We start from the raw sequence: 245312 nt of genomic DNA on the forward strand, positions 1-245312 counted from the left end.
TACAGAGGATCAAAGCCTAATTGGGCTACCCCGAAAATGAACTAAGATACAATATGAAAAAGAACTTCCAACATCTGCACCCTCTGGAAGACTCATGCCAGAAGATGATCATCAAAAAACCCCAACAAAGATCCACGCACTGCTACAGCTGTAGATGCACTCATCCCACCAGTTCCTGGACCTGCCATGGGAATGAGAAAGGAGATATCTAAGCTGGCCTGTGCATACAGTAAAACAACAAAATTGGACTGTATCTATACTGTTGGAACTCAACCAAGAATTTGGAGAAGTGCAAATTGTAGCGCTCCAAAGTCTTACAACTACAAACTATTTATTGTTAAAAGAACATATGGCATATGAACAGTCCCCAGGAATGGGTTGTTTTAATTTGTCTGATTTCCCTCAGACTGTTCAAGTTCAGTTGGACAATATCCACCATATCATAGATAAGTTTTCACAAATGCCTAAGGTGCCTAACTGGTTTTCTTGGTTTCACTGCAGATGGCTGGTAATTACAGATATGCTTTGGTTATGTAACTATACTCCTATTATGTTAATGTGTGTGTGCAATTTAAGTAGTAGCTTAAAACCTATACATGCTGAAGTTACTCTACAAGAAGATATATCAAAGAAATAATCAATCTTCCCATGTTTTCTTCCGCCTGCTACTTCTATAGCTTTTCTTCTTCCTTCCTAATTACAACCCTTAAATAGAATTCGTGCCTCATATCAAATTTACCGAGTATCATAATTCTTCCAAGTGGTAAAGATACCTCAAGACAAATGCTGGGCATAGAAGCCACAGGGCATAAATATGCAAAGAAGTAAAAAGCTAACTTTTTCAAACAATAAGGCTTCTCTCTCACTTACCAACTTCACATTTCCCTGTATGGCCCCGGAAGATGACTGGTTAGCCAGAGACGGGTAAGATTCCTCAAGGGAGGAACAACCTAAGACAGGCACAGTCGCAGGGGGGCCATCAGATGAGAAATTGGGGATCAACAGAGGTGAGGCTTAGAACCTCACCCCCCCGTTCTGAGAGAAATCTTCTGCATACGTGGATGTTTTATTGCCCTTGTCTAGCTTGGATTAACACATAGTCTACAGGCACACACCTGATCATCTACATGTGCTCTCTTACAACACTAAACTATGTTTTCTACCTTTATCTTGTATCTACCTACCACTTCAGCATTTTATTAAAAATAATAATAATAAAGAGAGAAATGTGGTATCCACATATAAATCAAGTATAAGAACCAAATCAGAATTCATATTTGAACTGACTGTTTATAGTTCATAATGCATGAGCAAAACCGAAAGTTTCTGTGATGACTGCCCTTGTACTGTTCACTATGTAACTTATTCATTATGTAAGAATTTGTTCTCCATGTAAGAACTTGTTTGTTATGCCTCAGAAGATTGGAGACTGACAAAAATTAGGCTTGGGGTGGAATAATGATTGTGCATTGAGCATTGACTCCCCTATACAGAATTTTATTGTCGTGAACAACCATTTGATCAATAAATATGAGAGATGCCCTCACAAAAAAAAAAAAAAAAAAAAAGGACAGACTTCCAATGGTAAAATAAATTAGTAACCGGAATGTAATGTATAGCATAAGGAATATAGTCAAGATATTGTAACAGCCTGGTAGGGTGATAGCTGGAACCTAGAATTATGTATATAAATGTTCTACCACTGTGTTGTACACTTGAAACTCATGTAATGTAATACTGTGTGTCAACTACCCTTCAATAAAAAATAATTATTAAAAAAAAAAAAAAAAAAAAAAAAGTGTAGGCAAAGGGTCTGTTTGTGTTTATACAGAGGATCAAAGCCTGATTGGGCTACCCTGAAAAAGAACTAAGATACGGTGTGAAAAAGAACTTCCAACATCAGCACTCTCTGGAAGACTCATGCCAGAAGATGATCATCAAAAAACCCCAACAAAGATCCACGCACTGCTACAGCTGTAGATGCACTCATCCCACCAGTTCCTGGACTTGCCATGGGAATGAGGAAGGAGATATCTAAGCTGGCCTGTGCATACAGTAAAACAACAAATTTGACTGGATCTATACTGTTGGAACTCAACCAAGAATTAGGAGAAGTGCAAATTGTAGCGCTCCAAAATCTTACAACTACAGACTATTTACTGTTAAAAGAACATAAGGGATGTGAACATTCCCCAGGAATGGGTTGTTTTAATTTGTCTGATTTCTCTCAGACTGTTCAAGTTCAGTTGGACAATATCCACCATATCATAGATAAGTTTTCACAAATGCCTAAGGTGCCTAACTGGTTTTCTTGGTTTCACTGCAGATGGCTGGTAATTACAGATATGCTTTGGTTATGTAACTATACTCCTATTATGTTAATGTGTGTGCGCAATTTAAGTAGTAGCTTAAAACCTATACATGCTGAAGTTACTCTACAAGAAGATATGTCAAAGAAATAATCAATCTTCCCATGTTTTCTTCCACCTGCTACTTCTATAGCTTTTCTTCTTCCTTCCTAATTACAACCCTTAAATAGAATTCATGCCTCATATCAAATTTACCGAGTATCATAATTCTTCCAAGTGGTAAAGATACCTCAAGACAAATGCTGGGCATAGAAGCTACAGGGCATAAATATGCAAAGAAATAAAAAGCTAACCATTTCAAACAATAAGGCTTCTCTCTCACTTACCAACTTAACATTTCCCTGTATGGCCCTGGAAGATGACTGGTTAGCCAGAGACGGGTGAGATTCCTCAAGGGAGGAACAACCTAAGACAGGCACAGTCGCAGGGGGGTCATCAGGTGAGAAATTGGGGATCAACAGAGGTGAGGCTTAGAACCTCACCCCCCCTGTTCTGAGAGAAATCTTCTGCATACATGGATGTTTTATTGCCCTTGTCTAGCTTGGATTAACACATAGTCTACAGGCACACACCTGATCATCTACATTTGCTCTCTTACAACACTAAACTAAGTTTTCTACCTTTATCTTACATCTACCTACCACTTCAGCATTTTATTAAAAATAATAATAATAAAGAGAGAAATGTGGTATCCACATATAAATCAAGTATAAAAATCAAATGAGTATTCATATTTGAACTGACTGTTTATAGTTCATAATGCATGAGCAAAACCGAAGTTTTCTGTGATGGCTGCCCTTGTACTGTTCACCATGTAAGAACTTATTCACTATGTAAGAATTTGTTCTCCATGTAAGAACTTGTTTGTTATGCCTCAGAAGATTGGAGACTGACGAAAATTAGGCTTGGGGTGGAATAATGATTGTGCATTGAGCATTGACTCCCCTATACAGAATTTTATTGTTGTTAACAACCATTTGATCAATAAATATGAGAGATGCCCTCACAAAAAAAATAATAATAAAATTAAAAAGTACAGACTTCCAATGGTGAAATAAATAAGTAACTGGGATGTATTGTAGAGCATAAGGAATATAGTCAAGATATTGTAACAGCTTGGTAGGGTGATAGCTGGAACCTAGAATTATGTATATAAATGTTTTATCACTGTGTTGTACACCTGAAACTAATGTAATGTAATACTGTGCGTCAACTACCCTTCAATAAAAAATAATTATCTACAAAAAAAATAAAAAAATAAAAAAATAAAATAAAATGGCCAATGCAATGCCTGGCTCTTTATACTAAAAAAAAAAAAGAAAGAAGGGGAAAGTAGCTCTGGGTGAGCATGGAGTAATCTCTGCTAGCAGATCCTCCATTAACCTGGCAGTAATTGGGCTAGTTAACTCTTACCTCTAGAATAATCTGGAAGGTGGGTCTTTGACTTCCTTCATCTTTGTTCCAGAAACTGATATATTGCTTTTATGGCTGGGTTGTTACTCTGTGGGCAGCCAGGCAATGCTGTTCTTATCTCCTTAAGGGAAAGCTGGTATTAATAGTCTTCCATTTGATCTTTGCCAAGTGGAAACAGAATGAATTTATTTATACCTCCAGCTATCTTGGATTTGTACAGTTGCAACATTTATGGATGATAAACAGTCGCGTGTAGTCAACCCTTGGTCGTGAGACCAGAGACTGTGGTCTTGACTCTGGAGGCAGTATGATGTGGTGGAAAGAGTATGAGATCCTCGGCCGGCTTTACTGGATTCCAGAACCTTGGGCAAGCTTCTAGACCTCTCTCTGCTTGGTTTTCCACATTTATAGAGTGAAGGAGTGTTTTGAAAGGTGTATTTTCTGAGCCTCTAGGTTCTGCAAAGGAATGGCCCAGCAAGGGGAGGTCTGGTGGGTGGTTCAGATCCTGCTTCACCCAGAACAGCCCTGCTTTTAACATCTTGTTTAACATGACATCTAATAAGGTAGCATCTGGGGAAGGAAATTTGAAAGTTCTTATACATAGTTTTTAAGGTCTTTATTTTAAAGATCAGCTGAACTGATTCCATCATGCCTGGTTAACCTTCTTACAGATAAATGCTGGGCCAGGGAAAGGGGTTTGAATTCAAACATACCCTTTTGAATTCAAAGAAAATTGAAGACATATTTTGATCTGTCGCTCTCCTTCTCTATATTTGAATGATGGATGAACTCTGTAAATTGCAGATTGTTGCATAAATGTATAATGTGATGGTTCTTTTGTTGGGGTTCTTCCAGGGAAAGTGAACCCATATTTTTGTGCCATGCGCTATGCTGCACGTGTTTGCATGCACCATCTCATTTAATCTTCCCAACAACCGGCTCAGGTAAATGGTACTGTGCCTACTTTACAGATGGGAGTAGCCTCTCTCTGCAGGCCCTGAAATAGGTACTGGGTACCTAGGGATACAAAACGTAAGCCAAGCTCTAGGAATACAAAAAGATTGACTCTGTTCCTAGGACTGCAGAATGCATTCACAGAGCTCAAAGCCCCAAGGAGGGAGTGACAGACTATTACACCCATTTAAAACTATGGTGTACCAAGTACTATGCTGCAGACATAGCTAAGAGAGAGACCTGGCGGTGTGCTGGGTGGGGAATAAGGCCTCTGTTGACTTCTCCAGGATGAAGCAGAGGCACAGAGCAGAAAGACTGGGTGTTCCGCAAACAATAAGCAGAGAGAGGTTAGTGATCAGGGAGTTATTGGTGACAGGTAAATGTAGAGGTGGACCAGAGTCTGGTGCTAAACGGCCTTTTCCACTGTGCCAAGGAAATTTGCGCTTTCTACCGAACTTGATGGAGAGTAACGAGGAATTATTAACCAGGGAATGGCGTGCTCCCTCTTGCTTTTTCAAATATTCAGCCCAGCAACCTACTATATAAAGGTTGGATGAGAGCGGGCAATATGGGGGATGGTGAAGGATTTGGGGGACCACATCAAAGTGAATTGAGAGGGGATTTGATTGGTGATATTAACGGAGTGAAATAAGCAGGGTCTGCCAAGAGGTTAGCATTGTTGAGGATGGTTTCCAAATTTCTGCTCAGGAAATGTGATGCTTTTCAGAGAGGTGGAGGGAGGATCCATTTTGTCCAGTGTGAGGTGCTGATTGGCTATTCATGTGGAAAAACACTGAGGAAGGAAACCTGGGGGCTGTTCCAGACCTTCAGGAAGGTCCTACTGCCTAAGAGCTTGATTCTTTACAGACCACGCCCTTCTTCACACATGCAGCTTGGCAACAGCAAGCGGGAATATCTCTTTTTGTTGAAGTCACGGCTAAGTGGGGGAGGCAAAACCACTGAACAGGGCCACAAAATGCATCCAAGAACAAGAACTGAGACTCTGTGTTTAACCTTTGTGACTGCTGTTTAACCAGAGATATCAGGAATATAACCAATGGTGTGGGGATAAATGTTTAACAACAGACTGAATAAAAGGGGGGAGGAAAGCCCTGATTTACAGCATTCACTGATTTCATGGTGTGAAGACTCCCACTGAAGGCTGGTCATAACCTACGAATGTGGTATCTGTAAACTCTGAGTTGGGAAGATAACTCTGGAAAAACACTGACGGAGTGAGAATGTGTGCCTTCAGTGACCAAGGCCTTCAGCTTCCAGAGGCCACAGGACACTTTATAATTCTTGGCATTCACTAAATTCACCTGTGGCACTTGACTTTTCATTTCCATGCAAAGTTTCTCACATCACCAAATTTGATTACATGCCCCTTATGTGTAGCAGTTTGCATGAGATTGAATTTGCATAAATGGTGCATATTATCGCCCAGGAGCTTCTGTAGTTAAATATCTTCATGATTCAAAATTTCCCCCATAATCTTAATTTTTAATCTGTCCTTTCTCCTCTCCAAAAAGAATACATTTTTGCCCAATTAGATTATACCGTCTTGGTTACATTTTGCTATTTTTCTTTCATAAGTTTTATTACTTTCAATAATGAAATTACTTATGTATTGTTTAATTGTTTCTCCTTTGATGTCATCATGACATGAATGAAAGAAAGTTTATACCTGGCTAATTGTTCACAGAAAATAATTTTCAGTAGTACAGCAGACTATTTACAAGCTAAATTAATTTTTTATCAACTAAATTTTTATCAACTGAATTCGTTGTTACTAGCTATTTTCTATACCAGCTTTATTGGGATATAATTCACATACCATAAAATTGACCCTTTTTAAGGGTCCAATTCACTGGTTTTAAATATGTTGAAAGAATTGTGTAACCATCACTATCTTATTTCAGAACATTTCATCATCCTAAAAGAAACCTTAGCAGTCACTCCCATGTCTTCCCAACCCTGCAGCCATAGGCAACCACTAATTTACCTTTTGTGTCTATGGATTTACCTGTTCTGATAAGTGGAATCATACAATGTTGTAGAATCATACAATGTTCGCCTTTCATGAGCTTCTTTTACTTAGCATAGTATTTTCAAGGGTCATCTTTTATTCCTTTTCATGGCTGAATAGTATTCCATTGAATGGATATACTAATTTTGTTTATCCATTCATTGGCTGATGGACAGTTGGGTTCCCACTTTTTGACTATTACAAATAATGCTGGTGTGAACATTTGTATACAAGTTTTTGGACATATGTTGTCAATTCTTTTGGATTTGCTAGCTAAGTTAACTGTCTACATGCTATGTTTAGTTGAAACCACCATTCTTTCACATTAGGGAGCTGATTATTATCTATTCATGATAGCTAGTTGAGTGGTCTAAATGCTGTTGCTAGTTTGGTAACTTACTTTGTTGTTCAATTCTGACAGCTGCTTTCTAAATAAACTAATACTTACTCTATTTCTTTCAATACCTTCAGCTCTACTATCTATCACCATGTAAGTAACAGAATAAGAATGATTATTATTTAGAATTAATTTTACTCTTCTCCAGTTATAACATAATACTTGTTCACTAGAGAGGATTTGGAAAATACAAAAAATTTAGTAACTAACAGAAAAAAATCCATAATGTCACTACTCAGAAATATCCACTGTTGTTATTTTAGGCTTTTTGTTTGTTTTCTGTCCTTTTTTTGGAACATATATCTTTATAGAGTTGAAATTGTACTGTATTTAGAAGTTGGTCACCATTATGATGTAAGGATTTTCCCTATATTTTTATAAACTCTATAAATGCTTATATATATATAATAATGAAATTACATATATATATATAAAAGGGTTATATATATATGGGTATTTATTATTAGAGCAGCATTATTGTGATGGTGACAAGTTATAAACCTTAATGTACATCAGACAGGGAATGGTTAAATTATGTTCATCCTGTGGGATTTCAGAGAGCAGTTAAAAATGAGATAGATCTATGTGTACTGACATAAAGAGATTGCCTAGAAATATTTAAGTGAATTACACAGTAATACAGATGGTGTGAGCCCATTTTTGTAGAAGAAAACAAGAGTATGTATATGCACATATACATGTAAATAAATGCCTAGAAAAACGTCTAGAGAGATACACATCAAGCTTCAAATAGTGGATCCTCCTGGGAAAGGAATTAGATTTGGGATAGTAAAGAAAACTGGTTAAGGGCAGGGATGGGAAAGGAGAGTCTTTGCCTTTTATACCGCTTTCTGTGTTCGATTTTTAAAAAATAAGCAGCAGACATGGATTTTAGTCCTGGCTTCCTGGCTTTTTCATTAACTAGCTCTGGTACCCTCTGGTTCATCTTTCATCTGTAAAATAAAATGCCAGTAAAGTGGCTAGACAAGATGATCTGAAGCCAGTTGCAGAGGAAGAACCATTGGCTTAAGGAACTAAAGGCAGGAGAGAAGGTAGTAATAAAGTAATACAGTTTCAGGAAGAGGATTTTGACCTTGGGTTTAGAAGAGCAGGATGCCCAAAAGAGCCAGTGGTCATTTACCCTATCCATAGTCCCTGACATTAAAATTGATGGAAATGTAGTTTCCAACAGCAATCAACATAAATTTCAGATTTTTTAATACAATTTTAAAAATAAGATTATTGATATACACTCTTATGAAGGTTTCATATGAAAAAGTGTGGTTACTACATTCACCCATATTATCAAGTCCTCCCATACCCCACTGCAGTCACTGTCCATCAATGTAGTAAGATGCCAGAGTCACTACTTCTCTGTGCTACACTGTCTTCTCCATGACCCCCCCACACACCATGAAATTTCAGAAGATTTTTAAAGCTGGCATTTAAGAGGTCTGGTTAACCCCTTGATTTTATGAGTGATGAAACTGAGGCCTAGAGCAATAGTAATATAGGAAAAGTCACAGTGGCTTCCTGGATCCACTTTTTTCTATTCTCTGTACCAGACACATGCTCACCTTTGACAGCTACACTGAAATGTACATTGACAGAATCTTCCCACAATATTGTGTATTTCAACAATCTATTCTTTTTTTTTTTTTTAAGTTAAGGTATCATTGATATTTATGAAGGTTTCACCTGAGCAACACTGGTTTCAACATTCATCCATATTATCAAGTCCCCCCCACCTACTGCAGTCACTGTCCATCAGGGTAGTAAGATGCTATAGTCCTTGTCTTCTCCATGCTGTACTGCCTTCCTCGTGACCTACCTATATTGTGATTGCTCATTATAATGCCCCTTAATCCCCTTCTCCCACCGGTCCCCAACCCCTTCCCTTTGGTAATCACTAGGCCCTTCTTGGACTCTGTCTGCTGCTGTTTTGTTCCTTCAGTTTTGCTTTGTTGTTATACTCCACAAATGAGTGAAATCATTTGGTACTTGTCTTCCTCTGCCTGGCTTATTTCACTGAGCATAATACCCTCTAGCTCCATCCATGTTGTTGCAAATAGTAGGATTTTCAACAATCTATTCTTTGTAATACAACCAACCATGCCCAACCTCTGTAACTGCTTCTGCTATTCATTTATGATTGTTTTGCTCACATTTAGGAATATGAAAGAAATACTTTGTTAGAAATAGTACTAAGTGTTTGCTACATCTCTACATTCTGTATTTAATACTTTAAAATTTTAGATGTCTCTTGTAAACAATTTGCTTAATTTTGTACAATTTTCTTAACCACAACATCCAAGCAAATCGTGTGACAGTTACAATCTAAATTACTTCAAGGTATAAATGCCTATTAGATCTACCTCATTAGGGAGCTTGGTTGTAATTTCTGGGCAGTACCAAGACTCCCTTACAGAAACAAAGTGCTGTTCCTTTTTTGCTGTCTTGAACTAATTCAGAATTAACATTTAATTTCCCTTTATGCTTGGTATGTAATGTAACTTCAATTGGGATTAAGAATTAAGGCCAAAGTAGCAATGGATGCCTCCAATTCTCTCAAATTAATCTCTTAGGTTATGCTGGTCTTAAGAGTCCTACCACCAGGGCCATATGCTCTGTGAAACTTGCGAAGATTTTGTTGGTATTATAAACAATATTTATTAAAAAACAAGGACTTTTTATATCCCAATATATTTCCCTTTGCATGTATTTTTTACACAAGTGTTTCCCTTCTGCCTTAATGTGTCATTATTTCTTAGTTTGTCAGTACTATTAGAGGGACAGAGGAGGCATACATTCATTGACCATTTTGTTTCTCTGGAAGCCTGAGCAATAAGGAGATCCTTTTATTTGTAAAAGTGAAACATTACTCACATTACAAGGGCTTTCTACTTTAATACATATTCAATCATTGCTTGCCATTTTTATAAAAACCAAAGTTGAAAAAAATTCTGACAGGATGTTGATAGCTATGCATGCACAATTTCAGGCAAGCCTGAAGACATGTCTGCTTCTGAGCCTCTTTTTTCAGTGCAGCCACTCATACATACTCTCTGGCAACCTACCACTCCATTTTCCCAATGTAAGGTAGCCCTGTTACTTTCCTAAGCAGCTCCTCTCACAGACCACGTGCCAGAGTTTGGCCTAAGACAGTGGTGGTAAAGGCTCTGCCCCTTACTAGCTAAACCAGTCTTAAATGTGCGAGGATCCTAGAAAGGCACTGATTTCTGGTATTTGTCACTATGTTGGTCTGAAATTCTCATTCCACAATTACCCTTTAGTTGAAGCCCTGAAGTATATGCCTTGTCTCCATTATTTCTGCCTTGAATTAAGGACTCTGCAATGTTGAAAGGCACTTTTTATTATGATCCATTAGATACTCCCTTCTCATTTTAGAAAAACATTGGTTGCCTACAATGCATCATTTTTAGGGGTTGCTAAGATTGTCTATTTTTCTAATGCTTCACATAAGTTTTGCTGAGCCGTTCTTAAAGTTCTGTTAAATCCTGTTAAGTCAGTGTTGAAAAAAATGTGCAATGCATATTAGAGAAGGGATGCATTCTCCCTTATGCAGGGACATGGCCAGCCTATAACCCACCATTCATTCCAGGACTGGAAGGATTGCTACACATACATTGGTTATCCCAGTATCATGATCCTCTGTGTTGGCTTGGCAGCCAGCATCACTTTAGGCAGTAGTGAGTTGTTACCCCTGCCACAGTGGACAGTATTTGTCAGTGTAAGTTGAAGAAAAAAAATTCTGGGTTGATTAAGAAAGCCAAGAGTTTTTCTTTAATGTTTAATAACAACTGACAGAATTGTTGAGAGACCTTTCAAAATATTATAGTCAAATGCAACCAGATCTATTTTTCTTAACTCATTCATCTTCAATAAAGGAAAAACAAACTAAAACGTGAAACATGAAACTTGAACTTATTTTCTTCATTCATTACTATTTTGTTGGAGGGAACTGTGTATTAACAGATGATTCTTTGGGTTGGATCAGACTGCCCTCTGCTGACTCAGTTATTAACTAAGGACAACCTTAGTTCAAGGATCAGGATCTATGGTATGGGAACTTGTCACAGGGACTGCAGTTGCCTTTAAAGAATTCTATCTTGAAGAGGGGATACTCCATTAACACATTTATAGGATCAATACAGCAGATGAAATGAGATAGGGTAGAGTGGATATTCAGAAGAAATAGGAATAAACTGGTCAAAACTTAGGGTATTTAGGCCTAGGCCAGAGGTTCTCAAACTTGTCTGCACATTGAAATCACCTGAAGAACATAAAAATGTCTCTTACTGCCTCCAGAGATTGTGACTTAACTAGTTTTGGGTGAGGCCTGGGCTTTAGGATTTCTAAAGATTCTAATGTGAGAAGCTAGGAACCACTCATAGCAATAGCATAAGGTCTGGGATTTCTCAGAAATCAAAGACAAATTGTCTACTTCTGTTTTGCTAGGAACCACTTGAGAGTGGTCACACTGAAACTCACAGAAAATTGGGAACTGAAAGGGAACTAAGATCATCTAGTCCAGAGACTGCTAATAGGCAAAACTTAGGTCATTTATGGCTCCCAGATGTATTCAGAATAATGTTTAAAAAATTTTGAAATTGGTTGCCAATCCTTGAGAGCTTTCACATAAAAATCTAGCTATTTGGCTTCTTTCAAAAAACCAGGCAGATTTGACAACCGTGGATCTGCACAGCAGCAGCAGGCCAGAACTCAGCAGTGGTTTCAGCCCCTTAGCTGAGGCACCTGCTGCTCTCCAGTTTGCCACTGTCTCTACCAACCTGACCTGAGTGGGCATTTGATTTGGTCCAACTTACTCTTGCCTTCTAAAGTTACAGAAACTAAAAACTAGTTTCTGTAACTTTCACCCACTGCTCCCAGCTCTGCAGCATAAAGGAAGCTCATTCCTTCTTATGCATGAGAGGGCTTCAACTTCTCAAGGGCAGGAATCTTGCCCACATTCTCCTCCAACTAAGTACCCCTAGAGTCTTCAAGTGTTCCCTGTGTGATATGGTTCTGGACTCTTCACCATCCTGGGCTCTTCCTCTGGATACATACGAGTGGTCAACATCCTTAAATTTGATACCCAGAGTGAAATGCAGGACTTCACTGAGGTATTATTCTATGGCTGTGACACTTCTATTGATAACATCTGAAATATTACTAATTTTTATTAGTGTTATCACACTGTTTGTTCATGCTGAACCTGTGGGCAACTGAAATCCCTAAGTCATTTTCATATGAAATGATAAGAAACCAGTTTTATCCATCCCAAACTTATATAACCCACTTAATTTAAATGAGGATGTTACATTTATAATCTAAATTTCACCTTGATGGTGTCACTCTGGAATTGTACTTGTGACTGTCATCTAATATATTAGCAATGCTGGGTTGCTTCATCCCTCAATTCTTATTTTTCTGATGCCTTTACACAAATCACTGATTAAAAAATAAAGTTGAATAAAACAGCCCTGTAAAATACCAACAGAGACCAAAATCATAATTCATTAATCAACAATTTGCTTAAATATCTGAATACTACACCATCAAGGCCATATTTTTTTTTTCCATGAGGCTGTTAGGAAACCCTTTCAGGAGCTGATTTATACTATCCCATTTATCTGACCTGGACATCAGAAGAGGAACTAGGTTAGTGCTTGGTGACTCCAGTGGCTTACTAGTAGCAATTACCTTTTTCTAAGTACTTATAAACCATTTTGCTGCATATAGACATAAAGCTTTTCAAGACCTCCTACCCTTTCCCCATTTCTGAAAATGAGGATACTAGAAGACACTAGCTGTTTCTTGCTACAGGCTATCTGGCCACTTTAAGGTATGCCATCCTTCCCCTTGAATCTTCATCTGATGGAATGAAGTTGAGAACATAAAGTTGTTCTACTTAGGCAGAATTCAGGACTCAGAAGGACAGAGATCATGCATGTAGAACCAAGAGCTTGCCAACATTAAGAAGGCTGAAATAGCCTATTAAGAAGCAGGAAACTGAAGACATTTCTCTCTCTACGTTAAACCTGATATTCAGTGTGAAATCTAAAAGGGAATCGTTAAGCGTAACCATACTTAATGACATTCTTGATCAAGTGACTGCTTCAAAAGCAGACAAAGAATTTTTTAAAAACTGGCCAATTTGGAAACCACCTGGTATGCCAAGGTCATCCTTTAGAAAGTCCAAGTTCTTGTGCTGTCTTATGAGCTCTCAAAAGTACAGTTTCAGTCCTAGGAAGCTGATCCTCCGAGAATTATCTTGGGACTCTTCGGAGTTCATTCATGAGCCAAAGGGCAACGCTGAGCAGAGCCAGGGAGCCTGACTGGTGAGTGGCAGCCAAGGGAGTCGGGACATACATCAGCAGAGTGCTAATGCCCAAGCCTGCCTGTGGCAAAGGGAAGACAACAGGAAGCAAAGAATGAGCCACAAATTCAGAGCCGACATATGGTGAGTAACCAAATATGTAAACTCCCACATTCTCCCATCAGAACATTAAAGAATGTACTTCTAAAATTCTGAAGTAAATATACTTACAATGAAGGAAACTCAAACAAAATAGATAAACCTAAAATTCCCCTGAATTATCCTTCCCTCTAGCCCAGTTCTCCTCCCCAAAGGTAGCCACTGTTACCAGTTTCTACACACGTGTGTTTGTGGAGAAACACAGTTTTGTGCTTTTAAAAATTACATTATTCCATTACTTGCTTTTTTTCACTTATCAATATATGTCTTGAGAGCATATTACTTTAAACTACTGTATAGTATTCTACAGGATTAACCATAGTTGGTTGTTGAATATTTAGGTTGTTTACAATTTTTTACTACCAGCAATTCTACAGTAAATTTTTTCACATATAGCTCTTTGTGCCTTAGCATATTTCTAGGGCAGGCACTAATAAATCAATTTGCTGGACCAAAGGATCACACATTGAGCATTTTAAAAGATACTGCCAGACTGCTCTCTGAAAAAAGCTATACCGACTCATGCTCTCATCAAGAATATATGAAAGTATTCATTTTTCTATACCCAAGCCAATACCTAATTACCTTCCCCCCCATTTTTTTCTAATCTGACAGATACAATTGCATTATTGGCATGCATAATCACAAAACAATGGCATTCAGTATTTTAATTTGTTCACCTCTGATCATGAGTGAGGCTAAACAGCTTTTCATTATTGGCCATTCATCATTTCTCTTGTGAGAATTGTGTACCGATATCCTTTCCTTATTGTATTCTGCTTATTAATCTTTTGGTCTATTATAAATATTGAAAATATATCCTCCTACCCTGTCACATTTCTTTTAGAACTTTGCTTTGGGGACACACTCAGACCAGAAAGAAGGGGTTAGTACCTGGGTATATGCCAAAGCTAGCAGAGTCCCCACTGCCACCCTGGTCCTTCGAGGAAGGGGGACTCTCCGGGAGAGGAAGTAGAGCACTGTAATGGCAGTAACCGAAGTGATTCCCTGCAGGGAGGAAAGAGTCTCATCAAGTGCCAGAAGAAATGTCCCACCCTTCTGGTTTCTGCCCACTTTATGTGTACCTCCTCTGGAACCACGGAGTAACCACTAAGCACTGTCCTGTCCCAGGCCCAGAGGACCACCTCTGCAGCCCCATCTGAAGGGGCTCAGTCTCTTCTGTGCTCCTCTTATGCTGGCCACTTAAATCAGTGTTCTTCAAGGCTCCACTGAAGGTTCCTCCCCAGTCACTTGAGCATACTTCCTCTCAGTGATCCTCGCCACCTTCCAATGAGGGTGTCCCTCAGGGTGGTCCCCAGTTTTTAAATCCTTCTTTGTATCCTTATTCCTCATTTCAACTCTACTCTAATCCTGTATCTGTAAAGCAGGGTTGAACCCAGCACATAAGGGTTATTGTTTTCCTGGACTGTGAGTAAAAGGTGGTGGTGCTACCAAACTAATGCTACTAAAAAAGATCTGAAGTCTCATTCTCATTTCTATTTTTACCCCTTCAGAATGAGTGTCTGGGACTGGCAATAGGGTCTCTTCCTTTCCAAGATGTTAAGAAGAATGTTTTATCTCATGCTCTACATCTATTTCACTTCTCCTCTTCAGAGCTATCCGTGATGACAATTTCAACCAGACTATATTTATTCCATAATGCTGAGTGGCAAGTGTGGACTGAGCCACACAAGGTAACTGGCCAAGCTCCAGAATGCCCTTTGGATAGTTGAGTACTCTGGACCTCTCTCTTTGGGTGTTCTATGATCACACACTCAACATACTTCAACGTGATGACATCCTCCGTCTCTAAGCTCAACACTCATCCCAATGGTCCCATTTGTTGGTTGTGTTTTTAGCATGCCACAGAAAAAGCTCTAGGGTCTCCTTTCATCTTTCTTTACCTTTTTTTCCCCCCATCTTTCTTAACCTTTATTCCCACAGCCAATCATCTATTCCTTATAACTTCTCTCTGATTCACCATTCTTCTCAAACCTCACTCCCAGGGAGCCTCGAGCCCCATCACTCTCACCAACATTGCTGCAATAGCACTCCTGCTTCTCGCCAGTCTCCTTGCTTCCCTGCCCCAATTTATCATGCCCAGGCCACCCAGCCAATCTCAGCCTGACCCACAGCAGGCCCCTAGTAAGTATCAGCCTTAATAAAATGAGAAGTACTTGTGATGCTCTTGGCTCCTCGGGGTTTTGGTTCAGCTCTGACAGCTACGTGTTCAGCAACACAGAGTGTTCTTGCACTCTCTGCTCTACTCAGCTTCATTTCTGCTAGAATAACTCTCCTACGTGGGTGCAGGATTGATGGAAGTTATTATTTGCCATATGATAAAAACATATTTGAACTTTAAGAAGCTGGCAGTATCCTGAAAGCCAGAATCTGGCTGGAGGAGGTATGAGTAATTAGGACAAAAACATCACATTGGAGAACTGGTACTAAATTTCTTCTAAAAAGAAAAAGCAATCTAGTTCCCACTCTCCTCTCTCACTGTTGGTATGTGTTTCAGACACTCCAAATCCTCTGAAAGGTTCCCTGTGCTTAGTAGCAGGTAACCTCCAAGCCAAACTTACCAGAATCCGGTGATCAAACTGCACCATGGTGGGATTCTCAAAAACATTCCTCAGGATGGGGGAAAAGGTAAAAAGATCATCTGGGATCCAAGATTCTCCCATCTTAGGGAAGGAGTTGTAAACAAGCCCAGCATCCAGCCCTGCTACAAAAGCCCCTGTATTCCAAAATAAATGGTATTTATTAAAATAAGAGAAAGAAGAGATCACACATTAATTCTGACATAGAAAACGTTTATCATCCTAGAGTTAGACAAAAGGAATTAAAAAAAAAAAAAGGAGGAATAGCCAGAGAAGAATAGAAAAATACCCAGTAGGGGTTCTCAAGTAGGGAATGGACGTCACAATCACCACAGGAAGCTAGAAACCAACCACGGCACCCTCACCTGCTCCTGCCACAAGATTCTGGCATGCCTCCCCTAGAAGAGTGGACTAGAAGCTCTAGAGAGAGGCACATGAGTTTGGGAGTTCCCTTGGTGATTCTGACGCCCTCCTTACCCTGCAGTGAGTACTGATTTCTTCTGGAAATGCTCCTCCCCCAGATATCTGCATAATTCACTCCTTCACTTCCTCTGGCCTCCACTCAAATGCCATCTTATCAAAGAGATCTCCCCAGTGATTCTATATAAGCTGGCATTCTCTGCCCCACCTCTATCCCCTTATCCAGTTTTATTTTTTTCTTTACAGTAATGAACACCATCTGACATATTTTTTTATTGTTTATTGCACCTTTCCCAAGTGCTCAAAAATGTTTGTTGAATGAACATGGAAAAAAAAAGACTCAAAAACTAAATCCTAGATAAACACATAAAGAAGGTATTTTGAATTAATGATGACTGATTCATAATTTAGGATCAAAGAAGATTTAGGGATGTTTAGATCACATTCCTTATTTTTATAAATGGCATTTATGTTCTTCCACCAAAAAGGAAAGTGTCTGGGAGGAGGAGGTGTGAGTGGATTACTGGTTTGATGGTTTTATTTAGAGCAGTGCTGTCAACAGAACTTTCTGCCACGATGGAAATGTTCTTTATCTTCGAGAAAATACAACAGCTGCTAGCCATGTGTAGGTATTGAGCACTTGAGACATGGCTAGTGTGACTGGGGAACTAAATTCAAAATTTAATTCAATTTTAGTTAATATAAGTTTAAATAGTCACATGAGGCTAGTGATTAATGTATGTACTGGACAGTATAGTTCTAGAGTGAGGAAAGTAGAGGCAGATATAGGGTGTGATTTAAAGAATGAAAAAGTCCTGTGTTCGTCTCGGCCCCAGTGAACTGTCCACGTAAGACTATCTTTGAAGGCAGGCCTTTTGTCTGACTCATCTTTGTATAAGGTAATAATAATCACAATAATGTTTACATAATAATAACAGCTAACAGTTATATAGCTTTTGCTACCTGCTAGGTACTGTTCTAAGTATTTCACCTGTATTGCACATACTATTACCATCATCCCCATTTTATAGATAAGATCACTGAGGCCCAGAGGGGTTATAAAGCTTGCGCAAGGTTCATAGGTCATATAGTTCACAGCCAGGATTTGAACTTAGGCAGTCTGGATCCAGAACTGGGAGGCAGGATTTTTGTAAGGGAGGAAGAATAGAAAAGTGAGGATGAAGATGATGGGTGTAAGAGAGGCAGGGGTGAAAATGAAACAGGAAGGTGCAGGAGGAAAGGACAAAGCATTAAGCAAGAGATCCTACCTGAAGAGTGGAACAAAAACAGGCCATTACTAATGAGAAATCCTACCTGAGAGAGCCGTAAGGAACACTAGGCCTGCTGTTCCATGAGCAAATTGTCTCAACTGCAGGAGTTGACGGGTTTCAGGCAACTAAATTAAGAGAAGAAAATCACTTGGATAAACTGTACTGCAAGAACTATGAAACGCAGCAAATATCTCCAAGGCCAAACCCAAGCGGCAATTTGAGGTCAGACCTTCTCTGAGCCCTAGCCTAGGTTAAATATTCTCAGCAGATATTCTAACATATATTATATTTTATTAAATTCACACATTTACTATCTGTCTTCCCTGCTACCCTGTAAGTTTTGTGAAGGCAGGGACTGCCATCTGTCTTGCTTATTACAGTGATCCTAGCCCAGTGCTTGGCAAGTAGGTATGTTCAGTAATACATACAATATGTATGTTCATAAATGATTTGCATTGTTCAGGGGAAAAATGCTTCACCATGGTTGAAATGAGGTGGCTTAATAGAATTTTCATGTGGTGTATAGTTAGCGCTTAGCAAATACATATTGTCAGAATCACAACTGCATAACATCCAAAGGTGTAGATTCTTGCATTTAATGTTTTGGTAAAATCAAAATTTATTTTTATTTTTTACTACAGCCAACATCTGATACTAATCAGTGAATCAACAAATATTTATTAAGTACTTATAAAGGGGTAACCATAAAGATACAAAGGAGTTAACTCAGAGTGCTGCCCTTAAAATGTTTATAACCTAGTATGTGAAGAGTTAGGTATCGTTACTTAGCCATCACAGGACGGTCCAGCAGAACTTTCTGTGACGACGGAAATGCTCTATTATCTGTGCTACCCAGTATGTGGCTAAAGGAGGACTTAAAATGAGGCCAGAGCAACTGACAAATAAGAAGTTAATTTTATTTAACATTTAAGTAAGTAAGTTATTTAAATAAAGTTAACTTATTTAATTTTAATTAATTAAAGTTTAATAGCCACATGTGTGTTGGATAACATGGCACTAATGTATTGGACAACACAGCACTATATGTCTGACTAACATCTCAAATCCTTTCTGTAATTAGTGGAGCATAAATAAACAGAGAAAAGCATTTAATTGATGATTAAAAAGTCACTGGTAACCCTTACAAGTACCACTGCAGTTGGGTGTTGAGGAGTGTGTGGGTACACGTGTGTAAGTGTGTGGGTGAATGTGCGGACATGCTCATATGGTGTGGATGGGAAAACAGATGGCAGGAACTGAACAGAAAGAATGGGGTATCAGGAACTACAGATGTAGGCAATTCATTCTAGAAGTCTGGCTTTGAAAGAGAACAGGAATTATTCAGATGTGGACTGTTTACTATACCAATATTTTAACCCCATCTGGCTTCCCTGTGGGAATGACTGCTATGTCAACAATACCTGTCCTTACTGGGACCCAGGCTACTTGTTTCAACTACCTATTGGATGATCCTACTTAAAAGTCAAACTTCAGTTCGTGAAGGTCATCCAGGTCAACCATGACTATAATACCTAAAATAATACTCATTTTTAAAAACACTAGAAAAAACTACTGCAAGAACTATGAAATGCAGCAAGTATCTTCAAGGCCAAACCCAAGTGACAATTTGAGGTCAGACCTTTTTCTTTAATCAGCATACAGAGAAAATAGTTTCAGGCAATATCACTAAGGTTTACTATATATATAGTTAGACTTGATGAATGGTAGGTCCTGTTTAAAGAACAAACAGCTCAATATGACTCTTGTATACCACCAGAGGTCCAGAAATAGTGCTCATTCTGGCCTTCCTCACTTCACCATATACCATTCTTCTGGGAGTCAGAAGTAAAGCAACTGGGATATATCATTTGTATTCTTTCCCACTTTTTCTAAAATCATGTTTTCACCTTTCCCAATAGGCAATACTGACAAAATATTTGGCTCCTATACTAATTCTCCTTTAAATGAGTTGCTCCAAGCTCAGAAGAATAATTGCACATTTTTGCTTTGTAGTTTCAAAGCTATCCAGATTCCCAAAGTTCAGTGCTTCTCTAATCTTTGGTTATATTTAATTTCTGATAATTAGTAAATATTACTAAGCAGATTCATGCATTCTGACTTGTAATTTCCCATTAGAACCAGAATTTCCATTTCTCTGAGACTGTCGGCATCTGTGCAGATGTGGTAACAATATAGGCTGACTTTTACCTTGTGCTGAGGGAGCAGCAGAGAGAGTGAAGTCCACAAGCTGCCACAGTAAAGAACAAGGGCTGACCCCAGGTGCGCAGCAAGGCGGTACTGACTGACCCGAGGGATGTCATGGGAGTCTGGTTTTTCTTCTAATCCGCTTTTCACCATATACCATCCCAACAGACCCTCAAATCAAAAAGAGAAGAGGCAAATAAAATAATATTGAAATTGTCTGTTCAACTTTATTATCTGAGAAAGTGAGTCATCAATTATCAGGAGGACTTGCTACATGACCTCTCCTTTCCATACCCTCCTGTAGCCCCAGTATCCCAGGAATCATGACCTGTCCACATTGCTGCAGACAGTAACATATATACTTAACCACTGAATAGACTAATATTTTACTGAAGTATAAGCAAAGTATAGAAAAGTACACAAAAACATGTCTGCAGGCAAAACCTTACAAATACTCAATATAATTTAACATTATGTAAACCAGTGAAATATGAGAATGAAAAGTTTTTATAAAAACTAGATTGAATGCTTTGGGAAAGCTTTGACAAAGACAACTACTTAAAAACAATTATTGTCAAGCTAGTGGGAATAGACAATTATAAAAGGTTTTCTGGGGAGGTGGGGAGGAGTCACAACAATCTATAAGGCTTTGTAGGCAGATTGCTTTGCAAGAGTCAAAGTCCCCACTCCTCTTTAAGGAAAATAAATGATAATTTACAGGGGTGCAAGAGATCTGAAAATGAACTCCAATTTGAGGACTCAAAGGATAGGACTTAGCTCTTCATTAAAAAAAAAAGGTAACAAAAGTACATGGTTTAAGATATGTATTATTATTCTATGAATCCCTGCTTTAACTGACCTTTCCAATAAACCAAACAACTGTCAGTTCCAATTTTATCAGATAAGATCATGGCCCTTTTACTCAACCCTCTCAAGCCAGTAGAATCGTATCAAAGAAGTGGGATTCTCCCACCTCTTCTAAGTACTCCTCAGGAAATCATTCTGGGCATTTCTTTCTCCCTTCAACAATTACCCTGGATATGTTCTAATTATCTTGATTTCATCAGTATAGGACAATGGAAAATGAAGGATTATAAGGTGTGATTTGCCAGCCCTCAGCTTCCTCTTCCTTTCCTCCCTACCTGCTGTCTTCAAGTTTCTGCCTCCCTGGGAGTCTACAGTGTTTTTTTTCCCATTCTTAAATAACCTTTTACTTTATTTTACTGACCTTCCTTAGTTACTATTAGACTCTCATTAATGTCCAACTCTTTATTATCTGTTTCTATTGGCTCTATTTCATCTCTTCCATCTCCTTCTTTAATTTCTTCTAATTGATTCATATTCTTACCACTTTGAGTTAAATTAACCAATTAGCTTTCTCCTGATCAAATTTTGATATTTCTTTGATGCTGAGACTCTCCCTTAGGGCTCTATACTCTGACCCATACATTCATAGGTACCTTCTGTCATATTCCTTTCCTTGGCTCTCAGTCTCACTTAACCCTTTAACTGTGGGAGTCTTTCAAAGTTCTTTTCTTCATGAGTTCAACCTATTTAATTACCATTTATATCTGAATATTTCTCAGTTACATCTGTACTCTAAGATACTTCATCCCACAAAATGTTTCTCTTTTGGAATTTTCCTATTTGCTTCTGTAGCCACTCTAGCACAAGGATCCTACTTTCCCATATGGCAGGCAAGTTAGAAAAAGGGAGGTGAGAACCCAGGAAGAGAGCCATGATGGGAAAGAAACTCTAATTCTTGTTACACAAATATATTTACTGAGTGTTTCCCAATTCCGGGCACTAAACTAAGTACTTTAGATGCATGATCTCATTTAACATTCATACAACCTAAATGGCAGGCACTATTATTACCCCCATTTACAGGTAAGGAAAACATAGCCTACAGAGGTAAGACAACTTGCTTTCCTAAGTGGCAGAGCTGGGTCAATGCCAGAACTGTGACACTAAAATCCATGCTCTTACCCATTCTGTTATAGTGCTTCAAAGACTACCTCCTTAAAAACAATGCCAACTAGGAAGCTCCTGGGAGCATCTCTGCTTTCCCAAACTTGAGTAAACCTCACCTGGAAGCACACTAAACCACAGAGGGCAAGAACACGTCCTTTCATGCTGCGGCTGAGCCAGCCCTTCCTCCAAAAGTAGGCAGCAGGCAGGATGTATGCAAGGCCTACAAGGCGACCCCACATTCGGTGTGAGTACTCCATGTACCAGATGAACTTGAATTCTGCCAATGTCATATTATGATTCAAGCTGGGTGAAAAGAGAAGTCAGAAAAGAAGAAAGTTTGTTTCCCAGTAGAATGTAGGAACATTCTCAGTCTTGAAGCTCAATAGGTCTGCTCTCTTCTCATCAGTGACCTCAGAATCACTCTGGAATTGGAGGTTTAGAGTAGGCACCTCATTTAACATAACTGAGCGAAACATCAAGAGATAACGGAATCTAACCATTCTGAAATGTTTAAATATGCAAAAGACTGAGTGGGCCTAGTGGGATGTTGATCTGATTTTGTATCATACTTACATTTTAAATTCTGGAAATTGCTGGTATTTTTGGAATTCTGCTTCCCATTCCTCTTGGCTTGAAGGTGGCTTCATCTCTTTTATTAAATGCCAATCTACCATTGAGAGGCCAGACTCTGTCAACCTTAAATAGGAAAGAAATTAGGATATTTATGTATGCTGGATTACTTATAAATGGTTTACAACAATATGAGGATCTGAAACGAACCCCTCTAAGGGTAAACACATAACTTCATTGTATCCTCTTTTGACATCTTGCTATGTTCTTCCTGCTTAGATAAATGATTTACAACATGTGGATCTGAAATTAACCCCTCTAAAGGTAAACACATAACTTCAGTGTATCCTCTTTTGACATCTTGCTATCTTCTTACTGCTTAGAATTTTGTCAGAAACAGCTGCCATCATGTACAAATTTCTTTACTCTTTGTTTTCTCAATACTTTCATTAAACTCTCCCTACTTTTTTCACTAGCATCTCTTGACAGATAAAATCAACCCTTAGGCCAAAGGAATGTATCCTAAATGAATAATGCTTTTTATTTACACAGGGAAGAGATCTGTTACAGATATACAACAGTTTAGGTTCTTGAGTGAATTTAATGGTAGTAAAACTCAAATTTGTTGCCATTTCCCCTAACAGCCTATGTAAGACATAATATATTTTGAAATAAGGGCATAGGTAATGTGGACACAATTTAGGGAACACATACTTTTTAACACCAATAAGTATTTTCACCTATAGTAAAAGGCTGGTTTTAGGTCTGAGGCAGGAAATGTATAAGATGAGCCTGGAACATCTTTCCCAGAAAACAAGGAATCAAAAGTTCCTAGAATGCAGTCAAAAAGACCCTGGAACCAATATGAAGAGGTTCCCACTGACTAAAGATGAGACAATCTAATCAACTCATCATCAGTTCAGTGAACTGAAACATTTCAAATATGTTTAAACCTATGATCTTATAATAATACTTCAAAGCTCAAGCATTTTATTGGTCACCTCTGGAGGATGCTTGGGAACCAATTTATTATTTTGAAAATTAATAAGTAAAGGGAAAGAATCAAGTATTTATCCTGCCTTTCCTATACAAGTTGTACCTTAGGATAACCAAATTACCGATGAGGGAAAGCTTCTCTTTAGAGTAGCGCTAATAAAATGTTACAAGTTTGCAACTCTAATGAAATAATGGATCTAGGCAATGATCATCAATGGCTGTTGACTTCTCTAATAGACAGAGTATATTTATGAACATTTTAATAATCTATGAAGTATTTTGCTCCCTGCCTACCAACCTGAATCTGATCAAGCAACAACTGGTATACAAGAAATACAGGGGACAACTGGACACATTAAATAATACAAGTGCCAATCAACAAAAACTCAGACTGTGGGCAACTCCATAGGACAAATTACTTGGGTTTCTTCAAAACAAAAATACTGTAAATGGGGAGTTGGGAGTAGGACCCAAATCTATCAAACCTCTTCATGGATTTAAAGAAACCTAAAAGGCATATGAACCAGTTGTGATGTATGGAACTTACTTGGGTTTAATTCAAACAAATTACACAAAAATATTTGAGACAGATTTCAACTCTGATTATAGTAGGAAAACATACACAGACAATGCACAGCTAACAGTTAAGACCTAAACCAAGCTCCTACTAATGAAACTCAACTGTTCTATGGCAGGCAAGCCTTCAGACATGTTCTCTCATTCTCTCTTTAAGCCTCAGTCTGCATATGTAAAATGAGGGAGCTAGACTAGACGATTCCTAAGATCCCTTTCCTCTCGGTCCCAAATAGCTGACTCGCTATGAGCAAATTACTCACCTAGTCACTCCACCAAGAATAACTGCTCCAGCCACTGTTCCACTGCAGACCAGGAGCCATCGGCCCACCACCCGCTCAGCAGCCTTTGAGGGAAGGGACACTGTACCCCTTCCAGATTGCAAAGCTACTTCAGAGATGGTGCTGTATTGCCCTGGCCTCAAGGAGCATCTGATCCCACAGCTGCAACCACACTAAGGGTTAAGACAGACAAATTACTACTCGAGAAAGAGAGAGAGGAAGGCCTTACTCCACTGCTACTCACATTCAGTCCCACTCTGGAGTGGAATACCCTGTATGGCCACATCTCCACTGCTAGTGCTGGGGTAAACCATCATCTCTTCTCTGGATTACTGCATCCACCTCCCAATTGGTTTTACTGCCTCCTGTCTTGCCTCACTCCAATCTATTCTCACATCACATAAACCTTCTGGTCCTTTATCCTTCTCTCAGACTTAACTCTACACCTAGATATGGATTTTTTCTCTGTTGGTTTTTAAACATGACTTCTCTCTGACTGGGACACACCTTGTCCCGATTGGTAACACCTACTGCAGATCTGTTTGGATGTCACCTCTGGGAAGTGTTTCAGAGTTGCCTACATCTGCAATAGGTCCCTCCCACAGCACACTGTACCTCCCCTAATACAGCTTAAAACACTGTAATGTACTTGAGGTTCATTTGTCTCTATTTTCCACTAAGCTATAAGCTGTGTCTGGTCAGTGTGGCTCTTTCCCTCCTGATACCTTTGTTTCTAACAGTTCCCTTACATACATAACAAGACTTTATAATAAAGATCTGACAAATGACTAACTAATGGATGAATTCTGACTTCCTCCAGGGCAGGAGCCTTTTGGTATTTATTTCACTTCCCAGTTCCTAACACATAATAATCAATCAAGTTATTTATTAAGGGAATGCACACTCTCTTCTGACTCCATCCCTGAGTCCGAAGACTCATGTTAGGTTTCCTGCTTTTAATTAACTACGTAACTTCAGATAAATTATGCCCCAATTTCCCTCTCCATAGAATGGGCTTAGAGTCCCTAACTGGGGGCTTTTGGCAAAAATCATATAGGTAAAAATTAACTGAGTTTTATTATGTGCTAAGCGCTTGATGTATATTAAATCGTTTAATCCTCACAACTTTATTAAGTACATATTGTTATCCCCAATTTACAGATGAGAAAATTAAGATACAGAAAGGTTACCTGGACTAACTGACTAATATACAGCTAGTGAGTGGTAGGTCCGGTCCGAACCCAGGGGCTCTGGACACTAGAAAATGTGCTGTGAACTCTAAGGAGCTACGTAAACATCATGTGCAGTTGTCTTACTATCTTCCCCCTGGTCCTTTCACCCCATGCCCGCTTCCGCACTCGACTCCGCTGCGGCCGGTACCTGTGCTCTAGGCGCCACCCTAGGAACCAGGGGCCGGAGACCCGGGCTCCCCATCAAGGCCTTCAAAGGCGGAAAAAGTAATCGCTGCATACTGAGGACGGTGCACGACCGCCACCTCACCACTCCAGCTCTCTGCAGCCCCCTCTCTCCGCCTACCGAAAGGAGAGTACATCCGGGTCACGCAGAGCGCGCCCCTTCTCCTAGGCCGGGAAGCAGTGACTGCGCCTGCGCGGAGCGATTCGGCTTTCGCGGGGACTGCTGGGGCGTGGACGTCGGGTACGTGCAGGGGCGCGCGCAGTCCTGTGGACGCGCTTCGTTGGTTGCGCGCGCCAGTACCCTAACTCTGAGGAGAAACTGAAGACGCTCGGGGGAGGAACGTGCCCAGCATGAAGAGGCAGGGGGCCCCCTTGGAGCGGAAACGTGCGCGGATACCGTCCGGGAAGACCGGTGCGGAAAAGGGGCAGGGAGCGGGCTGTCGGCAGATTTAGCTCTCGGGGCGGGCCTGTGGGCGTGCAGGCCGGCGGATTAACCGCGATTTCCCTTGGAGTGCTTTCCCCAGCTCCTCACATTGCCCCGCGCTGCACGCTCTGTCATTCCGGCTTTAAACGTGTGGAAACCGAGGGCCTGAGCGGGGGCTTGTAGCGGGAGTGGCTCGGCTCTGCAGCCAGATGTGTGGGTACGAATCCCGCTGCCGCCACGTCCCATCGCCCCCCTCGTAGTCAAGTTGGTTAACTTCTCTCAGCTTCAGGTTCCCAGTCTCTCCACGAGCATACAAGTACCCCTACATTTCCTCGCTGTGGTAGTTAGATGTGGAGCGCTGAGCTCAGTGCCTAACCTGTGGTAACCGCTTAATAACCTGTAGTTGCTACGGCGAGGGTGAGGATTGTCCCCAAAGCTACACAAGTGGCAGAGCTTGTGGTTGCCGAAAGTCCCAAGTTCTGCAGCACCAGGGTAGGATGACATAGCAGGTGCTTAGGGTATTTGGCAAACCCTCCTTCGTGAACTCTTAGTTCCTCCAAACTGTTATGGAAAACCATGTGACTGAAACTTCTTGTCACAGAAGTCAAATCACAAAACAATGAGGACGTTCTTAAGAAAAGAGAGGAATAATTTATTAATTTGCAGCAAATGAGGGAGTGGTGGGCTTAAAGAACCACAGTTCCAGGAAGCACAAGCAGTTAGGGCTTTTAAAGGGAGATTGGGGTGGGGCAGTAGGCTGTGGTGTCCATGACCACAGACGCACAAAGTAGACACTTGCAAGGATCTGAGCAAACATTCTCTCGCCCATTCAATTGCTTTTTTTTTCTTACCAGTTCCTCGGTACCCTGGGACAGGATGTCTTGGGTTTCTGCATTATCTCTGACCCTAAAACTTAGAAAATAGGTAGAACAAAAAGAAACTGCCACCTTTTAATAGTTATAAGGTTTTGGGGGCTACTTAACTTCATTTTCTAGTTAATGTGAGTGTTGAATTTTAAACCCAGTAATTTAATAGTTTTCCTCTGTTATAAACCATCCCTTCTCAAACTTGTTGATCTCAGGACCTTTTACTCTCCTAAAAATTCTTGAAAATCTCCAAGACCTTCTATTTATATAGGTTCAATCTATCAATATTGACTATTGGAAATGAAAACAAATTTTAAAAGCATGTATTAACTAGAAAATAACCATAATAAACCCATTACGTGTTAACACAACATGTTTTATGAAAAATAACTATATTCCTTAACAAACAAAACAGAAGTGTGCCAAAGTTTTCTATTTTTGCAAATCTCTTTACTGTTGGGATTAGTGGAATACCTGGATTTTCTTCCCTGCTTCTGCATTCAACCTGACGTGTCTGGTAGCTCTAGAAACACTTCTCTAGAAAGCCCTCATGTGAAAGAATGACAGTGAAAAAGGCAAATAAGTCTTAGTATTATTATGAAAGTAAGTTTGACTGTACTGACTCTAAATAGTTCTTAGAGGCCTATTTGTTTAAAAATTCTATGCTTACAGAAAAAGCTAAAAGCTTTGTTTTCATCAGACTTTTTAGTGTAAATACAAGGGTTTTATGAATGTGTAATTATTCAGTCATTAGTAAACTTTTGTGTGACTGTTGTATACCAGGGTAGAAACTGTGCTTGCTTTGGGTGATAATAAAGATTTCTCACATACAGACTTTACTTAGGAAGATTAGGTTAAGTAAGAGTGATGAGACACCTGTGTACATATATAGTAATGAGATAGAAAGTAATCAGTGTTTTAAAGAGATACAATAAGCATTTTAAAGAGGAATGTATAATTTATATGAGTTCAAAAGAGGGAAATACAATTTCCTACTTTGGGAGCAAAGAAATATGGAAATGGGATTTGACATGAGCCTTGGAAGATTTTAGTGTTCATAAATGGAGCTGGAAGGACTTTGTGGACTGAGGAGATGGCATAAGTAAGTGCAGAGATGGGGTTGGGAGGAACTAGAGGCATATAGAGGAAATAATATGTAGTTCATTAATTATAACTAACACTTTTTGTACACTTAGTGGGTACTATCCACTTTACATGGATTATTTAATACTCTCTACTTGGAAGTAGGTATTAAAACCTACCCTGGTTTATAGAAAACTTAGGTTAAGTAACTTATCTAGGATCACACAAATAAGTACTGGGGCCAGGATTTGAAGTCCCTCCCAGTTCTTAAACATATATCCCTTATAAAGAAATTTAAACATATCTTCAGGTATTGAGAAGCACTGAAAGACTCTGACCTGAAATATGATGAGGTCTGTGTTTGAGGAAGATTAATTTGGCATTCAGTGTATATTTTCCTCAGTATAATTTCTTTTATATATGTCTGTGTATTTATTTCACAGAGACATTAATTTTATAATTAATAGTGTATTCCATTCATAGGCCCTAGTGTACTTATATACCTGCCTATTACTGGACATTGGATTTTGGCAGCAAAATGTAAAATAGTTGTGGTAGATTGATCTGGATGGATAGTACCATCATTAAATTACGTTGTTCTCCATGTATTTTAGGAGCAGCAAATGGATTTCTCATGGAAGTGTGTGTTGATTCAGTAGAGTCAGCTGTAAATGCAGAAAGAGGAGGTAAGAGAAATTAGAGAATGAATGACAGTTGGCAGTCTTTTTAAGAGTCTGAAAATGATTCCTGTGAACTGATGTTGTGAGCCCTGGTGATGTAAGGACCTAGTAATATTCTTGAAAACAACCAACCAACTAGAAAACATACTGGAAAATTATCAACTTTTATTTTTACTCCTCCAGTAGGTCACATTTTGAGTCAAATGTCCACAATAGTGTTTATTCCCCAACTTAATTTTTAATTAACTTTAGTCTAGATTTAATTTTTTTTAAACCATTGATTTTAAAGATGATATTAGAGATTTGTTGCCATTTTCATCATCAGGACTTTTATCATTACCTTTTGTGTATGAACATTATCTATTTTTACTTCACAATATATCTTTTGCACTTAACCTGCTTTGATAGGAAGCATAGAAATTTCCATCAACACAGGATCAGAAAATTTTTAAACTTATTATAGAAAATTCCAAACATATACAAAAGAGTAGATACCATAATGAATCCCCATGTACCCATCACTCAGCTTGAACCATTTTCAGCGCACGATCAGTCTTTCATCTATATGGGGGTCAGGTTGTGGTGGTGGGGGTGACAAGTGACGAGCGGTGGTTAGTCAGGAAACTTTTGCAAAGAGCAGCATGGTAATATATTTTTGGCTTTGCTGATTATATTTGGTCTTTGTCAAATATTCTCCTTTGTTTTTTAAAATTATCTTTTGAAAATGTAAAAACCATTCTTAATTGGCAATAAAAATAAAGTTCTTATTGATACATGTGACAAGTTAGATGAATCTTTTGAAACATTATTCTAAGTGGAACAAAACTAATTATAAAATACCACATATTGTGTGATTCCACTGATGTCACATGTCCAGATAAGGCAAATTTTGGAGACTGAAAAGTAGATTAGTGGTTGCCTAGGGCTAAAGGGAATGGCAGAAGGGGAGGTGGCTGCTAAAGGGTGTGAGGTTTCTTTCTGGGGTGATGAAAATGTTCTAAAATTGATTGTGGTTATGGTAGCAAAACTCTGTGAGTATGCTGAAAAGTGCTGAATTGTATACTTTAAACGGGTGAATTGTATGGTATGTGAGTTATATATTAGTAAGGATGTCATTTTTTTAAAAACACGCAAAAATATTTTTAACTGGCAGTCCTTAACAAAAAGAAAGCTGTGGGCCTTTGGCCTGCAGCCATAGTTCTTTATTATTACACCCCTGATCTAATAATCTTACCTTTCTTCCCTCAACCCCAGATTTTAAAACAAATCCCATACATGATGTCATTTCATCCTTAAATATTTCTGTGTATATCTGTAAAAGAGAAGGACTCTTTAAAAAAAGCTAACAAAAACAGTATCACTTATATCTTAAAAAAATAATTTCTGTCATCAAAAATATTCAAGTAGTTTTCAGGTTTCTACAATTGGCTTATACAGTTTTGTTTTATAGTTCTTTGAATCAAGACCCAAACATTTCATTGGTTTGATATATCTTTTAAGTCTGTTTCAGTCTGTAAGTTTTCCCTTTTTTCTTTCTGTAATTCTTTCCTTTAGTTTGTTAAAGAAACTGTGATTTTCATCTTTTAGAGTATTCCACATTCTCAATTTTACTGATTGTATATTTACTTTATATACATATGTCACTTTATATGTTCCCTTGACCCTTATGTTTCCTGTAAAGTTGTACTTAACCCAAAGGCTTAATCATATTCAAATTTGAGTTTTTGGCATATCTACTTTATAGATAACATAATCCCTGTTGCATTAAATCAGGAGTCTGTAACATCTTAGGTTTTCTATTTTTGTGACATTAAGATTGATCAGTGGAGTCACATATTGTCAGCCTTATCCTAGGCTTTCCACCTAATAATTTTAGCAGTGTGTATTTTAAAACTTATTACAGAAAATTCCAAACATATACAAAAGAGTAGATGCCATAATGAATCCCCATGTATCCATCACTCAGCTTGAGCCATTTTCAGTGCACGGTCAGTCTTTCATATATATGGGGGGCAGGTTGTGGTGGGGGTGCAGCAAGTGACGAGAGGTGGCTTTACAAAATGGTACTATATTTTTAATTAGCATTTATTTTTCTAACATTTATTTTTTATTAGCAGACTACTTCCATAAGGAAGAAATTTCCCTCATCAACTGGTTTTACTTAAGTCCAGTTAGTACAAGAAAGGCAGAATAAATGCTTGCTTCTTTTCCCTTTACGGATCTTTGGTATAATGACCTTGTTCTCTATCCTCCAGTGAGTTGTTTTATCATCAATCTAGGTTTAGACATATTTGATGTGTTTTAATCCATTTTAGTTATTCTTCTTATTGATGCTGAAAATATCCCAACTGTGGCTGGTAAGAGCTTTCTCAAGCTGGCTCCTGACAAGACCCCATAGTCTGATAGTTCTTTGCTTTCAGCATTCTCTCATTCTTGAAATTATCTTGATTTAAGCTACTTAAAAGTAACTTGTGCTTTTTTAAAGCTTAAAATAATAAAGACTCTCAGGAAAAAAATTGATTACTTTCTTATCAACAAATTCAGTGTTCCACTATTATGGTCAATCCAGAAACTTCTTTATTCTAAGTCACTTCTTTATACATGAAAAGGCAATATTGTATTACAAAATTTTAAGAGATCTAGCTTAATTTGAGTTTTCTCTTAAATTTGACTATCAGTAAAACATTGTGGGTTGCAAAATAAAATTGGGATTTAAATAGTTTTTTTATAATTTACTTTCTCTCAGTTTCAAGAGTTTTTGCTTTATATTTGGAGAAAATGTGAAGTTTACTGTTAATATGAGTTTATTTTAGACAATAATTTTTGAGCAATTTTTAAATATTTTTCTTAATTTTTAATTTAAAAAAATTTGTTATGCTGAGCAATGCTTTTTTATTAAAGGTGCTGGTCGGATTGAATTATGTTCTGGTTTACTGGAAGGAGGAACCACACCTAGCATGGGTAAGTGTCCATTTTTCAGATTTTCTCACAGGAGTTTATTGAGCCTAGAGACAATTGATAATCTGTTTTACTGGGATCCTTTACTAATGTTACTAACATGTTAACTAGCTATGGATAGCATATCCATTTGAAATGCCTATGACTGTAAACAAACCTGTGTCAGTAAATCAAAGATGTGATCAAATAAATTTTTTTTCCTCCTACATCAGGAAGTTGCAAGAGAAGTAGTTGCTGTTAATATTGGTTCAGTTGCTCTACAGTAATATAAAGGACTAGGATTTTTTTTATCTTTCCCTTCTGACATCCTCAGCATATTGACTTTTGCATTTATTTCTTCCATCCTGGTTTTTGAACTGTTGTCATACAGTTTACTACTACATAAGTTAAAAACTCCACACTACATTATTACTATTTTTTGTTTTAAAGAGTCAATTATCTTTTATTAAGAGTTTGAAATAATAAGAAAACAATCATATTTACCTAGGTGTAATTCCATTTCTAGTGCTCTTCATTCCTGTGTGCAGATCAGTACTTCCATCTGGCTTCATTTGTCTTCTGCCTGAATTCTTTCAGCTTTTTTTTTTTTGTAGTGCAATGTGCTAGTGATGAATTCTTTCAGGTTTGTATGTTTGAAAACATCTTTCCCCATTTTTAAAAGATATTTTTGCTGGATGTAGAATTCTAGTTTGACATTTTTTTCTTTCAATACTTTAGAGATTTTTATCCACTGTCTTTTTGCTTGTATTGTTTCTGTCAAGAAATCTATTATCCATAACTTTGTTCTTTTCTATGTAATGTCTCTTTTCTCTGGTTGCTTTTAATAATTTCTTCTTTATTCCTTCTTGGTTTGCAGCAATTTGATTATGATGTACCTGAGGGTAGTTTTCTTCATGTTTCTTGGAACTGTGCATTTATACTTTTCATCACATTTGGAAAATTTTCAGCATTGAATGTCTTCCACTTTCTTCTTTAGAGACTTCAGTTACATTTATATTCAGCTGCTTAAAGTTCCACAACTCACTGATAAACTGCTATTTTTTAAAAATCTTTTTGTCTTGTCTTTTGTCTCACATAGATCCTATTGCAATATTTTCAAGTTTACTATCTTTTTCCTGTAATGTCTAATCTGCTGTTAATCCTGCCTGGTGTATCTTTCATCCCATACATTTTTTCACATCTAGAAATTTGAGTCTGTTGTTATATCTCATATGTTGCTTCTGAACTCTTTTGAACATGTGGAATAAAGTTATAGTAGCTGTTTTAATGACTTGGCTGCTAATTAAAACATCTGTAAGTTCTAGGTTGGTTTTGCTTGATTGATTTATTACCTCATGATGTGTCTTATTTTCCTGCCTACTAATTTTTCATTGAATACAAGACTTTGTTGGGTACTGGATATTTTTGTATTCCTGTAAATATTCTTGAGCAGTTAGGTTACTTGGAAACAGTTTGTTCCTTTGTGGCTTGCTTTTAAAATTTGTTAGGCAGTTCTGGAACAGTAGTCAGTCTAGAGCTAATTATTCCCCTCTACTGAGGCAAGACCCTTTGTGTACTCTGCCTCACACCCCATGAATCTTGAAGTTTTCCTGTCTGCCTGTTGGGGACAGGCATTATTCCTGACCAGTATTAATGATATGTACTATTTCTTCTAATCTTTTTCAGTGGATCCTTCCCTGCCTTTGTATAGTTTCCTTGCATGTATGCACTGATTAGTGCTCAACTGAATATTAGAGGGGGATTCTCTGCAAATCTTCAGAGTTTTCTTTCTCTTCTCCCTGGTACTGTCTCCTGTGAACTGTTAGCCACTTGTCTTCTCTGGACTCTCAGCTTTGTCTCCTCAACTCAGAGAATGCTCTGGGCTCCCTCTGGGTGCCCCCTCCTTAAACTGTGTGGTCTAGAAAACTCTCAAGATAGTAATCTGGGTCAATTATAGTGCTCACCTTGTTTGTTTTTCATCTTTCAGGCATCATTGTCCTTTGTTGTTTGACATCCAGTCTTGCAAACCATTGTCTCATACATACTATCTATCTTTTGGTTATTATAGGTGGGAGGGTAATCCAGTCTTTGTTCAAAAGCAGAAGTCCCTATATGAATTTCTGACTCCTATATGTTATTCTGAGGTTGATGATAGCATTTTTCAGTATAAAAGGTTTATATATTCAAAAGCCCTTTGGAATCTTCTCATTAAAAGAGGGCATCCCCTGGCCATTCCATGAAATTCCTAGAATATATATGTAAATTTGAGTGCCATCTGTTTTTTGTAATAGCAATCGTGCCTCATTGCTTGGTGTTAGGCATATTACTATTTCATAGGAAATTGGGTTATTTTAGCAAGGAAAAAGAAGTAAATTCATACTGGTTAAATAAACACTAGTGGTGCCTACCAAAAATCTTATACAGATGGTCCCCAACTTAATGATGGTTCAACTTATGATTTTTCAATGGTGCAAAAGCGAAACACATTCAGTAGAAACCATACTTCAGATTTTGAATTTGATCTTTTCCTGAGCTAGCAATATAAGGTACAATACTTTCTTGTGGTGCTGGGCAGTGGCAATGAGCTGCAGCTCCCCGTAAGCCACGTATTCACTAGGTTAAATAACCGATATATGTATAAGCATTCTGTACCCATATAACAATTCTGTTTTTCACTTTCAGTATAGTACTCAATAATTACATGAGATATTCAGACCATTTGTCCAACTATAGCCTAAATGTTAGTGTTCAGAGCACATTTACAGTAGGTGAGGTTAAAGCTATGATGTTCAGGTTAGGTGTATTAAATGAATTTTTGACTTAGGATGTTTTCAACTCACAATGGGTTTAATGGGATGTAACCCCATTGTAAGTCAAGGAAGATCTGTACTATTGAGGGTTTCTGAACTAGCCACGGATTTCATCAAATATTTGGGTACTTTAATTCATCAATCTCTGCATAAAATCACAATTAAGTAGAATTTTGCTCCCTTTTGTATATCTCTTTCAGAAAAAGGCTTTGCCAAATTTTTTTGTCTATTAAAGGGTCATAAACTTTACAACTACATAACCATCTCTATAGTAGGTTATAAATAGAGCTGTAATCAGTTAGAAAGGAGAAACTGGGTCTTACAGAATACACTGGCAGAACTTTGAGCCTGGTAGTTATTACACTTTCAAATGTCACATACCAGTAAAAGGATTCTTGTCAAGTCAACTGACAAGTGCTTTTAAAATACAGTAACTTCCTTCTTGTCCTAAGTTGCTCTTTTTTACCCTTGATTTTCTTATTACTTACCTTCTGCTATATACACAATTTTCTTACCACTGTTCTCCTTCCCTTTAGATCCACTTTTCTCTAGTTTTCTCAGTCAACTCTTCCTGTAGAAGTGATACACAAGAGCATATGTAGAGGACCTGTAGTATTTAATTGATTTCCTTGAGCTTTTAGCTCACATTTGAATTTAATTAGTCTGCACTCTGTTCTTTCAGGTGTCCTTCAAGTAGTGAAACAATATGTCCAGATCCCAGTTTTTGTGATGATTCGGCCACGTGGAGGTGATTTTTTATATTCAGATCGTGAAGTTGAGGTGATGAAGGCTGACATTCGTCTTGCCAAGCTTTATGGTGCTGATGGTTTGGTATTTGGGGCATTGACTGAAGATGGACACATTGACAAAGAGCTATGCATGTCTCTTGTGGGTAAGAATTTGTATCTGAGACCAAAAAGCCTCTAAGGATGATTGCATTTAATAATTCTGATACAGAAAAATGTGACCACAAAACTGATTTTTCAGTCATATCTGCAGGAACTTACAGTAACCTGTTTTAAACAGTAGTTATTTAGGTGTTTTGGCAGAGGGTACATGCGGCATAGCCCTCCTGACTTTCCTCACTTGCTATGGATCAGGTTCTGGTACTGTTCCTGTAGGACTTAAGGGAAGTTTACCTTGATTTCTTTAATGACTGCACCAAAACTTCAAAAGCTATTGCATTTGGTGAGGATGGGGAGAAGTGGAGAGGACAGAAGCAAACTACCTACATTACTAGGCAAAGTATTTCTTGAAGATTATCAGATGTAAATAGACGTAATGTTGCCCTTGCATTGCCAGATCATATAATTTGTACTTGTTTTCCTTAGGAGTGGATGACCATTAAAAAAAAATATGTAAAGTGGAAACATAGGACTCTGAACTTGGAAAGTTGCCATTTTATTATTTTAATTCACTGTTCTCACTTCTTAGGAAGGGAAAACATTAAAAAAATAACGTGGAGAATTCTTTGTATAATAATCACTGATGATCTCCTCACTCATATTATTATTTGACTTTTTTTTAAATAGCTATTTGCCGTCCTCTGCCAGTCACTTTCCACCGAGGTGAGTCCTTTCCATTTTAGAAGTTCTATTAAATGGTGTCAGGTCTCTAATTTCACCAATGCCTTTTTATGGAACACAATACTATAGTGTTAAAGTCTTACCAGTTGGTTTCTTATACTGATACTGGGACTAACAGTTGTAAATTTTGAGATTCACAGTTTCTAGAAAATTTGAAGCTTAGTTATGAATAGTTGTTAAAAGTAGGTGGTGGTGAAAAAAAAAAAGTAGATGGTGGTGGTAGTGGTAATGGTGGGAAATAATCGAGGGAGAAAGTAAGCATTGCCTACAAGTGCATGTCCTTTTTACAGCATTCCAAGCAGGAATCCTGAGATTGATTTTTATTGGATTGCCTTAGGTCATGTGCAGCCCCCAAAGGAATATATCATTGTGGCCAGTGAAATTGAAATGTACTGCCCAGCTTAAGCCAGACAAGATTGTTCCTGGAACTAGGGGTTAGATCAGCAGATGAATGTAAGATTCATGGACAGTCTTAGGTATCTGAAGAAGAATTGGATAATATTTGGAAGGAGGAAAAAAGAAATAGATGCTGCCTAGGCAATGGATAGATGTTCACTATAGTTATTGATAGCTTGTCTACATTAGAATGATTTTTTAAAAGTGATAATTTCATATAAAAAACTATCTATAAATCCAGTTATATAATTTCCGTACACTTTTGCCAACCTTTGGTAAAATGGAGGGACAAGTGTCAGTTTCTCTTGCAGATGGCACTCAATTGCCCATGAAAAGTCTTCAATTTTTTATTATTTGATATATTTGAGAAATTGTTGAATGTTTTTCTGTTCTTTTGATTAAGCATTTAAAGATTAGGATGAGAGTGGACAGCACCATTTACATCTATTTATAGAAATTAGATATTAAGTATTTGTTATTCTTGTTTCTTTTTAAAATGGATAATACCAACAGAAAACTGTTTTCTTGTTAGCTACTTTGCAATGCTTCTCATAAACTAGCAATAATGAAAAGATGTTAAAGTGCTTAAAAGTCAGCACCTTAAGGCTAACTATAAAAAAGATTTTAAATATGAAAAGCAATTTAAATTGTCAACATTTATCTGTAAAATATATAGTTTAAAATTTGACATGCTAAATAAAAAGGTAAATCCATCAATAGATTTTTCTGTTCATAAACTAAGAAAATCATTTAAATTTTGTTCTTTTCCCTCAATAAGTTAAACAAAAAATACTTTCATGTTTTAAAATTTTTACATTCTCCTGGTTTCGACATTTTTTTCACTCATGTTTAATGAGATAGTATGATAGTGTAATTATTGGTGAGAAGGTACTGCCACCAAAAAAAGAAAGTCCTCTGTGGTAGATTTTAAATGTCTACATGTACTAAAGGGTAAAAGGAAGGGGTTTAGCAGCTAATCCACTGTAGATTAGAATTTCCACGAAACACACCCATGTATGACAGTGAACTTAATCAATAAATGTTGGCTTTATTGTGGCTGCTCTACCAAACAGCCATTCGCCCATCTTTCTCCCTCTCCTCAGACTTCCCTCTTAGCCGAGACATAACAATATTGAAATTAGACCAGTTAGTAATCCTGCAGTGGCCTCTGAGTGTCCAAATGGAAGGAAGAGTCCCATTTCTCTTACTTTAAATCAAAAGCTAGAAATGATTCAGCTTAATGAAGAAGGCATGTCCAAAGCCAAGATAGGTCAAAAGCTAGGCTTCTTTCACTGAACAGTTAGCCAGATTGTGCATGCACAGGAAAAATTCTTGAAGGGAATTACAAGTGCTACTCCAGTGAACACATAAATGATAAAACAAAACAGCCTTATTGCTGATATGAAGAAAGTTTTAGTGGTCTGGATAGAAGATCAAACCAGCCACAACATTCCCTTAAACCAAAGCCTATCCAAAACAAGGCTCTAACTCTCTTCAATTCTGTGAAGACTGAGAGTGGTGAGGAAGCTGCAGAGGAAAAGTGTGAAGCTAACAGGTTGGTTCATGAGGTTTCAGGAAAGAAGCTGTCTCCTTAACATAGAAATGCAAGGTGAAGCAGCAAGTGCTGATGTAGGAGCTGCAGCAAGTTATCCAGAAGATCTAGCTTAGATAATAAAAGTGGCTACGCTAAACAGCAGGTTTTCCATGTAGATGAAATGGCCTTCTATTGGAAGAAGATGCCGTCTAGAACTTTGATAGCTAGAGAAGAGAAGTCAATGCCTGGCCTCAAACTTCAAAGGACAGGCTAACTCTCTTGTTAGGGGATAATGCAGCTGATGACTTTTAAGTTGAAGCCAATGCTCATTTATCATTCAAAAAATCTTAGGGCCCTTAAGAATTATGCTAAGCCTACTCCTCCTGTGCTCTATAAATTAAACAACAAAGCCTGGATGAGAGCATATCTATTTATGATATAGTTTACTGAATATTTTAAGCCTGCTGTTGAAACCTACTGAAAGATTACTTTCAAAATATTACTGCTAATTAACAATGCACTAGGTCACCCAAGAGCTGTGATAGGGATGTACAATGAGATTATGTTTTCATGCCTGCTAACACAACATTCATTCTCTAGCCCATGGATCAAGGAGTCATTTCAACTTTCAAGTCTTATTATTTAGGATATACATTCTGTAAGGGTATTCCAGGCATGAATAGTGATTCATCTGATGGATCTGGGTAAGTTCATTGAAAACCCTTCTGGAAAGGATTCAATATGCAAGATATCATTAAGAGCATTCATGATTCATGGGAAGACACCAAAATATCAACATTAATAGGATTTTGGAAAAAGTTGATTCTAACCCTCATGTATGACTTTGAGGTGTTTGAGACTGCAGTGAAGGAAGTAATTGTGTATGTGATGGAAACAGCAAGAGAACTAGAATTAGAAGTGGAGCCTGAAGATGTGACTGAATTGCTGCAACCACATGATAAAACTTTAATGGATGAAGAGCTGCTTCTTATGGATATTTCTTGCGAAGGAATCTACTGTGCATGAAGATGCTGTGAAGATTGTTGAAGTGACAAAAGATTCAGAATACTACATAAACTGAGTTGATAAAGCAGTGATAAGGTTTGAGAGGACTGGTTCCAATATTGAAGGGAGTTCTACTGTGGGTAATAGGCTATCAGACAGCATCACATGCTACGAGAAATTGTGAAAGGAAGTCAATAGATGCAACAAACTTCACTGTCTTCTTTTAAGAAATTGCCAGTCACCCCATCCTTCATCAGTCACCATCCTGATCAGTCAGCAGCCATGAACATCAGAGTAAGACCCTTTATCAGCAAAAAGATCACAGCTCACTGAAAGCTCAGATAATGGTTAGCATTTTTTTAGCAATAAAGTATTTTTTAATTAAGTTACATACATTATTTTTAAGACAATGTTATTGCCCACTTAACAGACTACAGTATGAAGTATGCTCTTTTATATGCACTGGGAAATAAAAACATTCATTTGACTTGTCCTATTGCAATATTCCTGGAACTGAACTCGCAGTTTCTTGAGGTATGCCTGAAGCTTTTCTCTTTGAGGTTCCTGGTGCTACTTTCCTCTCTGAAGAGGAGAGAAGTCTCTTAGAAAGGGATGGCATTAAAACTTGTAGTCTGTTGTAAACAATTGTCCTTGTGCTGTGAGCCTTCAGTATGTGGGATAAGTGGATTAGTACAAAATACTAATAATGAGAATGCCTTTTTCGGAACTGGTGAGTGTAATGTTTCATTCTACTTGTCTGGTTTGTCTAAAGCCTTAGAGCAGAGTTTCCCGAATCCTAGTCACTTATTTATCATATTTACAATTTTGCCATATCTGTGTATAATCTGCAAATTTATTTAATAATTTTCTTTAAATAAAATATAAAGTGAATTTACTTTAAATATAAATTTTTGTAACTAATGAAAAATAGAAATGTTTCACTTCTTACCTCCATTTAAGTAAATACATTTATTCAGATGTGTATCATCAAAATGATCACCCTTACTACCAGTGGTGTATGGACTGTGGTGTGCTAGTAAACTGGCTCTTGGGGAAAAAAGAGCACAGATTTGTGGTATTTATTGATTTCTGTTGTTTAAATACTCCCACCTTGACTGATTTCAAGCTGCCAGTGGACAACAACCATGCTTGCAAAATTCGTAAATATTTAACAATGGCTTGAACAAGCCAGTACAAGCTAGGTGCAGCCAACCACTGTATATAGTCTACATTTTGGAACACACTGTATTAGAGGATATCTGGTAAACATTTTAATCACTTTTATTTATTTCAGCCTTTGACATGGTTCATGATCCAGTGGCAGCTCTGGAGACCCTTTCCACCTTGGGATTTGAGCGAGTGTTGACCAGTGGATGTGACTGTTCGGCACTAGAAGGGCTACCCCTGATAAAGCGACTCATAGATCAGGTACACAGAATTTCTTTCCTTTCTTCCTAAGACTGTTGTGGTTACTCCTGATATTCTGTTGTTCAGCTAAGTTACAAAACTCAGTATTACTTTGTGGTTACCCTGTAGGAAAAAGCAAGCAGGAATTCTTACTGCTTTTGCATGAGTAGTTTCAGTAATCAAGGCTCTTAAGATCAAATTATAGACAGTGTCTAAGGATCTGATCTAACTTAGATAAACACAGTAAATTTTACCTTTTCTCTGCCATCAGGGTTACATAGTTTTAAGCCACATCTTCTCACACTCAGCCTTTGTATATTCAGGGAATTCCATATAAAATTCGAGATAATTATCATTTGGAGGTAAACTCTAAATCTGTATGTAATTGTATTCTTTCATTTCTCCCTGTCTGTCAAGATAGGAGGTAATATATTTTTCTCTTGTATGAATTCCCCTGGTGAGTTAGCATCATTTGTAGAGCAGTCAAAAGGTGGCATTATAATTGTAGTATGTCTGTGTTTTTCTGACCAGTCCAGAGGCATTCTAAATTATTGAATATGGACTTTGAGTTGAGAGAGTTCTGGATTTGAGACTCAGGAGTGATACTTACTGGCTATGTAATGTTAAGTAGATTACTAACCTTTAAGCCTCTGTTTCTGTGTGTGAAATTGAGATAAGTTCAATACCTCCTTTACAGGGTTGCTTTGATAATTGGTAGAGATATGTATGAGCTTTAGCATAGTTCTTGACATGTAATAGATCTTTAGCTTCCCTACTACTATTATTATTATTTAGTGTTCCTGTTGAGACCTCTGATTATGTTCACTTTTCTACAGCTATGAAAATAATTGTCAGAAATTTCACCTAATGATCTGTTGTGATTGCTAGTCTGGAACTTACTGATTTTACAAATATTTATTAAGTATATATTAGGTGAAGGGCATTTTTACTATGGTGGTGACCAAGGTGTGTGTGTGTGTGTGTGTGTGTGTGTGTGTGTGTGTGTGTACGTACATGTAGTCACTGCCCTTAAAATCTAGCGCACAACAGGCACTTTTAATAAAGCAGGCAATTTTAATAGACTGCTGTTTAAAAAAAGGTACAGTGGGGGCATTTTGAAGAGGAATTAACTCCAGATTGGGGGGATAGGGGTTGGCAGTATTTAGCTTCCCAGAAGAGACACCCACACTACAGTGTCTTACTCATTTGAAGGATGATTAGGAGTTATCATCCTTCAAAAGGGGGAGGGGAAGTAGGGAGGGTAGGTGAATATTTCATGCAGAATGCATCATATATGCAAAAGCTTGGAAATAAAAGTGAGCATAACTTACTACGAGCTTGAAGAATGTCCAGAATATGGATGTGAAAGGAAGAATGCATCCAGAGTCTTGAAAACTATTTAAGAGTACATACTTTATTCTGGGTGCAGTGGGGAAGCCTGAAGTGTTTTTAAAGAGAAGAGAAGGTGAATTAGGTTTCCATCTTAAAATTGTTACTTACTGTGGAGTAAAGAATAAGGTGGATATAGTTGCCACAGTCATGTATTGCATTTCAAAATCTGTGCATGTGTTTGTACGAGTGAGGGTGTGATTTGTAGGTTTAATCAGGTTGGCAGAAAGAGCTGGGTTAAATATTCTCATACACTAAGTTTATTTTTTTTTTATAAAATGAAAATTGCATATGTGTATTTTGATATTCATATACATAGTCAAGCTAATTAACATACCCATCTCCTCATATAGTACCTTTTGTGTGCACGCGTGTGTGTGTGTGTGTGTGTGTGTGTATGATGAAAATACCTGAAATCTACTCTCAGCAAATATCCAATATTCAGTACGTTATTAACTATAGTCATGTTCTACACTAGATCTCCTGATTCATTCATCCTACATAATGGTAATTTTGTACTCTTTACCCAGTATCTCCCCATTTTCTCCTCTTCAGGCCTAGTAACAATGTTCTACTCTTGCTTCCATGTATTCAGCTTTTTTTAGATTCCAAATGTAAATGAGATCATGCTACTTTTACTTATTGAAGCAGTTACCAGCAGTATGATATAGTGGTAAGAGCATCGGCTTTGGGATTAGAAAAGCCTGTGTTTAACTCCTGGCTTTCATTTATTAACAGTGACCCTGGGCAAATTACTTACCATCCTAAATTTCAGTTCCCTCATCGACAAAGTGAGTGTCATAATATAACACCCACTGCCTTAAATAGTTGTGGATTACTTCAGGTAATAGCACCAAATCTGATACTTGTAAATGTTTTATATTGTTAAATGACTTTGACAGCCTTAGGTAAGCATATAGTTCTAAATAATCTTCCAAGGAGGGCTCCCCCCCCCGCTAAAAAAAAAAAGTGATAACATTTATCTCTTTAAAAATATGTTTTGGAAAGCTTTTACTTGAAAGAAACAGTTAAATATAACTTTTTCATTTCAGCTTTCTAGGTAGTAAATATTTTGTTTTATGGATGCTGTAGTTTAAGACATTTGAGAATGTTAATGGCCTTGTTCCACTTATTTCTCTAACAGTTATTCTATGAAATTAATATTCTATGAAAGGAAAGAACCCCCTTCTTCATTCTACTCTCTTATTACCTTGTTTTATTTGTTTTTTTCATCATACTGCTACTGAATTTTTTCCATATAAATATACCTATCTGTTGTCTGTCTTCCTTGGACATGTAAGCCCCATGAGAGTGGGAACTTTCTCTTATTCATCATGTCAGAAAGGAAAAATTTTTCTCGGCCCTCTTAAGTTTTAGTGTTTGAGGGCATAAAAATTAAACTGACATAAGACAGATGAGTGAGTGAAAAAAACATTTTAATTACATATGTGTGTATTGGAGTTCACAAAGAAATGTCTCAAAGAGGTGCTTAGAATTTGGGGATAATATGCTGTCAATAGGTGAAGAGGAGGTGGGGGAGGCATTTAGGAATTTAGAAGAGGAAGGAGAAAGGGCATTTAGTGGGGGGAAATGACTTTTTGGAAAGGTAAGTGGACCCTCAGGAAAACAGATGGGAAATACAGTGGTTTTACGATTTGTCTGTTTGGGGGTCATGCTAATGAGTTGCTCCCAGGGAAGGGATTTATGACAATTGAGTCTTTTTTAATTCTTTTGGGAGACTCTGCTTTTAGGCAGATGAGGAATTCCAGGAATTCAGATGACTTCAGCTCAAAATAGTTTTTATGCCACCGTGGCATATTATGGACCCCTTCAACCACAGTATTCCCCGTACCTAGAACCGTGCCTGCTAACATGGTAGGCACTTAAATATTTGTTTATTCTTTTTTGGTAGCTTTGGAGCAACCTTTGACAATTTTGTTGTCAGGTAATCCAATCTGGGGTGATATCCCTGCATTCTAGGTGAAACCTCAACCCTGGAAAGGGTTCTTAACTCTGATTGGGAAAGAATTCACGAGCAGGTCAAGCAGGTACAAGCAAAGAGTAGTTTAGTAAAGCAAAGTACACACTCAAGGAGGGAGTGTGAGCATGGTCCAGAGGTAAGCAGCACAGTGGGATTTGAGCTGGGTGGTCTTATGGCTAAAGTTTAAGTAGGGGGTGGACTCTTCACTAGGATAAGTGGGGTTTCCTTAGAATAGGGAGGAGATGCCTGGGAAACAGGATGATGCCTTTTTGTCCTTAGATGGTCTGCCTCAGAACTGTCACATGCCAAGGAGTGTGATTTTTAGTATGCTAATGAGCATATAATGTATTTGGAGGTGAAGTCTCAGTGTTGGAACCAGTCAGATTTGGCAGGTCTGTTATCTGTTACCTCCTCACATCCCTGGAGAACAGTTTATTTAGAATGTAAAAAAGCATCTCACCAAATGTAAACACTGGCCAAAGTCCCCAATCCCCTCCCTGCTCATGTCTTGCTGTCCACCTACTATATAACAAAATGACAAAATTCAGCTATCATGAAAAATTATGTGCCTTTTCAGTGACAAATATGACAGAAGTTGGAGTTTGAGATCACTTTTTGATTACTGAGACCCTGTTACTTAAATAGTTGGAGATTCTGATATTGCTCAGTTTAGAGCGTAATTTGTTGTTGACTCATGTTCTGTAAGAGAAATTATTTTTTTATACCTTGATATTGTAATATGTAACTAAACCAATATTGTACAATCTATCACTTTTTCTGTGACCACTGTTTCCAAGTGATATATCAGTCTGTTTCTCTCTTTGCACCAGCATATCATTTCTTACCCTTATTTTCTTTTAACTAAAAAATTTGGAACACTTTCCAAAAGATGGCTTCTACGATATATCCAGGTCTTTGGAGCTTCTTTAGAGTTTGTTGCTATTACAGAAAGATCCTCAACAGACAATCACGTTGAATGCTTACTTTACTTTACACTGCTAGTTACTAAGAGCTCATTTAAGTGTCCATAACTTGTCTTAGAAGTGAGGAGGATTGTTTCCCTGCCTACTTAGGGGCATCATCTCTTTTCTCTTCCCCATGTTACTACCTTCTCTTTTCACTGCCTTTATGCTATCATAGCTTTTAGACTTTCTGCTTTTCTTCCTTTCTTTGCATTTGTTATTTCAGTGTTAGCATACTTTTACTTTGTCCCCATCTTTGGGTTTCTCTTCTATCCTCTTCTATCTTCTTTTTTCTTTACCTTTTTGCCCTTCTTCTCACTTTGGATACCTCTCTTTCTCTTCTCCCATTTTCTCCTCCCCACACTAAATCAATCTTTCTATTTTCTAACTTGTCCTAACTGGACGTGTTGTAGAACTTAGTATTTTCAACATTCTATTTAGTGAATGCATTAATTGATTGTTTCTTTTTTTTTTTTCCTATGGTGAAAGAAGCTAAGTTGTATGTGGTTCTCGACTGAATTTTTTCTGTGATTCAGTACTACTCAATAGAAAAAAATAGTGTACCCAATCCTGAGTGCATTCATAGACTGGACAGTTGAGGCAAATGACAAGAAATTGTGTTGGGTAGCCACACTGGCTGGTCCAGTTTTAAAGATTCACCTTAAGGAACCCATGAGAAAAAAGTCAATTTATGTACAGTTTAAGTGATTTTATTCTGCAACTTAGTGAGCTTGATGTAAATGTAGATTTTATTCTGTCATTGTTACCTACCTGCTGTTAGTAGTTCCACTTAGTTTGCACTTATAATGGGATGATTTCCTTTTGACTTTCAGTGATACTGAGTATATCACCAAAACTTATTTAAGAAATGTGATGACAGGTTGAATAACAGCAAGGCAATTTCAATACCTATCTTTCAAAATTATCAAGAATCAATTCATATAGTCTAGTTTTATTACTCAAAACCCAGCTAAATGGGCCTATAGTTTTGTTTAATTGGTATAATAAACTAGGGGATTTAGCTGAGGATTCAGGATTGAAATAGATTGTTTTGTTTGTTTTTTAGTAATTTACAATTATTCTATGCTCTTTGTTTTCTGCTAAAATCTTATTTAATTCAACTACTTCCCTTCCATTGCATACCAAGAACTCAGAATTAGTGTTAATTTTCGGTAATGGCTTTTCTTAAGGTGATGTGATTATTCAGTATTTATATTGTGTTCTCCTATTCTTTGTGTTCATCACAGTCCAACTCTTCAAAGCAATGCAATGAAATAACCTTTCTGGATAGAAAGAGTTACTCTGCCGAACATCTTATTTATCCAAGATCCTAAAGAAATAGAGAAGATCTATTAAAAATTTAAAATGAAATTATTTTTTTAAAATTTTAATTGAATTATTAAAAATCTGTTAGACACTAGTAGTCATTTTTTAAATTTAATATACTCTGGCTCATGTTTCTGTTCTCACTGCCTTATTTCATTTAAGAGAAAGACATTTAAAATTTACTTGTTTTTTTTCTTTTTTCAGGCAAAAGGCAGGATTGTGGTAATGCCAGGTATTTAATTATCTATCCATTTGTTAGTCTAACACTGAACTGTAGTGAAGGAAGAACAAAGGAGGCAGGACAATATAGGATAAATTATTGATATATGGTATTTGGACAGAAGAATATATAATTTGATTAAAATGTTTAGGATTTGGAGATATGTGCTGAATTTAAAACTTAAAAGAGGAGAACATTCTAGCAGGAATTTGCTCAGAGAGTGGCAGATAAGGAAGTAAATTGGGATTGGGGTTTCTACATGTTTGCTCTCCCATAGTATAGAATTTTGTGAATATGGATGTCCATCTCTGGTGAGGCACACCAAGTTTGATGTCCCTATACTGTGTTAGGTTCAAAATACCTTAATTGTTAAGAAGGTATAAACAAACATTTAGGTAACATCCCTGGATTAATATTAATAATATTCTCTCAGTTACTGAAAATCTCTGATTTCAGAATTCTTCCTTTGAGCCAGAACAATTGGATCATATGCTCCTGATAATAACCATAAGATCAACTAGGTATATAATGGCTCATTAGAGATGAAAAGTTTTTAAAGGATTAGATAAGGTGATCTAGAATCAGAGTGAGATAAATATAAAGACAATCTTAACTTTTTCTTACTGTTAAATTTCTCAAACATATAAAAAAGTAGAAAAGTGCATAATGGATACTCATATATTGATTCCCCAGTTTTAATATTTTGCCACATATGTCTCATCTATTTTTATCCTGAGGTATTATAGTTAAAGGCATCATTACATTTTATCTTTATGCATATCTAAAAGAAGTCTGTGTTCTTTCTACTTCCTAGGGCTTAGTGATATTACTCTACCAGTAAGAAAAAATATAAAGTTAATGTCTGAAAGTATGTAAAGTTAGTTCAGCAACTTGAATAGCTTGAGATACAAAGTACATATTTTATCAGTCATTGAAACATTTTATTTACTACATTTTTTATATTAGGAGAAAAGGACATAGAGATGAATAAACTAATTTTATATTTTAATCTGGTATCACTTTAGAATATAATTCTTTATAAATAGATATTTGAGTGTTCATCAGAACAATTGAGTCATTATAAAGTACTTGGTTGTGTAGTTTTAATAAAAAATAATCAGATTCTTCTGTGAAATGAAACAAAAAGTTGATATTATAATGCATAAACTGTATAATACCTTGCATTATTGCCATTTCCACCAGTTAAGTTAGTGTGGTCTTCAAATCTTGGGCCAGAGAGAGAACTTGTCTCTGATAGACACATCTCTGAGGCCATGCTTTTGTAGCTTCATCCTCAAGCCTGTCCTTACCTTTCTTTTTAATTTGATTTTGCTTTAATTTAGAGGGAGTAGGGATAGAACACTCACATGATTTTTCTTGCCCTAGAGTAATCATTTTAGATCTAAAGTCAGTAAGCGGTAGCATTGTTATAAACCAACGATATATAAGATTCCATAATATAGGTTCTATGGCATTATCAGTTGTTCTCCAGAGTCCATATTCTATGTCTTTTGTCATTCTTTTCTGATCTCATTCTAGTTTAGTAAAGAGAGAGTAATTCTTGAGTCAATGAGAAATTTCAGTATGGGAATTCCAAGTAGGGTGGGCAGTCATTATTGTTCATTAAGTTTTATGCAAAATTCTTGTATTATTTTTTTCTTGTATTATGTATTACCTTGTGTTACATAAAATTCTATGTGTTGTTTTCCCAACAGGGGGTGGTATAACAGATAGAAATCTACAAAGGATTCTTGAGGGTTCAGGTGCTACAGAATTCCACTGTTCTGCTCGGTCTGCTAGAGATTCAGGAATGAAATTCCGGTAAAAATGTGTTCCTTGACCCATAAAAGAAAGGATGAGATTAATTTTTGCTTCCCCAAATGGGAAAACCTTATTTGGTTAATGAATGGAATGTTGTAATTAGAACATAAATATTGCATAAATCTTTCAACTGCAAAGTGGTTCTTATCATGCTTTAAATAAACAGGCTTTTCTGAACATAGGTGAATCTTTATCCTTAAGTCACTGCTGAACTTAGACCATTTAATAATGAACTTTAATTCAGCAGCTAAGCTTCAAATGAGTCAGATATGTGTATGTGTCCATTTACCTGTAATTTCCTTTAACAAAGTAAGTAACTATGGTGTAAAGATAAGAGTCATAGTCATTTTTATCCCTCCTACTTTTAATACGTAGTCGGTCTTCCCTTACCTTTGCTCCCTATTTTCAGTTATTTTGAAATCATGCCACCATTAAGGGATTCAAACCATTCAGTATTTATTTTTTATTTTTTATACTTGAGAGGACTTCTGTAATTTAACAGTTAGTAGTTGATTATTTATAAATTGGAGGAAATGACAAGTAAAAGAAGCAAGAGCCTTAGAACTTAAATTTATAGACATAAATCAAATACATTATTTGGTAGATTTGGTTACTAGATGTTTCAAGTAATTAATAAATACAAATTATAAAATATAGTAGACCAAGATCCTTGACTTACCCTTGTTCTTGAGCCATGAAATAACTTATAAAATGAAGTGCCAGTAGGAGGGCTCCTTAAACAACCTGTATAATTATCTGTTCCTTTATTATTTCTATTGCAGAAATTCCTCCGTTGCCATGGGAGCATCTCTTTCTAGCTCAGAGTATTCTCTAAAGGTAACAGATGTGACCCAAGTAAGGACTTTGAGTGCTATTGCAAAGAATATTCTGGTTTAGCCAGTCCTCTCTGAGAGACATGAGTATCACAGGATATCCATGGTAGAAGAATAGTCTACAATTCTCTGTGACACAGCTCTAATCTTCTGCTCTGGCCAGGATAGTCACAGCCTTTAAGTCTCACGTGGCCATGGAGAATGTTTCCACGAAGAAAAAGAACTTGAACAGAGCTACAGTCATTTCCTTTGCTTAATTTTGTCAACTGTCTCCATCATCATGGTCCAATCTGATCTATGCTTCTTCCACAGACAAGAGGTTTAGTCTGTTTTCAGTGGAATTAATTGATGAACTGGGAGAATTCGACTGTAAGCTATGAGTTGAGAATGTGACTTCAGGGTCAATTCAGCAGTATTTTGCTTTTTCATCTATAAAATAAAAATTTCCATTTCAGTATGGCAGAGTCTCTTATTCTGAATACAATCTGTAGCCACATGTAAAGGGGAAGATTTTATTTTGTTTTTTTCCTTCACTTTCTTTTTTTTAGTTTATTATGTTGCCCTGGGCTAGATGCTAAAGATACAGAGTAAAAATTAGCTAGATGCAGCATAAAAATTCCCAGACTTGGAAAGCAGGATGTAAAAGTCCCCAGACTTTTAGAGGCAAAAGTGATGTCTGGTGTTCACCAGGTTACTTCTACCTTTGTTCCCAGATAAAGAAGTGGCTTAACCGGAAGGGTCATCTTAATTTACAAAGACCTGTAGTAAGAATTGGGGAGATTAGGGAAGTTTATCAAAATAGCTATTTCTTTCAACCAAGGCCACAGATAGAGTGGATTTTAGTGATGAAAGTGTTTTCCGATGAGCAGATCACTAGCTTTATATTTCATATAGCTATTTCACATTTATTTTCATATTTATATTCTCATTTTCAAATTTATAATCTCATTTTATACTAACAACATACTGGTAATAGAACTGTTGTTTCTTTTTTAGGAGAGTAACTGAAGCATAATATAAAGAGCTTGCCTTTGGTCATAAAGCTATTTGTAGCCTCTGTGAATCGTATGCACAGATCTGGGTACTAGTGAATGTATATAGCAAGAGCTTTGCCTTTATTTAAATATGTCCTTTCCCTCACCTTTAAATCTTAATTTCTTTCCTCACTTTTTCAGGTACAATTTCAAAGTAGAATATTTGCTAGGGAGTTTATGAAAAAGGAGAGACAGACTAAAAAACAATAACCTCAGTGGTTTCTTTTCTTACTTGTTCAGACTATTACTAAGAGAATAAATACTTCAAAAAATAGTTTTCATCTTGGCTTTGGGACATAGATACAGATATGTAAGTATCACATACACATGCACACATAATCCTGTTTAGTAATTTGACCTAACCCTCCCCACGCTTGGACTTCACTGTAGATCTTCCAGAGACAAGAGCAGTCCATGTTATCATTATGTTATTTAAACAGATTAGCTAGGGGTCTGAGAAGTGGTATGAATTGCTCAAAGTTTAGTAACAAGGTTGTTCATGAGATTTGAATTCTAGGCTACTAACCTTCAAGTCTTCTGCTTTAAGGTGCTTCTGGTATGTAGTTATGGTACAGATAGCAATATTCCTGGGCAAACCAGACATACCTGGGGTATCCTGGCTCCCAATATAAGCATAAGAAATTTTTATTTTATTTTTTTTGTTAAGGTATCACTGATACACTCTTATGAAGGTTTCACATGAAAACATTGTGGTTACTACGTCCACTCATATTATCAAGTCCCCTCCATACCCCATTGAAGTCACTGTCCATCAGCGTAGTAAGAAAGCATGAGGAATTTAATTCCTTGAACTTCAATTGTCTCATTTCAAATCAGGAATAATAACTAAACCATGGTTTCTAGTTAAATGATAGATTAAAGCACCAAGTACATAATAACTACCCATTAAATGTTAATTCTTTTGTTCTAGTTTAGCTTTCCAGTATTAGTCTTTGATAATTTAAAAGCTCTTCCCAGGAGGCCAGGCATTGAGTATTGAAGCCAATACTTTTCTCTCTACTGCATGAATATAAAAGAAGCAAAAGTAATCCCTACCTTTATTTTATTTTTCTAGACTTTAGTCATGTTTTGAAATATTTACTGATGATTTCATATGTATTAAGTTTCTTCTCAATAATATTACAAGTATTTTGAGTCTACAGGACTATATCTTCATATTTTTATATATTTCTCATTGTACCCATCAAATTGTGTACTCACAGTAGCAGGTACTTTACCAGTGGAAACAGAATACTGGATTGGGAGTTAGGACCTATTGGTCCTGACTATATCACTGTCTTTGGTATCTATACTGGATATCTTGTTTGGCCCTCCTTATTCACTCTTTACTTTGTTCTGTAAGCAAACCAGCAGCACAAAAGAGATAATACACTATTGGCTAAGTACGATTTATACCAGGAATGCAAGGCTGGTTCAACATCCAAAAATCAATCAATGTAATACACTATATTGATAGAATAAAGTACAAAAATCACATTATCATCTCAACACAGAAGAAGTATTTAACAAAATCCCATACCCTGTCATAATAAAAACACTCAACAAACTTGGAATAGAAGGGAACTTCCTCAACCTAATAAAGAGCATCTATAAAATACACACAACTAACCTTATACTTAATGTTTTCTACTTAAAATCAGGAACAAAATGAAATGTCTGCTCTCACCAATTGTACTCAGTGTTGTATTGGCGGTTCTAGCCAGGGCAGTTAGGCAAGAAAAAGCATCCAACTTGGAAAAGAAGTAAAATGTTTCTATTTACAGTTATGTGATATTTTATATAGAAAATTCTAAGGAATACACACAGAAAAAAATTAAATAAGTTCAATAGGATTGCAGGGTATAAAATCAGTATACAAAATCAATTATATTATTATATAATAGCAATTAATAATCCTAAAATGTGATTAGATAATTTCATTTTAGCAGCATCAAAAAGGATAAATGCTTAGGAATAAATTTAATCAAAGAAGTGTAAATGTGTAAACTACATTATTGAAAGAAATTTTAATAGATGTAACAAATAAATGGAAAGACAACCCATGTTTATAGATTGAAAGACAATATTAAGATAACAATACTCTCCAGTTGATATACAGATTCAGTGTATATCCCTATCAAAATCCTAATGCCTTTTTTGCAGAAATTGACAAGCTGATCCTAAAATTAATCTGGAAATACAAGGGACCCAGAATAGCCAATTAATCTTGAAGAAGAACAAAGTTGGGAGGACTCACATTTCTTAATTTCAAAACTTACTACGAAACTACAGTTAGTAGAGACAAGGCGGTACAGTGCAAAGATGAATACATAGCTCAAAGCAATAGAATTGAGAGTCCAGAAATAAATGCTTATAGTAAATTGATTTTTGACAAGGGTGCCAAGACAACTCACTGGGAAAAATATGATCTGTTTAACAAATAGTGCTGGGACAACTGGATATTAGCATGCAAGGGAATGAAGATGGACCTTACATCATGTACAAAAATTAACTCAGATGAATCATAGACCTAAATAAAAGAGCTAAAACATAAAACTCTTAGAAGAAAACAGGAGTAAATCTTGTGACCTTGGGCTAGGCAAAGCCTTAGACATATCAAAAGCACAAATGACAAAAGAAAAGGGCAAATTGGACTTTATCAAAATTGAAAACCTATGCTTCAAAGATAACATCAGGAAAGTGAAAAGGCAACCACAGAAAGGGGGAAAATATTTGCAAATCATGTATCTGGTGGGTGCTTATAATATCAGACAGAATATAAAAAGAATACTTAGAACTCAACAATAAAAAGACAATCCAATTTTAAAATGGGCAAAGGATTTGAATACACATTTCTCCAAAGAAGGTAACCAGTTGGCCAGCAAGCAGATGACAAGATGTCCATTAGTCATTAGGGAAATGGAAATCAAAACTCTAATGAGATAATATTTCACACCCACTAGGATGGCTATAACCCAAAAGGCTAACCATGCCAAGTGTTAGAAGTATGTGGAGCAACTGGAACCTTCATATACTGTTGGTGTGAATGTAAAATGGTGGAGCTGCTTTGTAAACTAGCTGGGGAGGGGGTTCTCAAAATGTTAAACATAAAGTTGCCGTATGACCCAGCAATCTTCTTCTAGATACATACTTGAGAAAATTGAAAACATATCCACACAAAAACTTGTACATGAATGTTCATAACAACACTATTCATCTTTTAGAGTTAGAGAATAACCATTTTGCAGCCCCTAATGAAGTAGATCAAAGACCACCAATGCTAAAACTGTTAGGTAAAAGGTTGTTAAGGGGCCGAATAGACACATGGTTCCAAAATATCACCCTTTGGATTATTTGTTAGTCATAAACTTAATATTTTAATGTAGTTATCTGGTTGTTACCACCTTAGCCCAGTGATCAAATTTGTAATCAGTGGCAGATTATATACTGAAGGGCAGGATTTCAGGGGGAAAGAGATCATCCAGAGTGTGAACCTGTGTTAGGAAACTGCAGTTTGGAGGTCTCCAGCGTGCCTCAAGTAAGAGCTAAGTGTTGGACCACTGGAAAGCAGCTGTAACAAAGTGTGATGGGTAGCCATTAAGCATGTAAGAGTGCACTACAAAGAGTACCAGCTCTTAGGGAACCAACCATCTCAGTTTGCTTGGGACTTTTCTAATTTTAGCACTGACAGTCCCATAGCCTAGAAAACTCCTCAGTGCCAGGCAAACGGAAAATTTGGTCACCCTACCAGCTCAGTAAAATTACCTGTATCTCTTTTCTCCAGTTCTCACCTCCCTGTTCCAGTCCTGGAAATCAGGAGGTGAGGAATTGAATAACAAGGAAAAATGGTGAAAGGAATGACACTTCTCTCCCCAGCAGTAACTAGTCTTTGAGCCAAGAAGGGGAGGGGCTTTAAATTGGACATGAGTTTGTTTTGTTGGTGATAAGAATGTTCCAAAATTGATTGTAGTGATGATTAAACAACTGTGTCAATATGCCAAGAATCATTGAATTGTATACTTTAAGTGAGTGAATTGTCTGTAACTTATATCTCAATAAAGCTGTTAAAATGAATGTGAGAGAGTTTTGAATTAAATTAGATTAGCTTGGGCCTTATAATAGCTGAAAGAAACCAAAAAGCTAAAGGATCTGTCTGAGATGTGGTCAAGGGCAGGGAAGGTTTGGCATATAGCATGATGGAAGACAATGGTGGAAGCAAAGTATTGTTTCTTACTTGTTTTTAGTTTACATTTTTCAATAAACTGGCAACACTGGTTTGAATGGATTTCTGTGCCCTGCAACCAAGAGTTTTGACTAAGGTACCTGAGGAATATTTATTTCATCCATTTCTGTATAGATGCTGAATTTTATCCTTGCATAAAATCACAAATAATTGTGTATTTGGATTGGATTGCTCTGGTCCCGCATAGAATTTTTTAAAGTCAATTATGCTACTGGTAATATTGAAAATATAATAGAAAACAGTTGTATAAAATCTCTAGTGGAGACTTTTTTTTTAATGTTAAGTCTGAGGAGTAGCTGAGCTTCTAAACAATTGGTTTGTTTACATTTGATGTATACGGAATTACATTTTTTGTTTGCCTAACTTTTCTAAAGCTGCTCCTGAAAGATGATGCTTTCCTGGTGGGATTGCAATCGGATAGCTTCACTTCCCCTGCCTTTGGGAGAGGGCACATGACCCAGGCTAGCCAGTTAGAATACCTCATTCCTTCGTCCACATTGATTGGTCCAGAGAGGGGACCACAACACAAACAGCGCTATTCAGAATCCTACCAAGAGATTTTTTTCTGGAGCTCTCAGAAAAGAGAAGCTCTCTTTTTGCTGGGATAACTGGCCATAAGAACCTTTTACGTCTAGAGTGTTTGTGGCCATCTTTGCCAGCAAATGAAAAAACCCTGCTTGAGAATGAAACCAGCACTGATGTGAGTGTCCTGAGGACCACCTGGACCGCCTGTGCCTAAAGCTAGTTCCATCCACGGTCTTTTAAGTGAGTCAATAAATTTCCTTTTTTTGTTGTTGTTTATGCCAATTTGATGTGGATTTCTGCCGCTTACACCAAAAGAGGTCTGGCTGACACAGTTCACAGTTACTGATTAAGTTTTCCTCCTTTCTTTGACAGGAAGCTAGATTCATATTTGCATCTCATATATAGAAAGAGTTCAAAATCATATTCCATGAATTTCGTGCAGTGGGCTTGTCCCTTGTTTCTTCTTTCTCTATCTTTTTTTCTCTTCACTCATATTTTATCTTGTTATATTTTATGTATCTTTGTAAACCACTTTGAGTACTTTTTACAATGAGGCAGTAAGTAGTAGACACTGTTTCCCATAGTATCCTGAATCTGTATTGGAACAAAATTAAGAATTATTCCTAGTGGACATCATTGGTTTCCTACCCAAAATTCATCTCTACTTTCTTCTCCCAATTCTGATTTTATTGTAGAAATAACTCCCCATATAGCCCATGTACTTAGGGCAGGCTGACCTCACCCCACAGCTTCAGGTGTAGACCTGATTAAGGGTAGCCTGTTCTTGTCAAGAATTGATTCAGGAATTTGGGCCATTGAGAAGCCAGAAGAAATTTGCTGGTGGCTTCTAGTTCTAGGAGACTTTCTGAAAATGACCCTTTCTTTCTTTTGCTACATGTTACAAAAATGTGTGGATATGAGTCCTGAAACTGTTGCAACCATCTCACCACTCATAAGAGAATAAGGCTGATTCCAAAAGAGAGCAGAGCCAAAAGGAGAGAGAAATGAACAGCCAATCAATCCTGAGAACTGCACAATCTCTGGGTTTTTGGTTATCTGAACCAATAACTATTTTCATTCAAGCCACTTTAAGTTGGGCATAACTTTTATAAGGGTCCTGATATAACTGAAGAATGAGTCAGTTTTTCTTCCAGCAGTTGCTATGAAGGTTTCATAGCAATCTTCCTTAGTAGGGTTAAGAACCTTCCAAATCTCTGTACAATATGACAATTGAAAGGGAAACCCTACTTTTATAAAAACAATCTTACTTTAATTCCCTTGGCTTGACTGAACTCAAAGGCCTCTAAACCTCCTTACAGCTTACTTAAGCCAGTCAGACAGAGTTCATCCAACTTCAGACATCTATCTTACTTAGAAAATGCACTTTATACCTTGAAATTGCTCAGAAGTCAACCACAGTTTCTGTGAAGATAAGGCACCTATTAAGTCATCCTGTTGGGAGATACTTCAACCTATTCAAGAAGACCCACTCACAAGACACCAAAGAGGTGGCCCCTCCCTTCTTTATAGGTCAAAGAGGAACAGTTGCCTCCAATGTCAGAAAGTCATGATTATGAGACTGGTGCATTTTCTTTCTTTAGCCAATATCCATGTGCCCATCACTGTAGTTCCTGCTCTGTGGATGCAATCTCCACATTAAAGGAGTTTAAAATTGAAGTTATATGATTGAAACTATAGATTTTTCCTTTAAGTAAAATATGAGAATAAAGCTGATTTAGCAAACTCCTATAGCAAATTCCACTTAGTAATCTCTCTCAAATATGAAGTAAAAAAGCTAAGTGCTAATAAGAGCACTCTCCCAAAAGTTCTACATATGTGTGGATAAAACAGAAATGTCTTTACAGTCTTGGCAGTGGGCTTAATAGTATTTGTCCAGCAATTTTCTTGGGCCCACTAATTTGGCCATTTTCATGTTGAGAACATGAAATTGATAATTCATAAAACCATCTTTAATAATAGTCCAACTGTAAATTACAAGAATGCATTTGGTAGTATGAATTTAAACAGCTTCATAGGAAATAGACTGACATATATCAAGGTAGTACTTTCTCTTACCACAATAAGAATAAATTCAGCTTTGTCTTATTAACAGGTTGTTTAGGTGCTGCTTTGGGGGGACCAGTACTCTACAGAATTCAGCATCTCAATATGTGTTTTATATTAACTTGTTTTCTTCAGTCCTCCAGTTCTCAAAACAACCACTATTAACAATTTTTTGTGTATCCTACCAGAAAATTTTATAATTTGCTTGTATTTAATTGCTAGTAAAGCTATGTTCTTCCATGTGATAACTACTATTTATATTGCCCCATGCTATTTTTGTAAGATGTATTTCCTGTTTGGTTGCTTTCATGTTAATATTTGTTTTATAAAATTATCTTTAAAATTAACAAAATTATTTAAATATTTATTTTCTAATATCACCCTTCTTTTTTTTTCAGGACTCAAAGATAATTTTTCTTTACAGTGCATATTTTTTATGCTAGCCTGTTTTTTTTTCTGCTGTTTTATGACCTATCAAATATCTTTGTATGACAGATGGCAACTACACTTAATGTGGTGAGCATCTAGTAATATATATAATTATTGAATCACTATGTTATACACATGCAACCAGTATAATGTTGTATATCAACTACATTTCAATTTAAAAAAATTTAAGAATATATTTTATGGGATGATGTGAAGGTAAGACCTAAATTAATTACAGTTGAACCGTGAATAACGCAGGGGTTTAGGAACACCTAACCCCCACACCCACTCCCACAGTCAAAAATCTGCATATAACTTTTAACTCCCCCAAAACTTAACCACTCTGATATAGCCTATTGTTGAACAGAAGCCTTACCTATAAGTCAATTAACACATATTTTGTATGTTATATGTATTATATACTATATTCTTATAATAAGTAAGCTAGAGGAAATGTTTTTTCAACTATTGTAAATCTCCAAAATATTTTCCAATATATTTGTTGAAAAAAACCCACATATTTCAGTGGACCCCACACTTCACACCTGTGTTGTTAAAGGGCAGCCTACTTCTTTTCCATAATGATATGCTGCTGTCCAAAAAACAAACAGTTCATCCCATTCTCTCTCGTTTGTCAAAAGTTAAAAGCTTATCCTTTGACTTTACTAGGAATGCTATTCTGTGCTATCCATAACTTTTACTATTTTTTAAAGTATATACTCTTTAAAAAAACTACATAAAATCTTTTAGTAGTTGACTTTTGGTAGGCTTTAAGGCTAATATGAGTTTACTCATTATTGAAATCTATTCTTTGCAATGCATTTGTTTATTCTTCCAGAAGAATTTCACTATAGTTCAGGTTTTTAATAATTAAAGGGAGGATAGGTTTACAATAAATGAAAATATCTTTTAAAATTGTGTCAATTTAGTTATCTGTACATCGTGTTTGCTCTCTGGCTATTCTAAAAAGGTTTTTTGTTTTAGCAGTACAAAAACGTACAGATTATATTTGGTTGGAGAATTTGGGAAAAATTATTCATATTTATAGATTTTAGTTTTTGCTAGGAACAGGAATTACTTGAACCAATTAAAAAATATGAAGGGAAAAACAGTCTTTTTACTGTTGTCTCTGAAATATGAATATCTATTTTAAGATACTTCACAAAGAAGAAAACCTTTTTTTTTTTCTTTTTTTTTTTTTTTTTATTGAAGGGTAGTTGACAACAGTATTGCATTACATTAGTTTCAGGTGTACAACACAGTGATTCAACATTTATATACATGATAATTCTAGGTACCAGGTATCACCATACCAAGTTGTTACAATATTTTGACTATATTCCTTATGCTATACATTACATCCCAGTTACTTATTTATTTTACAATTGGAAGTGTGTTTATATATATATATTTTGTGAGGGCATCTCTCATATTTATTGATCAAATAGTTGTTAACCACAATAAATTTCTGTATAGGGGGGTCAATACTCAATGCACAATCATTAATCCACCCCAAGCCTAATTTTCGTCAGTCTCCAATCTTCTGATGCATAACGAACAAATTCTTACTTGGAGTACAAATTCTTACATAGTGAATAAGTTACATGGTGAACAGTGCAAGGGCAGTCATCACAGAAGCTTTCGGTTTTGTTCATGCATTATGAACTATACACAGTCAGTTCAAATATGAATATTCATTTGATTTTTAAACTTGATTTATATGTGGATACCACATTTCTCTATTATTATTATTTTTAATAAAATGCTGAAGTGGTAGGTAGATACGAGATAAAGGTAGAAAACAGAGTTTAGTGTTGTAAGAGAGCAAATGTAGATGATCAGGTGTGTGCCTGTAGACTATGTGTTAATCCGAGCTAGACGAGGGCAATAAACATCCATGTATGCAGAAGATTTCTCTCAGAACATGAGGGGGGAGGTTCTAAGCCTCACCTCTGCTGCTCCCCATTTTCTCACCAGATGGCCCCCTGCGACTGTGCCTGTCTTAGGTTGTTCCTCCCTTGAGGAATCTTACCCGTCTCTGGCTAACCAGTCATCTTCCGGGGCCATACAGGGAAATGTTAAGTTGGTAAGTGAGAGAGAAGCCTTATTGTTTGAAAAGGTTAGCTTTTTACTTCTTTGGATATTTATGCCCTGTGGCTTCTATGCCCAGCATTTGTCTTGAGGTGTCTTTACCACTTGGAAGAATTATGATACTCGGTAAATTCGACATGTGGCACGAGTTCTATTTAAAGGTTGTGATTAGGTAGGAAGAAGAAAAGCTATAGAAGTAGCAGGCAGAAGAAAACCTGGGAAGATTGATTATTTCTTTGACATATCTTCTTGTAGAGTAACTTCAGCATGGATAGGTTTTAAACTACTAATTAAATTGTGCACACACATTAACATAATAGGAGTACAATTATGTAACCAAAGCATACCTGTAATTACCAGCCATCTCCAGTGAAACCAAGAAAACCAGTTAGGCACCTTAGGCATTTGTGAAAACTTATCTATGATATGGTGGATATTGTCCGACTGAACTTAAACAGTCTGAGAGAATTCAGATAAACTAGAACAACCCATTCCTGGGGACTGTTCATATCCCATATGTTCTTTTAATGATAAATAGTCTGTGGTTGTAAGATTGTGGAGTGCTACAATTTGCACTTCTCCTAATTCTTGGTTGAGTTCCAACAGTATAGATCCAGTCCAATTTTTGTTTTACTGTATGCACAGGCCAGCTTAGATATTTCCCTCATCATTCCCATGGCAAGTCCAGGAACTGGTGGGATGAGTGCATCTACACCTGTGACAGTGCGTGGATCTTTGTTGGAGTTTTTTTTTTGCTGATCATCTTCTGTCATGAGTCTTCCCGAGAGTGCTGATGTTGGAAGTTCTTTTTCATATCGTATCTTAGTTCATTTTCGGGGTAGCCAAATTAGGCTTTGATCCTCTGTATAAACACAAACAGACCCTTTGCCTACACTTTTATATGCCCTTTATATCAGAAAACCTTTCTTAAGTTCATCTGTAATCATTAACTAAAAGTATGCAACTCTTTTGTCCTCTTGAACATTGAACTTTTATAGATTTTTCTAAGTTACTTAAGTGCAACCACTTATTAATCTACATTTGCTTCCTGTGTTGAAATGATACAGCATATTTTTTCCCTTGAGTCATTTTTATCAAACATTCCTTTAAACTGAATTAGCTCTATGCAATAAGTTATGTTATTGCACACACATGTATTGAATCCTTAAGAAGGGAATTTTGAAGATTATGAAGAAGAGATTTGGGAGAAACTTTTTTATGTAAGGCCAACAGAGCTAAGGCCAGAATTCAGGTTTTCTACTCCTTTAAATCTTGCAGCATTTCTTAGTAGTCTTTAAATTTCAGTGATAACACTGAAAAGGAGAGCATTCACAGAAAACCTCATCTGATAGAATAGGAGCATTTCTGAAAACTTGCATGTATGTGACATGTTCAGACTACATCTTCAAACCCGAGAAGTGCTGTGACTTAGAGAATCCTATGGCGAGTCCTTAGGTAAAGGGATAATCACACTATTTTTGTCTTCTATGTAAGTTTTACATATATTAAGTTATAAAAGCCTGGAGATCTTCTAGTTGGACCTTCTCCCCAGAGCTTATCTGCTTTCCCTAGTGTCCCCTGACTCATAAAATGGTGGGAGGACATTTGTTGATGTTTTTTCCGTACAGACATAGAACATTATTCTTTGTAAGTTGTGTAATGTGGGATAATTTTCTTAACCTTTCTGAACCTCAATTTCCTTACTGGTAAAACCGGAATTAAAAATACCTACTTCATAGGATTATTGTGAAGATTAAAGGAGACAACATTGTTAGAACCTAACATAGAAATAAATGTATCCACTGTTTAAGAAACCTATGTGAGGTTGACATGTAACAGATGCATTAAATGTGAGTTCTCTTAATGCCTGTGTATCGCTTATAAAAATGTTGAAGGTGCTGGAGGTATGGCAGACCCTTTTGGAATGCCAGTGAAGAGCTACCTCAGTTCAATCACTCTGTTCATTTCTTGTGAATATATAATTGTTCAGCTAACTAAAGGTCCATAGAAATATGCTCTCATCCAGTGAAGTTTCTTGGTATTATCCACACAGAAATCATGATATATCTTGTCAGATGCCTTGCTGAGTTCAAAATATACTATGTCTGCTGCCAATGTAATAATCACATCAAAAAAGGAAATTCAATTAGTTCCCTGGTTTGTTCCTAAAGTACTCATTCTGATGCTTAATGATCATCTTCTTTTTAAGACTCTAAAAACGTTCTTTATTTAGCAAGCCTTTCTAGATTTTTCTAGTGGTTAATGTCAGATTTTATCTATTATTTTTATCACCTTCCTATTAAAAAATCAAGCATTTGCCCCATCCAGTCTTTTGATACATTTCCTAATCTCAGTGAATCAAAAAGATCACAAATATGATTATGCAACTATTTCTGTAAGTTCCTTCAGATCCTGTTTTGGGCTGCATAAACTCTGATATTCATCCTCCCTTTCCAATCTATAGTGTAAAATTTGAAGTTTTTGAAGTGACTGTTCTCCCGCTCTCCCATGTGCAAGGAATGAACAGATTAACGGGTCATTTGAATGAACATTTATGTTGTTTATATATATATGAATATATACTGATAAATTATAATTTTTGTATCAAAATGGAGTTACTCATACTGTTCTGCCACTTACCTTTTAAAAAACAGACTTTATTTATTAGAATAGTTTTCAGTTCCCGGGAACATAAAGATACCCCCTACCTCTGCACATGCATAGCCTATCTCATTATCAATTTACCAACACCTGAACAGAGTGGTACATTTGAACCTACAGTGTAGGTTACAACTGAACCTGCATTATACCCCAAATCCACGGTTTGCAGTAGGGCTCACTCTTGGTGTTGTATATTCTATGGGTGTGCACAAATTCATAATGACATGCAGCCACCTTTATAGTATTATACAATTTTGTTTCACTGCCTGAAAAATCCTTTGCGCTCCACCCATTCATTCCTCCCTTCCTCCTAACACCTGGTGACCACTGATCTTTTTGCAGTCTATAGTTTTGCCTTTTCCAGAATGTCGTATAGTTGGAATCATACAGTATATAGTCTTTTCAGATTGACTTCTTTCCCTTGGTAATATGTATTTTAAGTTTTCCTCCATATTTTTTCATAGCTTGATAGCTCATTTATTTTTAGCACTGAATAATATTTCATTGTCTGGATGTATTACAGTTTATTTATCTGTCTACCTACTGAAGGACATCTTAGTTGCTTCCAGTTTTAGCAATTCTGAATAAAGCTGCTACAAACATGCATGTGTAGGTTTTTGGATGTAAGTTTTCTCCATTGGGTAAACACTCATGTATACACTTACTAGAGTGTATGGTTAGAGCATGTTTAATTTTGTAAGAAACCACTAAGCTTTATTCAAAAGTGGCTGCACCATTTTGCTTTCCCACCAGCAGTGGATGAGAGTTCCTGTTGCTCCATATCCTCACCAGCATTTTGCATTGTCAGTGTTGTAGATTTTGGCCATTCTAAAAGTTGTACAGTGGTAGCTCATTGCTGTTTTAATTTGCATTTCCTTGATACATATGATGTGGAACATCTTTTCATATGCTTATTTGCCATCTGTATAATTTCTTTAGTAAAGTGTCTGTTAAGGTCTCTGGCCATTTTTTAATTAAGTAGTTTGTTTTCTTATTGTTGAGTTTTAAGTCCTTTGTGTATTTTGGATAACAGCTTTTGTCAGATGTCAGATATGTCTTTCAAAGATATTTTCATGAGCGCTCTTTCTTTCCATTCTCCTAGCAGTATCTTTTGCAGAGTAGAAATTTTTAATTTTAATGAACTCCAGCTTTTCTTCTTTTTCTTTCATGGATTATGTCTTCGGTGTTGTATCTAAAAAGTAAAGATCACTAGATTTTCTTTTTTGTTATTTTTTAGTTTTATAGTTTTTTGCTTTGCATTTAGGTCTATGATCCATTTTGAGTTAATTTTTGTGAAGGGTTTAAGGTCTGTGTCTAGATTCATTTTTTTGCATGTGGGTTTCCAGTTGTTCCAATACCATTTATTGAAAAGACTATCTTATCTTCACTGTATTGCCCTCACTCCTTTGTCAAAGATAACTGTATTTAGAGGTCTATTTCTAGTCTCTTTGTTCTGTTCCACTGATCTCTCTTTCTGTTGTTTCATCAATATCACACTGTCTTGATTACTGCAGTTTTATAGCAAGGCTTGAAATTGGGTAGTTAGTCCTCCAGCTTGGTTCTAGTTCAGTATTGTGTGGGCTATTCTGGATCTTTTGCTACTCCACATAAACTTTAGGTTCAGTTTGTCAATATCTGCAAAATAACTTGCTGGGATTTTTATTGGGATTGCATTAAATCTATAGATCAAGATCACTGGCATCTTTATAATATTGAATCTTCCTATCCACAAACATGGAATATCTCTCCATTTATTTAGTTCTTCTTTGGGTTCTTTCACCAGAGTTTTGTAGTTCTTTCTCCTCATATAGATCCTGTATGTATTTTGTTGTAGTTATACCAAAGTACTTAACTTTGGGGGTGTTAATGTATGTGGCATTCAAATTCTCCTTGTTCGTTGCTCATATATAGAAAGTGACGACTTTTGTATGTTAACTCTGTATCCTGCTACCTTGCTATAATCACTTAGGAGTTCCAGGAGGCTTTTTTTTTTTGTCAATTCTTTTGGATCTTCTACATCGACAATCATATCATCTGAGAGTAAATAGTTTTTTTTATCTTCCTTCCCAAACAGTATACCTTTTATTTCCTTTTCTTGTCAGCTTTCTTGAAGGTAAAACTCACAGAAGTGTAAGGGGCTCCCTCTAACTGAATTCCCCTTGATGTTTTTTTATCTCTTAGACTTCACTGACACTTAGTCATCCAGCAGAGATTTGTGAACAGGGCCCAGAGCAAATGAAGACCTTTTTGGAGGGATTCACAGAATTGCTGCCTATTGATTTGATTAAAATGTTTGATGAAAATGAGCTGGAATTGCTGATGTGCAACCTTGGTGATGTGGACATGAATGACTGGAGACAACATTTTATTTGCAAGAATGGCTGTTGCCCAATCCACCAATGTCTCAGTGGGTCCGGAAGACTGTTCTGCTGCTGGACACTGAGAAGGATATCAGGTTAGAAACAGTTTGTCCTGGGGGACATCCTGAGTACCTATGAATGGACTGGCCCAACTTTATGGCTCCAGTGGTCCTCAGTTGTATACAAGAGAGAAATAGGGAGTACTGAGAAAGTGCCCAGAGCTCAGATATGCCTTAATTATGATTTTCTTCCATATGAAACCTTTGAAGATTTGCAAGAGAAATTTCTCATGACTGTGAAAAATGATCAGGGATTTGAAAGGATGAATTAAGCACCCCCTGCCTCGGGAATGGCTGTATGTCAGCAGGTCCTGCTTGCATTTTTTCATCTGCCTAATAGACTTTGCAGAGTAGCAGCTGTGCAACATGGCTCCTGGAGCAGAGCTTTTGCCTGTGCACTTGCCCAGGTTCTGATGTGGGAACCCACTCCCAGGTTGCATGCCTGCACTTTCTACCACAAATTATCAACTGGATAATGTGCACACTAGTTACATTCCAGGAGGACTTACTCTTCTTTATGTGGTGCCTCTGTAGACAAAGCCCTTAAATATTTCACATACCTAAACTCTCAGTGACACCTACACGGAGCCTCTATCAATTGATAAATTACAGTTCAGGTTTCCCTACCCTGGCACCAGCTCCTGCAGAGGTTTTACTTCATGGGTTTTTGTTCTTGTAAATTGTGATTCTTTGTATTCTCCTGTCTCTCCAATTTAAGGGACAGCAGTTTGTCCTGGGGTGTCACTTCTTTTATTGATCTAAAAAGAGTTGATTTTTTTCAGTTTGTTTGGCTTTTTACATGTTAGGATGGGATGGTAACTTCCAAGCTCCTTACATGCCAGGCCCACCCACTTCTTTTTTCATTTAATAATATATGTATATTCTATCCATGTCAGTACATATTCTATAATCTAAGCATTTGTTTTGATGAATATTGAGATCCTCCATCCTTTCCTTTTTCTTTAGTAAAACTAATATTTATTAATACACTATAATGTTATAGTGAAACATTAGAAACATTGAAAATTAGAGTTTGTTTCTTTTTCTTTTTCTTTTTGAAAAATATGAAGAACAGTGCTTGCCTTCTTCTCATCATATTATTTACAATACAGTATGTGCATCTGTGGGATGCACATTCCCACAGTAATAAGTCCGATTCCTACTGATTTGACTTCCCATCCAGCCTCATCAGTCTTTGTTTCTTCACTGCACTTTTGTCTTTGCCAGCCAATTGCTTCTTTTGATTATCCATTTTTGAAAATGTCATGTAAGCTGATCAACGAGGTTAGTGGCAGGTAGGGGGTCTGATTTGGGCCCTCCAGCTATAGAGTTCCTGCTTGCTCTTTACTCAGTGCCTCCCACCAAGTCCACACAACCATGATCTTGTATGTGTAGAACATACTAGAAACTGTAGGTAGTGAATTCCTCAAAGAGCAGTCTTTTCAGAAATTGTCAGCGTAACACCATCAGCATTCTGTTGTGTGATGTTTTGGGGTTTCCACCGACGATCATATGAAATCGGTAACAACCAGCCACCCCATGGCAGGTGCTGAGTCCCGATCACTGATGGGCTTTTCAGGTACTGGATGCTCAGCAGTCACTTGTGGAATAAATTCAATATTGAACAGCTAGCACTTTGTACAAACTTGTCAGCCATTCTTCCTTCCATTTTTTTCTTAACACACCTTCTAAAATCTGCCATTAGCCAGCTGTATGATCTTTGGCTCGTCATTATAACCTTTTGGTTCTGCTTCTTTTCCTTCCAAGTTTGCCCTGCGGGTTGCTAGAGTCTGGAGAGGCGAGGGGAGGCTGGAAGGCACAGGTGCAGTGCACTACCTGTGATCTTCCACCCTCTCTTTTTATTACTCAAAATATCTTAAGCACAAGTAAATACAAATTCTGCTTGCTTAAAAACATGATTATAATTTCTACCAGAAACTTTTTGTGTCTCTTATTTGCAATAGACATCATCAGGGGGTTATATTTTATTTTTAGAAAATGACACACTCATACCATACCACTCATCAGGGCCTCTCTTCAGTCCCAATGAACATTTCCAAGCATAGTCAGTTTGCTCTCACAACTATTTGCTAGATAAATGCAGTCAATAGATGAGAGATAGACAACTGACATCATTGTCAAAGAATAACTCAGACATTTAGTTGGAAGTTGGTATGCAAGTTCTTTCATACATGAGGGAGACTGTACTTACACTGCTGTCAATGAACAAAGACAAAAACCAGAATTTATAAAATAGATAGGTAGGGAGGGAGGAAAACACACAGTCTGGGAATAATGAGGGTTTTCCTGGATTAAGCTGTTCAGTTGGAGGGCATCAGAGAGGCCAGCATGGGAAGTCTGGTGTTGAGCAGGCCAGCTGGTTCATCAGGGAAAACAATTTCAGATATTTGTGAATTTTCTGAAAACCCTTGGAGTTTGGCTATGGAGCGTGCAGGACAAGCTGTCTAGTACCTGCCAGTACAGCAGTAGCCTCACCACTTCAGATGAGCCAGGATTGTCCTATTTATTTCTCTCATCAGATTTTCTCATTTCTCCTCTTTAGTCAAACTTAGCTCCTAAAGGAATGGATTTTGAAGATATTGACAATTACTCGAGAGAGGAAGAAGGCTCTGATCCTTAGAACTATAGGGTGTATACCCTTATTAAGTGTATATACAAATCAAGTGTACACAGTGTATTCTCTATTTGATCAGAAGCACATAATAAGTTCTCAAACTTAGTTAAAAATCTTCATGATAAACAGGCACAACAAACAACAAGGCTAACAAATCCAGATTTCCTGTTGTCTGCCATCTGTCACAGAATGGCTTCCTGTTGAATGCCACCTGACAGAAATCACCATAAATGGTTGACAACCAAAATCCCGCATGACTGACACCAGAAGGGAAGAATAATTGGATAAATTCTATTTGAAAAATGGCTTGGCCTGCAAGAGCCAAAGAGCTCAGTCGCTATCTATTTAACTCACCATAATAGCCAGGAAAGGTGAGCTGTGGACCTATGGGATCCAAATTGGAACAAGGTACCCCTTTGGGCTCACACTTCTCTTGGTTCTGATGGCAGGACTCAAGTGGGAAAATCTTGGTAAAACTCTGTGGGTTATGGTAGAGATCTCTTTGCCACCAGTCCTGCCCCCTGATTCCCATTTTCTTGGGAGCACTCATTCAGCCCTGTGGCCTGCTGCCTCCCTTGGCCATTCCAAGGATGACTGGGGCTGCCTTCCGCTCTGTGACGATGGGATTGCAGTGCAGGGGTTTCTCTCAACTCCGTTGCCTCTGCCCTAGTCTTCTATACAAGTGCAAGCTTAGAGTGCCTGGGGGTTCTCTCAGCTTTCCTGCCACCTCCCTTTTTGTAGCGCTATTCCCAGCACTAGATGAAGACCAGTGTGGCAAAGAGTTGGGAGTTGTGCAGTCTAGACTGTTTCTGGGGCTCCTCTAGATTCTAATCTGTAATACTAGCCCCACACATAGCCTAGGAAAGTTTGTAAGAAGGTAGGCTGGTTTCTTCTGAACCACATTTAGGGTAGATTTCTCCTCCCTGCTCTGTTTCAGGCATAGATGAAATCTGCTGTGGCTCTCTTTTGTCTTATAAAAATCTTGTCATTTCTGGAGTTTAGTTCAAGGGTTGGCAAACTATTCTCTTAAGGGTCAAATAGTAAATATTTTGGACTTTCCGGGCCAATAATTAAAATTGAGCAATACTTATAGAAAGACTGTTCATAGTCTTTTTTTTACATTTTGTAATTAAAATAGTAAAAGCCATTCTTAGTGTCAAGACCACACAAAAACATGAGTCGGCTAGACATGTATGGCCCATGGTCCAAAGCCAACTCCTGGTTTGATTCATTTAAGTTTCTTCTTTACTTTTAAAAAAAAATTTAGGTTTCTTTGTGCACTCACTGATGGATTTTTAAAAATCTATGATATGCCATCTGTTAAAAGACAAAACTCAACCGAGTAAATTTGAAGACTGAGTTGGCTTTATCAAGCAATTCATGAATCAGTAGCATCTCATCTGCCAATTAGAGAGGAGCTCCAAGGAAGGTTTTTATAGGAAAGAGGTTTATTTTAAAAAATTAAGGTTTTAATAGTGAGGTGGGGCAAGGAAATTATTAGCAAAAGAAAGGATTTTTTTCAGGCAAGATTACCACCCCTTAGTGGGAAGAGCAGGGGTTCTTATTAGGTAGATTACCTCATCTTCCTTTGGTGGGTAGAGAGAGGGCCCACCCATGTGACGGATTACCTCCTTGGTGCTGACCAGAGAATTCCTGAATATCAGTTAATTTAGGTGCTCTGATTTAAAATAACATTTGTTTTCTTAGGGGAAGGGGTTAGGACATTTCTGGGAGAGGTTGAAACTGTAATTAGGTTAGGTATTAAGCCCTGGTTTGGTGACTTGGCCTAGCATAAGTAACTCCATTTTGGGGCATGTGGTTTTCTTTTTAACACATCTTTGCAGCTTGTTTCTGTTGGTATGGTCAGAGTTCTGTACCAAAGCCACTATACTGATATCATGCCTTTATCTGACTCTGGATCTGATCTCATTCCAAGGCCTAAATTACTGTAACACTGTTACAAGCACATAGAAAAATGTGGAAGTCCATCTTATGATTATCTTCTCATAAGGAGGTAACTGAATGAATGTCCTAATAAAATGTATACATCTTTCAGATGCTAACAATCCAGAACACATCCACTGGTACTAGTGGTAAATATTAATATCACTTGTGAATTTAAGATAATCAAAGGTATAGTGAACCTTAGGCCAGGCATGAACATATACATTAAAATATGTATGTATGTATACTTTAAAGTATACATTACTCTCCTGTAATTAATCTCTGTAGATACAGTCTGTGTATACCCACAGAACAAAGATGTGGTTTTTTGTGTAGCTGACCAGAATGTTTCCACATGATCCTCCAAATGATGGTGTTTGCAGTTTAATATGTTAATAAGCTTACCTAGTTGCTGTTAATTTAGGGTACTGTGATTTTAAAAGAACATTTGCTTTATTAGGGGAATGGGGAAATGGGGAATTGTTTTCTAATGGGTATAAGTTGTCAGTTTTGTAAGATGAAAAAGTTCTAGAGATGGTTGCCCAACAATGTGAATGTGCTTAACATTACTGAACTGTACACTTAAAAACAGGATGGTAAATTTTACATCTGTGTTTTTTTCCAAAATACAAAAAAAATTGCTTTAAGAATACTATTACATAAATAATACCTGATAATTATGGAAAAAATAGAAAACTACACACAAGCAAAAAGGGAAATAAAAATCACCCACAATCCTAACAGCTAAGGTTAACATTTTGTTGTATTCATTATATATATATGTAGGTTCACAATGGGTATGCTATTTTATAATGACTTTTGCAAATAAAGTTTACCCAATTTTTAACTTCTGTTTTAACTTCTATGCTGCTAATTAAAAATCCAGAGGAGAAGAGTATTTCACATTTCTATAAACTCTGAGGCCTTAAAACAGAAGTGAAACTGCATATTTAGGGGTGCATACTCTCCCCTCCAGGCTTCTCATTTAGGTCATGCATCTTCAGGAGAAGGGAAACTCCTCCACTTTGGACTGTCCGCCAGCGATGCTGACACCTTTCCGTGTTCCTCTTAGGTACGACTACACCTACTGAGTCTTCCGGTACTTTGGGAACTCGTGAGTCTACCTGTTCCTGGGGTTCAGCACACATGTCTGTTCACTAAAATAAGGTAAATACTCATCTGAGCAAGGTTAATAATTAAGTTGTTGGGATGAAAGGTCAGGAGACCTGCCTTTATTTGGAAAATCAGAGCATCAGAATGAAAAATACCACACTGCTACTCACCTTCCACCTTCTCTGAGCAAAAGAAGAAATAAGAAGAAACAAGCCACATAAGAGTCTTCATTCCACAAGTACCCTAGGAATCATGCTGGAGACATTCTGCAACTCTACCTTTTGGGTGAGAAATCACACTTATCCTTACTGTTGACTCTTCTCAAATTCAGAACAGTAGTATATTAACCTAGAATGACCAGCAGTAAGAACCAGAAAAGTTAGATGTGTGGTTGGTCTAAAACTCAGGGCTTTTCTTTTTTTAGATTTTTGGTATTTCCAGAAGCATTTCCATGTGGGAGAGGTAATATATTTGTTCTCTAACATGTTTATTGTTAGACTTCTCAGACTAGCTAGCTGCAAAATTGTCTTCTCTAAAAATAAATAGGGAAAAGGCTTCCAATTTCATCCAAGTTAAGAGGGGGATTTTGTGCCATTTGTGGGGTGGAGAGAAAAGAGAAGGTCCATGACTGAATCTTGTTGAGATGTGATAATGATATGGAGTGATAATGATAATGTTGTAGAGGAACCGGCAGTTAGTGATATGGACTACAGGTTGAGGCCAGGAATGAAAATTGGGACATCATGAGCACTTAGATGATTTTGAACCATTAGAGGAGAGAATTGCGAAATGGAGTGACAGTACCAACTGGTTTGCAGAATAGAGAATAAGAGGGACTCTGGATTTAGTGACTGAGAAAGTATGGTCTGCACATGCCTAGCATCAACATCAGATTCACCTGGAGCATTGTTAAAATGGTTTAAATATACATAATTCTTCTGAATTTTTTGTCAGATAAATTTATGGAGAGATGAAAAGAGCAGGAATGAGATAGCAGAGCATGTGGATAGCAGGTCCCATCTTAGAAAGCACTTGGCCCCAAGGGCCCTCAAGGCCAGGACACAGAAAGATGGGCTTAATAAACCCCAGGATCTTGCCAGGCCATCTTTTGAGAATTCTCTCTCAGAAGTATTTGACAGATCATCTTGCTCAGGATACCTCAAACTTTTCTTTAAAAAGTCTGTACAAAACAATTTAAAAATATTTATAGGAAGAGAAAAATCTATTCTCACATGACTCAGATAAAAGAACTGGCGCTCTCCACCCTCACCTCGAGAAGGGAATAAGCTTCCGATAGTGCCGGTGCCACTCCTGTGCTAAAGGTCCTCTCAGGTTCTGCTCTCAGAGCTCTGGGCTAGAGGAGGCTAAATGCCACAGTGTGACCAACATTCTGCTGCGTGCATGTTTCAATGTCCGCCAGGGAGTTCAATCGGTGCTAAAAACTAGAATAAGAGGAACAAATTTCTCTATCCCAGGGAGCTATTTTCCCCTCTGTATGAGGAACAGCTGGTCCCAGTTATTCCCACAACTTGGCAAATGCAGTGGTGGAGTTTACTCAGAGAAGCTGGTGGAGAAATTCACTTAGAATCATAGAAAGAAAGGTTTTTGAGGTTTGATTGGCTGGAAAAATCACTCAATGTCATTAAGAGGTGAAATAATATCAATGGAGATGAATAGGAAAAAGCAACTAGTCAAAGGGTCAGGCTGGGTATGGATATAAATCTGAGTTAAATTTTTTTGGAAATGGGAGGGGATGGGGGTAAGCTTGGGGCTGGTCTTCTGCCTTCAAAAATGGGTGTGTCCAACAACCCTTCCATTTTGTCCCCCAGAATTCCTCATTCCTGGATAGCCCGGAGGTGGACCTGCCACTTTGTTTTGAGCAAACTGTTCTGGTGTGGATTCCCTTGGGTTTCCTTTGGCTCCTGGCCCCTTGGCAGCTTCTCCATGTATATAGATCCAGGACCAAGAGATCTCCTATAACCAAACTCTACCTTGCTAAGCAGGTACGGGAACACCACTATTTCCTAATTCCTTGGTGCACAATAGAGACATTTTCTTGGTGGTTCAGCAGTCTTCCTCCCCATCTTTAACCAGCTTTCCCAGGTGCTGACGTCTCCAGGAGAGCAGGCTCTGGATGTTCTCTCTCTACCTGCCCCATGCCTCATGGACTCTTGCCATATTTGTTAAGGTGACTCTGATTTTTGCACAAGTATAGTGACAAAAGTCTTCTAGTGATAAAAGAAATTTTACCGATATTGCATTCCCTAAACACCAATGATGAGTAATCAATCAGTCAAATAGTTATTGTCTTTTCAATATTGGGGAAACAAATGTTGGACTGTCTTGAAGCTGTTTGAGTAATTTAGGAGTCTGTAATTCGGTCGGTACCTACCATGAGGTGAAAATGAAATCTGTCCTTTGTGTCATTCTGGTAATCCAACCATTGCTCATCTCCCAAAACTCAGATCTGAAATAAGGCTTTCATTCTCCTCAAGTCTTCCATGGTTTTGGACAATCACTCACAGAAAGAGTAGGTGAAAGCTCATAGTGACATGCCCGAATAGGGAAATATGGAAAGGACAGGCATTGCAGGAGAATCCAGGAGGAATGAGGGGAGAAACCCATCAGCCAGCTCCACTGATTAATGCAAAGAGGGTCTTGGGGGAACTGAAGGACTCTCGACTGAGGTTGAAAAGCTGCTTCATAAAACCCACCACCTGCTTCTTTTCACTAGTTTTTCCCCCTATCTGTCTGATCTTTATAAACAGCATTTTAGAAAGGCAAATTAGACTTGGTGTTCTATGAGCAAACACACCAATGACCTCAGACTACCTGGAATATAAAAGAGAGGAAGGGATTTGGCCAAAGAAAAGGGGATTTGCATTGATACTCTGAGGTGGTGCTGGTGTTGGGTTTTGTGGGACTCTGGGTAGGAAAAGAACAGTCTCTGAAAGCCTGGGGCAGGGTTGTCTGCTGGGTTGTCTGCTTTGTTGACCCAAGTGCCCAGTACAGGGCCTAACACTCCGTATGACTTTGTTGACCATTGGTATTAAGCTGTAGGAGTAGGGCTTGAGTCAAGAGCATGTTAAACTGTGAACACTGAACAACATGCTTCAATACCCTTGGGCACGAGTGACAGCTTTTGGTTAAAGTCAGTCCAGTGCTGGGGCTTTCGGCATTTCCTGGGGCTTCCAAAAAAAAAAAAAAAAAAGCTAGGTAACCAGTAAATCACTATCCCATTGTAATCATAGCTATTAATTTTTTAAAAACAGCCTTATGAGATATAATTCACTTACAATTCACCCACTTCAATGAATTCTATTTTTTCTAGTATATTCACAGATGTGTGCAACTACCACCACAGTCAACTTTAGAACATCTTTACTCTCTCTCTCAAAAAAAAACCCCTATATCCCCATCCTGCTTAGCATTAAGTAACCACTAATCTACTTTCTGTCTCTACAGTTTCCCTATTCTTGACATTTCATATGAATGGAATCATATAATAATACATGGTCTTTTATGATTGGCTTTTTCCACTTAGCATAAGGTTTTCAAGGTTCAACCATGTTTATGCATCAGTACTTCACCGATTTTTATGGCTGAATAATATTCCATAGTATGGATATGTCACATTTTGTGTAACTTTTATAAACACAATCTCTATAGAGAAAAAGAAAAGCAATGTACAGTTGACCCTTGAACAACATGGACCTAAGCAGGTCCACTTAGCTGTGGATTTTTTTCAATAATATATTGAGAAATTTTTTGGAGTTTTGTGACAATTGAAAACAATTCTCTTCACTTACTTTATTATAAGAATACAGTATGTAATCGCTTTTTGGCCTTTTGGCTAAGATCAAGTGTAGTATCTGTTCTTATCAGTTTAATATCTGATATGCCCTCTATCCGAGGACAATATATTAAATGGATTTTTGGAGCAGGGAGATAGAATAGGAGCTTGCTCCATCCACTCCACACATCGACCTGGTATTGCAGTACTTCCGGGAACAGTGCACCCTCTCAAAGAGGAATTAAAAAAAAAAAAAGAAGAAGAAAAAAGAATACAGTATATAATGCATATTCAAAATATCTGTTAATCAACTGTTTATGTTATCAGTAATGCTTTTGGTCAACAGTAGACTATTAATAGTTAAGGTTTTGAGGGAAGTCTAAAGTACATGTAGTATGGCATGGAGAATATAGGCAATGATTCTGTAACATCTTTCTATGTTGACAGATAATAACTGAATTAGTTGGGGTTGAAGATTTAATAATGTGGGTAAATGTTGAAACACTGTGCTGTATATATGAAACCAATATAAGATTGTATATCAAATATACTTCAAAAAAAAGTTATACATGGATTTTCAACTGAATTGGGGTTGGTCCTCTTAATCACCCACTATCCGAAGCTCAACTATATGAACTTTATTTTTTTCTTTAGCTAATAATCCATTCATGTTTGCTCACAGTCTCAGAAACTCTGTTAGCAAGTTATACTTTATTTTTTTGTCCTCTGCCCTGAGCGTGACTGGCACAAATTAGCTTCCTCTTAACGTTTTCAAAATAATTGGTCTCTTTGAAACAGTCAGAAGTATAATTCCCTACAAAGGAAAACTTTACTTCGTCTATGAGAATCTTCTTGGCTTACATCTCAACTTGATTTTATTTCTCTGCATTCTCTCCTACTTGCCTTTGGGCTGTTTGTTTCTCTGACTCTTGAACTATTTTTATTGCTGCTCTTATTTGGTCATAGTGCAGTGTTTACCTCATCTGAACTGAGTCAGTTTGCACTAACTAGTAGTCTAGCTGCACTAGTGGACACTCTGTGCTGGATGGAAGATTCACCATCGTGCTTTGTCATTCATAAAGCACTGAGAAAAGGAGGACCTTGCAGAGATGGAGAGAGAGTAAACATGTCTTACGTTTCTTAATACCAGTTAGATTGTGTCTCCTTAGGAAACCGAGTGTAGTAAAGTCCATGTGCCCTTGAAGCTCCTCCAATAAATCAGAGATCAAGGACAAAGACTGCTTGAAGACTTAGTAATCATTAACTAACCACAATATTTTCCTGATTCTAATTAATAAAAGCATCTGTATGTTTCTGATTATTAAAATAATGCATCATTATTATAGAACGTTTGGAGACTCTGGGAAATAGGAAGAAAATTAATCCATTGATAACTGTATCAGTCTGATATACTCCTGTTTACATTTTGGCACGTTTTCTTACATTCTCTTCACAACAAAAACACCTGAACAAAAAAAAAATACAAAATGAAAAGCAAAATTCTCTTTCTCACCTTGCTACCTCCTAGTCTCCTTCCCCAGAAGCTTCCATTTAAAATTAGTTTGGTGGATACCTCCCTATCTGCAAATAATGTTTTATGCCTGAACTTCTTCACCTGTTAACTTCAAAAAAGATTTATTTTGCCCTCTATGAAAGACAAGAAACTTAGCTCATTGACCTTGCCCATCTTCTTTTTCTTCTCCTCCTCTTTCAGTCATTTCATTTTGTATGATTACTTTCAATTGTTCTGCTGGTTATGTTTATTTGTAAAAATAATCTGTCATTAATTTTAGACTCTGTATCTTGATGTCCCTTTGTGTAAGATGAGAGAATTAGGGCCCTCAAATTTCTTGGATCTGGCGTATATCCTCAAATAAATTTTCTGAGAGAGCAACAGTAAATAAAGTCTCTAAGTCCTTGCTTTCTGAAAATGTTCATCTGGATTTGGAATCCTAGGCTCAAAACATTTTTTTTTTAACTCTGCAGATGTTGCTATGTTGTTCCGCAATGTCCTGTTCTGCCAAGTTAGGATCCTCCTCATTCCTTGTTCTCCTCTCTAGAAGCTTTATCCTTTTTATTCTTGATGTCCTGAAATTTCATGGAATCCACTTATGTGGGCCTTTTTTCATTCAGTGGGTTCTATACTTTCAACTTAAAGACTCATGTCTTTCTCACCTCTGAGAAACTTTCATATACTACTCCTTTCATTTCTCTTCCTCCAATTTTGAGTTTACATCTCTTCAGAACTTCTTTTAGATGGATGTTGGAATCTCTGAATTGATCCCTCTTCTCAGTTTCTCATTCTCTTTTGGGTTTTAAAATTTATTTTTCTCTTTTCACCTGTGTCTGAGAGATTCCCCAATTTTTTTCTTCCAGTTACCCTAAAGAGCCTTTATTTTAACAGCCATGAGTTTGATTTCTAAAAATTCTTCTTTATTTCTGATTGTACCTTTTTTTTTTAAAACAACAACCTTCTTCTCAATGCAATGTCTTCTCGAATCTTTCTTAGGTCATTAATTTTAAAATGACTTAAAATGATCTTGTTCACTTAATAATTTGTTCCATCCAAGCTCAGCTATTCCATTTAATTATACTGACTATTTCCTTTGCTAGTATTGGTTTCTCTTAACTTCCTCATGGTTATTAGTGTTCTGTTTGCATTTATACATAAAGGATTAAGTTAATGAACATATGTGACTGGAGTAGGTCCTTCTACCATTACTACATTTGCTTCCTCAGCTGGCCTCTTCTTGGTGAGAGGACTGCCTCTCGATGAGCCATGAGTTCTGGATGGCTGTCTGGACTTACTGGCTTCCCCCAGCGCAGGAGCCTGGGCTGTACTCCTCCACCCCTACCGTGTGTCAAATGAAGATGAATTTATCCCAGTCACCAAGACCCACAATACCCACCTAATCCTCCTCACAGAAGGCATTCCATTTCTTTAGAAGGTGATTCAGTTTTAGCCTGTCTGGGGGTGCTAGTAGCAAATACAGCTGTCAGTGGAGTTGCGGTGATGGGTTGGAGGTGGGAGGAGGAAGGAAGTGCCTGGCGTGACTGTACCAGTTCTGTTCACAGAACTTCAATTAAGACTCTGATTTCTGTCTTATTTATCAATCTTACTTTCTGCCAGAGCTGACTACAAAGAATGGATGTATATCATTTAAGGCCTCTCTCACCTGTAAGTCACACCTCTTAGCTTAAACAATAAGGAATTTATTATCTTATGTAACAAGAAGTCCAGAGGTAGTGCAGCTCCAGGATTTATTACTTTAGAAACTCAACAACATCAACAGATAGCTGATTATTTTCATCTTTATTCTGGTAACCTCAGCATATCAAGCCAGTCATCAAACTAGCAATGATTGTAGGATGGCTGCAAAAGCTCCAGGTATCACACCCTCAAGTCAGTGTCCAGAGGCAAATAAAGAAACTATATATTGCCTAAAAATAATTTTATTGAGATATAATCCAAATACCATAGAACTCACCTGTTTAATGTGTATAATTCAGTAGTTTTTAGTATACCCATAGAATTGTGCGATCATCACCACTAATTCCAGAGTATCTTCATCACTCCAAAAATACCTATTAGGCTAACACCTCATTGCCCAACTGCTCTCTTCTCCCCCTCATCCCTGACAACTAATAATCTGTTTTCAGTGTTTTTGAATTTTCCTATTTAGAACATTTCATATACATGGAATTTATATAACATGGAGCCTTTGGTGCCTTATTTCATTTAGCATAATTTTTCAAGTTTTATACATGTTGTAGCATGAATCAGTACTTCATTTCTTTTTTTTTTTTGAAGTTTTTTTTATTGTGGTAAAATACACATAACATGAAATTTACCATTTTAGCCATTTTAAAGTGTACAATTCAGTGGCATTAAATACATTCACAACATTGTGCAATCATCACTACTATCTAGTTCCACCACTTTTCAACATCCCAAATGAAGCCTTGTTCTCATTATACAGTCACTCCTATTCCCTTCTCCCCCATCTGCTGGCAACCACAAATCTGCTTTTTGTCTCTATCCCTAGTCTGGATATTTCACATATAAATGAAATCATACAGTACATGGCCTTCTGTGACTGGCTTCTTTGAGCACTGTCTTCAAGGTTCATCCATGTTGTAGCATGTATCAATTTTTCATTCCTTTTTATGGCAGAATAATATACCATTGTATGGATGTCTCATATTTTGTTTATCCATTCACCAATTAATGGACATTTTGGTTGTTTCCATTTCCTGTGTGTTTTGAAAAATGCTGTTAGGAACATTGTATACAAGTTTTCGGGTGGACCCAGGTTTCTAGTTCTCTTGGGTATATACTTAGTACAATTGCTAAGTCATATGGTAACTCTATGTTTAATATTTTGAAGAAAGACAAACTGTTTTCCAAACTGCACCCTTTTACATTCCTGCCAATGGTGTATGAGTTTTCTAACACATATCCTCACCAATACTTGTTATTGTCCATCATTTCAATTAAAGCTATCCTAGCAGGTAGGAAATGGTATCTCACTGGGGTTTTGATTTGCATTTCCCTAATAACTAATGATGTTTAGCAAGTTTTCGTATGCTTTTTGGCCTTTGGCGTACTTTCTTTGGAAAAACTTATTGTTCAAATAAACTCTTTGCTTATTTTTAAGTTGAGTTGTGTCTTTTCCTTGTTGAGTTATGGAGAATTCTTTATGTATTCTGGATCAATGTATCAATTTGATCAGTGAGGGAAACCTTTCTAGAAGCCCCACAAGCTCATCCCCACAAGCTGTCCCCTATTCTCTTTGGCAAGAATTATGCCATATGCCCATGGGTAAAACAATCAAAGGCCAGAGGAATGGGATCATTGTGATTGGTTTTAATTCATTTCATGGAGTTAGAGATGGGTCTAGCATTCTCCCAAACATGGGTGAGCTAAGTAGGGTATATTTTACAAAAGGAGGCTCTTTTAGGAAGAAAAGAATAGCCTTGAGTAGGCAGCTCTACTAGTCAAGGAGTTCCAACCAGAAACAGACAGCTGAGGCAAGATAGGATAATGTGAGGAGGTGTATTTACAAAGGGACCTGGGGCTTAGCAGCAAACTCTTACCACTCTAGGCTTGAAGGGACAAGCGTGGAGAGTGCATCTGCTGGGGCAGACATAGTTACAAGCACAGCGATCAACAGTATGTCTCCGGCTTCCCTCCCACTGCTGCCTTTTCTTGTGTGTGTTGGGCCTGGTTTTCTCTGCTCTTTTTCCTGTTGCTATTAACACATTTGCTTTTTGTCTTTTAAAACTCATCTGGTCTACTGAGCCTACTTTTCTCCATTCTTATTCTCAGTGCTGTTATGGATTTACTTCTTGGGTACTTCTTTGCCACCATTTCAATAGGATGGGAAAGGATGGAAGGTTAGACAAGTGTACTAAATCTGGCATATTGGTGGGAAACTGTCACTTTTTTCTATGCATATTTTAAAAGCATAATTGAACTCATTATATGTGCAATTTTGTAGTCTATTCCTTTCACTTAAGATGATATAAAAAGCATTTCCCAGTATTATGAACATCATTCTTAGACATAATTTGGTTAATGCATAATAGCTCATCGAATGAGGATACCATAACTTATTCTAACAACTCTTGCAACATTAGCTCCTTCCAACAATCCCTTCCACAACTGTTTTGGGTTATTGTAGGTTTTATAAATTCTTCACTATTAAAAATGAGACTCTACTTAACATTCTTGCACACAAATAGTTGTCTGCAATTCAGATTATTTCTCCAGAATAATTTGTAAAAATAGAATTACTGTATCAAAGTATATGAGCAGTTGAAGGCTTTTGAAATATAATGGAAAATTTTTATAGTCCAGGAGGATTTTTGCCAATTTATATTTTCACCAAAAATGTGTTAAAATACATGTCTCTGCACCCTTGCCAGCACCAAGTAGAATTTTATGTACAAAAATGACATCTTATTGTTTTACTTTGCATTGCTGTGAGTACTAATGAAATTGATCTTAAAGGATTTTTACTATCTATTACTGGGAACCATTCTATCCTAAAGGATGTTACCCTCCTAACAGTGTATTTTTCCCTTCTCAGGTGCTTGTTGTATTCCTTCTTATTCTAGCAGCTATAGAGCTGGCCCTTGCACTCACAGAAGACTCTGGACAAGCCACAGTCCCTGCCATTAGATATACCAACCCAAGCCTTTACCTGGCCACATGGGTAAGGTCCATCACCACTTCTGCCCTGTTTATCTTCTCTTTACTCTTACTTACCTAGCTGAACTGTACTCTTTTGGAATAAAATTAAATCTAATTTCATCTACCTTTTTCAAGGGACCTGTGATGAAACAAAGCTTGGTTATAATTGTAGCTTTTCATCTTCTTTTGAACACCTATTTATAGAGCCCTCTCCCTAGTGTAAGTATGAACCTTAATGACTAAGCTATGTATCTTATGCCCTCATAGCTTGCCATCTAAGATTTATACATGAAATCCAAGTTTCTTGTTGTAAAATAACTTTCTAAATGCTGTAAATATTACTTTAAAATTGACTGGCGACTCTAACCAATGGATCACTCAGTCTAGAGTTGTTTGAACAAACTTGATAACAGAAACTGATGTCTTTCCTGCAGACATGGTTTTTTTTGCAGGGGCGAAGGGGGAGAGGTGGTGTATGGTGTTAAAAAACAACTGAATTAGTTGCCACCATTTTAAAAAAGGAAGACTCCACATTATTATTTGGATTTCCAAACTTTCTTAAAAAAATGAGAATGTCTGGCAACTTATGGGCCTACATTCCCACAGGGCAATAGTCATCTAGGATTGAGTAGCAATTGCTACTGTTAGATCAGGCATGAGCTTAGCACAGTGTCCCACCCTTCACTCAGTGACATGAATATTCTGGACCTGGTAGGCATTGTTTTTGCTATTGTTATAAAACAAAGAAGGATCTAGACAGTGGTGTGATGGAGCTGGCTCACAGAGAAGACCGAGTATATCTCTCCCCAAATCTGAGTTTAGTGACAAGTGTTGGAGCTTGAAATCCACCACAGTGGGAGTATTTATACCATGGAAATAGGCAAATGCTACAAATCATGGCTTTGTTTTCAGAATACTGGTTTATTAACATAGCACTGAATCTAGGAAACCAACATTTAATAATTATATCTAAGTGAGATATTACAAGGCAAGTTTTTAATTATCATCAGTATTAATTGCTTAGTCTGATATTATAAAATCACAATACAGACACTTTGCTTCTAACCAGCAGAATGTTTCCTCAGCTTGATGGCTACAGTGCCTGAAATTAATTTCCTTGGGTCTTGAGAAGATTTTTCCTGGCTCCCAAAGTAACTCCATTAAAATGCAGATGGTGACTGTGTTCTTGACTAACTCCCTACCCAAGTGGGGTGAACAGAGATGGGATGGGGAATATGGTCCCAGGAAGGGCACTGAGGCCCTGAAAGAGAAAGTTGGGTAGTATCAGGGAGGAAATTTACAGTTTGGCATCTGTGTGCCTTCTGCCTGGCCAGATTTGTTACAACAATCTCCTCTTTCACCCCTCCTTTCTACATCCTTCTGGCCTCTTTTTCTTGGCTAGTGACAATATTCTTCAGATCAATGTGAATTTCCCTCTAGCTCCTGGTTTTGCTGATCCAACACAGCAGGCAATGGTGTGTGCAGAAGGACTCTTGGTTCCTATCCCTATTCTGGATTCTCTCAATACTCTGTGGCACTTTCCAATTTCAGACTCTGATCCGGACACTCTTAAAGGTAAGGAGGAAAGAAAAGGTGACATGAGGAGGTGCTGCTGGGCAGTTTCTGAGTTGGAGTAAATGGCATCAAGTCATTTGAACTCCAGGATCAAATTGTATTTAGGGGATTTGATAATAGGCTTTAATCACAAGCATTGATACATAGGGGCCATTTAGACTTAATTTGAATAAAAGGCTCATTTGATCTCTTGGATTTTTTTCCCCCTGTAGGACAGCAATTCTAATCTGGCCTACTCCTGCCTGTACTTCATCTGCTATGCATTCCAGATCCTGACCCTGATCCTTTCAGCATTTTCAGAAAAGGATGACTCATCAAATGTGAGACTCTGAATATGCCCACCTCATGTATTACTTAATTGGATGGTATCTTCACAAATGTAGCTTCAAGATGTCTAGGTCTCATGGAGGTCCCCTAAACCCAGAACACAGTAGTCTAGACCATTTATGGCATTTATGGCATAAGATGACTAGAGTATGGAAATACTGACTTTTACATTGATCCACCAATCTTCAGCACAGACAATCCATTCACACATCATGCCAGAAAATTGAATTATCATTCTACCTTAGAGTCTCCAAATAAACGTATGTTGTTTAGCCTACTTCAGTATCATATCTAGTTCTAGCACATTCTATCTAGAAAAAACAGTTTCTGGTTTTAGAGTCCCATACAGTTTCTGTGTCTGATTGATTTACTTTCTGATTTTTTTGTGTGTCTTGCAGAATCCATCATCCACAGCTTCATTTCTGAGTAGAATTACCTTTAGTTGGTTTGACAGGTAGGAAATGGCTGGAATATGGGTTATCTATATCCCTACCCCCTCACTCTTTTGAAAATGATGGAAATCTTAATTTTAAAAATGCCTCCTGTGGCCTCCATTTCTCATTTTCCTAGTGAGAGTCAGAGAATGTTATAACCTACAGATCAATTTAGTTCAGTCCCTTCACTGAGCAGACTGGGATGCTGCGGAGATGATGGAGAGAGATTTGCTCTTGGGAGTCTGGAGGTTCCACAAAGAAAAGGAAGAACCGTAGGAAAAAGAGGCAGTAAGACTGGAAAAGGGAAATTTGGGGGGTAGGCAGTGTGGCACAGATTTGGAGGATAAGGGAACAAACAGCTGGCCTGGGCTACCAGAACATCTGGAGCAGGTATTCTTGGCCTTTATAGTTCCACGGACCCCATTTGTCAGGCAGGTAATGCCCATGAATCCCTTCTCAGATAATGTTATAAGTGCATAAAATAAAAGACATGGAATTATAAAGGAAATCAAATATTTTGAAATACATATTTTTTTAAAACCATTTCACCAAAAAAGTCAATATAGTGATATAGTAATACAAATGCTTTTTTATTAATGCGTTAAATAACGAGATCTAATCACGAGCCTAATAGGGCCACAACTTCAAAGCAGTGAGCCATGAAACGTCGGTGGTGTTCCCTGGTGGCAACCAGCTGTGGTTGGTTCCCTACACTCACGTTAGAAGGAAAGGCTCAGTTTTAGTAAGAAGCTAGTAAACATGAAGATATACTTTATTTTCTATCCATGTTCTCAAATCCCAGGTTGAGGAGCCCTAATTCAGACAGACAGTGTAGAGGCAGCCTCCAGGTCCACTCTGCCCTTGAAGGGCCTCGGGGAAGCTCCGCAGGGGGATGGCACAGCAGCAGAGTCACTGCTAGAGGAAGAAGGAGCAGGGCGGGGAGGCGGTGCTCCTTTGGCCCTTGATTCAGTAGAGGCCCGCCCCTTCCTCTTGCTGTCTTTTCCCACCTCCTGTCACCCACAAGCAATTCTTTTTTGCCCTCCCTTCTCTTCTGTCAAGATCAGAGGGCTAAGAGACGGAGTAGTAGGGTAGTGGGGCAAGGGTGAAGTCTGTCCTTCTGTCCCTCCATCCTGGAACTGGGAGGCAGGTTTTGATAGCGGCAAGGAGACAGCCTCTGACCCAGCCTGTGGGTCACCCTTGTTCCAGTGTTGTTCTGAAAGGCTACAAGCAACCTCTGACACTTGAAGATGTCTGGGATGTTGATGAAGAGATTAAAACCAAGACACTTGTCAGCAAGTTTGAAAAGTGCATGGCAAGAGAGCTGCAGAAGGCCAGGCAGGCATTCCAGAGACGGCAGGAAAAGAACTCCCGGCGGAACTCTGGCGACAGGCTGCACAGGTTGAACAAGAATCAGAGTCAAAGTCAAGACGTCCTTGTGCTGGTAACTTTCCCATGTGTTTCAGCATGAATGTGCTGTATGTTTTAAGCCAGAGGACATCAGTGACATGGTGATTCTGTCCTTACCTTTTGACAGCACTTTATACTTTGCTCTGAATTTTATATTATTTGCAGTATTCACAATACTAATAATACCTTAGTGATGGTTATGTGGGGGTGTAATGAACTGTTCCTTTCCTTTTGGGTATATTTGAAATTTTCTATAGTAAAATGTCTTTGAAAGTAGAAAACCAAAATAAAATAATACCTTAGCATTACTAGAATCTGCACCCTAGAGGACTTTAGCATTAGCAGTTAATTCATTTATTTATTTACTTGAAAATATTTATTGAGTACCTCTATGAGTCAGAGACCATTCTAGGCACTGGGTACAAAGAACAGCCTTGAAAGAGTCCTCATCTTTAGAGAGCTGGAAAATAAATAATAAACTAATACATGTTATTCTTTGAGAATAATAAATGCTATTAAGCAAATAAAACATGTTAATATACTTGGAGTAAAGTAACATACGAGAGGGTCATACGAGAGGTTTCTCTGAGGAAGCAACACTTGAGCAGAAACCTAAACATTGAGCAGAGTCTATCTTGGGGACCATCAGAAAGAAGAGTCATCCAGTCCGAGGGAGCAGGAGTACAAGGCAGAGAGGGGAAAACATTTAGCTTGTTTTGAGAACTGAGAGATGGCCTGGAGCATGGAGAGGGAGGCTGAGTGTGGGGAGAGATGAGCTCAGGAGAGTGGGCAGGAAGTAAACTGTGTAGACTGTGTAAACTGTGGACTATACTAAGGAGTCTGGAATCTAAGACTGGTGGAAAGCCAGCAGAAGGTTTTGCACACAGGAGTAATGCGATCAGAGTTGTACTTTTAGAAGCCCACTTGATTTGCTGCTAGGAGAATGGATCGTTGAGGGGGGCAAGAGTGGAATCTGGGAAGCAGGTTGGGGCTTGTTGTCCAGGTGAAAGAGACTGAGAAGATGGGACCTCAGTGAGAGAAATTACAAGAGGATGTCACTAGTAGAGAAACCTGGGAAACAGGATGAGAAGCTGGAATTTGGGTCACGGTGGGACTCTGGAGAATGTAATGAGGAGGGCAAAACACAGAAAAGGGAAAAGGCCGGTGGGTGAGTGGTAATATCCCACGTCTTAGATTCCTGGGGCTGCCATTACAAGGTACTAAACACTGTGTGGCTGAAAACAACAGAAATGTATTATCTCACAGCTCAGGAGGACAGAATTCTGAAATCAACGTATCGGCAGGGCCACAGTCCCTCTAAACCGTGAGGGGAACAACTTCTCTTGCCTCTTTGACTTTCTTGTGCTTACCAGCCAGCCATGCTGTTCTCTGGCATTGGATGTGTCACTCCAGTCTCTGCCTCTGTCATCACACGGCCATCTTCTCTGTGTCTGGGTCTCTTTTCTTATAAGGACACCAGTCATATTGGAGTTGGGCCCACCCTAATGGCCTTACCTTAACGTGGTTGTATCTGCAAAGGACCTATTTCCAAATAAGGGCACAATCTAAGGTGCTGGGGTGAGGGTTTCAGCATATCTTTCATGGGAACACAGTTCAACCCATAACATCCCACAGTTACCACAAGTAAGAAAAACCCAAAAAGGCTTCTAAGCACCTAAAAAATATATATCACCACGTCCATGCCTTTCGCTCTGATTGCCCTGCAGGCTGCCAGTGGGAGTCTAGTCTTTGTTTTTACATGGTATTCTCACCAGTTTGGTTGCCTGGTTTTCTAACCTGATATCTGATCAGATATCAGGGGGAGAAAGGAGAGCAGTGATGGCAGCTGAAAGGGTGGATGGCAATCATGCCGTGAGGAGGAGACCAGAATCTGTGGAAAGCAGGCAGCAGGACTCAAGGGTTCACCACTGTGGAGCTGTTCAGTGCAAGACAGAGTCTGCCCTACACAGCTCTGTGCTCACTGCTGTTTGGTTTTGTACCTAGGAAGAAGCTAAAAAGAAAAAAAAGAAGTCTGGCACCACAGAAGACTTTCCTAAGTCCTGGTTGGTGAAGGCCCTCTTCAAAACCTTCTACATGGTGCTCCTGAAATCATTACTCCTGAAGCTACTGCATGACATCTTCATATTTGCGAACCCTCAGCTGCTGAAGTGAGTCCCCAGGCCTCAGAGTGTCCTTTCAGAGCCTCCACAGCCATTCTTCTTGCTTGCCCCTTATGTATGCAAGCAGAAGTTTATTATTGAATTCCCACTTTTTAAAATGGGTGGGTCATAGTTTTCTTCCCCTTTACAGTGTTGTATTCATGCAAAGCACAAAGAACTAAGATGATATGTCCTTTAGCCTCCCTCTTTTCCATGTCCCTCCCCTCATAGGAAGACAGATGCTAGTTAGGGGCTCTTGTTATGGGCTGCACTATGTCCAAGAGGTGGGCAGCATGCCCCAGGAGAGCCTTTTGCCTAGTGTCTGTAAGCTCCTCTCTCCACAGTTGTAGCCTAATGGGAGGTTCAGGTTAATCATGATAAGACATCGTAGTTTGCTGGGATGTCTGGAATGAATCATGCGCTAGGAGAAGCCCTTCTAACTCATGCTGGATATACATCCTAATTCCTTTTTAGGCTTGCACTGTCTAGTAACGAATCCACCCGTCCCAAACCCAGCCAAAGCATGGCAGTGGCAGCTCTGTGGAGCATTTCTTTCATTACCCCTCTCACAGCGATGGTTCATCCCCCTAAGCTCCTGCTGCTCATCTCCAAGCAAAAGCAAGAACAGTGGCCCAACAGTGCACTCACATCTTCCAAAGGCATTGGGCAGTCCTGGTCACTTTTGTTAACTGCAGGGTAAGGATAGAGTAGCTGGCTGTGCCCCGGAGTGTGTGGAGCCCTTGGAGACCAGAGGCGCAGCCATGACTTGGTTCTGCTCTGACAGACTTCTGATCTCCTTTGCAAATGACCGGAACTCGTATGCGTGGACTGGGTACCTCTGTTCGGTCCTCTTGTTCGCCGTGGCCCTCTTCCAGTCCGTCTGCCTGCAGTACTACTTTCAGCTGTGCTTCGTGCTGGGCATGCATGTGCGGACAGCCATCATGGCTTCTGTGTATAAAAAGGTAAGTGGGATATGTTGGGCATCACTGAAGAAAGTCCCCTTAGTAAGTGTGAGCACTTATTCCAAGATTAAGGAAAATTTGATGGAAGTTTAACACCCAATTTTGACTGACCATATGGCCTCCTTTAGATGTTTCTTTAGAAATTAAAATGTGGAAAGTGTATTCATAGACATAAAATGTGAAAAGTGTACTCCTAGACATAGGGTGCTGTGTGTCCTGGCAGGGGCGGGGCGCAGCAGGAATGCCCTTGAGAGAAAAGCTGGCAGTCTGTCCTCTGCCTTTCAGCCTTGGAGGCCTCCACACCTGCCCCTCTTGACAGGGTGAGAATGCCTTGGGAAGGAATGCACTGTCAGAAAAGAAGTTGGCCAAGAACAGACCTTAAAACCACCAATATTTAAGCCAAATACTACATGACACTGGGCTCTTAAGACTGGGTGCCTCCATCTCCAATTACAGTACTGCCGTGGACTAGAATGCTGCAGGGGCGAGGGCTCTCCTCTGGACCCACTGTTGCCTAGCAACATTTTTCTAATCTTTAGTGGCTGATAAACCCCTCCTGTGCCTGACTCCTTTTTTCGAATCGTAAATACACTCACACAGGCCACTGACTTCTGCAGACTTGGGAGCTCTTCCCTTTCCTTAAGATACGTTCCTCATCTTCCCTCTGATATGCTGCTTTTAACATTTAACTTTTTCGGGGCAACTGTATTTTCCTTATGTCCTAGATACAAAGGTGAAGTTTCATTTTGTCCCATAAGAAATGAAAATGGAGTCAATTATATATCAATAAAGAAAAAGTAAATAAAGAGAAATAATTAAAATAGAGTGGTTATGATCCATTACTATAAGCCTGAGAAGAAAATTCCTACCTGAGAAGATAGGATTTTTTAATATACCAGAACATTAAACAATTGGCTTCTTTTCCTCTTTTTCTTCTACCACTAGAGAGTTCCATCACACTGATGTCTCTCTTACAGTTCCTGGTCTTCACTTTCCTCTCTTACAACACCAACGTGATTTCATCTTCCCTGAGTACATATTGACCCATCAAGAGACCCAAACAGATCATCCACATGTCTTTAGGTCAGAAGTCTGTCAAATCTTTTGAACTTTGAAATACCCTTATTTCAAAGACTGGAATTTGTCTTCCCCCAACTTAATTTTTAACCCTTTTATTCTTTCTGGAGATACTGGATTTCTGCTGGTTTGCAGGATATGAAGTCACTAACCAGGCTGTGTAAGCCATTTCTACAAATGTATAATTTTACAATTGTGATGATTCAGTCCCACTATTTTGATTATTAATATATTCCAGGCTTTGTAACTGTACAATCCACAAATGATTTGTAAAACAAAGCCTTTAATGAGACCTTCATTCAAGTAAACTAGAATTTAAAGTTGATTAATTCATATGTTTAGACAATGCTTCATTTATGAAATGATATGAAGCACTCAAGGCTCTGTGCAGTAACTTCATTTTCCTTCTTTTACAGAGAAGTAAGGCTGAGATCATTTCAATGCCTGCAGTCACATAGCCAGGACCTGCCCCAGATAAGGGCTACTGGCACTAAATCAATGACTTTTCCACTTCATTGAGATTTACTGAGAAAAGAAAAGTATAATATTACCTTGAAGGGTAATTAGATGTTACTTTTTCTTTTCTTTTTTTTTTTTCTATACCAAAGGGGAGGCATAGGAGTGGATTGGTTTCTCTAGAACCTTGGTGGCCTAACATTTTAGGATATTTCACTATATAGACAAGAATCCTGGTCTGTTCCAAAGAAGAATGTACTGGTGGATAAAATGACAGTACAGCTTCTAGAAGGAGGATGGAAGTGAATATCTAGGGCTGCTAATAACCCATATACTTGTTTGTAGGAATTAGAAGGCTCTCCTTCCTCCAGGAGGATGTAACCCACACCAGGCAGTGGCTTGGTGAGCATAGCACAAACTGGTTTCAGTGCCCAATCCCCAAGTCTTTTGCTTGGGTACATTTATCCAAGGCATTGTTGTAAGTGACAGACCTGTGGGTATCAGTCTTTTGATCTCCCTAATGTGAGAACAGGAGGCCCAAACTGTAAGATTTAGGGTCTAGATATTGCCTGCAAATTCCTATAATAAACAAGTCATTTTGCTTCCAATATGTGAACCCTGCAGCTTTCCTATCTTTTCAGATCTCTGTCCTTTCTGGGAATGGTTGCTACCTCCCTATAAGAGTAAGACACCAAGTAACATTGCTACATCAAAAGTCTGCAAGGTCAGAATCAATACATGCTTCCTCTCATTATCCCTGCCTCCCTTCCATCCTTCAGTATTTGATTCTTTCCTGTGTGCCATGTGATTCAGTAGTGAAATGAACAGGTAGAGCCCTTGTCCTCACAGAGTTTACATCTGGTGGAGAACTAGAAAAACAAAACAATTACAATTCAGTGTGATTCATGTAACAATAGAGTTAAGCACAGAATTTTATGTGAGTGTACAAGAGAGCAATCTTCAACCCAAACTTGGGAGTCAGAGAAGTCTCAGAAGTTCCATCTAAGCTGGTACTAAAAGGATAAATAGGAGTTTTCTGAGCAAAGAAGTGTGTAAGGGGAAGAGGTTTGGGAAAGGTGGTTATAGAAGGAAAAAGTGGTCAAGAAAGAGAGAACACTGTGTGTGATTTTGGAGGCAAGAGGCACAGCCCTTTGGAAAGTTGTGCCCATCCTATGGAGCCCATCCTTCTATTATAGTCTCACTTCCTGGGTTTCTCCTTTTACTCCCCAGTATTCTTGGCTTTGTCCATGGATCCCAATCCCAATCTTTATCTTTAGGCACTGACCCTGTCCAACCGGGCCAAGAAGCGGTACACCATTGGGGAAACTGTGAACCTGATGTCTGTGGACGCCCAGAAGCTCATGGACGTGACCAGCTACGTCCACATGCTGTGGTCAAATGTTCTGCAGATTATCTTATCTATCTACTTCCTGTGGACAGAGCTGGGACCCTCAGTCTTAGCAGGTGTTGGGGTGATGGTACTTCTAATCCCAGTTAATGGGATACTAGCCACCAAGAGTAAGACCATTCAGGTAAAGAAACAGTCACCCTGGGGATATAGACACCTTCTTCAAAGCCTAAAGCCTTTTGCCTACTCTATTCTAACTCTTGGTGGGAGTGTGGGCAAGGCAATTGCTGGTGGAAGACTTTCATCCCAAATGAACTCAGTTTCTCTATCTTCCCTTTTCATCTTCTGACCACTCTTAGGATTTACATACTCTATCCTCATTCGTGTTAGAGGGAAAAGGCTCACTGGAGAGGGAATTGCTGCCCAGGGTCCTGCATATAGCTTCTGCCCTGCCTTGCTGGGCTGTTCTTAGGACAGTGATTATTGGCCTGCCTTCTCCGTCACAGCAATACAAACCCACTGTTCAGAACAGTCACATGAGTGACTCAAACTTTAAGCCTCAATCCTGGCACTCAACTCTGCTGCCACCAAGTGGAAGGGCTCCGTGTGGACAGTCCTTAGGTCTGCCAAAAATCATAGGTTGGGTGGGTGGACTCGGTGGTGTATGTGGCTTATTCATTCATTCATTGTGCATTCATATACTGTAGTTACAAATAATTATTTTAAAAATATTTTTTACACATAGTATTTTTCTGGAACACAGCAGCAAATTAGACAAGGCTCTTGCTCTCATGGAGCTTACATTCTACTGGATGTAGAGAGACAGGCCATAAACAAACAAAAGCAAAGAAGAAAAATATCAGGTCATGATAAGTACTATGCAGAGAATTAAACAGGTTGATGCGATATCAAGTGAGTGGGTGGTGGTTTTAGATGAGTGGGTCAGGAAAGGAAGGCCTCTGTGAGGAGAGGACAGCCGAGCTGAGCTCTGAAACAGAAGCCTGATGTGAAGGAGCTAGCCTTTTGGAGAACTACCTGGGAAGAGGGCATGGACAAGCAAAGGATGTGGGAGCAGAAATGAGCCTGGCACAGCCAAGGAGTGGAAAGAAGACTGGAATGGCAGGAGCAGGGTGGGCAAAGAAGAGAGTGAAGAGAAACACCTCCCCTCACTGAGCACCACAAGTTCTTACCAAGTGACTGTCACAGGTGCCACCCCAGTACCTAGCTTCTGCAGCACATCTGGACCCTCTCACATAAAAGTTTGTTTTGATTTTGTTTTACTTTTTCCTGGCAGGTAAAAAACATGAAGAATAAAGACAAACGTTTAAAGATCATGAATGAGATTCTCAGTGGGATCAAGGTGAGCAGCTAAGGGTAGGTGGCCCTCTGTGCGTAATGACAGCAGCAGTGCGTTCTTGGCCTTAACATGCCGGGTAGAGGCTGCAGATTTCTGCCTCGGTTTGCACTGGCTCTTGGTTCCTGAGTCATCAACCCATCGCCCGTTTCTTCTCCTACCATTTCAGGCCCTCTTATGAACATTTTTTTATTAATTTACCTTAAACGGTTTGTTTTGTTTGGCTTTTACATTTTGCCATAGAAATTGATGTACGTACTCGAAAGTAGAGAGAATGATATAATGAATCCTCTTGGACTTACTACCCAGCTACAGTAATGATCAGCATGACCTAACTAGTTGCATCTCTCCACCTACTCCTATTTCATGTTCCGCTAGATGATTTTAAGGCAAATCTCAGGTACCTTGTCATTTTGTTCATAAATACTTTGTATTACTAAAAGGACTTCATTTAAAAATATAACCACCATACCATTATCACACCTAAAAAAATTAAGTCATTTGAATAAGGATACAAAAAATGTTCACACCTGGCATTCTGTTGATAGTGCTTTTAATCTATAAAAGTAGCTGCCCTCCCCCACCTTTTTCTAAATCATATTGGAGAAACCAGGTTGTCTTGTTTCCTGTATTACTTGTAAATTGGTAGTTATACCTAGAGGTGGTGAGTGAGCAAGGCTGCTTTCAGGTGGTGCTGTGTCCTCCAAAATCAGTGGCGATGAGAGTTCAGGGAGCCCGGGCATTGTTAACCGGATTCATCCCTTCTTAGGTTTCCCACCATTCTTTCACCTAAACTAGTGATTATGGCCCTGGCAGCATATTTCGATCCCCTGGGAAGTTTGCAAAACTGAGCCTTGGGCCTACTTCAAACCATTCAAGTTGGACTCTCTAGGAAGGAGACTTCAGCATACATACATTTTCAAGAGCCCTCTACGTGATTTAAATATGCAGCCAAGGTTGAAAACCACTGAAACGACTGTTATAAAAATTTAGCAACCCCTGATGATCATTGCCTTGATCTATTATTTTATTAGGATGCAAAAAGGAAATATTTTAATTCTATTATTTCTTTGGCATTGATTAACTGGAATTCCATTAAGAAGACTTATCTTTTTTTTATTATTTTTATTTTGGTATCATTAATCTATAATTACAGAAAGAACATTATGTTTACTAGGTTCCCCCCTTCACCAAGTCCCCCACACACACCCCTTCACAGTCACTGTCCATCTGTGCAGCAAGATTCTGTAAAATCACTACTTGTCTTCTCTGTGTTGCACAGCCCTCCCCGTGCCCCCCACGCACTATACATGCTAATCGTAATGCCCTCTTTCTTTATTTTTCCCCGCCCTTATCCCTCCCTTCCCATCCATCGTCCCCAGTCCCTTTCCCTTTGGTAACTGTTAGTCCATTCTTGGGTTCTGTGATTCTGCTGCTGTTTTGTTCCTTCAGTTTTCCTTTGTTCTTATACTCCACATATGAGTGAAATCATTTGGTACTTGTCTTTCTCCGCCTGGCTTATTTCACTGAGCATAATACCCTCTAGCTCCATCCATGTTGTTGCGAATGGTAGGATCTGTTTTTTTCTTATGGCTGCGTAATATTCCATTGTGTATATGTACCACATCTTCTTTATCCATTCATCTACTGATGGACATTTAGGTTGCTTCCATATCTTGGCTATTGTAAACAGTGCAGTGATAAACATAGGGGTGCATCTGTCTTTTTCAAACTGGAGTGCTGCATTCTTAGGGTAAATTCCTAGAAGTGGAATTCCTGGGTCAAATGGTATTTCTATTTTGAGCATTCTGAGGAACCTCCATACTGCTTTCCACAATGGTTGAACTAGTTTACATTCCCACCAGCAGTGTAGGAGGGTTCCCCTTTCTCCACAACCTCGCCAACATTTGTTGTTGTTTGTCTTTTCAATGATGGCGATCCTTACTGGTGTGAGGTGATATCTCGTTGTGGTTTTAATTTGCATTTCTCTGATGATTAGCGATGTGGAGCATCTTTTCATGTTCCTGTTGGCCATCTGGATTTCTTCTTTAGAGAACTGTCTATTCAGCTCCTCTGCCCATTTTTTGGATTATTTGCTTTTTGTTTGTTGAGGCATGTGAGCTCTTTATATATTTTGGATGTCAATCCTTTATCAGATCTGTCATTTATGAATATGTTCTCCCATACTGTAGGATACCTTTTTGTTCTATTGATGGTGTCCTTTGCTGTACAGAAGCTTTTTAGCTTGATATACTCCCACTTGTTCATTTTTGACTTTGTTTCCCTTGCCCGGGGAGATATGTTCATGAAGAAGTCACTCATGTTTATGTCCATGAGATTTTTGCCTATGTTTTTTTCTAAGAATTTTATGGTTTCATGACTTACATTCAGGTCTTTGATCCATTTGGAGTTTACTTTTGTGCATGGGGTTAGACAGTGATCCAGTTTCATTCTCTTATATGTAGCTGTCCAGTTTTGCCAGCACCATCTATTGAAGAGACTGTTCTTACCCCATTGTATGTCCATGGCTCCTTTATCAAATATTAATTGGCCATATATGTTTGGGTTAATGTCTGGAGTCTCTATTCTGTTCCACTGGTCTATGGCTCTGTTCTTGTGCCAGTACCAAATTGTCTTGATTACTGTGGCTTTGTAGTAGAGCTTGAAGTTGGGGAGCAAGATCCCCCCCCCACACTTTATTCTTCCTTCTCAGGATTGCATTGGCTATTCAGGGTCTTTGATGGTTCCATATGAATTTTTGAACTATTTGTTCCAGTTCATTGAAGAATGCTCTTGGTAATTTGATAGGGATTGCTTCGAATCTGTATATTGCTTTGGGCAGGATGGCCATTTTGACAATATTAATTCTTCCTAGCCAAGAGCATGGGATGAGTTTCCATTTGTTAGTGACCTCTTTAATTTCTCTTAAGAGTGTCTTGTATGATGTTAGCTGTGGGTTTATCATATATGGCCTTTATTATGTTGAGGTACTTGCCCTCTATGCCCATTTTGTTGAGAGTTTTTATCATGAATGGATGTTGAATTTTGTTGAATGCTTTTTCAGCATCTATGGAGATGATCATGTGGTTTTTGTCCTTCTTTTTGTTGATGTGGTGGATGATGTTGATGGATTTTCGAATGTTGTACCATCCTTGCATCCCTGGGATGAATCCCACTTGGTCATGGTGTATGATCCTCTTGATGTATTTTTGAATTCGGTTTGCTAACATTTGTTGAGTATTTTTGCATCTACGTTCATCAGGGATATTGGTCTGTAGTTTTCTTTTTTGGTGGGGTCTTTGCCTGGTTTTGGTATTAGGGTGATGTTGGCTTCATAGAATGAGTTTGGGAGTATTCCCTCCTCTTCTATTTTTTGGAAAACTTTAAGGAGAATGGGAGTTATGTCTTCTCTGTATGTTTGATAAAATTCTGAGGTAAATCCATCTGGCCCAGGGGTTTTGTTCTTGGGTAGCTTTTTGATTACTGATTCAATTTTGTGGCTGGTAATTGGTCTGTTTAGATTTTCTGTTTCTGGGTCAGTCTTGGAAGGTTGTATTTTTCTAAGAAGTTGTCCATTTCTCCTAGGTTTTCCAGCTTGTTAGCATATAGGTTTTCATAGTAGTCTCTAATAATTCTTTGTATTTCTGTGGGGTCCATCGTGATTTTTCCTTTCTCGTTTCTAATTCTGTTGATGTGTGTTGACTCTCTTTTTCTCTTAATAAGTCTGGCTAGACGCTTATCTATTTTGTTTATTTTCTGGAAGAACTAGCTCTTGGTTTCATTGATTTTTTCTATTGTTTTATTCTTCTCAATTTTATTTATTTCTTCTCTGATCTTTATTATGTCCCTCCGTCTGCTGACCTTAGGCCTCATTTGTTCTTTTTCCAATTTCGATAATTGTGACATTAGACTATTCATTTGGGATTGTTCTTCCTTCCTTAAATATGTCTGGATTGCTATATACTTTCCTCTTAAGACTGCTTTTTCTGCTTCCCACGGAAGTTGGGGCTTTGTGTTATTATTGTCATTTGTTTCCATATATTGCTGGATCTCCATTTTAATTTGGTCATTGATCCATTGATTATTTAGGAGCATGTTGTTAAGCCTCCATGTGTTTGTGAGCCTTTTTGCTTTCTTTGTACAATTTATTTCTAGTTTTATACCTTTGTGGTCTGAAAAGTTGGTTGGTAGGATTTCAATCTTTTGGAATTTACTGAGGTTCTTTTTGTGGCCTAGTATGTGGTCTATTCTGGAGAATATTCCATGTGCACTTGAGAAGAATGTGTATCCTGTTGCTTTTGGATGTAGAGTTCTATAGATGTCTATTGGGTCCATCTGTTCTAGTGTTGTTCAGTGCCTCTGTGTCCTTACTTATTTTCTGTCTGGTGGATCTGTCCTTTGGGGTGAGTAGTGTGTTAAAGTCTCCCAAAATTAATGCATTGCATTCTATTTCCTCCTTTAATTCTGTTAGTATTTGTTTCATGTATGTTGGTGCTCCTGTATTGGGTGCATATATGTTTATAATGGTTATATCCTCTTGTTGGACTGAGCCCTTTATCATTATGTAATGTCCTTCTTTATCTCTTGTTACTTTCTTTATTTTGAGGTCTATTTTGTCTGATACTAGTACTGCAACACCTGCTTTTTTCTCTCTGTTGTTTGCATGAAATATCTTTCTCTAACCCTTGACTTTTAATCTGTGCATGTCTTTGGGTTTGAGGTGAGTCTCTTGTAAGCAGCATATAGATGGTCTTGCTTTTTTATCCATTCTATTACTCTGTGTCTTTTGATTGGTGCATTCAGTCCATTTACATTTAGGGTGATTATTGAAAGATATGTACTTATTGCCATTGCAGGTTTTAGATTTGTGGTTACCAAAGGTTCAAGGTTAGCTTGTTTACTACCTTACTGTCTGACCTCACTCGCTTATTGAGCTGTTATAAACACAGTCTGATGATTATTTCTTTCCCTTCTTGTTCCTCCTCCTCCATTCTTCATATGTTGGGTGTTTTGTTGTGTGCTCTTTTTAGGAGTGCTCCCATCTAGAGCAGTCCCTCTAAGATACCCTGTAGAGGTGGTTTGTGGGAGGCAAATTCCCTCAACTTTTGCTTGTCTGGGAATTGTTTAATCCCTCCTTCATATTTAAATGATAATCGTGCTGGATACAGTGTCCTTGGTTCAAGGCCCTTCTGTTTCATTGCATTAAATATATCATGCCATTCTCTTCTGGCCTATAAGGTTTCTGTTGACAAGTCTGATGATAGCCTGATGGGTTTTCCTTTGTAGGTGACCTTTTTACTCTCTCTGGCTGCCTTTAATACTCTGTCCCTGTCCTTGACCTTTGCCATTTTAATTATTATGTGTCTTGGTGTTGACCTCTTTGGATCCCATCTCTTGGGAGTTCTGTGTGCCTCCGTAGTCTGAGCAACTATTTCTTCCCCCAGTTTGGGGAAGTTCTCAGCAATTATTTCTTCAAAGACACTTTCTATTCCTTTTTATCTCTCTTCTTCCTCTGGTACCCCTATAATGTGGATATTGTTCCTTTTGGATTGGTCAAACAGTTCTCTTAATATTGTTTCATTCCTGGAGATCCTTTTATCTCTCTCTGCATCAGTTTCTATGTGTTCCTGTTCTCTGGTTTCTATTCCATCAATGGCCTCTTGCATCTTATCCATTCTGCTTATAAATCCTTCCAGAGTTTGTTTCATTTCTGTAATCTCCCTCCGGACATCTGTGATCTCCCTCCCTGACGTCTGTAATCTCCCTCCGGACTTCATCCCTTAGCTCTTGCATATTTCTCTGCAGTTCTGTCAGCATGTTTATGATTTTTATTTTGAATTCTTTTTCAGGGAGACTGGTTAGGTCTGCCTCTGCAGATCCTTTCTCAGGTGTAACTATCTTGGTCTGGACCAGATTTTTTTGCCTTTTCATGGTGATTGCAGTGGCTGTAGGCAGGTTACAGGTGTGTCAGCTGGGAGAAGAAAATCCTTTCCTGCTTTCTGGGTGCCTTGCCCTTCTCCGCTGCCTATGACGACTACCTGCACTCCTGGAGCAGCCACCGGGTTAATCCCCTAAGCTGCTGTGGGCAGGGTGTCCGTCAGAGCAGCGCGGAGCCCTGCAGGGAGTGGCAGGCACGCCAGGTGCGCTCCTCCGTGCTAGCGGCGACCCTGCTGGGCAGCTGTGTAGCAGCAGCAGCCTTTGGGTCTGGCCCGAGCGTCTGTGCGTTGGGCTGGGATTCCAGTTGGCTCCTGGGAGTGCACCTGCTCCCTCTGGCTCCGCTGCTGGTGCGCGCGGGCTTTTCCGCACAGGCTTCTACCGGGCTCTGGCCTTACTGCCGCCGGTGCGCGCGAGCCGCACCCGGGCTGTTCGGTTGCACCACTGTGGGCTAGCCCTGCGGTGCACGGATCTGCTCTCGGTTCCTTCTAGCGCTTCTGCCCCCAGTGCGCGCTCCCACTCTCCTGCTACTGGGCCCGTGTGTCGGGGTCCGCACCAGTTGGAGGAACGACTGGCAGGCTGCCTAGTCCTGTGAGGGGCTTCAGAGCTGCACTGCCTCCGTTTAGGACGCCTAAGTTTCCCCAGTATTCCCAGCTGCCGGGACAGCTTCGTCCAGCAATAGGGTCCCTGTCTCTTTAAGACTTGCAGAAAGCACTCGCTTTTCTTTTGTCTCAGGGGCACTGGTTCCAGGGACCTGCCCACAGATTTTTGCTTTTCCATTTCTCTAATATCCAGCACCCTGTGCACCTTGTGTCTGCGTTCCAGGTGCGAATTTCTAGAGCTTGTTGTTTAGCAGTCCTGGGCTTTCACTCCCTCCCCATTCTGACTCCTTTATTCCCGCCGGGTTTTGGGGTGGGGGAGCGTTCGGGTCCTGCCTGGCCGTGGCTTGTATCTTACCCCCTTCATGTGATGCTGAGTTCTCGCAGATGTAGATGTATCCTGGCTGTTGTACTGCATCCACTGGTGTCTCTTTTAGGAATAGTTTTATTTATTGTATTTTCATAAATATATATGTTTTGGGGAGGAGATTTCCTCTGAACTACTCACGCCGCCATCTTCCCGTGATCCTCTAAGAAGACTTATCTTTAATTCACTGGCTGGTTACCTTAAAATAAAGTTTGTACTGGATAGGCAGGATATATGCTTGCTTCTCTCCCTCTATTTACCAGCTTTCAAAATAATACATTCCATTTTCCAAGGGTGACCAATAAGTTATTTTTTAATATATATGTTGTTTTGAATTCATGGATTTTAACATTACCCTAAACTTCTTGAAAACTCTACAGAAACCCCTTTTAAATCCCCAATATTTCTCCACATAGAATTCTGATATGTCTTTTTGCAAATATGGTGAAAATAGGGCAGACCTGGTTTTAAGTCTCAGCTTTACCACTTGCTAGTTTGGTGAATTTGGGCAAATTACTTAGTTTCTCTCAGCCTGTTTCCTTGTCATTAAAATGGATACCATAATTCTATAAAAGTAGGGGACTAATTCTCCCTGGTTTGCCCAGAACTTTCCAGGCTTCACATAGAAAGCCCCATGTCCTGGGCAAACCCTTAGTCCCAGGCAAATGGGGACAATTGGTTACAGTAATTGTCATTATATAAAGTTGGTGTGTGTGTGTGTGTGTGCGTGTGTGTATGTGTGTATACGTATGTATATGTATATATGCATATGGTCATATATATATATATAAGATTGTTATAGATAATAGTTATAAGGATTAAGTAAGAAAATGTATATAAGACATTTTGTGCATAGTAGGTTGTCAACAAATGCAACCTATCTTTCTGTAATCATACTGTAATCAATCTGTAATAAAGTCTGGATTTCTACCCCCCAAGTTTTAGGGGACATATCCTAAAACCTGGATGGATGAGACACACCTGGTGTCCTTTCAGGACAACAGTGTGAGGTATACTCTTTTCTATACCATTAGATCCTGAAATATTTTGCCTGGGAACCTTCATTCAAAAACAAAATCCATGATCTTCGGAAGAAAGAGCTCAAGAACCTGCTGACCTTTGGGCAGATACAGTCTATAATAGTATTTCTCCTATTCTTAACTCCAGTCCTGGTGAGTGACAGGAGTCAGTGGGCTGGGTCAACTATCTGAAGAGGAGTCTGCTCTAGACAGACTGCCCACCACCTCTAGGACAGACCCCCAAATCCAGGGAACTCTCCCCCACTTCCCAACTCCCCAAACTGCTATTCCTATCTTGTGCCCCCAACTCTAGTTTCACCCATGTGTATAATTTGGTACTTGGGCAGCCCAGAGCTCTTTTCCAGAATGTTCAGCATGAATCCAGGAGTGGTATGTATGGGAGGGCTTCTTGTCTTCCTGGGGAGGCTGCATGGATCTATAGTGGAAGGAACACTGATATAGGAGAGAGGAGACCAGAGTTCTGGTCCCAGAAATGCCATTAATTGACTTTGTGACCTCGGGCAAGGTATTTCCTGAGATAATCCCTAAGACTCCTCTAACTGTTATATACTGTTTTACTGAGACTTAGTATAGGCTGCTTGAGCTTGAATAAAATGCTCGTGACCTTGCTTTTCCAGGTGTCTGTGATCACATTTTCAGTTTACACCCTGGTGGATAGCAATAACATTTTGGATGCACAAAAGGCCTTTACCTCCATCACAGTTTTCAATATCCTGCGTTTTCCCTTGAGCATGCTTCCCATGGTTATCACCGCTATGCTCCAGGTATGTAGGAACTCTCACTGCTAATTGATTATCTTAGGTTAAAAGCCTCAGATTCCAAAATGACTGGCCTATCATATCTCATTTCTAGCTTCCACTGGTGTCTGGAGATTAAGTTTGATCTTAGTAAAATCACAAGCTCTCTGCGCCCCAGTTTATCTAACTATAAAATGAGGATATTTACACAAATCTCATCTACTGTACAATGGTTATGAAAGGTTTTAGTGAGGTTATGATGATTAGCCCTGGCACCTGGAACATTTTTCAGCCCTTTTCTCAGCCCAGTTTCCCCCCATTTCCCCAGGTTGTTGGCTTATTTACATAGCATTAGGAAAATATAACACAAAGGGAGAGAAAAGACCCTCTCTTGCATGACACCATGTTGTGGTAAAACTGAATGCAATTTGGGAGTCTTGAGCTGTTAGAAAATGAGTTTGGACTTTGACGGGTCTTGACTAGGAGGACGTTCACAGGGTAGGTGGCAGACTGGTGAGTGCAAGGATCTGCATTCATTCCAGAGGCTGGCTGCAGACAGCTCAGGCCATAAGAAGACTGGGGTTTAGGAGAAGGCCTCCCTGTCCTGGAGGGTCTTAAGAAAGACTGACAGATATGGCTAATAAAGAAACAACATCTTTTTAGATTCAGGTATTTTACTACATAGATAGCAAAGGCAAGCTCAGCAGAGCTGTCAGCTCTCTGCACTCCCTGTCCCACAGGATGACCCTGAAACAAAAGGGGCCATGTGACAATGCAACATGGCAGGGAGCACTCTGCTTTTGAGGAGCTGATCCATGCAGCAGCTAAACCATTTTATAGTTGCACTCTAAGGAGGGGGCAAGGCAGAGAGTCCAATACTTCATCAACACCCAGGTGGTGGCGAGAAACCATCTCATGACAAGCCTCCCTGGAAATAAGGAGGCAGGTGAGAAACATACCTGTAAAAACTCCTGGGAATCACCCCAAGTTCTCATGTTCCAGGATACCATGAGTGTTCAGCCAATGCTTAGGTCAGCTGCAGTTTAAACTTGGCCTCTGTGGAGATGTGCAAAGTCATTACGTTGCCCTGGCCGGTTCTTCTGTAGAGTCCTGGGGTTGGCTCAGTTAGGACACTGGATGAGTCATCCAGGCATGGACTCAGTTAAAGAGGAGCCTGGCAGGGACCCAGTTACTGAACCAGACCAAAGTTAGGGTTTTGTCTTAGAAGAAGGCAGGAGACAGTTTCTGGAACTAGTTCCAAGACTGGAGAGATGGTAACAGAGGTGACACACCCCATGCCTGAGTTTTCTGAGGGGCTGCAACAGAGCATCTTAATTTCTCTTTGTCTGGGGTAGGATGGCTCCCAAGGCTGAGGTGTGGCTGAGACTGTGGTAGGGGTCTGGAGGTTCCAGCCGTTGAAAATGGCAAATCCTGGGCAAGACGCTGGGCGGATTGACTATCTGTATCCACATCCAAGGCTGATGACAAAGTCAAAATCCTCTCTTGACTTGTGCTCATCATTGGATATTTTATTTTGAGATCCTTTGTGCCCTTTTCTAGGCCAGTGTTTCCACAGAACGGCTAGAGAAGTACTTGGGAGGGGATGACTTGGACACATCTGCTATTCGACATGACTGCAATTTTGGTAAATGAATTTGGAAGATTTTCCCCAAACTTATTCACAGTGCTGCCGCCAGAACTTTGATATACAAGGGCTTAGCAGCAGCAAACTGATTGAAAGGGAGAGCTAGGATACTTACCTTGAACCTACATTTGCATAGTAAACATACTGGTTTTACTTAAATTGTCTTTTCATTTAGAACAGATTGCTTAGCCAGATTGCTAAGCAGGTAATCCCGCAAAGGATCTAGAAGGCAGAAGGCAGGATTGAGCATGGCATGTGGAATTGGGAAAGTAGGCTGGAGTGAAAGAACATGCACGTTCTGAAGATTTAACAACTGGGGGACATCCACAGTTAGAGTGAGCAGTGGGGCTGGAATCCAGGGAAAGGGAGTGGCTGGACTTACCTACGGAGGTGAGATTGATACCAGGAGACTAGGCAACAGGAGTTCTGGGAATATACTTGCAGTGTGTTAGGTCAGGAATCTGGGCTGCCAACAAGCTTGGGATTCCTGAAGCAAAAAGGGCTTTGTATGCAGGCAACCTTTGGTCTTATCCCAGGAGCTTCCATTTGCCACATCCTGTTAGTGTCCAAAGTCAGCACCTGACAGAGGTGATCTCAGGATTTGCTGAGGGAGCAGAGAAGGAAGGACACATGAGGGCTGAGAAAAGGCAGACAGACATGTGGGGACCTATATCTGACTAGAAGAGGGGGCCTTTTTCTCAACAGACAAAGCTGTGCAGTTTTCCGAGGCCTCCTTTACCTGGGACCAGGATTTAGAAGCCACAGTCCGAAAGTGAGTTGTTTCCTTTCCATCCTACTGTTCTTTCAGATTCTCCTTGCCAGTCCTGTTATTGGAAAATTCCATGTAACAGAACACATGGGAACGAGGTTCAGTTAATGCCAGTGCAGGCTAAATCCCCAGAGAGACAAGTTGACAGCAAAACTCCTGAGCTTCTTTCCCATCACTGCATCTGCCACTCTGCTATTATAGGTCTGTGTGCAACCAGCTACAAACCAGACTGTGGAGAGACACAGTGCAGGGTTGGCAGTGGCCTTGGTCTGTGGGTAAGGTAAAGGATACACACAGGATCTGAAGCTCAATTTAAGTTCATTCCCTCATTCAAGAATAGTACTCAAGAATATCAGAACCTGGCTTCTTTGCTTCTTTCCCCAAAGTGATCCAAGGGAGCTGTCTCAAGATTTAACTTCAGATTTGGAGTTTTACATCTACCTAACCCATTCCCACAACTCACCCTGTAGGCCACCTCCTCCGCCCTAAGCCAGCCCTCTCTTGCCACACTGCTGCATGCAGTAGGTTTCTTAAGTACACTTGTCACAGCATGCTTACCTCATCCTCTGAGCCCAGCACACAGAGAGTACCAGGAGCCTGAGCAGGCCAGATCTTCTGTCACAACGGAGCATACCTTATTGTCTCCCTGTTACAGCCAGGACCTTCCACACTTCTCTCTTATTCCTTCAGGCCTTAACATGGATTCTAGAGCTTGCCCCAGGATGGGTCAGGCCAGAAACCCATCCTCTGAAATTTCCCAACCTGAAGGCCTCCCTTTACAGAGAGGAGAATGGACACAGCTCCCACTTTGCTAGTTTAAGTCTAGAAGAAGTGCAGCTCAATGGGCAGGTTCAGAAAGACTGTGAGCAAGCTCTAATGTTCCTAATGTTCTAGGGACTCATGTAATAGGACTGGCACACAGAGTTTCCAAGAGTCTAACCCAGTGTGGGCCCCTCCTTAGCCAGACACAGCCACCTCTCCAGAGGAGGAGGCAGGGGATCCTTGCTTTCAGCAAGCATTCCATTGAATGGCTAGTCTCATCATAGCCAAGTCTGGGAAACATTGATCTAGTCTAACCCCATTAGTTTATAAATAAGAGTCCAGAGGAAGTGACCTTCCAAGATCACACAGCTTAGTAGTGGCAGAGTTGGGACTTGAATTCGGGCTCAAACTAGGGTCTTGTTCAGTGGTTCTACACTGGTTCCAAAAGAATTTTTCCAGATGAAACCCGTACATTTGGCACAATCAGCATATAGAAAGTTAAATAAGTTAGAGCTCATGCTCTAGTCTCTGAGAGCTTATTTTAAAAAAAGAAGCACTTTGAAGTCTTATATATCTGAGACAAATTTCCTAATCTTGAGGGAAAATCTTCTAATACCAGATTCCCATGGAGAAGTGGCTTGAACTACTACCTTCAAATGTACTTCTCTCTTTCAGTGTGAACCTGGACATTATGCCAGGCCAGCTGGTGGCTATAGTGGGTGCCGTGGGTGCTGGGAAATCCTCCTTGATGTCAGCCATGCTGGGAGAAATGGAAAATGTCCATGGGCACATCACCATCAAGGTGAGAGGGAATGCCAAGGGGAAGACTTTTGATGCAGGCCACTTAGGGCTGCTTTCTCCTCTGGGAGATGCACTGAGACTAGAATCTGACAACCCTGTTGTTGTGTTGCAGTAGGTGAGGTTTTGGAGACATCTGGTAGACTCATAAAGTGTAGATTCTTTGCCCTACCCCGCATGTATCATCAGTCTCTGGGGGTAGATTCTAAGAATTGCATTTTTAATGAGCTCCCTATTTTAATGAATCCCTAGGTGATTCTCATATGCATACTAAAGTTTGAAAACTGGTGAATAGCGATGTATAGACAATTCTACTATATATTTCTGAAACCTCACTTTCTACAAAATTGTGCAGTAAAAATAACAGGACCTAGGGGAAAAGAGTTGGAACAGTTCATTAAAAACTTGCATAACTTTGTAACCAGGGTACCAACAAAAACAATAAAAATGGTAGCACTGTAAACTCTCCACTAGTAATTGCACCCAGCATCACAATCAGTCCTAGGCCTCCCACCTCCTCCTCTGAGAGCCTGGTCTTTGAGAGCACTTGCTTCCAATACAAAAATTCAATGTGGGGTATAGACATCTTCATCAATCATGCTTTTTTTTAACAGAGAGGAAATCTTGTCATGGCACCTTCGTCAGCACTCTCAGCTTCCCCAGAGAACTAAATTTAGGGCAAATCCTAGTACTTGGTATTATTTAACCAGCCACTACTTGCATCAAAAAGGGCATGTCTATAGATTTTTAGTCTTTTCCTTAAATGCTCATTTATTGCCAAGCCTTACTTTTTAATTATGAGAAACCTTGCCCCAACTGTGTTACACTGACATGCTTAGAAGAATTTTAAGAACGAACACTTCTTCCATGTTATACTGACATTATTCCCTAATTTGCCAATCATTAATGAGCTAATTTGCATTAAATAAACATGCAGGGTAGCAGAGCAGACTGTACAAATTCAACTCTGTTTCTTAATTCCTTTTTCAAGGTGTTTTCTTGCTAACTCAAAACGGAGTTCATCCTCAAACACAGGCATTTGTCAGTCTCCATCTCTCTTTGAAACTGATCTGCCCCATGCATCAGCCTGGTGACCTAATTCTAAACTCTTGGTTCTTGCCTACTAAGATGCCATCTATACCATTTCCCCTGTCAGTGTTAGCCCTTTGTTGGTCCTAGTAAACACCCTGGGGTCTGACTAAAACCCGGTTTTAGAATCAATATTAAGGATCATGACTATAAAATGAGAGCCAAAAAAAGGGGGTACTTAACTGGTGAATAGTATATTAAATCTTTCTCCCTGGTTGGTGCAATAACTACAAGCACATTTATAAATATCAGATGCTCACTCAGCCTGACATACATTTCTTCAAATCTAAGTCCATTTGGTCTTCCTCACTTCTGCCACTCACTCCTCCAACTCTGCATTTCTGGAGATACAGCTTTTCATGTGGTCTGATCCTTCCCACCCAGGGCACCATAGCCTACGTCCCACAGCAGTCCTGGATCCAGAATGGCACCATAAAGGAAAACATCCTCTTTGGATCAGAATTGGATGAAAAGAGATACCAGCAAATTCTGGAGGCCTGTGCACTCCTCCAAGACTTGGAAGTGCTGCCTGGAGGAGACCAGGCTGAGATTGGAGAGAAGGTACTGGAGACAACAGCGGACCTTGAAGGGTGAAAAATAGTGAAGAGAAGAAAGTGAAGATGATGAGGAAGTACATGGGAGTGAAATAGTTGGCCAGTTTAGGTAGTCATGTTTGGAATAAACACTGGAAAACATGAATTTACACAATATTTTGTATTAATTCAGAAACTTAAAATTTTGTACCTGGGAGCAAATATAGGAATTATGTAATCTAAAGGAAAGACAATGAGAGTAAGACCTGAGAGGTTAACTAACCAGTGATTGGCCCAAGGTTGACCTCCCAGGTGAAGGGCCAGACACAGATTCAGAGCCTCAGTGTCTTGACTCTACTTTTGTATACTGATGATGGCCAGAGGAGGGTTCTAATAATTTGTTTCAAACACTTACAAAATTAATATCAATGTTTTCTCAGGTTATTAAATACCTTTCTTAAAAATAGGTTTTTAATGACACATTTTGTTCATTATGTGCATATTGCCTAATTTGTTTAGAAATTCCAATTACTACATATTTAGGATGTCTTCATCTTCCCTCCCATTACTAAAAATGAATAGAGCAGTTTTTTAGGCACAAAGATCTTGAAATCTTAGAAGACCTAGTGAAGGTATAGCTCTAGAGTGATTTTGTTCATTAATTCAACATACATTTATTGAGTACCTACTATGTGCCAGATACCATTTTAAGTGCTGGAGTTATATCCATGAACAAAATAGAGAAAACCTGCCCTGGTAGAGCTCTACATTCTTATGGGGCAGAAAGGAACAAAAATAATAAGTAAGTAAATTATATGATAGAAGATGTTAAGTTGGGCATACTTTTAAGCATTGGATCTAAAATAATTTAAGTGAATCAAAATTATGTGTACAATTGGACTTGTAAGATTGTTAAGTCCTTGATACCCTATTGAGGCAAATCTCCTCCTTACCCCTTCTTAATGGCTTCTGTGAAGGTGGGACTATGGAGTAGTACTTAATAGAAAAATTTCTTCTTCTTCAGGGTATAAATCTCAGTGGGGGTCAGAAGCAGCGGATCAGCCTGGCCAGAGCTACCTATCAAAATTCAGACATCTATATTCTGGACGACCCCCTGTCAGCTGTGGATGCTCATGTGGGAAAACATATTTTCAATAAAATCTTGGGTCCCAATGGCCTATTGAAAGGCAAGGTGAGAAATAATTTAAAGTGCTGAAGAGGTGAGGGGGTGAGGGAGATCGATATGTCTTAGGATTGCTGCTGTGCTGAAGCCGACTTCCTTACTTACCTGTCCCCTGGGCTGCTGAGGAGATGCAGTGTCAGACCGGTCTCCCAGGAGACCACTCTGTGAAGGCTCCTTTCTTGAGGTCATGGCTTATGCTGGAACTGGCTAATTCGAGCCTTACTCTGTGGCTCCAAAGGTGAGCCTCTTAGGATGATTGATCAGGATAAAAAGTACTTTGAGACCTATGGTGTAATATAACTATATTTGGTCTTTGTTCCCAGTTCCTGGAACAGGGCTCCTAACCCTTGGAATTTCGCAAGTGAAGCTAAGGAGTGTCTTTTTTCAGTTGTGATAGCCCCTCTAGATCACACCTGAGTCTATGCTAACGTGACTTAGGGTGGGGCCCCTGGACAGCCTTAGGACAGGGCTATTTGCCAGAAAGATGGAAGGATTGGGTCAGGGAGGGTTGTCTCTCCGTTCCACCCACCAACTTCTAAGGGATGAACAGAGGGGATGGAGATTGTTATAAAAATTCTTAAACACAGTAGGTTCAGATTGCTTCTGGGTTGATGAACACATTAAGGTGCTGAGAGGTTGGCGTACCAGGTGAGAGCGTGGGAGCTCCACATGTGCACCCCATCTCCATGCCCTGTGCTTCTCTTCCATTTGACTGTTCCTGGCTAGTATCCTTTATAATAAACCTATAATAAACATAAGTAAAGTGTTTTCCTGGGATCTATGAGCCATTCTAGCAAATTATTGAATCTGAGGAGGGGGCTGTGGGAATTATTGGGTTATAGCTAGTTGGTCAGGAGTATAGGCAGCCCAAGACTTAAAACTAGTTTCCCAAGTCAGGGCAGTCTTGTAGGAATAGGCCCTTAAGCAGTGAGGTTTATGTTAATTCCAAGTAGTCAGTGTCCGAACTGAGTTGAACTGTTGGACACCCAGCTGGTGTCAGAGAATTAGTTGGTGTCAGAAAACATCCTCAGAAGACCCCATAACTTATCTGGCTTGTGGGACACAGATCTTCCTGCAGGTGTTAGGCTATGCTCTAAGAAGGCACTTTTCTAGAACCCTGGCAGGATATAGGAACATTATGCCTAGAAAGGATGACTACCTGAACACAGAAATACAGCTAACATGTTTGAATATTTATTATGTTCTGAGCCTATGCTAATTGCTTTTGTTAGTGGGTTTGAGTTTATTTTCCTCAGTTCTTGTCCCTGCCACAACAAAGAATTGAAGGGCAGAGACACAGCAGTGAAGCAGAGCAAAAGTTTTATTTGAATGCAGTCCAAGAGAGGAGCAAGCCATAGTCAAGGTAGATAAAGGCAGGTTTATTTGACTACACTCCAAGGGAGGAGTGAGCTACAGTCAAGATAGACAAAGGCAGGTGTACTTGAAGAAAGCAGAGAGAAAGGAAAAGCAGAGAGAGAAAAGCGAAGCTCACTGAACTGCTGCTCAGCATAAGGGCATAATCCCTTGCCAACTCCTAAAGCCAGTGTCACCTGGTGTCCAGTGTTTATTTGGATCTGCATGGCATGGGAATTAAGTCCCTACCACCCCAGGATTTGGGAGAGCCACAGAGCACTGGATGGAGTGCGATTATGTTCTAAGAACTTCCCAAAAGCAAAGAAAAGAGATTTTCAGGCAGGCTACTCAGGAGCATGATAATACAACTGTCTGGGTCACCCAAGCGACAGGAACTTGCAAGCCCAAATCAGAGCTCTCAGCAGCCCCTCCCTACTTACCTGAAGTATGACAGAGAGAGTGACACACTTGAAGAAAGGTGAGTGTGGACAATCTCAGAGAGGAGGTGTGCTTAAGCGTATGGGGGCTAGGGTTTTATAGGGCTTTTTTGGGTAAGGGTCAGCAAAGGCATGATGTATACAGGTGATTCATAATTCCTTAGAAGTTTTGTCTTAAAAATAGGGTTATTTAGGTGACCATGTTGGCTTGGGACTTCAGCATTCTTTGTTCACATAGGTTTATTGATACTTCCCAGGTCTGTCTCTTACCTTGGTTACAAAGTTACTTGATTAGGGGCAAGAAGAAGAGGAAAAAACAGAATTTAGGTTAAGTTAAAGAATAATCTGGTCCTCTTAGCAAGCTAAAGTAAATTTTGCAATGGCATGATCTAATTGATACAATGAAGGCATGGGCTGTTCTCAATACTTTTCTTTATCTGGGGAATATCCGGACATTCCAAGTTGCTCCTGGCCTTTGGAGCTTTAACTAATTAACTCATTAACTCTGTGAGTCCTTTCTGGCTCTCTGGTTTTATCTGGTTAACTCTTTGAGTCCCTTTTAGTGGGCTTTACTGGCCTTTTCTCCCTCCACCTGCTATTATCTATTTTCTGCCTAACATTTTGATTGCATTGTCTCATTTGATTTTCACAATGCCCTGTGAAATAGTACAGATAAAGGGGCTACAGCAAGTCACTAGAGCTGGTTATAGGTAGAGACTAGGCTTTCCTTACCATGGGCAAGTCAGCACATTTGTCCTGACACAGTGGGCTGAAAGGGGGAGTTTTGAATATCACAAGTGTTTGAATATGCTCCCCACCCCCTGCAAGTGTAGAATGGGGGCTGTCAGTTTACAATACCTCCCTCAGCACTAGGCAGTTAATGTTCCATCTATATTTGGCTTTTCCCTTTCAGATTTCTTGAATGCTGCCCAGTCAGAGGATGGCAGGGTGGGCTGGGCTACCGTCCCACTGAGGTTCTCTGCCTCTCTCTCTTGGATCAGGGAGTCAACAACAGCTCACCCTCTCTCCTGTTCCTGGTCCTGGGTTTTGTCCTTAAGGCTTCTTGGCTCCATTTATAAACTGAATACTCATCCTGTGCCTGGTTTGTTGCAAAGATGTATAGATGAAAAGGTCTGGTCCCTGCTTTCAAGCAACAATCTAATGGGAAAACATATAGAAAAGCAAACAATAATATTATAATACAATAATTATTTTAATGCAGTCTATATGAACTACAGTGGAGACATTGAAGGAATACCCAAGTCTTGCCTGGGGGCTCAGGAAAGGCTTCCAGAAGAGTTGGCTTTGAGCTGAGACTTGAAAATGAGCCTCTCCTGGGTCTTCCAGATAAAAGGGGCCTATCGGCTGTGGGGCTGTGAAGTAGACAGCAGAGACAATGGGCTTGGGTTATCTCTCCAGAGGCCCATCTCAACCCCATGGCCCCTATCTGAACCTCACTACTGATCCCTGAGTATGTGTCTTTCTCTGAGTGGCTCTGTGTCAATGTAGTTCATAAATAGGCAGGAATACAGGATGCCAAGTCTCTCACACGGGGGAGGGCCAGGGCCAAAGACAAAGTTCTTGCCTCACAGTGTTTCTAACATGCTGAAAGAATCCAGGCTATTCTTGTTAGTGCCATTGCTGAGCTGGTTAGTGAAAGGGGCAGTTAGTTAGCTAGTTATTTAGCTAGTTTTGTACGCACTTTGATCTCAAATGATATTCCTAAGCCCAACTCTTGGCTACCCAGGAAGCTGGAGAAGAATGTGTACAGGGCAAACCTCATTGTCACTACAGGAAAATAACTGAATATGCCCACAATGACACAAGTCTAATCCTACGTATAGGGTCAGGTTTTAGGATGAGGCCCTGGAAAGGAAAGAGAAAGTAAAAGAGGTCATGTGCTCAGGGCCACATTTTGAAACGAAGTCCCACAGTGAATTGAAACATTTGTTTTTCCTTTTATAGATCAAGCCAGGGACCCAAAGTGGTAGACATGAGCAAGTAGTCAGCACAGCTTATTGTTGTTTTTACAGACCCGCCTTTTGGTTACACACAGCATTCACTTTCTTCCCCAAGTGGATGAGATTGTGCTTCTGGGCGATGGCACCATCTTGGAGAAAGGGTCCTACAGCGCTCTGCTGGCCAAGAAAGGATTGTTTGCTAAGAATCTAAACACATTCATAAAACAGACGGGTCCTGAAGGAGAGGCCACAGGTATGTGAGGAGGTGTGGAGCAGGACAGAACTTGTGTATGGGAAGGGGTGGGAGTGGTAAACTGCTGTTTACCTCTGGAACAATTCCGTATCCACTGAACTAGATCTGGAAGGGACTCATATGGAGACCCAAAGTCCATTCTCTCCCCATTCTGTGTCACTGTAAAGAGACACACACATAGAAACGTTCTGCCTGAGCCAAACTGGGGGCTCCCCTTGCTCATCTGGTCTCTGACATGCAATTAAAGGCTCTCTTTAGAAGGGTGTGGCTGGAGGATTGGGGTAATTAGCCCCTGTGGAAGGAACAGTGATGGCATGAGGAGCCCCCTTTTAGGGATGCCCTGCTTCTATTGACTCAAGTCCCACATCCTACCCCTCCTACCCCAAATCCATTAAACACACTTCCTGGACAACTTCACAGGCTGATACAAATTGTGCACTGTTAAATTCTTGGGATCTTAACTGATATACCCAAACCACTGGGTGTTTTGAACCAGATAAAAATCGTGGCAGTTGCATAGTCTCACAGTATACTACAGGAATAGCCCCAAATGCCACCCTCACTGGGGTCACCAATTAGCTCTGGTCAGCAATACAGGCTATTCCCTGAGATCTTTCCCAAGAATGTGCCATTGTTCTGGGTATCTGCTTCAAGTAACAGTCACCAGCAGGATGTCAGGACCGAGAACTCATGATCTGGAGGGTGCAGGGACATCCCTGAAGTCAGTCAGAAGAGCGAGTAGTTACAGAGCCTGCAAGTGGGAACACAGTTCAGGCTTCCAGGTCAGGGCATATGACGGTTTTAAACTGCCCTGGGTGCACCAGAGACAGAAAGAAAGGCCTAAATGAGGAAGTCCGTAAGCGTTGGAGGGACACGGCAGGAACAAAGAACAGGATGGTCTGGGCGACTGGGATTGGGAGCCAGCCCTGAAGTGGGGCAAGGGCACCAGAAACAAGCAGAAAGGAAGGAGTCGAAGCTTCCCATCAGCCTTCTTAGGCTCCAGGAATTGGCCTGGAGGACACAAAAAGCACCTGCCTGGGGAGTTAAGGTCCAAAAACAAAGGACAATGCCCCGTGCTGGTCCCTGAGTTACTGCTCAGTCAACCTCATCACCACAACCTGGACAGGTTTCTCATGCAAAATTCTAAACATTTTTTCTGACATGCCTGGATCTGAGTTTCTGGATTTTGTTATAAACCCGCATGGATAGACATCCCCTTTGAAGAATTCTATCTTTCATGTACAAAGGGCAGCTTACAAAACAGCTCATTAAACCCTTGTTTTGGTAAACTTTGATAAAACACTTCTGAGCAGTGCCTGGCATGCTGTTGTGTTGGTTCTGGGACTTGAGGTACAGCCCACAAGATGGCAGCAGAAAGGGGCAGGGCAGGAGGGCCTGGGGACCTGTATGAATATTGGCTCTATGTATTAGCTTCCTAATAAGCTGCCATAGCAAAACACCACAAACTAGGTGGCTTAAACAACAGAAACTTATTATCTCACCGTTCCAGGGGCTAGAAGTTCAAAATCAAGGTGTTGGCAGGATTGGTTCTTTTGAAGGTGGTAGGAAAGATCTATTTCAGACCTCTTCTCTTTTACCGGTTTGTCAGCAATCTTTGACATTCCTGGTTTGTAGACACATCACATGAACTCTGCCCTCTTCACATGATGGTCTCCCTTGTGTGCATTTCTGTGTCCAAATTTCCCCTTTTTATAAGAACTTAAGATATATTGGGTTAAGAGCACATCCTACTCCAGTCTGACCTCATCTTAACTAATCGCATCGACAGTGACTTGATTTCCCAATAAGGGCACATTCTGAGGAAGTGTGGATTAGGACTTCAACATATGAATATTGGGGGGACACAGTTCAATCTGTAACATCTGTCCTCTGGCACCCCAAAATTCATATTCTTCCCATGTGCAAAATATTTACCTCATCCCAACCTCTGAAAAGGCTTAATCATTCCAGTATCAACTGTAAATCCAAAATCTCACCTAATTGTCAATTTGAAGCCCCAGACTTCATCATCTAACTCATATAAATCAGATGTGGTGAGACTTGGACTCATGGGGCAAAATTCCTCTCCATCTGTGAACCTGTAAAATCAGACAAGTTACCTGCATCAAAACACAATGAGTCAGGCATAGGATAGATATTCCCAGTCCAAAGGGAGAAACCAGAAGGAAAAGGGGAGTCATGAGCCCCGAGCCAGCCCCAAAGCTAGCAGGGCAAATTCCATCGATTTTAAGGTTTGATAATAATCCTCTTTGGCTTGGTGCTGTGTTCTCTGGGCTTTCTAGGGTGGTGGGCAGTAGCCCTGGGCAATAGTCCCACCCTCTGAAACTAAGGACCAGCCAATCTCTGCACCGCCTTCCAAGTCATTTTCCTCTTTTCTTTACGGATAATGCACGTTCAAGACTGGGCAGTTGTGCTGACTCACTCACAGTCTGTAGAATCCCAGAAGTCTGACAGTGTTCCTTCATTTTGTCTTATCTCTATTCCCTACAGTATAAGGTGGCAGCATTTCTGCTAAAATGATTGACTGGATCAAGTGCCATGCCTAATCTCTTTAGCAAATCTGCTGTTGGGCCTTTCTAGTGAATTTTTCACTTTAGTTATTGTACTTTACTACCCTAGAATTTCTATTTTATACTTTCTGAATGATTTCTCTCTCTTTATTGATGCTTTCTATTTGGTGAGACCTTGTTCTCATATGAGAACAAGATCTTATTCCTTCAGATCTTTAGACATGGTTTCCTTTCGTTCTCCCAGGGTATTTATGATGGTTGATTTAAAGTCTGTCTAGTAAACCCAAGGCCTGTGCTTCCTCAGCCAGTTTCTGTTGACTGCTTTTTTCCCATGTATGCTCCCATTCTTTCCTGCTTGTTTGTACGTATCACAGTTTTTTATTGAAAACTGCTCATTTTAAATAATAGAACAACTCTGGAAATAAGATGTCTCTCCCATCCCTCTTCTGCTGGGGTCTGTGGTTGTTGTTCCTTCTGTTTAGTTTCCTGAATAATTCTGTTAAGTCTGTATTCTTTGTCATATGTGACCACTGAAGTCTTTGCCCTGTTGGCTTGGTTAGTGGGCAGTTAATGGTTGGACAGAGATTTCCTTAAGTGCCTGGAAGCAGTGAGTCACTCAGCCTCTCCTCAGAGGCTGTGTGTGTGTGTGTGTGTGTGTGTGTGTGTGTGTGTGTGTGTGTGTGTGTGTTGGTGGGGAGGGAAGGAGCATGTCTTCAATACTCCAGGAGGCAGTTTACAGTTCTGCCTTAGCTTTTGTTTCCTGCTTGCACAGAGCCTGAAGGTTAGCCAGAGGTAAGAGAATAAGGCCTTCTCAAGCCTTTCTTGGGTGTGTGCACAACCCTACATGTGCATATGACATTCTAGGTTTCCAGGAACATACTTACCATATCCAACTCCCTATGGATATCTTACTGTCCAAGTTTTCCTTTTCAATCTTAGGTCAGCTTCTTATTTGCCCCAACTGTCATCACATCTAAGGCAGCTGTGATGCTAAACAATTGCTGGTCATCTGTTCAGCTGGCAGCCCTCATAACCTCCATATTTCCATTTGATCATCCTCTTTTTCTGTGTGGGCTTTTCCTGAGTTAGAGGACAGCACGGACAGTTCCAGCTTTTCCTTTGTTCCTTTGCGTAGGGAGGAGGGGTAGGGTAGTGTGTTTTCCCCATGGCCATCTGCTCTGGAATGCTGATGGTCTGAGCAAGCTCTAAGTCACATCCAAAAAAGACAAGTTCTGTGAATGGGGTTTTCCTGGAAACTGCCAGATAGGTCAAATAATGACAATTCTCCAGGCACTAAGCTTTTCAGGAGGTTCAAAACAATTCTGTTCCCTCCAGCAGCTGCTAGGCTGCTAGTTTCATGGTTACCATGGTTGTGAGGCTGTTCTAGGGTACAGCAGATCTGAGGAGAGGGAGATGGAATGGGGCAAATTAAACTATCACAAAGCTTACTGTTCTTTCTGAAATGGAATCATTTTTCTTAAATAAATGCTCCACGGATTGTTGCAGGCCTTTGATTAATTTCAGAGTTATGAAAAAGTTGATTTTAACAATTTTTTGCTAGTATTCTCATTGCTTTTATGGAGGTACCAATTTCCAGAGGCCCTTCCTCTACGATTCCCACTGATGCCCAGGCTTTTTTTTTTTTTTACATTTTATTTTGTTACTTTCACAATATGTTTTTTAAGTGCTTTAAATTCATAGAAGTTTTCAAATTATTTGCATTCCCAGAAGAGCATTTTTAATTTACACTCACCTCTTTAATCAATTATGTTGAATTGTGACTCCTGTTTATCTACTAGAGCCCTTAAAAGTTATTTTCTGATTTCACTCATATGTGGAGTATAAGAACAAAGGAAAACTGAAGGAACAAAACAGCAGCAGAATCACAGAACCCAAGAATGGACTAACAGTTACCAAAGGGAAAGGGACTGGGGAGGATGGGTGGGTAGGGAGGGATAAGGGTAGGGAAAAAGAAAGAGGGCATTACGATTAGCATGTATAGTGTAGGGGGGGCACGGGGAGGGCTGTGCAACACAGAGAAGACAAGTAGTGATTTTACAGCATCTTACTACGCAGATGGACAGTGACTGTGAAGGGGTATGTGGGGGGGACTTGGTGAAGGGGGGAACTTAGTAAACATAATGTTCTTTCTGTAATTGTAGATTAATGATATCAAAATAAATAAATTAAATTTTTTAAAAGTTATTTTCTGCTCCAAAAGAACTTAGGAGCTTCTGGGAATAATTTTCTCTTTTAGGCCATTTTCTTTTCCAGTGGAAATATTAATTCATCTCTCTTTTAACCTGATATTTCTCAATAAGAAGATGTACTAATAAGCAGTAATTCTGGAGTAAAAGATATGTACATCTGGGATCTCTTGCTGAGGCCAGCAAGATCAGAAATTATTCTCTCTCCATGTTCATAGGGCTGTGAGAGCTCTATGCAGTCTTCTCCCTAACCTTTGACATGTTTCCTAGTCAATGAGGACAGTGAAGAAGAAAATGACTACGGGCTAATGCCCAGTATGGAGGAAATCCCTGAGGATGCGGCCTCCTTGACCATGAAGAGAGAGAACAGCCTCCATCAAACACTTAGACACAGGTTGGTTATCTGTTCAGCTGGCAGCCCACATAACTTCCATATTTCCATTTGGTCATTCTCCTTTTCTGTGTGGTCTTTTCCTGAGTTAGTGGGCACCATAGACAGTCCCATCTCTTCCTTTTGTTTCTTTGTGTGGCGGAGAGGATTGGGGTGGTGTGTTTCCCCCATGGCCAACTGCTCAGAAATGCACTTTGATGCAAGCAGAGCAACTGTGACATCTGCATGCAAGACCTTTAGGATGCATCTACATCTCAGGAAAACTTTTCCCCCTCAATCTTTCAGTTCTAGGTCCAGCAGAAGGCATCCAAAGTCCCTGAAACTCTCCCTGAAAACTCGGAATGTGAAGACCTTGAAGGAAGATGAAGCACCAGTGAAAGGACAGAGACTGATCGAGAAAGAATTCATACAAACTGGAAAGGTGACTCCACAATAATAAGTACCATTAGAGGTGATATAAGGCTTGGGATCCAAACATTTTAAAGTTTGATGGCTTGAATACATATTTATAGGAGGGATCTGTCTTATGTGCTTTGCAAATCTTTGAGTTCATCATTGAAATGTTAGTAGAGGCCCTGTGCTCTCCATGAAGAATGATGTTGCCTGTGATGATCTTTATACCACATTTCATGAGGGTTTGATTCCATTCTGATATGTAGAGAAAACAAAACAGCTTTGAGATGCAATTCTGGGAGCTAGTGAACACTAATATATCAGTCTCAGAGCATTCAATTCAAATTCAGAAAACGTAAAACCACGGTCTTAAATTTAAGGTCTTATCTGAAATCTAAATTACTAAAACAATTCCAAGGTATACACACTGTAACCCCATCTGTCCCACTCTGTTTTTATATCTTCCCCTCTTAATTTCATCTAGAAGCTCACAAATAATCTGAGGGTTTATTTACCCTACACTGAACTTCAGCATTGATTATTATCCTGGCCCAAAGCAGAAATGATGACCTTAGGCTACCAAATTCGCTACCTTCTAACCACTTTTCCAGGAAACTCCACTTACCCCGTAATTGGTATTTTAGGTATTTCCTCACCAAAAGCCATTAGGAATTCTACTTATATTGAGGTGGGGGCTTTGCAGGTGAAGTTCTCCATCTACCTGAAATATCTACGAGCAGTAGGATGGTATTCGATATTCTTCATCGTCTTTGCCTATATGATCAATTCTGCGGCTTTTATTGGATCCAACATATGGCTCAGTAATTGGACCAATGACTCTAAAGCCTTCAACAGCACCAACTATCCAGCCTCTCAGAGGGACATGAGAGTTGGTGTCTATGGAGCTCTGGGAGTAATTCAAGGTATGTTGGACGGCTCTGACAGCCATCTTACAGAATCTGTGTGGTCTGTGCGCTTTGCCTGGACTCAGAAAAACACTGCCATTGTATCCTTGGCACGGGTCTCCAGGGATCCCTGTGCATGCTGATAACTAACTCGGTTCCATTTCTAGGTGTATTTGTGCTCATAGCAAATCTCTGGAGTGCCCGTGGTTCCACCCATGCATCAAACATCCTTCACAAACAACTACTGAATAATATCATCCGAGCACCCATGCGTTTTTTTGACACAACACCCACAGGCCGGATTGTGAACAGGTTTGCTGGGGTAAGTATCTCAAAGGCTGAGAGATGTTGTGTTTATATGCTGGCAATCTTTCTATTTCGGACAGGGAAATATTCCCGTGTCCCCCTAAGCAACACTGTGCAGTTCCAATTCTTTTGTCCAAGAATGCAAATATTTCTTGAGTACCTTGTGTGAGGTCCCATGTGTCCTGGGCATGCAGGGATGAACAGCTCTGACCCTTTCAGTAGCTTACCATTTTGTGAGGGAGACAGCCAAGGAAATAAAGGATTATGATAGAATGTGGTAAAACCAATAGCAGTGATGTGTACAGTCGTACTCTGGGAGTACAGAAGAGTGACAGAGGAGAAAGGTATTTATGCAGTCTGGGTGACTGGGGGTGGGAAATGTCAGAAAAGGTGAGACTGGTGTTAAATCATGGAAGTTAGCCAGGGAGATGGTGGGTGTAGAGCGGGGGGTGGGGGGTGGCAGTAGAAGGAGAATGAGAAGGATTACTCTGCAGAGGAAAACACAAGTAAAAGCATTATCACTGGCTGTGACAGTGAGTAAAAGGGATAACAGTATAACCATTTGCTTGGTCTCTCACGCCATTCCTGAAACTTCCATCTTTGATGCTTTAAAAATAAGTAAATTAGGTCTGGATTATGGAAGAGAGCCACCTATAATTTTAATGAGGTTTTTAAACATTGTTTCCATCTGCTGCAGATTCTGGAACCATGAGCATTCATTCATTCATTCAGCAACATTTATCGTGCATCTTCTATGAACCAAGGACTGTACTAGGCTTTGGGATGCTCAGTACATATTAAGATAACAGATGGCTCTCTTCCATGGGCCAGACCAAATTCATTGATTCCTAATGCACATGAGAATGAAATTTTAGGAACAGAGACAGAAACAGAAAATTCTGAGTAATATTCAACTATTATCAGCACAGTTTTCAGCCCTCTGTTTATAGAAAAGGGAGCACATTTTTAAAAATGAGCAGCTCTGGATCCTTCCATCTTGGAGCAGATACAGAAAGGCTAGCTCACAACCCACAGCCAGGTTCTGAGGACATTATGACTGCTTAGAAGTGGGCAGGTGACTGGCCTTCATTTATCACCTTCCTCTGGGACAAAAATGGTGGGCCTGGTGTCACTGGAGACAATTTCAGTGGTATTTCTGCTCTTTAATAGGACCTACAAAAGTACATAATCTTGGATGGGAGATTTCTCACAGGAATTTTGCAAAGATTATACCACTTCCAGTCTTGTAATATAAATAGAGTTAATTCCTGAAAAAGAAATGGAGATCTTACTGTGATTTACTTAGGCAATAGTGGTATTTTTCTAACTGCTTGTGCATGAAAAAGGAAACTGTCATTAATTTTATAGTGAATTTTCTTGGGGAGGTGTCTCAGGCCTATTAAGAAGAGTCTTATCTAGGGTCTTCTAGAACCAATGGCTAAGCTCTTAAGAGGAGATGAGGAAGGGTGGAGGAAAGAAAGATGGAGAATCTGTCTGGGGTGGGGGTCAAAAGTAATCTGCATAGAACTGAAGCTGGTAAGGATTTTTCTTTTCTGCCAAGCCTGGATATACATTATTTGCACTCCAATGTGACTTTGGGAAGGTAAATTAGACTAAGGAATCATTTACTCTTCAGGATTCTCTTGGGAAAATGATATCCCTTACTCAGTTTGGGACACTATGGTGATAATTGGACTCACCTTGATACTCACATATTACTAATCCTAGAACCAATATAATCTATAAGAAATATAGGCAAGGGAAACCCAAAATAGAAGCCAGGCTTCCTGCGTATACTAACCTGTCCATTGATCCATCCATCCATCCACCCGTCGGTCCATCCATTAATTTGCTCATTTATTCAACATGACATGAAGGTGATATGGCAGTAAAACCCATCTGTCACCTCTGGGTTCCTTAGTTAGAACACTGGCTAGGCAGGGGTCACATTCAGTCTGCACCTCCCACTACCCTTGAAGCTCTATGTTGGGTAGAGAAACAACTTCCCAGGTAGAGGATGGTTCCTCAGTCAAGGGTGAGAGACAGAGCTTGTTGACTGAAGCCTCCAAATAAATGTGTACTGAATCCTCATCATGTACCAGGCTCTGTTCTAGGTCATCAGTGGAACTAGGACTTGTGTAAAGTTAGAATAATTGAATTGGCTCAGTTATAGGAAGATTTACCTTTAAGGTTTATTAGCTTTCAATGGTTATAAACTGTTTAATAAATTTGACAAATGGAAATTTCACTAAGAAGAATGAAGATCTTTGCCAAATCTATTGAAAATGGTGAAAGATGACTGCTCTATCTGTTTGGAGGGATTTAGAAAGATGAAGAAATTATGGAAATGAGATTGGCTGTTGGAGTGAGCAGCCGAACAGTCCATTGCAAATGAACATCATTAAACAAATAAAGGAGTCACTGGGAACCTCCAGTCAAACCAGTGCCTAGCCGGAGTTGGGAAGATATAAAATGTCATAGGAACTCACTGATGTGTCATTTCTCCTGACGGTGTGTCCCTAGGACATCTCCACGGTGGATGATACCCTCCCCATGTCCTTGCGCAGCTGGGTCTTGTGCTTCCTGGGGATCATCAGCACCCTTGTCATGATCTGCATGGCCGCCCCAGTCTTCATCCTCATCATCCTTCCTCTCACCATCGTTTATGTGTCTGTTCAGGTGGGTTTGGAAATGGCTAGGTCTCCTCTCTACTTAGAAAAGCCTAGGCTCCTTCCTGAGAATCTTCTCTTTTGCTTATTGATAGTCACTTGCTTCTCTCCAGCATCTTTGTCATTTAGTCATATGATACACTGAGGAGGCCACAGGACACTGTCTGAAGGTGAAGTGTCAGCACCAATTGGTATATGGTCACAGCAAACCTCACCTCAACTGCGGCCCCCAGGGAAGCTTAAGTGGGCAGATTTATGTTTGGATCTTATCTACTTTGAGGTTGGCTGTGGACAAAATCTTGGAGATCACACACACACAGTGGTTCGGTTCTGGTCACTCCTAGAAGAGCCATGCCATGGCTGTTTCTCTGGCTGGCCTTAGCTTGCCTACTTAGAGACGGCTCTCAGCAGGAGCTAGATCTCCTTTCCCTTCAGGGACAGTTTTGGTGAACGGCAATGGCTTAGGCTCAATTCTAATGTGTTAAGGGAGCAGGTAGCTCAAGGGCCAAGTCTCATAGAAAAACTGGAGCAAGTGGAAGGGACTCCATGCTCATAATAAGAAGTGACAGAGGGAGGGAGGCTGTGGAGAGAACTGTTGTCCTACCAGTTGTTTTTGGGATGAAATGTTCACCTCAGAAAAACAATTCTGCGGACTGCAGTCACAGGCAGCCTTGTGGCCTGTGGTTTGTGTTGAATTCCTCAGGCACACTGTCATCTCAGTAACCGTCTTTCAATTGTTAATAACAAAGCAACAACTAAGAAACACGATATTAAAGGAAACTTTCAGGTATAGGATTTTGAATTATGACTCTTAATGTCCAGCTCTTCCCTGGTTTCAACAAATCTTCACAGAATCTAGTAGCACCATTAACCCATTCCCTGAACCTCACCCTTCAGCCCTCATGTCTCAGAAAGTCTGCCTGCCCTCACTACTACATCCAGTGCCAGTTTTGACCCTAAACCTTGCACACACCTCTAGAGCTATCTTTACCTTCCCACATCATCAAGGCACAGTTTAGATCATTTACCTGATTCTATTCCATTTTTATCCAAACTTTAGCTTACCTTTCTCTATTCTTTTCCTGCCCGTTTCCACTTTCCACACCCCTGGGGTCCCAGCTGCATTTGCAAAATCCTTTTGGAGATCATTTTTCTAACTCCTGTAAAAACTGCCATTTGGAGGGTACATGCAGATTCTTGCAGAGAACATGGATTAGGCTGACGAAACTCCTCACATAGTTTGGAAATTCTACCTCTAAGGCTACAGACTTCACACTTTCCTCCTCCTCTGCTCCCCACTGACCCAAACCCTCCCACCATCCTCCTCCTCTGGGCCTCTCTCATCATTCCTCCAGCCAGACGTGAGGCTGGAGGCTTCTGTCCTGTTCAGATGTGGGCGGTGGCCATCAAGGTGAAGAGCACTGGGTCATAGCCACAAAAGAAGAGCTACGACAATGGATATGGTTGTGTGACTAACTGATTCTTTATTTTTGGGGTCCAGATACTTTACATGGCCACTTCCCGCCAGCTGAGACGTCTGGACTCTATCACCAGGTCCCCAATCTACTCCCACTTCAGTGAGACTGTGTCAGGTTTGTCTGTCATCCGTGCCTTTGAGCATCAGCAGCGGTTTCTAAAACGCAGTGAGGTGGGGATTGACACCAACCAGAAGTGTGTCTACTCCTGGATTACCTCCAACAGGTGCTTTGGGGTTCTGCTTGTTTGACCTTAGCTATGAGAGTGCAGGAATGGCCAGCAATGTGAGGCTTAGTCTGGACGAGCATGCTGTCTTGGAAGGAGAGAAAAGAAAGCATGAGCTTTAGTCAGAGTCTGGGTCCCTGTGCCTGCTCTACCATTCACTGAGCTGGGTGAATGGCCTTGACCTCGCTGAGGAAAATCTCATTTTCTTTGTTTTCACAATGGCTGGAACACAACCTGTCTCCCAGTGACCCAGACATTCTCTGCTTCCCTGAGAGTGACGTGCGATCCTCCATAGTCAGGACACTCTTTGCAGGGTAGCAAAAGAAGCAGAGTTGAGGCAGGGGAATTGGAAACCCTAAGGGAAAATCAGTGATGGCAGAAACGGAAAGCTCCCGCCCACCCTGCAAGCATCCCCGAGCAAGGTGAGCATTCCTCATTGCTCCAGCATTATTCAGCCTGGCACAAAGTGGCATGTCCTTGAAGGAGGGAGGTCTTCTTCAGGAAGTGAAAGTTCTTGAGTGGCTTCCACATTGCCTACTCAAACGAAATCACTTGGGACGCTTGTTAAAAAGGCAGATTCTACTCCCCCCAAGTCAGAATCTCCTGAAGGAGTCCAAGAAATTTTTTCCATGAATTTGTGTATTTTTAACAATTGACCTAGACGATTCTTATGATTTGGTGAGTTTGGGAGACATTGAGCCATAGGATTCCCTTAGTTTAGCAAACTCCTTTAGTATCCTTAAACTACAATTTATTTTCTAAAATCCAATTTAAAAGATGTTAGGAACACATGGTATAGTCAAACTGAGGCATCTCCTAAGAACACAGCCTCCCAATTCAATCCCTCTTAGAATGTTTTATGAGTACCTAGGTTTCCGGTTAAGATAAGGAAGTTGGAGATCGGTGACACCTGTCTCTGGTTCTGTTGCCCTACAGGTGGCTTGCGGTTCGGCTGGAGCTGGTTGGAAACCTGATCATCTTCTTTTCATCCTTGCTGATGGTTATTTATAGAGATAGCCTAAGTGGGGACACTGTGGGCTTTGTTCTGTCCAATGCACTCAATGTGAGTCTGAAGCCTGGGAATATGGTTAAACTAATGGTTATTCTTAAATCGCTTAGAGAGTATACTATGGAGTCTGTGCTCTTAATTCCTTTCTAGATCCAGAGGTGCTAGAGGAGACTAAGGCTCAAACCCTGGCTCCATCTCTTGCTACTTGTGTAACCCACAGACATGTTCCTTACCTTTTCTAACTTGGTACCAGTGTCACATGGGAAAATGGATATAAATTTTGTTGCATTTGGAATTAAGAAAGCAGTTTGATATGATTCAGTATAATAGTTCCCTCTTTGACTTTTTGCTTGATTCTAGTCAAAAGAGAATAAATGAATTTCTTTTCCATAATATAGCAGTAACCAGAAAGCCTTCTGAACAAATAACTTCTCCTATGTTTGTGCTTCTTAAATCACAGAATAGAGTTAATGCTAATAAAGAACACAGAATACAATAATGCATCCCTAGCATAACTAGGGGAAATTGTTAGACATTATTTCCTAGCACCTAGGACAGTGGTTGGCACTACAGTAAATGTTCAAAAAATGACATTCATTTAATGAGTCATTTGGCCATCTTTCATGGCATCTTCTGAACTCATATACTAAAGGTGTGAATAGCTACCAGCAGGCTCTATTTGGTGCGACCTTCCGTAGAGTTAATAAGGCCCAAGGCAACCGTGGCAGGACACCCAAAAGGACCCTGTTGTTCATCAGTTACTCAGTTCCTTCTGCCGCTGCCCCTTCACCACCTCATTTCTAGGCTTACTATCCTAGGGCAGATGGAGTAAGAGTTAGAGAACTGTTAGACTGGGCCAAAACAAAAACACTGAAATATCAAGTTCATATGGTTCAGTCTACACAAAGTGATTTACTCCTTTCCCCATGATCCTGTGCCCTCCTCTCTCTAACCACCATTGGCTCAGTGAAAAATCCCTGGTGTCTTTGTCTGAAAGAAGCTTGCATCTGAGTAATTCATAGATCCTTGGGACTCTAGCCTGGCCCAGATCATGACAACCCTGTTACTGGTGTTAAACGTATCTTGGTAACAGCAGGAAGGCAGCTGGAGGTTACTGGGGTGAAGGAGGACAAGGGCCCCTCGTGGATGTCCTACCTTGAGGGCTGGCTCTCAATTGAGCTCTTGTTAACTGAGAGCAAAGAGAGGTGGCAGCGCTTTGGAAGCATTTTCTTACCCTGTGTCCTTCCTTTTGCTTTCCCCACTTGTGGAATGCCACCCATTGCCCCTCCCACTAAGGACTTGGTTCTGGTCCTACTACACCAAGGGCTAGCTTCTCCAGCCCCAGCGTTAACCCCAGGCCACCCCAAGCTCACATTACCTTCACAGTCAAGCACTTGATTGTCCTCCATCCATTCCTCCCCCAGAATGGTGAGAACTATCATCTGTACCTTTCCTTGCTCCCTCAGAGCTTGGCATAGTGCTGCATACAAATTAGGCACTGGATTGACCTTGTGGTTTGGTTATTTGAATTGGTTTCTGAGCCTGAGATGATCTTTAGTCTTCTGGTTTTTCTGTAGATCACACAGACCCTGAACTGGCTAGTGAGGATGTCGTCAGAAGTAGAAACCAACATTGTGGCTGTTGAGAGAATAAATGAGTACATAAAAGTGGAAAATGAGGTAAGGAGGAATTAGAGGAACCCAGGGACAAGGTAAAAAGAGAGATGTCACTCCTTCTAGAGGGCAACTTGACCTCGACAAGAGATTTCACATAGGGATGTAAGGGTTTTCCTGAAGTCTCCAATGCTCTAGCTCAGGGTCTTAGAATTTACCAAGTTTAAGTGGTGGCTTCATTCTGGAGCTCCCAGAGCAACCTCATGGGGTAGAGTTTCTTTAACTGAATAAGGTAGGAACCTTCTGGAAGTACCAGTCTAGTTCAGTCTACTCAGTGCAGATGCCCACAGGTGGTAGGACACTACTGTCCTTTTCCTACTCTGTGACCTGGGTCCCCTGGGAACCCTTCAGTGAGTTACCTTCAGTCCTTCAGTGTCATTTCTGCAGGCTACCCAGGACTAAGCTCTTCTCCTCCTGTCCCCTTGCAGGCACCCTGGGTGACTGATAAAAGGCCTCCAGCAGGTTGGCCCAGCAAAGGGGAGATCCAGTTTAGCAACTACCAAGTACGGTACCGGCCTGAGTTGGATCTGGTCCTGAAAGGGATCACTTGTAACATTAGGAGTGCAGAGAAGGTAGGTGGAGCAAAGAAAGGCCTGCATGCGAGTCCTGTGATCAGAGCACAGTTAGACACTGAAGTGGAGAGCAGCTGAACTCCGGGCTCTTGTCATTCTGGCGGGGGGAGAGGGTCAGGACACTCCCTCCACCCTGGGGAGGTACAGGGACGCAGGACATTGACACGGAATCACACAGACTTCCTGGAGCCATAGGGGGCTTTCTGCTCAGCCCTTCTCTGCCTCCTTGCTGCATCCTCTTCTCCGGTGACTGACAGGCTCATTTCCTGAAAGGGCCACAGCATGTAGAGAGGAAGTCAGAAGCGCCTGTTCTGGGGAAGGAACTGGCAAGAACAGCAGTATGGAGGTTTTCCCTGAAGAAAGAGAATGGCCTGGTTCCCCTGGTCTGCAAAATTCGGCACCTGCCTATGGTGTTCTTGCTTCCCAAGACTTGAGGCCTGACATAGGACCAAACAATGTATAGCTAAGGATGCTCAGGTCCACGTCAGGGACTGATTCTTGATTGATGGCAGGCCCGATCAATCCTTCCCTTCTCACTTTGAACTGATGATTTAAAAAAATAACAAAAAAGCATACCTGTAATTTCTGATCATTATAACAACAGCTGTTGATGTGCCCATCTCCAAAAGTCACTGTAGTTCTCAGCAAGCAGCAATTTAGGATGCAAAGGCCATCTTTTTCTGACATCCGAACACGTTTTTCCCCACCAAAACCAAAATAAGTTTAACATCTCAGAGCTGAAGTGCCCCATCACCGCCTCTTTCCACCTGTGACTGTGAATGCCCCAGGCTAAACTTTCTCCCCTGCAAAGAATTACATGGTGAACTAACAGGCAAAAGGACTGTATTTACAGATTGGTGTGGTGGGCAGGACAGGAGCTGGGAAGTCATCCCTGACAAATGGCCTCTTCAGAATCCTAGAGGCTGAAGGTGGCCAGATCACCATTGATGGGGTAGATATTGCTTCCATTGGGCTCCACGATCTCCGAGAGAAACTGACCATCATCCCCCAGGTGAGCTCTCGAACTTACTCTGCACAGCAGTGGGGTCAGATTGTTCTTTAGGAAACATATGCAACTTCTTCTTCATGTGTATTCACTTAGCAGTGTCATTTCTGAAGCCTACCCAGGACACATAAGCTGGTTCCCTAGGATGAATTGTTTCTAGAACTTAGAAATGTATGTTTTGCATTTTTTTGGTAATATGCTTATGTGACTGCGGGTGTCTAACCAGCAGGTGGCAGTACCACAACAGCAGTCAAATAGCACAGATGCTTATTTAGCATTTCTATAGCCCATCAAGATTCTGGAGACCTTTGTAATCAGCATTAGCAGTTTTGCTGCTGAAGCTCGAAACATTAAGCTTTATACTCCCATTTGGTGTGGCTAAAAGGTAGGAGAGGGAATTTGCTGCAGGATTCTGCCAGCAAGAGGAATGCTTAGTGTGTCAGCAGGAAAGGCTTCCCTTGGGCTTCCTCTCCGGACCCTACCAGGAAGGACTGCCCTGAAGGCTTCCCCCTGCGGATTCTCTTTAGAACCATTCCTCCTTGGAGCGCTGTAGCCAGCTCTCTGGGGGGGGGCGGGGGGGGGGGGAACGGTTGGCTGTTTGCTCTGTTTGATGCATGTTCTTCTCCAGCCTCCTCAAATGCATAAAAATTCTTCTCCTGTGACTGTATTATCCCTTCCTCTGCCCACTCCTGATCCCTTCACCTCCACACCATGAGTCTTCATTTGGGAATGTGGGATATTCCTCTTCCCTTCTTGAGAGATGCTGAGGCAAATCTGGAAATCCACAAATTAAGGTCGGAATGAAAAACAAAAACAAACCAAGGACTCCTCCTAATCCTGTGCTTAGCTCCCTGGCTGGAGGCTGCTCTGAAACCGGGGAACCTCGCACACGCTTGACCACTAACCCGCTTTCCATCCCAGACCGGTCCTACCTGCTTTCTCTTGGCCACAAAGAACTGGAGTCCCTCTCTGTCAGTCTCAATAGCCCCTTCATCCCTTGACTTGCAGGAGCCCATCCTGTTCTCTGGGAGCCTGAGGATGAACCTAGACCCTTTCAGCAGCTACTCAGATGAGGAGATCTGGAGGGCCCTGGAGCTGGCTCACCTCCAGTCCTTTGTGGCTGGCCTGCAGCTTGGGCTGTCTCATGAAGTGGCAGAGGCAGGTGACAACCTGAGGTAATGTTTCATGAGCCACTTCTCCCATAGGCAGTGAGAGGAGGTGAGGGGGAGCCACCCCTTGGTTCTGTGTGTTCGGTGATGCCTGAATTCTCTCACTCTCCAGGTCGAGTTCCTCATGTGTAAAGTGAGCCCACTGTAAAGATAACATGATAAAACAGTTGCGAATGTGCACCGAAACCCTTGAGAAACTTTGTTAGTAAATGTACCCTCACGAGACATTATAGCATGTGAGCTTACAGATCCCAGTGCTGGGGAGGTTCTCCACTTAGCAGCTCACTGCAACAAGGATGCAGTCTCAACCAGTCAAACCCCATGAAGTCTGGCTCAGTTAGCAGGAGGTATAGACTGGACATGGGGGGGCGGGGGTTTCAAATGATCCCCAGGGGGTTGCATGGGCATCCTGGCTGGAACAGCACTGATTTAAAGGGCAAGCGGGTGATGGGGATGTGGCATCCGCAGAGCCCTTGAGCACCTGAAACACCTCATTCAGGTCAGCACAGATTCACTCAGCTTCACCGTTCTTTTGCTCTTTCTCATGCTTTTCTATATATATATTGACACTTCAAACTTCCAGCCTTCACTATGTATTTATCTGCTAGTCAATAGTTGACCTGGCATTTTCCCTATGACAATTGGGTTTTTCCCTCCACATGCTGAAGATTAGCCCTTGGCCAAGCCGCTGCTTAGGGGTAGTTCTTGCTCCAGTCCCAGGTGCCTTCAGAATGGTGGGCAGGGCATGGACCACTAACAGATGAAGCTCAGAACAGAAGGCAGGCTCAGGAGCTCAGTTCACAGTGAAGCTCTGGCTTGTTATAAATGCAGAATCTCAGGCTCTGGACCTAATCAGAATCTGCATTTTTAGCAAGATTTCTGTGCACATTACAGCTTGAGAAGCACTGCCTAGAGCACTAATTCTTCACTAGGCTGCCTGCTAGAATCACTCAGGAAACAAAAAAAATCCCACTGCCCGGGTTGCACCCCAGAGCACCTGTAAGCCTTTGTTAAGGACACTGTGATGCTCATTTTCCCTTGGCAGTAGATCTAGGAACTAGCAGGATTTAAGTAGTTCTACAGGCCTATGAAAAAATCCAACTCAAACATTCAGTTAACAAATATGTATTGAGGACCTACTATATGTCAAGCACGAGATAGGGGAAGATGGCACTGACACAACCCCAGCCTAGCACTGATGGCAGAATGGAGAAGACAGATCCTATGCAAGGAAATGCCGTGCGGTAAATGCTGCACCTGTATGGGGTGATGTGGACCCCACTGGCAGAATGGGACAGGAGCCTTGGCACTTCTCGTTTGGAAGAACAAAATTCTCACCATCCTTCTCTGTCCGTGTTGGGAGACACTTAAATGGCATAACCAGTGCCTTGATTTCAGACCTGTTTTGAAGGTGATGAAACACAACTTTCGCTAAGTGATCAGAGATCAGTAAGCTTGGAGACAGAGGCAGCAGCTAAAAGCCAACTGAGCCTGTTCCTATGAAGTCCAAATGAACCAGGAAGGAGCTTAGTACAATCGAAGTACCTAGTTTTGCAGTGTCTCTGTTCTTACATCACAGAGAGAAATGGGAAGTTCATCTTGGGTGACGTCTCATCACCTACAGAATTTTTCTTACAGAGAATCACAGAACTTGTCTAACCACCCTGTTTAATATGCTCCCTAATGGCCACAGCAGGAAAGAACCATTAGCGGATTCCTAAATATATTTCCTTCACATCATTTCCCAAAACTTTTTTATGTAAGTAAGAGGTCCTGCCTTCATTACTGGCTTTTAGCAAATTAAAACAATTTGCATTTTAAAGTCATATTTGAATTCCACATACACTGCATCTCACACCAAGACATCATGCTCATTAGATAGCTATGTCTCTAATAAAGGCAGAGGGCCTTGAACAGATAATCAGCCTTGAGACTAGAATTACACACTAAAATAACGAATGGATTTGCTAAGGCCACTAAGAAATGCCCCTGGGGCATTCTGGTGCAATGTCACCCTACATTAATGGTGTCAGGTCAAATACTGCTGATGAACTTGGTGACATCTCATCTTGTTTTGGAATTGTTGATATACTGGGATATCACTGTAGCCAAATGCCAAGAACTATTCCTGAGCTACTGTTTCCCAAACTTGTTAAACATGAAAATCACCAGGGGTGCTTATTAAAAATACATGTTCCTGGGCTCCTTCCCATTCTGATTGAGTAGGCTGGAGCCCCAAAATATGAATTTTTAAATAAGTACCTGTGGAGGGTCTTCTAATCACCTGAGAAAGTCTGGAAGACATTGCCCACGGCAACAACAAGCAGCCAGCGGAGAAGTGGAGGCATTCTGGGGCAGTTAGGAGGGGTTAGGAGTCTGTTCTGGCCCAGGATGAGGGCCCCACCCCCCTGCCCCTGTCATGCCCTGGTCCTCAGGGGCTGATGCTCTGTCTCTTCCACTGGCTGCAGCATAGGGCAGAGGCAGCTACTCTGCCTGGCCAGGGCTCTACTTCGGAAATCCAAGATTCTGATCATGGATGAGGCCACCGCTGCAGTGGATCTAGAGACGGATCGCCTCATCCAGATGACCATCCAAAACGAATTCTCCCACTGCACAACCATCACCATTGCCCACAGGCTGCACACCATCATGGACAGCAACAAGTGAGTGGGTTTGGACGGGGCGGGGCTTTGTCAATAGTAATGGCAAACAGCAGTAGCATCAGCTGTGAGATACTTTATAGCAGGTGTAATCACCACCATTTTACTGACTAAGAAACAGAGGCCAGGTGATTCAGATTTGCCCAAAATTAGACATCAACTTAATGAAAGCCAACAGGGCTAAAGGAATCGTTATGAGGGTTAAATTGGGAATTTGTGTAAGTGGCAGATACTGACTGGTCTCAGCTGCGGCCCCTGTACAATGACTAGATGCTTTCTGTTCCTTTCAACTCAGGGATATTGTCGGTAATCTTAGAGACTGGAGAGGGTAGGTTCCCTTAAACAATGTTATTTTAAGAAAACCTTATGTAAGTGGACTCTTGCTGCATGTATTCTTCCACTACTTGATTCTACTGTCTGACGCTCCGCATGGAAAGCTCCCAGGTTGTTGCAGACAGCCATGGCTCATCTGGCCCCCTAGCTCTGCACGCTGTGTGCATGAATAGACCACAGCTTAGTCCTGATAAGTCTTATGAATGCCAAGATTTGAGATGCTGCTAAGACTTTTATTTCTCTCTTCTATGTTTCAGAGTAATGGTTCTAGACAATGGGAAGATTGTAGAGTTTGGCAGCCCTGAAGAACTGCTGAAAAACCCTGGCCCCTTTTATTATATGGCCAAAGAAGCTGGCATTGAAAGTGTGAACAGCACAACATTCTGACAGCATGTCCCAAGGACTAGAGAAGGACTATAAGGATCGTTCCTTATTTAATTTTTTTGTGAAATGTATCATACATATGGAAGTGTGTGTAAAACGTACATTTTAAAGGAGGATCTTACATGATCAACCATGAACCCACTACCCAGGTCAAGAAAATGATGATTGCCAGCTACATCAGACCCCGCCCCCACCAACGATCTCACTTTGATCAGACCTCCCTGCTCCTCCTGCCCGCCGAGATAACCACTACCCTGAATTCGTGGTAATTATCCCCTTGCTTTTCAATTTTAGCACTTCGAATGTATCCTTAAACAATGTGTACCTTTTTTTAACTTATGTAAATGGCCTTATACTGCATGTATTCTTCTATGACTTTAAGTATTATTTTTGAGATTTGTCCATGTTGATGCACTCACTGAGGTTGGTTTGTTCTCACTGTTCTGTAGTGTGCAGTGTGTGAATTCACTACAGTTTAACGTTGGTCAGCGCTAGGGATATTTCTAGGGTTTTATTTCCTTCCTATTATGAACAATACTGCTATAAACATTTTGGTATATAATGCCTGAGACACAAGTGTAAGAGTGTCTTAGCATACACTGTAGGAATGGGGATATGCATACATTTGTATACACTAGGTAATGCTACTGTAAAACATTTTTGTCAACCTGATCAGTATAAATTAGTTTATTGTGGAGATTTTAGTTTGTATTTCCCTAGTCCTGTTGAAGTTTCAATAGGAGGTTTCTTCGGGTTCTATTCATCGTGCTTTATTTCCTTGCATGTCTTCTGAATTTTTACTGTGAGCTGTGCACTTCCCTTAGCATGCTATGTGTACATTCTTTGAGGCCTGAGTTGCACCTGAGTACTCCTGAATGCAATTGTGAAAGCTTCTGCCTGTCACCCGGGATCATTACCCAGACCCAGTTTGAATTAAATTCTCCACTGAGGGCTTTTAAACCATACAGTTAGTGTGATGTCAGATCACAGTCCTCTGCAAGAGCCACTTGCGGTTTACACATTCTCAAGGGAGAGTTCTCCCCTTGACCTAGCATTAGGTCAGTGATAGACATGTTGCCTTGGCTAATTTTGAATAAGTACCTTTCGAAACACCCTCTGAAGAAATTTGTTCTGTTTAGGTAATAGGATGAGCATACATTTAATCACACATGCATACTGATCAAGACTTTAAAAATTAGCAAACAGTATTGTATAAACATTGATATTTAAATCTCTAAACTGCTGCAACTTAGACTTAGTTAACAAAGACCATATTCAACTGTTAAGTGTGGGTCTACTCTTCCACAGAGACACAAAACTATTTCTTAAAAGGCTTCAGATTGCTTAAAGGTACTAAGCAAAAGATTACAAAAATACATAAAACAACTGCCTGTAAAAAATACTCTCTTCTCATAGTAATCCCTTTTATTTCATTTGCAAGTAATTGGTTATGCTATAGAAGTGACCTGTTGCAGTGAAGAAAGCAACTACTTAGGAGAGAAGTAGAAAAAGAAGAAACAGGAGTACATGTAAGGCTGCATTTCTTTTGGATAAAATGGCCATAAAAAATAGCTTCAGGAAGAAAAGAAAAATTAGAGTAATCTGGTTCTTACTGAATTAAAAAATGGACCATATAGAGCTCCTTTCTTCAACTCGAACAATCAAGCCTTGATCACCACATATGTTAACTTCTTGAATCATCACCTAGGTCCTGGCCATGATAGCCATCTGGCTGTTCTAACCATTGGCACTGAAGCCAGATCCACATGCCCCTGGCTTCCACTGTGAATGATGGACCCTGTCAGAGCAGCAGTCTTTGGGACATTCATTTGCTATTTAAGCCCAGAGCAACTTGCTCCTCTCTGGAAAACAACTTTGTTGGTATCCATCTGTAGAGACTGTTGAGGTGTCCACTGGTGGTACCTCTAGGCACAGATGTCTTCCTTGCCACTTGGTGCTCATACCCTTGCCTGCTGGCTCTTTTGTTAGTTAGCACCTTTCTGCAGGTAAACTGTGACCTGGTGTGTCAGGGTTTGCATTTTGGCATCATAGACACCTCCCAGGCCCATGAATATCTGCCTGGCAGATAAATTTATCAGTTCTGATTTCATAAACCAATTATACTTTGCCTAGCCTTCCATTTTTCCTCCAGCAAAAAGCCTAATTTTTTTGCATATTTGACTTCAATGCTAATGGTTGACTTTGAATCCTTTTGTTTTAGCTGTACCTAGAGTAGGGTATGGTTCATGGGCCAAATCTGGCCTGATGTTTTTGTAAATAGTTTTATTTGAACACCACCATACTCACTTTTTTCTGTATTATCTATGCATGCTTTTGTGTTACAATGGCAGTTGAAGAGTTGTGACAGACTATATGGCCTGCAAAGCCTGAAATTCTTACTGTCTGGCCTTTCACAGGAAAGGTTTGCTGACCCCTACTCGTCACCAGTATAGTCTGGACTAGATGTTTCCATCCTCAGAAATGGAATTCCATGTGGCTTTATACCTGTGGTAGATAGAATAAAGGTCCCCCATATTGCTCATGTATGTCCTGATCCTCAAAACCCATGAGGATTTATCTTACATGGCAAAAGGGGCAAAAGGAGCAGATATGATCAAGGATACTGAGATGGGGAGATTATCCCAGTGCGCCCAGTGTAATCAAAAGGTCCTTGTAAGAGAGTCAGGAGAGTCATAGTTAGAAATGAAGATGATGTGGCAATGGAAAGACACACGAGGATACTATGCTGCTGGCTTTGAAGATGGAAGAGGTGGCCACAAGCCGAAAATGCAGGCAGATTCTAGAAGCTGGAAAAGGAAAAAGATTCTCCCCTGGAGCCTCCAGAAGGAACCAGCCTTATTGACATCTTGACTTCTGCCCAGTGTGTGGGACAGATTTTGAACTTCTGATCTCCAGAACTGTAAGATAATAAATTTTTGTTGTTTTAGACCACAAGTTCGTGGTAATTTATTACAGCAGCAATAGGAAACATACAATACTGTAAGTCCAAGTAACTCTAGAAAAGTGGCCAATATTCTCCAACTGTAGTTGGCTCAATGGCAGCTCACTGATCTTCACTGAATCCTGCTGTAGTTTGAATTTGAAGAGGTTTCTTCCATCTGTTAAGCCCAGCTTAAAATCATGACACACATCTGGGTCATGGGACACACAGGTCCCTTGTGACATTGTCCTGCTGAGTCTGCAGACTCCAAGGTCTGCGGCACAGGACACACGCACCTGTCTGCCCCTGATAAATGGTTCCTGAACGAACACATTGCTGCTGCCCTAACCAGAGTGCCTGCTCTCTCCATACCACCAGAACCTACCTCTGGGAAGGCGCTCTTTCTTCTCCTTCAGGGTCACCTCCGAGTGGTGGTAAGGAATAGATAGCTCTGTGTAGTTTGCAAAGTCTGCAATGTATTATGGAAAACTCCCTTCTTGATACATGCAAAACGCTACTATAGCTCAGTGGGCTGGGTGAGATAAAGCAGGGCCTCCGAGTGCAGATTAGTATCCCCACTCTGTGGCACTGTCTGCCCCACCTGGCAAAGGAATGCCCGTAAACACTGCATCAATGTGATGTGCTGACAGGTGGGAGAGTGCACAGTCCTTTGAGTTGTATGTGGAATCCAGAGAGAAGATTTAGAATAATAGTGTGTATACATCCTGAGGTTTCTTGGTTCTGTGAGTGAAGCAATTCACTGCACAACTGTGCTCTTCAAGGGCTTGTATTCCCCAGCCTAAAACAAACCCCACATAAACAGAGTCCCAGCTTCAGAATTAATTAAAACGGTGAACACAAAATTCAATCCTTATTAAAACCACAGACTTCCAGAGCTCACAGTGCACAAAAATTTGCAGACATCACCTTCTTTGGTTCTCATAATTATCTTTTCAGAGGGAGGCCAGAAACCTACATATTGTAGGTGATGACAGATTCCCACCAGCACGCCATTCTCCCAGCACTCTTTGGCGTGACTGAAGAGCTGCTTCCAGACAGGAAAGGGAGAAATCCATGACAGGAAGCACGCAGGCAAACCAGATTTGGACATTTTAATAACATTTCCTTCTGTTCTGTCTTAAACATCTGACACCCTTTCCTTCCTTGATTTTTTTAACTCTTACTTTTCCAACTTTTGAAGAAGTTCCATTGAAAAGAAAAAAATTGCCTAGAAAGATGCTCCTCAAACTTTAACATGCACACCAATCACTTGAGCCAGGAGGCCTGGGGTGGGGAGCCCCCAGGTTGTAGTAAAGGTGAGGCTGCTGGTCTGAAGGCCACACTTGAAGGAGCATGGTCTAGCAGACATCCCATGTTTAAAACAAAACTTTGTTTCTTTTTGTTGTAAACTGCACCCATCCCCCATGTCTCCCTTTTGCCAGTGATTCCATTACTTCCTCATTTTCTTTATAAGATGCTCTTTTTCCATTCTTAAGAAACCTTATGCCCAAATTTAACGTTTTCCCAATAATTACATTTCCTTGCCTTTGATCTGTCCTCCCAAACCATCCTGTTACCACTGACTTTTCCTAAAACAGACAATCCGCTTAAGAACCTACAGTTTATTATCTGACTCAACAAATCTAAATTTCTTGACTCAGACCTCAGTCTACTGTTTACTATGTGTCAGGCCCCGTTCTAGTACTCTCCATGTACTGACTCATTCAACCCTTACAACAGCCCCATGAAGTGGGTAGTATTATCACCTCTGCTTAAATGAGGGAACCAAAGCCTGGGTTAGGTAAGTTGTCAAGGTCACAAAGCTCTTGGGTGTCCGAGGCCAGAACAAGGTGTTAAGACTCAGCTGTGGTGTCTGAGACCCACGTTTAAATTCAGGGTCCATCAAAAATTTGATGTATGACTTGGGTAAGTCAAAATGCCATTGGACTCCATTTTCCTAGTCCATAAAATAAGAGTTGCCTTAGCTGACCTGTAAGTTTCCTTCCTTGAGCCTGTTTGACATTTTTTATCACTTAACAGTATCAGGCAACTGCTTCACTGTCACACACTGTCAGTGCCCCTTTCCCAGTGGCCGGCTACTCCCCTTCCCAGGCCCTGCCCCACCGAAGCTGCCACTCTTGGATCTTGTTAGTTAATCTCTAGTGTATCAGTTTCCACATCTGTAATATCAGGGAAAGATTTCTCTCTTGGGGATTCCAGCTTAGAGAATTCAGCTCTTCTGCTCTGTAGCTCATTGCAGCACAAATCCTTTCAATGATTTTAGTTATAAAATGGCTTAAAATAAAGCAATCGTCTTCAGCACAAACATCTTTTTGAGTATCCAGTAAATCTGCTGAAATTGTATTTGACAAAATAAATTTTTGACTTGTCAGTTAGCTTCTCTATTTCCTGGAATCTGGGCATCACTGAATTGTCAAGAAGGTACCTTCAGCAATCCAAGAAGGTTCAAGCTAAATATGGAGGGAAATCAAGGAAACATACTCATGGTCCTTAGAAATGCTTTTATTTATAAAATGACTACTTAAATATAAACATCTCTCAATATAAACACTATTCACAAGGGACTTATATTGCTGCTGTCTGACCAACCTGTGGACACGTGGGGACTGAGGCATCCACAGGTATCTCCCAATTCATCAGGATTTTAAGGCCGAAGGTGCACCTGGGGAAGCAGTGGTTTGTAAAGCTGTTCTTACTTCCCTTTCTCAGGACATAATTCTTGGTTCCCTGTTTCAAGGTAGGCTTCATATCTGGGGCAGCCCTGCTTGAAAAGAACTTTCAGGGGGAGATTGTTCAGGTAAGGATTAGTAGATATCTGCCCGAGGCCAGAGGGAGGTACAGCCAGGCACTTTAGAATCTGTCCAGCTTAGACTCTGGTCTCTAAGCATGGAGGTTAGTGGTGGAACAGAAAATGCTTCTTTCCAAGTCTAGGACAAGCTACTTCTGGGACTGCTTATCCTAATTCAAATAAGATACATGTGTTATGGTTTCTGCATCTGTAGATGGTAGTGTGGTTGGATGGAGAAAGGAAAGACGTCTTGTTTTCCAACCAGGTTGGACTGGTTTCAGCTCATTGCAGCACAATTCCTTTTAATGGAAGGCTGATGCTCTGATCCTGGGCTCCTAGGAAAATCTACCATTTATTGTGTTGCAGGAGAGGGCCAGGACAGATGATCAGGCATAGATGGTGTAAAGTAGAGATGATGGTCAGAAAAGTGTAGATAACTGTACCTAAAAGGGAAGAGAACCTTTCAGATGAAGGTCAAAGGAATATAAAGACCCTAAATGCTCTTTAAAAAGAGAAAAGAAAGCATAACCAATCTGGGGAGATGCAGTACAGATGGTAGTATTTTAGGAACTTTTAGAAAGTGTGTGTGTGTGTGTGTGTGTGTGTGTGTGCGTGCGTGCGTGCGTGCGTGCGTGTGTGTGTGTGTGTTTGACATGAAGCTTTCAAACATGAGATTGGTACCATCTCAACAAACTCCTTGCCAAAGGCAGGGGCACAGCCTGAAAGGGCGCCCAGGTAATTCTCTTCATTCACGTCAGTTCCTGTTGATCGTGGAACATGAGGCCACCCCAAACTCAGCACAGTACAACCATCGCCAACACCCTCCGCTGCTGTCGCACAGCTTCCAGCAGACATAGCATCCTGGTCTTCTGATTGGAAATTTCTCATTTCCAGAGGCTGACCCTGAGACTTGCTGCTCTCCTTGTGGTCACTGAATCACAAGTCCGAGTCCATTTCCAGTTCTAGAAATTCTAGTGAGCATCAAGGCTGACAACCCAGTGGAGGAGAACAAGACTCATCTTGCGCCCTGCGGAGCCACAGTTAAGCGGTGCAGACAGGGCCTGTGTCCCTTGCAGGGGCCGGCAGAACCCTTCAGAAGGGAAGTGAGGGCGCAGGCTGAGTGGGAGGCAGAGCAGGTTCAGGTGTACTCAGATTTGCAGATATAACTGGATGGAACATAGCCCTTCTTCCCATTAACTTCCGCTAGCCACCACTCTGTATTTCCCATAACATCTTTAAACTCCAGGATTTTGAGTCTCTCTCTGGCTGACACACTCAGTTCATTTGGGTTCCGGGCATTGAAGGTATAGACAGCAAAATAGACCTGTGTGTGGGAAAGAACATGAGTTGGTAAACAAAAAAACTGCTTTGAGCAACACTAACAGAACTCCCTGTGGTGATGGGATGTTCTAAACCTGCACCATCCAATACGGTGGCCCCCGGACACATGGCGCTAAGGAGCACTTGAATTATGGCTAGTGAGATCGGAGCACTTAGTTTTTAATTTTACTTCATTTTAACTAAGCTCAATTTAAACAAGTACACAGGGCCGGTGGCTACCATAATGCACAGGGCAGATTCCAAGAACACCAGATTCACTCCTTTTCACTCTTTCAGAGTGAAGTGAACAAGGGACCTTCAGTTAATAAGGAAGCTGGATGAGACATGGGGATGCCCTTCCATACGCCAAACACAGAATTTCTGAATTTAACATACAACTAACCTCAAAGCAAAAGAGAATGACCTCAGGGAGCCAATAACAAAGATACAATACAAAGGCAAGGGCAGAGCCCGGTGACCAGGAGGCAGCTCCCTGCGGCCCATGAAGACACCCTGAGGGCTGGGATGCAGAGCCTGGTCAGGGACAGGTGGGGGGGTGGGCGATGAGGCTAGAACCGAGCTCGGAAGCTGGAATGGGCCGTTTCCCCCCTCACGTCTAGAATGGTCCACAGATCTGGGCAGCGGGTAGGGACAGAATCACCAGAGAGAAACAGGCATGCATGGTGCTCATCTGTGGCACTGAGGAATGTGGTGGGGAAAGTCTGAGCCGAGAATCTGCTGTGAAAACTGGTCTTTGGGAACCCAGAGCTCGGCAGAAGAGAACAACCCAGGACATGACTGAGTTTCTCAGAAAGGCAACCCCGGCGGGACAAGGTCACAGACAGACGTTATGAGACGCACAGAAACCCACTGCTGCAAGAGCAAGCAGAGGCAGCACGGGGGGATCCCCAGATTCCTCAGCTGTAAATTTGTAGGTGCCTTTAAAATATGTAGGTTAAAACGTCCAAGATGCAAAGCCTATATTCAAGTTCATAAGACAGTAACAAGCCATTACATAAAGAATGGGAATAACTGAAAAAGAGTCAGAATTTTATTTCTCACTTCTCAGGAAAAAATACAGCTATTTGAATAAAAAACTAAGTTAGATGGGTTACAGCAGACTACACAACTAAAGAATTATGGATTGGAAGAGTAGAAAAGCTTTTCATTGTAACACCTCGTAAAAGCCCAGTGACACAGCGGAGGGGGCCCAGAAAGAGCCCGAGAAGGGTCAGCCGCAGGACGTGCCCGGAGGGCGTGGCGTGGCGTGGCCTTAGAGCAGGGAGGTTCCTACTGCTTTCTAAGGTCCGTCACTGAGCTCATCTCCAGGTCACTCCCCAGGCCCGCCTCTGACTCCCACTCCCTGGAAGGGCACTGTCTGCTCCTTCAACGCCAGCGGCTCCCCCGGGTGACAGGGCAGCACTCACCTGGTTGCCTTCTGCCTCACTGCTTTCTGGCTCCTCATTCTTGTCTTCCAGAGACGGGGCTGTTCTTGCACACCCTTTTATGAGGTCTTTACCCTGCCCATCTCGCCCCGGTACGGAGTAGCCAGCCGTTTCCGGATGCCTGGGGTTTCGGCAACTCCTCAGGGTTGGAGCGGGCTGGTTAGCGTCTCTGGCTGCATCTGCAGAGCCCCAAGGCCTGGGCTGGGAGGGGGAGTCTGGGTCTGAAGGGCATCTGGAAGGACAGCTCTCTGCACTACCCAAGTTTAAGGATGCACTGAGACTTCCTTGGTCAGGCTCCTTCAAGGAAGATGCATCTTGAGGCTGTTTCTGGGAAGACCCTGAGGTAAAAGACACAGCCATGCTGCTGGGGTTGACGGTCAAGGTGCCGCTGATGCTCTGCCGTGGGAACCGGGGAGAGGAGCTGCTCTGCTCTGACTCGGTGGAGGAGTGGCTGCCGACAGAGACGTCGGAGTGGCTGCGACGAGCATTGTAGGGCTTCAGGAAGGAGCTGTACACAAAGCCTTTGGTGACTACATGAAGGAAAATCAAACACCAAGAGCTTTTAGTGGAAGAAGAAGGGGAGTCAACAGAGGTAAAACTGTAGCTTAAATGCTAGGGCAATAGTGAGAGACACAAAATAAGATGTCCAGTGCTAAGACAGATGAGACAGTCAATCCCAGGATATATGTGGGTAGGCAGAGTTGAAACTCTGTGGCTACCTGCCAGTTCCTTCTTGTTACCACCTCATAAAGATGAGTGATAAGGAGGCCCGTGGGAAATCAAGAGGACAGGACAGAAACGACCACACGTCTGGGAATGAGCCTATGAAGAAGACTGAACAGGGCATCTAGATCATGGGAACAAACGCTAAGGGGAGACTTAACTAAGGAGGTGTCCAAACACACTGAGTGTGGTCAAACGGGATTTTAGAACGCATCCTGATGGTGCCAGAGCCCCTCACCTATGGCTCCCTGCCTTTCTCCACCCATAACACATGAAGGTCTACCCCTGGTCTGTGAATGCCATGGAAATACTGTGAGAATGGCTGAGAGTAGGAAGTGGTTTATATTAGTTAGAATATACATATCACATATGCACAGCACACGCTCACTTTAATAAATTGCTTAAGATGATAATAGAAGAATTCTCACCTATAACTTTTAAATATAAATGAGAGATTGAGACCCCTAATCCACAGGAAAACTTTTTATAATATTAAGGAAGAATATCTGTCATGGCTGGGACCCAGAGAATGTGGCCTCCACAGGAGCCAGGGCCACCGCTGTCTGTATCGTTAGTTTCCCGTTAAAAAACTGCTGGCACATGTCTGTTACATCTGCTGAATGAGACAGTAGATTGGGGTGGGGGTGGGGGGCATCCTCTGGGCAGACGATGAGAGGCAGAAGGTCTAAACAGCTGATCCTAATACTGTGGGCATCTTGCTATACAATTTATCAGGATCAAGCAGATAAAAACCCTAAAGATGGTGCTGCTTCTGGAACAGCTTGGATCTTCACTAGCCCTTCTGTGACTCCATCAGTGGCTCTCTCCTGCCCATCCCAAACGATCTTCCATCCTTTGTCCTTCCCTTCCCACTTCTAATCTCTATTATTTTGGGTCCCACTTCTAATCTCTATTATTTTGGGTAAGCAGGGGTAGAAGAGGATAGAAAAAAATCCACAACATACTTTTAAAAGAAACTAAGAAATGTTACAATTTTCAGTTCTGGGCAGTGTGATACAGTATTTATTATATTGGCCCATATTCCTTATCAAAAATGCTTAGGGCCAGATGTCTTTTGAACTCAGGTTTTTTGGATTTGGCAAAGGTAATCAGGTATATAACACTATGTGTTTCATAACACCTCCAGCAGGGTATGGGTCAACACCCCACAGTCAAACCCATTCAGGGTTAAGTAACAATTATAAATAGACTCATATCACTTTGTTTAGCTATGTGCCACCAAATGCATTCAGATCAGGGCCGGTTTTGGCAAAGGAGTTCTGGGGAAAAACACAAAACAAAACATAAAGTTTGTTTTTCAGAGCTTTTCAGATTTTGGAATTGTGGATAAATCATTACAGATCAGTATTCTTTGTGCTTTCCTTTAAATTCTATAACCAACCCCAACCCCGCCAGGAAAAAAAGCTGTGAGCTGTTTTAAAAATTATTCTCCAAAGAGTCATGAAAACTGTTTCATGACAGAAAACTATTTACTCTGACAGGAAAATTCAAACAGCAAACAAAAAAATCCTTTCTTACAGGTTTTAAATTCACACACAACAAAACATATTTACAGAACCTGGAAAAGGGCAGCTTCTCTGGTGTTTTACTGAGACCAGACTGGGAGGGCACAAGACCCACTGGGCAGGAGTTACTTGCCCGTACATGGGATGATCTGGCAAGGTAAGTAAAGGAGGCTCCTCTGGAATTTATAAAAACAAAAACAAAGACAGGTTTTGTTTCAGTAATGACTTGAGCCTTGTACTCTCTACAGGTTATTTTTCCCTTTAATCAAAGGTTCATGCATTTTTTTTTTCCTGGCCTAGATAGGATTCAGGTATAGCCTAGTCACTTTTTCCTCACTTAGAGTCACAGTAACCTGATGGCTAACATTCTTACCTCCGTTGTCAATCAGCCAGCGGCTCTGACTGCCCATGGGGTCCTTTTTCTTGATCACACCCACCAGGTCACCTTCCAGAAGTGACACATCCAAGTCTTGAGCAGCATTGAAGTTCCGATCTGCTTGAAAGAGTTTTTCAGGGGGATACCTTGCCAGGAGGGAGGCCCGGAGTTCTTCAGACTGCAGCATATAACTCGGCTGAAAGACAACACAAGAAACACCATCAGCAAAAACCCTCTCCGGCCATTTTCCCAGCAGCCTTATCGAATCCAGCCACATGGTCAGAATCCCAGCAGTGGGGGCAATGCGGCCAGCTGTTGGCTACGCCCGTCGCATGCCTGAGTGAGTCCACGGGGCTGGGCAAAAAGCGACATCTCTGAGGTCATGTTGTGGTGCTTTGGCAGCTATTAAGAAAATTTAACACGTTTAGTTTTATATCTGTTATCTTGTGACAAAAAAATGTGACTAAACGGCTAACTAAAGCATCAAAGTATCTTCAGTAATATCACCAGGTCCTCTTACATTACGGCAGGTGAACCTGAACAACTGAGATTTCCCTTATTCTTGCCTTCCCATCCGTAAAACAAATAATACTCATAAAAATAAGAAAAAGTAACATGATAAATTTGCTTCCCTGTTTGAAGATAATGTAAGTTAATGTCTGTGGGGTTATATGGGGCAAAAACGTTGTAAGCAAAGACAAACCAGCAGTCTCTTAGATTTATGCCCCTACAATCTGGTGTAGCTAACCCTACTTTTCAAAATATGGAAGAATTGAGTTCAAAAAGAATAACTCCAGGTACAAAAGCAGTCAGCCATTTACTGTTTGGTAGTATATCAGATAATTAACTTTCTCTAGAGAAGATAAAAAAGAGGGAGGCCTGGCAGAATTAATTTACCTTTAAATCAGCTCCCGTAATTAACTGATCAAAGTATCAATATTAGTCGTTTACTAACTCCTTTCACTGTATAGACTAAGAAACAAGAATGCTTTCTGAGGGCATTTTGGAGTAATATCCAGTGTGACAATTACTGGAGGTCACTATCAATAGTAGTAGGCACACGGGTGATGCCTGGTAACACTGAATGAATGAACAAGTGAGCCACGACAGATGAGAAGTCATAGCCTTTATTCTCCACTTACCACAAAATACTTAAATTCCTATGATGTGGTGAATCTGCAGAGGCAGAACTACTTCCATCAATATTAATAATAGTGATAACTTATTTGTACAGTGCTTTCTATATGTGAGGCAATTTCTAAGTGCTTTACATACATTAACTCATTTAACCTCATGACACCTCTATGATGTAGGTTTAATTACTACCTGCGTCTCACAGACAGGGAAACCAAAGAACAGAGGGTAAGCGACTTGCTCAAGGACACACAGTGAGTAAGTGTCAGCACCGGGATCTGAACCCAGGCAGCCAGCTCCAGAGGTCACACCCTCAGCCACCAGTTCTCTACTCACCAGGCCCAGGAGGGGCTTTCGGGCAGACTGGTGGTCCATGGACCTCCTCTCGAATGGTTTCTTGGCAGCTGGAAGAGGCTCTGGGAAGAAGGTGAAAAGCTGGAGCTGCTGCAGAACCCTGCTGTGCTCTTCGTGGAAGACGGCAATAAGGTTTCCCTCTCTGCCGGCGACTTTCAGTAACTGGAGTCCACGGGAAGAGCAGAGAGAGCGAAAAGAAGAGAACACAGATCAAAGACCCCAGAACTGACGGTCTCGTTAAAACCGGCTGGAAGCTGATGCTCAGCTGCAGCTCCCTCTGTGTAGGGGAGCCACATTGCAGCCGGCCGAGGGCTCGCTCTTCCAGGGACGGCGCAGGCTGCAGGGAGAGCTGTTGAAAAGCCACAGGTTTCAGGGCACCATTCAGAGATCAAGAATTCCCATTCCTGACAGGCTTGACCTAATGACATATTTAATCTGCCTAATCCGAATAATTTCTCAAACACCCTATGTGCATTCCCGGGAAAACCCCTGAACTTCAGAGACGACTTCTCCCCAGGAGAGCAGGGGACTCACTGAGAGCAGGGGCTCTAGCTGCTCCAGAGCCTGGCGCACGAAGTCGCAGTGGGCCTCGGCATAGCCGTGGACGCAGTTGGTGAAGAGGCCCTGGGCATACTGGTGGAACTTGGGCAGCTCGTCCAGCAGCTGGGCGTTCAGGGCCTCGTAGTTGTTCCGGGCCGACTGCAGCTCCTCCAGAGTCCTCTTATCCTTCAACTTCTCGGCCCGCTCTGTGCACTTGTAGAAGTCCAAGAGCTTGTCGAAGCGTTTCTGGACCAGCTTGTGGGGCCCTGTAAACATGCTCAGTAACTGATTCAGGGGAGAGATGACAAGCCGCTGTGTCCTCTCCTTCTGCAGGGACGAGAAGGGCACGCTGCTCAGCTGGTTAGGACCCTGTATCTGTTGTTCTCCAGAATACCCTGCAGGCTGACTTTGCTACATGTCCTGTACCAGCTGCTTTGCTCCCAGCACACAAGCTAAACCCACGCAGACCCAACAGCATTCTACTTACCCAACCCCAGATGGACTTACATTTTCTATGAAATGTCTCAATTTGTAACTCTGCACCTAACAACTGGCACACACCAAGAGTTTACCAAACACATTAATCCCACCTCAGCCACAGGTGATAACATTAAATGACACGCATGAATGTTTGCATTACAAACCAGACGTGACGGTCTGTATGATATCACTTGTGTGTGTGTCTATACAACTTGAATTTAACTTAAGATTTAATTGTTACATAAACCTGAGGCAGAGAAACTTTCACATTCCCGTAACGCTAATAACTGCTTTCACTTTTCAAAGGATTTTTCTTTAATTCTTTCAAGAGGGACAGACATTGAGGGCAGGGTATTGACCTCATGAAGAACATAAACAGGCTTTTGCTAAATTACTTCTAATAACATGTTACTATAGGAACACTAAGAACTCAAGTACACATGCATTCTTTAGCCTCAAGCCTCCCAGAGATCTCCAAGAAATGAGCAAACCCCACCCGCTTCTTCCTACTTGAGACAAACAATCCTGTATTTACCCGTTCAGAATTTCCCAAGCAATTTGGCCTCAGTTCTTTTGCTATAGTTTGTGCCATCTCAGAGATCTGTTTGTCAGCCTCTTAACTATTCCCAAATATTCCTTTTCAAATTATTACTCTATAGTCATTTTCTTTTGCTCAGTTATCCACAGCAATGCCAGATTAAAGTTTTCAGTTTTCCTTTGTTCCCTGAAACTAGGCTGATCACAAGCTATAAAGAATACACTCAAATACATACAGGTCCTACCCGTCCTTTAACTAATTCAGTCATGTTCTGAATATACAACCTTGATACGAACACAGCGTGGCTTTGTGGAATTAACTTCCCGTGACCTGGATGTAAGACAGCGGGCTGGGAAGAGGGCCCACCTATGAAAGGCAGGTCGAAGAGAGTCACTTACAAAACTACTGAAGAGCTGGTCACTGATGTAGCGATGCACCTTCTCGAACTGCTCCAGGTCTCTGTGTCCCTTCTCCACGCACACATCCCACATGCTCATGGCAGCCACCACTTTCACACATGCTGATTCCTGGAGCCAGTTAGAAACACAGTAAGATCACACAGAACTTCCTAGCTTTCATCATTCATCCCAGATAGACAGTCTGGGACAAAATGATTCCACAGTTTAACATTTTCTCTCTGGTGTAGTACTTTAGCTTTGAAATAAGCATGCTCTTGTAAAGTATGATTGGCCAGGCATAGAGAAAAAGTCTAAGACTTTTAATTATACAAAATTTGGTGGGGGCCTTTTCTTTTCTTCAAAATGACCCCTCTTTGTCTGTAGCAATACTTTTTGCCTGAAGTCTATTTTGCTTACAATTAAGATAGCTAAACACAGCACATCTTTTCAGTGAGGGCTTTCATCAGCTCTTCAGCATTTCCTTGTGTCACTCATTTGAGGGTTTCTTAATTTATCAAGAAGTAAATTATCAAATTAGAGCCAAGAGGATTTCCGCAGGATGACACAATGAACGACCACCTTTCTGAGCTCACGTTACCACCTTATCAAGGACAGCTGCCCGCCACCCACCCACGACCACAGCCCCGCCTCCTGCACTCGGACCCAGCCGCTCCTCGCTGCTCTCGCTCTGTGCGTTCCTGGCTCCCTGCAAAAATACCTCGTGACAGGCAATGTAATTTACTTTGTTTATTGTCTATCTCCACCTCCCACGCCCTTAATGATATTTAAGCTCCATGAAGGCAGCAGTTTTTGACTCAATTTTGACTCAATTCTCATTTGCGGAATTAATGAACAAGTAAGTGAATGCACAGTTAAACTCCTCCTGACTGATCCTGACAGTTTTTAAACCCCAGGCTGGTTTTCTTTGGCTATTTGGAAAAATGCGGGATTTTTGCCTTCATTAGTTTTACTTAGGGGATGCCTGTTATTTTGGTATTAACTCAAATAAAATCTAAATGTACTAAAAACTCGATTAATGTAGTCCAAGAGTAAATGAAGTCCCTGAGCAAAAAAAATGAGTGCCTCAAAGACCAGTGTGCTATTTTATTTTATATTCGTAGACCTCTTATCTTTAAGTCCTCTATCTGCACATATAGATACAGCCAGTATTTTGTCAGAAGGATAAATAGAGTAATCTTTCTAATTCCTCCCAAGTGGGAGAACTAACATAAAAGACGATGTCCTCTTACATTCTTTGGAAGAGAAGTTGTGAAGTCCTAATGTATCAGTACACATGCCAATGTAGATACCAAATTATGCCGTCAGTGTCCCTCTGCTTATTTCTTGCTAGTTCTCTCTCCACAGCTGATCCATCTAATTTTATTTCTCAGGGCTTTTCATTTTGACAGGTCATGAAACTGTTCAGTATTTCCCCCTCAATTTCTATGGTTAATAGCCAGAACCAAATTGACCTGCCCATCAAATGGTTGCTGGATAAGTCAGGAGTTTACTATGTATTCGCTTATTTATTCAGCAAGTGGTAACTGGAGTCAGCCATCAAAAAAAACAAAACTCCCTGTCTTCATGGAGCTACATTTTATGAGGGGTGCCAGGGAGGAGACAGAGACAACAAACATTAGTAAATTACACTGTTAGAAGCTGTCTTTGCAGTGGCATAATGGCCATCTGAGCCCAGATTATTCAACATTCATTCAACAATATGCTGGGTAAGTGGGAAAGCAGAGAATTCGTCACATGTGGTTCTAACTAGAGCAATGTTTTTACCCACGCGGATATGCTGGAGGTAGAGAGACAGGTCTCGGATAAAAGATTTGATCAATCTTTCTTGCATTCGGAAGTTCTTTTCTGTTTCTTCAAATGCTTCATCTTTTATCTGTTCAAAATTAAAAAGTGCTGTTACCAGATTTGCACTCTCCCCAGATCTACTTTACTGGCAAAGGTATCTTTCTTAAAAACATCTTTTGCTTACATTTTAAAACCTTGATGTTTCCCTGAATCACACTGAGTTGAATTTAAACACATCTATATCATTTTGGAAGACATCGATATGCAATGCCTGCCTCCACGCCTCACCTCCTCAGCTCCAGTGGAAATCTTCCCTCGGCCCACCTGCCCTCTTCACCATTCCGGACGTCATTTGCCTTTGTAACAAGCTGGTACCTTTGCTTGTGTGGTCACCACACTTGTACATCCTCCCCTCTCTCTGTGCCAAACCTGCCCCATTCCCTTAAGGCTCAAACTAAACCTCTTGGCAACTCCCACTTACTCACAGTGGGATGCTTACTCCCACTGAAGTCTTGTTTTCTTAAGCACTGTGGTGTGTAGAGAAGAAACTGCAAAACTTAGCAACTGATTATTTTCTAGCTGGAATTTTCCATAATTGTATCATATATACACAGTACAGTAGAATGAAGTCTACGACTTCAGATGTACTCTCAGCACTGTCAATAAACTACTTTTTCCAAACTATTTCTTGGACATCACATTTTTTATTTATGACACAGGGTGTAGAGCTATGGTGATCTCTTCAATCCCTTTTAGCATAGTATGTCTATAAGTTTAATTTTGTCTCCTCAAATAGATTATAAGCTCCTTGTGGGCATTTAAAAACCCAATTACTATTATTTAGTGACTGATTTGGCTTCTTGATTTGCTTTTGCACACACTGTGAGCAGCTCACCAAGGCACAGGCAGAGGGTCCACACCACAGTACTTAAGGAAACAGGAGTTTCAGCTACATGCTGGCAAAAAGGGTTCGGTCTGAGCCTCAGGGAAGGGGCCTATTTGGCACAGGACCAGGTCCTGTACCTGCCAGCCAGCAAACAAGAGGCGGTACTAAGAGGGGAACCTTGCCAGCGACACCAAGCAGGCTGCCCTAGGAAGCCCCAAAAGGCTGTCAGTGTACCGCCCCTTCGAGGGCAGGAAACTCACCTGTGGAGCAAAGCCGGTGAGGTGCTTCAGGTGGCTGCTGACACGATTGGATTTCTTGATGATGGAGTGGATGTTCAGCTTGGAGATCTTCTCCCTCAGGCTGTCTTCGTCGCCCTTTCGGTACTTGAGGACTAGGGAGTGAGTCAATCGGTGAGTCATGAGAGCCCTTTCCTAGGCATGGACAGACTACAGAACAAGCCACAGAAGGAGACTAACTGCCCAAGCAAGAGCTGGTGCTTGGCTTCAACAAGCTTGTAACTGAGTAAAGACAAAATATTAAGCCAGTCATCATTTATGGACACACAGGCCCCCCAAAGAAAACCAGAGAGACTGTGCAGAGGGTTAGAGGCATGGAGGAGAGTCGGCAGAGCTGTAGGGAGAAGAGCCTAGGATGCGGAGTCGGGAAACTTGAGTTCAATACCATGGCCCATGATCTCATCAAGGTGTGGCCGTAAGTCACCTAATTTCTCTGAGCCTCATTTTTCTCTAGAAAAGAACAAAACCTGCCTTAGAAGACCACCTGAAATGGCCTCACATACAAATGAGATATTAATATCCACACATCTCCGAGGTAAAATACAATTCAGGAGTTAATGTGATTAACTGCTGTATTATACACCGGGCGTAACCTGCTGAGAAGTCTGGAGATAATAGCAGAAGGGTTGCAAGGGGAAGACTGTGTGGCAGCAACAAGGTACACTTTCTGGTTGTAGGAGATGAGATCACAGTAGGAGATGAGAAACTAGACAAAGGTGGACGGGCAGAAAATTTTTATAGCACAGGTAACATGGGCTGACAGTGGAGAGACACTGATGCCATGCAGAAGGCAGAGAAAAACAGTTTTAGATAAAGTGGGGAGAAGAGTGGAGAGACAAAGAGGTTACACTGCATTATAGATTCTTTGAGGATAGGGATAATAAATCAGTTAAGCATGTCACCAAGCACACATTGAGTGTTCAAATTACAACCTCAACAAGAGACTTGAGGAAAGTGAAAATAAACAGTCTGGTTTGTTCTACAATAAAAAGGAAGAGTGGGTAGTTTGGCAACTGACTGAATAGTTGGGAAGATCTCGGACCAGGGACAGTCCTGGAGAGGCAGGACTGATGGGACCCAGAGCCGTGGACAAACTAGGGTTTTCTGAAAGAAGACAAGAGATCCTAAGGTCGGTGACTGCAGCAAAGTACCCAGCAAGACACAGAGGAAAGCGAATCCAGGCCTGGGTTGAGAAGGGCCGCCTTCCTGGAGCTGAGAGGGCAGCCACCCATGACTGAAGGGACTCCTGTCCAGCCATTCTCCAACCAGGCTTCGTATCTCTTGGGAAAGATCCTACTGCTCCAAGCTTCCCCTCACAGGTCCGATTCCCACTCCCATTGTTACTGCCGCTTTTCTTGTTCGTACCGTGTCCCCCAGTTCTGCTGTTCCTTCACCCAGCCCTATTGCCCACCACCTGCCCTGTCCACCTCTGGAGGGAGAGCATTCTCAAGGGCACCCCTCTTTTCCAGCAAGCCTGCTTTCCTTACCCAGGTCCTTTCGACGCTTATATTCATTAATGTTCACATTGATTTCCTTGACTGCCAGAACGGCACTGGTTAAAGGCACTTTATCCGGGTGGGAATCTGGGGTGGAATTCAGCAATTCCATCAGCAGCAGTGGGTAACGCATTACCCTCTGCACTGGTTTGATGAGGAAGGAGCCCAGGTTAATATAATTTGTGCATCCCCTATAAAAGAAGGACAAACAGACTTTAGTCAACTGTCAACAACACAGGGCCTAAAGGTAGGATTTGTTATTCTTAAATATAGCTCTCTTCTTCCACCCTCCTTTCCAATTTTATTCATTCAACAAACAGTTACTGGGCATCCCATAAATACCAAGAACTGTTCTAGGTTCTGGGGATTTAGTAGTGGCCTGCCTTCGTGGAAGGAGAGGCAATAAACAAATATTACATAAAGTATCATCTGGTGGTATATGCTATGGGAAAAATACAAGGTAGGTCTATTTCTAGGTTTCTGTTCATAAAGGAAGGAAGTAAAGAAATGAGCTTATGCCAGGGTACTTACCACTCCTTGTACAGGCTCCTACAGGGCAGGGAGCGTGGGAAAAACAGACAGCTGATTAGAGGGAATGCTGACGCTGACTTCACATTCTCAGAGCATATTTTAGCTCAACTAATGCCCCTTAGGTGGGGAGACAAAATCACATGGGATAAAAGGGAAATTATGAATGTCTAATTTCTAGTCCATTAAAGAAAGTAAGTTCCTAACTTCACTTGGATCTACTTAGACATATAACTTTATAAACTGCCTCCCTAAGACCAGGAGGATCCCACAAGATGGTCTGATTTTGGTCTTTTTATTTATGCTCATGTTTATTTGGACCAAACTTGCTCCCTGGCTGCTTCTACCTGAAAATGCTAATTTCATACTTTGTATCTATAGATAAAAGTACAAACTGGAAGCTACTTGAGATTTTCAAGATAATAATGAGAAAAGGGAGAGTTACACAACAGGACTTATATCATTTGTGTTTAAAAAAGACAGATGTCCTAGGAAGTCTAAACATTACAGGTGGGGGTGACTTCTAAAAGGCAGAACTAAAGTGCCAAGATGGAAGCAAGGTGATTAAAATTCCTACTTAAGATCCGCCAAGAAGTCCTGAAGATGCTTCTGGATCTTCTCATCCTTCGTATAGATTTCCAGCAGTGCAATGGCCTCATCGTGATTCTGGCAGTAACCCTTGTACGTTCCCTCAAGCTCATCCCGGTGATCAAGAAACACAGGTCCTTTGGAATATACACAAACACAGTGATCAGTGACTTTCTTCTCAGTATCCTAAATGTCCTAAAGGTGTGTGTGTGTATATATATATATATCCTAAAATATCCTAAAGGTATATAAGCAAACTTTAGTATCAGTTAAACCCTATCACAGGAAATGATAATAAGACTATCAAATTAATAAGAAAGTTCCATGTAACAGCTTCAAACGGCACTTATTTGAAAGAACCACGTCGTCCACTTATTCACTTTACAGCACACGCGTACACACACACACACACACACACACACACACACACACACACACACACACACAGCTGGTCTCTGAAACAGCCTGTAGTCCCTTTCTGTCAGGCACACGGCATGTGCAAGAACTCCCCTTATAGGTGTGTGATCAGAACCTGTAAGGACCCCTCACTGGCTAAGCCCCTGGAAAGTCATCACGGGGGTGAAGAGCCTTTTCTATAGCAGCAGTTTCCAACATTTTCTTTGTGCATAAATTAAATACATAGGACTATAAATGAAATTTACTCTACTTAAATTCCTATAATATAAAAAATACAAATCTGTGATATAACATATGTACTTCTTTGGAAGGCATTAAACAGCAAGATGTAACAATGAATCTAAATCACCACAATTTCAAAGTATGATAAGGTGACATAAGAAATTGGTAACATTGGTTGCTTCTGGTTGAATGTTACTGGAATTTCAATATATCTGCAATAACCTAATGTGAGAGGAGCATGTTGTTGGTCCCCTATATTCATATCTAAATAAATGCTAAATTCTAGTTAGAAGTTAGTGAAAATAAATTCCTATTCAAGCTCATGGACTTCAAATCTATCCATAGACCCCTGGTCTACATACAGCCAGTTAGGCACACGAACAGTTTCTGAACAAACTTCTACAATTTCACTTAGAGCCACTGCCTCAATGGGCTGATTCCCTGACGTTAAAACTGCTCCTCCTTCTGCTCTCCTTTCCTTCCCTCTTCAGCTGTACCGCTCTGCTCACAAAATACGATCCCACTGCCTGCTTCTGCTGTCACTACTACCGGCTGCTCTGGGCATGAACCCCTCCTCCATGGAACCACCCCAGACCTTTCTCTGCAATGTAGTCACCTGCTCCCTCTACATTCTGGCCTACGGAACTCTCATCTTGCACAGATCCACTTCTATTTAAATTAAATGAATTTCCTTAATTACAGCTCCTGCCTGTAAGAGAAACTTGATTTTTTTTTCATACACATCATACTCCTGTGGTCCTGTCTCACAGACCACCTTCCTTTTGTCTATTCCTGAATCTTGGAAGGCACAGCAGTGCAAGTGGGATTGGGGCTGGGGCTGGGGCTGGGGCTGGGGCTGGTCTCCTTCTTGACCTTCGCGGCCACTTTGGAATCCCTGAGCCACCAACATCTTCACCTGGCATCACCATCCGCTCCTCGCAAGCCTTCTCTCACATCATGCCCTCATATCTCACTTCCTGCCTGACTGCTGGAGCCTTCACATCACACGGACGGTTACGCTCACCCCTCCATGCCTGGGCTTTCAACCTCCCTGCTAGAGACTATTCAGCATCAAAAACAAACTAGCAACGCTACACCTTAATTTCCAGTGTGTTTCAAACTATGGGTCACAACCTACAAATGCACCATGGACTCTACTTCAGGGGTCATTATCAGTCCTTCTTTTGAAGAAATAAAATGGAATAGAAAAGAAGTACCAGAAAACACTAGACACAGCAAAAGCAAGCACAGACATATACCTGGGTCATTACATAAAATATATTTTGTTTTGTTTAAAATAAAAATGAGTCAGTCCCTTCTATAGTACTACATACTCAAGTCTCCTGGCACTTCTGCCCATCTCAACCTCCTTACCTTCTACCCTGAGCACCTACTGTCCTTCCCTCCTGTCCCGGCTGTACTAGAATCCTCCTCCAGTCGGGACGAGACAATTCAGTGCTTTCTCCAGCACCCTGGATTATCTTGACTTTTTGCTGAGTTATCCCCCTCACTGTGTACTTTTTCCATGTCTAACCCTGGGTCCTAGGAAATGCTTGGAAGGTACATGGGTCGGGGGTGAGGGAGGCTTAGGGTAGAACAGTTCAAATAATTCTCTACCATTTGTATGATTATAAAAAATGGGGATGGGGAACCAGGGTAGAGAACATGCATATGTAACTGCTGGTGTGCGATGAACTACTGCTGGAAGGAGATGAAGGAAAACTAACAACATTGGTTGCTTCTGGTTGAGAAGAGCTGGGTGACTTATGGAACGGGTAGACTTTTCATTATATAGTCCTTTGTACCTTTCTAATTGTGTGCCATATGAACATATTAAAAATAAGTTAATTAAAAAATATATTAAAATAAACTTAACCAGAAAATATCCCTATGCAAGTCACATCAATCTGCTCTCTGCTAGTGGTTCCACATAGTTTTAATTTGCTTTTTTCCGACTTCTCTCACCCCTCCCTTATCAGGTGTTCAAAATGTTATCCTTGATTTCCCACCAAATGCACTGCCTGGCCTCCTGGTTGACCAGGACTGCAGTCCCCCAGCACTGTGCTCTCACATACCCTGAGCTTCACCACGTGCACATCATGGCCCCTGCACGCCGTCCCTCCCCCTTCCAACCCTTCTGACTGGGTCCTGAGCCTCTCAGTTTTCTAAACCTCTCCTGTCCTCTATCCTCTCTGGGCCTTCAACATCTCAGTCTGCTACCAAATTCCTTGATTTTCTTGGGACAAGAAGTGCAAGGGGAAGGAGAAAAATAAACAGCTGATTTCTTGTGGGTGTGGGATTATGGATATTTTATTTTAATTTCCTATTTTACTGGTATCATAATATACAGATAATAAAATAAACTTGGAAGGAACAAATGATTGTTTGATTAACAATCCCTTTCAGATACCAACCAAGTTCTCTCATTTCTTTTTTAATTCAAATATATGACCTACAGAAACTTATTTCAAATGCCTTATCAAATCTTATGAATTGGCTTTCATGCATTATCATTCTATTAAAGCAGGGTCACCATGACTTCCTTCTAATCAATCAATGTGTGTTTCTCCTTCCTCAACCTCCCTGACCTCTGACCTCTCCAGTTAGACTGACAGCGGGACCCAGACTTCCCAAACCACAAGGCACAGACACACAGCTTTCTATCTAGACATTACAGCAGAAGCGGGGACAACTGAGAGACCGGTACCGACGCCAGGCCAATCAATTACCAGTCACGTGACCTTGGGCAAATTACCCTCCTCTTTAAGTCTCAGTTTTCTCTTTTGTAAAGTAAGATTAATAGTACTTAAACCTCACAGGGTTCTTGTAGAGAACAACTGAGTTCAAGCCTGACACACCCTGAAATGGTATCTGGTATAATAAACACTCAAGAAACAAAAACAATGTTGCACTAATCAGTTAACAGTCCAGTCACCTCCTCCTTCCTACAGAAGGGCAGAGCCCTGATTTCACCCCCCCTCCAACCCCCGTGTCTATTTCTCTCCCAGGTGAGTCAGGTAAGTACTGCCTAGTCTAAGCCAATGTTATGATCCCGTTCCCCTTTCTAGGACCCATTTAGGAACATGCACAGACACTGTGAGATAACATTTGTTATACAGCAACAGATAACTAACACAGTTCCCTTGTTTATTAGAACCAGACGACTGTTTTTCAAACATTTTCTATGATGACCCACATGAATTTATTTTAAATCATGACTCAGTTATACGTATATGTACAACTGAAAAGATCAAAACAATGTAGTTATATTTATTACTTACAGTACATTCTGATATTTTCCATTTTATTTCATTGAAAAAAATATATACTGGGTGTGACCTACTAAATTCATCTCATGAGCCACTAACTGGCCACAAACGTCAGTCTGAATGAAAACCATCGTACTATGTGACATCTAAGATTTCTTCTGTCGCTAACATCCTATACCTCTCTCCTCAAAGTAAGCTGCGTAAGGAGAAGCAAGGGGCTAAGTGACCTGTGAAGTAAGTAACTAAAACTTCATTTCCTAGCATAACTACTGTGTGCCAGTTTGGCCCCCTTACTCCTTACCTCCTATCCATGAAGTTTCAAAAAAAAAAAGAAGTTGCTTCTGAAACAATGGCCAGAGCCCATACCTACAGCATCGCTGATCTCCAGATCAGCCAGTAATTCCTTTGAGACTTTAATCACCATCTCCATATTTCCAAAAAGTCCCTCAAAGTCAATGTTTGGTACCTGAGAACAAAATGTACAGATGCATGGAAATGAAATTAATGGCACAGCATTCATACTAGGAGCATCTCTTGAAGGAGGCTACAAAATTTGCTCTAGGTCATCTTCACTCTCACAAAGTTTCCAGCACAGAAACATCCAAATTATCTTTAATGTCACACCTCATCCTTGATCCAATTACTGTTTCATCCCCCTTACTCCACTACCTTAGTAAAATAACCTTGAAACCAATTTGGTCTATAATTGTACAAATTCCCACCCACTACCCCAAATCTGAAGGCACTGCCTAGTTCTATAGAAGTTCCTTTAGAATGCTCCAGAAGTACAAACCAAGCTGAGCCCAGGTGGTCCAGTGACAAGCAAAAAGGACTGTAAATCCCCAGGATACTGTTAACCTGTTTTTCTATCTCCAACATCTAGAAAAGTACCCAGTGCATGCCCATGATACTAAGGATTTCCTGAACAAACTTTGTACAATCAGGTGCTACAGTCAGATAACCCATCATCCCCAGACTTCATTATATTATTACATTATATTATTATACAACCAGCCTTCCTAATAAAATGACAATCCAGACTCCCTGGAATTCCTGGTTTTCAGGAGCTAGAGAATCAGATGTGCTGGGAGTAACTGCAGTAAATTAATGGTGGACTTGGTAAGTGACATGATGCTGAAGGCTTAAGTTGACAATACACATTTGTTTGTTGGGACCCTTGAATAAAAAGCAGCAGCAGTCACAGCCTTCATTTCAAACCCAGTAATTCCTTGTGGTGAAAACTCCCATCTCCTAATGCTTCAGGCTTGGAGAACCACCTTCCAGGTAAAGCTCACTTTCTCCCACAGCTCCCACCTGGGCCTGCTGCAGGGGTGCCATGATCCGCTCCATACACATTTCCAGATCCCGAATGTAGTCTCTTTCTGTCTGAAGAAGTTCTTCTACCACCTTGGCTCTCTTCTCCAGCATCCTCTGCTCTGGGTGTTCAGTGGACGCAGACCCAGAAGGGGCCACTGGTGATGAAGACTGGGAGGAGAGGAGTGTCATTTCTAGGAGGGAAAAGAGAACTGGTCAGCAGCTCTGGGTGAAACCACGACTCTTCAACCATTTGAGTTGCAATGAACAATACATTCCTGGAAGCCAGAGGTCTCATGATTGTCAGCCACTAGGAAATCTGATCACATATGTTGGTTCTTACCGTGAACAGATGAAAAGCATAGAAAGCCACCCCTGCAAGAGAACTTCTCTCGTCTTGCGATACCATTTCTACAACTTGCCCCCAAAAGGAGTAGTGGGCCCAACTGACAGGATAAATCAGAAGTGACCACAAAAGAGGGTGAAAGAGGGGCTGTTCTTATAAAGAACTGCTTTCACTTAATAAGGAATGAAACGCATTCCATCATCTCGGCAGCAGAAACACCAAGCCAGAAGTTAAAAACATGGACATGGCACATTAAAAAGAATATTATGGGGAAAATAATGCCAACTAAGGGGGAGACAAGAATTAGGTAGGAATTATCCATCTGCGACCTGGGTGACTGTAGGGCTCACCATGTTTCAGTTACTGTGATGGCTGATTAACACTAGTATATAATGAAATAAGCAAAAATTATTTAGAGTGTCCCCATCAAAACATCAATGAAGACTGACTATCAGCTTTTGTTACTTCAGCTATCCGAGACGATACAAATACACTATAAACATGAAGTTCTATTTTCAATCAGAACCACACTGCACAATCTAAAAATGAAAACAAATACGTATCTTATCATTACCTCTTAACAATTACCTGCTACTAAAAATACATATAATGAGAGTTATTTATAAAGATGGGATGGCATTTGTTCATTTAAAGTGAACGTTAAAATTAAATAACTGAAAAGATTTCAACAGCGAAGCAATCTCTGCTTGGTTTATTCCTTAAGACCCACTTTAAAAAACAACTAACTAAATAGACTAGTAATTCTGAGTATAATTACAATAACATTTTTACCCAGATCTAAGAAGCAAAAACACAAGGGCTCAAATTATTTATGGAAAACTAGCCATAAAACTGTCATGAATGACAAAGCCTGGGGGACAGTTCCCAAAGATAACCAAGGAAATGACAAATACATGCAATGTGTGATTCGGAACTGGATCCTGATCTGGAGGAAAAAACTTCCCCACGATAGACATTACTAGGACATTGATGAAGTAATACAGATTGTAGATTAGATAAGCGATTAAGTCAATTACAAATTTCCTAATTAGCAGATCTGTTGTCATATATAACCATATCCATGATCATAATGTTTATTAAGGGACATGATACATGCAGCCTACCCTCAGATAGTTCAGAGAAAAAGACTGTGTTTATCGACAGAGAGAGAGAGAGTGAAAACAAAAACACGGCAAAATGTTATACTGGCGAATTCAAATAGAGGATTTACAGGAGGGTCTTATTACTATTGCAATTTTATATAAATTTGATATTATTCTAAATAAAGTTTAAAATGACAATGTGAAAATATCTTTCTTGAACTGTTTTCTTTTTTGGTAGAATGACAAAACTTCAAGAATAACTATTTTATCAGAGTGCTAAATTATAAATTAATTGTAAAATTTAATCTTCAAGAGCCTTGTTTAAAATTTTCTTTGCAATTTCAGAGCAATTGAATCACAGTTCCAATACGGTTATGTAAATGGCAAGTTGGGAACAAAAACTCATTTTTATCTATTTCATTTTATATTTTGAGGTATAACTGACATAAAACGTATTAGTTTCAGGTGTAGAACATAATGATTCAATATTTGCATAAGAAACTCATTTTTAATACAGGACTAAGAAGCTCTGGAATGGGAGAATATTAACTGAATTCCTACCATGTGCCAAGCCCTTTATATATTATGTTCCTAAATTTATTAAGTATTCATGCCAAAACTGAAGTAGTGTTATAATTCCATTTAATAGATAAGAAAACCAAGGCTTTGAGAGGCTGACCTATTCGTCCCAGGTTCTGCAGTGAGTAAATGGCAGTTAGTGGGATTTGAATAAAATCCTATGCACTTAATCCTGCCCCATTTTGCCTTACTAGCCTGGAATCTCAACTAGAAAAAGTCAGGGGCTTACTTACTTTAAATCTTAAAAAGTCCTTGGGAACTAATTTTCTCTCAGGAATCAAAGCTCTATTAATCATAATAGTTGAAAGCATAAAATGCCAGCAAGTACTTATCAATCAGAAGCCAGCAACCTACATTAAGAAATGCAAACAGATTTTTATTTATATTAAAAGAGAGAAAAAGAAGTGGTAATTCTTTTAAACCACCGACATGCTTTTTTTTCAGGTAGATTTATAAACTCTTGAACAGCAGGCACCACCCTGGAGATTCTGATTCAGCAAATCCGAATGGGATCCAGAGATCTGCAATTTTAACAACATCCTAGGTGTTTCTGAAGATGCAGGTGACCTTCAGGCTCCACACACAAATATAAATACTCAAAGATTAAGTCAAACTAGACATATCTGTGTTGAGATGACTCCAAATGTAATACTGTTTTTCCATATCTTAAGGAAAAAGTCGGAGGTAAAATTTTAGTATCTGGGACAAGGAAGTGAGGGATGGCGGCCTCCACGCTGAGTAGCTGCAGCTCAAACACAGGCTTTGAATTCCCCACTTCCCCACTCTTCAGCTGGGGAGCCCCAGAAAGTCCACTTTTACCTCTGGACCTCAAGGTCTTCATCTGTACAACAAGGAGAATAATACCTGCTTGGCACAGTTGTTGGGGGAATTCAACAAAATAACAACACAAGTTAGCTCCTTTCCCACAACGGGTCAGAAAATGCTCTCTGTATGAGATGAAGGTTGAATGCACCAAATAGAAAGTTCTCTTCAAAGACTATGACATTTAACTTCTCTGTAAGAACAATAAGGAAGCACAAGGAGGCTGAGGCCCAGTACCAGCCTATCAGTACAATGTGCAGACCAGCTCCCACTTTCTTCCTAGGTTGGCCCTGGAGGAGTTTAGGAGCTGGCTTACTGCACGAATTTACTTTCTGTGATAAAATACTTAGTGGTGGATTTTTGTTGTTGTTGTTCTCCTTCCCAGCCCCCAGCCCCTCAAGTACCAATTCCTCTCCTTCTCAAAATACCCCCACCCCTCAGTTAGTGCACCATCACCAGACACCCCCCTCCCAGTCTTGTAAGGAAGGCCAGCTTCCCACAACTCTAACAACCGCGCTTTAAAGCAAGTAAAAAGAAAAGCCACTCACCGCTGCCCCTGACTCTGAAAGTTGGCTCTGTCTTTGCTGGAGAAAAGCTTTGAACTGCCAGCAAGGTCCCAGGCTGCACCTGAGCGCAGGGGCTGGCTGTTCTACCTGCTCTCACACAGGCTCCAGAAAGCCTATGTGATACCTGCGGTGCCAGAATTCTGGTGTGCGAGTGCGAGTGGGTCAAGGAGGGAGGAGGCAGAGTAGAACCTTCCCACAGCTCTGGAATGCTCGCAGCCCCCGAAAATCCGGCTAGGGTCGGCAGTTCCCCCAGGCTTTCCCATATTTACATATGAATTGCCCCAGTCACCCGGGCTATCACAGCAGGGCCTGTTCTAAAGGATGGAGCTGGAGTCCTTCCTTTACTGGACTGAGATGCAGAAGAGCAGGATTAGCTTTCCTTTCCTAGTCCTAAAACAATCACAATTTCACTTCGGGAGTTCTTAATCCAAGAGTGTTAGCTCTTATTTTTCCTAGACCTGCAAAGCTTTGTTTTCTGGGATGTTCTTTTAGGGGAACAACTCCGAAGGCCCATCCATTTCTTTGGAGAAGAGGCAATGCTGGCAAGCGGGCAGCATCTGTTCGCTCTGTCTGCCCTACGACCTCTTTCTGCAGCCCCTCTGCCTTGCCAGGTATAGCTCTCATTTTGCTGAGGCTTTGCTCAAGGAATTGGACCCCTACTTTGGGTACCTGCCTCTAAAGCCATCAGGATGCAGATCTCAGCCTGCGGGTCCCAAAGCAGCAAAGAACAGCATAGAGTAATTCACAGGCCTGGGACCCCTGCTCACAGCTCACACTTAACACTTTAAAGGAAACTGAGGAAAAGAAAGTTGCAGGACAATATAACATTTTTGTAAAAAAAAATTTTTAAAGAGAGAGTGAGAAAGCAAGCTCACAAAAACCCCTACATGCTTCCATAAATACATTTAAGTGCACAGAGAAAGGACCATCAGGGGAACCCACCTAAGTCATGGGAGAGAGGGACCTGGGATTTGGGGTAGGAAGATCGATCCATGGGGACTTGAGCTCAATCAGTATTTTGTCTCACAAGAATCTATTAATCTACTGCCAGTAATTTAAAACAAACTGCCATGCCAAATCAGACACGTCTCTCCTGGTGAAATGTTGAGACAGGGGCCATGGGTGTAGACAGAGTAGGGTAAGGGCCTCTGGAAAAAGCAAGGCAGGATAATTACAGTCAGAGCAGTATAATTATATGCAAGGAAACCTCCTATCAAAACTCTGTTAAACATTAAGTTCTAGAGTCATTCTTCAGTGAGATCAGTTAATATTCCCCAGATAAAGGAAAGTAGCCCATGTTTTTATTATGCTAATCATTTGTAATCAAGTGTAAGATCCACTTTACATGCTAAAAGGCCCAGGCCTATGTGCGGTCTTTCCTCCTTCAGACCTGATGAGGTGATTTGCAATCTGGGCAATTAATAATGGCAAGCAAGCCCAGCCATAAACAACATAGTAAAAGGCAGGAAGGATTCCATTTTAAAAATAAGATCGCATTTTCATACCCAGGAAGTTAAGAAGTAAGATTCTTAATTTACTCTTTAGCAAAGACAATAGCTCGGCCCACCTTGGGGGCTGGGCAGACAGTGTTTGATATGCTCCCAGACCCAGACGCTGGTAATCTCAGGGAGAAATCAGAGCAGGAAGTTCCTTGTGTTAATTCTAAATATTCAGGAACCACTTAACAAGTCCACACTCCTAAGCCTTTTTTTCATGTTCCCAAAAATCTTAAACTGTCTATAAAATCCCTAGACAATGCACAACTACGGGCTTTCTTGTCCCCTCCTGGCATGAGCCTGGAGCTCTGTCCTCTCACTTTATTTCTAAATAAAAGCCTCTCCCTGGCTCTCCTACCCTGAGTGTTTGCTAAATTCATTCTTCGACTCCACACACAAGAACCACGGCATCGATATTAAACAATCTGAGAGGTGACAACTTTTGGTAAAGCGCCCTTCCCACTGCTGCTGAGATTCCACCGTTAACTTAGGTCCTTGCTTCCTCCCCTTCTCTGGTGGAGCTCCTTTCAGCTGTGAATTTTATGTAAACAAATATTTATATGGCACTTACTATGTATTTCAAGGACTATTCTAAGCACTGTACAAATATTAGTTTATTTGATCCTCATGATGACCCTATTATCCTCATTGTGCTGATGAGGATATAAAAGAGAAATTCAGTATCTGGCCCAGTAAATGGAAGATGGGGATTTGAGAATCAGTACTCCTGACCAGTAGCTACTCTGCCTCCAGGCAATCATGGAGTCATGACATGGAATTCTACTTGTGGTTTTGGGAGCCACCTGGTAGCTAACAGAAAACAGTGCAGTGTTAAAGCCCACTTGAACCTCTGCGGAGCTATCATTCACCCACCATTAAGTGAACGATTATGCATTTATGCACATATGCATACGTTCGTATGATTATATCTATAAAGCCCCATTCAGCATAGTGGAAATAATCCCTCAGATAGAATCAAATCTAGTAGTCATACAAAGTGAATAGTCAATAGTATTCCAGATGATCTGTGCTAGAAATAATGTGAAACAAAGGGAAAGGTTTATTTTACTGCATCCTTTGATGGATGGACCTTTCTGTCTTAAACATCATCTTACTCAGGGAAGAGGGGAGGCCCCTTCATGAAACCTTAGCCTTTTCCTGGTAACCCTGAGACCTGGCACCCAAAGGGATAGAGCAGGAGATAAATACCTTTAATACTTTCTCTATTTCTTAAAAAAGGGAAACTTTTTAATCCAGGAGTCTATTTTTAGGAATTTATTATACATATATAAGTAGACAAGTGCACAGAGATGTACAATTAAGGATGTTCTTCAATGTATAGAAAAAAGAGAAACGACCTAAAACAGAAACAGAAACAGCCAAAATTTCTCCCCAAAAGGGCCTACTTAAATAAGTTACGGCGTATCTGGTATAAATTATAGTATAACAGAATTCTTTTATAGCCATTGAGATACAGATTTCTATTTATTGCTATGGAATGTTGTCTGTGTGTTGTTAAATGAAAAAAGCAGATGACAAGTTTTGAAAGAGTTGTAACTTTGTTAAAACAGGAAACATTTTTTCAATGCATATATTTGAAAATGAAAAAATATCCCAAAGGTGATAGAAAGTTATTTTTCCCATTCCACTTACTGTATTTTCTAGTATTTCTATAGTGAACATATAATATTGATGTGACAAAGGATAATAAAGTGGAAAAAAAGAACATTCACTACAAAATGAGCCTATTCTAAAACTAACAGTCAACTCTTCCTTACCCTGTTAATCCACTTCAAATTCTTTCTTCACTCTTTAATAATCTGAGGTTTCTTTCCCAATCTAATCCCTTTAAATTGCTGGAGAAAATGAATAATAAAACACTGTTGAAATAACAATTTGCTGGTCAAATAAGAAAACCAAGAATACAACTGCCTGCTTTGTAATCTGTGTAGATACCCCTGAGAGGAAGTGATCTTTGTAAATTTGCTCATCTTCTCGCCAGGCCCAACTGGAGGAGTCTCATAAATCCTGGTTTTCCGTGTTACCACACTCCGGCCAGCCCACCCAGCCCCCAACGCTGCTTTCCACCCTGCACCTCAGTTCCCTGTCTGGGGCGAAGGTCTGCTCAGTGTAAAACGTTCTGCACGTGGTCCCTGGCCCTTCTGCAGCCGCCTCTTCCGGGATCACAGCCTCCAGAGGGTCATCTATTACATTTAGGCCCTAAATCTCACCCACAACTGAAAAAGCTTTCCCTGGGGCTTTGGCTGCGTGACTGCCGCGCCTATTTTGGCAAGTCCCCTCCAGTACAATCCCCGCTGGGAGGGTTTCCACCTCGGCGACCTCGCTCACAGCTTCCCGTTTCCCGCTTCCTCTCCCAGGCCCTAGCAGGCCCTCAGAAGGAGAGCAAACAGGACTCTAGCCCAGAACACAAGTCTGCCACTTTTTTTGTTGCCAGGATGGTGAGTTTTCTAGGATCAAACAAAACACCATTTTTGAACACTCACCAAATCGACATGAATCTGAGTGGTATGCTATTGGTGGGCTTAAAAAACTGTGAGGTGATATTATTTCATCTTTTGGCAGCAGAATTGAAATTATCAAGAGGGTAAAGACAGTTTTTGTAAAATAATTAATTAGAAATAAATCAGACTAATAAGGACATTTTGATTACAGTACGCCAACAAAACTTTACACAAAAAAGCTTAATTTTTTAAACACACACATATCTGATGCTATATTTACCAAGTCTCTTGAGGGACAGTATTATTGTTCTTATTTTACAAATGAGGAAACAGGGGTACAAGCAATGACATGACCAGCCTGAGACCACAGAGCTATTAAAGTTGTGTCTTAAACAGTGTCCAGAGCCAGTGCTTCCCATTAAAACTGAAGGCTTGTTCTGAGTCGTAGTCTTCTCTATACAAGCGCAGCCATTTCCGGCATTATATTTCCATTTTTAATAATAACACTAGAGCAATGTTTTAAAATTCGCTCGTCTACGTGACTCTCTGGCTATTTTTCTGAACTACTCTATGAAACTAGACTTTCTTCAGCTCTATGAGGTGGTTTATTTTTATTCCTACTACTTGCCCTCATAACATCGTACCTTTTATAAATGCGCACCCCCCAAAATCAATTATAAACCTGAATTATAATCCTGTACAAAGTTTCAACTATAAAAATGTATGACTATTTAATAGAGAGCTACCAAGCAGAGTACTAGGAGATGGGACAAAGGTACAGAAAGTTGGAACGCCCTCCAAATCTTTAGCCTCGTTGGCAAGTCATTTGGCCTGTCCGGTGTTCAGGAACAGTGAATGGAGTGGGATTAAACTAGATGGTCTTTAAAGTTTTTCCATTTGATTTAATGACTCTAGTTGAATAGCGAAGACATAAATTCATGAATCAAAAGAATAATCCATAAAAGAGTGAAGTTGAGCATTAAGTGCTTTAGTTGTGTTTATTTAAATGAACCCAATCTCTCAAAATAAGGATCATTCCCAAGAGTGAGCCAACATTTTGGCAGTAAAACCTGACTTAACCTAGGATATCAGTTAGTACTATCCTATTTTCTAGCTGAAACATGGGAAAAAATCAAACCTCAATAAAAGGGAATACAAATTGGGTTTTTGCTGGGATCCCAGTCATACATACTGAATTGGTTTAAATAAGCTCTCAGCATCCTAACAGTTATTCCACCCCTAAATCTCCCCTGGCTTCCATTTCTGGGATATTTGTGGAGCTGCTCCTAGATCTTGAGAGGGAAGCAGGTGTAGTGGAATAAAACACAAACTAGAGAAGACCTTGGATCTAGCCCTGCCTCTCCTCCTACCTGTGTGATCTTGGAAATGTTACACAACCCCTCTGGTCCCTTGTTTCCATGTGTATATAACAAAGGAGTTGGGCACTCTGGTCACTGCCAGGACCTAAAATCTTAACATGATTTCCTGATTTCCTACTCCATTACTTCACTTACTCCTCTCAATTTGGTACAGCCACACTGGTCTCTGACCGGTTCCACAAGGAGTGTCACGTAGTGTGTGAGGTCTGTTTGGACTCAAGCAGGTAGGTAGCCACTTCCCCTGAGCCAGCCCTGGGGCCCTGCTATTATGGAACTCAATGTATTTTAAGTGTTTGTTTCCTTCTGATTCCTTGAATGTGACAAGCACAGCTTGTCTCTGCGCCTTCCTGCTTGCCTCTGTCCTTTAAGCCCAATTACGTGAAGGCTTCTCTAGTCCCTGAATTACTCTTTTCTCTAAACTTTACTTCTCATGTATCAATGCAAAATAATACTATTTGTGTGTGTATGTGTGTGTGTGTGTGTTTTAACACAACCAAGTCACATTTATTCTAGGTGGGCAATGCCAGTTCAACTTACATCAAACAATGTAACTGACCACATCAATAGGCAAAAGAAGAAAATAGTATGACTACATCAATTGACAGAGAAAAAAAATGCATTAAAAAAAACCAACATCCATTTATGGTAGTAAATGTCAGAAAACCAGGAATGGAGTAGAACTATCTCAACTTGGGAAAAGAACATGTATTAAAATTTTAGGTATTTATCTTTCAACATCCATGTTCTGTGACCCAAAGCAGCACATTGCATTGAGCACCTGTTATGCACCAAGTACTGTGTTAGGGTCTGAGACACCATCTTCACCACCATCATGGCGCTTAGACTCTACTGGGCTTATCTGCATACCTGACATGTTCTTAGCCCAAAGCACTGGGCATAGAGACAAGCACTTCATAAATGGCAACAATTATTGTTACTTAGAGTGCTCTGAGCACTGATCTGCTATGATTGTGATGGGAACACTATCCAAAGGTATTTTTAAGTCATTAAATATCCTAACTCATGTTTGCCTTACTTACCTAGCTGCCACATCTAGTTAGAGTTTAGGACCTATGCTGCTGCGGTAAATCAGGTTCAACCTCCCTCTAAGGGGGCAGGAGCTAGAGAGCAGAGGAAACTGAATTCCCTATCTCCAAATGAGTGAGAAAAAAACTAGAGGAGTTCTACGATATTTTTTGTCTAAGTATTGCTGTGAGGTCAGTGTTAAGTGGCGCAGCATCTCTGTATTTCACTAGATGCTAAGATGCACATTTCAACAACTCTGAGAGCAAGGTGTATTTTTCAACTAAGAGCATGTTAAACTAAAGTCTAATTAAAGGCTTAATTAGAAGTATTTTTCCTTTTTAATAGCACATACAATTTTTTTTTCATTTTTCTAGATTCAATGTTTTAGATTCAATGAAATGCAATGTATTTCATTTGTCTCCTCTCAGTTTATGATGAGAAGAAAGGGGTTTCCTGAATCCATGGAATGAGGTCTGCTGTGGAGGCATGTATACAAAGGCAGACCTTCCCACCAGAAACGACCGTTCAGCAGTGCTGGTCACAGCCTGTAACCTGACAGCCTGTCTACACATGGTGCAGGCACTGCCTGGTTTCTCAGAAACATCAGATTGGAAAACTCCACAGCACAGGGTGGATGTGCTCACAGTTCTGAGCTCCCACCTTGGGGTCCCGTTTAAGGCCAGGCCTGCCGCAGCACTGCCGGTCTGCTGCTTTGATTCACTCCTCCTGCCAGTGCCTTTTAATGTCCTCAGGACCGTGAGAAAGGAGATGCCCTAGAAGATTACCTCTTCCCATCACGTCTTGCCTTTCCTCGATCTCTCTTGCTTTTACAGAGGCCTGGGACCTTCCCAGACCACTAGTTCTGTATGGTTGATGAAATAGCACATAAAAATAATTTAGGTAATGGATGTGGAGAAAACAGACAACATAGCTTCTGGAGAACCCGACTCCTGATCCCAAAGGGCAAGGCCTTTGAGGTGGGTGGGGGTGTGCCAGTGAAGCGTTTCAATCTCACAAGAGGAGTGTCTTATTTTCTCTTAAGCTTCAATTATCTCCCAACTTTTGAAGAAATATGGCCTTACATACATTTCCTTCTGCCCCCACATATTTACTCTGACCCCTCCTTTGCCACCCACATACCTACCTATCTTCAAACAAACACTAATGCCCTGATTTTAAGAAGCACATGAAAACTTTGTTCAACTCTGTGACCCCTCAGTTACAGTCACACCTCTTTGATTCTTTTAGTGAAAGGTCTTGAAAAGAGTGGTCTTCATGTCTTCCCTCTATGACCTCATTCTCCATCCAAATCCTTTTGCAAATCCAAATGCAATTAAATCTGTACCATCACCATTCCAGTACTGTTGCCCTTCGGTGAACCAATAACCTCCTCAACAAATCTGGTGGCAGTGTCCTTGATCCGCCTGTGGCATTTGGAAATGATGGCCATTCTCTCACTTTAAATTCTCTGGTTTGCTCCTGACCTCCTCACAGCCTTGCCCTCTCCTTCTTACGGGCCCCCTCCTCCTGCCCCAAACCATGGGCATCTGCTAGGCTCAGCCCTCAGATACCCGGCTGCTCTTTTCCCCTGTTGCACCTTTCCTCAGAGACGTCATCTCCTCACAGGTTCGGTCATCACACCTGAGAGGGAGACTCACCATGAGGGGGCCCAGCTCTGACCTACTTCTCAGGACCTACTTACTAAGATTTCAATACTCTAGCTCTTCCTCCCACTGTGCTCCTCCTCGTCACCACAGCGATGCATCTTTGCTTGTATACTCTCCACAGTCAGGGATGTTCCCCCTGCTTCTCTCTGCCTACCTCCACCCCATTACTCCTTCAAGCTTTAGTTCAAGTTCAAACATCTTACTAAAGTCTTTTCCAATAACTCAGTAAAAACTGAGCTTTCCCCTTTCTAACTATCCATTGCTTTTACTGTCTATGCTAAATACTTGTGTATTTTAATTATTCATATTTTTACATTTTATCTCTTCAACTGATCTGTAAACTCCTATATGGGGGTGGAGAGTGGTGTCCTTCCTGGACACCCCCAGTGCTTGGTACAGTGATAAGTACAACTACTAGCTAATAAATACCTGTTGACCTACACTCAGAGGGAATGTGGGGTCTGTGTGCTGGGGTGGTGATGGTGTTGGTGATAGCCACTCACATTTATTTAGCATTTACTATGGGCCAGGCTCTGCTGCACTATTCTGAGTACTTTATCTATAACTCACTTTGTCTTCATAATTCTATCATGTAGGTACATTGTCTGGTTTTATGGATAATGCAACTTGGCATAGAGATTAAATAATTTACACGAGGTTACCCAGGTAGTAGGGTCAACGTGGGGGAAAGTATCTAATAGTGCCCTTTATAGCACTCATAAAATTGTGTTTCAATCATTTGTTTACATGCTGTTTTCTGTTTGAAACTGTGAGTTCCTGCAGGCAGGCAGGCGTCTCACTCATCTTCTCCAGGGTCTCAATGGGGACACAACTGGCATTTTGGGCAGGAAAATTCTTCATGGTGTAGGATGGTCTTACACACTGAAAACACTAAGTGTCCTTGGTCCTCACCTTCTAAACATAAGTAGTTCTCTGTAACCTGTCACTGTGGCAACCAGAAGATCCCTGCAGCCACTTCCAAATGCCAGGCCTGGGCTGAGCTCGCCTCGCCTCAGCAGGCCTGCCACGGCTGCAGCCCGCTACCTGCAGATCAGCTCCCTCAACAGTCCCTGCAGTTGTCCTCAGCTAGGTGACCCCCATTCCAGACTTCACCCCTACCACTGGACCATGGATGTGTACCTATTAAATGAATGGTTAATTCATATGATGAGGCCTAACTAAAAAATTCAAGCTGAGTCGATTACTCACTCTCCTGGGAATCTGAATTAAGAACTATCAGGCAGATCATGTAGGGACAGAAGCAGAAGCTGTAAGAATGTCCCAAGGTAGTGTTGGGACAACTGTGGTTACATGTAATCTAAAGTGAAGAGGGAATAGAAACTGCGCCAAATGGAAAGTGGTTGGTCTATAGTTAAGAGGAGACCAAAGCAGAAGTTCACAGTCCCAAAATATCATGAGAAAGATGGCCCATGAGAGACAGTTACAGTGAAAATGAAGAGCTAGTTGACAGGACACCTGATTTCAGTCCAGTTGTATTAGAATAATAGCCTCATCCCTCCTCAACATCTTAAGGTAATCTCTGTCTAACTAGAACAAAACACAGTGTCTGGTAGTCAATAAATGTGCTAGGTATAAATACACAAGTGGCTCGTGTTTATTATAACAGATAAACTTCAATGAAACAGATAAATTGGATGAAAACTGTACAAATAAAACTAAACAGATAAAATTGGTTGAAAGCTGTACAAAGTACTCTGAAAACTGTAAGGCATGTGAATTAAAGTGGTACCATTATACCACCACTAACTACTGATAATGAAATTCCATGGTTCTGTTTTGCTGGCCATTTGTTATTACCCAGTTAACTCCTATGAATTTGCCCCTTGTCTCCAGAGTGGTGGAGACCTCCTGGCATTTGCTATACTCATGGCCTGTAATCAGCATGTGAAACTGACCAGGATAGAAAATTAATGTCTTGGTTTGACTGCCAGACATTTTATTCCAGCAGCTTGAATACAGACTAGCTCAGAGATATCATGTTCACATACTTGCAAGAAAAAGAAACCCTGTCTATCAATCCAAGTCCTAAAAGCTCTGAACTATCTGTGAACACTGGCAAGTCTATGCTGGTTTTTCTTATCTTGGGATAAAGACGAAACAGAAAAATTTCCTGGAATCTATTGTTCCATTGCAATTACTGTTCATACTTTTAATTGCTTTTATATTCTCATGACCACTTCCCTCCTAAGTTGTCTGTGCTTCTGTTGCTGATTCCTCACCCCACCGACATGCAGGGGCATATCATATTCCTTCAGACCATATCACCTCATATCTCTGCTGCATGTAACACAGCTATGCCCCCTCCAGCTGAAGCCCCCTCTGACTTCCCTAACATAATACTTTCTGCTCTTGTAAATTCATTTGCATGGAATGATCCTATAGTTGCGCTTCTGGCTTTGAGTGTAGTAACGCAGTAAAAAGCAGTGGTCTGGGTAGAAGGAGACCCAGATTCTATTCCTGATCTAAGAATCGAATGGTTTACTTGGACACACATTTCAATTTCTCTGAGCTCTTTCTCTTCATTTATAAAATCAGTGCATTGGATTTGTTTTGCAAACTTTTACTACAACCAACACTTTGCATGGTGATTCAGTACACACACATATACATTTACACATTACATGTATGTGTGTGCACGCCCACACTCTTTCACACACACAAGGGTATTACATGCTTGCTTTCACTGCATGATACATGCCATGAAATTTTCTATTCACATCTGTTTTATTTTTCAAAACTGCTAGTTGTAACTCACCAAACACACTTCAAGACCCAGTCATGGATGGTTGCCCATTATTTATAAAATACAGGACTTGCTGATCTGTAAGTCTCCTTCCAGTAACAACAGAAGAGGATTCCACACTATAGCATTCCAACCCTAAACCTTTAGCCTTAATGCTCAGCTAAACTCCGGTTTCCTATTTCTCTCTGCAACAGTTTTTCATTTATACATCCTAATATCACTTAACGCAGTTAACATGGAACTGAGAGCACCAGGTCCCCTTCCCAACATGACTATGTTATTAGCAAGTACAAAACCTTTTGGTCTATAATGGGAGAGCAGCTTACCTCGCATGGACCCATTGATAACTACTAGCAATTCTAGACAAGATATCTTTTAGTAACTATATGGCGGCACTGGAAAGCAATGAAAGGGGAGGGCGTACTACTCAAACCTCCGAAAGCAAACTAGGTAAGATCCATATTCATCCAATCCCCACCTCCCTACTCCCTCCGGCCCCTGCCCTGAGGCAATCCCCAGTGCTCCAGCCTGCAGGGGAATAAAGCTAAAATGGAAAGCCAAAAGCTGGCCATTGTATTGGGCTGAAGAGTCAAACTTTCAAGGCTGGGGCTCTGCAGTGGCTAGATATTAAAGAAGTCCTGGAAAAGAGGAAGCCACAGAGAGGACAGCCCTAAAATCTGTGAGGGAATTCCCTTCACATCCTTGAGCTGTGCATGCAGGCAAGGAGATGCTAGGGAACCCAGCCCAAAGCCAATGCCAGAAAGCCTGGCAGATATTCAAAACTGTCTGGGGCCAGGAAGACAGAGTTTGAAATTTGAGTCCCTTCAAGTTAGTAGGTACAGTGAACACCTCCAGTTTTCTACTGAAACCTCCGAAGAGCCACACCTTAGGAGTGAGGCCCACATCCCAGGACTTGGGGCCACACCCTAGGACTAGGGCAAAACCAGAACAGACCTGCCCTAACAACATCCAAGATGAGGCCTCCATAGGAGAAGGAGCTGATAAGGCAGGTGACGGAAAGGACAGATCCTGGTAGAAGACTTGGTTTCTAGCTTGGGAGACAGGCTGGGAGCAGCCACTGAATGGTGGTTTGTTTCCTGAATGGAGTAGGGGGAGGGTGGGAAGAGTGGGGAAGACGAAGGGATCAGGGGTTCCACTTGGACAGTTACAGCTGCAAATATAGGGTTAGAGGGCAGATGTCCACTGTGGAGTCATTCTGGGTCTCAGGAGAGAGGGGGACCATGCAGTGACAGTCTGGTGGGGCAACTTACAAGGAGGAAGGTAAGTGGGCCAATAAAAAACAAGGAAATCATAATTTATGAGCACTACTATATTCCAGTCATGGGATTAAGTATGTTGCTTATATTCTCTAAGAGATGGGCATTAGTATCTTCATTTTACACATAAGAAATCCAAAACTCAGGGAGGTTAAGTAATTCGTCTACAGTTACACTATTAGTAAATGGTGGAGCTGAGAGAGGAACTCAGAGCAGGAGACCACCTCCAATGTTTGTTTCTTTTCTGCTTGTTTCTGCTATGTTCTGACTGTGCAAAGTTCAGGAGGATAGCAGCACATGCGCTGTAAGACAGCCAGCAAAGAATGTTGGAAAGCAAAAAGATTTCTAGTATAAACTCTAATTTTGTTTCAGTCCAAGGAGGATACTGGAGGTAGAAAAAGGGGTGTCGATTGAGCTAAATATGATACAATATCAAAAGTTAAGGCCTCAAATATTAAGAGAGAGAATTGTAAAAATGGCAATAAATGGTAGAAGGTAGAACTGAGCGGGTTTCAGAGTGTTCATAGGGCATATTACAACACTCCAGAGAGAAGGGTTTGACTCCTGTTAAGGCAAACAGAATAAACACACTTTGATTAGTTAGGAGGCTTAATACAATAAGGAACTAAAGACAGGAAACAAAGTCCATCTGAGGAACAGACGCAGGGGAAAGGAGTAAGGACAATACACAAACCAACAGAAGGAATCACAGCATCAGACTTTTTTTTCTGAGCAAGAAGGAATTTAGAAGTCATCCAATCCCTATCAGTTCAGATAAAAAATGTACCTAGAAAAAAAAAAGGCTAGCTGCTAAATACCTCAGCCTCCCAACAAAAGTTGGGTTTCATTTAACTTTTTACCTTTCTCAATGCAGGTAGATAGCCTGCTTTGTCCAAAATGGTGCTCTGGAAATTCCAAGTCAGGCCTGTGTCGGAAGACCACGGGTAAGCCACACAGCAGCTCCAGGGTCACACCAGGGACTCATCTTTTTAGTCTGTGCTGGCCCCCACCGCAAACCTAACCACTGAGGCTGATCAGAAGGAAACCTCCCACTTGGGAGGAAGGTGTGAGATGGATTCCCCAGATCGTTCACATTTTCTGGCTCTAACCCTTATTCTCTGGCATTACCCAGACTCCCCCAAACTGGCCCAAACTAGAAAACCTGCTTGGCAGGAGGATAACATACATACATAATAAAAATAAAGGCTTAACAGAGAGCCCAGTAATTATAAAAACAACATAAAACAGTCATTTCAGAGAATTGGAGAAGATAACTGGCAAGAAAGAAATGACTTGTACGTCACAAATATCCCCCCCTTCCAGATAACTCAGTTAAGGCTCAGTGAGATGAAGCATCGTGAATGCCTCGCATGTACAAAGCACTACAAATATAAATGATCTTCTGATTTCCCCAGGAGTTTTAGTGCACATCATTCACTTCAGATTCCTCGATGTCAAGGAATGAACCATCTAAGAAACAAGTTAAGTCTTCTTTCCCCTCATGTCTAAGGAAGTGTAGGGATTGAGAGAAAGAACATTCCAGGAAAATAAATTTTGGCCTGGTGCCCTGATAAGGAGACTGCTGTTTCCCTAAGACGAACAAAAGATATTAAAGTAAGAATGGAGCAATCCTGGGGATTAGAGACGCCTGACAAAACCAGGAATGGCAAAGGCACGTTCCCGGGAGAACAGTTGATTTGGAGAGCTATCCTGCATGTTCACAGCACCCTTACGCTACAAAGCACCTCCCAAAGGAATTAAATCTCTAAGGTTGCTCCCACTCAAGATACAATTAACAAGAACTTTGGGGGCCAGGCTCCTCAAGCACACAAGTGTTCCCGGTACCTGGTATAACCTCCCCCTTTATCTATTTTCATGCTTTATCCCTGTAAGAAAGCCGTCTTGAGTTTGTACCTCGGGTTCTCTTCCTGTTTTGCATGAATTCTGAGCATCTCAGGGTGCTGGGTGCTGTGCGGCGGAGGCAACTATTCCTTTTCCAAGTCTCTGGGCCATTTAATTTCCCCTCTTCCTCTAAATGCCAGGTATTCTTCCTTAGTGGAGGGCTGTGTGGAGTGCCACAGTGGTGTTCTCCCTGGTCCCTCCATGCCCACTGATTCTGCAGATCATCCGGGAGGATCCCGCTGCTCCTGGCTGCCATCATTCCTGCTTTGTCAATGCCATTATGCTCCAAATCCTTCATCTGATGGAAAGAATTGGTGTCACTGTAATTCTGAAACGCATACTCATAGTTCACAAATGGAGTATCATAGCCTTTATCTTCTGTATCAAAATTACTCTGATCCACGGCATGAGTCTTTGTTTTGGGATAGATAATATCATTTCGACTGACATTCCTGTCCCCTTCATAGTATTTCACAAATTCCTTACCTTCATTGACACCATCCAAATCTGGGACGCCCACAGACTCACCACTAGTATAATTCCCAGGAACATGATATACATTGTTGAGGTCTCTATAACAAAAATCAGTTTCTTTACAATCCTCAAGATTATAATTAAAATTCCTGTGGTTCATATGCCAGTTTTCAGATGGTCCAAAATTCCCCATAGAATCATCCAGATCCCTGTAGCCAATACATTGTTCAGTTTCTTTAGAGTCCTCAGGATTATAATTCAGGTTCTTACCTACACAGTCATTCATCTCTCCATGTCCTCCAGCTTTCCAGGTGACGTCTGGGATTCCTGTAGGCCAATCTTCCTTAGTCCCAGGTTTTAGATCCCCATAATCTGTATTTTCTGAATTCCTGTAATCATCACAGCCTTGAATCAGGCTTGTATGGCGCACACAGTCCCTTCCACTTTCCTTTACTTCCTCGTAGTCCTCATGGCTTGGTTCACGCTGCTCAAAGTCCCAGTATCCACAGTGCCTTTTCCTATAAGGCCGATTCTGCCCCATGGTCCAGTATGTGGAATCTAAGTCATCTCCTCTGTTAAGTGGCCCTAGCGCTGGGAGGCCCCTCTTCTGTAGATTCCTGTAAACTTCATACTCCTGGCTGGAGCCCCAAAGCCCGTCCTTCTCCGCTTCTCTTTCTTTTCTAATCCTGAGAGTCTCATACATGTTCAGCATGCATAAGCACAGGCTCTACTTCCCTCTTCCATGGGCCTGGGTTGGGCCACGCAGTGTGGACAGGTGCAGTTTAGCCTAAGGCCGTGCCTGTCCTCCTGCAAATGTCTCCCAAAGGCATTCTCCTAGCTACTCCAGCGGGAGCACAGAGAGATGGGGGGTTATTTCGACCTCAGGATCCAATCAGTGAGCTGCTATGTCTTTCCCCATAGAGGCCAGAAGATAATTAGTAACTAGTGTTCATGTGATCGGAGTTGGCAGCTTTGTTTGGTGTTTCCCTCCAGCTGGTCAGACCGGCCTGGCTGCTTTATGTTTGAAGGCAGAAGCACTCTGCTGCCCTGCAGGTTTTGCAGAAGCAGCCATGTGAAAAAGAAATAGCCCCCTTGAAAAGCCCGAGGTAAGGTCGCATATCAGTCTCATCTGCCTCTTTAATCTTTTAGTAATCAACCAGGGTTACAAATCAATGCTTTCATGTGAGGCTAAATCAATGCTTTCATGTGAAGCTCAAACTGGACCTGCCTTCCCTGTCCTCCAAGTTCAGCTTTCTAATCCTTGGGCATCGGAAACTCTTTGAGACTCCCTTCCCTTTAGTTAGAGGCAGAACTCTTTCTCCTCTGCCAACTTCGCTTTTATGGGATTCCAGTTGCCTGCCGGTTAGGGCACACTCACAGCACAGGCCGCTCAAGCTCCTGCCTGCAGGCACATTGGAGGTCCCTCCGAAGGAAGAAAAAGTCCTCCTTTTTACTCTGATCTGGTGCATGGATGATTTTATAGTGTGAAACTTTTCCCCCAGAGAATACAGTTACATATGCTTTCACACTTTCCTTGATGCTTGTCATATGAGAAAGGCATCAAAGCCATCATTTTCTAAATCTCTTTTCCATTTAATTCATACAACACAATTAGGAACTGGAGAATGAGGCTAGAGATCAGAAAGGTGGGTATAAAAATACCTATTTGAATCCACAGAGATAAGATAGGTCCTATTTTATATGATGCATTGTAGGAGAGAGAGATGAATGGGCTAGTCCCTGCCCCTTACAATGCAGGCGCAATACACAGTAGAGGGAGATCAGCAAGCTAAGTGCCACAACTAACACAGGCGGCCACCCCAAGGCGAATCCCTGGGGGCGGCTGGAGGCATCCCAGAAGTGGTGGCTTCTGAGTGTAACCGGCATTTCCACAGACTTTCTACACAGGGAGAAGTAGGACTTGGGGAACACTTTGAAGGATACAATATGTGGCAAAGTAATAGGAAGTAAAGCTGGAGGGGTAAGTTGGGGCAGATCCCGAAGAATCTAGATACCATTAATTTTCTTCAGTGGATAATGAGGAGTCATTGAAGGTTTCTGAGCAAGAGAGTAACATGCTGAGACAGGCTCCCTTAACATGACTCTTGTAGCTGCCCAGTCATCTATCAGATGTCCACCAGTGATGCCTTGAACTTTGATCTAATCCCTATTTGTGAAATAATACAAAGGACCCTAGGAGACCAGGGTTATATGCTTTATCAATAATTAGATGTTTGCTCTTGGACAAACCGTTTGTTCTCTCTGGCAGCCAATTTACCCATCCATAAAATGAGGCATTTGGCCTTGAGGTCCCGATTACTTCTGTTCCATTTTCCTCAAAACTTATTTTCTTTTCCTCAGATACTTAATGTACTATCATGCCTTTTGGGGATTCTCTATTAATAGTTACTAAATGAACCTCTAAATTGTCAAATCTTCTGATTTTCATTCATTTGGAGGTTTTTGTTCATTTATTCTTACCACACGCCTTCCAAACTAATAGCAGGAGCAAGAGCCCTGGCAGCTTGCTCGTTTCCGTGTGTGTCGTGTGCTACGATCAGAGCTGGGCGCTGGGAGGTTGACCTGAATTTTCTTTGACCTTCATGGTATTGTCCTAATTTTACTACAGATAAAGAAAGAGTCTCGGGAAGCCTGCATACCCTGCCCAGGATCCTGCGAGCTCCTGCAGGGCAGGGCCACAACTTGAACCGTGGTCTGGTTGACTTCACTAGACTAACAGGAGGATCTCAAAAATGTAGTGAAGCCTTAATTTCCCTCAAATCGAATAAACGAACAAGTAAACTCTACCCTGCTCTAATTCAGAGGCAGACCCCTACTGAGGCAAGTGAGCACACCCCCAGCCCCCTCTCCCCAACCCCCAGCACTGCCATCCCCCCTGTCTCCAGCCCTGACGCCGACAATCTGGCTGCAGCGCTGTTCCCCACCACCACCCACGAGGCGTGCCTACACTGGCACGGTGGCAGGAAGGCTGTCCCTGACTAAACCCAGTGAAGATGGACCTGGTGCACGAAACCTACAGGCCGGCAGCACTGGGAGAACGGCTTTCCCCGTGAGTCACACAGAGCAAACAGTGTGTACAGAGCACCCGAGACGGGGAATTAGGACATTTGACTTCCGGAAGCTCAATTCCGGCTAATAACCAGTTTGCAGCTATGCTTAACCTCTCTGCCTGTCAGTTTTCTTACGTGTGAAACGAGGAAGTTAATGGTTTTTCTGCTACTTTAAGTCTAAAATTTTATGATCTTACTTATATCTAAGTAAAAATTAAAAGGAAAGATTAATCTTTCCCTACCTGTGATGGAAAACAAAGTTCCTTTTAGCAACTTAGTATCTTTGATAAAGCCAGCATGATAAGAAACATACCTGGTAAATCAACCAAGAGAAGAGATAAACAGGAGGATAAATCATAGGTAAGAAGGATACTAGTTATAAAATGACCCAACAGAAGAGGTTATTACTGAGGCTACAACAAATGATAGCTGGTTAGAATATGGGGCTCTCCACTCCCTCAGACCACCCTTCTTTTCCTGTCTTTTTGCCTTAGGGCATTAAAGATAGAGTTTGCATAAAGATATAAACTGCCTCACATTACTACGACCCAGAACTATTCAAAAGCTGTGAACAGGCTGCTATTTTCTCACGATAACTCTGAGTACCGGAGGGAAAGGGGGAATAACCTGGCTACTTTCCTCAACCCTGGTATGACTGGTGAAATTCGACCTTAGAGTTATCCCTGTCTTGGATCTTTTCCTGGGCACAGCAGTAACATTCGACCGGCTCTTTTCAAAGCCCTAAAGCAGCATCCCGCCCCGTGGTTGTTATTGGTTATTAAAGGGTGGGTGATCTGTGATAATGACATCTGCGCGACTCCCCAAGTGGACAGAAATATGGCTTACATGGTGCTGGAAGAGAAGATGGGGCAGCAGGATTTGGAAGGAGGGAGAAGACAGAGGAAAGGTAAAGGAAGAAAAGGTAGAGGACAGTAAACAAACAAACTAGCAAGAACATGTAATTCCTTCCACTTTTGTTATCGTCTCTGCAACCGCTCAAGTTGATCTTTGGGTCTGATGATCCATTCCTCATTTTCTAAGATTCTGCTCAATGACCCTGTTCGAGTCCTACAGTTCCTGCTGTTTTTCCAGAGCATCATACAAGTGTCTTTCTCATCCTACCAATGTGGCTTTATTACTTGTTTCTCTCCTTTTATTATACTGGAAGCTCCTTGAGAGTAAGGACCATGTCTAGTTTACCTTCCAATCTCCAACACAGCCTGGGGCATGCAGCAGGTGCTCACATGCCTAACGGGCTGATATTTATAGCATCTGTGGGCACAGGCTAGAAGCTAGGCAGGGGCAGTAGAGCGCAGAGGTTACACACACAGCTTGTGTGGGCCTTTGCTAGGGTCTGCATCCTGACTGTGCCATGGACTAGTTGTATAATCTTGGGGAAGTTACAGAAACTCTCAAGTCTGTTTCTTTATCTTTTCACTATCAAATCTACCATCCTACCAGCATCTGTACCCATACATTTTGCCTCCCGTCCTGTTTGAATGGAGAAACTGTCCCTGCTCTGGTAACTGGCCCATCTCTGTTGGCTCACTGGATTCCACTCCCTCCTGACCCCTCAAAGACTGTTTCAGCAGTGAGGCCCTTCCTCCCCTGCTTCTTCAATGTGCCGCTTGAATGGATCAGTTCCATGAGCCTGTCTCCCATCCTGCAATTTCTGTTGGCCTCTCAATCCAATGCCCCCTCCAGCTATTACCCCATTTCTTCGCTTTCCTTTATAGCAAAAGGAAAGACTTTTGGAGGAAGCCAAATACTCAAAGCCTCTGCTTCCTTACCTCTCTTTTAATCCACTCCAATGAGGCTTTGTCCCTTCACCATCACTGTCCTAAACTATTCTTGACAAGGTCACCAACCCCAGTGGTCATTTCTGGGTCTTCCTCTTACTTGGCCTCTCAGCAGCTTTCTGACACCACCACTTTCTCTTTCTGGAAATTCTTCCTTCCGTTGACTGGCTGCTGCTCCTCTTTTTGCTATTTCATCTCCCTTGTCTTTCCCACTCCCTGGGCTTGCCCCAGGGCTTCTCCTATACACACAGTTACCCAGCACGCAGTAGGAATTCAAGGAACACTGATATGACTAGGAAGGTGGTTTCCACTCTTATTCCACACAGCTGCCTCTCAGCCTAAGGGTTCATTAGGAGGCTCTGTAAAGAAGGCCATTATGGTCAAAGTCACTCATAGGCTATCAACACTGCTACAGATCTGGTTGTGTGGGAAGAGGCTTAGAAATGAGGGAGAAGAAAGACACCTAAGATCTCAGGGCAGGTTCCCTGACAGAGGAAGACTAGGCACTAATGACTGACTGGGAGAAGGAAGACAGAAACAGAGAAAAATGAGCCTGGGAGAATTGGCAAAGGAAATAAAGACTGAAATACAGAAAAACAAGAGGTGTTTGGATATACTCTGAAGGGAGTAAATATTTGAAATGGCACAGGGCTCCGAAAAGCCCTTAAGAGTTTAAAACATGATGATTTTACAGGGTGACAGTATGAATTATGTGAGGGTTCACATGGAGAAACTGAAACTATGAGCAGGTTAGGGGTGTTACTAGCATGAATGGGTAAAAGTTTTGGAAACTTGAATAACTTCATGATAAGCTAGCAGTCAAAAGTGTATCTGTGAGAAAGGATTAACTATTTTAAATATATATATTAATACATACATATGTGCTCTAAAAGCTATGGACAGATATAATCTAGCAAATTGTTTCCAACAAATGAGAGTCCTAAAATGTGTTACGACGGTATAATGGTTTTGGAAGTTGGCAAGAGTCAGGTGGGACCCTCCTCAAGCACATGGAGATCTGAGTTTTTCAAGTGTTGCTTCCTCCACCTGCTCTCAGAGACAAGCAGTCCCGCCTGAAGTTGAAACATGACCTTACCGTGTGGCACAGCAGAAAGCCCATGCAGCTATGCAATGAAACAGACCTGGGTTGAATCCCAGCCCTGCCATGTACTGACGGTGAGACTTTGGGAAATTCTCATTGGTCAATGTAGACAATTTGGGAGACTAGAAAGAGTGTATAAAAGCACCTAACCCCAAAAAAAAAAAAAAAAGCACCTAACATCCTGTTTGGTAAGTAATAAGTGCTCAATTAATTAGAATTACTGGCACCACCCTGCCCTTTCATTCCCTATATTCCAGATAGTTTACTGTGAGGCTGTCACTGGGCCTCCTCTTTTTATCTGTACTCTCTCTTTTTTTTAAAAGTAGTCTCATTAATTGTCATGGCTTTAAATAATGTTCATGTGCTGCCAAAACTTATGTCTAGGTGCTGTCAACACCTGTCCCAAATTTATGTCTCCAGCCCTAACCTCTCCCCTGAACTCTGAGCCTGTATATCAAACTGCCTTATCAATGCTTCTACCTAGAAGTCTGCATGTTTTATGGGCAACTCAATATAAACAAACCTGAGTTCTTGAGCTCTGCCTTGTCCCACCAACCCAACCAACCAGCATCTCCTACAGTCCTCACAGTTAATAGAGAAATTACTGGCAACTCCAGCCCTCCCAATTGCTCAACCTCAGGGTCAACCTTGATTCTTTTCGTTCTCTTATACCTCATGTCCACTTTTCCAGCAAGTCCTCCTGGCTCTGACTCAAAAAATACATAGAATGGAGCCCTTATCATCTCCACTCTACCAGCCTGATTCAAGCTACCATCATCTCTTGCCTGGATCACTGCAGTAGCCTCCTAATGGTCTAGCTGCCTCTGTCCTTGGTCTCCTCTGTCTGTTCTCAACACTGCAGCCAGAGTGACTCTGTAAAGATGTAAGTCAGATCACGTCACTCCCTGGCTCAAAACCTTCCTGTGGCTTCTTGTCTTACTCTGAACTCTGCCCATGCCTTTGCTCTGGCAGAAGTGGCCTCCTTGCTGTTGCTCAAACACCAGGCACACTCTTGTACTAGCTGGCCTAGCTGCCTAGAATAATTTCCTCCACCCGCCAAAATGGCTTGGCTGGCTCCCCACCATCATTCAGAGCTTCACTCAAATGTCACTCTTCAGTGAGGTCTTCTCTGACTCCATAGACTCTTTTGCCTTCTAAAACATACTCATACTTTTACTTACTTATTGTTTCTCTCTCCCCACAAGGGCAGAGATCGCTGTTCTAACTCTGGAATACTGCCTGGAATAGAGTAGGAGCTCAATAATATTTGTTGAATCAGTGACTGCCCCAGAGTCTGTCTTCTGGGTCTCGCTACATCTGGTAGAGTGAACGGCACGGACGGCGCACTCAGCAGTGTGGTGGTGGCATGGGATAGTCGCCGCCAAGGGGTCCCACGCCAGCAGGACACAGGCCCTACATTAGTGCCCAAAGTCTCAGTGAGATCCAAAACCCATGCTTGAAGTCCCTGGATCCCTTCCAGTTTCTCCACTCCTTTACCTGGAGCCGAGGGAATGTTGGTAAAGACATAGTATAAACTGCTAAGAATATTAATTCACAGGTTAATTATAGCTAACTTGAACCATTCCAAGCTGCATTTCTTGACATAGATTAAACCATCTATCTTAAAAGGAAAATAAGTTTCTGTTCTGCATTAACAGACTGTTAATGGCCTCTGACTATGGTTGCTATTTTATACGAGGGTAAAATCCATTACAAGCAAACTGAGCTAATTTTTACTGAGCCAACACCCTCAACTAGATGTCATAAAGGTCAAGGATACTTGCTTTTTTCTTACGTACTGACAAACCAGGAGAAAGGTTATTATTTCTTTTACAAAAAGTTATTGTATCTTGAAAGACCACAGAACATTTTGATCTATTTAACTCCATTATCTTTTACTAGTTTGAGAAAGAATTCTTATACCCAAGGCATTCCAAGGAGTCTTCAGAATAACGAATTACTTCGTTATGTAGAAAACTATACTTTCAGATTTTAAAAATCTGTCTAGAATATTTCATACCATCTTAGTACACAGATGTGAGTGTTCCATATGAGTAATTCAACTTGTTAATCTAATAGCTGTCTGTAGTGGGCCTTTGACCTTACCCAGTATCTTGCTGAAAATGTTGCTTTCTGAAAAATACATTCTGATTTGATTTGCAATAGTCGTTTCAAATTAAAATTAAAAATTACCCTGACAGTCTCTGGTCAACCCTCCTCATGGCATTACCATAAAGGAAAGAGAGAGGCTGAGGAGAAAGTTTCCAGATACAGAAGAGGCTGATTCCCTATAGCTTATCATCCACTGCACCGACATAGAACAGCGGGGTCCTGGCCCACACTGAAAGTAACTATGGCCATGATTCAAAGGCAGAAAGAGAGGCAGTGTGATGAAATAGAGAGCCAACATCAATATGATCACTAGAGTTTCAAAGATACACAAATATGAATGATTCTATGACTATATCCTTCCTATTTATCAATGTACAGCCAATACCTGGTTCATAGTATGTACTCAAGAAATATTTGCTGAGTAAATAAGTGAATACACAAACCTATTTGTCAAATTCAGGCATGTGAACCTCTCCTAGAGATAGAAAAGGATTCCGATATGCTAAAGTGAGATTCTTTCAGGTTAAAGTATGTAGTCCTAATCAGGGCATCTAAACATAACACGAACTGGGAAATCTGAAAGTCTGTAGACTAACCCTGAATGTTTCTGTTGCTTTGGAAATCAACACCTATTTAACAGATCTGAAGATGCTGTGTTTTAGATAAGGACCTTAGCTTATTAATTAGTAACTCATCTGACCAGAAGCTCCCTGAGGGCAGAGAGCACATCTATGTTTATTACTATACACCCTGCCCTTAGCACAGTGCCTGGCACATGGTAAAAACTCAGTGCACATTTGCTGGATGAGTAACTGACCTAAACATCATCCTGAAGCCCACAAAATGACATTTCATTCCCCAACACACTATACTCATAAATGCTTACCCTGACTCTACATGGTAATTCCAAATTTAAAACTCCTAATTCTCGGTCAGAGCCAATTACTGGCTTATCTAAAACTACTAATTCAGGGCTGTCTGTTTCCAATAATTGAAGTTTAGGTTATTTGGACTAACCCTATCACAGAAAAAAAGCTAAAAATATTAGAGGAAATGTGAGAAAAATCTTAAAACTATCAACACACAGACAAGACAGAGGCACAGGTGACGCCAAACCAAAAGGCAAACTAGACCCTGGGGCAGGTAAATGACCACAGACCCCACATGGCCCAGGGCACCCGCCAGGCCCAGAAAGCTGAACTTTTGTCTTAATGGCTCTCTGGGGAGAAGTCAAAAACTCAAAGCCCAGAACGCCTGCAAGGCAAGGTGTCTAAAAAGAGACCTTTTCTGTAATAAGCTAAATTTCCAAAGGACTCCTGAGAGTGAATCAGAATTGGACCAGCCCATTTGCAAAATTACAGCTGGGGCTCCAATGCCTGTCAATCATAACTCAAGTACCTGTCCAAGGTACTTTAATTCCTTCAATTAGTTTAAGGTGGAAATAGAATGAGAATGGCTAGTGTTTCCATGCAGAATTCCTTCCCTGCAGTTCTTGGGAAATTTATGTGTCTTCTTGAGTCCTAAGAAAAATCGGCTGAGAAATCTGGAAAACAGGAAAAAACACTCTAATTCTCCTGTGAAAATAAAGCTTCACAAAAAATGTGGAGGTTTTACTGGTTTGAAGGAATTTGGAAAAAATTTCAATTTTATCAAATTAAAAGCCAGAGTGGAAAATACTGACACACAGAGTGAAAGATCAAGGTTGACTGGGACAGGATGCCCAGAGGGAAGGGATCAGAACCTAATGAGTTTTGTTTGTAGCTGTTGCTATGTTATGAGTGTGTTTATAAGTGCGTGTTCACAGCCCTTTGTGCTAACAGTGACTCATTCTTGGAAGTAAAATAAATTTTAATAAGCTTATTTTCACAGTATATTTTACACAAATCTTATAAGTGATGGTCCAAGAAATACCAAGTTTTGGAAGCAAAATAAATCCTTAAAATGGCAATTCTGATACATGATTCTATGTAGGGTATACTTATACCTCTACATTTATTATATAGTTATACCTCTACATTTATTGTTAAGCTTTACTTTCACAGGAGAATTACAGTATTTTTTCCTGTTTTCCAGATTTCTCAGCTGATTTTTCTTAGACTTCAGAAAGACATATAAATTTCCCAAGAACTATTGAGAAGGAATTCAAATATGAAAACATTAGTCATTCTCAGTCCAGTTCCACCTGAACTATATAGGTTATAGTTCTTTGTAAATACTTTAACAGAAGAAATGCACAGAATATGTGGATATTAGCACTGAAAAATTATGTTGTACAACTGAAATGAATAAATGTATGTCAATTATAACTCAAAAAAGATAAGAATATCATGACAAATGTATTGTCTAAAATTTGAATTAGCAAAAACAATATTTTTAAAGGCAAAGTCAAAATCAGAGCAAGCAGAAAAAATACTTTCACAGTTAAAATAGAAAATGAGCTTATATGAAGCACCATGCACCCTAGTGACTCCCCATGAAGGTACTTTTGTAGCACTCTTAACACTCCAACCAACATCAATGCAAAATGGAAATATTTGTCTGTCTGGAATATTAGTCACAAAACAAAGTCAATACTATCAGATAGGGCAACTAATGCTGGGGTTTTGTGTATTTAAATTATTGTTTTAAGAACAACTTTTAAATACTAAATACTTGTATTATGTTACAATATTTAAATGATTTTCATTTAACATTTATTTTGTGTTACTGTTTCCCTCTTGTAATGTTTTATAATTATCAAACGTCTATTTGTTAATTTTCTGATTTTGATCAATATTCTATAGTAGCATAAGATGTTAAGGTTAGGGGAGGCTGAGGGAAAGGTATGTGGGAATTTTACTATTTTTGCAACTTTCCTATAGATCTAAAATTATTTTAAAGTATAAAGTTAAAAAATATCTATTATCAGGTAAAGAACACTTTTATAGCTCATTAACATATATAATCTTGTTATATTTTGGTTCATAATAATAACAAAGCATGCATTTATTTCATATAGCTGTTTCATAATATATGTCACAACACACATATACACTTATAATCTCTGAGCTCTTAGTATAATCCTAACATAGGACAATATTCATTGTTAGGCTTATGGTCACTACTACTATTTAAGAACATGTACACAAAAAATTTTTTTTAAATACAGAAACATTTATAATTTTAGGGGTTACCAGGAATTCCAGTTATTTACTCCTGAATCCCACGGATTGTTACCCTTTGAGAATTGGAAACATAAGACCACACAAAACTGACAGAGATAAATGCAAATCCTCTCTGGAGTCAGGTGCCTTCATCTCAGGTCTTACAATTTCCCAAGTAGGATGACCAGCACACCATACAAGATCGGACACACAAGGAGTCTAGACCACAAGAATGAAAAGCACGTGACATCAAAAACAGTCCCAATACTTAATATTTTGGAATTATCAAACACAGAGTTTAAAGCAAATGGAATGGCTTTAAAGGAAATTAAAAAACAAGATGAAAAATACCTGTAGGAAACAGGAAACTATAAAAGGTTATGGATCAGATTTGGAGAAAAAAAAAAGAACTTCTGGAAAATGAATCCTGATGACTTCAAATTCCAAAGTCTTATGAAGGAGCAGAGGCTATAATAAAGAACCTCACCTTGGGTCAGCACAGCCCTGAACTGTTTTGCTATCCATTAACCATGTCTGACAAGGAGAGTCTTATCACATGCTCCCCCGCTCCCCAGAGATTCAAGTTCAAAGTACAACAGAGGTAGGAGATCTCTGAAAGCTCTGGGAGGTAGGATGGCACTCAATTCAATTTCATTCAGTTAACCTAAATTCAATTCATCCAGTATTTAGTGAGTGTCTACTACCTGTAGAACACTCTACCAGGTGTGTGGAAAATGACACACTGACCATACACTGGATGTCTTCTCATTTCCCATCAAATGAAGTCAGGAGGCTTCAAAGGTCATCAGATATATCGAACCAGAGCAGTCAAATTGTGATGAAAGAATAAAAAATTATGTAATGAAAAAGAAAGTCTCTCTTCAAGGGTCAAAGATGGTAACATATCCCTTAAACACAAGAGTAGGCTGCTACATTTGTATATAGGCTTACTTAAAGTTCTCATCATGAGGCATGTAAACAACTAAATACAGTATCAACCAAATTTAGATAAATGCTGTATGAAAAGTTCTTTAAATCTTGGGCCTTAAATTTCAAGATTAGAGATTGTATGGTCCTAAATCAAAGGGATAAAGCCTAGCACTCAAAGTGATTCATTTCCTCCTCATTTGAGGAGGTTATATTGTTGATATACATTTTATGAATATAGAAAAAGAACTTAAGAGGCACTGCTAGTAATTGCAAGGAGTAATTTCATTGCACTAGCAATAGATATAAACAATACCACTACTGAAAATCAATCAACTCAACATTAACATGGTCAATGCTGTACTTGGTAGATTCAAATACAGAAAACTCTTCCAAATTAAGACTTCACCCACCTACTGTAGATCTTTCACAGTATTAAACATTCAGCAAATTTTAAAAAATCATAGTAAGAACATCAGCTGAATTTATTAAATTAGTCCTGAAAAAGGTCAGTTGGAGGAAAAAAAGAATACCAACTTCATCATTTAGTATCAGTCCATTAATTCATATATCCATTTAAAAACACTGCATGGCATTCTTAAGCATAGAAGACAACATTTCTGTGGAACACTAATAATTCTAAAAAGTATAATTTTTGAGAAATACCTGTTACCTGGAATTTGAGAGACTTTTGTTCTGCCATCTATATATCTAACGTAAGAATAGTTCACAAAAGTGTATCTCAAAACTTGTAGGTACAGAAGGCAGTGGATAGTCCTGGAACTTGTCATGACTTTGGGGATACAGTGCAGTGCCAAGGTCCCCTTAGAACTCCTTTTCAAGCACTCTGAAGTCACCAAGGCACCCGGCATTCCCCCAAGAGGGAATACTCACAGGAAATGAACACCTTCCTGAGGCCATATCCAAATACTTGTCCTCCAGCCTCACTTGGGGGGTCCAATGTTGCTGCAGCTCTCGTCCAGTGCAATTGACCCAGGGGCTGAGTGTCACAGCTGTTCCCTAATTCATCACACCAGATCTGCTCCACAATCCCCTCTTCCTGCCGCCTTTGAGTTTGCAGTTCCCTCAGAACTGTGCCTGCTTGCGCAGCAGACCTCTCCTGAGCATGTTTCAAATAGAGATTTCCTCTCTATCTTTATTGCCATCTGCTTTCCAGCTTTCAGAAAATTACTTGTCTTCCAGCCTTCCAATAACACTCTTTCTTGTTGGAATTTTTTATTACATTTTTTCGGTCACTTTTAGCAGTGGGGGTGGGGTAGGTATATGCATTTGGTTGCTATCTTGATTCAGTCTTTCTGGACCACCATTCTCCTGCTTTTATTTCTTATTAGTATCCTGCAATTCCAAGATCCACAGATTACTTTCTATTATTTCCTTTCCTGATGACATGTAGGTGTGGAATTCTCTGGCCCACATGTCAAAAGTGATATGCAGGCATGTTTCCTTGGGCCCTACACCAATTGCTTTTGTCTCACCCTCCTCCTCTTCTGACTTTATAAATTATTTCTCATGTGAATCTGGTAAATATGAATAAAGTCCCCAGAGTCACCCCAAATTAAGGGACATAATTTGAATTTTTGAATGTGCAAGGCAGGAAGTGGTAAACCGGAATAGTTAAAAATAGGAGCTCAAATCCCAGCTCCCTGGCAAATTATTTGACCGTCACAAGTCTTAGTTTCCTCATCTAAAGGAGCTGTATGAACTATCCTGGTACACTTAGGGTGGCTGTGAAGATTCTTTGTGCCAGCAAATGGTAACAACTGCTTAAAAGAAGTTAATAAATGTTGGCTATTATTGTAACTATTGAATCCTGATCCCTGGATCACAAAGATACAAGATAGTTTTCTCATGAATCTTAGCCTAGAAGTCTTAGTTCTTAGAAGAGCCTTGTATATACAAATAAAAGAAAGGTGTATTTAGGGACCTCCCATCTGTACAACTGCTATGGATGCCATAGCAGAACAGGGTATATAAAAGTCAATGCAGTTTGAACTTCTCTACCTGAGCAGCAAATGAAGTCAGGAGGCTTCAAAGGTCATTGGATATATGGAACCAGAGCAGTCGAATTGTGATGATAGAATAAGAAATTAGGTAATGAAAAAGAAAGTCTTTCTTCAAGGGTCAGAGTTGGTAACATATCCTTTAAACACAAGGGTAGGCTGCTACTTGGACTTGTGGGTATCCAGAAACAAGCACATATTATTTCCTCATCACTTACCTCTAAGCTGCTGGAGTTCCATATTCAAACTTCCAATGTTACTGTCGTAGAACTCAAGATTCTCCGGGCTCTCTGCCCTCAACGATTCCTCTTGCTTCTCTTCCAGCATTAAGGTTAGCTCTTCTGCAGCCCTGCCGTACATATCCAAGTCCTGTCCCATTTCCTGGATCCTCACCAATACTAAGGGACACTGGGAAGTCTGCTCCAGAGTCTTTTCCATATTCTCAGGGCCCTCCTTTTCTAGGGTCTCAGAGCCAGGACAGTCATAGGTGAGGACCTTGGGGGACACCGCAGTCATTCTCTGCTGTGCCAAGGGAGGCAGAGGTGCTGGGCGAGAGGGTCGCACCGTCAAGGGTGGTTCAGGCTTCAGGTTCTGGTCAACTAGCAAATGGGGAGAAGTGGATCGTGGGGTACAGGGACGTGGGGGTGGTGGCCTTAGGGCCTTTCTCCTCTCCGGCAGTTCCTGCTGAGAGATTAGCTTTGAGGAACCTCGGACGATATCCTTCTCAGAGTTAAAGTCCATGATTGAAAAGTGGCGCAAAATTTTATCTGGTTCTATGCTGGGCCCTGACAAGCTCTTCTCAAACTCTATCAGCTGCTGTGTCAACTTGTACTCCAGGTCAGTGCTGCCGTCTCCCTGCGCACGCGCCATCGCTTCCACAGCGGCCACCTTGTGCTGCAGACCAGGCTTCATCTCCGATGCAGAACACAAGCTGGAAGCATTTCCTTTGGGTGTGTGGTGCTTTTTAGCACACCTTGCCAAGTCCTGGAGCTGAGAGCTCCACTGGCTGGGTCGGACTGCCCCCGAGGCTGGAAGAGAAGAGCCGCTGTGGAGGGGAGGCACTGGCTTCTGAAGGGGTCGTGGCTGGAGGCGCGTCCCTCTGGGAAGGAGGCTGGAGTAGTCTCCAGTCCTCGCCTCTAGGGGAAGAAGGTCAGAACACTGCTCTGAGCTTGGGTGGCTGCTTCCTGCTGTAGAATAATACTGTTTTTTCTGCAGTTTGGGATGAAAAGGTACCTGAGGGTGGGAGGAAACACCATTGACTGCCTCCGGAGGAGTCTTTGAGGACAAGTCTTTAGCAAGAGGCTGGTGGTGCCCTGCGCCTGGGCTTCTCGGGGGCCCTCCAGAGCAGCCCTCATCCTGATGAGGGTCTCTGTTTACTTCATATTCACAAGTCAGATGCTCACAAGGAGAAATGGATGTTTCAGAAATAACACAGTTGGACTTCTCTGCTTTATACTCGTGAGGTTCGTGTCTTTGTTCCTCCGCCACTAAGGAGCTCTCTGAATAATCCAGAGAAGTTTCAGGGGTCTTGGTACAGCTGCTTTCCTGTGGCAGATCCATGGTGTCCTCCACTCTTGTTTTAGAACATAACTTTACAAACCGGTAAGGAAAGATGCCTGTCCTGCCCTTCAGGGATCCTTCTAGCCAGCCATCTTCCAGGGTCCCCAGAATTCGGATTTCATCGCCGACCTCAAAATCCAGCTCATTCGGCTCCAGGGCTTGGAATCTGTAGAGGGCAAGCCCGTAGGTCCCCGGCGGCTGCTCCTCACCCTCTTCTGGCCCTCTCCCTTCTGCAGGGGCATCGATTTCCCCATTCATCAGGCAGTCATTGCGATGTGCAGAACTTACCAACTCATCCACAGTCCTCAGGGGCCCCAAAAGCTCTACAAAACCTTCTGGAAAAATGCCTCTTCGGCCCTCTAACTCCCCTTCAAACCAGCCTGGTTCAGGAACTCCAATAATGGTGATCACATCCCCCTCCCTGAAGTCCAGTTCCTCCTCCAGCTGAGCGGAAAGCCCCATCAGTGCCCGGGCTTGCCCCATTGAACACTCCGGGCGCTGGAGCAGGGCACTGTGTGAGTGCCGCTGCCGGCTTTGTGAGGACAGGCAGAGCTCCTGAACACACGAGGATGGGAAGAAGCCCCGGGCACCCCAGCAGCTTCGGCCCTGCAGCCAGCCAGCCGTGGGAGCGCCATCGAGAATCACTAGGTCACCTGAAGAAAGAGAAGCAAAGATAAGGACCTCAGTCCTCACCCCAGAAGAATATCACTATAACTAGTACTGCAACTCATCATTTTACATATCCATTAAATTCAAGCAAATACACATCTGGAGTTTTAAGGGCATGAACACTCAGCGAGTTTAGTGAATTTTGACAGTTTAATGACAATATAGTGAACAGTCCCTTAAATCAGTGGTTCTCAAAGTGTGCCCATGGAACCCTGGGAAGTCCCCCAAACCCTTTTAGAGAGTCTGTAAAGTCAAAACTATTATATTTTCTTCATATCCTACATGTACTTGTCAAAACAACATGCAGCAGCATTTGACTATGGATACAAATATGAGAATCTAGCTTTCTTCTATTAAATCAAATATTAAAGAGATTAGCAAAAAATATAAACCAATGTTACTCTTCTCACCCAACTTTTTTTGTTTAAAAACCAATTGTTTTTCAGAAAATATGCTATTTATGTTAATAGTAATACATTTTAAAAGTGAATTGGTAAATATTTTTAAATTTCTCAGTCTTAATACTATAAATATCAATAGATCCACAGAAGCAAGAGCTCTTTTGGGTTTCAATAACTTAAGAGGATAAAGGGATCCTAAGATCAAAAAGTTTGAGAAATGCTACTGTAAACAATGTTCTTACAGTTTGTGCCACTGGATTAGTTCATAAATCATAGATTATATTCATGCCACTACAGTCCTTTGAATAGATGCATCTAACTTCTCACACTAAATCTTATTCAATATCAAATATGGCACAAAGCAAAACATCTTCAGGAATAGGCTCTTTGTCAGAGGTGCAGGATGTGGGCAATAAGCTCTTCACTTTTCTCCAGACACCTTCTTGAACCATCCTCACCCTGAAAATACATTATAATAAATCTTAAAAAAATGTTCTAGTAATCAGTACTTCTCTATTTGAAAATAACCAATAGTTCCAATATAGGTTACCCTCACAAAATATAAGCTGAACAGTTAGTTAGCATATGTCTTACTGTTGATGAGGGTGACATAAGCAAAGGATAGGGGCACAGTGTTTGTTTCTGAAAAAAATAAAATTAAAATTTAGTCTTATAGGATTTGCCCCAGTTAAAAAATCACTCCAAAGTTTTATAACAAACTCTTAATTATCTGATAAGGAACTATTCAATTCTGTGGATTATCAGGTTTAATATATTTTTAACTTTCTTCTTACTTGACTCCTCAGTCAACTTTACTTCCATGAGCAGAGGTAATTATGTAATGCATCTGACCCCAGTGAAATGAGACCAGGACAGCAAAGCACCTAGCAAAAGCATATGAGTCATCCTACAGTCAAGCATATTTGAAAACTGGATTATCTTTTAGGGCATTAATGTATATGCTCTTGATTTTTACAAAACTTAAGTCTGTCTTGTTTTCCCACCAAGTGAGTTATAGATTCCTTAATGGCAGGTACCCCTTCTCTTTCAGGTTTCAAGAATCTGGTACAAAGCCTTTTGCATAGCAAGCACTCAATGCCCACCTGCTAATGATGATTCAACTCCAATTCCCAAATTAATTAGTTATATCTTCCTTCCAAAACTGACTCCACACTGCTAACTTTCTTTTTTCCTCTAATTTCTTCTCTCAGAATATTTATTTCATTCTTTGCCCTTTGCTACCACCTGACCCCAATGTCCATCATCTCACTCTTTTAAATCTTGCCCCCAGACCTCGTCTCTTCCAATCTACTAAATGATTCATGCCAAACTAAGGTTATCAATGCACCCATTTTATCACATCCCTGCTCAAACTTTGACCATGAGGCATGAGGTTTCTTCCTACTGCCAGAGGCTTCTTCTCATAATCCTATTCTCAATGCTCGAAATACACAAAAAATACGTTGGCACTGGACACTCTCTAAACAGGTTTTGTTACTATATTTGCTATTACTAATACCAAAAGGCTATTCTTACGCTTTCACCTCGGTGCAACCTGGTATTCATATCCAGTCAGAACCTCCCCCACCCGCCCCCACATCCTGCACTATTTCAGCTAGGACAGACTATTCACAAGAGGACTTTTGATGTCTCCCATACAAGCCTCTCCATCCGAAACCTTAGCATACTTCTTGAAAAAACCCTTAGAAGCCCACATTCATCTTGGTCTTCTGTAGCCTGCTAAAGAAATTACGCTTGATCACTAATTTTGATACTTGCATTTTAATATACTGCACAGCACTTAATGTAAGATTTTGCACTTAGTGGCAGGTACCCAATACATTTTCACTGATTTGATACTGTTTTGCTTAGATGTTCCTGAAAAATAGGGTCTTGGTCCTGTATTTCTATATTCCTTTATGATTCAGTATCTGTTGGTCACAAGCTTGGGGTCCTGAGAATTAAAAGTGATTCTTTTTTTCCTCACTAGCTCTAAGGTAATTCCATCAGGACCACAGAGAGAACTCACTGGAGACACTGCTACTATTCAGACACAACAGGCCCTTTAGCAAATAAGAATAAAAGCATGCCATAACTCCCACTCTACTGGCTTTGAAAGGAACAGGCTTTCTTAAAGCTATAGAACCACCATATTTTCCTTGTTTTGCTAGATCTCCATGAAACCCTTATAATAGGGCCTGTTTCCCTATTTTCAGCTAGGTGGCTGTTTTGATAAGCTTTATTATCTGGCAGGCTATCATTCTGTTGTTTATTTCTATATAATAAAGGTGAATTTTTAAAAAATTACAATTTAGACCCTGAAAAGCACTCTAGAAATTATTTTGTATAATGCCTTTATATTATAGCCCTGTCACTGAGTTTTTTGCATTAGTCTCTCGTTTACATCACAGAGAGTCATGCAGCTATTCCCTTGGCATCCTAGGTGATTCCTTAGGAATGGGGGCTACCTAGTGGTTATTTCCAGATTTCTGAAACAAAATGAGGAATTCCGGAATAGAGTGATCAGATTTCAAGAACAGAAAAACAGGAAGTCGTATGACTCTTAGGGCCAGCCTGGGCCTTTCACTCAGGCATGGTTAATCCCAGCCATCACATGGTTTGCTTTTTCTAGTTGGGACTTTTTTATTTGAACAAGAAATGCATTGGGAATAAGGTGATAAGAACAAATATAAGTCTCTGAATATAAGTAGGCTGACTCTGGTGCATTAGGTCTCTCACTGAATCCTAGTGCCCAGGGACTATGTGTTTTATGCAGACTGGTACATATTTTACTTAGGTTTCCATATGAGCCAAATCAGAACCTTAATTCTGCTACCACACACATGGCATCACAAATTTATGACATGAGTGCTCTGATTGATAAATAGCATTCATTAATTTAGCTACAAATATATGAATTTTGGAGGGAGGCGGCCTAGAAACATGAGGTTATAGGCAAGGGATAAGCATTCCATATTATATGAGATAATTATTATGGACAGTTCATCACTCCCATTAAATTTTTTTTTCTCCTCTTTCTCTTTCTTTTCCATGTCATACTCTCATTTTGTTTTGTTTTGTTTTTCTCTCTTCCCCTCACCCCCTCTTTATTTTTTAGCATAGTCACTGGCCCTGGCCCACCTGCATTGATCCTTCTAAGACACAGCCTTGTTTCTGAGCTTAAATATAATTCAAAATATAGGGAAAAGTCCAAAACAACTAGAAAGCTTCAGGAAAAGGAAAAAGGGTGACACCTGCTAGAGGAACCACTGGTGGCTCCGATTCCAGGTAGAATCCACCAGAGAAATGTGCACACAGACCACACTTCACATAATTACGGCAAACAAGGTCCCCCAAAGCCCATCTACAAACTCCAGGAATCCCAGGTTAAGAGTAATAAAAATAGCTAATCTTTATTGAGTGCTTACCTTGTGCCAGATGCTTTACATGTATAACCTTATTTAATCCTCATGACTGCACTGAAGTAGGTATTACTGTCCTCATTTTGTAGGAAAGAAACAGGCCAAGAAAACTTAAGTAACCAGCCCAAAGTCACATCTATTAAGTTGTGGAGCTGGCTTTAAATCTAGGGCCATCAGAATTTTTATCCCCCTAAACTACATTGCCTGCTCTGAATACATTGATACATATATACACACACACACACATATATATATATAATTTTTTAAAGTATAATTTTTCTCTTAATACCCACAATATTTCTGAAAGGTAAACAAATAACAATTGACTAAAGACAGCATGGTAAAACAAAACATCTAAAATATTACCCTACATGTTCTTAAGGTTTCCAAATCCCCTCCTGACATGTATTAAATCACCAAGGATTTATTTACACAGAACAGAAAAAGCTTCGCTGCTACACTGAAGGTACCAAGGAAAGATAAACAGCAGGAAACAGGATTCACAGTACTAGAAGACAAGGATAAAGAATGTATACCACTCACGAGCTGAGATACAGATCCAATGGAAAAACCAGTTTCCAGTCTGAGGAAGTAGAAGGGCCATTCCAAGCATTAGACTTGAAAATCAGGAACTCTAGACCTGAGTCTCATAAACTAGATGTGGTATAAAACAATACTTTCATTCTTCAGTGATTTTATTTCCAACTAGTAAAATCAATACCTGCCTATTAATATGGACTGTCATGTAAAGAAAACAAGAGGGATCAAAGCCATTTCTGTGTCTCATACTGAACTGCCTAGAAAAAGATGAACTGCATAGGTATACCTAACTTCCCCATCCTCAAAGGATATGGGGTCAAATCAGAAAGCACATAGAGCTGAAAGGGGTGTTAAAAAACACAGACAGACAGCTGAATAATGAGGTTACTGGCAGCAGAATATCAGTGAACAAGATAAAACCACAGATAATTAGTGTTTCTTTCATTCTCTCTTTTACTGCCCTGTATCTGCTTCCTCTGGGCTCCATTTACACCATTAAGTTCATTAGGCTTAACTGGTGAAAAGCTAGTCAAGAAAAGATCTACAGATTCCAGGACCCAGTCTAACCTTGAGTCAGTCTTGGTACAGTTGACTCACACCTGAAAGGGTCACACCAAGGTCTTCCTGAGAATCTCTCTTGTGGTCCTGGGATTCCTGAGGTGGATTTTAACTTCAAAGCAAGTTCAGAACCCATTAGACCAGACTTCCCAGGGAAGGCATTCAGCAGAAAATCTCTCTTTTTTTGTACATAAGACTTGATTACACGAGATGTAATTATGAAGCAAAACAGCTAATTCCAGAAGCCACATGCTCAAATTCCCCAAATGTTGGCAGACATACTGCATAGTCCCACCTAGTATATTTTTACATCTACTATTTGCTCCAGGAACCAGGTGTGGGAGAAGACAAGCCCGTGCCCCGCACACCCTCTGCACAGCTCTGGGGGAAGTCACTGTGCTCTTCTCTGTCTGACTGCTCTGATGTGGACAACAACCCTCCAGTGAGAGCTCTGTGGGTAGGCCCGATGAGGTTCCCTGCCATACATGGCATCTTGATCTATTCTGTCTGTCTCCCCAATACTGATGAGCAAGGAAGTATACAGCAAAAGGGAAGAGGCTCAGGGTAAAGTGAAGTGCAAGGGACTCCCCCCAAAATGTTGAGGATTAAGGTCAAAATCTAATATTCCTTTCTTCTCACTAAGAGTTAGGGAAGCTTGCTACATTTCCCCCTCTCCCCACCTCTGTGTTCTCTCTCTCTCCGATGCGTACATGGTTTAAGAAATTGAGCCTATCCCTTCTGTGCCACACTCAAAAGCACAAGTAACAATATTAATAACATACCCAATAAATTCCACCGTTCTGATGATTGCTCTGAGTCACTGAAGAATTGCATTGGTCATAAGCCTCAGTTTGGAGAACACTACTGGCTTCTGGGTTTATGCAGAAATTTATGGACTTAATCAAGGGTACTTGTTCAAACAGTTCATAGTCCCGCTTTAGTTCTACATGTATCAGACTACAAGTGAGAAATGCTTGGAACATCATTAAGACATGGCTTTGACTATCTTTTTTAAACTACTTCCTTTGAAACTGGTTCTGATGAGAACTTTAACACTACCTAACGGTAGAGCAGTAAAACTGCCTCATAATTTCTATACCACAACTCGTGCTCTAATATTATGCATTTAGAAACAGTAATGTTGTTAGCAAAGTGATATCAGTTTTTATGGGAAAGAAAGATAAATGTAGTCTGAAGTATGGTTACAGTGTGAAACAGTGGAAAGAGAATATTGGACTTATAATCAAGTGACATGACTTTCCCCTTCTGAGGCCCAAACCTCTCATCTACAGTTAACATTCTTGGAATCTCATTTTCATTTTTTATTAAATGCAGTTAATCACACTCATTTTGCTGCCTCCCAGGTCTGTGTAAACCAAATGAGAATGTATATATGAGAAAGTAAAGTACTGTGAAAATTAAAATGCTATTCAAATATAAAGTAGTATTATTAGTATTTTAGTATTATTAGCATTATTAGCACTATCTTAGTATTTATTTCTAAACACTCTCTAGAGGTTAGTCACCTACCAAAATTCAATAAAAGATCTAGTCAAAATGGGCTGACTCCGCCAATCTTATTTTAAACAGTCTACTCTTGGATGATCGACTTACCTCGATGGAGGGGAAGACTGTTCAGTTCTTGGGATGTAAATTCACAGATACAGACAAACAGCCTCTCTCCCTCTTTTAGACTGGGAATGGTCACAATTTCCACAAAACTGCTGGGGAACTGTCCTGAAAATGAACGCAAACATTTTCAATACTGAAATTTCTTTTTCTGTGTACCAGGATAAAAGCTTTTTTTCTGAGCCCATTTATAGACCCTGAACTGAAAACTCACTGAATACTCATAATTGGAGAATCTATTTTAGAAAAAGTACAGTATGCAAAATTAGATGCATGCAGAACACAGAGAATGTAATTCAATCCAGTAAGCATTTATTGGGTGCTACTCTATGCAAGGCATGCCGCAGAGGGAAAAACGCATAAAGCAGTCTTGGCCCTCAAAGGCCTTATAATTTAGTTCAGACAGAAAATCTGATTCAGCATAAACAATAATTCAATTCTGAAATCCAGTGTTACAACACAGGTATGCAAAGTGCTATGGAAGTTCAGAAAAGGTAGAAATGGATCAGGAAGAATAGAAAAATTTTATGAAAAGATTGCATTTGACTCTGAAGTTGGGTAGAGTTTTAATAGGCAGCAGTAGACAGACAGGGCCTGTCGGCTGGAAAGCATCAGAAAGGTTAATTGCTTCTACCTTCTAAACAGCTCTTGCATCTGTCCACTTATCTCCACACCCACCACCCCTGTGTGGGCCATCAGCGTCTCTCACCCGAGTCGCTGCAGCACCCTCCCGTTCTGCCTCCCTGCCTTTGGTTTCTCCCTTCCTATCATCTCCCAATCTGCAGCAGTGAGCTTTCTAAAACACAAACCTGACCTTACTGACAGCACTTGGGTGGTATCCCATTTCCATTACTCCTCACCATGTTACACTCTGTCCTCTGATCTGGCTTCTGCTCATCTCTCCAGCCCAGTCTCCCCCTTCTCAGCCACTCATACTTCACACCATACTGAGCTTTTCCCAGTCCCTCCATGTTTTTTTCTCTCTCATTCCAGGGCCTTTGAATAAGCCATTCTCTTTGCCTATCTCTTTTGCTTTGCTAACTCCTACTCATCATTTTTGTCTCACCTGAGATATCATTTCTCCCAGGGAATAATTTATTATCTCCTAAATGTGGGTTAAGTGTCAAAAGAGTCTGTTCTGGAGACTGTATAACATACTCCAGCCCAGACTTACATAAATAAATGTAAGTTAAGGAATGGACTTAACATAGGTACACAGTGTTTGAAGAAAACATCCACCTTCCTGTAAGATAATTAATGAAAAAAATGGTGCTAATGTATATTTTAAAGAATAGAAAGAAAGACACTGGGTGCACGGAAAATGGGAGATAGGTGCATCTGAGGAGAGGGCAGCTTTAATAAATTTAGGCCAGCCATGGATCTAGGAAGGAGGGGACCGGATGCACCATGCTCCCTTGAAAAGAATGAAAGAAAGGGTGGGAAATGTTAAAAGAAGAAACAGCCAGAGAAAACAAGGTGAAGAGCACCTTATGTTCCATAAATCAGAGATAAAAGCCGGCAGTGAAAAGCAGTGGCAAACAACAGGAGTCTGAAGAGAGGAGCAATATGTATTTTCAGAAGAGAAACAATGGTGCTGAATACAAAGGATAAAGACCAAAGACTTAGGAATGGAAGGGAAAGACGTGAATAAAAACTAGGCTGGGGACAGCTGACACTGAACCATTTTAACCTTTTGGAGGACCCAAGGAGAGATGGAATGATAACAGACATTCTCTGCTCGCTGTACAGTCTGAATACATAGGGAAAATACAAAAGTGTTCTGAAGCCTGTTGACTTCGGCAGCCCACTTAACCTTTACTTTCCATGTGGAAAGAAGGGAGGATCCATTTTGTACATGAATTATGAGCTTACCTGTCACATCCTCCTTTTTTCCCAGCAGCCAAAATTCATCCACCACGGCTAACACCTCAATAACATCCCCCACAAAGAGTGGCAGTTCTTCCGACACACTAGGGCAGAAGTCAAAGATGGCTCGAACCACTGAACCAGCCTCCATGTCTTTTAACCTGGAAAGAAAGGTGGGAAGAAACCACAAATCATAAATACGTCACACATTGTAATACAGATTTGTATCTTGAAAATGATAAAACTTAAGATATAAAGATACTTAGAAAGTCAAAGCTAAGCAAATAAGTTTGTGTTTCACACTTTAAAAAAACAAAGTACTGTCTCACTTATTTCTTTAAAAATAGTAACTTCCTCATACGTTTTTCATTTGATTCTCAAAGCCATTTTGGAGTTGGAAAAAAAAAAAAGAGTGGCCTATATCTGTGAGTGATAGAGAAGATGCAAGCTGGGAAACGTGGCTTTTCAATATACCCGAAGAGGGCAATAAGGAAATTAATGCTTTTAAAGTACCAGGCAATATCATACTTTTAAAATATATAGTATTTAAAAAGTAAGAATCTTAAATATGCATTTCATTTATTCCCCATAACCACCTTAAAGAATAGGATATTGAGATTTGGCAAGTGAGAAACAGGTTGGAAAACTTGATTTGTCCAGGATTACAGAGCTCACAGCTGCAGGGCCAGGATTCAGACTGAGGGGGCGCTCTGGCTCCTGCCTACGGAGATGGTGTCTGCAAAAAAGGAACCGCAACCTGAAAAACAGCAGCAGGACCAAACCTCAAGGGAAGAGATTTAAAACGTACTGAAAAGTAAAAAGGAATCAAAAGAACAAGAAAGGGCTACATAGATGGCGCCTGCAGACAAGATTTCGTACACAATACCGGATCAAGAATGTGTTTTCAGTTCAAAGACACCTACGGCCCAGCCCTGCAAGGCATCTCTGCACTGTCACAGTGCCTGTGTTGGAATAAGGTTGTGTCTGTCACCTTGACCTGTGTTGCCAGGAGCCTAGGTGCATGTTTAGGCAACAGAAATGGAGGAAATAAACAGAGTGCATATGCCCACCTTGTAAACGACCAGACAGGGTTAGCTACCTTTCTCCCTGTTTTTCTTTATTTGCCTCAAGTATTCATTTGGTGTTGATAGAGATGAAGATTCTAACTTTCATCTCACATATTTAAGTGCCTCATTACAAAAAAAAGAAAATAGTTACAGCTCTGTAAATTTTTAATCTGAGAAAACAGTGGTATAGATAAACCTGTTAGGCATATAACAGTTCAGTATATTAATGCTAAGTGCCTATAAAATATTAATGAATCATGTAACACAATTACACATTTCATATTTAATTTGTACTGTTGCATAAAAGGAGCTTATCATTGTGTTACTAGAACTTTTTTCTATAGTGAGATGATATGCCTTAGGTCCACAGTAAGCAAGAGAAGTGGCTAGTAATGTTCCCCACATCCTCTGCCCTCTCCTACCTTGTATTTTCTTTAAGTATTAAAAAACTAATTATAGTCACATGCTAAGGAGGCAGCATAATGGAATGCGGAGTACTGGGCTTCTGGAGTTATAGGCCAAGGTTAAAATCCCAGCTCCAATGTTGAGCTGTTTCACCTTAGACATATTAATCTCTCTGGGCTCCAGGTTCCTGGTTCAGAAAAACGGAGATAATCACACTCTCGTAATAATCATCAAGAGGGTGATGATAATATGAAAATAAGCATAATCCCTAAGAGTTACTGATCACTTACTATATGCCAAGCCTTGCTCCATGTACTTCCCTCACTGAGTCCTTACAACAACTCTATCATACAGTATTGTTCCCATTTTGCAGATGAGGATGCAAACTCAGAGACATGATATAATCTGCCAAGGTCACACAGTAAGTCAGAGATGAAATGGGAACCCAGATCTGTCTGTCTCCAAAGCCTTAACCAGTATGCTACTGGTACAGGAGGTGCTCAATAAATGTTAGCAGTTATTACCAAGTATCATTGCCATAATCAGCTACAAACTCAAATCTTAGTCACTGATACAGCACCAACAGAGGATGTGCTATTTCAAGTATATAAACACTACGGAGTTTGCCCTTTCAACATATCAAAACTCAGTTAAAACTTTGACCATGTTTTAAAAATAGATACATTTTATACCTCCCTGCCTTCCTCAACAGAAGAGAGGGGACATGATTTACTCTTTGGCTGATGGATGTGAGTTCATTGTGAACACCATACATTACTGGATGTGTGTAATATATAATGCCAGTACTGTATAACTTTCAGGCTTTTCTCTTTTGATGTCATTCTTCCCTCTGCTATCAGTTTATCTCTCTGTTAACTTTTCTACCCTCTTTCTAGATTATTGTTTATAATCTGCTGGGGAGCAGGGGACCACCCACATACCACCAAATTTATTAAAAGTTCCCCAACAAAAAGTAAACAAGCTTTAAATGAGAGGCTAACAAACTCTTCAGTGGTGGTAAAGTACATGTGTTAGAGTTTTTCAACAGTTATTTTTTTAATGTGCTCTGAGGCCCCTTTCTTTTTTTCTGGCTGTCTTCCAGAGAGCTGAGGTTGCCAGATGTCAGATTTCCGCATAAGGATGGTGTCATAAATATCTTTCTTTAAACAAACATAATCATTTGCAACTCCCTTGTTTTCCTCTTTCTACTACATTTTTTCAAGTTCCATCTCACTATCAGACTAAATATGTACCTCATTACCTAAAATATCAAGTAAAGAAATAACATGGGCCCCATAGGATGTCGGGAGCTGCCCTATTACACTGAGGAGTAACCTCTGGGATCTGAAAGAGTTAAAGCTTCTCCCCAAAAACCTTTCTGCTCTACCAGAAAATGACTCAGAAGCGGAGGAGGGGCTGCCTCAGTAAATACTTTTACTGGCTGACCTCCTCCCCCACTGGAAGAGTGCGTAATCCCTGAGGAATACACACCCTGCGGGGTGCTGAAGTCAGAGCCTGGCTGGATTACAGAATTCATGTGTGAGACCAGAAAGGGGAGCTCAATGTCCTCTGCTGCACGTGGAATACCATGAAGTTCATCTCAGTCTTCTCTGCTCTGCATACACTATGAAAACAACTATTATTGTTTCTTTCTGGGCCATTTTAGAGGCCTGAATTTATATTTTGAAACTTAATCATAAATAGCTTAGAGAAACTGCTCCACCAACTCCAGATGGAAGTAAAAAGAGCTGCAGAGGAAATCAGAACACAGATGGGCTTGAGAGAGGGAAGAGGAAATAACTGCCTGTGTGGCATGATGTCAGGGACATCAGAAAATTCTTCTGTGAAAACACCACCTTCTTCTCTTGCTGGTGTCCCCTGGGGTTCCCTCTGGGGAGTCAATCTGCATTTGAGATACACAGCTCCTTAGTCCTTCAAACCTTTTTAGAACCGAGAACCCAGTGAGGGAAGAGAGTTTTGTTGGTTTTGTTTGCTGGTCTCAAGCAGTGTTTGACACCTAAATCGCTCTCACAGTTTTTAGTGAGCAAATGCTTTACTGATCTTTATGAAATATATAGAAGAGTTCATACCGAAATCTCTACTTCTACTCATCCAAAACTAAATTAACCATCTTTTTCACAAGTAGCTTTTACCCTTCAGTGTGTGTAACAGTGTCATATAAATCTTCTAGATCAAACGTTTTCTTAGATTTCTCCTCCGTCCTCTATAGCCAATGGTACACTGATGACAACAAATGAGCTAAGAACTTGAACTGTCCCACAATGCAAGCTAGACAGCAAGGCTATAGAGCCAGGACACCCAGGGTTCAAGTCCCAGGGCCACCACCGAGCAGTACAGTTAGCTTGCTAATAAATAACTAGCTAAAATCCAGTTCTGTTTGCCCCCAATGCCCATTTTCTTTTTATTATAAACATCACTTCTCTTAAATCTTACTGGTTCTTTCTTCAAAATCTTCTAGACTTCCATTTGCCTCATTTTGGTTCTCCACATTTTATTGTGAAAATGTTCAAACAGCAAAATTGAAAGAATTTTGTACCCACCACCTAGATCCTACCACTAACATCTTACTGCACCTACTTCATCACATACCATCTCCTTATCCACTTACCAACTATTTTGATTTTGATATATCGAAAATATTTTTATTTCTAATGCATTTCAAAATAAATCACAGATATTTTCCACCAGCACTTCACTTCAGCATATATATCTTAACTAGAGTTCATTATTTACAGTTTTTTTTCTAAGTACCATTTTCCTCTTTTCTTGGCCATAGATACAATTCTTTTTTCCACATTAATCTTTCAGTGAACCTGTCTAATCTTATAAACTGAATATTTACAATCTTATAAATCTTATAAATATTCAACAAATATTTATTAAGCTTAATGGAGTCAATCAAATTCCCATGCAGGCTAAAAAGTCAGCTCTACTGGGCAGGCTGATCCTGTGATGACCCTTTGGCCCAGTATTCTTTAAATATTTATTCTCTTTTCCTGACAGGAGCATGAAACTCTCTTCTATTGGCCTAAGCAATTCAACTCCTATGAGAAAGTATCTACCTTACCTAGGAAAAAATAATACCCTGCAGATAACCTGACCAAGACAGAGGGAGAGATTCTTAAATCTAAAGTAATTATTTTTGGTGCCTCTAGGATATTTAACACTTTCTGTGGACTAATTCCCTTGGCAGCTACCTTTTAATCCAGTTTTACTCCCATGATAGATCAAGGAACATTCAAGATAGTGTGTGGAAGATAAGCCATAGTTTCTGCTCCCAAGAAGCTTAGCCTAGTCTCCACCATTTTCCCAAAATATGTTCTGAGGACACTAATCAGTTCTCAAATGCAAGGGCTCCATAGTTATAACCTTGGGGAAGATTAGGACCATATTTCCCTCTTGGAGGGGCATAAAAAACACCAGCATGTTAAAGATTGAGATAATCCAACCAAGAACCCTTTTAAATTCAGCTTTTCTAAACTCATTTGGCCAAAGCACTTTCTTGGGTCAAACTTAGATTTTTTTTTAACCTCATCTCACTGCACTTATTCATCAGCGGTCCTCTGTGCTGTCCAATCAAAACGCTCTCTGCTCCCAGAAAGCACTTTCTGCCCAGACCTTGCTCATTTGTTTACATGCTGCTGCTTTTATCCATGGTGAGTTCCCCTGTTTTTCCACATATTTAAAGACTCCCCACACTTTACTTCTCCAAATGATGCCCACCTCTCCTAATCAAGTCCACTTCCACCTTTCAGGTCTCAGCTCCTGTCCCTATGCACCAAATCCTTCAAAAGTCGTGCTAATTTTTTAGTGGAGGAATCCAGACATCAATATTTTCTAAATATTTTTAAAGCCTTCAAAATTTGTATCTCTGTCTCTTAGTTCTAACCTGGATTTAGCAGGGTAGATTTAGGAAGCTAATTTTCTAGTTTTCTATATTCACTGGCCCCATTTATTTCATGCGTAGTTCTCATAAATCCTAAAAACCCCTCTAGTCATATGTCCTTCAGGGGCCCAGCAGAATACAGAAGGCATGATCAAACTGGGTAATTTGAGGAGGTTCTACATAGAATAGAATAGACAGGATCAGGGAAAATAAAGGATTGAATTGTGCTCCAGGGCTGGCCGGAGAGCCATGCCAGGCCTGAAGGGGCAGAGAACGGGGTGGATAGCTGACTTGAGAGAAAGAGCTGTTCAGAAGGGGTTTCTGAAGGTAGCCATGCCCTTTGTAGAACACAGCTGATGCACAGCCTTTGCTCTTACCTATATCATCTTGCAGATTTCTCAGACATCAGATTCAAAATGTAAAAGTTAAAACCATGAGAGTGAAGGACGAAAACATAACATTCTGATGAAAATCAGAAATAAAATAATACTCTGACAACCCAAATGACCATCTACAGATGAATAAAGTGCGGTATATACAGGCAGTGGAATGTTATTCCACTGAAAAAAGGAAGGACATTCTGACATGTGCTGTAACACACAGGCAGGGATGGACCTTGAGGGCATTAAGCCAAATCACAAAGAGTCAAATACTGTGTGATTTCACTTATAAGATGTACCAAGAGTAGACAAAGAAACAGAGTAGACTGGGGGTTACCAGGGGCTGGGGGCAGGGGGAAGTAGGTATAGTTTCAGTTTGGGAAGAGGAAAATGTTCTGGAGATGGATGGTGGTGACAGATGCACAACACTGTGATGGTACTTTGTGGACTTTAAGGCCACAGAGCTGTAAAATGGTTGAATTGGTAAATTTTATGTCATATACATTTACCACAATAAAAAAGACTTTTTATAATGTATGTCAGAAAGTGTGAGAGAAAGTAAAAGAAGGCCTGGGAAACTTCAGTAATTTTTAATAAGAGACATAGCTACAAGTCTGGACATATTGTACAAAAAAATCTCCTGAGATCACAAACAGTGAGCTTTCACGCTGACAGATAACTGATCACACAGCTTAAGTGATTCCCAATGCAGCCTTCTGAGGAAAGACTGAACCTGGAACACACTGAGGACACTGAACAAGCAGCAGGTGCTGGGCACTAGTCTGTCTTGCACCCTTCTCCACTCTGCCCTGCACACCTCACGGCTGACCCACAGCAACTACATCAAGGTGCTCCGTACCACTGACTTCCAGCTGGGTTTGCCAGTGGGTAGCCCTGGCAGGAGGTCTGATGGGAAAGGGACAGTACAGCGGGGGTACTGATTCCCCCTGCTCCTTCCCTGCTGGGCTGTGAGTCAGCTGTGGTCTACCGAAGGGCACAGATACCTTCAGAAACCCCTTCTACACAGTCAGGTAACCACCCAGTTCTCGGCCCCGTCAGGCCCGGCATGGCTCTCTGGCCAGCCCTGGAGCACAGTTCAATTCTTTGTTATTTTCCCTGATCCTGTCTATTCCATTCTACGTAGGACCTCCTCAAATTACCCAGTTTGATCATACTTTCTGTATTCTGCTGGGCCCCTGATGGATAAATGCCCAGAGGGGGTTTTAGGATTCATGAGAACTATGCATGAAAGAAATGGGGCCAGAGAACATAGAAAACTAGAAAATTAGCTTTCTAAATCTACCCTGCTAAATCCAGGTTAGAGATGAGGCAGAGATACAAATTTTGAAGGCTTTAAAAATATTCAGAAAAATATTGATGTCCAGATTCCTCCATTAAAAAATTAGGCCCACTTTTGAAGGATTTGGTGCATAGGACCCAGACCCTAAATTTTTATTTCAAAATTCTTAGCAATCTATTTTACACCTAGGAAAGTATTTTGGAGATACTTGTGGGAGAGTTTTGAAAATATATCTTTTAGAAAGCACTAGTGACACCTTCTACATCCTTCCTAATACATCCCAAGTCATAGCAAAAGTCTAAATTGTGGGATCCCAGAACAAAATTTCTGAAGGTGTTTCCTCAACTGAAAGACAACAGATGCTTTCTCCTTTCTTGTTTGTTCCTACAAAGGGGGAGTGCTGGAGCCCACCTGAGACGAGCTGGGGAATAGAGTCCTCTTTGTAGGGACTCTCCAGCATAGGGTCCTTCAAAAGAATATGCTTCTGTGAGCATCTGGAAATTTCTTTACATCCTGGAACTAAACTCTCCAGAAAACATCACCTTTGAGAATGAGAATCTATTTTTAAAATTTCAAGTTGTAGCAATGAGAAGTAATATTTAACTTCAAAAGCAGCTGCATAGTTCTCTTATGTTTGACAATATAGGGCAAAGAAGAATAGTCTCCTCCCTTTGTGTGAAAGGATAAGAGGTGTCAGAAAATAGTCTAAATCTGGTTCAGGAAGGAAATGAGAGAAGCTAGGAAAACAGTACTTCCTCCTCTGGTTTATGCCACTGGACTTCAGTTTGGACAGAAGGTCAGCAGTCACTGGCCAGGTGATTGCAGAGAACTAGACGGATGCAGGGAAAAGCAGAGGCCATCTTCACCACGGCGTCCTCCATGAGGCTGAGCAGCCCGCCCGGGCCCATCTGTCCTCCTACAGCCCCTTCTGCCTGCCCACTGCACACCTCTGACTCACAGCATGTACTTTGGTTAAACATGTTATGGAATGTTGGACTGTAAGAAAAATGAAAAGCCTGTTCTGACTTTGGTAGTATGATCAGCGAGAGGAGGGTAGAAGAGAAAAGCAATCTACTATCATAAACCATTTTACAATCTTTCTCACATCTTGCTTATTTCGAGTTGGAAGGTGCAACCTCAACAGATGGAAGAGAATATACACCTGAGTTTCTGCCAATCATGGACGGGCCCTTCAGCCCATTTCAGGATTTAAACTGAACAACTCTCATTTAAAACACCTGAACAGTCCTATAATGTTTTTTGCACCTTAAACCAGAATTTAAGCTAATGACCCTTCAAGATTGACTCTTAGAGTATAGTTGTTCCCCATCCTCTACATTAAGCTGATGTCTTTCTCCTTTTAAGCTACTTAAAAAAAATTTGCTTATAGATCTCTATGTCACCTTTGTCTTTTTGACAAAAGGAAGATCCCAAGATTAATTAATTAATATTTCAATTTGAAGAAACTTACAGTAAAGAAACATTTTCAAATAAGGAAACTAGGAATTCCTTAAGAACTCTCTCAGGTACACATTTCTTAAATCATGTATGAATCTCAATTAAGTTAAGGGGAAACTATAAAACAAAACTTTACGGTGAGGCTGCAAATAACAAGGAGCACAGTATGTGAAAACAGGCAGTTTTTAGGACAGTTTCCAGGAGACACCAAGAAAATGTATTAACCCAGTGTTCCAAGCTCTGAGGACAAATATGACAGAGATCTATAAGCAGGCATCTTGTTTCTCCTCCTTTTCTGTTTCAAATACAAGCTAGTTTTTCTGCTAAAGAAGATTTAAAAATACATGAGTTTTTCTACCCTTCAGCCTATTTTAAAGTATAAATAATAGTCCTGATATTTTGGGAGAAAAAATCAGGAAAGGAATTCTGAAAATGAAAGATAAATAGGAAGGAAAAAACTGTCCAACTGGAGTTAAAAATAGCTGAAAATACCCACCATTCTCAGGGTGGGTAACATAGATCATTTTAAGGAGCACCAACATCCAAGCAACATGGAAAACGGGGACCGGCAGCTTTGTATCAACAAATAATGAAATCTAACACTTGCCTTTGATAGAAATTAGAGCCACTATACTTGAGGAAAATGTATGTATGGAAATGTCTGGCAGTTTCTATTCAAGATGAACCAGAGAGTTATGCCAAAATTCAGCAAACCCAACAAATGGCTGATTCCTTAGATGGTGTCAATGAAGTCCTAAATCAGGATGATCAAACCTGAAACTCAACAATGGAAAGGTTTGTCTCATATAAGAGAGATTGCTGACAGGAGAGGGGGTGCAATAATATGATATGTTAAGAAAATAATGTATCTATATGGAAACTTTGAACCTGGGAGTGAAACATTACAAATAGTAATTGGAATAAGATAAAAGGAGAAAGAAACAGGTAGGAGATTTGATTTCTATTACAGACTTCCAGGATAGAAAACAAACATGATATTTAATAATAAGATTACAAAATTGCTACATAACTAAGAGTAGTGTCTGGTAGTTGATACAAGCTAGAATACTAATTCCCTAATAGCAAATTCTTATAATCACAGGCCAATTATGTCCTGAGCCTACATGGGGTCTTTTGCTGGACCATCTAGGCAGCTAGTGTGTCTGATTATTGTGATTCCTGCTAAATGGCAGGCATAGTTAAGGATATGTACCAGTCCTGCATGTTTTGCTGTGTTTTTTTTCAAATCATGAATAGGAATTGAATTTTATCAAATGGTTTTTCTACATCTACTGAGATGATCATGTTTTTCTCCTTTATTCTGTTAATGTGGCAAATTACATTGATTTACAAATGTTAAATCAACTTTTCACTCCTGGAATAAACCCTATTTGTTTATTATGTATTATTCTTTTTATGTTGTGCAAATTTCAATTTGTTACTATTCTGTTGATTTTACACCTTTGTTCCCAAGAGATATTAGTCTGCAATCTTCTCTTCTTCAAATATCCTTGTAAGATTTGTGTATAAGGGTTGGGCTAGCTACATAAAGAACTGGAAAGTGTTCCTTCCTCCTCTATTTTCTGCGTAAGATTGGTATTATTTCATCCTTAAATATTTGATAGAATTCATCAATAACATAATCTAGGTCCAGAGAACTTTAAGGAAAGGTTCTTAATTAAATATTCAATACTTCTATCAGATACAGGGCTCTCCACATTTTCCATTTCTTCTTGTCTCAGTGTTTATAAATTATGTTTTTCAAGACATCTGTCCACTAATCCAAACTATCAAATTTGCTGGCATGAAGTTATTTATAATGTTTTTTTATTAATCTTTTAGATACTGGAAATTTGTGTTTCTTCTCCTTTTTTCTTAGTTTTGCTAGGGATTTATCAATTTTGTTGATCTTTCCAAAGAACCAAATTAGGTTTTACTAAATGTCTCCATTGTTTGTTTTCTATTTCACTAATTTCTTCTTCTATTATCTTTTTTATTGGTCTCCTTCAACTTTAGGCTTAATTAATTTTTCTCATTCCTGTAAAAGCTTAGTAGCAGATTATAAACTCTTCTTCACTACTAATAATGTACATAATTATTATACAAGCATCTAAAATATAAGCATATTACATATAATATATTATTACTTATAAGCATCTAAAACTATGAATATCCCTCTTGACACTGTTCTAGCTTTATTCCACAGATTTTGATACAGTGCTTTCACTTTCATTCAACTAAAAATATTTTCTAGTTTCCCATATGATTTATTCTTTAAACACTGGGTTGTTTAGAAGTGTGTTATTTAGTTTCCAATATTTCCAAATTTTCCAAATATCCAGAGATCTTTCTGTTATTAATTTCCAGTTTAACTCTGTTGTAGTCAGAAAACACTTTGTATTAATCTAATTATTCTAAATTGAGATGTTTTATGATCCAGCCTATGGTCTATCTCAGTGAGTGCTGTATGTGCACTTGAAAAAAATATAAATTATGCAGTTGTTGAGAATAATGTTCTTTAAATGTCAGCTAGGTTAAGGCAATTGATAGCCTCATTCAGATCATATATATCTTTGCTGATTTTTATCTATTTGCCTATAATAAATAATGAGAAAGGGGGTTGTTAAATCTAACTCTTCTTGGGATTTGTTTTTCTCTTTAGTTCTGTCAGTTTTACTTGATGCACTTGGAAGCTCTATTATTAGGTAAATGCACACTAAGAATTTTTGTGTCATCCTGATGAATTGACCTTTTTATGATAATAAAATGGCCCTCTTTCTCCTCTGTTAACATTCCTTGACATGTACTCTCTGACATTAATATAGTCATGCCAACTTTTATGCTGACTGTTCATACGGTATATCTTTTTCTATTATGTTTTTTTACTTCCAACACATCTAAGTCTTTATTTTTAAAATATACCTCTCCCTTGAAACTTTACTGAGATATAATCAATATATATAACATTAACATATAGTTGATACATATAACATTAACACTGAATAAGCTGAAGGTGTATAATGTGATAATACAGGACATGTATATATTGCAAAGTGATTACCACAATAAAGTTAGCTAACATATTTACCACTTCACATAATTACATTTGTTTCTTCAGTGAGAACACATAAAATCTGCTCTCTTAGCAATTTTCTGGTATTGTTAACTATAGTAGCCACCATGCTGTACATTAGATCCCCAGAACTTACTCATTTTATAACTGGAAGTTTATCCTCTTTGACCAACATGTCTCCCACCCCAACACCTACCCCTGTGGCAGCCACCATTCTACTGTTTCTATGAATTTGATTTTTTTTTAGATCCACATATAAATGAGATCACACAGTATTTGCCTTTCTCTGTCTTACTTCTAAAGTACATCTCTTTTAAATTATAAGTCTTATAATTTATATTTTTAAATTAAAATATTTAGACCATTTACAATTAATGTAATTATTTATTAGACATCTGTTTTCTATTTGTCCCATTTGTTTGTTCATTCTCTCATGCCTCTTTTGAGTTAATCAAATATTTTTTATTATTCCTTTTCATTTCTTCTGTTGGCTTTTTAGCTATACCTCTGGACTTTCAAGTGATTGTTCTAGGGATTATAAATGTATCCTTAACTTATCACAGTCTACTTAAAGTTAATATTATACCACTTTACATACCATGTGTGACTAAGAAAACTGTATAATCCCATTTACCAATCCATCCTGTCCTTTGTGTTATTGTTATATGTATTACTTCTTTATATTTGTAGTAAGCTTTAAAGTATCTTCACATATTTTTTGATACTGCTCCCTTCAAAGGGAGGATCCTAATTCCTTTCCTCTTGAGTATTGGCTATACGTAGTGACTCATTTCTAACTACAGAATGTGGTGGTAGTGGCAAGTGTGTGGTATCTAAGACTGGATGGTAAGGACAAACAGGAAGCCTTATGGAGAGGCCCAACAGGGTAAAACACTGAGGCCTCATGCAAATACCCATGTGAGTAAGCATCTTAGAAGAAGATCCTAGAGCCCCAGTCAAACTTTCAGATGAATGCTGCCCCAACCAATATCTTGATGGTGACTCATGGGAAATGCTGAGCCAGACCCACCCAGCTGATCCACTTCTAAATTCCCAACCCACAGCAACTGTAAGATAATAATTGTTTATCTCTTTAAGCCACTAATTTGGGAGATAATTTGTTATACAGCAATAGACAATTAATGCAATATATTTTAAACCCCATAATACAGTACTATTTTTGTTATAAACAATCAATTGTCCTTTAAATAAATTTTTAAAAGAAAAGTATTTCACATTTGCCTGGACAGTCATCATTTCTAGTGCTCTACATTCCTTTCTACAGACCTGAGTTTGCTTCTGGTATCATTTCACTTCAACCTAAAGAATATATTTTTAGTTTTTCTTCTAGTACAAGTCTATTGTCAAGAAAATTGCATCAGCTTTAATTTATCTGAAAATAGTTTTATTTGACTCTCATTTCTGGGGGATATTTTTGCTTAGTCTATACAGTATTTGGATCGACAGCTTTATTCCCTTCTGTCAAACTTTATAGATGTTTCATTGTCTTCTGCCTATTTCAGATGAGAAGTCAGCTATCATGCCTATCTTTGTTACCTTGTATGTAGTATATCTTTTTTTCTCTGGCTACTTTTAAGACTTTTCTTTCTATCTTTGGTTTTCAGTGGATGACTATAATGTGCGTATGTGTCATTTTCTTCTTATCTACCCTGCTTGAGGTTCACTGAAGTTTTTGGATTTGTGGGTTGGTGTTTTTCACTGAATTTGGGAAGATTTTGATCATTATTCCTTCCTCATCTTTCTGCCTCTCTTTGTGAGACCCAAATTAGATGTGAAACCGCTTGATACTGTCTCACAGTCACTACAGCTTTGTTATCCTCTTCTCCCCAGTCTTTTTTCTCTCTGCTTTTCAGTTTGGGTAACTCCTGCTTATATGTTTTCCGGTTCATTGGCCCCTTTCTTCTGCAGTGTCCCTCTCATCCTCTTCCTCTTAAGTCCATCCAGTTAATCTTTATTTCAGCTATTATACTTTTCAGTGCTAGAATTTCCATTTGGATCTTTTTAATAGTTCCATTTCTTTGCTGATATTTGCTCCTATTCATTCATTATGCCCATCTCTTCTTATACATATATGAACATATTCACATCAGCTGCTTTAAATACCTTGTATGCTATAGCCACCATCTGAGCCATCACATGATGTATGTGTTGTATCTTTTTCTCTATAGAATGGGTCATATTTTTGCTTATGTCATATTTTCACTTCTTTGTATTCTAGTAATTTTTATTATACGCTAAACATTGTGGATAATATGTTATAGACACTCTGGATTCTGTTATCTTCCTTTAATGAGAAATTAGATCCTTCTGATCCTGTTATGTTTTTTTTTATGCCAGGTAGGGTGTGTTTATTTTGATTTTGTCCTTAGTCTTAAGATATGGCATTTATTCTGAGTGTCCTCTTTTTTGTTTGTTTGTTTAGCATTTTTTTTTTGAGAGGGCATCTCTCATATTTATTGATCAAATGGTTGTTAACAACAATAAAATTCTGTATAGGGGACTCAATGCACAATCATTAATCAACCCCAAGCCTAATTCTCAACAGTCTCCAATCTTCTGAAGCATAACGAACAAGTTCTTACATGGTGAACAAATTCTTACATAGTGAATAAGTTCTTACATGGTGAACAGTGCAAGGGCAGTCATCACAGAAACTTTCGGTTTTGATCACGCATTATGAACTATAAACAATCAGGTCAAATATGAATATTCGTTTTTTATACTTGATTTATATGTGAATCCCACATTTCTCCCTTATTATTATTATTATTATTTTTAATAAAATGCTGAAGTGGTAGGTAGATGCAAGATAAAGGTAGAAAACATAGTTTAGTGCTGTAAGAGAGCAAATGTACATGATCAGATATGTGCCTGTAGACTAAGTGTTAATCCAAGCTAGACAAGGGCAATAAAACATCTATGGATGCAGAAGATTTCTCTCAGAACAGGGGGGGTGAGGTTCTAAGCCTCACCTCTGTTGATCCCCAATTTCTCACCTGATGGCCCCCCTGCAACTGTGCCTGTCTTAGGTTGTTCCTCCCTTGAGGAATCTTACCTGTCTCTGGCTAACCAGTCATCTTCCGGGGCCATACAGGGAAATGTAAAGTTGGTAAGTGAGAGAGAGGCAATATTGTTTGAAAAAGTTAGCTTTTTACTTCTTTGCAGATTTATGCCCTGTGGCTTTTATGCCCAGTATTTGTCTTGAGGGATCTTTATCACTTGGAAGAATTATTATACTCGGTAAATTCGATTTGAGGCACGAATTCTATTTAAGGGTTGTAATTAGGAAGGAAGAAGAAAAGCTATAAAGGTAGCAGATGGAAGAAAACATGGGAAGATTGATTATTTCTTTGACATATCTTCTTGTAGAGTAACTTAAGCATGTATAGGTTTTAAACTACTAATTAAATTGCACACACACATTAACATAATAGGAATACAGTTACATAACCAAAGCAGTAGAGTGTCCTCACTCTTAAAGTTGTCCTATCTGAGGTCTGAAGTGAATGTGTTAGGTGAATGTGAAGTGAATGTTTTCCCCAGTTTTACAGTTTATACCAGAGTATAAGTCTGACACCAGTTACTCCATCATGGACAGAAACTTTTCATAGCATTTTGTATTTGTAAGTGTTTCATATTAAACTTCTAGGGTTCGCATATTAGAACATTTTCTTTAACTCTCCAAATTTTAAACTGTCTTAAGATTTTGTACATATGAATGGTAGTCTTTTCCATAATATTAGGAGGCAGCCACTGTAGCCCAAAGATAGCTCCTCTTCCAATTTGCTACCATGTAGATTCAGGAATCTCTGATACAATATCAGGAAGGAAAAAGGGGGCCAATGATGCCTCAAATTAAATTTCCCAACAGCCAGGTGAAGGAGAGCTAAGAATAGGTAAAATGTGAGTTAGATAAAAAAGAAATATTTAATGTCTTTACACTATAGTGCACTGTACTAAAATTCATACCAGCAACACAGAACTAAAACAAGTCAAGAATCAGTGAATCAGTGGAGCACCATAATTCATCATTTGTCCCCAATCCTCTAACATCTTTGACATACCCTGACAACTTTTAGTCATTCCTACACCTATGACTTTCACATCTATATCCATACCAAGTTCAGCAATTTCTTGTGCTTATAATATATACTCTTATGGATCAAACTGTGATTAAAGATTCTTTACCTTCTTATGATAGAATTATGTATGCATACCCTTTGCTGTGTGATTGTGCAGGCCTCCCACTCTGGGCAGAGTATACTTACCCGTCACATTTCTGTTGGGTTTGGACATGTGACTTGCTTTGACAAAATGGAGTGTCAATGGAGATGACATGAGCAGAAGTTTTACACCATATTTTATAGTTTGGTCTGCTTCCTTGTGCTCTAATAACCTACCAGAAGCAGAGCATGCTCTGGGGACCTGCTGATAAGCCACTGAGATGCTGAAGTTATCTGTTGCACAGCCAAAAAAAAAAAGAGATACAATATAGATGTCAGATGTTTTGACTGGAGCAGTTGAGCATCTCACTCTTCCATTAAACATACATAACTCTTGTCATCTGGGTAAACTATTATCTTTTAAGGTCCAATGCAAATGATACCTCACAAGCCTATATGATTGATCCTTCTCTCCTGTACACTCTGCAGGGTATGGATCCTTTCGTCTATTTCATTCACTGATGTATATCAAACTCCCAGAGCACTGCCTGGTACATAGCAGGCCCTTCAAAAATATTTGCAGAATAAACAACTTAACACACTGATCTACTTTAAGATAGGTGTTAAAATATATATTCACATTCCCAGTGACCACGCTGCTCTTTCCCACAGTCTGTATGGGGCCTCACAGGCCTCAGTTCCAGGTTAGAAAGGTTGGGCTTTGATTTTTAGGTACTACGAAGCACCTGAAATGCATGAGTAGGTAAGTATAATGATTAGAACTAGAACCGGTTGCAAGTGACTGAGCACCCCCAAATAAAAGAGAAAAGGGGAAGGCAGTGTGTGTGTGTGTGTGTGTGTGTACACATAATTTCTTTTCAGATGAAGACAAAAATACTCCAAGGAAAATCATTCTGGTTGTTGCTTTTCAAGTCACTTTTAAAAAACAGGTTTAATGTATTGTTATCACAGACTATACAATTCATTCGTTTAAAGTGCACAATTCAATGGCTTTCAGTGTATTCCCACAGTTGTGCAACCTTCATCACTATAAATTTTAGCACATTTTTATCATTTCAAAAATAAACTCCATTCCCATTAGCAGTTACCTCCCACTTCCCCCCAACAGGCTCCCCACGCACCCCACCATTCTCCAGCCCTAGGCAACTAGTCATTTATTTTCTGTCTCTTTAGATTTGCCTATTCTGGACATTTCATATAATTAGAGTTACACAATCTGGTCTTTTGTGACTGGCTTCTTTTACTTAGTATAATGTTTTCAAGGTCTTCATATCATTTTCAAATATAAATAAGATCAGCTTAAGATATGTGTATTAATTAAGAACAGCCAGACTGCCTGGATTTACACCCTAGCTCCATACCTTATTAGAGTTATATGATTTGAAGCAAGTTACCTAACTTCTTTGTGCTTTAATTTCCTCATCTGTAACATGAACTTAGTAATAGAACCTGTCTCATAGGGGTGTACTGAAACTTAAATGAGTTAATGTATGTAAAGCACTTAGACTAGTGCCTTATATATAGTAGACATTAAACAGGTGTTTATTATTATTATCATCTACATGAGGGGGACTGTGGCTACAGTCTCAAAATCTTTTTCATGGCTTTGGGATTTGTTCTGATATTGAATAGGTTTGAAAATGAGTCTCAGGAGGGAGAAATGGGAAATGATTGCTAATGAGCACAGGGTTTCTTTTTAGAGTGATAAAAATGTTCTGAAATTAGTGGCTATGGGTACACAACTTTGTGAATATACTAAAAAGATCCATCTAATTGTATAGTTTAAAGGGGTGAATTTTATGGTTATATCTCAATTTTTAAAATTGAGTGTCTCTCCTGTTTCAGAAATTGCCAGACTTCAAGCAAAATAGTGAAGGCATACATGAATATTCTGCCTTTGAAAAAGCTAAAATTTAAATCGCATCTCTCTTCTGCCCCTCCACCCACCCCTCCGAAGTTTGCCCTGTACCTTATGTTTTTAAAATGTTCTACAGCTGTGTTTTATGCCTCCAAGAGCTGTGAATGGTGGGTAGGTAATACAGTGTTTGATTACATGGACTTTCACTGGGCAGGGCTACGGAAAAGAGCAAATTTAAAAAGACAAATAATATTTGCTACTAAATTGTATTAGGTAGTAATTACATTCATAACAGTTAAGAGTTCAGACTTTAAAGTCCGAGAGAAATAGGTTCAATTTCTGGCTCTGCCAGAATTTGTCAAGCTATGTGACTTTGGGCAAATTAAACCACTATGAACTTTAGTTTCCTCATCTGTAAATTGAAGATAATCACAGTAATTTACTTAATAGGGTGCTTTGAGAATTAAGTTTGATCATATAGGTGAAACATTTACTACCCTTCCTGGCAAATGGTAAGCACTTAGATATTTCATAAATGACAGCTATGAGAATGGCGGCGACGATCATGGAGGAGGAGGAGGAGGGCCGCGTCGTCTCCCAGACTGACTGTAGCAGAACACTACGGATGAGGCAGCAGCTTCTAGGTGAGGCTAACTGCTCAAAACTGAGAGGAAGGGACAGTGATGTGACTCTTTGTGGTTTCTGGTCACAGGGACAAAGCAGTTGACATCCCCCCTACTCTAAACTCTAAATGACCTGTGTCTTCACAACAGACCCATGAGGATCTGTCCGCAGTTTACAAACGAGATCCTTCCAGATGATCCAAGGAAACCTTTGCCAGATGCCTTCCAGGGATAGAAGAGGGATATGAAATCAGTTCATTTACTCTTCTAAAGAAATATCTGTACTTCCAGAAAAAACACTGACACTAGTGTTGAATCCTTCAAACCCATCAATCTTTTAAAAATAGATCTTCGGGGCTTGAAATTTACAAATTTGGGATTGCCACCGTCTTACTCGAGACTCGTACCATCATTTCTTTGGGAATACTACAAGAGCCGCCTAAGGGGTTTTCCTCATCTCCCTCGTCTCTATTTTCCACACTGCAACTGGTATTATCTTTTTAAATACAAAAATCTCATAATTCTCTACTGCTTAAAGTTCCACAAAGGCTTCCCATCCACCACTTGTAGGAAGTATCTAAAACTCCTTTGCAGATGCACAAAGCTCCTCATGACCCGGTCCCTGCCCACAGTTTGGCCTCATTTCCAGACACTCTCCACCTACCATGCACACTAAGCTCCAGCCTCACCAAAAATACTGGCCGTCCTCTGCACGGCACCACAGCTTGACGATACATAGTAACAGACAGTACATCTACAGACTGCTTTTCAAACATTATCTCACGTATGTGCCTCTGCTACCTGTGATCAGGTGTGAATATGAAGTACTTATTGTTATTAACTGTCACTGTAAGGAAGAACATTCAATAAAACAGCAAATCACCTCTGATTAACACTCCATTGATTAACAATCAATGAATTTGCAAATCACTTCTGATCAACACTCTTATCAATTATATTTTACTTTTTTAAGCATTTGGAATCACCAGAAGAGAATACTGACCAAGCCTGACTCCTACCTGGAGAATATACGAATAAAATTTGAACACACTGGTAAAATTCAAGATGGAGATTTTTATTAATTTACTGTTATCAGTGCCTTCAAAACAAACCTCTTACTTAAAATAATCAGCCTCACAAAATAAAAATAGGGTTGTAATAAATTTATGAGATGTCTTTCTCATTCTATTAGCTTTGTGGTCTAATGACTAGTAAACCATTTGGCTTTAAAACCAGATAAAAATACTGACATTGAGACACTTTATTCTTACAATCTTCAGGTCACTAAATAAACACATCCAAATAAATCTTCATACTTTGACAATTTTCTTTTTTTTTTAATGTTAATACTGACTCACTACCCTACAGACCTATCGTATGTTGAATAGCAGGTCAAGGCAGCAAGACAAAAAATAAAATAAAACTAAACTAAACTTCTTCCTGTCTAGTGGTCCAGATATTATAATCACTGAGCAACATCTAGACAGTGGCAGTCAAAAGAACAGATTCTGAAAACTACCGGTTTGAAAAACATATGTAGTAGTGGTATGCTCCACAGCCCAGCCAGTTGCTCCAGAATACGGACCCCGATGGGCACTAACAAAGTCTGGTTTCAATGTAAACGCATTCTCCTCTTACCTGACCCTCCAGGGATTCTGTTTCCTGATAAGCAGATCTAAACTATAAGACAATAATATCCCAAGGAGGTGTTGGCACTGAGCCCCAGAAATCCTTAAAGCTACAAACACTGTCTAGAAGAAAACCTGACGACTCACTCACTCCTTAATTCTCTCCCCTAACTCTCTAGGGAGCATGAAAATGCTTTGCCAATAGAAGTTATAAAATTCGTTCTGAGGCAAACTGTTTTTAAATAGGGATGTCCTGCGGTTGATAATCTTATTCCCTGCCACCTGGGATATTTTGGAAGACTCCTCAGAAATGACCTCCGGGCCAGACCAAGCATTCTGTGGGCCAGTGAATCCTTTCTATTTATGGAAGCTGAATAACTTCGAACCTCCAGTAGTGACTGTGGGATTAAAAGGGTAAATTAACTCATAACAGATCAATGAAGTTTCATCAAAAGCCATTTAAAAAATCCAGAGTGTGGGAAACTACAGGGAAAAGGCCAGTTTCTTCAAGAAAATAAGCTGTAATCAAATAATGAAAATGAAAAAGGAAGGAAAGGGAACTTACCAATTAAAAGCCACTTCAGAAACACATTTACTAAAAATGCAATGTGTGCCCCTTTCTTGGCTTCTGATTTGAGTTGTTTAAAAAACTGAGACAAGTGGGGAAATTTTGAACATTGAGCAGCTTCTTGATTACATGAAGGAATTACTGCTACTTTTTTTTAGGTGACAATAATGGAATTGTTGTCATATGTAAATAGGAGGGAATTCTTTTTTTTTTTTCAAGTCATTAGAAACAGAAGATTTACAAAAGGGATTTGGGAGGTAGACTACAGAAACCAACTCAGCTTTACAGATCTTTAATCGACGGTTGGATGCATGGATGTTTGTTATATTATTCTTTATTCATTTTTGCACATCTAAATACTTCATTAGGAAAAAGGTTAAAAAGCCAAAGAATGCCACCTGGATGGCTTGTTTCAGAGCCTTTCCCTCTTGGACATGCCACGTTTCTGAGTGTCTGCCATGAGGCAGTCAGTACAGGCCCTGGAGGGGAGGTCCCTGAGCAGTTCCAGCTCCACAGTGCTCCCAGCCTCTCCACCACTCACAGACCACTGGTGAGCATGTGGCACATGTGGAAAAAGGACAGCCCACAATAGCCAGATGACTGTGTAAGTCACTCCTTGCGTTCAGTTACCTGCATACCTGAGGGCCTACTATGGCATGCTGGTTAGGCTTTGGAGATAAGCAGAAATGAGTCTCAATTCTAGCTCTACCACTTGACAGCAGTACAACTGTAGGGCCAGCTTGTCAACGAATTTGTACCTTAGCTTCTCCACACACAGAATGAGGATTACAACAGCACCCTCCTTATAAGGTCGCTCTGAAGAATTAAGCGAGAATGCATTTAGTATGGTGACTGGCTAAAATATTAGCTGCTGCTATTAAATTATTGTTGTTGTCTTACATTCCTTTCCTTTTTTTCACTTGAATTCAGACTGTTAGTGAAACTCAGTGAAATGGTAAGGAGAAATAGTTATAAGTATAATTAATAATATACTTATTGCTATCATTGTTGTAGGAAAGAAAAAGAGACAGGTCTGATATAGTAAATATACTACTTAATTCACAGAAGTAAAGTAGTATATCTAGGTAGATTTGGATCAGACTTGAGGGTCTGGCAGGAGAGTTTAAGATTTGTTGGGGGAGGTAACAGGCAACAGTGTAGAGCAGTAGAGGAATACATAAAATCTTATTTCAGGACAATGAGTCAGATATTAGTCTGTACGGACTAAACTGGGTCTGGGGCACTGGCCTCCAGGACAGCTTTAGGGTGTATTGTGGTAACTTTAATTTTTTAGCACCCTATATAGTGCTACTAATAGGATTTGAGGACTTGCTTTATAATAAAGTGACCAGGTATACTCAGCATGACCGTTCCTCATGAGAATTCCGAACCAGATCCAGAAATGTTAGAAACGCCAGGAGGTTTCTGCTTTGCTGTGGATAGGAGGGAAGAATAAACTAGAAAGTGGGAGGGCTGGCGGTGTGAGGCTGTGGAGCTCAGCACAGCTTGGCATATACACTGGAACTCTTCCTGCTGAGGGGGCACATCATTTACCCCTGGAGTTACCGCATGGAAACAATGCAGAGCCTGCGCTGGGCCCAGCCCCGTGGCTGCAATGTCAGCACCGGTTAGCAGTGGCCCTGCTCCCACCGTGCGCCTGTCAGCAACAGAGACACTCAACTCCACTCTCAGAAACTACAGACTCCACAGAAACAGATGCAGGGAAATTAGCTCAGTGGCTGGGTTGACGGTTACACTTACAGAGAAAAGGAGGAAATGGGGATTCTAACAGTTTGTTGAACCCAGGTATTTGAAGGAGGCAAAAGGAACTTTCTTTCCTCGCCCCTCCCTTGCATTTGCCTTCTCTTTACCACGGAGCTGCCTCTTTACGGATTGATTTATTTTATGGTTCCATCTGGGGAGAGTACACTAGGCACCAGGCACAGTTCAAGGTACTGGGAATTTATCTGTGAACAAAACCAAGACTCTTGTCCTTGACGAACATTCTCCTTGAGGAATAGGAAAGGCAAACAGCAGCATCTTAGGAATGACAAGGGTTGGCTAAATGAAACACACAGAACAGGGTGAAGGGATGGGGAGACAGGGAAGGCAGCTAAATGTTGAATCTGCCAGCTGACAGGAATGTTAACTTAAGAATTTGGTCACATTCTACGATGTATGACCACACTCCCTCACCGCTCACTGCACTAGCAAAAGGTGATTAGAGAGACAAGACAATTGTGTTGGCTTTATGTCAGAATCAAGAGAAAATAAACAACTATTTTCTCCATACTTTTTCTTTTCTGAAAGATGAGTGCAAATGTGGTCTAAAGAAAGAAGGTGCTAAGTGAACCACAGCAAAGTGGCATCAGACTTCTCCTCCCCTTTTCTCCCCAAGCTTGGCATTTGGGCTATGATGGCTCCATATTCTGGTAATGAGACAGGGCTGTCTGTGCACAGTGGCTCCCTCAGGTACAACCTGCTCAGAATTTCAAATAATCAGCAAGATATTACCCCACCCATATAAGCTAATTGTATTTTCCTTATAGCTTTTTTCAGATGATCAGAGCAAGACAAACAAGAGTTGATGGCCTAACCCTGAAAAAAGAGGGTTTTATATAAAAAATTATGTAGTCCATGCCATAGCAATCAGACAACACAAAGAAATAAAAGGCATCCAGATTGGCAAGGAAGAAGTCAAACTGTCCCTGTTTGCAGATGACATGATATTGTACATAAAAAACCCTAAAGAATCCACTCCAAAACTACTAGATCTAATATCTGAATTCAGCAAAGTTGTGGGATACAAAATTAATACACAGAAATCTGTTGTATTCCTATACACTAATGATAAACTAGCAGGAAGAGAAATCAGGAAAACAATTCCATTCACAACAGCGTCAAAAAGAATAAAATACCTAGGAATAAACCTAACCAAGGAAGTGAAAGACCTATACCCTGAAAACTACAAGACACTCACTCATGAGAGAAATTAAAGAAGAAACCAATAAATGGAAACACATCCCATGCTCATGGATAGGAAGAATTAATATTGTCAAAATGGCCATCCTGCCTAAAGCAATCTACAGATTCAATGCAATCCCTATCAAAATACCAATAGCATTATTCAATGAACTAGAGCAAATAGTTCTAAATTCATATGGAACCACAAAAGATCCCAAACTGCCAAAGCAATCCTGAGAAGGAAGAATAAAGCAGGGAGAATTACACTCCCTGACTTCAAACTCTACTACAAAGCCACAGTAATCAAGACAATTTGGTACTGGCACAAGAACAGACCCATAGACCAATGGAACAGAATAGAGAGCCCAGATATAAACTCAAGCATATTTGGTCAATTAATATACGATAAAGGAGCCATGGATATACAATGGGGAAATGACAGCCTCTTCAACAGCTGGTGTTGGCAAAACTGGACAGCTACATACAAGAGAATGAAACTGGATTATTGTCTAACCCCATACACAAAAGTAAACTGAAAATGGATCAAAGACCTGAATGTAAGTCATGAAACCATAAAACTCTTAGAAAAAAACATAGGCAAAAATCTCTTGGACATAAACACGAGTAACTTCTTCATGAACACATCTCCCCGGGCAAGGGAAACAAAAGCAAAAATGAACAAGTGGGACTATACCAAACTAAAAAGCTTCTGTACAGCAAAGGACACCATCAGTAGAACAAAAAGACACCCTACAGTATGGGAGAATATATTCATAAATGACATATCTGATAAGGGGTTGACATCCAAATCATATAAAGAGCTCACACACCTCAACAAACAAAAAGCAAATAATCCAATTTAAAAATGGGCAGAGGATCTGAACAGACAGTTCTCCAAAGAAGAAATTCAGATGGCCAACAGGCACATGAAAAGATGCTCCACATCCCTAATCATCAGAGAAATGCAAATTAAAACCACAATGAGACATCACCTCAGGCCAGTTAGGATGGCCACCATCCAAAAAACAAACAACAAATGTTAGCCAGGATGTGGAGAAAGGGGAACCATCCTACACTGCTGGTGGGAATGTGAAATAGTTCAACCATTGTAGAAAGCAGTATGGAGGTTCCTCAAAAAACTAAAAATAAAAATACCATTTGACCCAGGAATTCCATTCCTAGGAATTTACCCTAAGAATGCAGCAGCCCAGTTTGAAAAAGAAATATGCACCCCTATGTTTATAGCAGCACTATTTATAATAGCCAAGAAATAGAAACAACCTAAGTGTCCATCAATAGATGAATGGATAAAGAAGATGTGGTACATATACACAATGGAATATTATTCAGCCATAAGAAGAAAACAAATCCTACCATTTGCAACAACATGGATGAAGCTAGAGGGTATTATGCTCAGTGAAATAAGCCAGGCGGAGAAAGACAAGTACCAAATGATTTCACTCATATGTGGAGTATAAGAACAAAGGAAAACTGAAGGAACAAAACAGCAGCAGACTCACAGAACCCAAGAATGGACTAACACTTACCAAAGGGAAAGATTGGGGAAGATGGGTGGGAAGGGAGGGATAAGAGGGAAAAAGGGTCTTTATGATTAGCACATATAGTGTAGGCAGGGGGGACACGAGGAAGGCAGTATAACCAGAGAAGACAAGTAGTGATTCTATAGCATTTTACTATATTGATGGACAGTGACTGTAATGGGGTATGTGGTGGGGACTTGATAATAGGGGGAGTCTAGTAACCATAATGTTGTTCATGTAATTGTACATTAATGATTGCAAAATATAAAAAATAAATTAAAAAACAAACAAAAAATCATGTAGCCCAATTTTAATTTAAGCCCAAACATGACCTCTCCCTGTCTTCTCAAAAACAAAAAAAAAAATCAAAGCGAAATAACCAACATTTTTAACAGAGGTTGTTGCTAAAAGGCAGGATTAAAGATTTGCTTTTCTATATTTTGCTAAGTTTCCACAATGGAGAAATATAACTTTCATAAATAGGAAAAAACAGCTTGTTTAAAAAAAAAAAGCCCAACCACATACCAAAAGCAATGGCTGTGAGAATCAACTGCCCAACATTCTAGAAGTTTCAGCTGCTGAAAATCTGCCTGCTGAGCTATCTCAGTATTTTGTGAAATATACTTAGGTAAGATTTATAACCAGGGTAGAGACTGATCCACAGGGTAAGAAAATTTAAATCATACTGATTACTATAGTTATGATGCTGAATATGGCTCTTTCTCTCATTCTTCACACCAGCTATTTAAATTCTAACTTTTAACAGAAGGAAAAAGCTGATCTAATGGTGAAATAAGCTTACATTGGAATCGTGAGGTGTTCACCATAAATTTGAATATGTAGGTTTCAGAAATATTGTGGACTCATTCATCTTCTTTTGCTTGAAACTTAACCTTAGCATAGATTTAGGATTTTGGTATGCAGCCTCCTGATCTTATTTCTTTGGAGACAGAATCCTGACAGAGTATTTGATAAGGTTTAATATCCATTTATGAGGAAAATGCTCAGTAAACTTGGAACATTTTTAACTTGACAAAGGTATATCTAAAATCTAAAATATTATACAAAATAGGGAAACTTTAGACTCATTCTCTTTAAGATTGAGAACAAGACAAAGATGCCCACTAGCACAGCAACTGTTTTGACACAGTCCTGTAAGTTCTGGCCAGAGCTACAAGGAAAGGCAAAGGGAAAAGAAGTATAAGGATGGGAAAGAAGCAACAAAACCATCACTATTTTCAAACGATATGATGAACTACAGGGGGAAAAACCCAGAAATCAACTCTATGAATAAGACAGTGAAGCAAGGCTGCCAGATCCAGACCAGCCTGCGATAATCAGTAACATTTCTACCAACAGTTGACTAGAAGATTATAATCATTAAAAGAGACGCAATTCACAACAGCAACAAATCGATGAAATATTTAGAAATTCATTTAACCAAGCATAAATACCCTTTACAGCTTTATGGAGAAAACTTTAAAGTTCTAATGAAGTACTTGCAAATGAGCTGATGAGGTATTTAGGGATAAAGGTGCATGATGCCTGCAGAAAAAGATATGCATAGAAATGCAGACAGGTGGTAATAAAGCAAATAGGGCAAAGGGCTAACTCTTGGTGGATCTAGATGAGGGACATGCAGGAGCTCTATGTATGCATCTTAGACCTCTCCCATTAGTTTTAAATTATTTCCAAATAAAACAAAAATTCTTAAAAAAAAATAAAGCTGAATAAATGGAGAGACACATTACAGTTCCTGGAGGACATGAATTGACATCAAAAAGATGGGAATCCTCTCCCAAATAATTTATAAATTCAATGTAATCCCAATGAAAATTCCTCTAAAAATACAATATTTGAGGAACTTGATAAAGATATTCCAAATTTTATATGGAAAAATAATAGTTCAGGAATAGTTAAGTAAACTTAAAAATGAAGAGATAGGGTACTTGCTGTGTCAATCTTGAGGACAGATTTACAAAATCACTGTAATAAAAGCAACAATAAAAAGTGGAACAAGACTATTTACAACAGCCACGATATGGAAGCAACCTCAGTGTCCACCAATAGATGAAAGGATAGAGAAGATGTGGTACATATGCACAATGGAATATTATTCAGCCATAAAAAGAAAAGAAATCCTTCCATTTCCAACAACAGGGATGGATCTAAAGGGTATTATGCTCAGTGAAATAAGCCAGGCAGAGAAAGACAAATACCAAATGATTTCATTCATTTGTGGAGTATAAAAACAAAGCAAAACTGAAGGAACTGCAGTAGGCTCACAGACAGGGAGAAAGGACTAGTGGTTACCATGCGGGAGGGGTTGGGGAGAGGGGGTAGGGAGGGAGAAGAGGATTAAGAGGCATTACAATTCACTACTACAATATAGGTAGGTCACAAGACGGTAGCACAGCACAGAGAATACAATTAATGACTCTATAACATCTTACTACATTGACAGACAGTGACCACAAATGGAGGGGGTGAGGACTTGATAATACAGGTGAATGCTGAACCACTGTGTTGTGTATGTGAAACCATCATAAGATTGTATATCACACAATGGAATACTAATTTGGCCATAAGAAAGAAAGAAATCCTATCATTTGCAACAACATGGATGGAGCTGGAGGACATTATGCTCAGTGAAATAAGCCAGGTGGAGAAAGACAAATGCCAAATGATTTCCCTCATTCCTGGAGTATAACAATGAAGCAAAACTGAAGGAACAAAACAGCAGCAGACTCAGAGACTCCAAGAAGGGACTAGAGGTTACCAAAGGAGAGGGGTGTGGGAGGGCAGGTGGGGAGGGAGGGAGAAGGGGATTGAGGGGTATTATGTTTAGTACACATGGTGTGGGGGGTCACGGGAAGAACAGTGTAGCACAGAGAATGCACATAGTGGATCTCTGGCATCTTGCTGCACTGATGGACAGTGACTGCATTGGGGTGTGGGTGGGGTCTTGATATGGGTGAATGTAGTAACCACATTGTTTTTTCATGTGAAACCTTCATAAAAGTGTATATCAATCATACCTTAATAAAAAAAAAGATTGTATATCAATGATACTTTAATTTTTTTTTTAAGTGGAGCAAGAACTGACAGGTGAATAGAATAGAAAGCGAAGCTTAGAGATAGACCAGTATATCCATGGAAACCATGTATGAGAAAGAGGGTGCTTTCAATGGAGGAAAGAATGGACTGTTTTTTTTTTTTAGATAATGTTAGAGAATTTGGCTCATTAAATGGAGAATAATAGTGCTGGGTCCTTATCTAACACCATGTGCAATGTGGGCTCTAGATGAATTTAAGAAATAGCTGTCATCTATGGATTCAGAGTTCTTAAACAAAACTCCACAAGCAAATAACATAAGTCAGAAAACTGATTTATTTGATTATCTCAAAATTAACAATTTTGTTATTCAAAAACAACAAAGACAAAATTAACAGAAGACCAAATGAGAAGATATCTGCAAAGTCTAAATGTAACAATGAGTAAATATCTGTACTATAAAATTAACTTCCACAAGCCAATGGCAACAGAAACACAGCATCTCCAACAGAAAACAGGTAAGGATATGAATAAGCAATTTACAGAAGCTATATGTACAAGAGATGCTCAAAATTACTAGCAACCAGAGAAATACAAATTAAAATGACAAGATGTCACTTTGCACCTATGAGATTAGAAAAGGTGGAGAGCTGGATAAAGCTGAGTGTTGGTGGGATATGAGGATACAGGAACCCTCAAAACACTTCTGTTGGGTGAGAGACTGGTACAGCCATTGTGGAGAAGAATCTGGCACTATTCAATCAAATTCATTACATGCAAGTCTATAACCCAGCAACTCCCTTCTGAGTACATACCCCACACATGTTATACAGCTTCCTAAAGTGGGCAGATATGAAGATGCTTGAGGCAGCAGTATTTACAGTGTTAATGGGAGTAGGGACAACCTGAGTACCTATCACAAAGCAGAGAGGTAAAACTGTGGTTCCAGCACAGAGCATGGGAGTTTAAAGCAGCATTCAAAAACAAAGAATTAGATGTACACATAGAAACATGGATGGATCTTCAAAACAATACTTACAGAAAAAAGCAAAATGAAATAGAGCATTATAAAAAAAGAAAGAAATAGAGCATTATAAATTAAAACACATATAAAGCAAACATACCCACTTTGCAAGATCCTATGTAGACAAAAAGAAACATTAAATGCATTAGAATGAATACCTATGAGGCACAGAGTAAGTGGGAAGGGGGTAAGGGAATTAAAAACAAAAAGCCTTTTTAGACTCTTTTCATGTTAGAAAAGAATTCAAATGATCTATGATAAATATAAAATGAGAATTGTTTCCTTCCCCAAAGTTTCCAACTTTCCTAACAACAAAAGCTGTTCTGGTTGCCAGCCCTGTTGATGAGTAACAGCTTTTTATCCTTTTCAAACAGGAAGGGAAAATTCAGGGATCAGCAGAGAACTAAAGGGATCAGCAGAGAATATTCATGAAACAGTGTTTTTGTTCTCATGACCTGCAACCTGACTCTTGAAAGGACCTGATTACCTCTTGATTTGGAGTGATTCAGCTAAATGCAGGTCGGCCTCAAGTTCTCAGGTCATCTGAAGCTATTTACTGTTCAGAGCCTTTATGCAATCCTCTGGTCATAGAAATATTCCACACTACTTAGAATCTTAAAATTCTAGAGCTAGAAGGCACTTGGTTATTCTACAGATGAGGAAACAAAGGCCCTGGAAGGATTATGTTTTAGGGTCTATACAGCTAGTATGAAAGGGAAGGTCTCTGACTCTGCCCTTGTCCCCCTCCATTCTTGCTCAGCAGCCAGAATGGTTAAAACCTAAGCCATCATGAGCTCCTCTGTTCAAACCCTCTAATGGCTTCTTCCCCCTCACTCAGAGTAAAGGCCAAAATCCTTACAATGGCCTACACGGATGTGCCCTTTCCCACTCCCACCACCTCTCATCTCCTGCCGCTTTCCCCTCGCCCACCTGGGCACTGCCTGGCCTCCATGACTTCGCCATCCGTCATATATGCCAAACATACTCCTGCACCACGGCTTGAAACTTGCTCATCCCTCTATTCTCTGCTCACTTCCTCGATTCCTCCAAGTCTTAGGTCAAAAGTAAGCTTAGTCAAGGCCTCTCTGACCATTCTGTATAAAGTAATCCTCCCCCAACACACACACACACACACACACACACACACACACACATACACAGTATCCTTTCCCACTTACATCTCTGAAAAGTTCTCTGCAGCACTGTGATCATGTGATGGTCTTTCCATTCACATATATATATACTGTCTGCCTCCACCCCACTAGAATGTCTATTGCAAAAGGGCAGGGCTTTGTCTATTTTATTCACAACTGCAGCCCCATCCCCTAGAACAGTGCCTGGCACATACAGGTGCTCAATGAATATTTGGTGAATGAATAAACAAGTCAGGGCCAGAACCCATGACATCAGACTTCAAACCCCTAGCGCAACACCTCACTTGCTCTGCTTAGGCTGCCTCAGTTCTTGGTGGTCATATCCTTCAACTTAGAAAATCTAAAAATGAAATAATACACTTCAGCTACTTTATGTCTAATTTACATCCCATGGCTGACTTTTATAACAATGAGGATAAAGAACCCAACCAAACGGTAACACCTTGGTTCGTTTAATGGCTCTTTCATTATAGAGCTGTTTTGCAATCTGATTATATGCCTGCTACTTTTTAGACTTTTTTGCCTTTCCAGGCGAGAGACTGATATCTCATAATTAACTCCTGACCAAGAAGACTAAATCATCCAATCCTGAACATGTGTTTATTCAGATGTTTTCTAAACTGAGCATAAAAACTTTTAGATATTAATTGAATCATTATATGGAATTTTTCATAAATATTCTGAATGAATTTTAAGGATGCTTTAGGTGGAGACCAAGCACATTTGAGAATTTCAGTGCAGATAATCTTGTAATAAGGCTATGTTGTAGGCAACATATTAACTGACTTCAGAAGCAAAATAATAAACCCAGAAAAGAATTCAAGCCTTATACCTGGCAATAGGTATGCAACCCTCCATTTACCTTCGTATTAGTTGTTTTTATCATTTAAAACAAATTCTCCAAATTTAAAAAGTATTTGTAATTTGAAGAATCATTTTTTGCTCATTTTAGCCCAACACTGATAAAGTGACTGGGAGGGTTGAGAGTAAGAATACATTTGAAGATGCATCATGTATCCTGCAGAAAGGGTTTCTTTCTGAGGCAGAGATCAATGAGTTCACAGGTTCTGGAGGCTTCCTAGGTTGCAGGTTCCAAGTACAGGGAAGATAAAAACTTAAGCACAGGCCACATAACCCTTTTTCAGAACCAGAGCCTCATGGAGTCTTCCACTATGATCTAAAATGAAGGCCCACCCTTAGCTCTTAGGAGATCTTAAAAGGTGACTCAAGAATTATGATTTATCATATTTTTTTACGAGGAGAAAGAGTAGAGTAGTTCAATCAGTGCTTGAAGGAGGCTCTGAACTGCAATGTGGGTGAAAGGGTCTCTGCAGGTGCAGGGGTCCCTGCAGAAGAAATGAGCAGAAGCGACAAGAGGCGCAAAACGTTCTGCTTTGGGGCTGCCAGACAAAGTAACTCGTACATATTTGGAGAGATTGCCAATATCTCGACTGAAAATACACACAATCTGAGCACTGTATAAAAGACATCACATTTTCTGAGGCAGAATGTTCTCAGCTTATCACAAAAGTTGTCTGTGCCCTACACAGACCCTGTTCCCATCTTAGATTTTAGCTCTTCTCCACCATACAAAGCACTCCATTCCAGTCTCTGAATTTAAGTGAATGTAACACTCAAGTATTTCTAATTTGAAAAATCACTTTCACCTACGTTAGGCCAACACTGATAAAACACCTGGGAGGGTTGAGGATAATAATGAATTTGAAGATTTGCTGTGCATTCATGCAGAGTTTTTTAAAAACATGTTTATTGCAACTTTTGGTTGTTACAATGAGTGACCTACGTTTCAAATTAACATGTAAAACCAGGGAACTTGAGAGATGGAAGGGGGCCTTAGAGATCCTGTAATTCAGTAATTTAGACAAAGACGGATGCTGAGGGGTAACTAACTTGTTCATCACCTGGTATCTATTCAGTGTAATAAATGCAGCACTCATTCTGAGAAACCACACCTATATGCTGTCAGGTACTTCAGTCGCAAAATACAACTCCGGATTAATCAGTCCTACTCTTCCCCTGAAATGCAGCTATGCAAACAATACAAGCTAAACTATGTTCATATCCTAAATACTAAACCCTAAACCCTCAAACTGGCTTGTCACATACAACAGCATCACTAATTGTGAAAAGAAAGCGTTTTGACACAAGCTGCTCCTATTACTGTAAAACAGACCTAAAGGCAAATTACCAATATAACAGAATAACATTGTGAGCACTCTTCATTATTGTGCAAATGAAACAGTAAAGAATAATTAGATTGGGGGGGGGGTTGCATTTAAAATTTAACCCTATATCCCAAGTATTCTTCTGCACAGCGCCTAATTTGCAGCAGATCTGGCCCGCTCGTGACCCCAACATTCCTTTATTCAACTGACAGCACTGTCACCCTTTTCAAGGTTAAGTATTTTGAGAAATTGATGCCTGGTAGACAACAGTACCCGCGGCAGGAATGCAGGTGTCCGTGGGTAACTGTAAATCTCCATCATAACCAAACTTGCACCTCTAGCCAAACAGGTCTTACTCTTCCTTCGGAAATCATCCCTCCCTGCCTCCCTGACACAGAATCACGGACTCCTATCGGTCTGGATGTGACTTTGAGCAAGCCAGAAGAATTTCTTCATGTGAAATAAGGAGGCTGGGCTAATGCTGAATTCTTTTCCAGCGCTCGGATTCCGCCTCGCCTCACTGCCCGAGTGGCAGGGCGGCGCTGTGAAAAGAGCTCTGGGTTGACCCCATTTAAAAGCCCACGTCCGCATCCGCCTGACTGCTGGCCAGCCGGCCTCTACAACCCCCGGGGACCCCCACGGGGCCCGCCCTGGCCGTGGACCCGAGGGCTCCGAGGAAGGCCGGCGCCCCACGTCCCCCGGGGCAGAGGTGGCGCAGGCCCTGCCGCGCGGCGCGTCTCTCGGGCGCGGGTCCCCTCCGCCCGCCGCCCCCGGACCCCGATCGGGGCTCCCCGCCCAAGCCCGGCCGGCCTCTGACCTGCTCTCCGCCGCCCGGCGGTCCCTCGGCGCGGCGGGCAGCTGCGGCCGCCCGTCCCGGGCCCGCTGTCACCTCCGCCCCTGGAAGCGGCGGGCGGGTCAATCCGGAGTGACTCAGCGCGGCCGCCCCGCCCCCCGCCTCCCGCCCGGGCTTCCGCCAGCGGTCCGCGCGGCCGGGGGCGCCAGGCTCGGGCCCCTCGCGCCCCCCTCCCGGCGCCCGCCGTGGCTCGCGCCCCCTGTCGGCCCGCCGGCCCTGCGGCTCCAGAGGGGGCGGCGCTCCAAGGAGCCCTGCCCGGGAAACTGAGGCTCGGGGGCTGCGCCGAGTCCGCGCCCGCTAGTGCAGCCCTGGCGTTCGCGGCCCGCGAGGCGTGCAGTCCTGCGTGCCACTCTGGCTCCAGCAAGTTCCTCACCCCGCACCCCGTCCCCCAACCTAGAAAAAAAGAAAATCCCCTTTAGATAAGGCTAGCTCTGGTTGTGGTGCTGTCCCCTCGCCACCCGGAGGCAGGACGTCCTTGGCTTTCGTCCTGTCTGTCCCATTTTCTTCCTGGGGAAAGTCTCAGGACATCTTGGAGAATTTAAAAGCGAAGAATGGCAGAGCAAGAATTGGGCAGAGCTGAGAGAGCGCCCCTAACTTGCCCGTGAGTGCTGGCAGGACCCCTCTGGGCAGTCGAGGCTGCACCGTCACACTGCTTTTGGGGATGTTGCCTGAATTCAGTGCTTTAAGTTTCTGGGACCCACCTAAGAGATTCTGAGGACTGCAACGCCTCTCTGCACAACAGACATAAATCTCAATTTCAAAAAAATTTCATTGGGTTTTCGTTTCTTCTTTTCTTTTCTTTTAAAAAAATCGTGGTAAATGTAACATAAAATTTATCATTGTAACCATGTTTAAGTGTACAGTTCCATGGCATTAAGTACATTCACACTGTGTAACCATCACTACCATGCATCTCCTGAACTTTTTCCATCTTCCCTATTTTTAAACACTAACCCTCGTTCATCTCTCCCCAGCCCCTGGTGACCACCGTTCTACTGTCTATGAATTTGGCGCCTCCAGACACCTCATGTTAAGTGGAATCAGAGAGCAGCCATCCTTTTGTGACTGGCTTATTTCACTTACTTTCATGTGTTCAAGGTTCTTCCATGTTGTAGCATGTGTCAGAATGTCTTTCCTTTTTAAAGAAGAAGAGTATTCCATGGTATGTGTATACCACATTCTGTTTATCCACTCATCCATCAATGGACTTGTCCATCCAAAATTTGCTTCTCCTTTTTAGCTATGGTGAATCATGCTGCTATGAACATAGATGTACAAATACCTGATTGAATCCCTATTTTTAATTCTTTGAAGTTTATACCCAGAAATAGAATTGCTAGATCACATGATAATTCTGTGTTTCATTTTTTGAGGAGCCACCACGGTGTTTTCCTTTTTTGGCTTTTTAATGCATGTGAACACCGTAGGCAGAAAACTTCCTAGTAAAATATCAATGTTCTGGGTTTTGACAAAATTGTTGTCAAATGCTTCATTAGCCTATAAAACGGTGACTTTTCTTCAAGAGTAATTATCATTGCAAATCTATTGCCTTTATTTTTGAAGATACTGTTATATTCAGTTAATCATAATTTTATGTCGTGCAGATGTACTTCTCTAATGTTTTCTGGACAAAGAGTCAAGTATGCCCTGTGAAATCAAGATGAAATAAAGATCAAGCATTTCATTTTAAAAAGAAAACAACTTTGGATATCTTAACAGCCACCCAGCTCAACTCAATCTGCACTTTCACCTAAAAGAGTCAATTTCAGAGTGACCTGATTACTGAATCTGAACCTTTGGGGGAGGCTCTTTGCTGATACACTGAGGTTTAGGAACCACGGCCCTAGGACATTGCAAAGTTTCTAAATCATCAAAGGCAAAATAATATTCTTCTACTCATCAACAAAGATTTACCATACATTCACAGCATAACAGGCCTTGTGCTAGATAGGGATTCAGCCACACCAAGACAGACAGAGACAGCCCTGGCCGTCAAAGAGCTCACATTGGAGAGCAAGGTGACAGATAATAAGTTAATAAACAAATGATTAACAGAACAATTACAGGGTGTGGTGAGTGCTGTGAAGGAAATAAATCAGATGATATGCTAGATCAGATCGTAAAGAATTACACCCTAAGACCCTAGGCATGCATTGTAGGCAATGAATGAACCTCTCTCTTGTGCAACAAGAATGGTACAAGTTACAGATTGTTCTTGAGAGAACTGAGAAAATAATGACTCAAAACGTTTTTTGTGTTCTGTGGTGTAGATGAGGATCTATCTGGTGTGATAAGGGCCAAAGTAAGGGGTGGGAATCTTTGAATACAGTGGTGGCAGGGAAGTCTCTGGAGAGGTAACATTGACCTGAGACCTAAATGATGGGAAAGAACCAGCCCTATAAAGAGATGAGAAAGTGCCTTTCAGGTAGGAGAAACTGAAGGTATGAAGTCCTGAAGTGGAAAAAAACTTTTGTTAGTTTCAGAAACAGGAAAGAAGCCAGTGTGAGCAAGTATTAGGAAATGAAATTGGAAAACAAACAGGGGTGAAGATCATCCTGGGTCCAGTGAGCCATGGAAGAGTTTGAATTTCATTTTAAGTCAATGTATTGATATATTATAAAGTATGATCAACTGAAGGGACTGAAATGAAAAAGAACACAGGAGATAAATGTGTGTGGAATTTCTTTGTTAACAACAGTGATAATATGTGTAATATTAAAACAAAAAAGTTTATTTTTTTTTCCTGGATAATCCTCAATAAACCAAAACAAAGCAGGTAAATTCCGATGCATTTTTGTTAGTCAAAACTATTTAGGTGTGTCATCCTTTGCTCTCATATCTGAACATAAATCCACCTGTTGGGACGTACTGCATTTAAAGTGCCCATCCCTGTTATGATGGACTGCATCCCTCCCATTTGGCAGAGGTTGGCCCCAAATCAAAGCCAGTTCCCCCCAGCTTCTCTCTAGGATGTATCACATCACAGCCACAAGCTGTTGTTAGCAATGGAAAACTAATGAGAATAACACACTGCTGAATCTAAACTAAATTGGCCTTACTCATGGTGCAAGTCGTCTAGCTGTTAATCCTGGAATAGTCAGGGGTCCAGCTCCAGCAAAGGAGGAATGCAGATAAAATAAAATATACTTATTTCTATTATTAAAGACGTGGTCCAACAACTTAGTAGAATATAGAAGGCATATTTGCATTCTAAGATGTCAGAGAAGGAAGAGACATCACTTGGAAATACTATTAATTCATCAAAATAGTGCCAAAATGCACCAAGACAGAAAGGAGGGGACTCGGGTTGGATGGAGGAAAGAAGGGTAGGAAAGTCTCGTGCTCTCTTGGGGAAGGGAGGTGTCCAGGACAATGTTAGAGGGAGGGCATCTGTCTAGTGGATTTGCACTAGGGCAGAGCCAACTTCTAGAAGACAACAGAAGCCATTTGGTTTCATTTAGGAATAGACTCCAGATGGCAAGAGTAAAGCCAATTCTTGTTTTGTTCTTGCTAGAAGCAGAAGGACCCCCCTATAAGGAAGCTCCTGAGATCTAAAAGAAACAATAATAATAAAGCTTGTACCATGTCTATTTTCAGGGCTGTTCTTATATATTGATACAGTGTTCCCTAGGGGCTCCTTTTCCTCCTATCTGTTTGCAGGAGTGTGAAATTGGTTTAATGAGGAACCAAGAATTCCTCCATAATTAGAAGTACAAATAAAACAGGCAATCAAACAAATCTACCTTAAGATGCAAATGTCCAGTTGAGATAACACTTTAAAAAAAAAACTAATTCTTTTGTGTGTCCACCAAGATATAACCAAGAGATACTATCCTACCTTATCCTATTTCCATGATAAGAAAGAGAGAAGGTATTGGGGATCTGGAAGGAGAAAGTGGCAGGAAAGAAACAGAAGCTGAAAACTGAAGGCAATTTTGTAGTAAATGCTTATTGAGACTTGGCCTAAGAGCTTACTGTATATTATCTTTTCTTCTCTTTTATTGTCAGAAAAATGTTTATTACCCCAAGAAGCAGAACTGAGGTTCCCATTTTAATAGAATCATTATCTTTTAAAAAATAATTTGTAAATTGTCTTTATTTTCTTCTCCTGGTTGCCTACATTAATAAAGCAAGATAACCAAGCTCATCTTTTCCTTTTCCAAGTAATACTGGTGGTTTTTTCCTGGCACATATCAGGACAACAACCCAGCAAGGTAGTTATTGTTATCTCTGCTTATCAGGGAGGAACTGAGGGTCCATGAGGCCAAGCAGCTTGCCTAGCACTTCCCGTATCTCCCACACTTTTGTCATTCCTATGCTACTGTTTGCCATAACCTTGTATTGTCAGAAAACCATCATAACAATTCTTGATGAACTGGCATGCCAACTTTCTATTTTTGTGTTTATTATTTGTATTTAAATTCACCCACTTTGTTTCTTAAGGGAAATTTTCTACCACTCCAGTAAATGCAAAAACTGGTATAGTTTGCTATTCATAGGATGTTATCTTTAAAATAAATATAATGGAAACAAAACTGTTAATAAATTCTAATTCTGAGCCTGAGGCCTATTCTTCAATTGTTAAAAAATGAAATTAGCCCATATTAGAAAGTTAAGATGAAATAGGAACTTTCTCTCTGATGTGTTCGGGAGCTAGAGAAATTGATAAGAGCATAACTTTTTCACTATGTGACTTATTCACTGGTCAGAGCATCAGCCAAAAATTGGCTCCTGCACCACCTGAATTGTTCTGAAGAACGTTTTGAGTACTACTCATGATTCTTTGCCTTTATTTTGGGAAATACCTGATTTGCCCAAGATAACAGGACTTGTAAAGGACAAAGTGAGAGGTCAAACCACCATCTTGCCAGTTTCAAAGTCTTTCCTTTGTGCAGCATGGGCTCCCCACTCAGCTGGTTTCAAAATTTTGCTCCAAATTGGCATATTTGTCTCCCCTTGGCAATACTTTATACTGGTGCATCCACAAGGCTTAGTGATGTCATGACCTTCAGTGTCCTTCCTGAAAATGTGCCAGGAACTAAATACCACAAATATCTACCTTAAAAATGTAAATGTCTAGTTGAGATAACACTTTGGGGAAAAAATTCTTTTGTGTGTCCATCAAGATGGAACTTATGGATACTATCCTCTCTTGGAAGCCTGGCTCCTGTGGGGACTCTGCTCTTTCTGTGCAATTCTGTGCTTCTCTAACAGTCTGGAGATGCATCAAGCAGCTGGGCCACATTGCTGTCCCTTGTTAAACTGTGGTCAAGTTCATGTTGCCCCAAGTTCTACCTCCATGTGATAATTATGTCTGAATTAGTGTATAGTGTTTCTCAGAAATGAGTTCTCCACCTTCATACTGCCCTAAGTCAGATCTACATTAGCCAAATAAAGCAGGGAACTGAACACCTCAGACTATGATTCTTCAGCCTTTGATGGGGACGGCCTCAATCACTTCACACTCTGTTGTAAAAAGTATCTACCTTTCACTCTCCTCGCAGATGGTACGTGCATTGAAGGCAGGGCCTAGTAAATTTATCTTTGTATCCCTATTGCCTAGTGAAGTGCCTGGCACATAAGTGTGCCTAATAAATGTTGACTGAGTTCACTTGAGATAAGAGACACAGTAAAATTTAAATGGTGCTAGAATTATTTAGTAAAATTATAATGTCCTTTTGTTGTTTTGTCCATAACCATCAATTCTTCCTTATTTGGTAACAGTGTTGTGATTTTTTTTTTTAAACTGGGAACCAACTCTCCTGTACCATCAGCCCCCCGTGCCCCACCCTGCCTTCCAGGAGTTGGGCATATGACCCCAGACTGACCAGGCAGAGTCACTATAGTAGTTTCAGGGCCAGGAACATAACCCGATTTGTGCTATTGAGAGACAGGCCCCAGAATCAATGGTCTGTGGTTAGACTAGTAGAGAACAAGCTTAAAGCTGCTGGTGGTCCTCTGGTCCCCTCCTGGGAACAGCCTGTGTGAGAATATAGTCACCACCAGAGACAACGAAGTCAAGAAATGGAGAAAGATTTCAGACCACATAACTGAGGAGCCTGGATCCAGCTGGATCTGAAAGCTCCTCTTATAAGTTTTTAGTTATTTTAACCACTAAAGTTCTCATCTTTAAACAACTGGTTCACAAATGCCGGTCTGAGATGAAACATTTGCTGTTCTCTAGTGAAATGAGAAAAATAATTTGGTTTATAAGACTTTTTTATTCTGAGACTATGTCTTTCCTAATGTTTGGCATTAAAGCATTTACTAATTGCTGGTGAGAGAAGATAGCAATTGTATTTTTCTAATTGTCCTTAATAGAAAATTACAAAGTTAGTGGGATCTTTATCTATCCTTTGTCTATCTGTGGTCCATAACAAACTACCAAAGCCTTAAACAACAAACACTTTTCCTGGTTCTGGAGGCTGGGAAGTCTGAGGTCAGGGTACAGCCTGGTCAGGTTCTGGTGGGAACCTGCTTCCTGGCGTGCAGGTGGCTGCCTTCTTCTTGCGGTGACCTCATGTGGCAGAGAGAGAGGCTTGGGCTCTTCCTTTTCTTTTAACACACTGATCCCATCAGGGGGGCTCCACATTTGTGACCAATTACCTCCCAAAGGCCCCACCTCCAAATACCATTGCATCAGGGCCTCAACATCTGGACTTGGGAGGACATGTGCAGTCTGTAGTACCCTCCATTAAAAAAAATTTTTTTTAATCAATCTGTGAAGTTAAAGTCTGCTATAAACTATAGTGTGTGTAAAATACTGTATCTGGGTATATAACAAAATAAAATTGTGATCCTTTTGTGTCTTAGTTTATTTATACTTCATCTGATTCTAGAAAGGATTTAAGGAAAGTCACTTGACTCCTTTGACCTAATTCCCAGGATGGACACTTCATTCCAAAGGCTTCACATGGGACTGTTTTAAAGGAAGTCAGTGAGACCTCTCCTCCCTCTTCCTGGGGGGTGCACATGGCTCCAAGTGACGATTTCACTCTCCTCTTCCCTAGAGCTGTGCAGGAGAAAGGAGTGTGTCAGCAGGAACCGGCGCCGCCTCAGGAGCTTCTCGTTGGGTGGATGTCACCTATCCCACAGCTCCAGGTCCCCGGGCTCTAGGTGATGCTATTCCCACGGCAGGGCCTTGGTGGGATGAGGGTGAAGGGGTGCCGGGAGCCTGTGGGAATCGAAGAGAAGGAAGGTGGGAGAAGGAAAGGTCCATGAGGGGAAAGGCTGCGGGGAGAAATAAGAGAAAGTGAGAGGAAGAAAGCCTTTATAAATAGTGGAATTTAACTTTTAGGAGGAGGGAGAGAATTGATGTTTGCTTAGGCACTTGTCCAGGTGGAATATTTACTCATGGTTTAGTAGCCAGAATGAAGTTAGTGTTAAAGTAGAAATGAAGTAATATTCCAGACGGGAGGTGGGCGTGACGGCGCGTCAGTGGGTGCAGGGTGCGTTAGGAACGTGTTTATGAGATAGAGATAGTACCACACGTGAAGATGATGATACGCATGAGCTTTGACTTCTCCCGAGACATGCTGTCCCACTTTTTTTTTCCTTTTTTTTTTGCTTTCAACTGTTTTATTGCTAAACTATCATGAAACAAGCCGTATGAAAATACATTACATATAGCAGAAAAAAACTACATTAAACTGGGGATTAAAAAACATTTTGCAGAGGAATGTGATGTATTCAAATTTCTCTAATAGTCAAGATTTTCAAAATATAAGCCTTCCAGCACTGTTCCGTTGGAGAGACTTCTTTCCACTTGTCAGAGAACTAATGAGTCCTCTATTCTAAACATTTTCTCCCCTCTCAGGGTTGTAGAGGCCACAGGGGTAAGTGAGGTTCTTTGACAAGATGCTCGGGATACTAAGCTTGTCCCAACCCCAGCCTCCATCTGCTCAGACCAATCAGAATGCAGAAAGCACCTGCTCTGTGGAAACAGCCTCATCCAGCCAATCCATCCAAACCCTCAACTAGGCAGGTGTTTAGTCTGGTCTGCGGTGGGTTGCATAAAGGCAGACTGTTAAACCTTTCTTCCAGCACCTAACGTCTCATCTTATTTTCAGAGGGAATTGCTTAAGGACTACCTCTAGCTCAGCAGTCACCAGAAAAGTTTGTTTTTAAACAGTCTGAGTTAGGTTGTTGGTTTTAATTCAAGGTTATGAAAGCTGAGGGAAACTGACATTTGGGATCACAGTTTTACGTGATATTTCTTTTTCTTAAGCCTTTAGTTGGAGTGCAGGAAGACATTTGTATTGGCTGCTTTCCGTAAGATTTAATGTCCAAGTCCCAGATTTGGGAGACTAGAGGTAAAGATGTTTCAGGTATCTGCTAAAGGGCTGCCCCTCTAAAAAATGAGTTCAGGAACGTTTACCTCACCTTGTCAAGAATGTCACAGCTTCCATGCCTCTTGTAAATGTGAAGTGAACAACGTTGTTAATTCGACCTCTGACATTCTTTCTGTTCTGAATGATAGAAAGCAAGTGACATGAAAATAAACAAATTCAGCCTGAAGTGACAGAACACATCAGCTCCAATCTGTCTAAATATGACAGCTCCCGTACAGGTCAAGGCTGGCTTCCTAAGAAGGAGGATGTAAACAAGAACAGCTACATGAGCACTTCCCAGTTCTTGAAGCAATCAACTTGATCTGTCCCAGGTTGTGCCTATACTGGAAAACTCTAGAGGTCCTTTGGAGAATGCATATGAGGGTTATCTGCCAGGATTCGGTCAGCTCTGTAAACATTAGCCTGCACTTAGGATTCTGTGAATGTGAACTCTTTTTGAATACATTGGGTTGCTGTCCCACTTTCTTAATCCTTGATTTTGAGATGGCTGGTGGGGTTAAGGCCATTTTCTGTGGCCATGGAGAAAGTAAATCTTTTTGCCTCACTTATGACTAGCCTCAGTGTGGTTTTGATGCTACCCTGCGTCCAATGCTGAGTTAGACTTCTAGCATGTTAGATCATAGATCAGGAAGCTAAATACTAAATACACACGCACATACACACACACACACACACACACACGCACATGCACGCACACATACACACAGGCATCCTTAGACCCAATAGATGCAGCTGCTACGACCAGCCAGGCACTTCCCTGAAGCAGGGTCCTTGGGCTTGTTATTCCTTCTGCCTGGAACTTCTATTCCTGTTCTTTGTAAGCCTTTCTTTTTCTTACCCTTTACATCTTCGTCCAAATATCTTCTTCAGAGAGGGCTTCCCTAACCATCCTATCTAAACAGATCCCCTGGCATTTTCTCTCAATACTGCTTCTCAAATACTAATTTTTAAACATGTATTTGCTTATTAATTTGTTTTATTTCTTGTCTCTCCCTCCAACTCCAAAAGTGAAGGGACCATATCTCTCTGGTTTGCTGCCATCTCCCCAACTCTTAACACAAGGTCTGATTCATAAATAGGACTCAACTATTTGTCAAATGACTGAACCAATAAATTAACTGCTCTGGAGTCATATTTCGGGTCTTTAACAGATAAAAACGTGGCACCATTGTATTGGGATCTTACTGTTTTAGAATAAAATTTCAAACTGTGGGAAACTATGTTTGACTATTTAAGAGGACTCCTGTCCCCGTTTTTCCTTCCAAGTATCCTGAAGTTGGATAGAAGAGCTTAGGATGCTACACAGTGTTTATTTTTGTTGTTGCTATTGATATTTTTCTATTGAAGTATCATTGAAATACAGTATTATATTGGTTTCATGTATGCAACATAGTGATTCTACAGTTATATGCATTGTTAAATCCTCACCCCAACTAGTATAGTTGCTATCTGTCAACATAGAAAGATGGTACAGAACTATTGACTATATTCTCTATGCTGGACTTTCAACCCAGTGATTATATTATGATTGATATATTGTGCCTTTTCATCCCCTTCAGCTGTTTCACCCACCCACCATAGCCTCTCCCCCACAGTAACCAACAGTAACTTCTCAGTGTCTGAGTCTACTATTTTGTTTATTTTGTTTTGTTTTGTTTTTAGACTCCACATGTAAGTGAAGTCATATGGTATTTGTCTTTCTCCACCTGGCTTATTTCACTTAGCATAATACCCACTAGATCCATCCATGTTACTGCAAATGGCAGGATTTTTCTTTTTTGTGGTTGGATAATATTCCATTGTGTACTCTACATCTTCTTTATCCGTTCATCTTTTATTTTTATTGTATTTATTTTTTTATTAAAGTATCATTGACATAAGATCTTATATTGGTTTCAAGTTTACAACATGGTGGTTCAACATTTGCATTCATCTGATAGACGCTGATTGCTTCTATATCTTGGCTATTGTAAATAATGCAGCAATAAGCATAGGGGTGCATATATCTTCTTGAATCAGGGATTTTTATTTTCTTTAGGTAAATTCCTAGAAGTGGGATTACTGCATCTGCACATTATTTGTTGATTTTGATCCTTTGAAAAAGGGTGAAGAGCCCTCATCTGAAGAACAATTCTGTCTAGAGAGTCTCTGGACACACTTTACATTTTCTCCTGTTTTAGTACTTGTGCCAGTGTTCACAGTCCAGTAACACACAATTTGATATAAAAATGGGTACAATTTGAGGCAAACACTACAATTATCCGAAGGTTGAATGAAGTCCCTGCCATCAGAGACTGCATTCTTCAGAGAGAGGGAATGTCACAGTTACCTACTGGTATAGTTGCCTATACCACCAGCCCTCTTACTTAATAAGAGTTACAGATTTTTGTTTTTTCTTGTTTTGTTTTACATACATTCACTTGAATTCTGAGCATGGCAGCTCTACCACTCAGTGTGGTGACCACAATTGGTTATTTGTGCTTTATGTATATCCTAATTTATAAAAAGAAACGAGATAGCTTATATATTAGTTTTCTGTTACTGCAGAACAAATCAGCACAAACTCAGAGACTTAAGATAGCATAAGTGTTGTTACCTCACTGTTTCTATTGGTCAGGACTCTAGGCACAACACAGTTTAGGGGGGCCTCTGGTTCTGTCCCACCAAGCTGTATTTAGGTGTTGATACAATCTGTTTCCTTGTGGTGTATGACTACAGCCCCCATTCTCTTGCTAGCAGGTGGCCAGGACCATCCTCAGCTCCTAGGGGGTGCTCCTGCTCACTCCCTAGGGCGTGCTTTCTTCTGAGGCTGGCCAGAGAAACTGTCTGTTTGTAAGGCTTGTCTGATTAGTTCAGGCCCACCTCGATAACCTCCCTTTTGATCAACTCAAAATGCACTGACTTGGGGCCCTGATTACCTCTGCAGGGTAATCCCAGGAGGGGAACCTCCTCCTAGTCGCAGGCTCCACCCACATGCAAGGGAAGAAGTCACATAAGGTCATTGGGGGTCATCTGAGAACTCTGCCTACCATCGCTTATAGTATAAAAACAGATGCCCTCAAAGTATTTACACTAGATAAAAGAAAAATTGTTGAAAAGGAGAGGAGGGAAAAAGTGAATATAGTCCTAGAGATCATTCACTCAGCAAATATGTATGATGATTTACATATGCCAAGAGGTGTTCTGAGCGCTGAGCAAACTAAAATGAAAAGCACGGTGGTTACAGCTTCCCAGAGCAGAGACCTCTTGGGAACTAGTACCAGGGCCAATAGTCACTAGGTATCATTCTGTTTAAAAATCAGAAATTCTCCTATCTAGGCACGTGAGGAAGAGAAACCTTGTGTCAAGAAATCTCCAATATGGAAAGAAAAATGCCAGGGAGAATAAGGCCCTAATAATGGGGTGGGGGTGGGGGGGTCTTTGTATAGCCCCTCAGGAAGCTCCCTTACTTCCAAACTTCCCTGTACACCCCTAAGTCCTGATGTCCCTGTGAGATTCACTGGCTTCTCCTCGGCCAGCCTGATGAGCGATAACCCTGTGGGCAGGGTCCAGGGCAGGAGCTGCCTTCCCTTCCTTACCGATTTATGAGAGTATTGCGTTTAATTCCCACAAACTCCAAATGAAGTAGGTATCTACATTTCTCCATTTTTTTTCCCCACATGTGTAACTATGACTCAGAGAAGGTGAGTTACTTGTTCAAGGTCACACAGTCAATAAGGAACAGAGCTAGGATTAAAACCTAGGGCTGTCAGAGACCAAATCCCATGCCCTTAACTATAGTATTCTACCCCTTTGGGAAACACCATTACCCAGGCTGGCAGTCTGTGTGAAAGATAACCTTTTTAAAATAAAATCCTAGGTATAAAATAGAAAGGGTACTGGCTGGGAAAATGCTGGACTCAAAACTGGAGGACCTCTCTTCATGTCCCTTGAACCCTGCCCCCGCTCTTCCCAATTAGCTCTGATTTCACATCCTTCTTTGATTGCTGTGAGAAATTTTCACAGTCATGGCCAGACCCTGTATTTTCCACATAATATTCTGTCAATATAATCACCTCCGGTGAGTGAATTTTATTCAGAATAGTTTTCAGGGTTTGGTTGAAAACCTGCATCTCCTCTGGTGCTTAAAATCTTCAGGAAGGCAGGAGGGAAGGATTGGAATGGGGAGGCTGGAGCTTGAAGAGCGCTGTGAAGCCACAGGGGCTGACGGGAAGCTCCTTCCTCCTCGGGGGAAGACTCCTTAACTCGCCGGCTGCCCGGAGTTTCCCGCCCATGCTGCTCTCCCTGCGCGCAGGCCACCCTCTCGCCTGGCTTTGAGCCGTCTCCTCACTGACTCGGGCTTGCCCCTGCTCCAGTCAGCTCTGCAGGCTGTGGCCGGGATGATCATTCTAAACCTGATTCTGCCGCTCCCTCAGTAGAACCCTTGAAGGCTCCTTGTTCTTTTCAGAACAAAGTTCAGACCCTGTGATAAGGCTCAAAGGTCCTTCAGGAACCTCATGATCAAGGGTCCCTCCCTACCTCACCGGCCTCGGCTCTGGCATCTTGCTCACTCCCTGTGCCTCGCTCGCTGACACCATACTGAATTTTTTTGCCATTCTCTGAGTGCCACGCTCTTCTGCGCCTCCAGACCTCTGTATTTGCAGCCTAACTTCTGCCCTCCCATTTCTTTTCACCTGGCCACTGACTCTCTATCTGACCTTATCATACCTCACCTTAGACTTCACTAGCCCTGGGATGCTTTTCCTGCCTAATCTTCCCAACACTATATAGCAGGGCCCTTCC

The 245312-nt window shown here is 40.5% G+C and overlaps 4 protein-coding genes, 1 long non-coding RNA gene, 1 other non-coding gene and 1 pseudogene across 14 annotated transcripts; 4 read left to right on the plus strand and 3 right to left on the minus strand.

The window, feature by feature from the left end:
- Positions 1 to 9999: 9999 nt before the first annotated feature.
- LOC118919022 (cytochrome c oxidase assembly protein COX15 homolog) lies at positions 10000 to 26141 on the minus strand. 3 transcript variants are annotated; one of them, XM_036898452.2, is made up of 9 exons: positions 25932 to 26141; positions 24534 to 24724; positions 22705 to 22827; positions 22248 to 22434; positions 20161 to 20328; positions 17996 to 18077; positions 16244 to 16398; positions 14556 to 14669; positions 10000 to 13584 (listed from the first exon to the last, which is right to left on the minus strand). In XM_036898452.2, the coding sequence occupies exons 1-9, from the start codon at positions 26019 to 26021 to the stop codon at positions 13453 to 13455; spliced, it is 1242 nt and encodes a 413-aa protein (XP_036754347.2). In that variant the 5' UTR covers positions 26022 to 26141; the 3' UTR covers positions 10000 to 13452. The 3 variants fall into 3 exon arrangements, with proteins under 3 accessions (XP_036754347.2, XP_036754348.2, XP_036754349.2); XM_036898453.2 differs by lacking the exon at positions 20161 to 20328; XM_036898454.2 differs by lacking the exon at positions 24534 to 24724 and having other exon boundaries at positions 25932 to 26068.
- Positions 26142 to 26171: 30 nt separating this feature from the next.
- CUTC (cutC copper transporter) lies at positions 26172 to 49683 on the plus strand. Of its 2 annotated transcripts, XM_036898455.2 has the most exons (9): positions 26172 to 26378; positions 28954 to 29025; positions 31921 to 31980; positions 35449 to 35658; positions 36299 to 36334; positions 40582 to 40715; positions 46557 to 46584; positions 48288 to 48393; positions 49176 to 49683. In XM_036898455.2, exons 1-9 carry the CDS (start codon positions 26318 to 26320, stop codon positions 49288 to 49290), a joined length of 822 nt encoding a protein of 273 aa, XP_036754350.1. In that variant the 5' UTR covers positions 26172 to 26317; the 3' UTR covers positions 49291 to 49683. The 2 variants fall into 2 exon arrangements, with proteins under 2 accessions (XP_036754350.1, XP_057362193.1); XM_057506210.1 differs by lacking the exon at positions 36299 to 36334.
- LOC130684517 (tigger transposable element-derived protein 1-like) lies at positions 37438 to 40575 on the plus strand (annotated as a pseudogene).
- A 20823-nt stretch (positions 49684 to 70506) lies between the features above and the next one.
- ABCC2 (ATP binding cassette subfamily C member 2) lies at positions 70507 to 136181 on the plus strand. Its single transcript, XM_036899075.2, has 32 exons — positions 70507 to 70669; positions 72214 to 72387; positions 80270 to 80395; positions 81814 to 81948; positions 82161 to 82268; positions 82674 to 82729; positions 83916 to 84150; positions 86121 to 86284; positions 87060 to 87237; positions 90048 to 90302; positions 91413 to 91478; positions 99407 to 99544; positions 100030 to 100176; positions 101710 to 101794; positions 102500 to 102566; positions 104001 to 104127; positions 105597 to 105773; positions 106770 to 106937; positions 110752 to 110932; positions 115941 to 116064; positions 116347 to 116482; positions 117158 to 117377; positions 117527 to 117681; positions 120189 to 120344; positions 121836 to 122035; positions 122972 to 123098; positions 124622 to 124723; positions 125146 to 125289; positions 126143 to 126301; positions 127304 to 127470; positions 129933 to 130127; positions 130715 to 136181. The coding sequence occupies exons 1-32, from the start codon at positions 70637 to 70639 to the stop codon at positions 130842 to 130844; spliced, it is 4635 nt and encodes a 1544-aa protein (XP_036754970.2). The 5' UTR covers positions 70507 to 70636; the 3' UTR covers positions 130845 to 136181.
- Positions 74218 to 74408, plus strand: LOC118919301 (U2 spliceosomal RNA). The gene has a single exon (XR_005027446.1). It is a non-coding gene; the product is annotated as a U2 spliceosomal RNA (small nuclear RNA).
- Positions 136182 to 136290: 109 nt separating the features above from the next.
- Positions 136291 to 232294, minus strand: DNMBP (dynamin binding protein). 6 transcript variants are annotated; one of them, XM_036899070.2, is made up of 17 exons: positions 232144 to 232294; positions 198937 to 199091; positions 197050 to 197172; positions 188504 to 190498; positions 156248 to 156441; positions 155300 to 155399; positions 151015 to 151162; positions 150441 to 150458; positions 149901 to 150100; positions 148378 to 148508; positions 147215 to 147319; positions 145426 to 145554; positions 144004 to 144336; positions 143452 to 143631; positions 141979 to 142177; positions 139339 to 139886; positions 136291 to 137915 (listed from the first exon to the last, which is right to left on the minus strand). In XM_036899070.2, exons 2-17 carry the CDS (start codon positions 199079 to 199081, stop codon positions 137730 to 137732), a joined length of 4734 nt encoding a protein of 1577 aa, XP_036754965.2. In that variant the 5' UTR covers positions 199082 to 199091; positions 232144 to 232294; the 3' UTR covers positions 136291 to 137729. The 6 variants fall into 6 exon arrangements, with proteins under 6 accessions (XP_036754965.2, XP_057362196.1, XP_036754966.2 ...); XM_057506213.1 differs by lacking the exon at positions 188504 to 190498; XM_036899071.2 differs by lacking the exon at positions 145426 to 145554.
- A 6682-nt stretch (positions 232295 to 238976) lies between these two features.
- On the minus strand, positions 238977 to 240776 carry LOC130684504 (uncharacterized). Its single transcript, XR_008998781.1, has 2 exons — positions 240562 to 240776; positions 238977 to 239409 (listed from the first exon to the last, which is right to left on the minus strand). It is a non-coding gene; the product is annotated as an uncharacterized LOC130684504 (long non-coding RNA).
- Between the last annotated feature and the right edge of the window lie 4536 nt (positions 240777 to 245312).

Source organism: Manis pentadactyla, chromosome 8 (assembly GCF_030020395.1).
Source record: "Manis pentadactyla isolate mManPen7 chromosome 8, mManPen7.hap1, whole genome shotgun sequence".
Lineage (NCBI taxonomy): Eukaryota > Metazoa > Chordata > Mammalia > Pholidota > Manidae > Manis > Manis pentadactyla.

What these genes read in the sequence shown, in the direction of transcription:
- LOC118919022 (XM_036898452.2), bottom strand. Translation starts at nt 26,021, where the DNA reads ATGCAGCGATTACTTTTTCCGCCTTTGAAGGCCTTGATGGGGAGCCCG. An exon ending in CAATTTCCAGAATTTAAAAT is followed by an intron (nt 22,435 to 22,704) that starts GTAAGTATGATA and finishes CTTTTCACCCAG; the next exon opens with CTTGAATCATAATATGACAT. An exon ending in AGTTTGATCACCGGATTCTG is followed by an intron (nt 14,670 to 16,243) that starts GTAAGTTTGGCT and finishes TCCTCCCTGCAG; the next exon opens with GGAATCACTTCGGTTACTGC.
- CUTC (XM_036898455.2), top strand. Translation starts at nt 26,318, where the DNA reads ATGAAGAGGCAGGGGGCCCCCTTGGAGCGGAAACGTGCGCGGATACCG. An exon ending in AGGAACCACACCTAGCATGG is followed by an intron (nt 31,981 to 35,448) that starts GTAAGTGTCCAT and finishes CTGTTCTTTCAG; the next exon opens with GTGTCCTTCAAGTAGTGAAA. An exon ending in CAGGATTGTGGTAATGCCAG is followed by an intron (nt 46,585 to 48,287) that starts GTATTTAATTAT and finishes TTTTCCCAACAG; the next exon opens with GGGGTGGTATAACAGATAGA.
- ABCC2 (XM_036899075.2), top strand. Translation starts at nt 70,637, where the DNA reads ATGCTGGAGACATTCTGCAACTCTACCTTTTGG. An exon ending in TATTCTTAACTCCAGTCCTG is followed by an intron (nt 99,545 to 100,029) that starts GTGAGTGACAGG and finishes TTGCTTTTCCAG; the next exon opens with GTGTCTGTGATCACATTTTC. An exon ending in TTATCACCGCTATGCTCCAG is followed by an intron (nt 100,177 to 101,709) that starts GTATGTAGGAAC and finishes GCCCTTTTCTAG; the next exon opens with GCCAGTGTTTCCACAGAACG.
- DNMBP (XM_036899070.2), bottom strand. Translation starts at nt 199,081, where the DNA reads ATGGAGGCTGGTTCAGTGGTTCGAGCCATCTTTGACTTCTGCCCTAGT. An exon ending in AGCTAGAGCCCCTGCTCTCA is followed by an intron (nt 143,632 to 144,003) that starts GTGAGTCCCCTG and finishes CGTGGACTCCAG; the next exon opens with TTACTGAAAGTCGCCGGCAG. An exon ending in GTGAGGCAGAAGGCAACCAG is followed by an intron (nt 137,916 to 139,338) that starts GTGAGTGCTGCC and finishes TCCCACACACAG; the next exon opens with GTCTATTTTGCTGTCTATAC.